Source organism: Pelodiscus sinensis, chromosome 4 (genome assembly GCF_049634645.1).
Source record: "Pelodiscus sinensis isolate JC-2024 chromosome 4, ASM4963464v1, whole genome shotgun sequence".
NCBI lineage: Eukaryota > Metazoa > Chordata > Testudines > Trionychidae > Pelodiscus > Pelodiscus sinensis.
The window spans coordinates 106281229-106529064 of NC_134714.1; the positions used below are offsets into that span (position 1 = coordinate 106281229).

Sequence of the window (247836 nt, forward strand, 5' to 3'; positions counted from 1 at the left end):
GATGCTATTAAGGAATACAGGGCACAGTCAGTCCACTTGCTGAATAATTCCATGATGTCAAAGGGTAGATATTCAGTTGTGGCTTATACTTCCCTGAGACTGGCTGATGCTCTGTGCATTGTCATTGCTGTGAGAGAACCAGCCTATATGGGAATCAGCCTTGCTACAATTTTTAATCTTCTTGATCTCAAATGGAATTTTTATACAAGGTTTAAAGAGCTGGCCTCTGGGTTACAATTGCTAAGAGCAAGGCAACTCTTCACTAATGTAAAGCCAGAAAGAGACCCCCAGTGCCCTGCTGGAAAAGGTGTGACATGACATGACAGTTCATAAGAAGTCTCTCTCATTCATTTTAAGAAATACCACGGGACTGTATGTAGATTTATCCAAGAGAGGGCAAAGGACAATTTCTTTTATGGGTCATCAGTTATATTTGTGTTTGTGCTGGGGACTTCTAATAAACGTTGGTGCAATCTGGACCATGCAACCAATACCCCAAAGCAGGGGTCTGAGATTGCTTTTTTTTTTTTTAAAGTCATCAGCTTTATTATTGAAAGACACATTGTAGTTGTAGCAGTGGATCTTTATATACAATGGTCATCATGGGAGGAACCTTCCAAAATTACCTTGGGCCTGAAGTCTGCCTTCCTCAATGAAGAGAGGACTGGGTCATCACGACCATAACCAGAGCATATGGACCACCTACTTGGCCCTGAATCAATGAAGATGGCATCGATGAAGAGGTAAAATAAGTAGGAATGTCCCTGACAAAGGTCAAGACCGTGAAAAAAAGCAATGGCTATACAGAGCCTAGAGTGGCTGAAAGATTTGTTCTTGTAAATCAAAATCTTGTCCAAGTCATGAAGACTGACATACAGATATGGCTGCCCTGGCAGGTATGGAAAGGGTGTCCTTTCATAATAAAATGAATTAGATATGTCCTATATGGGCAATCGTCATAAGAGTTAATGATTGAGGTTATGAGATCTTCTGGTTCCTCTCCTGTCTCTATTTCTTTTCTTCTCTCAGTTATTGTTTTCCTTCTGTTGGTCTTTTCTGTAGTCGTACTGACTTTTATGTCCTTTATATTTGGATGTGTATGCAAAAGTTCATATAATTGATAGTTTAAGTCTCTGTATGGTAAATGACTTGTTAGTGAGGGTTTTTTTAAATTATTGCATTGGTATATAAAAAGTCAATAAAAAGACCATATAGATCACCAACATCTACAAGATGTGTCCCTTTCCCTTCCAGACCATGCATGGTAAAAATAGGGGGAGACTCCAGTCATCAGCTATGCCAGCTTCACCAGTGAACTCTTATCAGAGCCACCCCTGCCAATGTCAAGTTCTCTGATTGAACTGCTCCATCACATGCTTCCGCTAAATGTAACCAGACAAATTAAAGATCACAAGACCACAAAGCAGAAAAAGTTCAAACTCTTTGTCTTAAGGGAGAGAGAACTCTTTAATTATCCTAGGGTGTGAACATGTAAATTGTCTATGTGCTTGGGAAATGGAAACATTATTAATTCCCTGCAAATTAACTCCCCAAGTTAGCCACCTAGGTGTCAGCTGCAGCTGCTATTGTGAGCTGCAGGAATTGTTCAGCAATCCCCTCTGTTCTAAGTCACATGATAAACTCACATGCTGTGTGGGAGGATGTGGGTGGAGGACTAAGAAGAGTAAAATAATCACTACCATAACAGCAGTGACTGAGGTTTAAGGAGGAAGTGTGTAGTACCAGGGAAGCTGTAGTCAGCAGTGGCTCTCAACCTTTCCCTACTTCTGTAAACTTTCAGGAGTCTGATTTGTCTTCTGTACCTCCAAGTTTCACCTCACATAAAAACTACTGGCTTACAAAATCAGACCTAAAATACAAAAGTGTCACAGGACACTGTTACTGGGAGATTGCTTACCATCTCATTTATATCATATAGTTATAAAATAAATCAATTGGACTATAAATATTGTACTTACATTTAAGTGTATTGTATCTAGAGCAGTGATTTTCAAAGGACAAGTTGCAACCTAGTACTAGGATGCGGCATGTTGGGCACTGGGTCACCTTGCTGCAGGGTGACCAGTGGGGGTGCTAAGGCAGCTACCTGCCTGTCCTGGAACTGCAGACTGCACTATGCCCTGGAAGTGGTCAGCAGCAGATACAGCTCCTAGGTGGAAATAAAGGAATACAAGCCAAAAAATGAAGCCAATCCCATTTTAAACAAAGCCCAAAAGGAGCTCCTTCCAACACACCAGGAACTGGCCAATGGGTGTGTAGAGAAAAAGCTTGGGGTGGGAGTAGTCTGTGGAGCTGAACCTGCTGCTGGCTACTTCCAGGGTGCAGTCCACTGGGCCAGGACAGGCAAGAAGCGTGTCTTACCATCCCACTGCATCACGGACAGGGAGCTTACAGGGAGCCAGAGGTGAGCCTGTGCCCCAACAATCATCTGTCCCAACCCTGAGCCCCCCCAAATCCAGAACCCCCTCCTGGACTCTAAACACCTCATCCCTGGCCCCGTCCCATAGCTCGCACCCTCTTTACCCCACCCCATGCTCCAGCCCAGAGTCTCTGCCTACATACGAACCCCTCTGTCCCATCCCCCCCCAGATTACACTCCAAATCCCTCACCTCTGGTCCCAGCCTAGAGCCCACACCCCCAGGCAAAACCTTCATCCCCTGCACCCTCAACCTCTCCCCTCTGAAACCCCACCCTGGAGCCTGCAATCTAGTCCAAAGATAGAATTATGCTGGGTCACGGGCATCAACAAGTTTCTTCAGCTGGGTCATGAAAAAAAAAGTTTGAAACCCACTGATATAGAGAAGCATGAAGAAGTTATTGTCTATATGAAATTTTAGTGTGTACTGACTTCACCTTTTTATGTAGCCTATTGTGAAACTAGACAGAAATCTAGATGCATTTATGTATCCCCTGGAAGATCTCTGTATACCCCCAGGAGTGTGTGTACCCCTGGGTACGAACCACTGGCTTAAAGAAACCAATTTGGTTTCCTCGAGATCAGTGCTCTATGCACTCGCCATGAGGCAAGACCCAAAATCATCAATAATGATAATCTATACTATTCTAAAAGGAGAGGTGTCCATCACTCCATCTGTCACAGAGAATATTGGAGAAGACACGTGAAGTTTCTTGAAAATGCCAGAATGAGTGAGAAGTGATGAGCACAACTGGGGCCCCTCCCCTCGGGCTGCCATTGCCGGGGGCTCAGGGTAGGGCTTGGTGCCTCACCCAGCAAGTGGACAGCAGACCTGTTCTTGCTGGGGTGGGTGGCTCATGGGACAGGGCCCAGTTCTGCTTCTATGCCCCAGGAGCAGCCTGTCCGGGAGGTGGGAGCGGCGGGGACAGCAGAGTGCAGTGGGGCCAGTGTCTCACAGTCCATCAAGTAGCTGCTGCCACAGCACAATGACTTCTCTGAGTGGCACATCAGGCCTGGGGACAAAGAAAAGCAAGAAGATGCTGTGAGTGGTGGGGCTGGTGATAGGTCCCTGCCCACCACCCTCAATCCTTCCTTCCCTCGCCCCCCTGAACCGGTACACCCCAGGTCTTTCCATTCCCCGCCCTCCCCTGCTCCTGCTCCCCAAGCTGCCCCACCTCACCGCCGCATACTCCCATCTCTGCCACCCCTACATCCACTGCACTGCAGCTGTGAGGCAGGGCTTAGCTGGTAATAATAATAATCATTAGGGCTGTCAATTACTGGGTGTTAATGCCTGTGATTAACGCAGGGCAGAATTAATACGTTAAAAAAATTAACTCGAGTTAATTGCAGAGGGCGGCAAACCAGCATGAGCTGCTCCAGAGCCGTTTCTGGTAAGGCGCAGTAATGGAAACAACCACCAGAGGGCGCGCGGAAAAATGGAGCAGCCAGAAAGGAGGAAAAACCCCTGAAGCTGGTTCCAGCTCCAGTGAGAAGTAAATAAGAAAAGTAAAGACCCTGACACCCCTCCCAGGTGACCATATTTTAAAAAATAAAATAGCCTGGGGGGGGGAGAGGACTTGCCCAAGCTGTCCCCTTTCCCCCAGCAGGGCTTACCCAAGTCACCCTCTCTCTGCCCCCTGGGGCTGACCCCCACCCGAGCCCTATGCCACCTGCAGCTGTGGGCTGAGCCCCCCCCAGACTCTGCACTGCTCACAGCAGACTCTACCCCCCTCCTTTCCTCTGCCGCCCACAGCTGGGGCTGAGCTAAAAAAGGACTCTTTTGAATAGGACACCAATATATTGATTATATAGAATTTAAGTTCAGCTTTCATGATAGAATTTGCACTACAATACTTCAGTGAGGTGTACTGAAGTTTTTTTTACAGTGTAAGGCTATGTCTACACTACATGCTTCTTGCGCAAAAAGCCTTTTGCGCAAGAGTTTTTGCACAAAAACTTCTTGCGCAAGAGCACGTCCACACCTCAAAGCACATTGCAAAAGCCATGTGCTTTTGTTCAAGAGAGCGTCCACACTTCATGGACGCTCTTGCGCAAGAAAGCTCTGATGGCCATTCACAGAATGGCCATCAGAGCACCTGTGCTTTTTCCTCTGGAGCATCCACGCTTGCCTTTTTGTGCAAAAACTCTTGCGCAAAAGGGAGTTACCCCTTGTAAGAGGTTTACCTATGGCAGAAAAAGCCCTCTGTTCTGCCATTTTACACTTGATTTCCTTGTGCAAAAGTGCATTTGAGGTGTGGACGCTCCATGGGTTTTTGCACTAAAACAGCCTAAATATAGACGTAGCCTAAATGTTTTGTAATAAACAATATATATAAAGTGAGCACTGTACACTTTTTATTCTGTGTTGTAATTGAAATCAATATATTGCAAGATGTAGAAAACATCCAAAATATTTAAATAGATAGTATTCTTATTATTGTTTTACAGTGCGATTAATCACAATTTTTTTAATTGCTTGACAGCCCTAATAATAATTGATTTTATTATCGAGGAAGGATTTCTTAGTTTAGATTAAAGCAAAATAAAACCACTATATCTTCAGCCACTTGAAGGAAAATTAACAAAAAGCAATTTTTACAGGTGTCAGCCGCATTGCTTGATTCCCTGCTGTATTATTGGATGATTTGATAACTGATCATAGAATCATAGAGCTAGAAGAGACCTCAGGAGGTCATCAAGAGCAGAGGGGACATCACTATGCCAGTGACTCTGTCCCAGCAAATCTAGTGTAGCACCTGTGACAGGAGGGAAATGGGGGAAAAGGCATGGCATAGGTTGCCTGTCCATGGTCCTCCTGTTGAACAACAAAGGGGGGGCTTTCAGTTCTCATGAGTAGCAGAGTCCCTTAAGGGGTGCTCCACTTTACAAAGAGGTTCAGGAGCATGGCAGCATGTAGCTACCACTTGTGGTTGAACTAGAGTATCCTGCTGAGCGTGCCAGGCAGGGAATTCTGCGTGCGAGGTAGGTACACAGCTTGAAGCGTCACACAGTTCTTGATGCACTGGTTCCAAAACCAGACTGATTCAGAGCAGAGGGAGGGAACTTGGCACCACCATGCTTATTCATGTACACTCCAGTTGCAGTATGGTTGAACAGCAGTGGAATGTGGAGGGGATGACTGAGCAGGAGGAAGGCCTGGCATGATAAATGGACTGCCCACACGTCTAGCATGTTTCTGTGCACTTTGGCTTCCCCTGGGATCCATATCCCCTGAGCTGTGCAATGACCTAAGTGGGCTCCCCAGCCCACGCGGGAAACATCCACCATGATTATGACCCTGGGGAAGGGCAAAGAGAGTACTTATCATGATCTTGAAGTGACTGGACCACCATGTAAGGGAGGACAGAACGTCCCCAGTGCTCAGTGAGGGCTGTCAGTGCTACAAAGTGCTTTGCTGGGAGAAAAGTCCTCACTATGCTGCACTCGAATTTTGCCCCTGTGAAACGTATCCTCTGGGTAAGATTCTTTTTCACTGATGCAGATGAGATGCCAGGTGACTGCGAAGATAGAGGCTCTTGGAGATTGCTTCTGTTGTGTGTTGGGTTGTAGTATACATCTTGTTGTTATAGTGACTGAGTTAGGTTACTAGGGGTCAGTCCGGCTGGTTCTAGTTCAGGTGTGGGCAAAAGGACCCAATTAAGGCCTGGGGGCAGGGGAGCACATGACGCCTCCTTCCATCCTGCCAGGAGCACAAGGCACTTTAAAGCACTTCGCGCTGCTCGCAGAGCAGGGGGACAGCAGAGGAGGGTTTGCGGGCCTGGGGGCGGGGGAGCTATGTGAAGCTTCCTTTGCCCTGCCCCTGCCATACTAGGAGCCTGTGGCACTTCAAAGTGCCATGTGCTTCTCGCAGGGTGGTAGGAGGCTTCCCACGCTCCACTGCCCTCAGGCCCTGATTGGCCTGGGGGTGAGCGAGTGTACCAAGCCTCTTCCAGGGCATGAGTACCTAATGGGAAGGGGGCAAAGCCCTGCCTCTTCCTATTTAGGCCCCACCCCTTCTTATTTAGGCCCCGCCCCTTCTGGGGTGGCCTGGGGCTACTTCAAAACTTTTTGAAGTGGCCTCCGGGCAAAAATTATTGCCCACCCCTATTCTAGTTAGTTCTGTGTTAGGAAATAAAATGGACACTTGCAACTGCTGAAGCTCTCTGTGTTTCCAGTGATTTCTTTCTAAACTGTGGAACTCCAAACAATATAACAGCTTCCTGTCGTGATAGCACCACGAGGACTTAGCCACTGAGCTAGGAGAATATTGAATAGCCTAAGTAGCATATCTGGGCCACTAACCCGACAAAGACTTTTGTGAACACCCTGGCACTGTACTGAATGGACTGGCCTGAGGTCGATAATGTTGGTGCCCTTCCTGAAAATGGAGAAATTTGCAGTGAGCAGGATCTGTGTATGCATGGACGTGCCTTTCATGTTGAGAGCTGTGAACCAGGCTCGCAGGGAGGGGATAATCAATGCCATATGACATTTCAATTTTCTAGTGAATGTGTTGGGCATCTGAAGAGCTAGAATGGAGTGGTGCCTCTGCCCTTCTTTGGAATGAGGAAGTAAGGTGAGTATAAGCCTTGCCCCCTGTAGTGAGGTGAGACAGGCTTTACTGCCCCCTTGAGGAATAGAGCATCTGCTTCTTGGAAGATCAGTGGATGGGATGGGGCCTAGGATGGGGTGGTCAAGATACCTCTCGGGGCCAAATTTGGCCTGCCAAGCTACCTGATCCAGCTCACGTCCACCCCTCCCAGGACCCTCAGGCACACAGCTGCTGCTGTTTTAAATGCAGGGCTGCTCCATGTGCCCCTCTGCTCTGGAGGGAGGGGGAAGCTACAGGTGATCTCCCCGCCCCCAGCCCAATCTTCAACTCCTATTGGTTGGAACTGACCCAAGCCAATATCTCATCTCCTCCTGTTCAGAAACAACCAGCCTGTGATGGACCCAGCGGGGTCCGCACTAGCCGCGGGGGATGGGCTTCCCCCCTGACCAGGGAAGCGGTGGCTGCAGGTGGCGGTGGCAGGGCCAGCTCTGGACCGCCGGAGCCCAGACGCCGGGCAGCGCGGGTGAGCACGTGCCGAGGGAGGTGGGGGCGGGCTCAAGCCGCGGAGCAGCGTCCTGCCGGGGCGCTGCGGCCCGCCCAGAGGGGCGGAGCCTCGGGCACGCCTCCAGGGAAGCCCGGGGGGAGGCGCTTCCTCATCGGTAACGCTTGTGAGGGCCGACCTCATTCCCCCCAGGAGACCTGAGGGCCCGCCGGTACGGATGAGATGCGTCCACAGGGAAGTGGAGGCCTACCCAACTGTCCAAGTCCACATAACGGGTGGCGGTCAGGACCGCCTCTGGAGCATCGGCAAGGCCAGGACCCTGCCCTACCCCGTGCTCATAGGCCGTGACTGGCCGGGGTTCAGGCCACTGCTGAGGGGTCGTGGGCAGCCCACCCCGGAGAAGGCCGGAGAGAGGACCTGTCTGGAGCTGGAGGCGGACCTGGACTTCATGACAGAGCAGAGGACGGACCCCACGTTGCAGAATGCCTGGGACCAAGCCGCGACGCTGGAAGACACGGAGTCGAACATGGCTAGGCCAGCCCAAGGGCCACAATTCCAGGTATGGAACGATCACCTGTATCGGGTCACCACCGAGCGGGGCGGGGAAGTCCGGAAGCAGCTGGTGGTCCCTGCCCGCTTCCGTCGGGAGGTGCTGGAATTGGGGCACGCTAACCCTTGGTTGGGACACCTGGGGCGCGAGAAAACTCTCGAACAAATCCTGCAAAGGTTCTATTGGCCGGAGGTCTTTCGGGCCGTGCGAGACTTTTGTGAGTCTTGTCCCGAGTGCCAAAAGACCGCCCCACCTCGGGTGCCGAGAGCCCTGCTAGTGCCCCTCCCGATAGCCGGAGTTCCATTTGAGCGGGTGGCCATGGACTTGGTCGGACCCCTGGAGCCCTCGGGGAGGGGACATCGATACATTATGGTGGTTATGGATTATGCTACCTGCTACCCTGAGGCTGTCCCTTTAAGGAACACCAAGGCCTCGACCCTGGCGCGGGAGCTTCTGAGGATCTTCTTGCGGGTCGGCCTGCCCCAGGCCATCCTGACCGATCAAGGTCCGAATGTAACGTCCCGGCTCATCAAGGAGCTCTGCAAAATGTTAAAGATCAAACGGTTGCAGACTTCCGTCTACCACCCACAGACCGATGGGCTGGTCAAATGATTTAACCAGACCCTGAAGGGGATGTTACATCGGTTCATGCAGGACGACCCCCGGGGGTGGGATCTGATGTTGCCAGGGCTCCTCTTCGCGGTGCGGGAAGTCCCACAGTCATCCACCAGCTTCTCCCCTTTCGAGTTGCTATACGGCCGGCAGCTGCGAGGGATCTTAGACCTCCTCAGAGAGGGGTGGGAACACCAACCCACAGCTGGACGGGGGACGATGCAGTACATTACGCAGCTCCGGGAGAAGTTAAGCCGTTTGGGGGAATATGCACGCCTGAACCTCGAAGAGAGTCAAGGGCGCTGGGCGAAGCATTACAACGCCAACGCCCACCGACGGGAGTTCCAGCCAGGTGACCGTGTAATGCTGCTACTGCCGACGAAAGAATCGAAACTGTTGGCCCAGTGGCAAGGTCCCTTCGAGGTGGTCCGTAAGGCAGGGGAGGTGGATTATGAGGTGAAGACGTCAGGCCACCGACAAGGGACCCAGCTCTTCCACGTCAATTTGTTGAAGAAATGGGTGCCCCGAGAAAGCCCTGCTAATCGCACCGCCCTCCGAGGGAGACGATTAGGGGCCCTGGAGCGGGGACGCGGCGAAGCCCCAGGAGAGTACCCTCGACCCCGAGCTGACCCCCCAGCAGCAGGAACAACTGCACGGCCTCAAGGGACCCTCACCACATGACCCAGATGGACAACGCGAGGGGTGCATCGGATCATCACGGAGGAAGGCCGGATCGTGCGGGAACCCCTGCGCCCCCTCCCCCGGAAAGTGTGGGACACCGTGAGGCAAGAGATCCAACAGATGCGGCAGTGGGGGGTGATAGAGGAGTCAGCAAGCGAGTGGCGTAGCCCAATCGTGCTGGTCCCCGAGGCGGACGGGTCGACGCGGTTCTGCATCGACTTTCGGCGGGTGAACTCGATATCCCGCTTCGACGCATACCCAATGCTGAGAGTAGATGAACTCCTGGAATGACTCGGACAGGCTGCCTACATAACAACTCTGGATCTGTCCAAGGGGTACTGGCAGATACCCCTCGACTCGGAGGCCTGCAAGAAGACCGCCTTTTCGACTCCCTTCAGCCTGTTTCACTTCCGGACCATGCCTTTCGGGCTCTATGGGGCAGCAGCGACATTTCAGCGGCTGATGGATCGGGTATTGGTCCCGCACCACGAATATGCCGCTGCCTACATAGACGATATTGTCATCTATAGCCCGACGTGGGGGGACCATTTGAGGCAGATCGAGGCAGTACTTTCCGCACTGGGTGAAGCCGGACTCACGGCTAACCCAAAAAAATGACATTTCACCCAAAGGGAAGTCTCATATTTGGGGTATGCGGTGGGGCGGGGGCAGCTGAGACCCATCTACAGCAAAGTACAAGCTTTAAGGGACTATCCGCCCCTGACAACAAGCCTTAAAAGAAAGGCTGGCCTCGGCCCCCATACTAACCCAACCCAGTTTCAATAAACCCTTTACCCTTTACACAGATGCCTCGGAGGTGGGACTCGGCGCCGTACTTGCGCAGGAGGAGCTGGACGGGGACCATCCCATCTTGTACCTCAGCCGAAAGCTGTTGCCCCGCGAACAAGCCTATGCTACCATCGAGAAGGAGGCGCTGGCGGTAAAATGGGCAGTGGACGCTTTAAGATACTACCTGTGGGGAAATAAATTCAGGTTGGTGACAGACCACGCCCCTTTGGTTTGGTTGAATTCTATGAAGGATACGAACGCCCGCATAATGCGGTGGTATTTGGCCCTGCAGCCCTACTCTTTTGAGGTAGTGCACTGACCAGGAGCCACCTACTTGAACGCGGATTTCTTTTCGCGGATAGCGGAAAGAACCCCACCCCGTGCCCAGCCTCTCCAAAGGGGAGAGGTGTGTGACGGACCCAGTGGGGTCCGCACTAGCCGCGGGGGAGGGGCTTACCCCCCGACTGGGGAAGTGGTGGTGCAGAGGGGTGATCGTACAGACCCTGCTAGGGATGCACCGGGCAGGCTTAAGGTGGAGGGTTCGCGGAGCCCCCCTCTGCTCCCCGAGAAGAGGGGGTAGGGGAACAGTGCTCGCACCCATCACCCCACTACACAGCCAATTGGAGTTGAGAGATTGGCCTGGGAGTCAGGGGCAGCACAAGCCTCTTTCCCCTCCTGGAGCTGAGACCCTCGTGGAGGCAGGAGTGGCCTGAGGCCGGCTGCAGCAGCTGGCACCCCAGGAGGAACGTGCGATCTGCACCCCTGCCTGCAGGGCCATCAATGGACTAACGTCATCATCAGGCTCTCTGGGCACCCCCATGATGTCATCATCGGGCGCCCCGGGCGGCAGCGCCCTAGGCAGCAGCCGAGTCCGCCTATAGTCACGGGCCACCCCTGCATGGAGGGAGCAGCCTGCATTGTCAATGCTCTGGGGCTGCAACGGGCAGGAAGCCCAGTCTGCCTTGGGGTGCTGCAGGGCTGCTGGCTTAGGTAAGTGCCTCCCAGCCAGAGCCTACCTCTAGCACCCCGCCCCCCCCCCCTCCAATTCCTTCCCCCAGGTCACCATCCAAACCCTCTGCACTCCCCTCCCCAGGTCACAATTCCCTCCCATACCCTGTATCCATTCCTCCTCCCCTGAGCCAGAATCCTCTCCTGCACTCATACTCCCTCCCTAACCCTACACCCCAAGCCCCTTACCAGGTCACAACCCTCTCCTCCACCCAAACACCCTCTCAGACCCCACATCGTCTCCTACACCCCCATCCCTTACCCCGTGCACCCTTCTGAATCCAACCTAGACTCTGCTCTCCCTTCACAGAAAAGGGCGACCCTTGACCACCTTCCAAAATCTTGGAGAGCCCCCCACCAAAAATTATTGCCCACTCCTGTCTTAGGAGCTGGGAAAGGGATCAGGCAGTAGGGGAGGGGAGCTGTGACTGTAGATCAAGTGCAGTTATAGGAATATTCCTGGAAAATATCCATAAAACATTTAGTTTGTAAGCAAATCCACATATATGGCATAATCTTACAATACACGTTACTCCCCATCTGCATTAGAAACTGACCCCATTGTCAGGGAGTCTCCCAACCTGGTACAGAAAAAACGTAATTGCTGCTGTAAAGAGAACAAAATCATTTCAACACGCTGTGAATGCTCCTGTCTCAAGCCCACCATTCTGCTTAGTGTTTCCTTTAGCGAGAAAAAGAAAAACTTTATTCTAGTTCAGCCCAAATCCTCTCATTTGTTGTTAACCAAGGGTATGTCTAGACTACATGGCTCCGTCGACGGAGCCATGTAAACTAGTTTACCCGACATAGTCAATCAAGCGGGGATTTAAATAACGAGGTTTACAGGAGCGGTTGACAAAGGCTTCCCTTGTCAACCGATCCATGTCTAGACTGCCGTGTTGTGCCAGATCAGCTGATTGTCGGAACAGCGCGGCGGCCATTTTTATTTTAATGAAGCGGGGATTATTTAAATCCCCGCTTCATTAACTATGTTGGGTAAACTAGTTTACATGGCTCTGTCAACGAAGCCATGTAGTCTAGACATACCCTACATGTATTGCTTTGACCAGCAGGTGTTGCTGCAGACTCCCTAATGTGTCTATCTGTGAGTTGACTGGTGTGAACATGTAGCCTTTTTGCTTATTGCTTCCTGGTCCCGGCTTCTGTGTCTATATGTAGCTAGGACTGGTATGGGTCCTACACCGAATTGCTGCTACATAACTGCCACTTGGACTGTTGTGTTTCATTCAGCTATTGCTGACTTAACTAGTTCATGGTTACTAAATGTTTTGATTAAACTACCTACCTGCATGTCTTGCTTTGAGTTCCTTGTGTTTTGAGATTGGGGTGCACCAGAGCATATTGTGAAAAGGTAACATTGGTCCCTAGTTCATTTGTGATGTGCCTCACAGATGATATTTGCTATTTCAATTTTATGAGGGGATTAAAGCAATATTGAGTTTAAAAAACATTCTTATCTGAAAAATGTTTACTTGCTGCTGTCTCAGGTAACACCAAAAATAGCTGTAATGAAGATTACAGGATGTTTTCTTCTCAGATTTTTCAGTGTTTCTGTGGACATCTGACTGACACACATTTGGGACGTTGGCCACAATGAGAATTCTGAACTGCAGAGTTAGCACCAGCAGGAGTACTAGTACTGGCAGCAGCTTTGGGAGTTTATTTTTTATACAACTCTAATCCTGTATATTAGACAGCATGATTTTATTGTGACAACAATGTCATTTAACCCTCTCATGGAAATGGACAGCAAATAGAGCAGACACACACACACACACACACACACACACAATTTAAAAGGACCAGTTTCATAAAAATGAAATATGGCAATCAGTGTTCTCCGAATCAATTTTACAAGGCACTGTGAATGGTAATAGGGAATTGCTCCAGAACTCTTTAATGGATGCCCCTCAAAAAACTGCAGTTCTGAAATCACAAAAGAAGGCTTCTTCAGTTTAAAACATGAGGGTGAAGAAGGGAAATGAAATAACTAGATTTTATGTACAGGCAGTCCCCGGGTTACGTACAAGATAGGGACTGTAGGTTTGTTCTTAAGTTGAATTTGTATGTAAGTCGGAACCGGTACATATTGTAGGGGAAACTCTAGCCAAACATTTCTCCAGAGCTCAGTTTTATTCTCCCACACCTCACTTCCCTCAGTCCTTTATTCTTAAGCTGAGGTGTCTGCTGAGAAAAGCCGCTCTGCGTCTCCCTGGTCTGCTGGGGGGGGGGGGGGGAGAGGCGCTAGCTTCGCGTCTCCCTGGTCTGCTGGGGGGAAGCAGCTAGTGCAGGGTTGCCTCACCCCATTTGTAAGTAGGGATCCGATGTAAGTCGGCTCCATGTAACCCGGGGACTGCCTGTATAACAAATAAAGAGGAAAATTGGTAGCACTGATTCTGAATTACACAGAATTCGCAAGGGAAATTACAGATAGTGAAAAAATATATGTCAATAGGATAAGGATTATATACAAGATGGAATTTTTAAAATTTATCAGGAACAAAATAAATCTAAACAATGACATAGATCCATTCAAAGATGGGAATAATAAAGTTGTTAATAACATTACAGAAAAGGGAGAGGTGTACAATAAATATTTCTATCCTGCATTTTAAAAGCACCTAGCTAATGTATTCACATTCTATAGTGATAATGAAGTGCTTTCTATTCCAACAGAATACTGCATTTAAACATTTTTAAATGAACTGAATGGTTGCACTAAGAGTTTTTAAATAATTGGCTGAGCAACAATCTGAATCATTGATTTTAACAGTTAACATACCAGCTAAGCTTAATACACTAAGGCTGTGTCTACATTGGCATGATTTTGTGCGTGTCTACACTGGTGGGGAGTTTTTGAGCAAGAACACTGACGTTCTAATGTGTGAAATCAGTGCTTCTTGCGCAAGAACTATGATGCTCCTGCTCAGGAATAAGCCCTCTTGCACAACTGTTCTTGCACAAGAGGCCAGTGTAGACAGGCAACATGAATTTCTTGTGCAAGAAAGCCCTATGGTTAAAATGTCCATCGGAGCTTTCTTGCACAAGAGAGCATCTACACTGGCACGGATGCTTTTGCGCAAAAGCACATGCCAGTGTAGATGCTCTCTTGCGCAAATACTTTAACGCAAAAATGCTTGCATTAAAAGTATTTGCACAAAATCTTGCCAATGTAGATGTAGCCTAAGAGAAATTGTTACAAATCATAATTTCTCCCCCTAATTGTTATTACAGGTAAAGTCCTTCGCAGGCCAAAGGGGTCTTTTTCTGCCCTGGGTCCAGAAGTTGCCCTCCACTCCTACCATTTAAAATCCCATTTAGTTGGTTAACTGGTCAAACATTGTTTAACTGCTTAACCGATTAAAGGATATTGGGGGGGAGGGGCGGAGCTGGAATGCTCCTCCCTCCTCACCTCCACCCCAGGGTAGGGGCTGCTCCAGTCCAGATAGAGCATCTCCTGCCGGTTGGGAAATCTTTCTGCTTAATGTCCACCATTCTGTTCAGTCGATCTGGGAAGTACTCTGCTGTCACAGTGATGTGTTCTATGTACCAGTTCCACAGTTTTAAGGCATCTGTTCATATGAAGTGGGAATGTATTCCATCCTCTCAGTTTATATAGAACAAACAGGCAATGTTGTCCATCAGGACCCTTATTTTGCCTCTGTCTACGGCCGTTCATTATGACCACCTATACAGTCGCAGGACATGCAGCATTGAGAGGAGTCAGCTAGCCAGAAGCCACACTTGGAGATGAAGTGTCTGTATCTTGGGATGATGTATCTGCCCATTCTGTTGAGTGAGCAGAGACAACACTGATGGGAAGGGCCATGGAGGACCTATGCTCATATGTAGCAGGTATGGGTACTATATTTGTCTGGGCCAGCTAGGGGCTATGAAAGTAGTCCTGGCCTTGTCCTGTTTGATTTTGAGGATTACCCATTGGAGTAGTGGAAATAGGCACTTCCCATTTTATGCTGAACATGTCCACCAGAGAGTGGACGTCTATCCTCACCCTGGAGCAGTAGCTGTGACATTGGGTGTTTGACTCGGTTGTGAACAAGACCACTGTGGTGAATCCCCACTTTCTGAATAAGGGAATCAGCACTGTAGGGTTGATTTCCCACTTCTAATTCTGTGGAAAGTGCTTGCTCAGGTTGCCTGCCAGCATGTTTTCTTTGCCCAGCAGCTAGGCCATGATTAGGTGGATGTTTCACGGGATGCACCATTCACATAGGCAGAACACTTCCCAGCACAGTAGATAGGACTGGGACCCTCCCTGCCGGTTTATATAAAACATTGTGGTAAGTTTGTCCATGAGTATTTGCACTGTCCTGTCTTGAATTAAGAGGAGGAAGTGCGAACAGGCATCGCGAACTGCTCTGCGTTCCAGAATATTGATGTGCTACTTGTACTCCTCTTGCAACCACTGTGCCTGGATGACTTGGCAGTCTGAATGGGCTCCCCCCATCTTAGCAAGGAGGCATCCATAGTGATGGTTATAGATGGCTGTGGTGGTTGGAAGGGCAGTCCCTTGCAAACATTGTCATGGATGGCCCATCAGGACAGAGAGCTCGTTACTTTGTAGGGCACAACGAGTTGTTTGTTTATATGGTGGACATGTGGTCTGGATACCGTGCATAGTCTCATACGGAGGTGGGCACATGGTAACACTAATGTGACCACTGCCATGTGTCCCAGAAGTTGAAGGCAGTGATTCTGTAAATGCCTGGACTGTCCTGTGTTAATGATCTGAAGTCCATGATTGCCCAGGACCTTGGAAAAGACCTGTGGGGCTGTTGAGAGTCCTAATGGCAGCACCCTTTATTGGAAATGGAGGTCTTAGATGATGAATTGTAGGAAGTGCCTGTGCATTGGGTATATGGAGATATGAAAATAGGCGTCCTAGTAGTCAAGGGTAGACAGCCAGGCTCCCTTCTCCAAGGCAGGAATTATGGTGGCCAAGGTTACTATTTTAAAATGCTGGGTTCGAAAGAACAGATTGAGCTTGCAGAGGTTGAGGATAGACCTCCATCCACCTGTCTTTTTGGTCATGAGAAAGTAATGGGAGTAGAATCCCTTCCTCCTGTGCTCTGCGGGTATGTGCTCTATGGCCCTACCTGAAGGGTAACACGCCACACTGGATAGAATGAGGCGACTCTGTTGCCAAATGTTGTGGATGAGATGGATTGCTGGCATTGAGAAACTGGGGCTATCAGGCCCTCAACCTACACTTCAAAAGGCCTGACATGAAGTGAATGGTTGTGGGGCTGATGTCTGGTCAGAAATTTGTCTACACCTATTCTGGTGCAACCAGTGCTTGTTGTATTGCCTGTGCTGTTGGTTAAAAGGCTTTGGTCTGTATCTTTGTATAAAAGACCTTCCCTGCTTCCTTTTTGTGACAGGGACATGGATGCCAAGTGTCTTAAGCATAGCTCATGAGTTTTTCAAGGTGTGGAGTGAGGCATTGGTGGACTTGGCAAATAGCTTAGTGCCCTCAGAGGGCAGGTCTTTGACTGTGGAGTACACCCCTCTGGGGAATCCAGCGAGCTGCAACCATGATGCCTGCCTTATTACTACTACAGATATGATAGATCTAGCCACCATGCTGGCCAAATCTAAGGCGGCCTGTAGGGCTGTTCATAAGATTAGAGCTCCCTCATTGATGTTTGATTTAAATTGCTCTCTCTTGTTATCTGGGAGGAATTCAATAATTCAATTCAGCTAATTTGCTCACTCGCCGCACCAAAGTTATGGCAAGCAGGAATGCCACCTTCATCGTAAGCATGCGGAAGTCATACATTGCAAGAGGTTTGAAAGGGTGCGAGTCAGGGTGTCCAAGACCATAGCTAGATCCCACGGCTCTGGTGGAATCCTGTGAGCGTGATACAAATTCTCGAGCCCCTTCAAAAACCTTTTGGGTAGTGTGCGTGCAAATACTGAATGATTGTCGATGGGAGGATGGAAGGCCAAGATTGCCGCTAGGTGACCCCTGAGGGAAGAAACCCGTCGTCTTCAGGTGCAGGATATAATCAAGGACTTGCTGGATAGGCAAGGAAAGAGGGTTGAAAGCTGTTGCTGAACACCAGGACTGGAACCGGTGCCATTTATGGAGGTAAGTTTTCCAAGTAGTGTGGCATCTGCTGTTTATAAGCACATGCTTGACAGCCTGAGAACAGCTTGGAGCTTGGAGCCAACTAGGAGCCACACAGTGAGGTGCATGCGATCGATGTGTGGGTGGATCATTGTACCATGTTGCTGAGACAGTAAGTTGCACAGCTTTGGTAGTCACCATGGCTAGGCCGCCGACATTCAGGACAATTGCATTAGCCACGTCTGTCAGAGCCAAAAGGGCGCTATCAAAATCACTGCTACTCCATCCAATGCTATTTTCTCTAGTACCCTTGGGATGAGTGGAAGAGGGGGAAAAGCATAGAGCAAGTGGTGATAACTCCAATCGAGCAGAAAGGCATCCCCTAAGGAAGCTGCGCTGATGCCCACTTGTGAGCAATAATGAGGGCACTTTCTGTTGCAGTGAGTCATACGAAGAGGTCTATACTGGGGAATCCCCAGCATTGGAAAAGATTACAGATAACTTCATTGTGCAGCTCCCATTCGTGCTGAGGAAGGAATTGTCTGCTGAGGGTATCGACGATGATGTTGTCTTTGCCTGGAAGGTATGATGCAGTAAGGGTGATCCTGTGTTGAATGGCCCAGTCCACAATCGTATGGCCTACATGCAGAGGGGACGTGAGCACAAATCACCTTGTCGGTTGATATAATAAACCGTGCAGATGTTGTTGGTGAGGATCTGGACCATAACACCCCGATCATGTGAAGAAAATGTTTGCAGGCATTGAATACTGCTCTTAACTCGAGGAAGTTTATATGCTGCAGGGATTCCTGGGGTATCCAGAGACCCTGAGCTTGATGGTGCTGCAAATGGGCACCCCACCCAAGTAAGGATGCATCCGTTGTGATCTATACTGTGGGTTTCTGCCCGTGAAAGGGGAAACCTGTTAGCATATTCTTGGGATTGATCCACCATGCTAGTGAACCCCTGACGTCTTTTGAAATGGAGACTGTCCTGCGTGTGCCGTGGACACTTGGCATGTATATCATGAATTACCAATATTGAAGGCCTTGCAGATGAAGTCTTGTGTGCGGCACCACATATGTGGTGGCAGCCATGTGCCCTAACAGCTGTAGGCAGGTAAGTAGATGAGATTTGGAAGAAATTGATACAGTCTGATTACAGGGGCGGCCCTAGACTAGCTGCCAGCAACTGGCGCCCTAGGCGAACCATGCAATTGGCGCCCCGCCTCCCCCAACCCCATGGGCAGATATCAACACTGGGTTTTGGTTCTGTGCTGGGGAGGGAGGGCTGGGGATGGAGTTCTGTGGCTGGAGGCCGAGGGGGTTGTGGGCTAGGGACCAGAGGGTCCAAGATGAAGTTGTAGTTCTGGGGCTGGAGGCCGGAGGCCAGGGGGCTGGGGATGGAGTTCTGGGACTGGTGACCGAGGGGCTGGGGATTGGGTTCTGTGGCTGGGGGACAGGGGATTGGGGATTTGGGACCAGGGGATTTGGGATGGTGTTGCAGTTCTGGTGCTGGGGGCCGGGGATCAGGAGGCTGGGGATGGAGTTCTGTGGCTGGAGGCCAACGGGGTTGGGGGCTGGGGGCCAGGGGCCAGAGGGTTGGGGACTTGGGACCAGGGGTCTGGGGATGGAGTTGGAGTTCTGAGGCTGGGGGTTAGGGGGGCTGGGGGCAAAGGGGCTGGGGATGGAGTTCTGGGGCTGGGGGTTGGGGATGGAGTTCTGGGGCTGGGGGCCGAAGGGCTGGGGATGGAGTTCTGGGGCTGGGGGCTGGGGGTTGGGGATGGAGTTCTGGGGCTGGGGGCCAGGGAGAGGGAACAGGGTGCCAGTCGGGGGAGAGAGTCCCCTGCACCCACCTCCTCCCAAGATCCCACCTCCCCAGAGAGAAGCCAGCATGCGCCTCTCCTGGGATGACCCCCTCCCTCCTGCGGCACAGGGGAAACCCCCCTTCATTCCTCCTCCCCTGGGGCCGACCCTCCCCACGGCACAGGGCCTTGAACACTCTCGTGGTAGTGGCGACTGCCCATGTAGCTTTATCCAAGGTGGGAGCCTTCAATAGACAATTGTCTAAATACAGGAAGGTCATGATGTCGAGACGTCTAAGGTAAGCAGCCACTAACGCCAGAGTCTTGGAAAAAACTCTTGGCATTGCTGAAAGTCCAAAAGGTAACACTCCGTATTGGTAGTGCTCTGTGCCCACTATGAACTGGAGGAACTGCCTGTGGGCCAGGTGTATCGTTTTATGAAAATAGGCGTCCTGTAAATCGAGGGATGCGAACCAATCCCCTTTGTCGAGAGCTGGGATGATAGAGGCTAATGTGACCATCTTGAATTTTTGCCCCACAGGTGACGGTTGAGCCGGCGTAGGTCCAAAATAAGTCTCCAACCTCCTGACTTCTTCTGAGTGAGGAAGTACCGAAAGTAAAATTATTTCCCACAAAATTGAGCTGGTACCATCTTCACTGCTCCTATAGTAGGTAGGCGGGAGACCTCTTGCTGTAGAAGAGTCTCGTGAGAGGAGTCCCTGAAAAGGGACGGGGAAGGTGGGGTGGATGAAGGGATTGAGTTGAAAGGGATGACCTATCCTGAAGTGACTATATCCTGGACCCAACGGTCAGTGGTTATGAAAGACCAACGCTGATGATAAAGTCTTAAAATCAGGAATAAGGGATCTTTCGGAAAAGGCTTTATTTTCCGAAAGATCCCCGTCTAGACTGGCGCTTTTTGCCAGGCAAAGCCCCGAGCCGGAAAAAAAGCAGCAGCCATGTTTATGCAAATGAAGCGGGGAAGATTTAAATCTCTTTTATATCTTCACGCCTTTCATCTGAGCGCAGTCCGGTCTTGTCAGTTTCCTCCCAACCAGAAGCATCTGAAAGATATAAATAGAAGCTCCGAAGCAGGGAGGAGGGTGGGTCGTGGAGCACCCACGGGGACACACATCTCGAAGAACAGACGTTACTGCACAAGGTGAGTAACTCTCTTTTCTTCATCGAGTAGTATCCCCGAGGGTGCTCTACTCGAGGTGAGTACACAGCAGTGGTCTAACATTACATGAGTGCTTCAGACCTATCGTCCTCATGCTGTAGACAAGACAGCCTGAGCTACCCTTGAATCAGAGGTAAGTATGTTCGCGAGGGCATAGTGTCTAGCGAATGTGAGGGTAGATGACCAGGTTGCCACACAGCATATGTCCTGCAACGGTACTCCGTGAAGATAGGCAATGGATGTCGCCATGCCCCGGGTGGAATGAGCACGAAGACCACTTGGAAGAGATTTGTTGCGCAAGGCGTAACATTGTGTGATGCAAGCAACGACCAAGCGGGAAATACGCTGCGCAGAAAGTTGCTTTCTCCTGGAGCGCTCGGCTGTAGAAAGGAAAAGCCGCTGAGACTTCCTAAAGACTTGAGTTCTGTCAAGGTAAAAGGCCAGTGCTCGCCTGACATCTAGAGTGTGTAGACGTGCGTCTTCCAATGAGAAGTGAGGCTTTGGGTGGAAAGTCGGCAGGGTTATGGGTTCATTTATGTGGAAAGCAGAGTTGACTTTTGGCAAAAACGCTGGTTGAACACGCAATACTGCCGCATGACTGAAGAATTGCGTATACGGCAGATCGGCAGAAAGAGCTGCTAATTCACTTACTCAACGCGCCGACGTAATGGCAAGTAGGAACACCGTTTTCATCGTGAGCATTCATAGATCACATGTTGCGAGCGGCTCAAAAGGGGAGTGAGTCAGAGTGTCCAATACTAGAGGCAAGTCCCAAGGCTCCGGTGGGATCCTATGGGCCGGATACAAATTGCCTAATCCTTTCAGAAACCTTTTGGTGATAGGGTGGGCGAACACTGAATGGCCGTCAATTGGAAGACAGAAGGCTGAGATTGCCACCAGATGTACTCTTAGGGAAGAAATAGCCATTCCCGTCGTCTTTAGATGCATCACATAATCTAGGATTTGTTGTATAGACAGCGAATGAGGGATCTTTTGCCAAGCACCACGAATGAAAACGACGCCATTTTTGGAGATAGGATTTGCGCGTCGTATGCCGTCTACTGTTAATCAACACGCGCCTCACTTCTTGAGAACAGGAGAGTTCGGAAGCCTGGAGCCAGCTAGGAGCCATGCCGTGAGGTGCATGTGGTCGATGGCTGGGTGAAGAATTGTGCCGTGTTGCTGAGATAGCAAATTGAACAGTTCCGGTAGTCATCGTGGATTGGCAACTGACATCTTCGACAGCTGTGTTAGCCAGGTCTGTCTGGGCCAGAAAGGTGCTATCAGAATTACTGTTGCGCCACCTAATGCTATCTTTTCCAGAACTCTCAGAATGAGTGGAAGAGGAGGAAAGGCATATAGCAATTGGTGCTGATCCCAGTCCAGGAGGAAGGCATCCCCCAGAGAGTCTGTGCCGATGCCCGCTTGTGAGCAATATTGAGGGCATTTCCTGTTGTGTCAAGTGGTGAACAAGTCCACCTTGGGGAAGCCCTATAGCAGGAAGAGGTCGCGGAGCACCTCGGGGTGTAATTCCCACTCGTGTTGTGAGAGGAAATGCCTGCTCAGAGTATCGGCGATCACATTGTCCTTGCCAGGAAGGTATGCTGCGGTTATGGTGATACCTTGTTGAATAGCCCAATTCCACAGGCGCACAGCCTCTGCACAAAGAGAGCAGGAATGTGACCCCCCTGTTTGTTGATGTAATACACCGTGCATATGTTGTCGGTGAGAATCTGTATGGAGTGTCCTTGGATGATGGGCAGAAAGTGTTTGCAAGCATTGAAGACTGCTCTCAGCTCGAGAAAATTTATATGATGTAGTGATTCCTGGGGAGTCCAGAGACCCTGCGTCCGGTGCTCCTGAAGGTGAGCGCCCCAGCCGAGCAGAGAGGCATCTGTAGTGATTTGCAGTGATGGTTTGCGGGCATGAAAGGGGACCCCTGTTAGCATATCGTTGGAGCTGTCCCACTATGCCAAGGAAGTCCGGACCCGACTGGGCAGTGTTACACTGAGGGATGCTTAAGCCTGAATTTGCGATCTATTATGAATTAATTAATTAAACCTCAGTGGAAGTTGCAGATACCACCAAACCTCATCTATCATAGGTGTTTGTTGATTAATGTGCCGCAGAGAAATAAAAACTTACGCAGTTTAAAAGGGCCAAACCATATATTGTAAGAGTTTTAAAGGGTACAACAAGGAAATAGGTAAACACTCTTAATACCCCCCACCCAAGAAGAAATAAGAGGATAGAAAAGTACCCCACAGACACAAGGTATGACACAGACAATAATTACAGTTCCAGTCGTCGACGATGGACGGTGATGCACCTGTCTCTCAAGCCTTTGGCTAATTAAAGCCTCTAGCGAGAGACTAGGAGGCGATCCCTCGCAGCGATGTCCTCTGCGGTGCTCTCGACCTCAAGCCTTAGGCTTCTTCCGAGCCCTTGGCGAGGAACAGAGAGGCGGTCCCTCGTAGACCCTGGGGACGGGTGTGATGCAGGCAGGTGGTGAAGTCCTCCTCCGGGGCCTTCCACTCCTGGACGCAGGATTCGCTGCTGGTAAGTTGCCTGACGCTGCCTTCAGGTGGATTCCGCTCTTCAGCTGGAACCGGCGATAGACGAGCTACTCCTGTACCCAGACTGGATACACAAAATCCCTAACTAAACTAACACGACGCCTCCCGTCACGAACAAGTACCCGGCCGCTGGTGCAGTGAACCGACGCACTAATCCTAACGGACAGACTCGATGACGAACCTCTAACTAACCTAGCTACCTAATGAACAAGGACAGGGGACAGGGTGGAACGCTACAGAAGCAAAGAAGCAGAGAAGTGAACAGAGTGGGAACGCTGACCAGAACCTAAGTAGTCTCTCCCCATGAATGTTTATGAGCTGTAACTTTAAACTCATTGGACCTCGTCTGGGTAAACAAGGGCCTCTGATTGGGTGTCTGAATAAACAGCTTCTAACTGTCTGGGGTGAGTGTACTGTGTGCAACAGCACGTGGTGACATGTGCAGCTACTTGCGTGCCGTGTGCAGCAGAAGCTAGAACCATCTATGTAAATATTCATGACAGTTATTGCATATTCAGTGTCACTGCTCATGCATATTGATGAGAAGGCGGGGACCCCGTTACAGCAGAGAAACCAACCTGTTTGTATTGTGAACCCGGGGCGTGTACATGGTGAACATCCAATGCTGAAGACTGCGCATATGGAGTCTGGCATGCGGAACCACATATGTGGTGGCCGCCATGTGCCCCAATAGCTGTAGACAGGTAAATATTCGGGACTTGGAAGAAATTGATACCGACTTCACCAGGTCCTGTATGAGTTGAAACCTCTTTACCGACAAGTATGTCCTCGCGGTCAGGGAGTCGAGTCTTGCTCTGATAAACTCCAGGACACGAGTAGGTGTCAAGAAGGATTTCTCGACATTGATTTTGAGTCCTAGGGCTGCAAACAGAGTGGTAGTTGCCGACACTGCCCTCGTGGCCTCGTCGAGTGTGGAAGCCTTTAGCAGGCAATCGTCCAGGTACGGGAAGATTGTAATATCGAGGTGCCGCAGGTAGGCCGCCACTACCGCAAGGATCTTGGAGAAAACCCGTGGGGCTGTCGACAGTCCGAAAGGTAGCATGCGATACTGATAGTGGTTGGATCCCACTACGAACTGAAGGAATCTTCTGTGGGCTGGGTGAATCGTTATATGGAAGTAAGTGTCCTGAAGATCGAGGGACGCGAACCAATCCCCTTTGTCTAGTGCAGGGATGATCGAAGATAACATAACCATCTTGAATTTTTGCCTTCTCAGATGACAGTTGAGCCAACGTAGGTCCAGGATAGGCCTCCAACCCCCTGATTTTTTCTGGGTGAGAAAGTAGCGAGAATAGAATCCTCTCCCCAAAAAGCGTGTTGGCACCCTTTCCACTACTCCTAATGTGAGAAGACGCGACACCTCTTGATGGAGAAGAGTCTCGTGAGAGGGGTACCTGAAAAGGGACAGGGAAGGGGGGGAGGGAGGGGAAAGAGAGGTGAAGGGAATGACATATTGAAGTGACTACGTCGTAAACCCACCGGTCGGTGGATATGAGAGCCCAACGATGGTGATAAGGCCTGAGACGATGATGGAATACGCCTTTTGTGATGCCTAGAGTCTCTGTTAACGGGGTGGTCCGAAGTCCCTCGATCAACACATCAAACCTGCTGCCGGCCCTGTTGCTGGATGGACGCTTTGTTAGGTTGTTGGCGACGCTTTTGGGGACGTTGTCTTGGCCTCTGTTGATCGTATGGCCTGGTCCGAGGCGTCGCATACGAGAATGGTCTCTGCCTATTGTAGGGTATGTATTTCCTACGTTTGTGGGGGGGTGTACATCCCCAGTATCCTCAAAGTTGTACGTGTATCCTTGCCTGAGTGGAAGACCTGATCAGTTGACTGGGCAAATAGTGACTTGCGATCAAAGGGCAAATCCTCCACCTTGGCCTGCAACTCCTTTGGGACAGCGGCCTGGTGTAGCCAAAACGCCCGACGCATGACTATGGCCGAAGCTGTGGATCTAGCAGCTGCATCAGCCGTGTCGAGGGCGATCTGTAAGGCTGTCCGGGCGACCGTATAGCCCTCTTGTATCACCGCCTTGAGAATCTGACATTTGGAATCCGGCAAGTGCTCAAACAGAGGGACCAGTTTCAAATAGTTGTTGAAATCGTGATTTGCTAATTGTGCCGCAAAATTACACATCCTCAGAGCAGAAGTGGAGGAGGAATATACTTTCCTGCCCAAGATCTCCAGCCGTTTAGCCTCCTTGTCATTTGAGGAATTTTTGGTTTGAGACATTCTTATTCTCTGCTGTGCAGCGTCCACAACAAGGGAGTTAGGCTGAGGATGTGTGAACAGAAACTCCACATCCTTCTGAGTTATGAAGTATTTCTTATCCGACCGCTTATTAGTTGGTAGCGATGTGGCCGGAGTCTGCCAGATGTCGTTGGCAACCTCCAGTATAGCGTCATAAAAGGAAAAAGCGAGCTTTGACTTCTGGGAAGGTTGTAAGTTCTTCAGCAGCCGATGCTGTTTCTGTTGTACATCCGTGGTCTGGATGTCTTGAGATTGCGCAACCCTCTTGAAGAGTTCCTGGAACTGCTTGTGGTCCTCTGTAGGAGACAAGTCCGCAGGGACAACTGCGTCATCCGGCGAGGAAGAGGAACGCTGCGCTGGGGAATCAGGGCTCTGGTGTCCTTGAAGAGGAGTGTGATCCTGCCTATCCTCCTGATAATGCGAATCCAAATCCCCAGCCGAGGATGGTAGAGCAACATAAGGGGTAGGCTCATCCGGACCATGTGGAGATTCAGGCCAAGAAGATTGCAGTGACTGCGATCGCGAATACCTTCTGCGGCGAGATGAATGAGAAGAGCACTCGTGATAACATCGGTTGTCCCGGCAGCTGTGGCAGGGAGAACAGCTGTGTCTTCTCACCGTGTCATATCAACGAGGACACTCTATACGTCTTGGAGACCTTAGTGAAAGGGATCTCCTATAGTAGTGTGAAGGAGACCGCGAGTAGTGATCCCAATAGTATCGACGTGGTGGCGAACGACGAGGTGACCTATAGTAGAGTTCCCTGGGGGCTGTGTAACGGTGAACATGACGATGGTAACCAGCATGGGATGAGGTAGGTGAATCCGGCCCAGGGGAGAAGATGACACGGTCCGGTGTCAGGGATGGTGTCCGGACCCTTGCAGATTTTTGCTGCGCTTTAGTTGGCACCGAGGAATTGAAGGCAGGCTGAGGAGGCGCCTGTGGCAGAACAGCAGGCAACAATGGAGCCTCTATCACTTGATCGTTGGCAGAGCAAGGGCTCGGTACCGTTGGACAGCCGGGGATGACGTGAAAGCCGGGGGTTGGGGTGGCAGAGACTCCTGCTGCGGTGCCGCATCAGGTGCCGATGTGCCCGGCACCGAGGAACACAGAACGGCACTCAGAGAAGGCTCTGCGGGTGCCGACACAGCTGGTTGCAGGCGCGCATGCGCAGGAACTCCCGGTGCCGGGGCTTCTCTTGCCGGCTCCGCCATGGGTGTTGAAGCCATTGCTGGCACCGACTCCGCTCGCAAAGCCTTTGCGGGTACTGGAGTGGAGCTTTTGTGGCGGGTTGCACTTGGGGCAGAGGAGCTACGGCCCTTGCCTGACTTGTCCACGGGGAGTCTCGGCGCACAGCCAGAGCTCCCCGGTTTGTCCAAACTGCCGCCTGGCGTCTTATGGATCCTGCGGGAGATCTCTTGCCCAGCTTGATCTTTGGGAGCAGAGCGCAGCTCGGAGTCTTCTGGAGCTTGGAGAGCCTTATTAAATAAAAGGACCCTCAGTGTCAGCTCCCGATCTCTTCTGGCGCGAGCTGTCAGCTTCGCGCAATGGCTGCACTTTGCTGAGACATGAGCGTCCCTGAGACACCGGACACACCAGGAGTGTCCATCAGAGACAGGGATAGCCTTCTGGCACTGAAGGCACTTCTTGAAGCCAGGTGATCCTGGCATCCTTGAGTCTTTTTCTGTTATTTACTTCCTTTGTCAATTTCAGTCAGGAAGACACTGACTGGTCGCTGAAGAAAAACGTTTTTTTTTGTTTTTTTTTTAAACGGGAAAAAAAGAGGGGAACTACAACTACTAATACTATAACTGATAACTATCTATGACTAAACAAGAAAACTAACTCTAACTAAGAGACTTTCCCTTTCTCCTCAGAGAGGGGAAGGGAGCCCAATCTAACTCTGTCTGCAGCTGCAGACGGTTGGAGAGAAACTGACAAGACCGGACTGCGCTCAGATGAAAGGCGCGAAGGGGCCGTCGCGCATGCGCAGTCCAGTAGGGGGCTACTGCTAATGGAAAATCCTCCGGTTTGCGGCGCCAGGACGAGCCCAGCACCTCGAGTGGAGCACCCTCGGGGACACTACTCGATGAAGAATGTGAAGTGTAGTGATGACTGCCAGAACAAGATGAGGTAGGTGAAAGGGGTCCAGGAGAAAAATTCGCCCGGTCTGGGGTGAGGGATGGCATTGGAATGCATCCAGACTTCTGCTGTGCCTTAGTAGGCACTGAAGAGATACGTGGGGAAGATGGTGCCGTTTACAGCAGGCTGGCCAGTGCAGAAATAGTGTAGTTGAAGCAGCTGCTGTTGTCTATGTGCACCGGTGCCACCAGTGTTATCAGTTGCACCGGCACCGGGGGAATTAATGCCAGTGATGAAGAATGCATGGCACTTGACTGTGTCTGCACTACTGGTGCCGGTGCCACCAGCACTGTAGATACTGGAGCCAATGTTGCCATCACCACTGCTGGGGATGCCGGCAGTCTTGCCTCTGTCTGCGCAGATGCCAGCAAAGCCGGTGCCGGGGCAGGCGGTGCTGGCTTTGCATGAGCCGTTGGAGTCGTTGCCGGTGCCGACTCAGCCCGCAGCTCTTTGAAAGGTACTGGTACCGAGGTCCTTTGACAGGATAAGGGGCTTGGAGCTGAAGCGCTACAGCCCTTGCCCATCTTGTCGGTGGGGTTTCTTGGCAGAATGACTGAGGTGCTCGGTCCATCACCCACACTCACTCGTCCAGTGTGTTCTGAAGTGCTGCGGTGAGGCTCATCAGAGATTGGGCGAGCTTCATGCGCCTGTGAGATGCCTTTAGGTGGCTCGTCTGTGCCGGGTGTTTGCAGAGTTTTGTCAATTTGTCAATGTTTGCACTTTTCTGGGATGTGCCCGTCCCCCAGGCATTTGATACACCGAGAGAGCCCATCTGATGCAGACATGGCATCTCGGCATTGCGAACATTTCTTGAAGCCGGGAGACCCCAGCATAATGATCTTTGGTTTCTTCAATCATGGGACTCTGTTCCAGGAACAAAGATTGTTAGGAAGAGATGGGATCCACCTAACAAAGAGAGGAAGGAGCATCTTCGCGGGCAGGCTTGCAACCCTAGTGAGGAGCGCTTTAAACTAGCTTTGTTGGGAGACTGTGACCAAAACCCTGAGTGGAGTGGGGAAGTCAGATACTGGGAAGAAATGCAAAGAGGAACAAGCAACAAAGGTGGACCCCTGATTCGAATGCAGAGAGTAGGGCAATCAACTGGTTATCTAAAGTGTTTGTATACCAATATGTGAGAAGCCTGGGTAACAGGAAGAAGAACTACAATTTGATTGGGATAACGGAGACTTGGTGGGATGACTCGCATGACTGGAGTGCTGTCATGGAAGGGTATAAAGAACAGTCAGGGGAGAAAAGGAGGAGGAGTTGCACTGTATGTAAGAGAGCACTATGATTGCTCAGAACTCCAGTATATAGAGGGGGAAAAGCCTGTTGAGAGTCTGTGGGTTAAATTTAGAGGTCTAAGCAACAGCAGTGATGTTGTGGTTGGTGTTTGCTACAGGCCGCCGAATCAGGTGGATGAGGTAGATGAGGCTTTCTTTGGACAACTGAGAGAAGTTTCCAGATTGCAGGCCCTGGTTCTCATGGGGGACTTTAATCACCCTGACATCTGTTGGGAGACCAATACAGCAGTACACAGGCAATCCAGGAAGTTCTTGGAGAATGTTGGGGATAACTTCCTGATGCAAGGAGCCGTGCACAGCTTGCCCTGCTGCTCACAAATAGGGAGGAACTATTAGGGGAAGTGGAGGTGGGTGACAACCTGGGAAGCAGTGATCATGAGATGGTAGATTTCAGGATCCTGACCAAAGGAAGAAAACAGAGTAGTAAAATACACACCTTGGACTTCAAAAAAGCAGACTTTGATTCCCTCAGAGGCCTTATGGGCAAGATACACTGGAATGCTAACATGAAGGGGAAAGGAGTCCAGGAGAGCTGGCAGTATTTAAAAGAAGCCTTATTGAAGGCACAGAAAGAAACCATTCCAATGCATAGCAAGAGAAGCAATTATGGTAGGAGACTGGATTGGCTTACCGGAGAAATCCTTGGTGAACTTAAGCACAAAAAGGGAGTTTATAAAAAGTGGAAACTTGGACAGATGACTAAGGAGGAGTATAAATGTATAGCTCAAGAATGAAGGGGAGTTATCAGGAAGGTGAAAGCGCAATTGGAATTGCAACTCGCAAGGGATGTGAAGGATAACAAGAAAGGTTTCTACAGGCATGTTAGCAAGAAGAAGATGATCAGAGAGAGTGTGGGGCTCCTACTGGATGAGGGCAGTGACAGATGATGTGGGGAAAGCTGAAGTACTTAATGCTTTCCTTGCCTCTGTCTTCACGGACAAGGTCAGCGCCCAGACTAATGCACTAAGTGACGCAGTATGGGACGAAGGTGGACAGCTCTTGGTGGGGAAAGTACAAGTTAGGAACTATTTAGAAAAGCTAAACGTACATAAATCCATGGGTCTGGACTTAATACATCTGAGGGTACTGAGGGAATTGGCAAATGTAATTGAGGAGCCTTTAGCCATTATCTTTGAAAAATCATGGAGATCGGGAGAGATCCCGGATGATAGGAAAAAGGCAAATGTAGTGCCCATCTTTAAGAAAGAGAAGAAGGATGACCCAGGGAACTATAGGCCGGTCAGTCTTACCTCAGTCCCTGGAAAAATCATAGAAGGGATCCTCAAGGAATCCATTTTGAAACACTTGAAAGAGGGGAAGGTGATCAAGAATAGTCAGCATGGATTCATGAAAGGCAAGTTGTGCCTGACCAATCTGATTAGCTTCTATGATGAGCTTCATGTCGACAGGGGAGCATCCAGACTAGCGCGCTGAGCTGACAAACAGCTGATCAGCTGTTTGTCGGCTCAGTGCGGCAGCCATGTAAATTTAAATAAAGCCGCGATTATTTAAATCGCGGCTTCATTTCCCTTTGCCGATCAGCCTAATCTACATGGCTCCGTCGATGGAGTCATATAGTTTAGACGTACCCCTAGAGTGGAGCACCTACGGGGCCACTTGAAGAAGAACACTAGCTGCATGCACAGACTGGCTGTCTCCTGCCCCGCGCTGATGCTGCAGACCAGTCTCTGCCCCATGCCACTCGGGTTTTTTCTTTGTTCTTTTTTAAGGAGAATAAGAATTTACGAAGGTTGGATTGATTCCAACCCAGTATAAACTTTTCTTTGAAAATTATGTATACTTGATTTACAATTATTTAAATGAATCTATGTTTTTAAGTAGAGGACTCATATGTAGCACACTGTTTATTTTTGCCATAGAGATACAAATATCTTGATGCTCTGGCACAACTAATTACAATCCACCTCTCTCAGATAGTCTTCTCCACCCAGCCAAGACAAGATTGGTTTCTATATTTTTGTGGAGGAATTGTACCTAAGTATGTTTTTCAGCCCTCTGCTATGGATGGGAAGGTTACTCACCTTCAGCAATAACTTGAGTTCTTCGAGATAGTTGTCCCCATGGGTGCTCCACCTTAGGTGACTACACCAAGCATCTGTGCTTGGTGGTGGGTGTTTCAGTTGTGCTAGTTCGGTAGCTGTGAAGACAGATCACCCAAAGCGTGTCTATATCAGTAAACACCTGAATTGCATAATGTTGCGTGAATGTGTGGGCTGAACCCCATGTTGCGGCATTGCAGATGTCATCAGTTGGTACCCGTTTGAGGAAGGCCGTTGTAGCTGCCATTGCTCTTGTAGAGTGAGCCCTTATGCTGGCTGATGATTCCCTGTGAAATGTATCGTAAACTAATCTTATGCATCCAGATAGCCTCTGCTTGGCTTTGGGCACTCTTAATCTTTCCACAGATGACACAGAGTTGTGGGGATCTGCAAAAAGCCTCAGTGCATTGTAGGTAGAAGGCTATTGCCCTATGGACATCTAGAGTATGTAGTGCCCTTTCCCTGTCATCCTTGTGGGCTGTGTCTAGACTGGCCAGTTTTTCCAGAAAATCAGCCGCTTTTCCGGAAAAACTTGCCAGCTGTCTACACTAGCCGCTTGAATTTCCGCAAAAGCACTGACGATCTCATGTAAGATTGTCAGTGTTTTTGCAGAAATACTATGCTGCTCCTGTTCGGGCAAAAGTCTTTTTCCAAAAAACTTTTGCGCAAAAGGGCCAGTGTAGACAGCAGAGATTTGTTTTCCACAAAAAAGCCCCAATCGCGAAAATGGCAATCGGGGCTTTTTTGCGGAAAAGCACGTCTAGATTGGCCATGGACGCTTTTCCGCAAAAAGTGCTTTTGCGGAAAAGCGTCCTGCCAATCTAGACACGCTTTTCCGAAAACGCTTTTAACGGAAAACTTTTCCGTTAAAAGCATTTCCGGAAAATCATGCCAGTCTAGACGTAGCCGTGGAGTTTGGGGAATAAGACTGGTAAGTATATCCGTTCATTGCAATGAAACAAGGTAAGTTTAGGATATGTACACAGTACTACCCTATCTTTCTGGAATACCATGTAGGATGGTTGTGTCATGAGTGCCCATATCTCCCCTGCCCTTCTTGCAGTGGTAAATGCCATGAAAAATGTAACCTTCATGTAAAAGTGTAGAAGGGAGCAAGTGGCCAGTGGCTCAAAGGGTTTGCCCATAAGAGCCCTTAGGACCAAATTAAGGTCCCATGCAGGGATTGGGTCCCGTCATAGTGGAAACATATTCTGCAGGCCTCGAAGATGGGTGAGTGAAGGCCGAGTAGCCCTGTATCAGCGGGTGTAATGACGCTATGGCGGCGGGATATACTGATTGAGCTCGATGATAGTCCTGTTTTGTGCAGGTGCAGTAGGGAGATCAGAACATCTGGGACCCCCATTTCTGTTAGGGTGAGGTTGTGTTCTAAGCACTATAGTGTAAAGTGATGCCATTTCTGACTATGTTTTTCTCATTGCAGGCCTATGGCAGTTGATGAGGATTTGTTGTACCTCTTCTGGGTAGTTGGCCTCCACCTGCATCAGCTAATCACCAACCATGCGTGTACCATGTGTTCACCTATGGGTGGTCTCTGTCCATTCTGTTGTGTCAATAGGGACCAGAGTGGCGGGAGACCGGAGGGTGGTCAAGCAGTGGGGGAAGGGGGGTACCAAACTTGTCTGGGTCACCTCGGGGCTACCAATATGACCTTTGCTTTATCATGTCTGATTTTTAGGATTGTGTGTTGAATCATTGGGAGCAGTGGAAAAGTGTATAGTAGCAGTGCTTCCCACCTTATGCTGAATGCGTCCCCCAGTGACTGTGGGGCTTATGCCTGTTTGTGAGCAATAACATGGGCACTTCTTGTTTTGTGGGTGGCAAATAGATATATCATGGGAGATCCCCATTTCCAAAATATATGGTGGAGAATTGTGGGGTTGATCTCCCATTCGTGGTCTCTGATGAGACTGTCTGCCAGGACATTGTCTTTGCCTGGGAGGTAGGTGGCTATTAGTGTTATGTTTCTGGGTATGCACCATTCCCAGAGTTCCATTGCTTCCAGACATAACTGGTAAGATTGTGCTCCACTTTGTCAATTGATGTAGTACATCATCGTGGTGGTGTCTGTTACTATTTGAACTGTTCTGAATTACAGCCTGAAAATGGACACAAGCCTTTCAGACTGCCCTGAGCTGGAGGAGATTTATGTGTTCATCTGCCTCATACGCATGCCAGCTGGCTTGTACCACTTGTTTAACCAGGTGAGCTCCCCGTCCCATCAAGGAGGCATCTGTGGTGAGTGTTAGTGTTGCAGGTGGTCGCTGAAAGGGTATCCTGCTGCACACACTGCGGTGTAGTGCCCACCAGGTGAGTGTAGACTTTATTTTGTTTGGCATGGAGAGCTGCTTGCTCAGGTAGTGCATGCGTGGTCTATGTACTGTCCTGAGTCATGGTTGCAGCGGTTTCATATGTAGTCAGGCATGTGGTACCACAAATGTGGCTGCTGCCATGACACAAGGTAGCTGTAGGCACTGCCGTGCAGTTATAGATGGGCGAGCCTGTACTAGGGTCACAAGGCCCCTTATAGCTGAGAACCTGTGTTCCAGTAACGATGCTATAGCCTTGTTGCAATCCAGGCATGCCCCTATGAATTCTATGTTGTGTGTTCTCACCCCAACACAGTTTTCCCTGTTTTATCTATAGACCCAGGGATTAGAACAGTTCTCTGGTGGTCTCTATTGCCTTTTGTGTGGTGCATGCTGTGGGACTTCGTATAGGCAATCGTCTAAGCATAGGAATATGGTTATGCCCCCCTTCCTGAGGTGGGCTGCTATCACAGCAAGATCCTTTGAAAAGACTCTTAGGGCTGTTGAGAATCTGAAGGGCAGCACTTTGTATTGGAAGTGTCAATCTTTTATGGTCAATCTCAGAAAAAGTCTGTGGGACAGATGTATGGCTCTATGAAAGTACGCATCCTAGAGGTCGAGGGTGGACAGCCAGTCTCCCTTCTCTAAGGTAGGAATGATGGTGGCTAGGGTTGCCATCTTGAATCGCTGGTAACGGTCAAAGTGGTTGAATTTTCAAGATCCAAAATCAGCCTCCAACCCCCTAACTTCTTGATGCGTGTGGCCTGCTGTTTGCCCTTTTGGGTGATTGCCTCGATGACAAGAGAATTCGGGGTGGGGTAGGAGAATAGAAATTCTGCCTCCAGCGGAGCTACGTAATACTTGCAGTCTGTCCTCTTCCCAGCAGATGGGACTGTTGCAGGTGTCTGCCATAGTTTTTTTGCCAGGTCCATGAGTGCCTCATTCATTGGTATTGCCAATCTGGTCTGTGGTGAGGCATGAAGGATGCTCATTAGTTTGCGTTTTGTCTCAGGTATATCTGAGGTTGATATGTCCAATGTGTCTGTCACCCATCTAAAAAGCTCTTGGAAGGCTTTAAAGTCATCCCCTGCATTGGGCACGACTGTGTCCTCGGGTATGTGATGTGTGGTGTTCGGTAGGCGGGGGGAGTTGATTGTTCTGTCCCACCCAGTGATATTGTCATCTTCCACTGAGAAGATAGAGTGGTCAGGGAGGAGGATGAAGGCTAGGAGCCCGTGATGTGCTGGGTTGCTGTAGTTGATATGCTGCACAGAGGTCCCAATAGGGCAAGTTGGGCAGTATTGGTGGTGGGAGCCATTGTGGTTGTTGCCAGTGCTGTAGATGAGGAGGCTTGGGTGATGAGGCTCTAGGCACGTATGCCTCTCTAGGGTCAGCTTTGTCATTGGTGAATTGAGAAATCGAAGCTGGAGAAGATAACAGTCTGGAGATGTTTGGGGTACCATCTGTCCCAAACAGTGGAGTGCCTGGTGTTGATCTTACCCTCAGCTCCTCTGAGGACGTAAATTGAGGAATCCAATGTGGGGGAGACAGAAACAGAGCTGTATGTAACGGGGAGCAGCTCGATGCCGGTACTGATGCTCTTGGCGGGGCTGAGTATCTCTTGTGTGCGTTAGCGCTTTTGGCTGGTACTGGCTCTATAAGCACTTGCCCTGCAGCGCATGGTGGCAGTGCAGAGCGCAGTTTTGTTGGTGTCACTGTCAGCTGTTTAGGCACTGACAATGCCTTCAGCAGTGCCGCTGTCTGCAGTTCGCTGGTGCCAGTGTAGAGCCTGATTGTGCTGCTCCTACATCTGGCTTAAGGGGGTGAAGGTCGCCCCTTCTCTTTGGGGTCCTGGCTCTTGTGTGTGCCGGCCCCATTCCCCTTCTGTTTGTCCTGCAGTTTGGCTGGGGCTGGTGCAGGGATATAATTGCTGCCCCCGGGGTGCTTCCTCAGCGGGGATCTAGAGCCCGCTGATGAGTGGGACTGTTTCTTCGGCTTCTGCATGTCCTGTTCTCTGGGGCTTATCAGAGTATGGCACTCTCTGAGCTTCTGTAGCAAGACAGGAACCCCCCCGTAACATACATTTTTGTTTGCCTGAAGCATACAGGGCACACAGAGCAGTAAAATCAGCACAGTCTTTGATGCCTTGACAGAAGGCCCGGATATGCTGGCTGCTGTGACCCTGGATGGCTGTAAACAGAGATACGCCAATTGCTTACCAAGAGGCTGCAGAGGAGTGCCCTTGACTGAAATCCATATTGATACGAACACACACTCGTCGGGGGGGGGGGGGGGGGGGAGAAATCTCCTGCCCAGAAAAGCATGTCCAGTACTCACAATTTAGTTATCTCTCTTTGCAAGTATAAATTAAGTTGAAACTCCCTTGTAAGAACTGGTGTCACAAAGACGGACCAACACAATTTGGCATCTTAGATAAGAAAAAGGATATGGGCCCCTATGGGTATAAAGATGGGTCAAGCAGCACACCTACTCTGAGTGTCAATCTAATCTACCATCTATCTGCTGGTCAGGTTAGGTGATTGGCCTCCCGAGATTCCACAGGGACTCCCACCTCGTATTCGTCTTTCCTAGGAATTGAGGGACCGGCCCTGGCCTGATACGCTGAAGTCGAGAGGCACAGAAGGGGGTAAAAATTGTACCTGGATGTGTCCTTTGTCTTAAAGTGTACACATAGGCTTAGAGCTCTTTAAAGATTAAGCTATCACTTGGTACCATTATTTCTATTTTCTATCTTTATTTTCTTTGTAACCATTTTTAAGATCTATATTTGCTAGCAGTTAAGAGACAGAGCAATAGCCATTGTAACCATATGATTTATAAGCTTCTTTAATAATCCTGTAACTGTTTAAGCTTTAACCTGACTCCTTCAGTTGCTGTAACAGAACCAAGCACAATTTTAAAAACTCCAGCCGGTCATAAGTGACAAATACAGGCAGAGCTGGGCATTTGGATCGTGTCGCTTCCGAAGAACAGATCCGTGGGGCATCTCTCAGCCTTCCCTAGGCTGCCCACTATGAAGGGATCATGTATCCTAGCAGTCAAAATCTGAGGTGTAACCTCCCTGTAAACTCTGGGGCATCTGTTGGCTGCCCACCGCGAAGGGACCTGGTCCTAGCAGTCAAAGACACGGAAGATAAACTTCTCGGGTGCCCACCAGCCTCCCTAGGCTGCCCGCTGCAACAGGACCTTTGTGTCCCAGCAATTAAAAACTCGGGTGTAACACACACACACACACACACACTCTCTCTCTCTCTGCCCTGACCATCGGCTGACAGCGTCCCCCCAGGGAACTTCCTTGTGGGGGCAATTCTCTGTTCAGCAGCTGTGTCAGTCTTATCCAGCTGCATCATTTTTATTTGGCACTCTCTGGCTTTCCTTGTACTGTTAGAGAGCTTCAGGAAGTGAGCACACTGCCGCGGGTTATGCTCTTGCCCCAGGCAGCGGATGTAGGGTGAACGGCCGTCTGAAATTGAAAGAAACATCTTACAGGACTTGTATTTCTTAAAGCCTGGGGATCCAAGCATGTCCCGATAAGGAGTCTTTTTTTTTTTTTTTAGAGAGTCTCCTTATCGTTCAGAGCCTGCTGTGAGGCGGTTGTGTGTAAACCACAGCTCCTGTGGAGTGGGGGAAAGGACACTCTTAGTCTTTGTTCTCTCAGGTCACCATTCTCCCGCCCTCCCCCCCCCAATGTAACTGGCAGCAATGATGATAGTAACACAATCTACAGAGTAAACTAAAAATAACCATGTATCTAAAAAGAACGGTTAATTACCTCGTTACTGTGATTTTTCAAGATGTGTTGCCCATGTTCATTCCCATATAGGTGTGTGCGCGCAGTGTGCATACACCATCAGAAGATTTTCCCCCAGCAGTACCCTTAGGGCCAGCAGGGAGGCCCCCTGGAGTGGCGCTGGTATAATGGCCCATATATATCCCTGCTGGCTCCCTCACTCACTCTGTTCCTTCTTATCGCTATACCCCAGATAAAGGCGGGGCGGGGATTTGGAATGGACATGAGCAACACAACTTGAAGAATCACAGTTACGAGGTAAGTAACCGTTCTTTCTTCAAGTGATTGCTCATGTGCATTCCAATATAGGTGACTCCAAAGCAGAACCTAAGGAGGAGGGTTGGATGTCGAAGCCACAGAGGAGTGGAGGACTGCCCTACCCAGGGCAGCATCCTCCATGGTCTGATGTGACAGCGCATAGTGGTTGGCAAACGTATGGACTGAGGACCATGTAGCGGCTCTGCAGAGGTCTAGGATGGGAACCTGTGCTACGAAAGCGGTGGAAGCTGCCACAGCCCACATGGAGTGCTCTCTAAGGGGCAGGACCAGGACACCCACTAGGGTGTAGCTCTCCCTGATATAGGTGGTTATCCAAGAGATGATCCGCTTAGTGGATACAAATTGGCCTCTCGTGCATTCCACAATGGCCACGAAAAGTTGTGGCGATTTACGGAACAGTTTGGTCCTGTCTAAACAAAAGGCTAGTGCCCTACGGACATCTAGAGTGTGAAGAGCCTGTTCTTTCCCAGATGTGTGCGGTTTTGGGTAAAAAACCAGCAGGAAAAGGACCTAGGAGGTGTGGAAAGAAGACACCACCTTCGGCAGAAAAGCCGGGTGAAGGCAGAGCCGAACCTTGTCCTTAAAAAACACTGTGTAGGGGGATCTGATATCAGCGCTCTAAGCTCAGATACCCACCTCATAGATGTGATTGCCACTAGGAGAGACACCTTATACGATAGGTGGAGGGACCACGGCGCTAGTGGTTCAAATGGGGGCCTCATAAGTTTGGAGAGGACGAGGTTTAGGTCCCACTGGGGAATGGGTTGGCAGACATGCGGATAGAGTCTGTCCATCCCTTTTAGGAACCTGTTGACCATTGGATTGGCAAATAGTGTTTTCCCCCTTCTCCCCTGGGTGGAAGGCCAAGATGGCTGCTAAGTGACCCTTGATGGAGGAGGAAGAAAGATGCTGGAGCCTAAGGTCCAACAGGTAATCTAAGATCAGGGGGACTGGAGCCCACCTTGGGTTCGCACCCTTCTGAGAAACCCAACAGCAAAACTGCTTCCACTTAGCAAGGTATGTTGTTCTAGTGGAGGGTTTTCTGCTGCTGAGCTGGAGCTCCTGAACTTGTTCCGAACACCGGAGCTCCTCTACTGTCAACCGCAGAGCTTCCATGCTGTCAGGTGCAGCAAGTACAAGTCCGGATGGCAAAGCCTCCCCGAATCCTGAGAGAGCAGGTCCAGGACCAGTGGGAGGGTTATAGGACTTTTGCAGGAGATTGAGGAGGGTCGACAACCAGTGTTGCCTGGGCCACGCCAGGGCGATTAGGATTAGTGATGACCTGAATTCCTCGACTTTCAGGAGGACTGTGTGAACTAGTGGTAAGGGCAGGAAGGCATAAAGTAGGTCTTGCGGCCAGTGGAAGAGGAGAGCGTCCCCTGAAATGGGGGCACTTCTTGTTCTGCCCAGTGGCGAACAGGTCTAGGAGGGGAAACCCCCATTCACAGAAGATTGATAGGGCCACATCCTACTGTAGGGACCACTCGTAGCCTGTAAATGTTCTGTTTAGTCTGTCCACCAAAACATTCTGGGAGCCCAGGAGATACAAGGTCATTGGGTGGCTATCCGCCCCAATGCAGAGATCCCACAGGCAAGTCACCTCCAACACAGGCGAGAGGAACGTACCCCACCCTGCTTGTTTGTTTATGTATGCAACCGCTGGCGTGTTGTCCGACAGAATGAGGACAGACTTGTCTCTCAGGTGGGGAAGGAAATCAGCACAAGCTACTCGGACTGCCCAAAGCTCCCTAATATTGAGGTGCAGGGAGATTTCGTCTGCAGACCACATACCTTGTATGTGTAGGTCTAAATAGGCTCCCCAGCCCGTGTCCGACACGTCTGTAACCAGACAGATCAGTACCATCCACCTGCACATACCTCTACCTGGTGGGTCCACCATTCCAATGCAAGGAGAACAGGGCGGGGACTGTCAGTACTCTGTCCCAAGAGTAGACGACCAGGTTGTGGACTTGCGATAGCCACAGCTGTAGCAGGTGCATGCGCTACATAAGTGCAGGTGGTCATGAGGCCCAATAGGCTCATGCAAGTACGGGTGGTAGTCACTGAAACGTTCTGGAGTGACCTGACCGCCGTCTGTACTGTGAGAAACCAGAAGATGGGTAGGGAGGCCCTTTGTGACAGAGAATGTAGAGTGGCGCCCACAAACTCTATGACCTGCGTGGGAGTTAAGAGTCAATTTGTTCAGTTAGCAGGAGGCCCAGGTCTTCGAAGAGACTGGGGACTATGGTGATGTGGGTTCTTACCTGAGTCTCTGACTTCCTCTGGAGCCAATTCTCTAGGTAGGGAACACGTGGCTGCCCCTTTTCCTGAGCTCAGCAATCACCACTGCCAAGCATTTGGTGAAGACCCGAGGGGCAGTCAAAATACCACAAGGGAGGACTGTGAATTGGTAGTGGTCCGGGCCCACAGTAAAACATAGGAGCCATGAACTACGGCACAGGAACTACCCTGGAACCATGAACTACAGCACAGGACCACTCCAGTGGCCATCACCTGAGAGGCAGCATCAGCCACATAGAGAGCTTCCTGGAGAGCCGCTTGGGAAATTACTCTCCCCTTTTCCTGAAGAGGCTTGTACTCCGAGCGTGAGTCTCTGGGGAGCAAGTCCGTGAATGTATCCAGTGACACCCAGGTGTTGTAGGCGTAACAGGACAAGAGGACATGTTGGTTGGCAATGCAGTATTGAATGCCCCCAGCTGTGTAGATCTTTCTACCCAGCAGGTCAGTCTTTTTAGCATCCCTGTTCTTAGGGGTGGCAGCAGGCTGTCCTTGCCTCTCCCTTTGGTTGACTGCCTGTACCACTAAGGAGCCTGGAGGAGAGTGGGAGAAGAGGTGTTCATTACCCTCCCGGGGGACCAAGTACCTCCCTTCCATACGCTTGTCAGTGGGGGGAATGGTTGCCAGAGTTTGCCACAAGGCTGCTGAAATTTTGGCCACCATTTAATTGATCAGCGGGGCCTCAGAATATCAGCGTGCAGGATGTTGACAGTGGGATCCAAATCAGAGACCTTGTTCACTTTTACTCCCAAACTTTGTGGAAGGTGGAGGAGCAGTTCCTGAGGGCTCTAGTGTCCATCGATGGCATGGAAGGTGCAGTCAGCTAGTGCCTCGTCCGGGGAAAAGGATTATGACCCTTCAGCACATCACCCACTGGGGCATCCATGCATTCTGGATCATCCAAGGTGGCCATGGACAGACGGGGGAGGTTGGTTCACTGGAGCCACGCTCACCCCTGGTCATGGGGACAACTGGCCCGGAGGCAATGAATGTCCCAATGTGGGGGACCGAACCAGAGGCATCGCTGCCAGAGGAACTGGCAGGCCTGAAGAGACAGAAGTTGGTCTAGGAGGGTTTGTGCCCTGATTTTGGTGGTAAGCCTATGGAGTCCAGAAAGGCCATTGTCCCAGCAGCTGAGGGGGCCACGTTAGCTGTACCATAGGTACCGGGACCAGCTGAGCCCACTGTTGCTGGTACAGGTGTGGAGGGATATGGTACCAGAAGCAGGAATGGCACTAGGAACAAGACCTGGAGCCCCTTGAGGACCATACTGATTCCACCTTGGAGTTGGACGAGTACTCCGAGGCAGACCAAGGTGGTGCCGGTGCCAACGGGGGTGTGATGTACTGGGACAAACTCTGGCTTGTCCCGGTGCCGAGGTAGTGGAGGAGGAGGCGGCATGGCTGTGTTGGAGTCCCGCACGGAGGTAGGTGCCAGGCCCCCGTGGGCCAGTAGTATTGCCGAGCGGTGATGCTGCACCAGGTCGAGTGCCGTGGCCGGTAGTGTTGTCTCAGTGGCCAGTGCTGTGGGAGGTGCCGTAGGAGTTGTGCGCCCTTGTCTGATCTCAGGCACTGGTTCTCCGGGAAGCCTGGGGGGTGGGAGTGGGAAGAATGGTGCCACACATCTCCATGCCACCTGGAGGGCGCTGAGGTGGGTAGAGGGGAGGGAGATGACTACATGAGGACTCTCACCATCTCCAAGGCCTCCAGTGTGGATGGGGTCGGGAACTCCTCCAAAGTGCTGACATCCCTGCACTGGGAAGAGTATCTGCCCAACCTAGAAGGTCCAGGCTTGCTGGCGCCACGTGCACCACTGTAGGGTGCATGCCTAGGCAGGGATTGACCGCTGTTCGGCTGCCTCTTCTTTTGCAGCACCAGTGATTGGGAGCGGTGTCCGGCTCTGTGCGGTGCAAGAGAGGCGCGGTGTGCGGAACCGTCGTGCACCAAGGCCAGAGCACTGTGGCCCTAAAGGTACTGCTGAGGGAAAATCTTCCGATGGCGCATGCACGCTGCACGCATGCACCTATATTGGAATGCACATGAGCAATCACTTGAAGAACTAATAGCTATGAGGGGAGAGCACAAGTGTTCTGTTATGTAAGCCGGCAGTAGTCCGAGAACGGAGGCAGCGGTCGGCTGTGCGTGTGGGATGACCATTTCAACTGTCACACGGGAGTGCTCTGCTTGCACAGCCAGCTGGAGGGGCACTGCTACTAAAAATCTACTGACCCTGGGCACACTGGCACTGGTGCACCCAAGATGGAGCACCCACGGGAACAACCATCTCCTCGAAGAATAATTGAGAGAGAGAGAGAGAGAGTTAAGTGAATTTTTTTGGCTGAATAGTTCAAGTCTAAGTTAAGATTTACAAAGCAGCCAACAGCACACCCCTCCAACAACTGTATTATTTAATGAGGCACTAACACTATTACAGATAATCAGGGCTCGCCGAACTGCAGAGAGGCCTGCTCACCAGCCGCGCTGACCAGCGATCTGCGCATACGCAGATCGCCCGAACCCAGCTCTTCCAGGTTACAATCTACTCGCCACGGTATGGTATAATTTGTGGAGCCCTGCAGATTATCTTACTTGCAACAAGCCACTAATTTTAAAAATGATTTTCCATGCACTTTACTATTCTGTTTTAAAATGCAGTATCAGTGCGCCTCTTTACAAAGCTTTATACAAAACAACTTATAGTTTGTTTAAAAACAGTGATGTAATCTGGGCTATATGCTTTTTTTTTATTTGCAGGTTCTTTTCTTACCGTAAAATGAAGATGCTTTTGCCATAAAAAGACAAGTTACAAAGATCAATACGGTGATAAGATTGACATTAGAAATTCAAAAATTCTGTATGCTTTTTCCTCCTAGAAGGATCCAGACATAATTATAGGGATGTGAAAGTGTAACCATGTACACAGTTAACTGAGGACCCTGGCTTATCACTTAATGTGCATGGTTACATGCAGCAGTCTCCCTCCTACCCCAAGAGGCAGCAGCACAGGAGTGGGGGGGGGGGGGGGGGAGAGGAGGAGGAGAAGAGGAAAGGCAAGGGGCAGGCAGGACCCTATGTGCACAGGGACTTTTTAAGCTGACTTTTAAGTCAGCTCACATGGAGCTGCCTGCCCATCCTATTCTGTTGCCTCTGTATCAGAGTTGAGATGTTAAATTTTGATTAATCAAATCTGTGGCTTTTGTACATTTCAAAGGGAGAGGTGCAGCAGTCAAGATGCCTCTGCCTTCCCTGCCATCTGCAGTTACCTCTCCCCAGCACCAGCTCCTGCTTCCCCCACTTACTGCCCCTCTGATAGAGGCAGCAAAGGAGGGAGGAGTGACCACTCAACTAGTCACTTACATCCCTACATCAGAGGCACCAGCACAGCTTCCCCTCCATAACGACTGAAAATTTCAGGTTACATGTTTACTAAAAAATGCATTTTAACATCTCTAATAAATACAAGCATTAGCTGCCCAGAGTGTGAAATCTGATTGTATAAACATAATTAGCTCTCAGATGTAGGAATTTATTAACATTTAACTCAAACACCTAATAGACAAAATGTTTGTAAAGATGGTCACTCATGACTCCTTAAAATTAAGGCACTTTCAGAGTTGTCCTCACCCTTCCTACTCCTACCAACCCAATTAGCTTGAATTATTCTTCATTTTTTTCAGTAGCTAAAATCAACTATCCTTACCCCCACTAGATTACCTAAGAAACAGCTCTTAAAAACTTAATGACCTCAGTAATTCTTGCTTAGACCAGTTTCACAGCTGCAAAAGCCACCTCAGCCTCTCCATCTCCATGCTGGCTGCACTGTTTGCAATGCTGTTTCTCATGTTAGAACGGGCAACAAAGATGACCAGCACTGCTGTATTCCTCCCCTGTGGTAAGCATATGTGAAGTAGGACCACTGGGGTAAACAGGCCTCTACATCAGGACCAGCTATGATATACTACAGAACAAATAATAGACACTGTATTAAGCTCAACCTTTTGACTTTTAATATTCCAATTAAATACTAATACAAATAAGTGAAACAGAAACGGGGAACATTGTTCAAATCAAAGTTAATGAGTAGAGATGTGCCAGTCATATACAAATTCAATTTTTGGCAATATCGGTCAGCTTTTAACTAGTATCAGAAAAAGTGATTGGACAGCCCAATTGTATTTGGTTCAAAACTTACACTGGAATAGATTCAATGCAGTCTTCTGGCATCCCAGACTGCAGTTTAGTATAGTATACTATGAGCAAGATCAAACAGTTATGTACATGAACATTGAAGAACAGCCAAAATACTTACACTAAAAACAGCACAATTATGTACAGGTTTTCCAAAAAAATGTAAAAGCCATACAAACATGAAACTGAAGGGAGGGAGAAGAGGAAAAACCCCAACATTCAGAGAACTTTATTAAAAAAAATTACAAAAATATTAATGGCTGAGACAACAATTGCACTACACTAATACAAAGTTCAAATATAAAATTGGTGCATTAGTTTACAATGCACTAGCTTCAAAGAAAAATGCTGCTTTCACTAAAGGCAGCTTAGATAGTTTTCACATAATTGTTTTAACAGAAAGCCTATTAACACAACAATGATTGTTTTAATGCTACAGTTTACAGCAAGGGACAAAAACTAAAATAGCAGCAGTTTCACATGGCATATACTTCCACAGGCTTATTTATCTATGGTTTAAGTAATGCCTACAAAGTGCTCCAAGTCAAATAGACAAGTAAAATTCACAATAAAAAAAATCTCCTGACCCCAGGCATACTGAATGGCCTTAAACCAGTCTCCTCAGCAATCCTTCCCTGTTTCAAGGACAGTCATTTCAATAAAGCCCTTTTAAGATTACTTGGGAAAACTTGTTTTGTTACAATATAGTATCACTAAAAAGCAGCACACCACTATAGTGGTTAACCCTGGGACGGTGTAACATTTAACAGTGTAACTGAAAGGCTTATGGATCAACATCCAACATTTTCAATAGACCAGATATTAAGAGTAAGAGTCCAATACCTCAATTGTTAATACAGCTGATTAGCTGTATTTTGCAATTTAAAATCCTAGAAGCTATTTCTATAAAACTAGAGACACTGATTGAAGACTGGGCAAGAAACGAGAAACTGAATTCTTCCTTCAACTCCTCAAAAATTCAATCCACTTCTATTTCATAGTCTTTACTCAATTTTTTTTGGAATGGTTATTTCAGTAAATAGTAAGACTAACTGATCGGTTCATTTTCTTTCCAATGAGTCGAGATGTTCTATTTTGTGTTGAAGATCTAGTTGCCATTCGGTCAGTGAACAGTGCCCTCTCTTCTGCTGCAGCTTTTGCCATTTGTGCCTTCTTCAGTTCTCTGAAAGAAAAATTAAGAAATTCCATCCATTATAGCAAGGATGACTTCACGCAAACCATACTCAATGTACAAAAAGAGTCAAACAACCCAGAATTTAAGTCTCTTGATCAGCCTCAGGCCACACCCTACGAGGATTTGCATAGGCAGCATTAAAGCAATTTGCAGAACCACCTCATTGATGTCTTCCACTCATTTCAGGAGGTAACAGGGGAAACTGAGGATCCAGTTTATACACCATGTCTTCCTGTTTCTTCCTGCACAAGTAAGTTCCAGAACCATGTATATTGTTGATGCTCAAATAGAATAACCCCAGATTAGTTAAGTCTTTTACTTATCTAATGTGGTCAGTACAACTGTTTGTCACCAATGACAGTTACTGATGGAATAAAGTACTTTAAACTAACATAGAAAAGGGTAACGCATAATACTGATGGCTAATTAGGTAGAATAAAGATATCTAATTTTTCCCTTGTATCTCAGTTTAGGGATGTTAAATTTAGCTTAATCAACTAACTGACTAGTTGATAAGCAGGGGAGCTGCAGCAGGGTTAGTTCCTGGCCCCAGGAGTTAACCCTGCTGCAGCTATGCCTTCTAAATTTAAATTTAAAAAGCTGGAGCACTGCCAGGAGAGGGGGCGGGAGGGGAGAGAAGACCCAGTGTGAGCAGGGCCAGCTGATTCCTGGCTCATGTCAGGTCCCCCCCCCCACAACTGCACTTCTGATTTTCAAATGTATAGGAGCCTGCTGGCTCTTAATGTATTTAAAAAAAAGAAGAGGTACAGGCAGTCCCCGGGTTACGTACAAGATAGGGACTGTAGGTTTGTTCTTAAGTTGAATTTGTATGTAAGTCGGAACTGGTACATATTGTAGGGGAAACTCTAGCCAAACATTTTTTTTAGTTTTGGATAGCATAGGGAAAGGTTAACTCCCCTCTAATGTTTGTTTTGCTGTCTGTTCCCCTGTTCAGAAGATTTCACATCTATTTCTGTCCCTGTGACAAACTCAGGACTAAAGGAGTAACTCATCAAATACCAAACAGCTCTGCACCATGCTTTGAGCTAATAGCTTTATTTCCACACACCACCCAGGGTTCTAGGAGGAGGGTCCTTTTTTTGCTAACACAATGAGGCCAGCACTTTGTTTGTTTTGGTGGAGTCTTTGTTTGCCCAGGGAGCCCAGCATGTATAGGGGGAGGAGGGGCAGAGAGGCTGCTTTTGTCTGCTGTTGGGCAGCCTGTTGCTCAGGGGAGGGGGCAGCCTGTTGCTGGCAGGGGGGAGGCGTGCAGGATGCGAGGCCGCGGGGGGGGGGCCCCCAGCGGGCGTGGGGGGGCACTTTTCCTCTGCCCGGCAGCTCTGCGGGATCCCTGTCCCTGTGGGCCAGCTGCTGCAGGCAGAGGCCAGTTGGAGCCGGCCGAAGAGGAGGAGGAGGTGGATTCTAGGACCCAGGTGAGCGAGCCCCGGGGACGCTGCTGCGCTCCGGGAGCCCGGCATGTATAGAGGGGAGGAGGGGCAGAGAGGCTGCTTTTGTCTGTTCGGCAGCCTGTTGCTGGCAGGGGGGTGGGGGGGCGGGGGCAGCGGGCGTGGGGAGGCACTTTTCCTCTGCCCGGCAGCTCTGCGGGACCCCAGTCGGAGCCGGCCTGAGGAGGAGGAGGATCCTAGGACCCAGGTGAGCGAGCCCCGGGAATGCTGCTGCACATGTGCGGGAGTTGCCTCACCCCGTTCGTATCTAGGGATCCGACGTAAGTCGGATCCACGTAAGTCGGGGACTGCCTGTATAGCCTCTGGGACTGGGCACGAGCCAGGAATCAGCCAATTCCCAGCTCACACCCAGTCCATGCTACCTTCCTGCTTCCCGCGAAGAGGGTGCGGCAGGAGGTGGGGGAGAGAGAGGAATGGACGATGAACAGACTGGCTTTTAAAGCCAGCTTCCCCCCCCCCCCCCCAGCACTGACTCCTCCTCTCCTCCCTTGAGGGAAGCAACCAGTCAAGGGACTAGTTGACTATCCAATAAGCTTTTGCTCATCAGATAGTTGACTAGTCACTTACAATCCCCAATCCAGTTAAATTACACATTGGTAGTTAGTTAAATTGCTAGTATAGCTAACCGTAATATGTCCACAAATAAATAACTTTTAGAGTGCTAACTATAGAGACTTCATCCTCAAGACTGGCTACTCTTGTTAAACTACCTTTGAACCTGCTGCAGAAACATGCAGACCACAAAACATTTTCACTAAACTGTCCCCCCCCCAAAAAAAAGAATGGCATCCGTGTCTAACAGTCAGCCCAAGAATGCCATTCAAGTCCTTTTCCTTCCATATACCAATATAGACTCCATACTCTGGAGTTAGCTGCAAGACTGATGAGAAAGAAGAAATTGTCATGTTGCGTAGGACAAGTAGTCAAACTAGTCTGGGGTGGGCAATAATTTTTGATGGGGGGGAGAGAGGGGTTCACTCCAAGAATTTGGAAAGTAGTCGAGGGCCATACTCTTCCATGATATTAATGGAGGCGGTACAGGGTTTGGGATGGAGGCAGGGTGAAGGAGGCAGTTGTGACCTGGGGCACTGGACTAGGGTGCAGGGGGTTGGATTGTGACATAAGGCAAGGAATTGGGGTATGGCAATTTAGGTTGTGAACTAGGGCAGATGGGGATATGGGTGCAGGAAGGGGACAGAGGATTTGGGTATGTGGCCTGGGGCAGGCTCAAGCATCAGTCACCCCTCCTGTCACCCCTCCTGTTGCCAAGAGTCACAGCAGTTACATGTAGGGCCGCACTTGGCTCCCCACAGTGTACCAGCTGTATAGGTGACAGACAGCTCCTAGTAGCTGGTGCGTGCCAGAACCTGGTTTTTAAGCCGGCTCACCAGGAATACCAGGAGCCTGCACGTAACCATGAACAGTGCTCGCCAAGCAGTTCTACGCGGTTCTGCAAGCTGCACATGTGCAGATCACGTGGCGCTAGCTGTGCTGGCTTGTAATCTACTTGCCACGAGTGAGTAGATTACATGATTTGTCGAGCCCTGACCATGAACATCAACTAATGAGGCGAGGCTCATCGATTGCTGTTTACACTTCCACATCCCTAGAGTGTAACCAAAACAGCAAAGTCTGCCTCTATCTGTACTAGCTATAGCAAAGGCTAAAGGAAAAACTGCAAGACGGAATGGTGGAAGGCATGAAAAAAATAGTCTAAAGGCAACTATATTAATTACAAATGATGCACAGAAACTTAGCTACATCCCGTACTTTAAGATTTCTAACTATTAGACACAACGTTACATACAATTAAAGAAATAAGAGGTTGAAATGCTAATGGCTACCACAATTATTTCATCTTGGCTGCATGTAGACTGGCAAGTTTTTCCGCAAAAGCATTTGCTTTTGCGCAAAAACTTGCCTGCTGTCTACACTGGCCGCTTGATTTTGCGCAAAAGCACTGACGTTCTACTGTCCAAAATCAGTGCTTCTTGCGCAAATGCTTTGACATTCCCGTTCGGGCAAAAGCCCTTTTCCGGAAATGTTTTTGCGCAAGAGGGCCAGTGTAGACAGCTAAAAACTGTTTTGTGCAAAAAAGCCCCGATGGTGAAAATGACGATCAGGGCTTTCTTGCGCAAAACTGCGTCTAGATTGGCATGGACACTTTTCCGCAAAAAGTGCTTTTCTGCAAATGCTTTAACGGAAAACTTTTCCGTTAAAAGCATTTGCGGAAAATCATGCCAGTCTAGACGTAGCCTTTCTGCCTGAGAGACTCAACAGGTAATTCAAAGGGATTAAGGAAGTTAATACTCTTCCTCAATGGAACATGAGTTTCTAAGTTACATGGTTTTACAAAAACCCTTGATTATTGCAATTGAAAAATTGTCCAATGTGTTATTCACCATTTATGTTTTTTACATTTACATCTGTGAAAAACAATGCAGTGTCTTATTTGATTCTCAATATTAGAATATTGCAAAGAAAATGTTTCAAGAACAATTAGGGATTTTTTTTTTAAAGATATTATACAAACAGTTCTATTGTTCTTAGATTTCTATGATTTGGCCCTTTTGTGTTTAGTGCAAGTACAGTTACAGTGCTCTTATATCCTATCTTTATTTGTCTAAAAATTAAATTGTACCCTTATTTTAAGTTACAAATGGAGTAATATCTAATAACCAAAAGAACTTTTGCACTCACTTTTGCAAGAGTGAATTTTTGAACTTCTCAGCATTCAGTTCTATACGAAGTTGTTCCGCACTCTTTTTGGCAGCTGACAGCAACACTGAATGCTTGCTCAGAGCCACTGCTGTAGGTCTTCTCTCTGGATCTGGACTAATCATAACCTTGAAGAAAAAGATTCAGGTTTAAAAATAGTCACTGTTTATAGCAGGGGTGGGCAACCTTTTTTGGTTCCAGTGCCAGTAACCCACAGAAAAAAAAAGTTATGAGCCACACAGGGATGTTAAATTTAGTTTAATCAACTTAGCGACTAGTCGATAAGCAGGGGAGCCATGGGGGAAGAGGGGATTAGCTCCCAGCCCCGGGAACTAACCGTGCTGTGGCTCTGCCTTTTAAACGTATTAAGAGCTGGTACGATCTTAATACATTTAAACAGCTCAAGTGCAGCGGGGGGAGCTGGCATGAGCCGGAACAATAATGCCTGGCTTGTATCAGTTCCTTCTCTGGCCCCCCACTTCTGATTTTTAAACATATTAAGCACCAAGAGACTCTTAATGGATTCAAAAAGCAGAGGCACAGCATCTGGGAATGGGCACGAGCTGGGAATCAGCTTAATCCTAGCTCACACCCAGCCCCTGCTACTCCCCTGACTCCCATGGAGACAGTGCTGGGAGGAACTGGCCTTTGATAGAGGCAGCAAGGGTGGGGAGCGACTAATCGACTACATCCCTAGAGCCACACACGAGAAGAGGGAAGGAGAACCTCACTGATCTGGTCCCAAGCAATAAGGGGGAAGACAAACTCTCACAGATGCGGCCCCCAAAAGAGAAGTAGGAAAAAAGAAAAAAAAATTACTTTACTACCTTCAAGCTCTATGCCAGAGTCTAGGGAGACTAGGGCTAGAAGATTTTGATAAGTGCCCCCTGCTGCGCTGGGGCCAAAAATGAGAGGTTCAGTGCACAGGAGCAGGTTGGGAACAAGATAGGGTGCAGGAATGGGCTGAGAATAAGAGTTTTAGGTGGGACTTAGGGTGCAGTAGTGAGTTGGAAGTGACTTGTGGGGTCTAGGCAGGATGTAGGATTCAGGAGTGGGCTGGGAATGTGAGGTCTGAAAAGGAGGGAGGTGCAGAAGCAGTGCCAGTGGAAATGACAAGGGCAGTGCCTGCAAGGAGGGCTTTGCCACACAGGGCTTCCTACCAGGTTTAGCCCACAGGCTAAATCCTGTGAGGGGACCCTCCTCCGCAGTGGGAAGCCAAGCAGGAGTGTGGCAGCCTTGCACTCCCGGGAGGGTGGGGATAGGGGGAGAAGAGAAGTCTTCGCAGGCCAGATCCCCACTCCTGACTTATAGCATCAGAGTAAGCAAGGAGCCATTTGCATACAACAATTCTTACTTTTAGTAACTCCAAGAATTCTTGAGAAAGTACTTGTGGTATTCTAGGCAGTTTTCCTTGTCGAATTTCATGCCATTGGTCCCCATTAGTCGGAAGTGGCTCAGCACCAGCAGCACACACAACAGTTAGAGCAAGAGCAAAAATATCGGCTTTCGGCAAGTGAGTATAGTTCTGCAAGGAAAGCAAAGAAACAAAAACACTTTCTGTGAATACCTAGACTGGAACAGAAACAGAACATATGACTGGTTTATTTAGAAACTGATACAGGCAGTCCCCGGGTTACGCGGATCCAACTTATGTTGGATCCGCACTTACGAACGGGGCTTTTCTCGCCCTGGAGGACGCGGGCAGCAGGACCACCCAGATGCGCCACGGTCCCGCCGCCCGCATCCTCCGCGGCTTTGCTCCGCGTCTCCCTGGTCTGCTGGGGGTGCCCCAGCAGACCAGGGAGACACGGAGGTCCGGGGCGGCGGGACCGCGGTGCATCTCGGTCCCGCCGCCCACATCTCCCTGGTCTGCTGAGGGGAGGGGGGGGCGCGCAGCTAGTGCGCTTCCCCCCCCCCCCCCCCCAGCAGACCAGGCTTTACTCAGTACCTCTGTGGTAGAGCAGATGGGGCGCTGCCGGTTGGTCCCGCAGCGCCGCTCTCGGCACTACTGGACCAATCCAGCAGCACCCCAGCTGCTCTACCCTAGGCGTCCTGATTCAGCCGCTGCTGGTCAATTTCAGCAGCAGCTGAATCAGGACACCTGGGGCAGAGCAGCTGGGGTGCTTCTAGGTTGGTCCAGTAGCGCCGCTCCTCGGCACTACTGGAGCACCCCAGCAGCTCTGCCCCAGGCGTCCCCAAGTCAGCCACTGCTGAAACTGACCAGCGGCTGATTCCAGGAAGCCCGGGGCAGAGCCAACTCTGCCTCGGGCTTCCTGTAGTCAGCCGCTGGTCAGTTTCAGCAGCAGCTGAATCTGGATGCCAGTTCCGACTTACATACAGATTCAACTTAAGAACAAACCTACAGTCCCTATCTTGTACGTAACCCGGGGACTGCCTGTACCTCCAAAGTACTTTCATGTTCCAAAAGGTGAGCCAGTTAGGGAAAAAACCTCTCTTTTTACAAAACTAAAATAGATATTTCAACTTGAGAGAGGAAGTGGTTACATAAAAAAGTACCTATAAAGACATCATGCAGATTTTAAAATCTATTTTAGCTTTAGTTAGCAAAACAATGCCATTACCTCTTGTAAAACTTCATTTGCGAGAAAACGACTATCTCCTTCCTCTACTTGTGGACTCGATATTCTAGTTACATGACCAAGATCACCTACAAGAAATAGGTAAGGGGAACAGTTACATAATTCACTTGGTTTCTGAAAAATATATCTTCTGATCTGTAAGTGTGCAGCATTTTCCCTACCTATTTTAAATACAACTTTGTCAGAAGACCAGTCATCATCATCACCTTCTTCTGATGTCGTACTTGGAACTGATGTCCTAGATATGAAGATATTACCTGGAAAGAAGAACGATAAGGAACACAAATCCAAATGTACATTTATAAATTAACTGGTTTCACTATATACTATTTCCTGGACTAAAACAAACCAGAGAGAGAGACTAAGACTAAGTTTTCTGATTTGCCAAAAAACTGGCTTCTGCCCCATGAGAGGGTTTAAAGTAGAAACCCTCTCATGGGGCAGAAGCCAGTTTTTTGGCAAATCAGAAAACTTAGTCTTACACAAATGTTGCAAGATAAACTTAAACCATTTTATTTATACTAGACGATTTTAAAATTGATCACTGTTGGTCTGAACACCAACACAACAAAGAAGTTACAGTTATAAGGGATGGCTGACTGCTTATTTTTGTGACAGACTAAACCATCTAAAGAAACTGTAAATATAACTTCAGAGTACAGTAGTTTATATACTTACTAGGCTTTATATCCATATGTACCAGTGACATTGAATGAATATATTTTAAGCCACGAGCTACCTGCAGCAGTAGATCTTTCAACTCTGGTTCAGTAAAATAGCGCATATTTCTATAGTTTTCACTTATGGCATCAGCTAAACTGCCACCTAAAACAAATTGAAAATATGTCAGCCACCTTCTTTCACAAGTGTTTTATGCAAAAAAAATGTTTCCCATACAGATTCCCAAAATGTGGTTTATAAGTTCACTGAGCACTGCTGATGTTCTAGAAAGAGCTAGATGGCCGTTGCTACACCTCTTTTTTCTTATTACCAGATTCTATGTTAAAATACATGTAAAGTAATGTAATATAAGCAATAGATGCAATTGCCATATGATCCCAAGTGAGAGGAAACTATTCCAAACAATCACGAATTGGTGGCCATGTCACATTTCCATAGCATTAGAGTTTGGCAAGTCATAGCCAAGTTATTATTGGTATTGAAAGCCTACATTAGAACATAGGCTACAGAGAGGGTAATAGTGATATGCAAAAAAGAAAACCAAAAGGCTAACTAAACTATAAATATATAGATTTAGTCTGTGCTGGTCAGACAAACCAGAGGAACAGTATTAGATTCAAACAAGGAGAACTAAGCATGTGCTTTCTTGGACAACTGTCCAATTAAAAAAAAAATGGAGTCAGTTTATAACAAACAAAAATAGATTATCTAAAGGACTTTATCAGGAAAGTTCTGTGGTGTCTTACCAAAGTTTTTAAGTTGTCTCTTTCACGTTTAGTAAAAACTCTCATAGCAGTAGCTACGTTTGTCTGTAACTTTAAAAACGAGTCGTTCTGTGGCTTCTTATAAATAAATAAATATATAGGATCATGTGTTTTCTTGGTAAAACCCACTCCATCAGATGAGTTGGAATACTTCAGCTTTTGGCACTAAGCCAAATAATAAAAGAACTATTCCTATTACAACTATTCACTGTTGTAAATGGAAAATTAATACACTTTGCAGCACCTTTTAAACCATCATGTCAGTTGATAAGGGTATTTTCTCCCCTAGCCAATCTATAAAATGGGAGACGGCAATTAAGTGATTTATTCATGGTCAGTGTTCCCTCTAAGCTGTGTGCTTGTGTGGCCACTCAGAAGATTTAAATGCCACCCAGACGATTAGTAGAGCGCCTAGAGCTAGGTTTTTGTTTCTATTTGTAATGTACATTGGCACATGCCTTGGTGCACATAAAAAAAAATTTAGTCTGCACATGGATGGAAAAATATCCACCCAGAGATGAAAAAAGTTAGAGGGAACATTGCTCATGGTCCCAAAACAATTCACTATACCTCAAATCTTTATCTACAATTCAACATTTTCCAATATTAACATGAAAAGCAATACAGAAAGTTCAGAATTTGTAAGATTGTTTTATAAAATTAGATGCCAAAGTTGCAATTTCTCTGGCAGCTAAAATATTATACAAGAGATCATCTGATAAGGGCAATGTGAACAATTCATTGAAATGAAAGTCATTTCAAATGTGAGATTTAGACCTAACTGATCCTGATCAAGGCTATTCAATTAAAAAAAGGTAAAAGATGGAGGAAGGGGGGAAAAAGAGTGGGAGGAAAAGCCACAACATACTTGTTTTTCATCTGCCCCTTAAACCAAGAGTGATTGAAATATTAATGGGGAAAAGGGACTTTCTTTAGTTTAGGCACAAACATATAATTCCATCTCTTCCACATTAAGAAAAAGAGCATCTCTTACAACCAAACAATGCCATCCATACCAAACTAATGCCCAATAAACATCTACCTACTTTGTCCCACATGCAACTTTAGAAGACCTATAGTTCATAGCAAGGAAAGTGGTAACAGATTTTTCTTACCATTACAATACTCATTCTGTATAAGCATGTGATCATCCTCAGCCCAGGCAGAGTAGTATCTGACTACATGAGAATGCTGCCCCAAAACTGCGTGTGCATAGACTTCTCTTAAAGCATTCTGCCTAGTTATTTAAAAAAAAAAAAAGTTTAGTTATAATCTTGGAACTCTGAATGCATTTTCCCTTCGAAACAATGCTATAATTGGTAGTTAGACTTTTGGGGGCTAGCCTGGGGGAACCTGATTAACCCACTATGTAGCTTTAATATTTGCAATTAAAAATAGTAGAAATAGGATTTTTTTTAATTTAACCTTTAATGCTGCTGCTTGGGGAAGGGCAGGTTTAATTGGAGGAGAAAGTAGGTGAAGATTCTGAAAGGGACCTTCTGGGCATCCTCTGCCACCCAACCGGGCTCTGTGTCAGCTCCTGCGGCCAGCCCTGGTTCACCAGGAGGTGGTAAATGGCATGAGTGTGGGCCAAAAGACTCCAGAGCAGCAGGGGGCAGCCACACAGCCAGAAAGAAGCAGCAGTCTCCTTCTCAAAGCGCTGCTTCTCTCCAGCTGACGATTGCGTGATGGCCCCCGCTCCTCCAGCCAGCACTGGTGCTGCTGGCCACCACCTGTGCCTCTTACCTGCTCTCCTGAGGTCAGGACTGTCTTTACCCATATACACAGCTGCATATTCTGCATATCATCCAAAAATTTGGGGTACCACTAGGTCTTTAATGTCCTCCCACCTCTTCCTATCCCTGTTCTGTTGTTCTGCTTTCTCCAAAGAGCAAAAAACCCTGCCAGACCTATCAGCAGATCACTGAAGCATGAAAGATCCATTCAAGTGGAAATGAAGCCATTTAACAGGTATTTGCCAACCTCAGGTATCTACTGTTAGTTTCTGACTTTATTACATGTTGGTCTACAGGACCTTAGTTTAAAATTTGCTTTAAATATATCTCACTAGCATGTTGAAGATTATAAAAATCCCATCTCTAAAACACTGTCACCCACCCTGGCTGCTGTTGGGACTAAGGATGTTAAATGTTAATTAAGTAACAATTCAAATAGTTGATGAGATTTCCATTGACTATTCGATTAATTGATAAGGACTAGCACAGCATTCTGCTTTTGAAATGTTGGAATGCCGCCACTGCGCCCCTTCCACAGAGCTGAGGGGGAACCCATTTTTAAGCTGGCTCCTCCACTGACTAATCCAGGGGTGGGCAAAAGGGCAATTACGGCCTGGGGGTGGGAGGAGACATCATGTGTTCCCCCGCCCCCAAAACCGGATTGGCCTGGGGGCCGCTCAAAGTTTCCTCCCCCCTCCCTGTGAGGAGCATGCTGCATTTCAAGGTGTTGTATGCTCACGCAGAGAGAAGGACGCTTTGCACAGTTCCCCAGCCCCTGATTGGCCTGGGGGCAGGGGGAACACAGAAGTGCTGTGCACTCCTGGCTGAGAGGGGGCTAAGGTTGGGAGGAGGCTTTGCATGCTCCCCTGCTCCCAAGCCCTGATTGGCCTGGGGGTGAGGGGTAGCCCAGAATCATCCTGGGCCTGACCTTTCCAGGGTGGCCCCTGGCCAAAATTATTGCCCACCCCTGGATTAGTCGACTAGTGTGTCGACTATCCAATAAACTTTGCTTATTGGATAGTCAGATGAGTTGATTAGTCACTTACATCCCTAATTGGGGCACCAGTTTAATAGTACTACATAGGGCCCCATAAATCATAAGGATGTCCCTGCCTGAAGCTACAGGTGAGTGAATGTAAGCTGGATGTGACTCGGGGAGTGCCTATGATCTTTATATAGTAGTCACATGTCATTAAAGCAGTAGCCATGTTAACACTAAGACTGAAAAAACAGGTATGCATCTGTTAATACTGGCTTTGTCATCAACCAACCAACCTAACAGCACTCTCTTCTTTTCCACAAGTAACTCACTTTGCCATTATAAAAATAAAGCTGATGTCTTTTACTGAATTTACAGATTTCATTTCAATTTACAGATATCTGAAGCTGCATTTGTATTGATATCAATGATTGAATATTTAAGTATTAAAATAGTATACTTATATTGTACTATAAAAACATTAACCACTGGGAAAATATTAATACAAGCTTTTGGCTCCATTTCAGGAACAACTGAGCCTTCACCACCAGAAACTAGAAAGTGAATTTGTAGCTCCTTCTTTCAGCCTATGTTTTCAAAGCATTGTTGACATTTCTCAAGCCCGTCATTGAACATTTTCAGAAAATGCTCCTGATACAATTGTGTATCCCTTCATCTGGCTCCCTTTTAAATTTTAACCAAAAGAAGAGTTAAGACAAAAATTATGGTAGCGTTTGTGCAGAAAGACTTACTGATGAAAAATTAGTTTGATTTTTATTTTAAAGTGTTAGTTGGTAAACATACAAACACTTGCAAACTTGTTCTAATTTAGAAGTATTTTAATGCGTACACAGGAATACCTCATAATAAATTAAAAAGCAATTTGTATTTATCTTTTAGTTAAAAAAAAAAAACACATACTCACTCATCAACTGAGCCAGCTAAGGGCTTCTTGGACCGTTTTATAGCATAGATACAGCCATCAAGCCTCTTTACACATTTAAACACGGAACCAAATTCTCCAGACCCAATCTTCTCTAATTCATGAAATTCTGTTTCATACCGTGACTTCATATTACTTTCTGTTATTGTGATCCGCTGCAGTAATTAAAGAGGGAAAGACTTAGGTTTGCAAACATACTACAGGTTGTACCTCCCTTAACTGGGACTCTTGCCTGGCAACATCTGCGGTCCAGCAAAACCACAAATCTGCCTGGACTACAGAGTTCAGGTCTGGCCGTGGAGCAGGAGTGCAATAGAGGGGGGGGCCAGAGACTCAGCTGGGAGCCAGCCAGGCAACACAGTGAGAAAATCTGGCCACAACAGCAAGGCAGCCAGGGAGCTCCGGTGGCAGCCAATGTGAGCTAGAGAACTCCAGCCCTGGGAGCAACCTGGAAGCAGCAAGGCAAGCTGGGGAGCAGGGGAAAGGGGGAGACAGAGGAGAAACAGCACCACATGCAGGCAGCAGCAGTTTAGCACAGGCCAGGAGGGTAGAGACCTCCCCTGGTCTGGCAAATCCCCTAATTTGGGACCAACCAGGTCCCAAGGGTGCCAGACAAGGCAGGTCCAACCTGTATTAATGAAACACAAAACTATAACTGTTACCTTTGCAGGTCTGATAGTTTCATCTTCAAGTTCGCCATCACTTGCTTCCATGTCCTCCCCACAAGAGCTGAAAGTTACAGTCATAATAAACTACTTTTTTCAATAAGTGAATATAAGACTATCAAGAGCCAGAAAATAAGAGTTCCAATATTTACACAAGGGAAATCAAACTCGAAGTCAAGAATGTGAAATCATACAAGGTAATGCCTACCTACAAAATTCTGCTCTCTTGTGCATTTTTTCCTATTGTTTCCCATGTCTGGATCCCATCTAACAGAATCAAATAGTGTTGACATAACATGGATAACTACCTGACTCATCACTCAGATGCTGGTTTCCAATTTCCAACTAAAGTCCACTATGGTTCATATGATAATTCACCTCCAAGTGCACATAGCCAGTCTCAACCAATATTATCTTCCACATTATAAAAACCTCGCTGCAAATTATGATCCTGTAGCCGACTGTACCCCACCACACACAGAAAATATATTTCTGGGTATTATTCACTTTGAAGATACTTATTGCTATTAAAACCAGAGTGTACATTTTGCATTTGTTGATTTTAGGGTAATAATTAACAAAACATTTCCCAGGAAACTTGCACTACAATACTTTTTTACAACTAAAAATGATTTAAAATAAGCTTGATAAAGATGTATCAGTTACTCACTCATTCCAGTGAGTTCTCTTTCTCCTACGACACTGTCCAGCTGAAGTCTGAAGGAACAGCGAGTCTGGAGTAAAGGGATTAATGTTCACGTGAGGCGTCCGTCTCATAACAGCATCGTGTTTTTCTGACTTCCCCACATTCATGAAGAGGGATCCTACCCGGAGTTTAACTGAGCTGGAGCCCATTCCTTGAGCTTTGGAAAGCAAACTCTACAAACAAAAAAGCTAATCAGTACTTTAAACACTCATAACTGGGCACATTTGACTGTTTTCCAGAAAATCATTCTAATGACAACTTAATCAGCACAAAATTAGAATAAGGGCTGCTAGTGTTAAATATTTAGTTATGAATTCTTAAGCATTAGTACTAACAATCAGACTTAAACTTAGTGTTTAAGTCTGATGAAAAAAAGCAACTACTTTTTAGTTCGGATAGGGCCATACCTAAGAGTGAAACATGATTCTCTTTCAGTAGAAAAACATTAAGCATGACTAAACAAACACGCTGAACCACTGAACACTAAGGCTATGTCTAGACTACATTCCTCTTTCGAAAGAGGAATGTAAATGGGGCAAATCGGAAGTGCAAATGAAGCGTGGATTTAAATATCCTGCGCTTCATTTGCATATTCATGTGCCAGCTCTTTTTCGAAAAAGGGTTTTTCGAAAGTGAAAGCGCAATCTAGACGGGGTTCTTTTGAAAACCCTTTTTCGAAAAAGCGCTTGCACGTGAATATGCAAACAAAGCGTGAGATACTTAAATCCACGCTTCATTTGCACTTTTGATTTGACTTATTTACATTCCTCTTTCGAAAAAGGAATGTAGTTTAGACGTGCAGTTACATTACCACACATTATTGGCTTGGGTACACGGCAACACAATAAAGCCTTCTTATGATTTGCCTATAAAGTCTCATACTCTTTTACCTTCTTTAAAAAAAGTTAGTCCACATAAAGAAAAGATTACCAGTGCTCATGTTCAAATCTATGATGGGGTACTAGAGATACCCATATATTTTGTGTGTGTGTCAATATTCTAAAATTGAAAAATTAATCTTGCACAGATACTCTAACAATTTACTTCAAACAAAGTTTTCGCAGTGGAGAAAGATCACCTACTGAAACTGAAATTAAAACAATCTCTCTCCATAATCCCAATCCTATTTCTGGAAGGTGAGGACATGCTACTAGTGAAATATAGTCATCAAGCCCATTTTGGAAGGAAGAAACATGAGTAGGCAATTTTTGCAGGCCACTCCAAGACTTTTGCAGTCGAAGCGGTGTTGATTTAGGGTACAGGAGGGAGCTCCAGGCAAAGGACTGGGGTGCAGGAGGGAGCACGAGGATCTGGAAAGGAGTCTGGGGACAGGAAGAGATTCTGACCTGGGACAGGGATTTGGGGTGCAGAAGAGGGTACAAAGTGCAGGCTCTGGCCCAGGCCCAGAGGCAGCTCCACCTGGAGGCACTGCAGGGCACTCAAACAGGCTGGCTGGCTGCCTGCATGCCACCGTGGCCCCACAACACTGCTGACAAAGCATCTCATGTGGTAGGGATGTGAACAGGTTACAGAACAACCAGTGCACCAGCTGCAGCCCCCTGTGGGTAGAGGGCTGCTCCAGCCCTGCCTGCTACCCCACCCTGGAAAAGCCCCCTCCCCCTTTATTCAGTTAACCAGTTAAGCCCAGTGTTCAACACTACATTGAACTGGTTAACCAATTAAATGGGATTTTACATCTCTAAATACAGCCTGGCAAAAGCTTGCCTCTGGCCTGTTGTGACCCCGCTACACTGCTCCCATCAGCCACTTGCTGCTGTTAGCAAGCCTGTCTCTGCATGCCCCTTAGGGGGAGAGGAAGCACCGGATTTCCACTAGGGATGTGACCAATACCAAGTGCTAGCCGGACACTGGGGGCACTCCAGTCTGACCAGGCCCATGGTGTAGTGGGCTCAGCTTGGCAGAAGCCACCTCCTGTCAGCATCACAGGTTGGGGGTGATCCAACCCAGCCAGGGCAGCCCCCATCTGCGGGATCCTGTTTAAAGTGGTTAACCAGTTAAATGTTGTTTAACTAAACAAACAGGATTTTAGACCCCTAGTCTCCACCATGTGCAGCCTGTATCCTCAGCACCATCCTCACAGGTCCTATTGGCTGGAAATAAGCCAATGGAAGCTACAGGGCAGTGTTCCCTGAGAGCTGTGCACTTGTGTGGCCGATCAGGAGAGATTCGTATGCTACCCAGCTCATTAGCAGAGGGCCCAGAGCTAGGTTTTATTTCTACTAGCCAAGCCCCGCCCCACGGCTGCGGTGCAGCGGACTGAGCAGCAGCAGGGATGGGAGGATGCGGCAGCGAGGAGGGCCTGGCAAGCAAATGGCACAGAGGAGAGCAGGCATGGTAAGACCCGGGGGCATTGGCTCAGAGGATGGAGGGACAGGCAAAGCATGGTGGGTAGGGACTTACTACCAGCCCCACCGCTCATGGCATCTCCCAATTCTCTTTGCCATTCTGGCATTTTCTAGAAACTTCACAAGTTTTCTAAAATGTTCTCTGTGATAGAAGGTGTGACTGACACCTCTCCTTTTATAATAGTTTAGATTGGTGCACGTTTCCACATGCTTTGGGGAGCACATGCTTTGGGGAGCACACATGGATGGAAAAGATTAGAGGAAATATTGCTGCAGGTATGGGTAGTGCATGGAGACCTGCTGCTGTCTGCACAACCCCACTCCAAGAGGCACTTCGCAGAATGAACCATTTAGTAGGGACATAAATGGTTAATCAGTTAACCGGAAGTGTTCCAGTTAATTGGAAGAGGGGGCTCTCCATGGTGGGCCCATGGCCCCGCCCCACCCTTGCAGGTTACACAGCTGAAAAGCCTGCAGTGAAGCCGTAACCCTTGCAAGCCACACTCCCATAGAGGTTTTGCTGCTGGCTCTGGAGTATAAAGCTCAAAGTGTGTAACCGCTATGACTTAACAGTCACATGGTTACATTTTTAAACACATTTTTACATGCGTAGTTAGAAGATGAAAGACCAGAGAACAGATTATAGCAGAAGAAACTCCGGGTGAAGTCCTGGCAATCATGACTTGCAATCCCTAGAAGTGGCCTGGACATACCCTCTCAAAGTTTTTAGATACATTAGGGTTCAACAACATGTGTCACCCACTAGGCATGTTTCCTGTTATATTTCATACAAACCAAGCACTGACACTTAGCATGAAAATGTGACTTATGTAAATACATTATATATCCAAATTTCATCTAGGAGGGACATTTTCCAAATTAAAAGAACTTTTGGAAAAATGCTTTTATCAATAAATCAAGACTATTTACCTATAATTACACACACACACACACACACACACACGTGTATATATAAATAAAATAATTAGTTTTCAGCACAGAAAGTTAAAAGACTGTCAATTTTCATACTTATATAGTAAGTCTCCAAATAAACTGGGTTTTCAGATTTGCATATACACAAGCAGCAAGAGCTGGTTTGGAAGTTTGGCAGGGGAATAACTGCTTTAGAACAGTTTGAAACAGCTTATTATTTTGAAACGATCATATTTCAGCAGCTCGGTTTACAAGTTCTACCTCTCCCCCAACAAAGTTTTGCTCATCGGTCAAATACCCACAAAGCAATAGAAACAAGGGGGATAGTGCTATCAAGCAGCAGAGAAACCAATAGAACAAACAAATAAAATTAACAAAACCTTAATTGAAAACTTGATAGTATCACTTAAACAAAAAAAACCCCAACAACATGGATTCAGTATAGTGATCAGTAGTACTGGAAACATGTCTGTTGTTCTTAGCACTTTTTTCCAATCCAGTGTTGGATGAGCAAGGGTCCATTTAAGAGCTCATACATACTCTATGAAGACAAAATAATCAAACCAAGTTGACAAATCTCACTGTACTACAATTTTAAGATCAACAAAGTGAGGCTGGAAAACTTCTGATGGTTAACACAATATAGCGTCAAGACAACTGGCTGATCGACTTTAAAATATGAATGAAAAAGTACTGAACAGATCAGATTCATCTGTTACATAATCTTAACGGACAATTTGTGGGCTGGACTTGCAAAAGATGCCAACTTCTTTTGTTACAAGGAAACCAACTTATGTAACGATTGCTTTAGGGCAGTGGCACACGAAACACAAATTAGAACTTTGTTTTTAATCCCAGGCAGAGGAATGAATGAGGGCATTTAAATTATTGCTTAGACTCCCTATTAAATTGTATCAGCTTTATGGGTGAAGGTATTTAAATAAAGTGCCAGAGGCCACTGGAAGAGTTTGGAAAGCACCATTTTCTGTTTTTCACTTCTTACTTTTAGAAGGAAACAAAACTATCATTTCTCACCAACAGAAGTTGGTCCAATAAACGATATCACATAACCCAACTAGTCTCTGTAATAAGTAAGTTTAGACCATGCACAAGATCAAGAAGTTTGAAATAAATGGAAGTGTAATGCCAATCTAATTAATGCCTAACCCCACCACCTCCTGACCTTTGTTTTGTACATGGCAATGCCATTGCTCTTCAGTAAAGGGCCCTTTAGTAATCTCCTCTGGGGCAAGTGTTCCTCAACCTTTTTTATAACGTACCCATTAACCCCCCCCCCCCCCCAGTACCTACAGTTTTCAGGCACTCAACATTTTTTCCTACCATTGCAACACATTTTTTTAAACAACTTAATCATAGTATAACTTAATCATGGATGAAATTTGTGGGTGTAAAAGTTACAAAAATGATAAAGTGCTGTAAAAATTAAAACAAGATTTCAGTTCTCTCCAAATTCAGTTGTATTGAGGTAACCCCCCCCCCAGACTTCTCGAGTACCCTAAGGGCACTCATACCATTGGTTGAGAAACACTGTTCTAGGCCACATTTTGAAGGGATCCTTACTGTAGTACATGGAAAGTCAATTTTTTCTCCAAGATCCAAATTTCTTGGTCAAGGTGCAGACTCTCGAGAAACATTTTTCACAATCCTAACTACAATAAAGTTAAGTGAATATAATTTCACAGTGCCTCCAAAAGCACCTGATAGTCTGGATCTGGACTATGGCCTGCCTACTGACTACACTTGAAGCGGAGCCATAAAGCCAGGCCCCTCATGATCGCCTCCCACAGCCTGCAGACATTGCAAACAATCGGGTGGGTACCGCAGATCTTCCCCACACCAAAGGGCGTCGGAGCCCTTGTGAGTGCCGGGGTTTGAGCAACCGAGGCGCAACGCCGCACGTCCGGGAGCCAGTGCACCGGCCGCGCCACGCTCTGTGCTCGCGCACTGAGCACACGTGCTGCGCCCAGACGCCCTCCAAGCGAACGAACCAAGGGGAGCTGTGCCCGCAGCCCCAGCGCGTACACGGGCTGCTCCTGCCCGTCCCACTTCGAGCCGGCCCCTCACCTTGGGCGTGTGCGGCGTGTCGAAGAGGCGCAGCTTGCGGAAGGTCTTGTGGGGCGGGGTGCCGGGGCACTCGGGCAGGGGGGAGCGGAGCTCCTCGCCACGGACCCGGTACCCGCCCGCTAGGAAATGCGTCGGCGACTCCCCGCAGCACCGGCGGCCCTTGAAGGGCGGCGAGGGCGAGCCGGCCATGAAGTAGGCGCCAGGCGACTTGACCGGAGACGAGCCGAAGCCCTCCTCCTCCCACGAGTCCCCCTCGTCCCCGGGCAGCTCGGACGCCGCCGGTTCCATCTCCTCCTCCTCCAGCGGCGGCGGCTCGCCCCGGCCCGGGGTGCGAGCCGCCGAGAGCGGCGAGTCCGCCTCCTGGAAGGCCGAGTCCTCGCCCGTGCTGTTGCCGCTGCTGCCCCCTTCCTCCTCCTCCTCGTCCTCCTCCTCGCAGTCGCTGCTGCCGCCCGAGAACAGCAACTTCTGCCGGATCGGGGCGGCCGCCCGCCGGGCCGAGAGGCGCCTGGACGCGGCCTGCTGCAGGCTGAAGAAGCTCATGGCAGGACAAGGGCTCCGGGCTGCTCCCAGCTCTGTAGACGGGTCCGGCTCCCGGGGAGACGCACCGCGGCAACTACAGCGCGCGCCCGCCCACTCGCTAGCGGCGCGCTGCCCGGCGCAGCCCCGCTCTTGCCGTTCAGACTCCGCGGCTTTCCCGCGACCGTTAGTCTCGTGTCCCCGACGCAGCCAATCACACACGCCCACTCCGTTTGAAAACAAGGAGGCCCGGGGCAGAGGCACGCAGGGTACACGTCACACGCTCGCTTGGCGCGAATGGCGAGCTGGCACGGGCGGGGCCGGGGCGGTGCTGACTAGTGTGAGGGGCTGGCTGCTGCGCCATTTCCCATCTCACCGCCCTGCGCCTGAAGGGGGACCCCTCCCCTTTAACTGGAAAACACGGCGCGGCCGGCGGGCGGGCGGCGGGTGCACAGCAGCGGATACGCTCCATGGCGGGGCTGCTGGAGAAGAGGTTGTACGTGCGGTTGTTCGGGGTCTGCCAATAGCGCCCTGCTCCAGGGAGCCCGTGGGATTTGCAAAGAAGAGGCTAGAAACACCCACCCTGCACGAATCCCTCCGGCCAGCAAAGCGCCGTGGCCCCGAATTCAAACACCAAAAAGTGCTCGGGTCCCTTTGGCTAAAGATCACTGCCCAGGTTCAGCTCTCTGCGCACGTGGAATGATTGTAAGTGGAAGCAGGTCGAGGGACACCCCATCCCCCAAAAGTAACCAAATGCCACTTTTGTTGATAGCCACTAACGGTGTGGGGCTTGATCTCCGCTTCCTTCCGAACAGTGTATGAGCACTTTTAATAATTCTACACTCTTAACAATACAAGAGTGGAAAGACTGACCGGCTACGTCTACACTGACCCCTTTTCCGAAAGGGGCATGCTAATTTCACAGGTCGTAATAGCAAAATCCGCGGGGGATTTAAATATCCCCTGCGACATTTAAATAAAAATGTCCGCCGCTTTTTTCCGGCTTTTAGAAAAGCCGGAAAAGAGTGTCTACACTGGCCCCGATCCTCCGGAAAAAAGCCCTTTTCCGGAGGATCTCTTATTCCTACTTTGAAGTAGGAATAAGAGATCCTTCAAAGTAGGAATAAGAGATCCTTCGGAAAAGGCTTTTCTAAAAGCTGGAAAAAAGCGGCGGACATTTTTATTTAAATGCCGCGGGGGATATTTAAATCCCCCGCGGATTTCCCTATTACGACCTGTGAAATTAGCATGCCCCTTTCGGAAAAGGGGCCAGTGTAGACGTAGCCAAAGTTGAGTAGGTTAAAATATGAACAATTTTTTTAATTGCCTCCTTTATCTTTAAAAGTTTCAGAGGGGTAGCTGAGTTAGTCTGTAACAGGAAAAACTTAAACAACAAATAGTCTAGTAGCACTTTAAAGACTAACAAAACATGTAGATGGTATCCTGAGCTTTCGTGGCAAAATCCACTTCTTCAGATGACCTTTATCTTTATAAGTCTGTTAATATCAGGAGAAGAAAGGGAACACTGATAAACCATGTTTTCTACTAACAGTCGAAACCAACAACTACAATATACTAGTCCCCCCCCAAGATATGTACGTTTGGTTGACACATCTGTTGCCAACTTTCATTATAGTGATTTCAGGTCCTGAAGTAAAGAGGGTGTGTGTTTGCTTTTTTTTTTTTTTTTTTAGTTTCAATACAGACGAAGTATGTTTGTTGTACAGCAGAATATTCCAAATTTTAAAAAGCATTATTGCTAGATGTTTAGCTGTGCATAATGGTACAGTGTGCTTAAGTACAATTGCAATATACAAACTCAAATACAATAGTTTTATGGTCCTATAAAACAGGATGTCACACTAGAGACCAAGTGATATGTAGCAATCTTAACTTTAATTTAAAAAAAATCCAGTAAAAATCCATGAGAGAATTTATGAATTTTGAACATTTGAGATTGGCAATACAGCAGAGCCACTCAATCCATTTCCTCTTATGGCATAAGCAAACCTTTGCATTGTGAACAAATAGTCCTGTGACATCTTAGAAACTAATGAAAATATATATAGCAACAAACTTTTGTGGACAAAACCTGAAAGCTCATAATACTATATATATTTTGTTAATCTCTCAGGTGCCACAGGTCTACTTGTTTTTTAAAGTTACAGAATAATATAGCTACCCCTCTGAGACTTTGAATTAAAGGTGGCCTATGGGAGAAATGCTAGGCTTGTGCCCTGTTTTGCTTTTTTGGGCTGCATAATGGAGGACCAGAAGTTCTTAGTTTGTTTTCTGGTTTGGGGTTTTTTTTTAATTGGGTCATCAGTTTTTTTCTTTAGAATTTAAATTTAACTATTTCAAGAAATGTACATTACTTTGATTTATAAATCTTTCTGAACACTGGGACATGAAACAATATTCTGATTGGTTGACTGGTGAGAAAGCCATTGTTTAATAGGAACTGTTTAGATTACTCATAAACCACCTCACAATGGATGTGTTATACCCTACATTCTATCTGACAGACACTGACCTCTGGATGACCACTTTGGCTTTGGCCCTTCACTTCATCTCTGTCAACCCTTGCTGGACTGATAATGCCATTAGTATCTGTCCTTTATGACTTATCAAATTATCATAACTAAAACTAATCTTTTGAGCAAACCTGTACTGACTAACTTTGTTTTCCTAGCCAGAGGAAACTAGAATAATCCAGAGCTGGCTCAGTCTAGGGCTCATGACTTATCATCAATTTCTTATTGTCAAGACAATACTTATTTCTTCCACTCCCCTCCCCCCCAAGTTGAAGAGTCATTCTGTGACTGGTGTTAATGGCTTAGAGTAGATGTCCAGTCTAGTGGCCCTCATCCTCAGAAAAGGTAAAAAGCATACAGAATTTATCTAGCAGCAGATCTTGTCCTCCCCCAGTTCCACTTAACAGCATGATAACAGCCACCATTAGAACTGATGTCTGTCTGCTTTTTATCCCTGGAGTGGCATCCCCAAATCCTGATTTCTTTATCCCTGGGAGGAGCAAAATAAAACCTGAATGAGGGGCCCCTGCACCCAGAGAAATAAGGGAGAAATTTACTTCTAAAAGTTTAGGAGATGGTGAATTAAACACCCCACACCCAGCCTACAAAGAAAAGGAAAAATGACATTTGTACTTATCTAGATGCTCTAGTTGTTTGCTGTTTGGCATGATTCCAGGCATTGGGGGATCCTAATAACAGAAACTTTAACTTAAATCAATAAACTTTAAACACACTTCTACCTTTCATTTTCTTTATTCTAATGGAATTCTGTCCTTAGCCTTTTCCTCCCAATGACCCATTTAACTGGTGCTTTGAAGCCAATTCATAAACAATCCATTGCACCGTAAACACGTTATCTCATCGTGCCTTTCAGGACACAACTCTTCCCCATCCTGTCTCCTCTTCCCTCTGCTACACCAACTTGGGGGTGCCATTGCTGGTTTTGCCATAGAAGTGGGGGCATAACATAGAACAATGGAAAGCTTTACCCCTCTTCCCCCAGCCCATCTGTAAGCCACTACCATTTCTAGTGGCTGCCTTGCTATGGGAAAATAAACATCAGTTTAGTCTCCTAGGCAAGAGCCATGGCCACTGCATGAACAGAATTGTCTGCAGGCTCTGCTGCCTCCTAAGCTCTCATAAGTCAGAAAACACTTGCCACCTTTACTGGGTGGCTTCACAGAAATGGGAGCCATCGTCATTTCTCCTGAGACTGTCACCTGGCATCCTCTTCACACACAGAGGAATATGATCCTAAATTCATTCTTACCACCATATATGACTCGTAGCACTCAGTAGGTACACTGCCCCACATACTCCTGCCAAAATTTTAATTACTAAATGGGACGCCCTCCCATGCCACCTCCCTGCTCCCCTTCACCCCCGTTGGCATCATTCACCCCTACTTACCACATCTCTTTTAAGCAATTAGTGACTTCATCTGTGTTATTTGTAAGTTTTCTATTTTACCAGTTACAATCATATCACCTTTCATTAGGCTAGGAGCTGGTGATATAGACCGAGGTGGTCTGAGGAAGATGCCTTGAGGTGTGAGTTCCTCCAAGTGTACATGAGCTGCTTTGGTTACTTTCAGCACTGCTCTCCCTAGCAACAAGAGACTTCCATCATAGACTGACCAGCTTCCCTCCCTCCTTCCCCATGCACTCTCTCTTCCAGGTAGTCTAATCCCTCATGTTTAAATTTCATCCTTACTGACTCCTGCCACTGCTCTACTTGGCTTCCTACTTTTGAGTTGACAAGCCCACATTGCCTGCCATTTCTTATCTCAGGCCCTTCTCCCACTGCAGCCCCTTTTGGTTTAGGCCTGACTGGGGGGCTGGGATTGAAAAATCACCTTTTGTGATTAGTTCTAAGCTGTGCACAGCAAGTGTCACTGCCTTCCCTCACCAACAAGTGGAAAGGTTTACTATAGCACTGGCTACTGGCTGGATTGGGGCTTTGCAGGAAGCTGCTTCAGCAAAAGGAAGCAGGCTGAGAGGCACCACATATAACCACAACCTTTTTTGCCCCTATGATGCACCTATCTACAGTGAAAAATTTAAAAGCTTGAGATTTCCATCTTGTCTGTACTCTGCACTTCTGTCCCCAAGGTTTCCTTTTACTGTGTGATAAAAAATAGCATAAAATGTGTCTTTAAAATCAGGAACATAGGCCTTGTCTGCACCATCAAGTCTTGTTAACAAGTTGTCACTCAATGCTGAAAATTCAACAAAGAAAAATTGCCAAAGGGTGCCACCATCGTCAAAAACTTGAGCAATGCACTATGGGTATGTATCCCACAGTGCAGTGTTTTGGGAAGGCTGAGCGGATCCCTGCACATTTCGGGATTCTCCCATAGCCTTCTCAACTGTCAGGCTTGGGATCCCATCATGAGTAGCTCTGTGAGCTCTCCATGTTGAGGACTGTAAAAGCACAACAAGCTCTCTCGCTCCTCTCCCCATCTCTCTGGATCTAGCAGCAGTCTGCCTGCCACTGTGTTACTAGTGCAGGGCAGAATGGGAGCATTCCAATGATTTGCTCTTTATTCCCCAATCGGAGCAACTCATTTAACTTGTCAGATTCTTCCCAGAGCTTTGAAAAGGGGGAAGGGTGCATGACTGCAGGGCAGCAGAAACCAAAACACTGAGCAGAGCTGTCAGAGCAGGCATTGTGGGATACTGGCTGAAGCCAGTTCTGTCACCAAAAACAAACACTAGTGTCTGTGCTGGCTTTTTGTCAACATACAGGGAGGGGGAAAAAGTCTTTTGTAGGGTGGAAGTTTTATGTTTTCCTGACAAAAGTCATACTGCAGCATGTACGCTCTCGAGTTACATCTACATTGCAACACTATTTCAGGATACCGGAGTATCCCAAAATAGCTATCCTATGTCTTCACAGCAAGCCTGTTATTTTGGGCTTGCTATTCTGACATCCCTATAAACCTCATTCCATTAAGAGTAAGGGACATTTCAGATAGCAGGTTATTTAATTACACAATAAGCTAGTTCAAAATAAGATTGAAATAAAATATGCAATTTGCGTAGCTCAAATTGCATATCTTATTTCGAGCTATGATGCAGTGTAGATGTACCCTCATTGTTTAGTCGCCAAAAATCAGTTTTTGGAAACAAGCTTGGTAGTGTAGGCAAAATCATAGAATAGATCCTTGACTCTAATGGTTCGACTACACAGCAGCATTATTTTGGAATAACTGATGTTATTCTGAAATAACAAAGAGCTACACTACACTAAAAGCCTTTATTTAAAAATAATGTCAAGCTGAAGGACTTCTTACTTCCACTCTTGCAATCCTCATTTTACGAGTAAGGGAAGTCGACTTTCTGCTGTGTAGACAGCGCCTAAAGCTGGGTAAAGCTGTTTTGACATAAACTACGGAGTTGACTTTAATTCAGCTTTAGCCCTGCTGTATAGACATCCCCTAAATGACTGGATAACAACAGATCCAAAGGCTCAAGTACTCTTTTTTTTCTAAACAGAACCTGTCCTTCTATCCATATCCAGATTCTCAGGTCCTATGAGCAAAAGCTCTGAGTCCTTATTCCTATTTTGTTAAGTATCACCTGTGATTTTGAAGGCCTGAGATTCCCACAACATTCAGTGGTGGTCCAGCCAGGGTATCCTAGAGCCAGTGCTGGCCAATGTACATGCCTTCTTTCTTCCTTTTCTTTTTCTAAGAATGCTTATGCCTCTCATCTGTTCCTCCTTTTCCTTTAATTACTGGGTTTTTCCTCCCTGGAGATTTTCTGAACCACTCTCCTCTTTTGGGCCAGAACAACTGCCACCAACTGCCAACTCCAAGAACAGAGACACTCCATTGGAGCATCAGTTTGTCAATCAACCAACTCAGGAAGTGGGACTCTTTCTTTCCCATACACAGGTTCAACTACAGGTGTGCTTTTTTTGCCCCATTTAAGTAAATGGGTGCAACTTTGTATGGGGCACTATTATGTCAGTTTAGGAGCATCTTAAATCAATGAAACGTATTTAATTTTGTAACTGAAATAATTTAAACCAATGCAAGACATTAAACCAATTTAAGTTTGTCCACATTGGGGAGGGAGGATTTAAACTGGTGCACAAAATAAATGTAGATGAGGCCTCCTTTGCCAACATAGCAGGTAAATCCACTAAGATATGAGAGGGTAATTATTCATATTGTAAGTCATAAAAAGGAACACTACCATAAAATATCAAATTTTACATACTTCTCATGTTCTTTACTATGCTGAGAGCCCAAGTCTTACTTTTATTTACAAAAAGGTACAGTACAGGAGGTGACAACCTACAGAGCACCTCCAGAGGACAATCTCTGGGATATGAAATCCCGGGCTAATATGAAGGAAGGTAAACTATCAACAACAAAATAAAAATTGCCTACTAATATATGTATTTAAAGTATTATTAAAAGGACAAATCCTGTGCGAGGAAGTGAGGTAACACTGTCTCCATTCATTAAGCCATTTGTTAAGTGGGAATACTGTGTGTCCATATTTGTATTTAAAACAGTCTGCCTTCCTGCCACAGCATGAGGGGCTTGATGCTTTCTGGCTGCTGGAGGGTCCTTTTGGGTCTGCTGACAACTGGTGCAAAATAGAGCATCTTAATGATCCCAAGATGAGGGGAAGTCAAACATGATTTATAGCCACCTGTGCACCACCCCCCATTCCTAATTTGTATCAAGTGTTCCTCAGCTGAATCCCAGGATCCAACCCAATAAATATATTTACATTCCCTTATGACTGAAGATCAGTGAATGATTGGAGGGGTGAAGCAATCATGATTATTCATTTGTTACTTTTCATAGTAAACCATTTCACCTTCTCATTTTCACTGACAATGAGGGATTTTTTGGGGGGGGGAGGGTAAATGGTGAGAAAAGTAACCATTTTCCAAAGTTTTGTTTCACTAAGACCAGAATCATTTGGTAAAATGAAAAAAAATCAACTGCAAATCAACACACTTCTCCCTGCTACAGTTTCCTATCCTGTTTCTGGCCATCCTGTGGGTATCATCTTCTCAAGAAATCCAAGTAGTATTGGATTAAATAGCTTTAAAATCATCATAGTATTGGATAAAAATAAACAACATTATGGTAAATTCTGCCTCGTGCTTCTTAAATCCTAGATTGTGGGTTTGCTGTTTACTCAGCCACTTTAAGGCTATGTCTACACTGTGCCTGTTTGGCGCAATATGTAAATAAGGTGAAGCATGGAATATTGCCGTGCCTCATTTGCATAATTAATGAGGCTCCTTTTTTATGCAAGAGGCTTTTGCACAAAAAGGAGCCATCTACATGGCTCCTTTTTGCGCAAAAGCCCCCTCTTGCGCAAGAGCCGTTCTTCCGCTTTTTTTTCAGGAAGAAGGGCTCTTGTGCAAAAACAGAGCCTCATTAATTATGCAAATGGGATGTGGAGATATTTCACACTTCATCTCATTTGCATATTTCTTACGCCAAACGGGCAGAGTATGGACATAGCCTAACAGTTGAGGGCACAAGCATAAGGTTTTTCCTCATAGAGGCTGCGGAAAAACCTGTAACTGCTAAAAACAAGTAATTAACCAATTAAGCAGCAGTTAGTTAAAAGAGTATAAAACACAAGTTCTTTGGATTTTTGGATGTCAGAGTGAGAAAAAAAATACTGTGTGTTTAAACAGAATAGAGTTATTTTGTTATATGTTACCTTTGTTAAATTGAAGAGTCTCATGAAATATCTTGTATTTTTCTTTTCCATTTTTATTCATGCTCCAGTCAGTAAAGACTGTTCTTGCCACAGATAGCCAATGCATTTAGAGTTTAAAATACTGCAAAATTATACTGTAGCAAGATATTCAAATTCACTTTACAGAAAAGGTCTGATTATGACTCCTGTGCCAAAAGCCTACGGGCTGGGAGTCATCAGCCTTGCGCAGAGTGGAAGTGGTAGTGGGGAGTGTGTGTGCTGATTACTCATAAACATCCCATTAAACAATTATTTGTTCACATCCTTAATAGAGAAGGCTTCTAATTTTCCCAGAAATCCTTAATATTACTTAATAGTACAAAATAGTCATCTGGTGGTTGAGATTGTCTAGTAGTTTTATAAAGCCTTCATTTCTTACCTTTATGCATATCTAATCCTTACTCATATGAGGAATCAATATGAAGTCAGCATAAAAGTTCTTGATTAGAATAATTTCAAAAAATTATTGCTATGACTAACATGAACAGATACTGTGATTTTAATTTAGAGTTAAGATGCTCTATTCCTGTTTTAAATTATTGTGGTTATAATGATTTAGCATAAAATCAATATTTTGTGTCAGTAATTACAAATTATTAAACAATTTTCTAATACAAGTTAAAAAATCTAATTGCTACTAACTGATGAGTTATTATTTCACTAACTGTTAAGGTTTTACATAGACCAGGGGTCTCCAAACTTTTCAGCCCGAGGGCCGCATTAACTATCAAACAGCAGTTCGGGGGCCGACTACACACTTGAGGTCCAAATAAAAAACAATCAAAACATGGATGTTGTTTTTAATTATTTATTTAATATTATTTTATTCAGTTATTATTTAATAACACATTCATACACTACACATGAACACCTGTATTAGTGTGAATGGTGAAATTGTTTCCTGGATGCCAAAATAGCAGACATTTCTGGCTTTAGATTTGTTGTCCCTAACATCAACAGTGACCTGAGATTATCATTGGACAAGTTTGTTCTCAAATTGTTCTTCACGTATTTCATTCTTGAAAATGTTTGTTCACACAGGTATGTTGTTCCAAAGATTGAAAGGTACCTTGATGCAAAAGTTTTGACATTAGGAAAGTCTTCCTTGGGCAAAAACTGGTAAAAACCCACCAGTCCTATTTTGAACTTGTCCCTAAGGAGGTCATTTGCTTGCAACTCAATGACTTCCAGCTGCAGTTCATCTGGGCAACTGGCCACATCTGCTTCAAATGGGTTTTGAAACAATCTCACTTCTTCTGCCTTTGAATCCAAAAAGGTCTCCACGGGCCGGATGAGAGGGCCTCGCGGGCCGCATCCGGCCCCCGGGCCGTAGTTTGGAGACCCCTGACATAGACTAATAAAAAATATTAGGAAGTAATTCTTCTATCTTCTTGAGGTTTTCACTATTATTATATTTGTCCCCTTGTAGCCATCTCTTATATGTGCTATATAGCAACAGTTCTCAAAGTGGGAGTCGGGACTTCCTAAGAGTGTGGGAGATTATTACAAGGGGATTCATGAACTATCAACCTCCATCCCAAACTCTACTTTGCCTTCAGCATTTATAATGCTGTTAAATAAATTTTAAAAAGTGTTTTAATTTTTAGCGGAGAGACACTCAGAGGCTTGCTACGTGAAAGGAATAACCAGTACAAAAGTTTGAGAACCACTAGCTATACAGATTGAGGGGCAGATGTTTAAAGGTATAGGTATGGATAGGTGTCTAGTAGGATTTTCATAAGTACCTAGGCACCTGACTCTCATTGAAATCAATAAGTGTTAAACACCTAGGTGCTGTTGAAAACCCCTGTGGCATATATCTGCATCCTTGTATACCTACAAACATTTACAGATTGACCTTTAGGTCATGTAGTCTTTGCTCACAGGTCAGTTTCTTCCCCAGTAATATTGTTGCAATTCTCTGAACTCTCTCCAATTTGTCAATTCATTTCTGTTAAGGAGTGGACTAGAAATGAAAGCAATAGTCTGGACAGGTGCTTTTGCACCACAAAGGGGCCTATTTCCTCCCTCTTTCATGACAACACTTTAACATATATGCAGCTCAGGACTGTGTTAGTCTTTTAGGGTGCCATATCACATGCATACTAGGGATGTTAGGTATTATTTAACTGAATAATCGTGTGACCACACCAAATCTTATCGGTTACATGATTATTTTGTAGACCACAGGGTCATTCCCAGTCCCACTGCTGCTGCTAATAGAGAGGCAGCAGTGCAGGGTGGCAACAGCTCTTGTCCACAAGGGAACCAAGCTCATGCAGATGGGGCTGTGCCAACATCCCAAGGAGCAGCCTCTGTCTGCTGTGAGCCCAGGTCCACCACAGAAAGGGGCTGAACTGGTTCCCCCCTCTGTGGGAGGCAGCAAAGTGGGGAGAGGCAGCTCTATGGAGCCAACACATGCTTAAAAGCTGGCTCCCCAGGTGTATCGGCTCCCACCGCCCCCACCACTGTGCTGTTGCCTCTGATACAGGAGCAGCAGCGTGGGGGGAAAGAAGGAGGAAGGCAGCTCTGCGTGAGCTGATACAAATTGGGAGCTGGCTTGAAAGCCAGATTGCCATGTGTAATGCCTCTTGCCTACCCCCCTCACCTTCTATCAGAGGCAGCACTGCAGGGGAAGGGGGAACAGATGGCTCCATGGGATCCAGCTTAAAAGATGGCTCCCCTTGGGCACCAGATACCCCTCCCCCCACCGCTGCCTCTGATGCATCCGGGCCTTAGGTTCCCCACCTCTGCATTAGAAGATCTGTGCTTCAGATTATTTTTCTTCAGCTGTATTAATCTGACACTTATTTTCTGGGTAGAACCCTTTGTATTAGGTCCCCATTCTGTGTGGCCTTTGCAATTCTTCCCATTTTAGTATCTGTGAATTTGTCAGCAGGCTCTTTACCATTTATTATAGATCTTTAATCCTGGACCATGCCTTTCTGGGTATTAGTATTCAAAATAAGGGACAGTGTTGAAAGAACACAATAGCAGTGTGGATGTAAGTGTAGTTTTTCCAGAAAAACACTTCAGTGTAGACATACCCTCAGCCAGCTACATATCACAAACTACTGGGACTTAAATACTATGGTGTTGTGAAGGCCATAAAATTACCTAGACAGCCAAATAAGATTAGATAGCCAATAAGAGATATTTGGTGGACTCTTAAATCTCAGTAATTCCTTCTCAGACAGAAGGGTCAGTGAGGAATTTAAAGGAAGTAAATAGTAAAATCCTCATGGTTCTGACAGAGATGCAAAAGACTCTTTTCTTCTTCGAGTGATATCACCGTGGATGCTCCACTGTAGGTGCTGGGCTTGCAGTATGGAGATTTTTTGCAGCGGTAGTCAAGCTGGACCGCGCATGTGCGGGTAGTGTCTCGCGGCATTCGCGCCCTTTCACGCTGCTTGGTCTGGTGTGAGCCAGTTCTTCTCAACCACCTCAAGCTGCAGACGAAGGAAGCTTCTTTCCTCAGATCCCTTCTAGTTGGTGAGGAATTCAAGCTGTTTATTGTTCAAACCCACTTTATGCTTACCTTTCCATTCTTTATTTGCCAAAAAAACCCCAAACAAATAACCAAAAAAGAGAACATTTTAAAGTTAAGATTTACAGTTTTAAGTTAGTTCGCATAAGTTTTAGCTGCCCTTACTTGCTAAGTTTCAGTTATCTTCCCAGTTTACTCTGTTAGGGTATGTCTACACTACAGCACTAATTTGAACTAACTTAGTTCGAATTAGTTAATTCGAACTAAGCTAATTCGAATTAGCGCATCTAGACTTAAAAACTAGTTCGAATTAGCGTTATGCTAATTCGAACTAGCACGTCCACACCGATTGGATGCTGGGGCGCATTTAAGGGCAGCTGAAACCGGTTCCGGCAGAGCATCAGGTCAGTAGTTGCTTTGTGTGGCTGCTGTCTGAGACTATCTGAGGCTCGTGCTTAAAGGGACCCCCCTGGACAGCCGGTTCTCAGCTTTTCCGCTTGCTTGCCTACCTCGCCGAGGGACAGCAAAGCGTTTTTCTCTGCGCCTGCCTGTGTCGGTGGTTCCCTTTGGGGATGCCGCCGAAGTTGGCAACATGGAGCCAGAGCTCACCCTGGGCTTTCTGGTGCAGTTTTGGACTTGCTGTTGCAAGCCTGCCAGCAATGGCTGGAGGCTGCCTGGCACCACTTGGTGCACGTCAGCCCCCTACTCTCCACCTGGCCGTGGAGGAGCCGCAGCAGCGCCTGGACACCAGCGTGCCCCGCCGCATCTGGCGTCTGGACACCAGCAGCGACTGGTGGGACCGCATCGTCCTGGAGCGCTGGGGAGACAGACAGTGGACCCAGAACTTCAGGATGAAGAGGGACACCTTCCTGGAGCTCTGCGAGTGGCTTGCCCCTGCTCTGCGGCAATGGGACACTCGCATGAGGCCCGCCATCCCCCTCCAGAAGTGTGTGGCCATCGCCCTCTGGAAGCTCTCCACGCCGGACAGCTACCGATCCGTCGGGAACCAGTTCGGCGTGGGGAGATCCACCATCGGAGCAGTGCTCATGCAGGTACGGCACCCACCGGCCACTGGGCCGGAAGGGGAGGGGGCCTGCAAGGAGGGGATAGGCCAACCTAGGAAAAACGGGGGGGAGGAGGAGGCGAAAGTGCCCCGCACTGAAGGGTTCGGTCTGTCCTGACCGTACTACACGCCTCCCGCGGGGGTTGCTTCCAGGAGTGGGGTGCGGGGCAGTGCCAGGGAATGAACAGTCCCAACCACCCGGGCACCCCAGTGATTCGCGGTTTGCTGTGTCTCTCTGCAGGTGGTCAAGGCCATCAACCGGGTGCTGCTCCACAGGGTGGTCTGCCTTGCCGACCCGGAGGCCGTCATCCAGGGGTTCGGCGCCCTCGGCTTTCCCCAGCTGCGGGGGGGTTATCGACAGGACACACATCCCCATCCGTGCCCCGGAACACCAGGCCTCCCAGTACATCAACCGGAAGAGGTACTTCTCCGTGCTCCTGCAGGCTGTGTGTGACCACCGGGGCCAGTTCATGGACATTAATGTGGGCTGGTCCAGCAAGGCACACGACGCACGGGTGTTCCGGAACTCCTCCGTGTGCCAGAGGCTGCAGGCCGGGACCTTCTTCCCTGACCGCCACATCAGGGTCGGGGACGTGGACATGCCCATGTGCCTGGTGGGGGATGCGGCCTACCCCCTACCGCCCTGGCTCATGAAGCCGTACACGGGGCACCTCAACCCCTCCCACCAGGCCTTTAATGCCAGGCTGACCAGGGCCCGCATCGTGATCGAGGGGGCCTTCGGCCAACTGAAAGCCAGATTTAGGTGCCTCCTCACCCGCCTCGACCTCACCGAGCACAATATCCCTCCTGTGGTGGCAGCATGTTGCGTGCTGCACAATTTGTGTGAGCGAAAGGGGGAGGCTTTCCTGCCAGCCTGGATGGCTGAGGCTGAGTGCATGGCTGGCCACTACGCTCAGCCCCGCACTGCCGCCGTCAGGGAAGCCCAGCAGGAGGCCGTCCGGATCCGGGAAGCCCTGCGGGAGAGCTTCCAGGTGGAGGAGGAGGACTGAACTCTCCCTGCATGCCCCACTGGGGCCTTCTTCCACCCTCCTCCCTTTCCCCTCCCAAACCCCTCTTTCTAATGTCAAATAAAGACACCTGTTTTGACAACCAAAATCTGTTTTTATTTTACATAACTGGGTTGGAGCTGGGGGGAGAGAGGAGTGAGGGTGCGAGAGGGGAGGGGAAACCTGGGAGGAGGGAGCTGGAAAGGGGTGGAAGGGGAGGAAGGGAAGGGAAAGCTCAGGCTTGGGGGTCCTGATGATGGCACTCACATGTGGAGCCCTCCTCGGCCTCGGACGACACAGCCGATGTGCTCTGTGGGATACCTCGGGGGTCCTGGGTAGGCTCCCTGCAGGCTCCTGGCTCTCGGCGTCCTCCTCCTCCTCCTCGGTGTCAGGGACAGGTCCCTCTACCCCAGGGTTGATCACCACCCGGGGAGCATGGACGGCGTGAGCCCCCAGGATGCGGTCCAGGGCCTCAAAGTGGAGGCAGGTCTCTGGGTCGGCCCCTGACTGGCATGCCCTGCAGTAGGACTGCCGCAAGTCCTTGATTTTGCAGCGGACCTGCTCCCGGGTCCACATGTGGCCTCTGGTGGCCAGGCTGGCAGCCATGTGGCTATAGACAGCTGCGTTCCTGTGGCTAGTGCGGAGATCGTGGACGTTGGAGGCCTCCCCCCAAACCTCGATGAGGTCCACGATCTCCGCACTTGACCAGGCGGGCGCCCGCCACTTGCAGCCCCGGGCAGGCTCCTGGGAGCTGCCAGCCTGGTCCTGGGAAGAGGCGGAGGGCTGGGTGGCAGCGGGTGGCTGGCTCATGTCGTGCCAGGTGCAGGGTCTGTTGGCTGGGTGCTGGCAGGCTTGCATCTGGCATAAGCAGTGTAGCCAGACCGTGCCCCTTTAAGGGCTCCGGGGCCGGGAGGGAGGCAGAATAGTTTTCCTGGTTTGGCCCAGAGTGGCCACCAGGGCAAGCTGGGAAGGGCTAGCCTCCCACTAGTTCGAACTAAATGGCTACACAGCCCTTAATTCAAACTACTTAATTCGAACTAGGCGCTAGTCCTCGTAGAATGAGGTTTACCTAATTCGAATTAAGCGCTCCGCTAGTTTGAATTAAGTTCGAACTAGCGGTTTGCCTGTGTAGCGCTTATTAAAGTTAATTCGAACTAACGGCTGTTAGTTGGAATTAACTTTGTAGTGTAGACATACCCTTACTCTTTCCCTGTTAAAAAAAAAGTTAAAAGTTACATTAAAGAAAGTTAGAGTTAGATTTAGAACAATGCCTGGTTCACCAGGGTTCAAGAAGTGAGGCCTGCTGCGAGGCCATGCCTGCCTCGGATGGCCACTCTTCCTGCATTCATTGCTTAGGGGAGGGCCATGTTCCACAAAAATGCCCTCACTGCTCTAAGCTTACAACTAGAGCTCAACACGACAGGGAGATGAGGCTCAGGATGAACTTGTTCGACAAGGCTCTTAAGCCTCAAGGACCTGCCTCCCCCCCACGGCCATCAAAAGAGCCACAAAAATGAAGGGCTTCCTCTCCAACTGCCACCCAGCAAGAAAGAGCAAGCCATCTCTGACCCACTCTCTGCCTGCTACTTCACATGGCAGAATGAATGTTGGCAGTAAACTGGGTACTTCAAGCGAATCTACAGTGCGCATGGCACTGTATAAATCACTGAAATCCACCTTTTCGGTGCTGACCACACGCCGTTCATCAGCACTGATGCCTACGGCACCATCAAGCTCCACTAGTGGAATGTTGGCACCATCGGCACCAACAAGCTCCACTCGAGTCATGCCCACACCTCCGGCACCGATTCCAAGGGTGGTGCCGACCGACTCCCTCCGAGCGTCACACAGCATTGACTCTGGTGCCGAACCACCCGGAAGACCAGCTCGCCCACGCGGGACCAATGTTATTGGCACCGCAAACGGCACCAGTGTGTATGACCCCGCCTCCCATGGTAGACGATCCGGCACCGACTTCGGCACCAAAATGGTCGCAGCCTAGGAATGCTACAATCCAGACATCACAAGAGCGGAGTCCATCTCCACGCTCACATTCTCTAACGTTTTCTCCGGAACCCTCCTCGCCACTGCCTCCTCAGTCACCTAGGCGATCACTGCCCAGGGGATTCTCCTCCTGTGAGTGCCTCCCATCTCCATTCTTAACCCCACCAAAGGAGCATCATTATCAAAGGGAGCATCATTATCAACATTGTTTTTCCACCTCCCCTTCTCCCTTACCATGAAGGTCTTACTCTCCCTCAGTGTCACTGCATTTGTCCAATTTCTCATACAGGCAGTCGTATAGCAGATCTCATTGCTATGAGCGCTCGCCATCTCGTTCCTCCTATTATTATCGGGACCCGTATGATAGCTGCACATACTATAGGACCTATTCACCATAACACCGTTCTTATTACCGCTCGTCCAGATCACTTCCGAGATCCAGGACACACTACTCTTCTGCGAGACACTCACCTGTGACCGACCCACCTCATTCAGGGCACGGCACAAGGTCTCCACTCCCTCCCCATCCTTATGTTGAGGAAGGGCAGCCCCTAGTGGAGGAGACGCATGAACCTGAGACATCGCCTACTGACCCATCGTCATCCTCACTAGATAAGGTGGTTATACCAGGGGACGCTTCTCCCCCTGACGATCTCAGGCAATTTCAGGAGCTTTTTAAAAGAGTAGCAATCTCCCAGGAGATTCAAATGACTGAGATCAAGGAGAAACAGCACCGTCTCTTAAAAAATCTTAAGATGTCTCAAGTTCCTAAATTGGCTATTCCCCTGGATGAGGCGATATTAGAAGTCACCAACAAGTTGTGGCAGACCCCAGCATCAGTATTACCTACAAATAAGAAGGCGGACAAGAAATAGTTTGTCCCCCTCCCCCCCCAAGGGGTCAGAATTCCTATTCACTCACCCACTCCCCAACTCCTTGGTGGTTGATGCAGCGTGACAAAGAGCACGGGCACCACAATATAGAAGCAAAACATCCGACAAAGACTAAAAGAGGCTGGATTTATTTGTAAGGAAGGTATACACATCATCGACACTTCTTCTCCAAATAGTCAACTACCTGGCACATTTATCCACCCATAATTTCAACAATTACTCAAAACTGACAACTCTCATGGAGTCTCTACCTGAATCGAAAAGACCCATTTTGAAGGCTGTTGTTCAGGAGGGTTACACTGCCACTAGGACCAGCTTGCAGATAGCTGCTGATGTAGCTGACACTGCAGCCAGAGCCACTGCCACTGCAGTTATCATGCGAAGGGCCTCATTCCTCCAGGCAGCAGCAGTTCCCAAGGACCTGCAAGCAAAGGTAGAGGACTTACCTTTCAAAAAAGATAACCTTTTTGCAGATAAGACAGACACACTGCTACATTCCAGCAAAGATACCAAGTCGACACTGCGAACACTTGGTATGTACACTCCACCATATAGGAGACAACGATATATGCCATTCCAGAGGCGCTATGATTATTACCATCCTAGACAGCCATGGCAACAACAGCACCGGCCCTTAGATAACTCCCGCCAATGGCAACGGCCTCCGAGATGCTGGAATCAGAATAACCGTCCGCAGAACCAACCCAATACTAGGCAGCAGGTTTGACTGCCTGGTCGAGAGCACTCAAACAGTCTTGCCGGTTACCATCCCATTGTTTCACCATCGCCTATGCCCATTTTACGAGCACTGGACACACATCACCAGCAACAAATGGGTGTTAGAGATAGTCAGAAGCGGTTACGCCATACCCTTCCTGTCCATCCCACCTACAACCCCCCCAAACTCGTCTTTTTTCAGGGACCCCTCTCACAAAGATTTGCTCATTACCAAAATCAATCATCTGTTGCAGATTGGTGTGGTAGAAAGAGTACCGCATGAATTCTGAGGGAAAGGGTTCTACTCCCACTATTTCCTGGTTCAGAAGAAAACAGGGTTGGAGACTGATTTTGGGCCTCAGGCAACTAAACAAATATCTTCAAAAAGAGCATTTCAAGATGGTAACCCTTACATCTATTACCCCAGCCTTGGATCAGCATGACTGATTTGTTGCTGTCGACCTGCAGGATGCATATTTTCACGTTAAGATCCACCCTGCACACAAGCAATTTCTCAGATTCATTGTTGGCAAAGATCACTACCAATACTGAGTCCTACCATTTGGACTTTCCGCTGCTCCCAGAGTGTTCACAAAGGTCCTCTCAGTGGTGGCCGCTCACCTCTGGTGCAACGGGGTGATCATATTCCCCTACCTAGACAACTGTCTCATAAAGGGCCGCTCGTCTTCGCAGGTAGACAGCATGCTTTCCATCACCAGACAAACTTTCCAATCTCTTGGCCTACTAGTGAATGAGGACAAGTCAACATTACTTCCCACCCAAGACCTAGAGTTCATTGGGGAGAGGCTTGACTCCACGACAGCAAGAGCAGCCCTACCTGTAGACAGGTTTCACTCAATACAGCTGCTAATAGATACCTGCCAAGTCAACTACAGAATTCAAGTACTCTTGGCTCTCAAACTCATGGGCCATATGGCTGCAACTACTTTTGTGGTCACACATGCCAGGCTGCACTTCGCACCCTCCAACATTGGCTAGCTACTGTGCACAATTATACCACCCCCGACGTACACAGGGTTGTGACGATACCTCCCAACGTCATCACTTCCCTACATTGGTGGACCATAGAAAAGCATTTGCTGTCAGGAGTGCCCTTCCATCAACCGTTACTACGCTACCAGATTACGACAGACGCCTCCATTCTGGGATGGGGTGCACATATGACCAGAGTCTCCCTACAGGGCTGCTGGACACCCCAAGAGACATTGCTCCATATAAATCTTCTGGTGCTCAGGGCTGTCGCCAATGCTTGCAAGCATTTCTGTGACCACATACGCAATTCCACTGTAAAGATCCTGGCAGACAATATAGCCACAATGTACTACATCAATCACCAGGGTGATCGACCTATTCGCGACCTACAACAACAAGAAGTGTCACCGCTACTGTTCCCAGGGCAGGTCTCGGTCGCCATTCCCTGGGAGACGCATTCCTCATCAGCTGGAACGACCCCTTAATGTACACCTTCCCCCCATATCACTCATTCCAAGAGTGCTGCAGAAGATCAAGACAGACCATGCCACAGTGATTCTGGTAGCTCCGGCATGGGCGAGGCAGCACTGGTTCCCTCTACTACTGCAACTGTCCCACTGCCCATCTTACCAGCTACCAGTATTCCCGAGATTTCTCACCCAGAACCACGGCTGCCTTCTCACCCGCAGCTTCACACCTTGCAGCGTGGTACCTAGCTGGCTGAGCGCTGCTGAAGCCTTGTGCTCTGAGAATGTTAAAAACGTCCTCATACACAGTAGGCAATGTAATATGAGAAATACATACCTGGTGAAATGGACCAGGTTTACCGCCTGGTGCTCAGACTGTCACATGAACCCACTTGTTACTCCTATCCATACCATTCTGGACTATATAATGGACCTGCACCACACAGGACTAGCATCACTGGAAGTACATCTCATGGCAATAGCGGCTTTCCAACAACCTATAGAGGGGTTTTCAATATTTGCACATCCCCTTACAAAGAGGTTCATCAAGGGTCTAACAAATTTGAACCCGCCCTTGTGCATACCCCCTCCACTGTGGGACTTGGTCTTGGTACTATGTACCCTTATGGCCCCACCATTTGAACCACTAGCTACAGTACCTCTTCAGCTCCTGACCCAGAAGCTGGTGTTTCTACTTGCAATCACTTCTGCGTGCAGAGTCAGTGACTATCAGTGTTGATGGCGGTACCCCCATACACCATTTTCCAGAAGCACTGTGTTGTCTTTAGGCATCACCCAGCCTTTATACCTAAGGTCTGTTCCAATTTCCACGTTAACGAGCCCATCATATTACCTACATACTGCCCTAAGCTACATGCTTCTGCTAAGGAGGTGGCACTCCATACTCTAAACGTACGTAGAGCGCCAGGCTTTTATATAGACCGCACTAAGCCCTTTAGAAAGACTGACAGGCTTCTCCTGTCCCTGGCAGAACGTTCCAAGGGCGAACCCATTTCTTCTCAAAGAGTAGCTAACTTAACTGTGTCATGCATAACTCATTGCTACTCGATTCAGGGAATACCAGCCTCCAGAGTGCACTCCACTAGAGCCATTTAAGCCTCCACTGCCTTTCTGAGAGGTGTTCCCTTTGCAGACATCTGTAGATCAGCCACGTGGGCGTCCTATTGCTCCTTTATAGAACATTATGCTGTACAGCATAGATAGCTGCCAGATAAATCCGTAACGGCCGCAGTTCTTTCATCTGCCAGTCGATAGAGTCTCCAAATCCCATCTACCTTAATGATATGGGTGGAGGGGATACTGCTGTGCAGACACCTACAGTGGAGCACCCATGGGGACATCACTCAAAGAAGAAAGTGAAGTTACTCACCTTGGTGAAGTAACTCATTCTTTGAGATGTGTGTCCCCATGGATGCTCCACTACCTGCCCACCTTCCCACTTCAGAGTCTGTGACTGTTTTATTTTCTAGATACTGAGGCAGGTACGAGGAACTGGCTCAGACCAGACTGAGCAGCGCAAAAGGGTGCGAACGCCACAAGATGCTCCCTGCGCATACGCAGTCTGGCCAAACTACTGCTGTGAAAAATCTCCATACTGCGGCGCTGGGGCAAGCCCAGCACCAACAGTGGAGCACTCACGGGGACACACATTTTGAAGAACGACAGTTACTGCACCACGGTGAATAAATTCGCTTTCCTTAGGGTAAAAGCATTCAATCATGCCAAAGGACTTGTACATATTTTGTCACTCATTTGAGCAAAATACTTAAATACTCTCAACAAAACAGAAACAAATCAATATACAAAACTCTTTTTACTTCAGAACCTAAAATGGGAATTAAGGGTGTCACATTTTCATTAGAGAGGAACATACACTGAGAATTTATTACCAAATGCTTATGGAAATGCATATTGCTGATATATCTTTGTACTTTTATTGGGCTATTAAAAGTATCTGAATATACCTTTCGGTTAAAGTCTTGTATCGTGTTCCCCAAGGTGTACGCGTCAGGCAGTTACCATTCTTATGGTCTAATGCCATTCATGTCAATTGCTCCATTCTCTTTGAAAAAGTGAACTCTGCTGACAGAATCAAGAACAAGGAGCAATGTCACAAATGGGAGCAACATCTAAGATAAATTCTTAAATCAAGACACAACAGGACGACAAGTTTGTTTATATTGGTTAAGTGCAGTATAATTTACTGTACTAAAGGTGTGACACATCAGAGTTCTGGCAAGAGACTGTACTTTATTTTCTGGATCTTGCTCTATGACATGGGCTAGAGTACAAAAGATTATATCCCTGTCACATAGCAGGGATTATTACCTGTTGGTAACTGTTACATTTACAACCACCTTTAAACGTTATGTGGAACGGCAGAAAATATAAAATTTGTCAACATTTTGTAAAGCTTTTTCTGGCAACCAATTTTAAACTTATGGACAACTATATTTTAAATTCTAAAACACTACATAAATCTACCTGGGAACAGCTTCCTCTAAACAAACATATGCACTATTGGGAGTTTCACTTTTAAATCTAAAGACAGTTCCTTGGCTAGCATACACTGTCATATCTCCACTGAAGTCAACAGAGCTATGCAGTCGACCCCATCTGCAGATCTGCCTCTAGAGATTATACCTCCATGTTACAAAAAATAAACATAACTCATTATTATGAATGTTCTCTTAGGCCTTGTATTTTACACATTCGCAAACCCAATGAAAATGAACTAAATGCAGTTAGATAATTATAAATTTTTCCAAGACAGCAAATGGGCAAATTAAGTTCATTTTTAAAAAGCTAATATTTGAAAAGTAGCATCTGACCCAGACACAGTGGTCAGGTACAACCCATAACTCACATTCTGTCTGGTAACTATTCCCATTCTCTAACCAAGTAAATAAGTTTCCTCTCCCCCAGTGACCAAGGAAATAATTCAGAGGTGTGTGTTTTTTAAATAGCTGGAGGGTCTTATCAAATATTTCAGTCTTGTCACTCATTTGGGGCAAAGTCTAACAGTAGAACTGGTGTATAATTATATCACAAAACTCTCCTGCATCAAGAATGTATTATCTGGCTGAGCCTATATAATCCACAGGCCAAATCCCAGAGCCAGCAAGATTGAGCACCATGGCTGCTGAAGCTGCCAGACGCTGAGGAAAGAATTTCTCCTGCTTCTTTCCAGTGGCTACATAGTAATCCAATCCACTTGTGTTCTTGAGGACGTGGCTGGGGAAACATAGAGCTTGCTCAGTGCCTCAGCACCCACTGGCCAAAAGACACCTGTCTCTAACACACAGGCATCATTAGTGGAATGTGTCTATGGATTGGTGCCCGAGAAAAGAAGATATGGATCCTTCCTTGCTAATTGACAAGCAGTCTCCAAAGAACTTTAAAGGGGGTTTCACATCTCTAATAGGTCTCCAAATCAGAGATGTCAGACAGCAAAGAACTCAGGGCCCTTAAGCCAAAGATGCTGGGGGGAGAAGACTTGGAGAGAACTACAGTCCAGGGTAAACCACTTCCTTTTTTAACCCTTTGTAATATATGGGTCCATATCCCCTACCCTTTCTTTCCCCACACCATTGCAAGCAAAGCAGCTGAGGGCTGCAGCAGCCACTGGATTCAGAAGATCCAGGAGCCACAGAGGATTGCTCAGCTTTCAAATGCACATACAGCTTTCACTGGCGCCCCTTCTTCACACTGTGACCAAATATCTCTAGTATCAGTGATACCAGGGGTAAAAAGGGATGATCAGTTCTTTGACAACAGTGCAACCTGAAGTTTGGCCCCATAGAGCAAAGAGAAGGGAGCCCAGTCCCAGCCTATGCATCTTCTGAGTCCCCTCTGCAAGTCTCTTATGTGTACAGTGCCATCTCCTTTGCACTAGAAGGGCTAGAGCACCATCAGGAACCACCTTCTACTTCTTGGGGAAGCAGGACTCTACAAGGGAAAGATGCATGCGAGGCTGCTGTAAGGGAAGCTTGAAAAACAATCTTGGGACCTCACAGGAGTAAATTTGATTGTGTGTTGGGAGGCAGGGAGATTGATTCTGAAGAACTGGGAAGGTGATACATTTTAAGGCAGAAGTTCATTGCGTAGGAACAAAATTGAATTTGCAGGATGGGTATTCAAATCTGAAAGTGAATTGAAATAATGTGTAGTGAATACTTGGATAGGGGATGATGGTTGTGAGAGTGTAATTGTGCAGTAAGTTATTTTGCACATGGAAGAGCCATTAATAAATTGTCTCTCTACTACGATGACACTACAGAGTTCACCTCACTATTAGGAAGGGACAAATGAGACATAAGGGATGTTCAATTTTAAAATGCCACTCCTACTACTGATTTCCTTCTTCCCATATCTTCTCCCTGCTCCAGCTGCAATTCCTATTTTCTCCTATTGAATTTCTTCTTGCCAGTCTCTACTCCAGCAATCCAATTACCTATTTAATCTATATGAAAGAATCTTTGAATTCCAACAACATCCAATATCTTCTACTAAAGACAGTTCACCAAAAACATTTTTTCTGGCTCTTAGAGTAGAAGCAGAAATTAAAAGACTATTCATCTCTTCACTATAAACTTAAAATCATCCCATTACACATGCAGACTTGATTTTCATGCAGGCTCCATATATAAAATGCATGTAAACACTAATTCTCCTTCTCTTTCTTAACTGGTGGAAGCAACCTAGCTCTTTCCATTGCTAGTTTATTTTGTATATGGAATTGTTTTTTTAGTAAGTGGAAGAAAGAGTTACCCATCTTGTGCAGTAACGTTGGTTCTTCGAGATGTGTCCCCGTGGGTGCTCCACTCGGGGTGCTGTTGTGTTCTCGTGCCGGCGACCGGAGACTTTTCCAGCAGTTTCCACTGCACTGCGTACATGCCGTAGAGCCCCCTTGTGCCATTAGAGTCCATTAGGCACGCATGTGGCACAGCTCCTCTGTTCCTTCTCTACCCGTTAGAGCAGGGGTTCCCAAACTTTTTGATATGGGGACCAGTAAATTCATTCACGAGCTTTTGGAGGGCTGGGAACATTCATTTGCATATTTGCATAGTCATTAAGCAAATGATGAATATTCATATAAGTTGATTCTAGTTCTCCCAAAGCCCCCAGTGCCAGCTTTAGCAAAGCTTTTGACATGGTCACCCACAGTATTCTTACCAGCAAGTTAAGGGACTATGGATTGGATAAATGGACTGTAAGATGGATAGAAAGCTGGCTAGACCAGGGTTTCCCAAACTTTTTACTTTAGTTGGAACCCATTTTTTTTTCAGGATTGTTGTTTGCAGCCCAAAAATATGAACGCATATAAAAAAAATTAAAAATGAATAAAGTTTCAGTGTTTCACCCGGCTGCATCCTCTGCCCAGTCTGGGCCAGGGCTTGGGGGGACCCAGCGCCACATAGGCACTTCAGGAGGCGGGAGCAGGAGCAGATTGGGGTATCTGGCTAGGAGGGAGGGTGCAAGGAGTGGGAGGGTTGCCAGGTTTTGTACTGGACCATCCAGTATTTGAGGGTTCTGTTTGGTAAACAAATTGAGAAAATACCGGACATATAAAATGTCTGGTATTTTCTAATTAGGTAAGTTTTATTATTATTTGGTGTATCAGTCTATAGCTGAAACTGCCTGGCTGGTAGACGTGCTCAGGCTGCGTGAGTGTACACCAGTCAGGCAGTTCGCAATTACTCGAGGGAGGGTATGAGGGGAGGAATGGAATCCCCGGGGCCAGACTCACTTGTGTGCCTCGGTCTGCATGTACCCGGGTCAGCCCCGCTTCCCGCCGGCCAATTCACTACCCCCTCTCCCTGTTTCTCCTCCCAATCTCCCCCGTACAGCCCTGCTTCTGGTGGCCAGTTCCCCTCTGCTTCTCTCCGATCTTCCCCGGCCAGCCCCACTCCTCCCAGCTGGCCGATTCTCCCCCTGCTTCTCCTCCCAATCTTCCCTGGCCAGCCCCGCTTCTGGCAGCTGGTTCCGGCATCCTCCTCCTCCTCCCTATCTCCCCCAGCCAGCCCCCCCGTCTCCTGGCCAGCCCTGCTTCTGTCAGCCGGTCCCCCCCATCCATCTCCTCCTCCGAGCCCCGCTCCCCCTAACTCCCTCCCAGTCGGCCGATTCTCCCCCACTTCTCCTTCTGATCTTCCCTGGCCAGCCCCACTACCCCCGTCCAGCTCTGCTTCCAGAGGCTGGTTCTCCCATCCTCCTCTCAATCTCCCCTGGCCAACCCTGCTTCCGCCGCCCGGCCTCCCCCCATCTCCGCCGGACAGCCTCACTGCCCCCAACCCTGCTTCCCAGTGGCTGGTTTCCCCCACACACACATCTCCTCCCAGCCCATCCCGCCCCGCTCCCGTCAGCCACACTGAGGCCCGGTGAAACGCATGGGGCTCCAAAGCAGGCGAAAGAGGGAGGGTAGTGGAGCACCCACAGGGACACATCTCAAAGAACCAACGTTACTACACAAGGTAACTCTTTCTTCTCCTTCGAGTGGTCCCCATGGGTGCTCCACTCTGGGTGACCACACAGAAGTTGTCGGCCCACAAACCCACGGTTTGGAGCCGTATGGTAGTCATTGTGGATAATTCTGCCTGCCCCACCGCCACAGAAGATGCAATTGAAGAGGTGAGAGCGTAACGTTGTGCGAATGTGTGGTCAGATCACCAAGTGGCGGCATTACAGATGTCTTGAAGAGGGACGTTGCTGAGGAAGGCAGTTGTAGAAGACATGGCCCTGGTGGAATGTGCTGTAATGGTTTCAGGTAAGTCTGTTACATAATGTACAACATGTTCAAATACAGGAGGAGATCCATTTCAAGATCCTCTGAGATGAGACTGCTTGTCCCCTGAATTGTTCTGCATAGGACAAAAACAGCCTAGGGGAGACTCTCCAGGCTCTGGTGCAGTCCACGTAAAACACAAGTGCTCTGCGGATGTCAAGTATGCGCCATGCGGCCTGCACTGGATTAGCATGCGACTTAGGAAAAAAGGCAGGTAAGTGTATGGGTTCATTGATGTGGAAGGGAGAAGGGACTTTGGGGAGGAACTTCGGGTGGGGTCAGAGTATCACTCTGTCTTTGAACACTGTGTAGGGGGGTTCAGCCATCAATGTGGCGAGTTTGCTCACCCTCCTAGTGGAAGTTATTGCCACCAGGAAGAACATTTTCATCGAAAGATGAGACCAAGAGCAGGTGGCTAGTGGTTCAAAGGGTGGCTTTGTCAAGCTCTTGAGAATGTGGTTCAGATCCCAGACAGGAACAGGAGGGTGGATGGGTGGGAAAGTGTTCTGTAGACCCTTAAGGAACCTTTTTGTTATCAGGTTTGCGAGGAAGGAAACCCCTTCATCGGCGTAGTGGAAAGCTGCTATGGCAGCAGCATGAACTTTCATGGTGCTAAGAGCAAGGCCTGACTGTTTCAGGGATAATAGGTAGTCCAACAGGATGGGGAGGGGAGCAGATTCCGAACATGTCGTGTGTGAGTGTTTAAACCAGTGAGAAAATCTATTCCATTTATAGAGGTATGTTCTCCTGGTGGATTGTCTTCTGTCATCTCTTTCAGTGGTTCTGAACAGGTATTTTCGGCATCCTGGAGCCAGGTGTGAAGATGAAGCTTGTGGAGTTCTGGATGGAGATTCCTCCCATAGTTCTGTGATAGGTCGTGATGGAGCAGGAAGGCATACGGGTCTACTATCACCATCTTGTGAAGGTAAGGATACCAAATCTATCTGGGCCACGCTTGTGCCACTAGTATCACCAGAGCTTGGTCTGTCCTGATCTTGTTGAGGACCTTGTGTAGGAGGAAAAAGGGAGGGCAGGATTAGAGGAGAGGAGCATCCCACCCGATAGAAAAGGCATCGCCGAGGGAGTGCTTCCCTAAGGCTACTCTGAAGCAATAGGTGACACTTCCATGAGAAATGGGCATAGCATCACGACACGTCTCACACCTCTTAAAGCCGGAAGAACCCAGCATGAGGTGTGGGGGAGAAAAGCGGCAAGCCACAATAAAAAACTTTTTTTTTAACTTTTGACTAGGGTGGATAGTGGGGTTCAAATAACTTGGATAATAAGGTAACTGGGGGGATTAACAGGGTATTTCTCTAAGTTATTTTTATTTTACAAAGTTCTTGAGAGGAAAAGAGGCTCCCGTCTGTTGCCGAGGATGGTAGAGAAGGAACTGAGGAGCTGTGCCGCGTGTGTGCCTAACAGATTCCAACGGCACAAGAGGGTGCTATGGCATGTGCGCGGCACAGTGGAAACTGCTGGAAAAGTTTTTGGTCGCTGGCGCAAGAACGCACCAGCACCCAGAGTGGAGCACCCACAGGGACCACTCGAAGGAGAAACAAACAATACTAAATCACATCTAAGAATTTCCAAGTTTCATAAAAGCTACGAAGATACTTCCTAGTATGTATAAGAGAGATCCCTTAAAGGATAATACTTAAAACAGCCTTCCAAATAGCGATCAATGAAGAGGCTATGAAACAGACCAAATAGTAGAAATCGGAAAGCAGTAATCAAAGTTGGGTTATAGTATACAGAAAATAGAGCTGAAGCTATTCCTTTCCTATCCCTCTTCCTTCAAAAATATGTTAATAATGAAGATGAAATACCAAAAATCTCTGGGAGTTTATGCCAAATGCCATACTTGAAAATACGTATAAAGTAATCCTTTTTAAATACTTGTGAGAAACTAGCATAGGATGGAGGGAGATATTTACTTCTGTGTGATAATAGAGGTAACATAGCACACTGAAAGAAGACTGATGATGACATTTTCAAAAGCAGCTGAGTGATTTAGTGGCTTAAAGCCCATTAAAAGTCAATAGACACTTTTGAGACTTTTGTCCTAATCTCAAAAATATGCTAAATCAATGAGAATATTCTTGTATTCCCAAAGTTACTCTATATTACATTATTTGGTTTTTATTTGTTCTTTGTATGAGCAACCTGAAAATATACAATCAGTTTAGAATCTGAAACCCAGAACAACACTAATTAATCTCTAATTTAACTATTTGCACTTAGGTTCTTTGAGATCAAATACCAGAGTGAACAATGAGGTATATATTTATGTAACCTTTTTGTCGCAATACTTACTAGGGACTGACTATTCCTTTATAGCTTTAGCCTGCAAGTGCAGAGTGCCTTCTTTGAAATGAGAGTTGAGAGCACTCAGAACCTCATATGACTGGGGTCTTTGAAGGAAATATTCATCTACAACAAAACATAAATTCTTATTTTAAGACAGAAGTCCTTTCTTAGCAAGTCTACTAACCAGGCACTAAATTAAGGACAATTTTTGGTATATAAATGTTTGAAGGTTCCTTCTACTATCTCTCCCCAGATGCAACTACAATGAATCCTTGTTACTTTACAGAATGATATATGATGAATAGTGGTGCACTGAAAATATCACAAATTAAACCTATTTCTAGTGACCTGATGTTCTGAGCACTCAAATCTCATGTAAGTCAATAGGGTGTGAAAAATCAGACTGTTAATGCTTGTCTCTATATTATAACTAACAGAATTATGATCAGAGTTTACATTTTTGGTAGAATGTGTAAGCTAACCTGCCATCATAATCACTTTTGTAGTGTCTCCAAATTTTTTTAATTAAAAATGTATACTAAATGTTTAATAAACTATGGAAGCTGTTGGACAATATCAGAATAAAGTTCATGATCATAGAATCATAGGGTTGGATAAACACACTTTGGAACAATTTATACAAAGAAGTAAATAAATAATTTTCACTTCAGTCTCATTAAGAAGTAAGTAATACTTCACACCACAGTATCATCCTATCTAGATAATATAAACTTATCCTTTATTGCATCATAATTTTAAGATAAAATTTAAAGATTAAGTAAAATATGTAAAGAAACAGAATAATTAGATTTACTTCCTTTAATATTGAACAACCAAAGTTTCTCTTTTGTACATAATCCATTTTAAGATAATATAATTAGCACTTCCAGCGTTAATAGTCTTTATTTACAATGAATGAGATAGGTACGGAATCTACATGAGAAGACTCTTTAAATCTGTATGAAATGAAAACCAAATGCAAAGTTTTACTGTAGGCTCAGCTCCATGAATGACTCTTCTATTTATGGGAAGCAATTAAAAAGGCTTTACTTTCTTTATTACCTGTAAAGGTTCCTGAAATGATTTTGAAATAATGTTTTACATGTTTGAAATCTTCAAAGATGCCTTCATTATTTTGTACATTATATTAAAAATTCATTCTGATACTTCTACATCAGCTTTTGCTTTTTTGTAGTATGGGTGAAATCTAAGAAAAAAGAAAATGAGGAAATTTACTGTGTAATCCTATTTTCATATTCCTGGATATACAATGAATTGAGAAGATGGTGCTGGTCTATTCCACGGATCATGTATGCAAAAGTTATGCGGTTGTAAAACATTCTTCACTCTTCCATAAAATGTGTACAGAGTAAGAATAAGCAGAAAAAGTCAAAGTTTTTATGGATTGCAGCTGGCATGGACCTTTGTTGATTGAAAATAAAATATAATTCATTCTATTGTTCTTGTAGCACTGTTCGAAGTTAATCATCAATCCCTGGAGTTTCACCCTGTTGTATTCTGGAGGCTATTCTGATGGCTTCTTCCAAAGACTGCTGCTCTCCAAGCTGAAACAATTATGAATGAAAAAGATAAATTGATCAAAAATGTTGCATTAGATCACGGTTTCCTTATGGGAGAAAGGAGGAAAAGCAAAAAACTACACCAATCAATACTCATTGCTGCAGTAATTGTGATAGCTATTATTGTCACATTTTCTGAATAATATATACTAGGAGTTATCTAATCAGTTATCAAAATGAAAATACCTCCAAAGAATTAAGCTCAGTTTACTGAACGGCCTTCAGAGTGTTGGTGCAGCACAAACAAATTTCATCATATGCATTAGAGATAGTCTTTCAACTTGGCAAATATTAAAAGAAACTGTTAAGATAAGGTTTTCAGCAATAGAGACAGGTGCTAAATAATGACCTATTAATACTCACAAACCAAAATGTCTGATACCACTTTTAAGTTTTCTGCATGTAAGCATCACTTTGGGAACAATGGCATTATTTTTAAAATGAAAATGGCAACATTGAAGTTGATAGAATCATAGAGTTAGAAAATAATGATGACAGTGTTCAACACTGCATCAGTTTATAAGAAAGAAGACTCTTGTGGCATCACCTTCAATACTTGTATCACTGTTAGAAGCCATTCCATCAAACTCCGATTTTTGTTGCTGGCAATGGGTTTCAAAGTATTCCATTTCACACACATGCAATGTGTATATCCAGTGAACTCAGTGCTGAAAAAAGTATCTTTAAATTGTACCTGCCCATTAACTGTTGCTAAGTTGCAGAAAGGGTGAAGAAACAAAAGAGAATACATGACAGATGACTAGATCTGGGAGGATAGTTCCCAAGTCCAGGTAAATAAGGTTGTATAGTGAAATTCAGGTACTACCTCAGTCATAGAATCCTAGGGCTAGAAGAGACTTCAGGAGGAGTCCCTCTACCCAAAACAGGACCAACCCCAACTAAATCATCCCAGCTAGGGCTTTGTCAAGCCAAGACTTAAAAATCTCTAGGGATGGAGATTCCACCCCCTCCCTAGGTAACCCATTCCAGCGCTTCACCACGTTCCTAGGGAAATAGATTTTCCTAATATCCAACCTAGACCTCTCCCATTACAACTTGAGATCACTGCTCCTCGTTCTGTCTTCTGTCACCACTGAGAACAGCCTCTCTCTATCCTCTTCGGAACTTCCCTTCAGGAAGCTGAAGGCTGCTATCAAATCCCCCCTCACTCTTCTCTTCTGCAGACTAAATAAGCCCAAATCCCACAGCCTTTCCTCATAGGTCATGTGCTCCAGCCCCCTAATTATTTCAGTCAATGAGAACTTTGGCATTAATTCTAACAGGACCAGGATTTCACCCTGGAATATTTACAAATCAGGAGAACCCATTTATAAGTATAAAGGGATCGTGGAGAAATCGTTTTAAAGAAGTAAATATAAAATTGTCTACCTCTGCTATTTTGATATATATTTGAAGTTTTTATTAATGTACATTTTCCTCTTTATCTAAAAACTATTAGAAATTATTATGCATTACTGATAAAGGCTATGAAATATAGTGAAAATAAGATATTCAGAAAGAACATGATACAACAGAAGAAATAAATGAATCTGCCCATAAAAAGGCCAGTAAATAAGTACTGTTAGGGTACGCCTAGACTGCAGGTTTTTGTCGTCAGAAGTTTTGTTGACAGATACTATCGACAAAGCTTCTGTTGACAAAGAGCGTCTAGACTACATCCAGTTCTATAGACAAAGCAAACCACTTTGTCGACATGACAGTGTAGACGCAAAGGACAGTGCAGATGCAATAATGCCTTCTGTCGACAGAACTCTGTCGACAAAAGGCGTTATTCCTCGTAGAATGAGCTTTACAGCTGTCGACAAAACTGCTGAGTTCTGTTGATGTTGTGTCGACAGAACTCAGCGGCAGTGTAGACGCAGGTATAGTTTTGTCAACAAAAGTCCACTTTTGTCGACAAAACCCTGTAGTCTAGACACACCCGTAGAAGCCTGCAAAGCTGAAATGTCTGCCTTATAATATGATAAATTTTATTCTTCTCTATTAGCACATGATCAGTTTGTTACGTGGTATGAGCTGACAAATGTATGTGCTCCTGAATCTAATTAACTTCTGAATACTGCAGATTCAAAATATTTATGCCATCCAATAAACATGATATTCAGAATGATTTTCACTGTATCCCAAATACTGGCAGTTTGGAATATCTGTGGACTATGTTGCTAAGCGACAGCGGAAGGCTGTTTATTCACTTTAATGTTCTTGATAAGCAGTTAAGGAAATCAGTATCCTTGGGCACTGTTTCAAGTTTCTGTGTAGAAAGAAAGAATACATTTTCAAGTGTAAAAGTGTTCAGATAATCTTGCCTTCTGCACACCTTCCCAGTACTAGAAATAGGAAAATGAACAAAAAATTTAGGAGATGAGAAGGTGGCTCACCTTGTGCAATATCTGAGGTTTTTCAAGATGGCTGTCCCTGTGGACGCACCACCTTAGGTGTTTGAGTGCCCTCCACCTCATGTCAGAGAATTATGATAGCAGTGCCCTTGGGAGGCTGCGCAAGTGGAACAGCCAGTTTGTGCTGTTTGGAGCACCTACAAACCATGCGCAGCCAACTGAACCTTCAGTTCCTTCTCTACCACAGAAAAAAACAAAATGCTCTGAAGCCGAGGGGAGGAAGGGCGGGTGGTGGAGCACCCACAGGGACAACCATGTTGAAATACCTCAGTTACTGCACAAGATGAGTAACCTTCTCTTCTTCAAGGAGTGTCCCTGTGGGTGCTCCAACTCAGGTGACTATGAAACAGTACTTGTGGTTGGAAGAGGGTGCTTCAGATTTTCCACCTGTGCAGACAGTATAGTATACAGTATAGCCCAAAATGTGCATCAAAGGTTGAGTATGTCTCTAAGGCATGGTGCTTGGTAAAGATATGCACAGAAGCCCAGGTGGCTGTTCTACAAATGTCAGTTGTAAGAACATGCTTCAGGAAGGTTGTAGAGGTAGCCATTGCTCTTGTGGAATGAGCCCGCACTGCAGTTGGAGGGTCTTGTATGATAAGAGAGCTGAATGCATTTGGAGATCCATTTGGATAATCTTTGCTTAAAGACTGTCAGGCATTGAGACCTATCACAGAAGACACAAAAAGCCTTGAAGATTTATGGAATGTCTTAGTTCTTTCAATATAAAATGCAATTGCTCTGCAGACAGCCAAGGTGTGTAGGGCTGTTTCCCTATTGTCTGCATGAGGCTTTGAGAAGAAAACAGGTAGGTATATTGGCTCATTACAGTGGAAGGAGTTAACCACTTTAAGGAGAAACTTGGGATGTGAACAAAGAACAACCTTGTCCTTATAAAACAAACAACTGTAAAATGAAGAAGCTTCAGGGCGTAGCCAAGTTTGTCTGTACAGGATAAACTGAAAAAACAACAAATGGTCTGGTAGCACTTTATAGACTAACACAACATGTAGATGGTATCATGAGCTTTTGTGGGCACAGACCACTTCTTCAAAACTCTGGTCATCTGAAGAAGTGGGCTTTGCCCACGAAAGCTCATGATACCATCTACATGTTTTGTTAGTGTATAAAGTGCTACCAGACTATTTATTGTTTTTTAAAGTTTATCCTGTAAAAGGAGGGTCTGCAATGAGGGCTCGCCACCAAAAATGCTACTTTCATGGATAAGTGTAATAATAAGCAGGTAGCCAAGAGTTCAAATGGCTTGCTTATAAGTTTCCTTAGAACCAAGTTGAGGTCCCATGTTGGAGCTGGATTTTTTTTTTTACAGGTGGGTGAGTATTTTGAATTCTTTTAATAAATATTTGATGTTGGGATGAGTGAAGACCGAATGGTCTTCACTGGGCAGATGAAATGTCATTATTGCATCCATATGTACTTTTAGGGAACTAAGTTTCAGAGGAATAAAAGATATGCAAGTACACAGGGAAGTGGAGCTGACGAGAGTGAGATGTGGTGATTGTCACATCATATGGCACATTTGTGCCATTGGTGCAAATATGTTTTTCTCATAGATGGCCTGAGGCAATTAAGGAGGATCTCCTGAACAGGTGTAGAGCAGGATATGTTGAGTGACATCAGCCAGCAAGAAACCACCATGAAATTCCAAAATCTGTGTGTTAGGGTGAGATAGGTGACCCTCATCCTCTGTGAGAAGGCGAGGGACACATGAAAAGTGCCACAGGGATGCTATTGTCATTTGAAGAATGGAACCAGATCTGTCTGGGCCAACTGGGTGCTACTAGAATGACTGTAGCTCTGACTTGTTTTATCATGAGCAGTAAATGATGGAGAAGTGGCAGCAGTGGAAAAGCAGATGAGAGAAGTGTGTCCCACTTGATTGTGAAGACAAACCGTAGAGACTGGGGACCTGGGCCTGCTTGGGAGCAGTAACGTGGGCATTTGGCTGCAAATAGGTCTTTTTTAGAGAACACCCACCTTTTGAATACTGGGGTAGCATTTTGAGGTTGAGGTCCCAATCATGATTTTGGGCACAATGCCTGCTGAGATTGTCCACTGTGACATTGTCTTTGCCTGGTAAATATGTGGCTCTCAAGTGTATGTTGTTGGGAATGCACTACTTCCATAGTTGAACTGCTTCTGAGCATTAAGTAAGAGTGGACCCCGCTCTGACAGTTTATGGAATACATTGTCATGAGATTGTCTGTACCATTTGCATCATGAATGATTTACATCATTCTGTTCTGAATCAAGGGTAGGAAGTGCTGACATGCTTGTTCTGTCTAGTGGTAGGATGATCCTTTCAAGACACAATTGCCCAGATTAGGAATTATCATATTCCCCTATCTGTGAAGGTGTGCTGCTACCACTGCAAGGACCTTAGAAAAGACCCAAGGAGGCTGTGAAAGGTCTGAAAGGAAGGGCCCTTTCCTGGAAGTAGCAGTTGCGTACGTCAAACCAGAGATATCGTCTGTGTGCAGGGTGTACTGTGAAATGAAAACATGCAAATGAACCAGTTGAGGTTGCATAAATCAAGGAAGAGTCTCCAACCTCCCTCCAGGTAGGGGGCATAGGTAGGGAAGAGTAGAAGAAAATGCGAGATTACTTGTTCACACATCTCTAGCACCAATCTGTCTATTGTGATGGCATGCAGCTGGGAAAGAAGGATACTAGGCAATCCCCAAATGAGGCAGAAGTAATGGGACACTGGAGAGTTTGAGGCTCTCTGGCCCTCAAATAACATCTCAAAATGTTTGTCTGGATGTTGAGAGTTGAGAGGTCGATGACTGGTCTGTGGACTGTGTCTGGTCTGACATTGTCTGCATCTGTTTTCATAGTGCCTTTGAGGCTGTGTGAATGGGGTGGCTCTGTATCTTTGATTAAAGATTTTTCCTTGTTTTCTTTTGGTTACAGACACATGTACGCCAAGAGTCTTGAGAGTGGACCAAGAGTCATTCAAGGTGTGTAAAGAAGTGTTGGTGGATTTAGCAAAGAGCTTGCAGCCCTCAAATGGCAAGTCCTGTACTGCAGACTGCACATCCCTGGGGAAATCAGAGAGGTGTAGCCAGGACACTCTCCTCATGACCACTGCAGTGGAAATCGAAAGTGCTGTTGTCTCTGCCCAGTCTAATGTGGCTTAGAGTGCGAGTGGGAAATAAGTGAACCCTCGATATTTGCTTTATACTGTTCTTGTTTATTGGTAGATGTTCAATAAATGAGGACATTTGTCCAAAACCATTGTGTGTGTGTACTTGGCTAATAAAGCGGCATAATTTGCTATTCTAAATTGGGGAGTGGCTGATGAATATGCTTTCCTCCAAAATAGACCAAGGCACTTTCAGTCCTCATCATAGGGTATGGTATGTGCAGCATTCTGCTTGCCCCTTTGGTTCACTGCGTCCACAACTAAAGAGTTTGAAGTGGGATGAAAAAATAAACAGTCTGCTCCCTGTGGTGCAGCATAATACTTTTTAATCACACCTTTTGCAGGAGGAAGGAGCCAGTCTGCCATATAGTCTTAGTGGGATCATAAGAACATAAGAAACGGTTATATTGGGTTAGACCAAAGGTCCAGCTAACCTTCTGACAGTGGCCAGTGCCAGATGTCCCAGAGGGAGTGAACAGAATGGGAATCTTGAAGCAATTCCTCTCCCGTCACCATTCTCAGCCTCTCACAGACATTCTAGGCTAACAGATTTATTGGAGCATAAGCTTTCATGGGCAAAGGCCCATGCATCTGATGAAGTGGGTCTTTGCCCACGAAAGATTATGCTCCAATAAATCTGTTAGTCTAAGGTGCCACAGGACTTCTCGTTGTTTAGACATTCTAGGGTAGGGGTGGCAAACCTGTGGCTCCAGAGTCACATGCAGCTCTTCAGAAGTTAATATGCAGCTCTTTACATAGGTACCAAATCCAGGGCTGGAGCTACAGGTGCCAACTTTCCACTGCGCCACTTCCTACCCTCTCCACTGAGCTTGTCACATCCATGCTTCCCCACCCCAGTGTCTCCCACTGAGAAAGCTGATCACAGAGGCCAGGAGGAAAAGGAGAAGGAGGCACTGACCGGTAGGCGGGATGTACTAAGAGTGGTGGCGGGGAGATGATCAGGGCTAGTGACATTTAACTGTTGCTCTTTGGCAATATGCATTGGTAAATTCTGGCTGCTTCTCAGGTTTAGGGTGGCCACCCTTGTGTTACGGGAACAAATAAATAACTTTTACTTAATCACTTTTTTCCATACCAGTCATGATTTTATAGACCTCTATCATATCTCCCTAGTCTCCTCTTTTCTAAGCTGAAAAGTCCCAGGTTTTTTAATCTCTCTTCATATGGGATACGTTTTAAACCCCTCGTCATTTTTGTTGCCCTTTTCTGAACCAAGTTATCTTTTTTGAGATGAGGTAACCACATCTGAATGCAGCATTCAAGATGTGCACATACCATGATTTTACATAAGAGGCGATAAAATGTTCTCTGACTTATCCCTACCCCTTTTTAAACGATTCCTAACATTCTGGCTACGTCTACACTGCACATTTATTTCAGAATAAGCTATTCTAGAACAGTTATTCTGAAATATCTTATTTCAAAATAGCACGTCTGCACTGCAGGGAAGCCTTGAAATTAGTCCAAGGCAGGCATCCCTAATGTGGACATGCTATTTTGATTTAGAGCACCAGAAGGCACTGGGGAGGAATAACTTAGAATGGCCCTGATGAGGGGCTATTTCGAAATAGCAGAAGTGGAGCATCTACACAGCCCCTATTCTGAAATAACTATTTCAGAATAGGCATTATTCTTCATAGAATTAGGTTTATAGAAGTCAGAACAAGCCTCCCATTATTTCAAAATTATTTCAAAATAATGCTATTGCTGTGTAGACGCTCACATAGTTATTTTGGAATAACGGCCATTTTTCTGAAATAACTTTGCAGGGTAGCCCTCTGTGTGCTTTTTTGACTGCCACTGCACATTGAGTGGATGTTTTCAGAGAACTACCTACAATGACTCCAAGATTTCTCTCGAGAAGTTATAGCTAAGTTAGTCCCAATCATATTGCACGTATAGTCGGGACTGTTTTTTCCCAGGTGCATTACTTTACAGTATTGGTAAATGTAAAGTAATGCACACTGGAAAAAATAATCCCAACTATACATACAATATGAAGGAGACTAATTTAGCTACAACTACTCGAGAGAGAGATCTTAGAGTCATTGTGGATAGTTCTCTAAAAACATCCACTCAATCCATCAAAGCTGGGTTCAATGGCAGGGCTGGGTCTCTGGCAGGTTCTCCAGAGAAATGTCTAGGGAGTCTACCACCCTTTTGTAGAATTCTTGAAAAGACTTGAAAATCTCCCCCTACACTAGGTAGTGGGGGCATGATAGCATCATCAGGTGAGGAAGAGGATATGTGTGCCTGTGCTGGTCAATCAACAATTGGCTCATCTCCTTCAACTGAGGGTCTTTCTCCTTTTCAGCTATAGATTAATTAACTGAATGAGCGGGGGAGACCTGTGACCTACATGACAGAGCTGGCTGTGGAACTAACTGAGGCTGTTAAGATCTGCACATGACCCGTGAATCCCAATATGGCCAATTGGGAGGAAGAGGCATCAGAAGGGGCAGCTACTGAGGAGGTTGCCACTGAGGCAGTTGTTCAGTTGGTCTGGGTGATGAGTGACTTGAGGTGTGGAGACCTAAAGAGGATAAGGATGTTAAATTATGGTTAATGAGCTAATGCAGTGGTCGATGGAATTTCCATCAATTATTTGATTAGTTGATAAGGAGGAGGAAGCGCTCACTATTCCTGCTGTGACTCTGACTTTGAAATGCAGTAAGAGCTGCTTGCAGCTCTTGCTACATTTCAAAGGCAGAAGTGCAACGGAGAACCCAGCTCAAGCAGGGACTGCTTTAGTCCCCACTGACACCAGGTCCTGATTGCTGCATCTCTGCCTTTGAAATGCAGCAGTTGGGACCCAGCGTGAATGGGGACTGTTTCAATCCCTGCTTGCCCAAGGTTGCCTGCTGTGCCTCTACCTACCCTGTGTATCCCTCCCTCACATTGTGGAGATGGTGCTGGGGGGAACCAGCATTTAAGCCGGCTCCCCCCAGCACTGGCTCCTGCTCCTGCTCACCACGCTGCCTCTGACATAGCGGGAGGGGGGGTGTCTGTGAGTTGTTGACAGATTATCCAGTAAGCCTTGGCTTATCAGATAGTTGACGACTATTTTACATCCCTAAAAAGGGATTCTTCCTCCCCCTCACTATAGAGTGGTGGTGCTGACCTCACTGGTGCGGCTGACAGACTAAAGCAAGTAGTTGGTGTGCCACTGGTGCCAAACAGCAGTATTCTGCGCACTGAAGTAACTATGTGGTCTGCACTGGTAGTAAATGACTGCAGTACTGGGAAGGTCGGTGCTGATGTGGGTACTGGAGGAAGCACTGGTAGCTTGCCTATACCAGCAGTACCAACTGTTTGGTATGCAGTGTAGGTGCGGCAAAGTGCCGAGGCAGAGCACAGCTTTTTCGAGGCAGAGAATGACTTTATTGGTGTTGATGGGGCCTCACTTGAGAACCTGCCTTAGAGTTGACTCGTGCAGAGTCTTTCGTTCCTCTAGCTGTCTTGGTGCCAAACATGCCCAGTGCTGCCAATGACTGCTCAGTTCCGAAAGAAGCCAACAGCACCAGAGAAGAACTGAAGGGTTGGTTGGCTGCACATGTGGTGTAGCCAATCCAGACAACGCGTTCCAGTTGTTCCACATGTGCAGCCTACCAAGTGCACTTCTATCATAAATCTCCGACCTGGGGCGCAGTGGTGCTCAAACACCCAAAGTGAAGCATCCACAGGAACACTCCTCAAAAAAGAACATAGTAGGATTATTCTACATTAAGTATTTCAGGGTGTCTGCAATACAGTGTTATATCGAAATAGCTTATTTCGAAATAACGTGTCTACACACAAAATGCATTTCTAAATAGTGATTTTTTATTTCAAAATAGCGCATCCACACTGAGTGGACGCTGAACCGCATTCAAGGCCAGCAGAAACCAGTTCTGGCAGGGCATCAGGTCAGGAGTTACCTTGTGTGGCTGCCGCCCGAAGCTGAAACCTGTGCATAAAGGGACCCTCCCTTGACAGCCAGTTCTAAGGTTTCCCTGCTTGCTTGCCTACCTCGATGAGGGACAGCAAAGCATTTTTTTCTCTGCGTGCTCTGGTTGCCCTCACTCGGGACACCACAGCACTCTGCAACATGGAGCCAGAGCTGCCCCTGGGCACTCTGGTACTTCTCGTGGATGCGTTGCTGTGAGCCTGGCTGCACTTTATGCAGGCTGCCATCCGGGAGGTCCATCGGGAGGCTGTCAGTATCCAAGAGGCCCTGTGGGAGAGCTTCCACCCTGAGGAGCACTAAGAGCCTCCCTGGTCTTCCCCACTGGGGGCCTGTGCCTCATTCCTCCCTCATGTCCTTCCACTTACCCCTCCCTAACCCCCCCTTCCTGATGTCAAATAAAATACATGTATTTTCATAAACACAGACTCTCTTTATTTAACAAAACTGGGGCAGGAGGGGAATGAAACTTCGGTGAGACTGGGGAAAGGAGGGGAACAGAGAGGATGGGAAAATCATAGAATCATAGAATAATAGGACTGGAAGGGACCTCAAGAGGTCATCGAGTCCAGCCCCCCACCCTCAAGGCAGGACCAAGCTCCACCTACACCATCCCTGACAGATGTCTATCTAACCTGTTCTTAAATATCTCCAGAGAGGGAGATTCCACCACCTCCCTTGGCAATTTATTCCAATATTTGACCACCCTGACAGTTAGGAATTTTTTCCTAATGTCCAATCTAAACCTCCCCTGCTGCACTTAAGCCCATTACTCCTTGTCCTGTCCTCAGAAACCAAGAGGAACAAATTTTCTCCTTCCTCCTTGTGACACCCTTTTAGATATTTGAAAACCGCTATCATGTCCCCCCTTAATCTTCTTTTTTCCAAACTAAACAAGCCCAGTTCATGAAGCCTGGCTTCATAGGTCATGTTCTCTAGACCTTTAATCATTCTTGTCACTCTTCTCTGTACCCTTTCCAATTTCTCCACATCTTTCTTGAAATGTGGCGCCCAGAACTGGACACAGTACTCCAGCTGAGGCCTAACTAGTGCAGAGTAGAGCGGCAGAATGACTTCACGAGTTTTGCTTACAACACACCTGTTGATACAACCTAGAATCATATTTGCTTTTTTTGCAACAGCATCACACTGTTGACTCATATTCAACTTGCGGTCCACTATGACCCCTAGATCCCTTTCTGCCATGCTCCTTCCTAGACAGTCGCTTCCCATCTTGTATGTATGGAACTGATTGTTCCTTCCTAAGTGGAGCACTTTGCATTTCTCTTTATTAAACCTCATCCTGTTTACCTCTGACCATTTCTCTAACTTGCTAAGGTCATTTTGAATTATGTCCCTATCCTCCAAAGAAGTCGCAACCCCACCCAGTTTGGTATCATCTGCAAACTTAATAAGAGTACTCTCTATCCCAATATCTACATCATTGATGAAGATATTGAACAGTACGGGTCCCAGAACAGACCCTTGAGGAACTCCACTTGTTATCCCTTTCCAGCAGGATTTAGAACCGTTAACAACAACTCTCTGACTACGGTTATCCAGCCAATTATGCACCCACCTTATCGTGGCCCTATCTAAGTTATATTTGCCTAGTTTATCAATAAGAATATCATGCGAGAGGGAAACCTGGGAGGAGGGAGCTGGAAGGGGGAAGCAAGGGGAAGAGGGGGGAGGGAAAGCTCAGGCCTCAGGACCTCGCTAGACCACCTTGATTTTCATGCGAACCTCCTCCTAGGTTTGCATGTGGCCTTTGGTGGCCAGGCTGGCAGCTATCCTCCGTCTAGTGAGGAGATCATAGACGTTGGGGGCATCCCCCCAACCTGAATAAGGTCTATGATCTCCACCCTGGACCAGGAAGGCGCCCGCCATTTCAGGGCCCTGGCAGGCTCCTGGGAGCTGGCAGACTGCTCCTGGGGAGCGGTGGAGGACTGGCTGCCAACTGCTTGCTGGCTCATGTTTTGGGATCACTGGGTCAGGGGCAGTGACTGCTGGATCAGGGCTGGCAGGCTTGGAGCTGGCACAGGCACTGTGGCCAAAGTCAACCCCTTTAAGGGCTCCAGGGATGGGGGGGAGGGAGAGGAGTGTTCTTGACTGAGGCTGGAGTGGCCACCAGGGCACCCTGGGGAGACTGGAGTCCCCCTATTTCGATATAAGTGTCTACACAGCACTTATTTCGAGCTAGCTATTTCGAATTTGGCATTATTCCTTGTGGAATGAGGTCTACCAATTTCGAAATAAGTGCTCTGCTATTTCGAATTAATTTCGAAATAGCGGTTTGGCTGTGTAGTCGCTAGTAAAGTTATTTTGAAATAACGGCTGTTATTTCGACATAGGGTATGTCTACATGTCAAAGTTAAGAGTCATTTTTCAAAATGAATTTACAGTATATGATAGATTTATTTTATAGGGTACATTTTTAGCATGTTATGCTAGAATTCAGACATGCAAATCCTATTTTTTATTCCTTTATGGGAGGGAGTTATTTCTCTCTCTCTATAAAAAAAAATTCCTGTGGAACAACAGAATGATGTCATCATGTCACTCTGCATCCACAGGAGCCAAATCCCACCCACTCCCAGCCTGGCCCTTCCCATGGAGAACTGGGGCTGTCTACAGCCCTGGCCCAGCCCTCCTGTCCCTGACAGCTGGGGGCAGGGATGGGCCAAGAGACCAGGGCTTGTGCACCGTGGTGGCAGGTGCAGAGCTGGGATTGCCTCAGCCCGGCCTCTGTGGTGGCCTGGGGAGATAAGCTGCGGCTGGCTCTGACATGTGGCCCAACCCTGCCTGGTGGTGGGGAAACGGGACGGGCCCTTCCTGGCAGTGCTGGTAGGGAGGAGAAGGAAGAGCTGGGGACAGGGTGGCTGTGGCTTGGCCCACCAAGACCCCACACCACCAGCCCTTCACTCACCCCTTCCACAGAAACCCCACACTGCCAGCATGCTCCTGCCCCCTCTCCTCTGGACAGACACCTTGTCCCCAACCTGCTGCTGTTCTCTCCTCCCTGAACAGACACCCTGCCCAATCAGGGCCCAGCTCCCAACCTACCCTAGCCCCAATCCTAGGGCAGGCCCTGCAGTCCAGCCCCCTCCACCACCGGCTGCAGGAAGGGCTGGTGGCAGCCCCCATTCCTGCTGTGGCACGGCTAGGAGGGGAGGCCACATTCTGGCTGTGGCAGGCAGACTGGGGGTTGGCGAGCATTGTAAGCTGGGGACGCAGCCCACTAGTACCTTACATTTAAACTAATTCATTCTGACTACTGCTACTGGAAATGGAAGTCTAGTATTCATTAAACAGGCTTTCCTAAACTGATTTGGCAGTATACATCAATTCCCACCCAGAATTGCAGCGGGGGACTGAAAGACTTGCCAGGCCCTGGGCAAGATGGGGAGAAGCATTCTGCCAGGGGAATAAATTTGGCCAGACATCCTTTTTTCTGTTTTTGTAAGTTTGTTAGTTACTTCATTAGGTGCCCAGCAACCACTGGACACTGAGCATACACTAAACAAAAATGCATCATCATCTTACCTGCACGGCAATTTGCGTTCCGTTGGACGTAGCCAATAATGTAACAGGCCTTGTTTCTGTAGTCACTAAATGATGCCCATGTTGCTGATGTCCCATTTCTGAGGAGGCACTATGGAATGCTAAGTCTTGAGCCACGATAGCAACCTTTAAGGCAAAAAAAAACAAATTAACTGAAATATAAAGTCAGTTTCAGTAATCTAAGTTGAATATTAACTTCATGGGACTATTTATTATTCTAACTGGAGTCAACAAAACAATCTAAGAGACAGACAAATAAGATCAACTTTTTAAAAACAAACACCACCATCGTCATGTTCAGGCTATTCTTCAAACTTAGATTTCATGACCTCTCAACAGACAAATATTCTCAAAAAGCAGAACTCAGAACTAAGGGGACATATTACGAACAAATCATCAGATGGTACCTCTTTCACTCCTGAGAAATAGAAGCCAGATTCATATTTAAATTGAATTTCTTCTTTGGTAGTCTAAAAAGGTACCTCAGAAAAGTGTAAATGCTTTTATATTCTCAAAATTTAAATTGACAAGACTGCGTTTTTGCCCAAAGGTTTGTTTTGAGGTTCAACTAATTAGTGCATATAAAACACTCAAAGGCTATGTCTACACTAGCTCGTTAATTCGAGCTAGGTAGGGAAATGAGGCGACCGGAGTTGCAAATGAAGCCCGGGATTTAAATATCCCGGGCTTTATTTGCGTGTTCCTGTCTGGTTGCCATTTTGAAATTTCACCAGCCCGAACTCACTGCCGCGCGGCTACACATAGCAGTGACACGTCAATTCGAACTAAGTCCTTACTGTAGCCGAGCGGCAGTGAGTTCGGGCTAGTGAAATTTCAAAATGGCAACCAGACACGAACATGCAAATAAAGCCCGGGATATTTAAATCCTGGGCTTCATTTGCAACTCCGGTTGCCTCATTTGCCTACTTAGCTCGAATTAACAAGCTAGTGTAGACATACCCAGAGATCCTTCCATGTAAGGCCCTGCAGAACTGCACACTATAATGTAATTCTGAGAGGAATTATATAGTAATGTATGGAAATGTACAGTAACAAACTGTAATCAGATATGTTTTTATGAAGAAAAAGTTACTTTGTACAGCAATGATGGTCTTCAAGATGTCTCTCTCTTCTGGCATTCCTTATGCTGGTGATCAGGGATTTTTGCTATCAGTACTCAATTGTGTTACATGTGCACGGAAGCTGTCTTGAGGTGCCGTTATCATCCACATACCATGCACACGACGCAACCCCTTTCGCTCCTTTACCTCCGAGTTCAGTAGGTCGATTCCAAAGTAGAGGGGAGGAGAAAAGGTGGTGGAACACTAACAGGGATGCACGTCCCAACGAACTACTGGTACTGCACAAGTTGAGTAACTTTTTCTTCAAGTGATGTCCATATGGGTGTTCCACTTCAGATGTCTGTACAGCAATGTCCCAGTAAGGATTGTAGGGTTTTGGAATTATGCATTGGTCATAGAGGAGTGCACAGCAAGGCTATGCAGACCAACAGTTCTGTCAATTTGTGGAATGGCTTCGTCTTGTTGAGATAGAAGATGACAGCTTGTCTTATGTTGAGCATATGGATGCTCACTTCATGTGTGTCCTTGTGAGGTTTAGGATAGAATGCAGGTTCTTTGATGTGGAAAGAGTTGGCTACATTATACAAAAATGTGGGATGCAATCTTAGCATGGTTTTATTTTTTGCCCACACCATGTAAGAGGGTTTTTCCATAAGGGCTCCTATTTCTCCAATGTGTCTGGCCAATGTGATTGCTACTAGGAATGTAACTTCTAGACGGGGAAAAAGGCCAGCATAGGAATCCCCCAATGCTATAGAGGTAAGTAATCGTTTTCAGGCTCTCTCCACAGGCTCTGCAGTGGTGAATGTTTTGGAAGGGACCTCACAAGCAAGAAACCACAAGGGAACACCATCTACTGGAAGGCATGAGATGCGTAGTCCTAGGGATGGGGGTTCCACGACCACCACCCCCAAAAGATGACGACGGGTGGTGGTGGTCGAGAACTCCCTCCTAAGAGGGACTGAGCCATCCATCTGCAGTCCGGACCTGGGATCTCGAGAGGTGAGCTGCTTAGCGGGAGCTCGAATTCAGGATGTGACTGAGAGGCTTACAAAACTGATCAAACCTTCGGATCCCTACCCCTTCCTGCTTCTCCATGTGGGAACTAACGATACGGCCAAGAATGACCTTGAGTGGGTTACTGTAGATTATGTAGCGCTGGAAAGAAGGATCAAAGAATTCGGAGTGCAAGTGGTGTTCTCGTCCATCCTCCCTGTTGAAGGGAAAGGACTGAGCAGAGATCGTTGAACTGAGAAAGTAAATGCGTGGTTGCGCAGGTGGTGTCGCAGAGAGTGCTTTGGTTTCTTGGACCATGGGACTCTGTTCTGGGCACAAGGATTGTTAGGAAGAGATAGGATCCACCTAACCAAGAGAGGAAGGAGCATCTTCGCAGGCAGGCTTGCAAACCTAGTGAGGAGAGCTTTAAACTAGGTTCCTCGGAGGACAGTCAACAAAACTCTGAGGGGAGCGGGAAAGTTGGATACCAGGAAGAAATGCAAAGAGGAACAAGAAAGAAAGGAGGACTCCTGATTCCGATGGAGAAGATAGGGCGATCAACTGGTTATCTGAGGTGTTTGTACACTAATGCGAGAAGCCTGGGCAACAAACAGGAAGAACTGAAGACCCTGGCATAGTCCAAGAAATATGATTTAATTGGGATAACAGAGACTTGGTGGGATGACTCGCATGACTGGAGCGCTGTCATGGAAGGGTATAGACTGTTCAGGAAGAACAGGAAGGGGAGAAAAGGAGGAGGAGTTGTATTATACGTAAGAGAGCACTATGATTACTCAGAACTCCAGCACATAGAGGGAGAAAAACCTGTTGAGAGTCTATGGGTTAAGTTTAGAGGTGCAAACAACAGGAGTGATGTTGTGGTTGATGTCTACTACAGGCCACCGAATCAGGTGGATGAGGTAGATGAGGCTTTCTTCGGACAACTGAGAGAAGCTTCCAGATTACAGACCCTGGTTCTCATGGGGGACTTTAATCACCCTGACATCTGTTGGGAGACCAATACGGCAGTACACAGACAATCCAGGAAGTTTCTGGAGCATGCTGGGGATAACTTCTTGGTACAAGTGCTGAAGGATCCGACCAGGGGCCATGCGCAGCTTGACCTTCTGATCACAAACAGGGAGGAACTAATAGGGAAAGTGGAGGTGGGTGACATGAGATGGTAGATTTCAGGATCCGGACCAAAGGAAGAAAAGAGAGTAGTAAAATACACACCCTGGACTTCAGAAAAGCGGATTTTGACTCCCTCAGAGATCTGATGGGCAGAATCCCCTGGGATGCTAACATGAAGGGGATAGGAGTCCAGGACAACTGGCAGTATTTTAAAGAAGCATTATTGAAGGCACAGAAAGAAACCATCCCGATGCATAGCAAGAGAGGCAAACATGGTAGGAGAATGGATTGACTTACAGGGGAAATCCTTGGTGAACTTAAGCACAAAAAGGAAGCTTACAAAAAGTGGAAACTTGGACAAATGACCAGGGAGGGGTTTAAATGTATAGCTTGAGAATGCCGGGGGGTTATCAGGAAGGTAAAAGCGCAAATGGAATTGCGACTGGCTAAGGATGTGAAGGATAAAAGGAAAGGTTTCTACAGGCATGTTAACAAGAAGGTGATCAGAGAAGATGCGGGGCCCCTACTGGATGAAGGAGGTAACCTAGTGACAGATGATGTGGGGAAAGCTGAAGTACTTAATGCTTTCTCTGCCTCTGTATTCACGGACAAGGTTGGCTCCCGGACTAATGTGTTAAGTGACGCAAGATGGGATGAAGATGGACAGCCCTTGGTGGTTAAAGAACAAGTTATGAACTATTTAGAAAAGCTAAACGTAAACAAATGCATGGGGCCGGACTTAATACATCCGAGGGCACTGAGGCAGTTGGCAAATGTCATTGAGGAGGCTTTGGCCATTATCTTTGAAAAGTTGTGGAGATCAAAAAGATCCCGGATGATTGGAAAGAGGCAAATGTAGTGCCCCTCTTCAAAATAGGGAGGAAGGATGATCTCGGGAACTATATGCCGGTCAGTCTTACCTCAGTTCCTGGAAAAATCATAGAAGGGATCCTTAAGGAATCCATTTTGAGGCACTTGGAAGAGAGGAAAGTGATCAGGAATAGTCAGTATGGATTCACAAAGGGCAAGTCGTGCCTGACCAATTTGATTAGCTTTTATGATGAGGTAACTGGCTCGGTGGACATGGGAAAGTCAGTGGATACCTTGACTTTAGCAAGGCTTTTGATACAGTCTCCCACAATATTCTTGCCAGCAAGTTAAGGGAATGTGGATTGGATAAATGGACAGTAAGATGGATAGAAAGATGGCTAGAAGGCTGGGCCCAGCAGGTAGTGATCAATGGCTCAATGTCAGAATTGTCGGTTTCTAGCAGAGTGCTCCAAAGTTCAGATCTAGGCCCGGTTTTGTTCAATATCTTTATTAATGACCTGGATGAGGAGATGGATTGCACCCTCAGCAAGTTAGCAGATGACACTAAGCTAGGCGGAGAGGTATGCTTGAGGGCAGAGATAGGGTCCAGAGTAACTTACACAAATTGGAGGATTAGGCCACAAAAAATCTGATGAGGTTCAACAAGGACAAGTGCAGAGTCCTGCACTTGGGACGGAAGAATCCCAAGCATTGTTACAGGCTGGGGACCTACCAGCTAAGTAGTAGTTCTGCAGAAAAGGACCTGGGGCTACAGGGGATGAGAAGCTGGATACGAGTCAACAGTGTGCCCTTGTAACCAAGGCTAATGGCATATTAGTGTACATTAGGAGGAGCATTGCCAGGAGATCCAGAGAAGTGATTATTCCCCTTTATTTGGCTCTGGTGAGGCCACATCTGGTGTATTGTGTCCAGTTCTGGGCCCCCCACTACAAAAAGGATGTGGACGCACTGGAGAGGGTCCAGCGGAGGGCAACCAAAATGATCAGGGGGCTGGAGCATATGACCTATGAGGAGAGACTGAGGGACTTGGGTCTGTTTAGTCTGCAGAAGCAAAGAGTGAGGGGGGATTTGATAGCAGCCTTCAACTTCCTGAAGGGAGGTTCCAAAGAGGATGGAGAAAGGCTGTTCACAGTAGTTACAGATGGCAGAACAAGGAGCAATGGTCTCAAGTTGTGGTGGGAGAGGTCCAGGTTGGATATTAGGAAAAACTATTTCTCTAGGAAAGTGGTGAAGCACTGGAATATCTTACCTAGGGAGGTAGTGGAGTCTCCATCCCTAGAGGTGTTTACGTATCAGCTTGACAAAGCCCTGGCTGGGTTGATTTAATTGGGATTGGTCCTGCCTAGAGCAGGGGCCTGGACTTGATGACCTTCTGAGGTCTTCTTCCAGCTCTATGGTTCTATGATTCTAGGTTCCTTCATTGATATATATATAGAAGGAAGCAGGTGGCCAAGAGCTTAAATAGTGGTCGTGTAAGGCTTTTCAGGATGTGATTAAGGTTTCATGTCGATGTAGACTGACTGACTTCCAGTTATATGTCAGGATGCCCATGAGGACGCGTCTTATGATTGGGAGAATGAAGATAAATGAGTCATCCACTGGATTGTGGAAGGTCATAATGGACACAAGGTGCACTTTAAGTTAACTGATGGCTAGTACTGATTCTAGTCCAGTATGTAATCTAGTATTGTAAGTAGGAACACCCTTATAGGAGACAGGTTTTTTTGTTGGCACAATAGGGAAAATCTTTTACACTTCTGTAGGTAAGTATTTCTAGATGTAGGTCAACAGCTACTTAGTAAAACATATTTTACTCGGTCTTAGCAGGTTTCTTCTCAATACTGGAACCATGCAGGATCCATTAAGCCAGAAAGTCCCCAGGTTTGGATGCAGTGTGTGACTTTGGAGCTGCAAAAGGAGATCTGATCTTAGGGGCAGTGAGTGAGGATCACATACTGCAAGGCAAGGAAGATAAAGAAACCAGGTCTGTCTGGGCCATGTTGAGATGATGAAAATAATATATGCATAGTTTGTGCATGGCACATGGGATCAGAAGTAAGGGTGGGAAAATGTACAGGAGCAAAGTTCTTGATGTGTTGAGAAAGGCATCTCCCACTGACCTTGGTGCATCTCCCACTGACCTTGTGGTTTAGCAGTGATACAAAGAAGGCGAACGAAGTGCCCCACCATGGTATTTTGGCAGCCTGGTAGGTAGCACGTGGTCAGGATAATGTTACTGGAGATGCACTAATTCCATATTGATTAAGAGCTTCAATGCACGAGGAGAGAGACTGGGCTTCTCCATGCTGGTTGATACATAATATGCATGCCATGTTGTCAATACGAATATGTATGGTCTTTTTTTGTATTGGTGGGAGGAATGGTACAAGCATTGTGAACCACATGGAGTTCTAGGAGATTGATGTGTTGACAGGATTCTGCTAGGGACCATTTGCCCTGAATGATGTGGCAGTTTAGGGTCAGTGCCTCAACCTATGACAGTTATCACTATGGATGCATCCATCATTGGAGAGACTTGTCAAAAGGTGACACCTGCAAGCATGTTCTGGGGTTGCGTCCACCAGTTGTGATATATCTGCCCTTGTTATCATAGGGATGCTGCTATTAACACAGGCATCTTTGAGGAGATTTACAGGGCAGTCGATAGGCCAAATGGAAGCGCTAGATACTGGTAGTATTCTGAGCCTACCGTGAATCTAGGAAACTTCTGTGTCCAGCATAAATTGTGATATAAAAATATGCAAGTTGAGGGCTGAAAACCAGTCTCCATTGTCCAGCACTGATTTAATTGTGGTGAGAGTGGCCATCTTGAACATGTGGTTGCATGCAAATTTGTAGTTTCTGAGATCTAGGATAGGACTTCACCCCCTCCTGCTGTCTTGAGTACGTAGTTGGAATAAAATCCCTTCCCTCAATAAGGCGTGGGATCTGGTTCCATGGCACCTCATTGAAGAAGATGGTTTACCGCTAGTTTGTAGGAGGTGCTCCTGAGAAGGGTCCCTGAAGTGGTATGGGGGGAGGGGAGAGAGGAATGGGATATTGTACTCTGTACAATCTCTAGTACTACTAATTTACCATATGTGGTCTGACAACAGAACAGGAGTAAGCAATGGCCAAACAGACAGATAGGGGATGTTGGTATTGCTGGTTCTAGAGAGAGGTCATTCAGACCCTCAACCAAATCTTCAAAATTGAGCTTTGGACGTGGAGGATTGGGTTGCTGCAGATTGTTTGTGTGGTGCCTGATGCCGTTGGGAGCACTGTTTCAACCTGGGTTCAAATTTCCATTGATTTTGGTGTTGGAAAGAGATGTCACAAGGCCTTTGGAACTGAGTGTAGTACCATCGCTTCTTGGGTAGAGTAGATGCCGGCGCATGACTACTGCCGTGGCCGCTACATCAATCGCTATTTGCAGGGCTGTTCTTGCAGAGGTGAAACCTTCCTGCACTACAGATTTTAGAATCGGTCTTTTCGATTCTGGCAGATGGTCCATCAGTGGTATGAGTCTGGAGAAGGTGTCAAAGACCTGGTTAGAGAGATGTGCAGAGTAGTTAGCAATTCTCAGCATGAACATAGCGGATGTGTATAATTTTCTCCCTAGAATGTCTAATCCCTTGGAGTCTTGATCAGCGGAAATGTGTCTATACTGAGGTATCTTAAGCCTTTGGTGGACCATGTCAATTACTAGCGAGTTAGGATGGGGATGGGTGAAAAGAAATTCCATGCCCTGCAGGGGAACAGAGTATTTCTTTTCGGCCTTCTTGCTAGTTGGTGGTGCGGAAGCCGGCGTTTGCCAGATTTCCTCGGCAACCTCCAGGACAGCTTCATCCAAGGGTATGGCCAGACATCCCTTATGCTAAAGGTGTAGATTCTTGAATAGTTTGTGTGGTTTTCCTTTAGCTCGTCTATTCTGATTTCTTGTGTAACCACCACCCTTTTAAACAGCTCCTGGAATTGGCGGAGGTCATCATGTGGGGAGACGTTTCCGGGGATTACAGCGTCATCGGGTGATGAGGAATGATCGGTTGGCGATACCACTGGAGGGTGATCCTCCATAGTCAGCTGAGTACAGTCTGGCTCAGATGTTAAATCAGGTTGTAGAGACGGCTGCCCCGCTGGTGTTGGTGGGGTAAGTGAGGGTCTGGAGGGGCACAGTAGTCATAAGAAGATCTGCCACGAGATCTGTATCAATAGTAATAGGAGTGTGCACTGCGGAAGTCACAAGATCGGTCATTGTAATGGCAGAGACTGTCCAGTGGTGATCGCCCGTGCCAGTGGTGGCTATGAAGAGAACATGGTGATCGTGATCGAGTATATGACCATCTGTAAGAGCGTGGAGAGGCAGAAGCATGTCTATAGTAATGATGGTGATCATCCCTGAGGTTAAGAAGGGCGACGGTAATCTAATCACGTGGAGAGCATGGCCGGTGCCGATGCTCATGATGCAGTATGGGAGATCTCGGTGCTGGCGGAGATGGGGACAGTGCCAGTGAGAAGGCCAGAGACGGAGAGCGGCTTTGACGGCACGGAGTTATGCATGCTGGCTCCATGGTGCCGCTGCCCTGGGTAGTAGGTGCCGATGGTACGGAAGGCAGCAGTGCCATGGGATGATTTGGCTCGGGGATTTCCAGCGGTGCCGGTGGCACCGGGGCCGAGGATGCTCTCGGTGCCAACGTACTTGTCGGTGCCGCAGAAGTAGCCAGAGGCGGGGCCAAGGATACTCTCGGTGCTGCTGTCGATGCTGTTTGCATCGTCTTCTTTGTTTTTGACACGGTAGGTGGTTTTGATAGTGGTTTGTCAATGCCTGAAGTGCCCGGCTTTTCCCCAGAGCTGATCCTGGGGTGCGGGATATTAGGCAATGATCTCGTTGGAGACGCCCTCGATCTCTCTGGTGGGGCCATAGAAGGTGAAGAGGCCCTACACTTCTGCGACTGATGTTCTGTGGTTGCCTCCGAGTGCGGCGGCTGGAGGGCTTTATCGAATAGGAGCATGCGCAGTCTCATTTCTCTCTCTCTCCTGGCCCTTGCTGTGAGTTTGGAGCAATGAGGGCATTTTTGGGGAACATGGGCTTCTCCCAGGCAGCGAATGCAAGAGGAATACCTGTCAGATGCCAGCACTGCCTCCCAACATGAATCACATTTCTTAAACCCTGGCGAGGGCAGCATGTTTCCAGCCTGGGGTAACAGTCAGAAGAAAGACTAAATCTCTCTTTTTTTTTTGTAAGAACGAATAATGTACGAACTAAGAATATATGAGGGTAACTATATACAGTGGACAAGGGCTGTAACAGAGAATTGGGTCTGGTAAGTAGGACCAACTATGAGGTATGGAAAATTTTTTTTAAAGGGATTGGAGAAGGTAATATGGACGAAATAGGAACCATGGAACTTTAAAACTATAGAAGTAAAAGACGTTGGGGATTTCACGCGAGGGAAGAAGCTGAGAGATGAGTAGCTCCATCTGCAACCTGAGGCGGTCGAGAGGAACTGGTGGGAGCCGGACCGCACGTGCGCTCAGAGTGGTGCGAACACCGTGAGACGCCACCGCACGTGTGCAGTCCGGCGGGGTACTGCTATGCTAAAAGATCTCTGTTTCTGTGGCGCCAGGGCAAGCCCAGCACCTTTGGCGGAGCACCCATGGGGACTCCTCGAAGAAGAACGGGCCCCAGGTCAACCAGCACCTCCAGCAGACGAGCCAGCTGAAGAGGCTCTGCATGGACTGGGTGCGCAACAACACCAGAGGGTGCTTGCCCTGAGTCCTCTATCCAGGGACTGTTTCCCGCAGATGGTGGCGGGGGCCTGGAAAGCGAGGCAGATGGGATGCTGAGTCGGCGGGAGAAAGGAGACGGCCGGGAGAGTGGCATAGGGCCTTGCCACTCATGATAAGCCCAAAGTGTCCAAAACGGCCAGGGCGGTTGGGACTGCAGGGGCCACGCAGGAGCTGCTGGTGCTGAAGACAACCTCAAGGCCGTCTGCGAGGCCCCTGCAGATGCTGGTGCCAACCAAGCACCCGGCGTGAAAGAGGCAACCGGTGCCAACATGGCTCCCAGTGTCACTGGCGGAGACCTTTCTAAGTGCAGGGACAACGGAGGTGAGGCTGTCAACTCAGTGAGGTTGTGCGCTGCCTCAAATGTCTCTGGTGTGGAGGGTTGGTGCGCTGGCTTTGGGACCTGGCTTCGGGACGCGCACAAGGCAGGTCGTCGCTCCTCATCTGCGCCCCTATATCACCAGTACCAGGGGAAGTCCCGGCCCGAGGAACGATGACGACAGTGCTGGCCCACATGGGACTTATAGCCCGGCGATCTCCCCCCAGAGCCTCTTCTCTGCAGAGCCAGGTACTGTGACCGGTGCCTCGGTGCCACTGACTTTGGCACCGAGATGTTTGAGGGCCCCATTGTGCTTCCCGCAATGACACCGGTGCACTACACTCCTTGGCCTCAGGAGCCAGTGCCGGTTGAAGAGCCACCTCCATCAGGAATAGTTTTAACCGGGAATCTCTTTCCCGCTTCATGCACGGCTTAAATCTGCATCCTGTAGATTTTACAAGCGTCTGCGAAGTGGGACTCCCTCAGATGCTTTAAACATGCGTCGTGGGGGTCTCCCTTAGGCATGAATTTTGCACAGGATGCACAAGGCTTAAAGCCGTGTGGGCCTGGCATTCCCCACCACTGAAGGGGAAAAAGGGGAAAAACTACAAAGACGTAACTAAATACCTAACGACTACAACTATTAACAAACAACGAAGACTAAACTGCCAATGGGCAAACAACAACACTTGCTGATCTTGAGAGATAGAAACACTCCAACAACTGTGGCGGGAGGTAAGAAGGAACTGAGGAGGGGGAGCGCCGGCAGGGGTACTTATGCTCCTCTATAGCGGCGCCACTCCAGGGGGCCACCTGCCAGCGCCACAGGTATCGCTATGGAAAACGCTCCGAGAATCTTGCAGGTGGTGTGCATGCACCTCATTCGAATGGACATGAGTAACCACTCGAAGAAGTTTAAGTGGCCACTCTCAAACAGTTCTTGAAACTGTTTGAGGTCATCAACGGGTGTAGGCATGGATGGTGTGACCACTTCATCTGGTGAGAAGGAGGAATTGTTGACTGGGGAGATATTCTCTTTGTCAGTGGGACCATTATCCTCCTCATCCTGCATCTGGTCATCTAGAATGTCATACACCATATCATGTGGGTCAGATGGGAGTGACCCGATGGCTCATCATACTGGGGAGGATGGGATAGTGTAACGGTATTAGTAACTAGTCCAAGGGTTTGAGGCTGGCCACTGCATAGGGGAAGGTGGTGGTTACACGGGTTACCATGGTTACACAGGGCTAGTGTGAGTGGTCTTAGGTTTGATGGAGCCCTCCATGGAGGTCTCCTTTGTGTCCAGTGCTGGGAGAAGCAGTTATTATGTCCGCCTACTTCCACATCACTGTGTATGGAGAAAGGAAGCAGGAGAGAGGAGGCAGATCAGATTTGCGGCTAGGTGATTAGTTAGTGCTGATGAGGGGAAGACTGCAGTACTAAAGTAACCGTGATGTCCATTCACTGTTGTGTATTAGCAGCTGGAGTTGGTGCTGTGTTGGATCTGCCTGCCAGCACTGTAGTTTGCATTAGTGCTGGCATTTCTGACTGTGCAGACTTCGCTGCTGGATCTCAGGGTTGGTGTTGTCTTAGCTCAGTCAGCATGTTTAGGATCGGCAGATGTCCATGCTGTACCAGTAGTGCCTGGGGACTCAATGGTGCTGACTATAGACAAGCTTGGCACAGAGGGCAGCAGTCTTACTGGGGAAGCTCTCCTTTTGTGAGAGTCCCAAGCAGGAGAGGGTGAGGTTCACTTCTTGTAAGTGATAGAAGACTGAGCCTTGCTGGTATTTTTGTGAGAGTCTGTAACGGAGCCTCCTCAGAAGGCTGTAGTTATTTCTCCGTGAGAATAATCTTTAGCCAGAGTTCCCTGTGTCGTGCCACCCTGGCCTTGAGATTGCAATGCAGGCATTTTTGGAGAATATGGACTTCTCCTAGGCACTGGGCCCATGAAGAATGGCAGTCAGAGACCAGCATGGCTTCATGGCATGAGTCACACTTCTTGAGGTGGGGGAACCTAGCATAGTGTCTATTGTTGGGTGTTAAGGAAACATTAGAAAGCATCACTACTCTAAAGGATTAAGTCAAAAGCTGGAAGAAGAAAAAAAAATATTTTTTAAAACTCATAGACTCATAGACTTTAAGGTCAGAAGGGACCATTATGATCATCTAGTCTGACCCCCTGCACAGTGCAGGCCACAGAATCTCATCCACCCCTCCCTAGAATAATCCTCTCACCTATATCTCAGATATTGAAGCCTTCAAATACTTTGAAGACCCCAAGATGAAGAGAATCCTCCAGGTGTGATCTGTACCCCATGCTACAGAGGAAGGTAAAAAACCTCCAGGGCCTCTGCCAATCTACTCTGGAGGAAAATTCCTTCCCAACCCCAAATATGGCGATCAGCTAAACCCTGAGCATGTGGGCAAGACTCACCACCCAGACACCCAGAAAGTTCTCTATAGTAACTCCTATCATCCCTCCATTGACCTATTTACCACTGATAATGGTCAATTAGTTACCAAGATCATGTTATCTCATCAAACCATCCCCTTCATAAAACCATCTAGTTTAATCTTGAAGCCACATAGATATTTTGCCCCCGCTACTTCCCTTGGAAGGCCGTTCCAGAACCTCACTCCTCTAATGGTTACAAACCTTTGTCTAATCTCAAGTCTAAACTTCCTACTAGCCAGTTCATAAGACAGGTTTACCATTCCTCGGATCATCCTAGTGGCCCTTCTTTGTACCTGTTCCAGTTTGAATTCATCCTTCTTAAACATGGGAGACCAGAACTGCACACAGTATTCCAAATGGGGTCTCACCAATGCCTTGTATAATAGCACTAACACCTCCTTATCCCTATTGGAAATACCTTGCCTAAGACATCCCAAGATCGTATTAGCCTTTTTCACGGCCATGTCACAATGGCGGCTCGTAGTCATCCTATAATCAACCAGGCCTCCGAGGTCCTTCTCCCTCTCCGTTACTTCCAACGGATGTGTCCCCAGCTTAAAACTAAAATTCTTGTTATTAATCCCTAAATGCATAACCTTACCCTTCTCACTATGAAATTTCATCCTATTGTTATCACTCCAATTTACAAGATCATCCAGATCTTCCTGTATGATATCCCGATCCTTTTCTGAATTGGCAATACCTCCCAACTTTGTGTCACCTGCAAATTTTATCAGGACACTTCCACTTTTGGTGCCAAGGTCAGCGATAAAAAGATTAAATAAAATTGGCCCCAAAACTGATCCCTGAGGAACTCCACTAGTAACCTTCCTCCAACCTGACAGTTCACCTTTCAATATGACCTGCTGTAGTCTCCCCTTTAACCAGTTGCTTATCCACCTCTCAACTTTCATATTAATCCCTATCTTTTCCAATTTAACCAATAATTTCTCATGTGGTACTGTATCAAATGCCTTACTAAAGTTGAGGTAGATTAGATCCACTGCATTTCCTTTATCTAAAAAATCTGTTACTTTCTCAAAAAAGGAGATCAGGTTGGTTTGGCACGATCTACCTTTTGTAAAACCATGTTGTAATTTGTCCCAATTGCCATTAGCCTCAATGTCTCTAACTACTTTCTCCTTCAAAATTTTGTCCAAGATCCGGGGAATTAAGAGTAAAGGTGTGGAAAGTAATGAACTTTTTCTCTCTGTTTTTCTTCTAGAGAGGATAAGTCATCACTGTCAGACAGCTCCGTCTGCAGTGAGAATGGCAGAGAAGAAACAGAGGGGGCACATCATGAGCACCAAGGGCACCACAAGACTGCTACCACTTATGCGTGATGTGACCGAATACTGCTAGCAAAAATCTTCAATTGCCAGCACAAGGACACCTGAAGTGAAGAACTCACAGGGATATCATATATATAGTAGCCCAGTGTCTGAGAGTCTGTAATAATGAAATGCTGGCTGTTTGTTGCCCAAAATGCTGGCTGTTCCCTCTGGGAGGCGCTGTTGATGAAATGCTGGCTGTTCCCTATGGGCAGCCTGTGCTGCATGGGGAGTGCGGAGCCCAAACAGCTGCGTATACCGCTTGCTCCCCCGTGGCGGCCTGGTTGAACGGCGCAGAAGTCAGCCAAGCGCCATGGCGGGAGAGGAAGGGGGCAAGGCGGTGACGTACATGACCATGGGGTGGGGCCTGGACGAGCGTGCATCCCCGACGGAGACAGAGGAGAGCAGAGGACACCGAGAGGAGGCGGAGGAGAGTGGAGAGAGAGAGAGGCAGGAGGAGGAGAAGAGAAAGAAAGAGATGGAGAGAGAGGCAGGAGGCGGAGGAGAGCTGAGAGAGAGTGGGGGAGGCAATAGGAGGGAGGAGAGAGGGAGAGAGAGAGAGCAAGAGACCGGAGGCTCAGGAGAGAAGAACAAGATAGAAAGGGAATAGGACGTGGAGGAGAGACCTGGAAATCCTGTCTTATGACGGGCTATTGGCTAGTCACTCAAAGAAGAAGCAGATAATACTTCAAGTGTCTTTATCTATGTCAATATGTTAGATAATGAGGGTTAGACTTTATTTCACTGGTGGGAAGCAAAAGAGGAAGCAAACCAACCTTAAAGAAACCATAAAGGTTCCCCCCAAGGTGTAGTAAGATGAAGGTCTGAACCATAAGCCCATGTATCACAGGCCAGGTATGAGGCCTGAGGCCTAGACAGCAATGGTCAATACTTTGCTTTATATTAGCAAAGTTAAACTGTGAGCAAGAGGAAGGTCCTGGCTCACAGAAATTGGCAAGAACAGGGCTGATATTACAGAAACACTCAGAATTTAAGAGGTGCTAGGAACAGGCTGTGAGCACTTTCCAGATGGGTCATAACAGAATACCTCAGCAAGAAGTATTTTGGTACCAACATACACCCCAGAAATAACATACATACTGACATAGATTCAAGACCAGGTTTAAATTGACAGCATGATGGATAGTAAGTAAACCCCCCTTCTGTGAGGTAAGGGGTAGTAACTAGGCAACAGAGGGTGGCAACCCAATACGTCAGGAGTGATGTGTAACTTGTTTTTACCTGTGTATAGAAGTGCACCCCAAAGGGTGATCATCAACTGACCATGGGGAGGCGGGGGGGAAAGGGCACTCAAATCCAGAGTGCTAAGTTGGCTGTTAGTTCATTGTCACTACTTACATAAGGTGTAGTGGTGCAGCAGTGAGTCTGTTCGCTGACAACTATTATTGTATGTCACTTGGCAATAAACCTACACAGCTGCTTTCAGTCCTTATCTGATTTGTGTCTCTGGGGGCTCTCTCGGGAATCTGTTGTGTTAACTAATTGCACATGGATAATGCACTAGACAGGGAACAGATGCATGTATGCAGCCCAAAGTTTATCACTGATGGAGTAGAGGACCTGTCAGGATCCCATTGGGATGACCCCAATTCTGACTGATGATAACAGGTATGGAGAAAAACATTTTACCTGCTGTCCTTCAGTGCCCTCTGCAGTTACCATTGCAACAGAATGCGTTCCAGCAGAAGAAATGACAGCATCATGGGCAGGAACTGTGATGGTGGTGCCATCTTGTGTTACCATAGTGATAGTATTTCCAATAGCCTGCATGTCTGCCTGAGATATGTTGACCTGAAACAACATATTTTTTTAATTAAAACAAATTTATTCTAATTACTGATTGAATCTTAAATGAGTTTTAACTTTGGATTGTTCTCAGAAAATACATTACCATATGACCCAAGGTTTGTAAATGTTTTCAAATAAGAGTTTAAATAAAGACAACACAAAAACTTAAAATACAACAGTGTTTATAAAATCAAACTGACATCTGGTAGCACAATTTCTTTGTCAATGAGTAACATGCCAGAATTACCTTTGAGAAGGCAGTCTATTCTCAAAAGCATGGAAGAATTCACTTTATCCAGTCATTATATTAAAGCTAAACTGGCTCCAGATTCTGAGGTCTAGTCTACATTATCACAGGCCTTCGATCTAAGTTGCACAACTTCAGCTATGGGAATAAAAATATATTGAGATTTACTTAGCATGGTGTGTCTTTACTGCATAATTTGACAGCTGATGCTCTCATGTCAATTCCGCTTATGCGCTTTGTTCTGGTGGAGTACCAGAGTCAATGGGAGAGCGTTCAGCAGTCAATTTATCACATCTGTACTAGATGTGATAAAATCAACCCCCACTGGATCATTCACTGCCCGTCAATCTGGCACATAGTGTAGACATGACCTAATAGCCATCACCACTCTTCCTACTGTACTTGTTTCTGCATTTCCTCCTAACCACTTTCCTTCTCTAAGCCTTTTTGGACAAGGTATCACTATTCAAACTTTTTTATTGGTTGGAATCCATTATCTCATATTCTTTCAGAGTTTCCTAATTCACAATGCATATTTACAGAAATAAAACTGAATTAGAATGGATAGGTTATAGCAGCATGTATCATCTTTAGATCAGAGAACTGCTTAGTAGCTCTACTTTAAATTAGATTCTCTCCAAATTAGCCTCAGACATTACAGATGGTCAATGGAAATGTCTTGCATAAGAAACAATATATAACTATAAGTGTTAAGATGTGAACTTAACGTAATACCATTTTACATTTGTTTTGTCTTAACAAGTGTCAAATTTGCTTGCATTTTCATTTGATTTGGAAGATGCTGGTAAAATCCCATTGTAATTTTACTTAAGAACTCAAAGAGAAAAGTTTTTTTTTAATGCTTTCAGTCTCTCATGCATCACCAAACAAAAAATAAATCCATAAATCAAAGTCAAGCTGGGATGTGAGAACACTGCAAAGGAATTTCTGTGTTAAGCCTACCAAACTCCTCCATCTTTGGGCATAAAAATCCACTATAGTAATGGTCTCAGAAGTTACAATAGTATTACTGCAGTGTTAAAGCTGAACTATATATTTTATCTTTGATTCAGAGGAAGCAGGTATTTTCTTCAGATCTAAATGCATCAACTGCTTGCTTTTCTGAAATATAAAAAGCAAGGATTTTACCAGCTATGTCTTGTTGGTGTTGCAGGCCCCAAATGAGAAATGAAACAGACGACTCTCTTATGGCAAAGTCCTATGTCAACCAAGTTCCTCATTTACCATTTACATTAGAACAACCTTTCTGTAGAGATTTTGTGCTGAGGTACTCTCATCTTATTGCCTCTCTTGCTAGTGACTGAAGCCTGTCCTAAGAGTACAGGCAGTCCCCGGGTTACGTACAAGATAGGGACTGTAGGTTTGTACTTAAGATGAATTTGTATGTAAGTCGGAACTGGTACATATTGTATCCCAGGTGTCCCCGATTCAGCCGCTGCTGAAACTGACCAGCGGCTGACTACAGGAAGCCCGAGGCAGAGCTGCTTTGCCCCGGGCTTCCTGGAATCAGCCGCTGATCAGTTTCAGCAGCAGCTGACTTGGGGACACCTGGGGTAGAGCAGCTGAGGTGCTGCCGAGGTGCGGAGCTGCAGGGACCAACCCGGCAGCGCCCCAGCTGCTCTGTCCCAGGCGTCCAGATTCAGCCACTGTTGAAACTGACCAGCAGCGGCTGAATTGGACACGCCTGGGGCAGAGCAGCTGGAGTGCTGCTGGGTTGGTCTGGTAGCGCCGACCCTTGGGGACGCCTGGGGCAGAGCAGCTGGGGTGCTGCTGGGTTGGTCCCGTAGTGCCGCACCTCGGCGCTGCAGGGACCAACCTGGCAGTACCCCAGATGCTCTACCCCAGGTGTCCCCAAGTCAGCTGCTGCTGAAACTGATCAGCGGCTGATTCCAGGAAGCCCGGGGCAGAGCAGCTCTGCCTCGGGCTTCCTGTAGTCAGCCGCTGGTCAGTTTCAGCAGCGGCTGACTTGGGGATGCCTGGGGCAGAGCAGCTGGGGTGCTGCTGGGTTGGTTCAGCTGCTGCTGAAACTGACCAGCGGCGAGAAAAGCCTGGTCTGCTTGGAGGAGGGGGGGGCGCACAAGTTGCGCCCCCCCCCCCAGCAGACCAGGGAGACGCGGAGCGGCTTTTCTCGCCACGGAGGATGCGGGCAGCGGGACCGCGGTGCGTCTCGGTGGTCCCGCCGCCCACGTCCTCCGCGGCAAGAAAAGCCTGGTCTGTTGGGGGGGGGGGGGGCGCACTAGCTGGCCCCCCCCCCCCCCCCCCCAGCAGACCAGGGAGACGCGGGTAGCGGGACCGCTGAGACGCGCCACGGTCCCGCTGCCCGCGTCCTCCGCGGCTTTGCTCCGCGTCTCCCTGGTCTGCTGGGGGGTGCCCCCAGCAGACCAGGGAGACACGGAGCAGCTTTTCTCGGCGCGGAGGATGCGGGCGGCAGGACCGCGGCACGTCTGGGTGGTCCCGCCGCCCGTATCCTCCGGGGCGAGAAAAGCCCTGTTCATAAGTAGGGATCCAACATAAGTCGGATCCACGTAACCTGGGGACTGCCTGTAATGGGAACTGTCTAGCAGCACTACAGCTGGCAAGACCCTGCATTCAGAAGGTCTGGACAGACATAGGGGAGTAAAGCCCGGACCTGTGAGATACTATTTCAGGAATTTCATGAAGCCTCAGAAACCAGGCTCTATGCAGAGAAGTTCTTAATATGGGGTGTGTCTGTGGCAGTGGAGGTGAGCAAAATAAACTTGCAAAGATTTTATAGCCTTCTAGCCTGAGAGTGGAACTGATCAATTAAACAGTAATAAGTCACCAGGTTCAGATGGTGTTCACTAAAGAGATTTTCAAGAACTCAAATATGAACTTGTAGAACTGCTACCTGTGGTATGCAACTTCTCTTAAATTGTACTCTGTATCAAATGACTGGAGAGTAGCTAAGGTAACATTTTGTTTTTAAAAAAGGCTCCAGAGGCTACCCTGGAAATTACAGGCCAGTGAGCTTAACTTCAGTACCAGGGCAGATTAGTTGAAACTACAGTAAAGAAAAGAACGGTTACTTACCTGTAACTGTTGTTCTTTGAGATGTGTTGCTCATGTCCATTCGAAGTAGGTGTGCACACCGCGTCTTCCGGAGCGTTTTCCCTAGCGGTATCCGTAGCGCGGGCAGGGTGCCCCCTGGAGTGGCGCCTCCATGACGGGACATAAGTACCCCTGCCGGCGCTGCCCCTCCTCAGTTCCTTCTTGCCGGACACTCCGACAAAGGGGAGGTAGGAGGGTGGGAGTCGAATGGACATGAGCAACACATCTTGAAGAACAACAGTTACAGGTAAGTAACGTTTCTTTTCTTCGAGTGGTTACTCATGTCCATTCGAAGTAGGTGACTTCCAAGCCAACCCCACATCACAGAGGAGGGGTCGGAGCAGTCAGACAACAAGAGTCATGCAAACGTTGAATAAACCCAACAATTTATTCGACCAGGTAAACACAGAAAAGGCAAGTGCCAAGAAACCATGATAACCAAACATATTTACATCACAGAATTGAGAACTGTGGAGCCCACTCTTGCGTCCTCCCTGGCCTGTTGTGCTAGCGCGTAGTGCGCTGTAAAGGTATGGAGGGACGACCATGTGGCCGCCCTGAAAATCTCAGTAATTGGTATCTGAGCCCCGAACGCTACCGAGGACACCTGCGCCCTGGTAGAGTGCGCTGTAACCCAGGGTGGAGTCTTATTGGCCAGTATATAACACTCCCTGATACACTCTGCGACCCAGTTTGACAGCCTCTGGGTCGAAATAGGTAACCCTTTTACCCTGTCCCCGAAAGCAATGAACAGCTGTTGGGATCTGCGAAAGGGCTTGGTCCTATCAATGTAGAACGCTAGTGCTCACCTAGCATCCAGGGAATGGAGCACCTGCTCCTTGGGGGAGGAATGGGGTTTCGGGAAGAAAATCGGGAGGTAAATTTCCTGAGACAAGTGGAATGGTGACACCACCTTCGGGAGAAAGGCCAGGTGAGGGCGGAGCCTCACATTATTATCTGAAAACAGAAGGTAGGGCGGATCTATAGTCAACGCCCTCAGTTCGGAAATCCTACGAGCTGACGTAATGGCCACAATGAAAGCAACCTTCCAGGAGAGGTGCTTCAGAGAACACGTAGCCAACGGCTCAAAAGGGGGCGACATAAGTTTGCGTAACACCATGTTGAGGTCCCATGAGGGGAGCGGGGCCCTAACTGAAGGGTACAATTTTTCCAGACCCGTAAGGAATCTTTTAACCACTGGGTCCGAGAAGAGAGAAACTCCTGCTGTACCCACATAGAAGGCGGAGAGAGATGCCACATGGACTTTAATAGAAGAGATAGAAATGCCATTAGACCGAAGGTTGAAAAGATAGTCCAAAATGGCTGGGACCGGGGCACTGACGGGCGCACTCCCCTTCAGGACGCCCAAGACGAGAAGCGCCGCCACTTGGCAGCGTATGACCATCTGGTAGAGGGTTTCCTACTACTGAGGAGCACCATCTGAACCTCCTGGGAACATTCCCTTTCCGGTTGGTTCAGCCATGGATAAACCAGGCCGTTAGGTGGAGAGACCTGAGGTTTGGGTGAACCATGGTCCCCTCCATCCCAGGGTTGAGTCAAAAGGTCTCGGACTGGAGGGAGCGTTACAGGGTCCTCGGTGAGCATGTCCACCAGGATGGGGAACCAGAACTGTCTGGGCCACCTGGGGGCTATGAGGATGACCGTGGATTGGAAGGTCCTTGCCCTGGTCAAAACCCCAGAAATTAGTGGAAAGGGGGGGAAGGCATAAAGGATGCCCTCCAGCCACATGGCCATCAGGGCATCCCCCCAGGAGTGTTTCCCCAGCCCCAGCAGGGAACAGTAGCTCTGACACTTGGTATTGTGTGCCAAGGCAAACAGATCTAAGAGGGGATAACCCCACCTGTGGAAAACCTGACAAAGGACTGAGTCCTTGAGTGACCACTCGTGGGCTCCAAAGGATCTGCTCAGAGTGTCTGCCAGCAGATTCTTGCACCCCGGCAGGTACTCCGCCTGCAGGGTAATATCGTGTTCCACACACAGGTGCCACAGGAGCAGGGCCTCTCGGCAGAGGGGAGGTGACCAGGCTCCCCCCTGCTTGTTGAGGTAGAAAACAGCCGCTGTGTTGTCTAAACGAACCAGGACCGAGTGGTGAGAGAGCTTTGACAGGAAAGTTTTGCTGGCTCTTCTCTCTGCTCGCAGTTCCCGGACGTTTATATGAAGGGTCCGCTCTGCAGAGGACCATAGACCCTGAGTCCTGTGTCGCCCCAGGTGTGCTCCCCAACGCAGGTCGGAGGCATCTGTGACCAGTGTAACCAAGGGGGGAGAGGCGTTGAACGGAACCCCGCTGCACACCACTGCCTCCTGGGTCCACCACTGTAGGGAGGCTAGGACATCTGGGGGCACTGTGAGGATCAAGTCCCAAAGACCCCGGGACTGATTGAAAGCCTTCGCCAACCAGGCCTGTAGAGGCCTCATCCTCATTCGAGCGTGGCACACTGTGTATGTACATGCCGCCATATGACCCAGGAGCCTCGAACAAACCCGAGGCGTCGTGATCGGGGACCGGGTTAACCCGGAAATCAGCTCCACTATGGAGAGGAACCTGCTTCTGGGGAGGGAAGCTCTTGCTACCCTGGCGTCGAGGAGGGAACCCACGAATTCGAGATGCTGAGAGGGGGTCAGGGATGACTTTTCCTTGTTCAGCATGAGACCAAGTTTGACAAAGAGGGCCCTCGTGAATGACACATGAGCCTTCACTATTTTCAAGACCCAGGCATCCGTCGTGATTTGTGCCCAAGCTTAGGCAAAGTGTGATAGCCTGGCCCCAAACTGGGGGCCAGGGTGGGAGACTGGTGCACAACTCTCCAGCAGCCCGTCAAAATTGCTGCTTGGCCTGATGGGAAGAGCCCTGGGACGCTCCCCGCTGGTTCTCTGCCCTAGGGCGGCAGTGGTGACCCCTAGCGCCCTGGGGAGGCGCAGCCGCTCCGGAACCTCCACCGGAGGCCCGAGAGTGGTGTCTCCAGTAATCCCCACGGGGGGCCTGGGGCTGCACTCTCCCCTGCTGCCTATAGGGCAGCTGGCGACGCTGAGGGGCAGGCGTGTGAATCCCCAAGGACCTAAGGGTAGACCTTGTGTCCTTCAGCGTATGGAGCCTGGAGTCCATGCGCTCCGAGAACAAGGCTTTCCCATCAAAGGGTAAGTCTTGGATAGTGTTCTGGACGTCAGGGGTAATTCCAGAAACCTACAGCCAGGCACCACGGCGCATGACAACACCTGACGTCATGGTGTGGGCTGCAGAGTCAACTGCATCCAGGGAAGCCCAGAGGGCCGTCCGGGCAATGATCTTCCCCTCCGAGGTCATGGCCGCGAACTCCTGACGGTCCTCGGCAGACAGTCTATCTTTAAATTTTTCCACGGCCTGCCAAGTGTTGAAAGCGTAACGGCTCAACATTGCCTGTTGGTTTGCGATGCAGAGTTGCACCGCACCAGTGGCATAAATCTTACAGCCCATCAAGTCCAGGCGTTTGGGCTCTCTCGCCTTTGGAGACGGACCCGGCTGGGGGAGCCTTTCCTTTTGGGCTGCCGCCTGTACGACCAAGGACCCCGGGGTGGGCTGGGAGTATAGATGTTCATGCCCCAGCTGGGGAACGTAATAGCACCTCTCAACCCCCTTTAAGGTTGGGGTCAAGGTCGCTGGAGTCTGCCACAGGGCATTAGTAATTCTGGCTACTGTTTTGTTAAGTGGTAGAGCCAAGCGGGCGGGAGCGTCGTCCGTGAGAATATCCACCATGGGATCCGTATCCTCTACTACTGGCTCTACCGGGACACCCAGGTTGGGGGCCAATCGCCTCAGCAGATCCTGATGAATGTGGGCATCCATGGACGGTAAAGCCAGCGCGGGATCTGCCAGGGCTTCATCCGGCGAAGAGGAGGATGACGACTCCCGGATTGGTGCCAAAGGCAATGCAGAGGAAGGCACCGGGGGGAGAGGTGGCACTGGTTGTGAAGAAGGGTCTGGTACAGGAGGTTGTAATTCCCCAGTAACCCCCTGGTCGGATGGCCTCGGTGGAGAAGGAGGGGGGCGAGACAGTGTGGCAGACGGTGGTGCACGCTGCCCCGATGCACCAGACGCTGCAGAGGATGGCACAGGCCCCTGCCATTGATAGTATGCCCAAGGAGTCCAGAAGGGCCATTGCAACTGCGGTGACCAAGTTGGTTGTAGCTGCGGGCGATCCCGTTGGTGCCGGAAATGGGACCTATGAGCTGGGGACTCTCCCGAGGATCCCGACCTGAAAGATGAAGTGTCGGAGTCTGAAGAGTACTCAGACTCTGGCCAAGGAGGGGCCGATGACTGGGGAGCAAGCCTAGTCATTGACCCAGGCTTGCCAGCATGCCGAGGTTTATGTGCCAGTACCGAGAAGCACGGTACCAGAGCTGGCACTGCAAGTGGTTGCGGTGCCTGCTGAGGCGGAGCTAGTTGTGGCACCAGAAGGATCGGGCCCAATGGCCTTTCTGGGTGTGTTGTTTGCTGCGGTACCGGAGGGTCAAGCCTCAATGTCTGGAACGGTGCTCGTTGCGGCACCGGCGGGAGAGATCCCGGCAACTGAATAGGAGCCTGTTGTGGTGCCGAGATGTCAGGTACCAGTGCATAGAGCGGTGCCTGATGCGGTGCCGGGGGACCCAGTGCCGGTGCGGTTGTTGCCACGTGGCACGATAGGACTGATGATGTCGGCGCCGGTTGCGGTAGGTGCACCGGTGTGGCCCACGGAGTCAACACCGGTGCCAAAGTGTATGACTGCGCCGAAGGTTCCGGTGCCGAAGTCCCCGGTGCCGAGAAAAACTGCAGAGAAGACGACGACACACCGGCGGAGTGATAGGGCACCGGTGCGGCCAAAACCAGCCCCGGAAGGGGCGTCAGCATTAGCAGAGGCCGAGTCCCATCAGTTGCCCCATAGGGGTCGACAGCCTGTGTCGGGGCCGGTGCCGAGGCAGGTGCACCCGGTACTGGTCCTACCGAGGACAGTCCCGGGGGAAAGGCGGCCTGCACCATCCAACCCTGTCGGTACGGGGTCGAGGCCGGGGCCAGTGTGGCCTGCGGCGAAGGCGACCTTGACCCCTCCGCCTCAGCCGACGACGGGGGGGGGGGGGAGGTAGTGAGGGAGATCAAGTCCTGCACCGCTTCAAATGTGTCTGGCGTGGAGGGATGATGGGAGGGTAGCTGGCCAGGACTAGGTGGCCTTTCAGCCCTCTTGCACTGCACCGTTGTGGATGAGGCCGTAGGTACTGGAGAGGCGGTGCCCAGCCAGTTTAGGCTTACGCCTCAGGGATCGACCCCAAGACGGTTTAGGCCTTTTTGGTGCCGGAGAGTGGGACCGGTGCCGAGCGCGTGACTCCGAGGCTCCGTCCCGAGGCGGGGCCTCCCGCGTAGATGCCAGTGCACTGTGCACGGCAGCATGAGTAGCCGGTGCCAGCTGAAGCAACGCTTCCATAAGGAGTAGTTTTAAACGAGAGTCTCTCTCCCTTTTGGTGCGAGGCTTGAAGGACTTGCAGATCCTGCAGGCGTCTGCGATATGGGTCTCCCCGAGACACTTCAAACAACTGTCGTGAGGATCCCCTCTGGGCATAAACTTTGAGCAAGCTGCACACGCCTTAAAACCTTGCGACCCAGGCATTCCTCACTCCCAGAGGGGGGAGAGGGAGAGAAAAAAATGAAACTGACTACCTAACTAGCGAACTATTTACACTTGAAGGGAACAAACAAGAACCATAAATTAACTACAAGAAAGACACGCTCCAGTCTGACCGTCACGGGCGGTAAGAAGGAACTGAGGTGGGGCAGTGCCAGCAGGGGTACTTATGCCCCGCCATGGAGGCGCCACTCCAGGGGGCACCCTGCCGGCGCTACGGGTACCGCTAGGGAAAACGCTCCGGAAGACGCGGTGCACGCGGTGCACACACCTACTTCGAATGGACATGAGCAACCACTCGAAGAACAACAAAATTATCAGTCATACAAATAAATAGAGCTCTGCATGGATACAAAAACGTGGATCTGCATCTGCTAGGCTAAACTCCCCATCTGATCCACAATCCAGATTTTATTTGTATCTGCACAAGAAATCTGGATGAGGGAAGGAGCATAGATGAGCAAGGAGGGGGCAGGGTTGTACAGGGAAGAGCCAGACAGCAGCAGAGGGAGAGAGAAAGAGTGTGTGTAAGTGGGGGAGGGATATCACATTTTCTATTTTATTATTAATCTCTTGCCATTTCTGTTCCTAGATACAGAAAGGCTATGTCTACACAAGAGGCTTCTTGAGCAAGGACTGTTTTGTGCAAGAGTTCTTGTGCAAGAACGTGTCCACACTGCCATGAGCTTTTGCGAAAGCGATGTGCTTTTGCGCAAGAGCATCCATGGCAATGTGGATGCTCTCTTGTGCAAGAAAGCTCTTATGGCCATTTTAGCCATACAGGTTTCATGTGCAAGAAACCCCTGTTGCCCGTCCACACTGCCTTCTTGTGCAAGAGCTCTTGCGCAAGAGGGCTTATTCCTTGTGGGGAGAGGAATAACTCTTGTGCAAGAAGACCCAGAGCTACCTGTTGGATTTCCACACTTGTAGAGGCTGCTGTCCTTTTTAACAATGTACTACGGGCTCCACAGGTCAGTGCTCACCCACACACAGCCCCTCCTGCAAAGATATTTAGGACACTGCTTCTTGTGTCCTTTCCTTGTTGGCACTATAGGGGGCTGCCCTGATGACACCCTCCCCCCGCCTGGTGGGAGCAGGAGAGCCCTGTGCAGATATCTACATCACTGCACTGTGGATATGGATGTCTACCGATATGCAGGGCTCTACAGATAAACACAATATGCTGAGGGAGAGTCAATATGGGTTTTGTAAAGGGAAATTTTGCCTCACCAATCTATTAGAATTGCATGGGGATGTGAACAATCATGTCAATAAGAATAATCCACCCAATATAGCACAGCTACTCAATGCGCAGCCCACAGGTCACAGCCTGTTTGTTTGTGGCCTGCAGTGAGGTTTGGGTTTACATGGGGCTCAACATGCGGCCTGCGGGTGGGATCCTTTGAACATGCCTCCACTGGGAACATGCTCAACAATGGCGAGACATCTCCCAGGTGGGGTGATCATTGAAAGATGCAAGGAGACGGGCTGGCTGGAACAGATAAGTACAAGGTGTTGGTGTTTCTAGTACCCATGTAGGAGGTGCCGGGAGCGCCAGGGCATTGTGGGAAGTGTTCTGTATTCATGCCTGTCAGTGTGAAAGAAGCTATTTGCACATATACTTGCATGTCTATGCAACCACACTTAAGTTGCAGCCCTCGGCATATGCTGTGAGTATTATTGTGGACCCCAGGGCTTCCAAAGTTGAATATCCCTGCAATACAGTATACTTTGACTTTCACAAAGCCTTTGATAAGGTTTAAGCAAAGCACTCTTAAGCAAAGTAAGCTGACATGGTATAAAAAAGGAAGATCCTCTCATTGATCAGTAGCTGGTTAAAAGACAAGAAACAAAGGGAAGGAATAAATGGTCAGTTTTCACCATGGAGAGAGATCTAAAATAGTGGGATCCCTCAACATCTGTAGTGGGACCTATGCTGTTTAACAGATTCACAAATTATCTGGAAAAAAGGATTAGCAGTGAATGCCCTATCCTCTAGGCCACTCCACAATGCACCCAACCTCCATATGTTCAGGACATCCCTTATCCTGCCTTTCTAATACCATTGCCTGCTACATCTCTGGGGAGGCTGGTGTTGGCAAGGGCAGAGGGGGAGGCGGACTAGAGCCCACCACCCATTGTTCCCCAGGAGACTGCCCTATTCAATAGGCCACTCCAGAACCCACCACACCCCCCTACCTTGGGAGGATCTCTTATCCTGTGTGGCAAAAAATTTCCAGATGACACAAAAGTTACTCAAGGTAGTTAAGGTCAAAGCTGATTGAGAAGAGTTACAACTAGGTAACTGGGAAACAAAAAAAACCAAGAACTGTTGCTTACCTTGTAACTGTTGTTCTTTGAGATGTGTCCATTCCACTTAGGTGAGCGTGCTCTGCGTGCATGAGTTCCAGAAGCTTTTTAACCTTAGCAGTAGCTGTTGGGCCAGCCAGGGAGACACGTGGAGCGGTGCCACTACAACAGCGCATATATGTCCCTGCTGGCCCTCCACCCCCTCAGTTCCTTCTTGCTGGACGTTCCGCCAAAGGGGAGGTGGGTGGGCTATGGAATGGACCTAAGCAACACATCTCAAAGAACAACAGTTACAAGGTGAGTAACCTCTCTTCTTCAAGGGCTTGCATATGTCCATTCCACCTAGGTGGTTCCCAAGCTGTACCCATGGAGGGGGTCACAACCTAGAAGGAGATGGATTGCAACATAGGCCTTCCAATGGCTGCATCCTCTCTCATCCGGTGAGTAATCACATAATGACTGGCGAAGGTATGAACAGAAGACCAGGTAGCTGCCCTGCAGATATCCAAGATTCGCACCTGTGCTAGGAAGGCTTTAGAGGAGGCCTGGGCTCAGGTGAAATGGGCAGTGATTGGGGGGGCTGCCAGGTCATAGCACATCTTAATACAGGACGTGATCCATGATGAGAGACACTGAGCCGACACTGGGCGACCCTTCATTCTGTCTGCAATAGAGATAAACAACTGTGTGGACTTGTCGAAAGGCTTTGGTCTGTCGAAATAAAATGCAAAGTCTCTTCTCACATCTGAGTGCAGTGCCTGTTCTTTCTGGTCCGCATAGGGCTTAGCGTAGAAGACCGGAAAGAAAATGTCCTGCGACATATGAAACGATGACACCACGTTACGCAGAAAGGCTGTGTAGGGTGTGGGCACAGCGTTACCTTGTCCTTGGAAAACACTGTGTAAGGGGGCTCCGACGTAAGGGCCTGTAGTTCAAAGACCCTTCTGGCCGATGTGATAGCAACCAGCAAAGCCACTATCCATGAGAGGTGGGACAGAGAACACATGGCTAAGGGCTCGAACAGGGGGCGCATGAGCCCCTTGATCACTAAATTTAGATCCCACTGAAGAATGGGCTGTCAGACCTGGGGGTAGAGCTTGTCCAGACCTTTTAGGAAATGTTTAACTATAGAATTGACAAAGACCGAGCTTCCCCTTTCCTCTGGGTGGAAAGCTGCAATAGTAGCCAGGTGTACCCTCACCGAGGTGGATAAATCCTCCTGCCTAACCACGAGAAGGTAGTCTAGGATTAGAGGGCTGTGAGTTTTGAGGGGGTACACCCCCCCCCGGGTGACCAAATCGAGAACCACTTCCATTTGACCCTATAGGTCACCCTGGTAGACGGTTTCCTACTCTCCATTAACACCTGCCTGATCTGGTCCAAACAGAGCAGCTCTCTACCCCTTCCCCTCCCCCGCCATGGATCTTCCAGGCCGTGAAGTACAGGGACTGCAGGTTCGGGTGACATAAATAACCCTGGTCCAGCCTCTGAGTCAACAGGTTGTGGCGGGGAGGGAAGCCTACAGTGATAGGATCCTTCACCGACAGCAATACCAGAGTGGTCATACCAGTGTTGCTGCAGCCACGCCGGGGCCACCAGAATCAGACGCATTGTACCCACTCACCCTCAGGACCTTGCGAATCAGTAAAAATGGAGAGAAGTCATACAGGAGATAAGGGGGCCACCGCATTATCATGGCATCTCCCTCTGACTCCAGGCACTGATTGAGGTACGAGCAGAACTCAGTATACTTCTTGTTGGCCTGCGAAGTAAACAGGTCCAGGCAGGGAGTGCTCCACTTGCAAAAGAGGTGGTGCACCACATCCTCCCTAAGGGACCACTCTTAGGTGGAAATTGCCCTACTGAGTCACTCTGCCACACTCTGGCATGGGTTCCTGGCAGGTAGGTGGCCTGAACGTGGATGATCTGAGTGATGCAGAGGTCCCAGAGGGCTACAGCCTCCTGACACAGGAGAGAGGATTGAGCACCACCCTGGCAATTGATATAAAATATCGCTGCCGTGTCGTCCGTCAGGACGGAGACACAATTGCCCCTAAGCAGGGACAGAAACACCTGGCACTCCAGGTGCACTGCCCTCAGATCTCAGACATTTATTTGTTGTGACCATTCTGCCTTGCATCGTGAACGCATCTGAGTAGGCTCCCCATCCTGTATCTGAGGCGTCCGTCACCAGCTGCATCGAGGGGGCTGCAAGCTGAAGGGGACTCCTTCACACACCTCGTCCTCCTGCAGCCACCAGTCCAGTGTGCTCAAGTCCTCAGGTGAGACAGTCACCACCATGTCGATGGGAGCGCGGGCCAGGCTGTAGACCTTCGCCAGCCATGACTGCACCTGGCATAGATGTAGCCTGGCGTATTGCATGACGTACGTGAGTGCTGCAATGTGACACAGCAGTCTCATACAGTTTCTTGAGATTGTCAAGGGTGCATCTTTGAGTCTCAAAATAATGTCCCTCATTACGGCAAACCTGGTGTTTGGAAGGGACCGTGCCCTGTTGTGGCATCCAGTCTTGCCCCCACAAATTCTATTACTGGCATAGGGATGAGAATAGATTTCACTTCGTTCACCAGAAGCCCTAGACAGGAAAAGGTCTCTCTGGCTAGATCTATGTGTCTCAACACCTGGCTCCTGGAGCGACCTCTGATGAGCCAGTTGTCTAGGTAGGGGAAGACTTGTACTCCTCTCCTCCTGAGAAAGCCTGCCACCACTGCCATACACTTGGTAAATATCCTGGGGGCAGTGGACAAGCCAAATTGTAGGACCGTAAACTGGTAGTGGTCTGTGCCTACCGTGAAACAAAGAAACCTTCTGTGGGAAGGGATAACGGAAATATGCGTCAAGTTGAGGGGGGGCATATCAGTCCCCTAGATCAAGGGAGGGAATGATCGAGGCCAGAGTCACCATCCTGAACCTCGACTTCCTTATAAAAGCATTTAGCACCCTAAGGTCTAGGATGGGGCAAAGGCCCCCTTTGGACTTTGGAATTAGGAAGTACCAGGAATAAAAATCCATTATCCAAAATTTGTGTTGAACCTCTTCCACCGCCCCCAGTAACAGGAGTAAGGAGACTTCCTGACATAAGAGGTACTCGTGAGAGGAGTCCCTGAAGAGGGACAGGAAAAAGGGGGTGGTAGGGACAGGAAAGGGATACAGTATCCCACTGCCACTGTTTCGAGGACCCAGCAGTCCATAGTGATGGAGCACCACGCACAATGGAAGGGGGAGAGTCTGTTCACAAAGGGACAATCTATTCTGGGAACTGCTGCTCTGCCCTCAGGTGTAGCTTTAAAATCCCAACTGTGTGCTGTGGGTGTTGTTAGAGAGCCCTGAGGCCTGGTCAGGGGTCAACCTTCATCTTCTCTTGCCTGGCCTATCTTTGTTGCCCATTATATCGCTTACCACCCTCTAGTCTGGGTCCCTGCTCGTAAGGCCTCTGTGACCTCGGGTTTAAGAGGCGACGTTGAGAGGCACGAGTATGTATGCCTGAGGACTTCAAGGTCATCCTCTAGTTCTTCAGGCTCTGCAGCCAACTGTCTGTCTGCTTCAAAAACAGCCCTGACCCCTCAAAGGGCAGGTCTTGCAGCATTGTTTGAACTTTGGGCTGGATGCCCAACACCTGCAGCCACGTGTTTCGCCACATCACGATTCCTGTGGCCATTGACCAAGTCGTTGAGTCAGCATCATCCCGTGAAGCTTGGAGGGCTATACGGGACATCTCCCTGCCCTCCTCGGTGAAAGCCACAAACTCCTGCTGCTAGGAAGTTAGTCTTCAAACTTAACAGCCACCCCAGAGTTATAGGCATACCTGCTGAGCATTGCTTATTGGTTGGCAACCCTCCGCTGTAAATCCCCGGTGGCGCAAACCTTCCTCCGCAAGAGGTCTAGATTTGTAGGCTCCCTGCTCTTGAGGGTAGGCTCGGGCTGGCCCTGCCTCTCTCTCTGGAATGCAGCCTACACCACAATGGAGCCAGGGGGTGAGTAGACAATGAGATGTTCGTGTCCAACTGCAGCACAAAGTACCGCCTTTCCACACACTTCTGCGCTGGTGGGATAGATTTTTTTAGGATGGGCATGGGTATGGGTTCTTTCAAAAAAGGGTTTCCCCCCCCCCCCCAAAAGAACCATGTCTAGACTACACTTTTACTTTCAAAAAACCCTTTTTCGAAAAAGCGCTCAGATGTAAATATGCAAATGAAACATGGGATATTTAAATCTGCACTTCATTTGCACTTTCGATTTACCTCATTTACATGCCTCTTTTGAAAGAGGAATGTAGTCTAGACATAGCCTGAGACGGAGGCTGAAGCTGAGGCTGACCTTGAAAACCCCTGCCCCTGGGTCTGGTGGTATGCCCAGGGGGTCCAAAAGGGCCACTGGGCTGGTTGCCATTGCAGCAGCTACATCTGGGATGTCAGCAGACTGGCATGCTCAGAGCAGTGCTGCAAGTGTGACCGGTGCCATAAATGTGACCGGTATGGGGAGCGGGACTGCCGGGATCAGCTGTGCAATAAAGATGCTGTTCATATCATCAACTCCGCATCCAGCTCTAAGGTGTACTTGGATGCCGACTAAGACAGTGCAGCCAGCGATGAAGTGACCCGGTGCCGGATGTGCCACACCATTGCAGTCGGCTTCCCCCGGTGTGGTGCCGGTGGTGACATGATGTTATATATCAGTGCTGGCCCTGGCACATGAGGTCCAGCCACAGCCGATGTTGAAGGCTGTCCCATCAGGGCCAGTGTTGCCAGAGGTGCTGGTGCCAGTACTGGGCCCATTGTCACGGCCAGCGGTAGTAGAGAGTCTCTCGGCGCCAATCTTCAGTGCTAGTTGCCTTTCTGCATGGTGCAGATGGGAGTCCCCACCCGTCAGTGCTGGGCTTGGTGAAGCCATGAGCTCAATCAGCTCCCGGGCCTCAACAAATGTACCCAGGGTCGAGAGTTCACAGACCTCCTCCAAGAACAGATCCTGGACCTCTGGATTACTGGCCCACGTGGAGCTTGACCTACATGGTACAGGAGCAACATCATGCCCAGGCAGGGGCGGCGCTTACTGGTCTCACTCCTTCAGACATACCTCTTGCTCCCTTGATGGGGACCTTCCTCTCTGCGTCTTCTTTGATCTCAGTGTCGGGGACTGGGACCGGTGTCGTGATGCCGTAGATTGGCCCGATGCCGCCAAATGTCTCAGTGTAGTGCCTGTCTCGCACACCGACACCAGTGCATTTCTTACAGATGGTGTGGGGCCATGGGTTGGAGCGCCAAGTTGCGCCCCCACTTTGTCTTAGGTTTGAAGGACCAACAGGTTTTACAAGAGTCAGTCTAATGTCCTTCTCCTAGTCACTTAAGGGACTCTTGATGGGGGTCCCCACAAGGCATAGGCTTTTGGCACCTTGCACATGGCTTCCACTTCCCCCTATCTCCCAGAGGGAATGGAGTGCGAACTACAACTACTCTGAGATAACACTAACTCACAAGCTACAAAGCATCTAATGATTTACAAAACTGAACTATTTACAGACATAAGGTAACGAATGCTAAGGGCGCATTTGCAGTGAACAAACTGAGCGTTCCAGCAACAGTCACGGACGGTAAGAAGGAACTGAAGGGGTGGAGGACCAGCAGGGACATATATGCGCTGGTATAGCAGCACCACTCCAGGGGTCTCCCTGGCTGACCCAACAGGTAAAAAGCTTCCTGAACATGAGCACGCAGCACATGTATACCTAGGTGGAATGGACATGAGCAAGCACTCGAAGAAGAATTGCAGTTTGGGTAAATGCAAAGTAATACACACTAGAAAATGTTATCCCAACTATACAGGATGAACACCCACCCAAGAGACCTTGAAATCACTGCAGACAGTTCTCTGAAAACATCTGTTTAATGTGCAGTAGCAGTCAAAAAAGTTAACAGTGTTAGGAACCACTAGAAAGGGAAGAGAGAAGACAGAAAATATCATAATGCCTTATGGTCATCCCATCTCAAAAAGGTTATATTAGAACTGGAAAAGGGCAGAGAATGGCAACAAAACTGATTGGGGTATGGAACAGCTTCTTATGAGCAGAGATTAAAAGAACTGGGACTGTTCATCTTAGGAAACGAGATGACTAAGGGTGGCTGTGATAGAGGTCTATAAAATCTTGAATGGTAAAGAGTGAAAGTAAATAGGGCAGTGTTATTTTTTTTATTCCTTCACATAACATAGGAATTAAGAGTCATTTGGTTCAATTAATAGGCAATAGATTTAAAATAGATATAAGGAAGTACTTCTTCACACAACCCACATTCAGCCTGTGGAACTTGTTGCCAGGCAATGTTGTGAAGGCCAAAATGTCTTTGTATTCATACCAACATACGTAACAACCTATGTTTTCCACAGGAAGCCCACTTCTATTCTACGTTTATTTTTATTTTGATCCAGCTGTGAGAACTGGCCCTAATAGATATAAACATCCATTACTAATGGATTTTAACTCTCCAGTAAACAAGCATAATGCAGTACAGGCAATCCCCGGGTTACATGGATCTGACTTACATCAGATCCCTACTTACAAACGGGGTGAGGCAACCCCGCACTAGCTGCTTCCCCCCAGCAGACCAGGGAGACGCGGAGCAGCTTTTCTCAGAAGACACCTCAGCTTGAGAATAAAGGACTGAGGGAAGTGAGGTGTGGGAGAATAAAACTGAGCTCTGGAGAAATGTTTGGCTAGAGTTTCCCCTACACTATGTACCAGTTCCGACTTACATACAAATTCAACTTAAGAACAAACCTACAGTCCCTATCTTGTACGTAACCCGGGGACTGCCTGTATCTGAAAATAAATTACAGCCTTAATTCTGAATGTCCTCTTTTTAGCAAATTCTTTGCCAGAATAAATACTTACATGCTGAGTCCCATCTTGAGAAATTAATGCAACTTGTTGACCCAGCCCTGACTGAGTAACAGTAGCAACCTGTGCAGAAACGACATCCTCCCCTTCTACACCTGTCACATAGGTTATCTGGGAGCCTTTTAGAACATCTTCACCTTGACCTATTTCATAAAAGGAAGGCAGGGCAATGTGTTACACATGGCAAATATTAATAGTAAGAAGAGTAAAGCTACACAGAAAAAAGCAACTTTCTAGATAAAAATATTTAAATTCTAGGCTGTAAATAGGGGAGGGGACAGAGACGGAGAGGGAGAGAAAGAAGTGAAAACTAATAATGAAATCAAAGCAAAATGCTCCAAATGACTGTTTTACTAGCTCTGGAGCATACTTTTTAAATGGGGAATATTGCATATAAATCCTATCTATACACTGAAAAGCAAAGTCGTTTTTGTATTTAAAGGTATATTTACTTAGTTTATAAGTAAAGAGAATATTTAAAAGGGTAACAAACAATACTGTGATTTGTTTAATTAAACATTAACTTCTACATACTAAGGATTTGATGTAAACACAATCAGCAGCCCATTAAAAAATTATTCATTAACAAACACACTGAACCTCAGAGGAATAGAGTGACATCATTGTGTGAGGACTGATATAACAGTATATTTTCTTAATAAATGTTTAACCTTGGCTAATAAAAATCTTCCATTCTAATCTTTCCTTTGTAAGTGGCAATCAGAATGAGGCAATTTACTTAACAGGGGTTTCACTGAAGTCTCCCATATACAAATAGAAAAGCTGCTTTTCCAGTCAGAATAGATCACTTATTTACATATACCCTATATACAACCCCATCTAAAAAAGAATGTAAAAAATTATATGTGTTTTCTTGGAACAAGAAAATGTCTCCCCCGCCTCCATTCAATCAATCTGATCTTTACAACACTCACTAGATTTGGTATGTAAAAGTACCATAAAGACCGTTTTCTACATAGTGCTCCTACAGATAAAAAATTTGCTTGCCAATACTGAATGAACGTCTTGTATGAGCCGTGCTGGAAGGCAGACCCCTAAAGCATAGCACTATGGGCTTTGTCAACTGCCCCATTACCCATAAAGCAGCATGGGAACACTGTTGTAACTTTAAGGCAGTTCACTTTGGTCTCAGGAGTAACTCAAAATCAGGAGGGTTCAAAGTGCAGCTACCTTTTTTTCTCCCTTCTGCAGGGCTATGCCTTTAATATCACAACACAGACTCTCACACATAATCTTCTAAGTACTATAAAACACTCTTTAAGATGCAATGTAAGCATTTTTGTCCATCCTCAGGCCTGCTTCAATATATAAATAGAGGGTGTGATCTAATGGTGAGAGCACAGAAAGGCTTCTCTCTTATTCTAAACTCTGCCACTGACTTGCTTTATAAACAAGTCAATCACTCTCTCAATGCTTGTTTACTCATCTATAAATTGTCTATAGTAATATCTGACTACTGTGCCTCCCAAGAGTATTTTGATGTTTACTTAGTGTTTGCAAAGCACATTAGAACTCTCAGATAAAAAAGTACTAGTTAGTGCAAAGTATTATTTAAGAAAATATAACACCTATTCTGTATTTCCCCTGGCTCTGAGGAATACTGATATTCATAAGGAGTATGTACATGTACATGATGTTTTATTTTGCTACTATGGGAGGAAGGTCAGAGACTGGCAACACCAAACACAAACCTGGGGGTGGCTCAAAGAAAGCTTCCTGCTCTTCTTCAATTGGTTCTGTGTCATTGTGTGCTGTCCGCTTGTGCATAGCAAGTGTGGAAATTTGCTTGTATGTTTTCCCACAATGATTGCAGTTGTACGGTTTGGAATGAGTATGTACAACATGATGTTTGTATAAACTGGAATATTCTGTGAAACGTTTGTCACAGCCAGGAACTGTGCAGACATAGGGCTTCTCACCTACAGGAAAAGAGAAAAAGGACGAAGGAAATTAGAACCAGGATATTCCAGGAGAACAAATATCCTGCCACTTACACAGAGATTTAATGACACAGCTTTACTACCACCCAGGTCAGTCAGGCATTCTCCAGCTTTGTTCCTTAACACAGCAGTGGCCACAACACAACTCATGGCTGTCTTCCTCTTTAATACCGAAGTGCTGCTACAATAGGCTGGAGCTATCATGCTATCTAAGAAGTCCATGCAGATCAAGATGGAGTATACATGTTGGAACTCCTCATTTTCATACAGCAGATATTCATACAAAGGTGAATATCTGCTTCCCTATGTGAAAACAATAGGCGGCCCTCCAAGCTCCTGGCAAGATGCCAGCATAACCGTCCCTTTGGCCCTGTCTTGACAATTATGTCCTAACTCTTTACATTAGCTGCCCCTGCTGATTTTATAGGAAGACCTCCACTTTTCCTCAAAGATGAAATGTGTTATTTTCTACAGCATACCTTTGGTTCTGGTAAGTTAGAGTCCTAAACCTCAGTTTCTTGAGCTCAACAGGAATGTTATGAGATTTATACATTAAAATGATCAAGGTTAAATAGAAATGATATTCTTCATTTAAAATCAATAGAACACAAACTCAAACCCAAAAACCAGTTTAAAAGACATACAAAATCTTGAGCCTCGAGATTATTGATTTTTTCTAGCAATGAAAAGCAGGATACAACAAATCATGGATATAGGTAGGGTTTTAGAACCCTGCAAATGTATGCAGAGATATTTCTGCTGATTCACCCTAACAGCTAGGCCACGTGAATCCTGTTAGGTCCAGAAGGTTTTGATTCTTACCACCAAGAAGGGGGATATAGGGACAAGGACAAAAATTCTAAGAACAGTCAGCCTCAGGCTGAAGTTTGTGCTTTACGTTACTTAATAAAGGCAAACCTCAGGGACTAAGCGTTCGATCCAAAACCCATTTTAAAAAAAAATCAACAGAAGTCTTTCTACAGGCTTCAAAATGCTTTGGATGAAGTCCTTTGTTCATGTGTGTTAACAGCAGGATAGGAAAGTCACACCTCCACTTAAGCTGAAGCTTGGTCATTTGGTGTTGTCTTCTGTGGCTAACCAGTCTACTGCTGACAGAACTGTCCCATCCACAGTACAGTGCGGGGTGGACACCCCAGGCTCCAGGTTTTGGGAGGCCCTACAGGGCCCAGGATGGCTTAGGAGATTGCTAGGAGTACAGCAGGCTGGGGCCAGCTTGCTCTGCTTCCTGCCATCCAGTGAGTGCAGGAGCAGGCCTGACCACTGCTGTCAGTGCTAGGCCCTCTGGTAATCCCCCGGGTTGTGTCATTATGGAGAATGGGTTTGGGGAAGGGACAGAGTGGGCGTGGAGCAAGGGTGTGAAGAGATAGAGCAAGGGTAGAGCTTGGGGGAAGGGACTAGGGTGTAGCAGGAGCAGAAAGAGGTGGGGCAGGGCAGAGCCTGGAGTGAGGGCTGGTTGTCCCTGGCCCCATGCCTTCCCAGGGACAGTGCTGACCGCAGGGGTCCTCCATTGACGGAAGACTCTATAATGACCATTTATGGCTGGTCAAAGAAGAGAAAAGGGTTAAAATAAAAAATTGTGACATCACTATAAGAAATTTTCTGACCCAGTTCTGATATGCAGAAATAATGTATGTACCAAGGAGAAAAATCACAGGAGCTCACAAGCAAATTGCTCTTCAAACAAAATGTCACCTATGTACCTGTATGTATTCTGACATGGTTCTTGTAATTGGTTGCACTGGCGAATGCTCTGCCACATCCTGGTTCTGTACAGTAATAGGGTCTTTCACCAGTATGTGTCCTGATGTGAACTTTTCTAATATTGGATGTTGTGAATGACCTTCCACAGCCTTCAAAGGGACATTTGAAGGGTCTTTCGCCTGGAAAAAAACATAGAAAGATATAATAGGTAAAGTTAAAAGACAGTACATTAAAAAACCCGGATTTAGAAGCTGCCTAACATTACATCACAATCTACATTACATCTTATTTAGAAAATGCCAGACATTGATATTTTCTCAATTTGTTTCCTGAACAGAAAGCTCAAATACTGGACTGTCCAGTTCAAAACCAGACACCTGGTAATCCTACATTCCCCTATCTTAAAAAGAGCCACACTGATTTTTCCTGAAACTCTATAGTAAGTGACATTAGCCTCCTTCCCCCACATGCTCTGAAAAGGCTGGGGGGAGAGGCACCACTATTGTAAGACAAATTAAAAAAAAGTCCTGAGGTAAACTCCCAGGAAACTCCAGAGCAGTTAGCTCCTTGTTAGAGGAAACTGAAAGTGTAAGTAATTCTTTTAAGCATCAGTTCTAGAAAGGTTTGTCAGTTTCTTGCCAGAAGGACTTATGTCTGTGTTTTAAATGTATATGAGGTACTGTAGTATTGCCATGGTTTCTATAATTCTGCACATCAGGTAGAAAAGAGCAGAGTTGCACCCAGACCCGCTCAGCAACAGTGGTTTCTCAAAGTCAGAGGTTTTTTAGTTTAAGTGTAAAGAATGTCTGTAGGAATGTCACAAAACCTGCTTGTGAACTCAGTCCTTTCTTTTTCTCAGTTAACAGTTAGAAACTAAGCCAGTTTTCAGGTGGCTGGAAGATGGCTATTTTAAAGATGGAGAGCAAGATCTCCAGGATAAAATACAGGTTGCACCTCCCTAAACTGGGACTCTGTGATCCAGCCAGCCATGGATGTTCCTGAATCAGTGTCTCCCAGGGCTGGAAGCCCTGCTGGCTTGGAACCCAGTGGCAGCAGGTTTGGGGCCCGAGCCAGAAGGGCAGCAGACTGGGAGGCCAGTGGCAGTGGACCTCCCCAGGTCTGGTGAATTCCCACCTTCGGGTCCAGTCAGGTCCCAAGGGTGCTGGACCAGGGAGGTCCAACCAGCAGTCCATGTTAGTCTAGTCTAAGGAGGGATATAGTAACAGAAACAAAAAAACAAATCAGAACTGTTCCCTAGAGCAGGTCCTGCTTTCCTCCCCACTATCAGAAACCATTAATTCGTATAAATATGCCCTTCTAGATGACTATCAACTAGTTTTCAACCAGACCAAAGATGTCTGAGAAGGCCTTTGTGTAAGTGGAGAAACCAGTCTGACAGCAATCAGTGGGCCTGAGAGAGAATGAAATGGCAATGAAAAGCAGGAGAATTAGGATATGGTAGATTGGGGAGACAGTTAGCAAATCAGTCAGAAGTAGTAGGTGTATTACAACAGTAGGTAGGTGAGGTTCTGTGGTCTGTGACATGGAGAGGACAGAATAGATGATCATGATCATGATGGTCCCTTCAGTGCTAAAGTCTATGAGCGGAGAAGAAAAGCAAAAGACATTGTATTAAGAGGAAGAGAACAGGGACTGCTAACAGGGAGCTTGAGAGGGAGTTCTCCAAGTGGAGAAGGAGCTAATACAGGACCCTTGAGAGAAGTGGCAGTCTGTAGTGTGTGTTTGGGGGTTTCTTGCTGTGTGCTGAGCTTGTGTTTGTGTGTGTGTGTGGGGGGGGTTTCTTCCCTCTTCCCCTCCCCGCCACGGAGTGTGTGCTGTGGCTGGTAGGTGGAAGCTGTGAACGCCTAATCAGGGTTTGAAATCTAGAAGCCTCTGCTCATTGGTTGAGCCTTAACCAGGGGGAGGGGCTATCAGGCAGTCCAGTGCTTTATAAAGGAGTGAGTCAGTGACCAGGGACTGCTAACAGGGAGTTTGGAGAGGGAGTTAGGAAGGTATGTGGGAATGGGGTGAGCTACACTCACCATTCTTTAAAATCTTTTTGCTACACTCCTACCCTTCAAGGAGGCATTGAATAACATCTGAGGAATCTCATAGAAGGAACGCAGGTATGGATAGTGATAGGTCTGCTGTTGTTTCCTGCACAGCATATGTGATGTTTGTGTTCCTCCAAGAAGAAAGAAGGGATTTCATCTGCACTAAACACAAGCTGGTCATCATTTTGGAAGAAAAAATTACAGGACTTGAGGCCAAAGTATCGACCCTACGTTCCAGCAGAGGGGATGAAGACTTCCTCGACAGAAGGCAGCGTTTAATCCTGCAGGCACAGCAGGCTGAAGAGCCAGTCAGGGCAGTACAGGACAAGGTAGAGAACTGGCAGCATGTAACCGCTAGAAGAAGGCGGCCAACTCAAGTATCCCCCATTCCTGTACAGGTAAGTAACCACTTTCAGGATCTCTCCACGGGCACTATGGTGGAGAATGCTGTGGCAGGGACCTCTCAGAGAAAAAAATCAGAAGGGAACACCATCTACTGGAAGGCATGGGCTACACAGTCTTAGGGACGGGGGTTCCACAACCACCACCCCCAAAAGAAGAAGATGGGTGGTGGTGGTCGGGGACTCCTTCCTAAGAGAGACTAAGTCATCCATCTGCTTTCCAGACCTGCAATCTCAAGAAGTGTGCTGATTAGCGGGGAGCTTGCCTTCAGGATGTGACCGAGAGTCCTCCAAAAGTGATTAAACCTTCAGATTGCTACCCTTTCCTGCTTCTCCATGTAGGAACAAATGAGATGGTAAAGAATGACAGCAGATTTATGTAGCACTGGGAAGAAGGATCAAGGAATCTGAAGAGCAAGTAGTGTTCTCGTCCATCCTTCTAGTTGAAGGAAAAGGTCCAGGTAGGGATCATCAAATTGAGGAAGTAAATGCTTAGTTGTACAGATAGCGTCAGAGAGAGGGCTTTTGTTTCTTCAATCATGGGACTCTGTTCCAGGCACAAGGATTATTAGGAACAGATGGGACCCACGTAACTAAAAGGAAAGAGCATCTTCGCGGGCAGGCTTGCAAACCTAGTGAGGAGGACTTTCAACTAGGTTCGTTGGGGGATGGTGACCAAAGCCCAGAGGTGAGGAAGTCGGATACAGGGAAGAAACACAAGGAGGAACGAGCAACAAAGGAGGACCTGAGTTGAATGGAGAAGGTAGAGCGATCAACTGCTATCTAAGGGTGTGTCTAGACTATAGGGGTTTTTTTTCCCCCGAAAAAGTGGCCTTTTTTCTACAGACCAGTCAAACTAAGAGAATATAGATTGGATAATGGACTGTAAGAGGGGCAGAAAGATGGCTAGACTGTACATCTGGTTTGTTTGTTTGCTTTGTTTGTTTGAAGGAGCTTCTAAAAGGTTTGAAATCTAGAAGCCTCTGTTAATTGGCTGAGCCTCAGTCAGGGGGAGGGGCTACCAGAGCTATATAATCCTGTGACTCAGCAACCAGGGAGCTTGTGAACAGAAACAGCTAACAGGGAGTTTGGAGAGGGAGTTTAGAGGGGGAGGCTAGAGGGCACTAGTGACTTCTCACCTTCTTTAAGACATAACTCTTATAATAATCTATATTCCAGAGGTTTAAAAAGAATCCCAGGTTATACTTAAACGTATTCATTAGAAAAATGGACACAGAAGCCCAGCAGCAGAGTGGGGGCTATCCTGTTTATTGTGTCGAGTATAACATGTATGATTACCTGCCCTGTGGTCGGGTGGCGTATTTGTGCACCCATTGCAAGGAGCTCCTGACCCTCAGAGACCGAGTTCGGACTTTGGAGGCCAGAGTGGCTGAACTGGAGGAGCTAAGGGAGGTAGAGAGCTATGTTGATGAGACTTTCCGGGACACTGTAGTACTGTCCCACCTCCAGTCTGAGAGCCCCAGTGCTCTTAAGGAGGATGAAAGTCTCAAGGGAACAGAGCATTCAATGGGAGCAGAGGGAAACCATCCCGTAGTTGGGACCCTCCTCCCAGAGGATGTTGCGGTATCCTCTTGCACTGAGGATACCTCTGAGGGGGAGGGAATGCCAGTTAGGAAGGGGCAGGTGTTAGCAGTGGGTGATTCAATCGTTAGAAACATAAATAGTTGGGTTTGTGATGACCGGGAGAACCGTCTGGTCACTTGCCTGCCTGGTGCAAAGGTAGCGGATTTCTAGAGGCATCTAGACACACTTATGTGTAGTGCTGGGGAGGAGACGGTGGTCGTGGTACATGTAGGTACCAATGACGTAGGGAAGGGTAGGAGAGATATCCTAGAGGCCAAATATAGGCTGCTAGGAAAGAGACTGAAATCCAGGACCTCTATGGTGGCATTCTCGGAAATGCTTCCAGTTCCACGCGCAGGGCCAGGTAGGCAGGCAGAGTTCAGAGTCTCAATGCGTGGATGAGACGATGGTGTAGGGAAGAGGGGTTTAGATTTATTAGGAACTGGGGACACTTTTGGGAGAGGGGGGCCCTATACAGGAAGGATGGGCTCCACCTAAACCAGGGTGGAACTAGACTGCTGGAACTAAACATTAAAAAGGCTGTAGAGCAGTTTTTAAACAAAGAGATGGGGGAAAGCCGATTGGTGCGGAGATGCACATAAATCGGATGGAGACTTCTCTTAGAGGAGAATCCGTTGATAGAGATTCTCTAAGCTGTAGTCAGAAAGAGAGGAGGGGAGAGGGCAAACCGTGGGCCAGAGCAGACAAACAACCACATACAAAGGAATCCAATGCATCAGGGAAAGGCAGACAAATAAGCAGTAGCAAATTTTTAAAGTGCTTGTACGCAAATGTTAGGAGTCTGACTAATAAGATGGGTGAACTAGAGTACCTCGTATTAAATGAGGAGCTTGACATAATAGGCATCACTGAAACCTGGTGGAATGAGGAAAATCTGTGGGACACAATCATACCGGGATATAAAATATATAGAAAGGATAGAGCAGGCTGGCTGGGTGACGGAGTGGCACTGTATGTGAAAGACAATGTAGAATCAAACGAAATAAAAATATTAAGTGAATCAACATGTTCAATAGAATCGCTATGGATAGAAATTCCATGCTCCAATAATAAGAAATTAGCAGTAGGGATATATTACCTGACCAGGACAGCGATACTGACATTGAAATGCTAAGGGAGATTAGAGAGGCTACCAAAATAAAGAACTCTATAATAATGGGGGATTTTAATTACCCCCATATTGACTGGATACATGTCACCTCAGGAAGAGAAGCAGAGATAAAATTTCTCAATGGCTTAAATGACTGCTTCTTGGAGCAGCTGGTGCAGGAACCCACAAGGGGAGAGGCAATTCTCGATTTAGTCCTGAGTGGAGTGCAGGATCAGGTCCAGGATATAACCGTTACAGGACCGCTTGGGAATAGTGACCATAATATAATAACATTCAACATTCCTGTGGTGGGAAGAACACCTCAGCAGTCCAGCACCCTGGCATTTAATTTCAAAAAGGGGAATTACACAAAAATGACAAGGTTTGTTAAACAGAAATTAAAAGGCACAGTGACTAGAGCCAAATCACTGAAAGCTGCATGGAAACTTTTTAAAGACACCATAATAGAGGCCCAACTTAAATGTATACTCCAAATTAAAAAACATAGCAAGAGACCTAAAAAAGAGTCACCGTGGCTTAACCACCATGTAAAAGAAGCAGTGAGGGACAAAAAGATATCTTTTAAGAAGTGGAAGTCCAATCCTAGTGAGATAAATAGAAAGGAACATAAACACTGTCAAATCAAGTGTAAAAATGTAATAAGAAAAGCAAAAAAAGATTTTGAGGAACACCTAGCCAAAAACTCAAAAAGAAATAAAATGTTTTTTTAAGTATATTAGAAGCAGGAAGCCTGCTAAAAAACCTGTGGGTCCCCTACATGATTGAGCTATAAAAGGAGCAATCAAGGACGATAAAGCCATTGCAGAGAAACTAAATGATTTCTTTGCTTCAGTCTTCACGGCTGTGGACGTGGGGAGATTCCTGAATCTGGACTGTCCTTTGTGGGTGATGAATCTGAGGAACTGTCCTGGACTGAAGTATCATTAGAGGAGGTTTTGGAACAAATAGAAAAACTTAATGTTAACAAATCTCCGGGACCGGATGGCATTCATCCAAGGGTTGTAAAAGAACTCAAATGGGAAATTGCTGAGCTATTATCTGTGGTTTGTAACCTATCCTTTAAATCGGCTTCCGTACTTAATGACTGGAAGGTAGCCAATGTGACACCAATATTTAAAAAGGGCTCTAGAGGCGATCCTGGCAATTACAGACCGGTAAGTCTAACTTCAGTACCGGGCAAAGTAGTCGAAACAATAGTAAAGAATAAAATTGTGAAGCATGTAGAAGAACATAACTTGTTGGACAAAAGTCAACATGGTTTCTGTAAAGGGAAATCCTGTCTTACTAATCTGTTAGAGTTCTTTGAAGGGGTTAACAAACATGCGGACAAGGGGGATCCAGTAGATATAGTATACTTAGATTTTCAGAAAGTCTTTGACAAGGTCCCTCACCAAAGGCCCGTGTAAATTACATGGCCATGGGATAAGAGGGAAGGTCCTTTCTCGGATTGAGAACTGGTTAAAAGACAGGAAACAAAGGGTAGGAATAAATGGTAAATTTTCAGATTGGAGAGGGGTAACTAGTGGTGTACCCCAAGGGTCAGTCCTGGGACCAATCCTTTTCAACTTATTCATAAATGATCTGGAGAAAGGGGTAAGCAGAGAGGGTATGTCTACACTACCCCCCTAGTTCAAACTAGGGGGGTAATGTATGCATACCGAACTTGCTAATGAAGCCCGGGATTTGAATTTCCCGGGCTTCATTAGCATAAAGCCGGCGCCGCCATTTTTAAAAGCCGGCTAGTGTGAACCCCGTGCCGCGCGGCTACACGCGGCACGGGCTAGATAGTTCGGACTAGCAAGCTATTCCGAACTATCTGTACGCCTCGTGGACCCGGCCTGAGCTGGAACTAAGCCAGGCTGCCTGCCCACCCAGGGGGGACAGAGCGAGAAGGAATCTGTTTAATCTATAACAGTAACTGATAAGCTTTTGCTTCTGGTTAATTGGTTAATCAACTACACTATTACATCCCTAAATCTAATGGTCAACAGCGTCTAATACTGCAGAGAGTTCCAGCAGGATGAAAATTGATCTCTAGCCATTGAAAAGGAGGAGATCATCCATCAGTGCCACTAAAGCAGTTTCCGCTCTTTGTCTTGCCCTGAATATAGACAGTGCTGGGTCACAATGCTAAGATCAGTTAAATGAGCTTATGTCAGCCTTTTACTGGCTCTTCCCTTAACTTGCATAAGAATAGGGTGTCCCATCATCTCTGGTATCGGCATGCTCACTACTGGTTTATCCAGCTATGTAGACTCTCTTCTCAAACCCTACGCAACCAACACCCCCAGCTATCTCCAAGATACTACTGACTTCGTAAGGAAACTACAAAACATCGATAACCTCCCTGATAACACCATCATTGCCACCATGAATGTAGAAGCTCTATACACCAACATCCCACATGAAGATGGATTACAAGCAATTAGAAACACTATCCCAGAGGACACCACTGCCAATCTTATAGCAGACCTATGTAAGTTTGTTCTCACCCACAATTATTTCCAGTTGGAGAACAACTTATACCTCCAGATCAGCGGCACAGCCATGGGTACACGCATGGCCCCACAATATGTTAATATCTTTATGGCTGACCTAGAACAACCTTTCCTCAACTCCCGTCCCCTTTTACCCCATCCTTCTCTACTTATGCTACATCGATGACATCTTTATGATCTGGACGCATGGCCAAGAAACACTGGAGACATTCCACAGAGATTTTAACCACCTACACCCCACTATCAATCTCAGCCTGGACCATTCTACACGAGAGATCCATTTCCTGGACACCACAGTACAAATCAGCAATGGAAAATTAGACACCACTCTCTACAGAAAACCCACTGACTCATACAGTTACCTACATGCTTCCAGCTCCCATCCAGAACACACCATACGATCCATCATCTATAGCCAAGCCCTTCGATACAACCGCATCTGCTCTAATCCCACTGACAGAGACCAGAAACTTCAGGGTCTCTACCAAGCATTTATAAACCTCAACTACCCACCCGGAGAAATAAAAAAGCAAATTGAAAGAGCCAGGTGAATACCTAGAAACCAACTACTTCAAGACAGACCCAAGAAAACCAACAATAGAACATCACTTATCACCTACAGCCCCCAACTTAAACCTGTCCAACACATTATCAATAAACTACAGCCTATACTGGAACAGAATACTAAACTCTGAGAGGCTCTGGGAGACAGACCCACAGTCTCCTATAGACAACCACCAAACCTCAAGATGATTCTTATCAACAACCACAAGACATACCACACTAATACCAACCCTGGAACCTTCCCTTGCAACAAACCCCGTTGCCAGCTTTGTCCACATATTCACTCTGCTGATACCATTATTGGACCCAACCAAGTGAGTTATAAGATCAAGAACACATATTCCTGCGCATCCAGAAATATAATTTATGCTATCATGTGCCGAAAGTGTCCGTCCGCTATGTACATTGGACAAACGTCTCAGACACTTCGCCAAAGGATCAATGCCCACAAAACAGATATTAGACAGGATCACAAAGAACAGTTTCTTGCCATTTCACCCAGCAAGAACATTGTCTCAACGACTTGATTACCTGCATCCTGCTTCAAAGGCCTTTTAAGACTACACTTGAAAGAGAATCCTCTGAACCGTCATTCATGCTTAAATTCGACACTTTACACTTAAGTTTGAATAAAGACTCTAATTATCTTACCCATTACAAAAGATAGCTTCCCCAATTATCACCTCTAATATCATTAGCTCACAGACATTTACTTCCCCCCCTTGTCCCCTCCTCCATCCCCCTTCTGTTCTGAAATTTGATTTGTTCTTTTCATATGTGTTCATTTTTTTAATTGTATCCTTTGGTATATATGGTTATGCCAATTTTCTTCCACTATTTGATCTGAGGAAGTGGGTCTGGCCCATGAAAGCTCATCACCTAATAAACCATCCTGTTAGTCTATAAAGTGCTACATAGTCCTGTTTCTTTGAATAAGACAATGGCTATTTCACTGAGGAGTGGCACTGGTGTCCACAACTCTTTCTTGCAAGGAAGGGTATGGATCATATTTACGAGTCTTGTGTCAAATCTCCTTTAGGATATGCAAAACTTCTTGAGTTGAATGCACTCAACTCTGGGAATGCAAGTGGGTTTTTGGTTGGTGAACAGAGGCAGAATAGGTTCATGCTGTTTGAGAAGGCTTCAAATGTTACATGATCTTTGCAGCAAAATGGCATTCTTAGCCGTACTTGGTCCTTGGCTTTTTTGCAGGTTGCAAGCCAGTGAGTCTCAACTCATGACCAAATCAGCACACAGGTGAAACCAATGTGACATCCTCAGGGCCACACAGATAGTGTGTGTGTGTGTGTGTGTGTGTGTGTGTGTGTGTGTGTGTGTGTGTGTGTGTGTGTGTGTGTGTGTGTGTGTGTGTGTGTGTGTGTGTGTGTGTGAATGGATAGATGAATAGAAATAGACAGAGACACACAGACAGACAGGATGCAGCCCACAACGATAACTAGGTTGAGAACCACTGTTGTAGGCACTCAGGACCAAAATAGTTAGGTTCTTGGAACAGGATTTGGCAGCTTCCACAGAAGTTCTCTTGGTCTTCAATACAGCCACAGCACAGCGTAAGCCAGGGTGAAAAACCTTTTTAGGTTCGGGGCTGCTGACCCACAGAAAAAAAAAAATCAGCCACAAAAAAATCATACACAAGTGAGAAAAATCATACACAAGTGAGAAGCAAAACAAAAAACCCAACTAAAACAACCACCCCTCACTGACATGGTTCTAGTCTGAGAAGGAGAAAGTCACTCCCTACATTCCCCACATACCGGCCCATGCTAGTAGATTTTGTGTGCTCCAGCCTCCTGCAGGGACTGGAGCACCAGCACAGATGCCATAATACTGGAAGGAAGCCCTGTGGGCAGGCGTTGAGGCATTTCTTATGTTTCATATTATTTGAAGCAGCCTTCTGCCATCAGGACTCAAGTTTCCATCCCCTTCTCTCTTCATCCAGAACAGAGTGTGTCAGAAAGCCAACATCTGCATGGGTAATGGGGACAAGGGGGCCAATTGTGGACTGGCATAACAATGGATGAGGGCATTGTAGAAAGACAACTCCCCATCCTGCAGGTGAGGTACTGTTGTCCTTGAAAAGGCTTTTGAATTTGTTTGAGTCCATGAGTCTTCATGGCTGAATCACGTATCTTGTTGCATGGAAAATGGAAGGTCTGAGACCTCTGAAGTTATGATACAAGGATCTGTGCAAAATAGCGGCTAGGTTGTGATGTCCTCTATCCTAATATAGAACCTAAAGATCAGGTCCAAAGTGTGACTAAGTTTGTAGATTAAACCAGAATCTGTGAACATCTTAAGGAGGGAAGTGAGAAGATGAGTTTCTGGGCTTTTGTATCTGTGGTCTTGTTCATATAAATAATGAAATCAACTAGGATGATAATTCTGGAGTATTTCACCATGGTCTCTAGCAAGTTATCAGTGAGCTCCATTGCGAGGTGTCTAGTCTGTGGTCGTCTGTAAGTGAGCATAAAAATCTATGGTAGCTTTAGCTCTGCTTTCCAATGTAAGATTAATTTATTCAAATGAAGTGATCTTACCTGAGGCACTTCTTTTGCATTTCAGGTTTGCAGAATGAATGCATTGCTATATGCCTTCTTGTGCTATCTAGGTCTGTGATATACTGAGAATCTTGGGGGAAACTAAGTGCACCAACACAGGTTGTGCAGTCATCCTTCTAGGTTTCAGTGATGCAGACTATGCCGGGTGCTTCATCACTGAAAAGAGCATGTTTTGTTGTTAGAAGAAGATCTTGCGTCGATCAATATCAGCTTTAGTTCACGATAACAATACAGAGTTGAGGGACTCCAGCGTTGTCTACAGAAGAGAAGTGCACTGTTGCAACTTGCATTGGTTCAGTGCATCCACATTAACCTCTTGTTTTGGGTACATCATTCTGTTTGTACACAGACAGAACTCACTCCAACTACTGAGACTGTGAATTGTTGCATCCATTCATAATTCCTGGTGCAGCATCCAATGTCTGAGATTCCCAAACTACGGTCCATGAACCAGTGATGATCTGTGAAAGACTTCCTGATGATGTGTGAACTGATTACATGATGCTGGCTCAATTCCTTAGTTGTAGCTGCTAAATTGTATTAAAATATATAACATTCTTTACTAAAATGACTTTTCTATTTAAGGAAATGCTATATTGTCAAATATATATGATTGCAAAAGTGAAAGGAGGACAATTTTTCTGTTCAGATGAGGTCAATCCTATGAAAAAGTCAGAGAGCCCTAGTCCATGGTACTTAAATGTTCATTTGTCTGTACTGTGTAATGAGCGCATTAGTATAGTTCAATTCTCAACAAAGATCTGCATATGAGCTAGAAGGAGAAGGTAACAAATACCCTCATGCAGATACCATCATGAACAATCACCCGTGTCCATGGCCCACTGGCAGATGGCCAGGAAGATGGAATAATTTTCATTCATTCTGTAATTTTTATAAATTGTCATTTGTCTATGGTTTAGGTTCTCTCTTATGGACCTGAATTACAACTAAGGGGTTTCTTCCATCTCTCTTTTTTAACCTCTAAAAACCAAAGACCACAGCCTGGAGGATGGACATTCTTCATTTGGTCCAACAAGTTTTCCACTATTCCACCCCCTCTAATAAACTGGAGGCCCACTTTTCTATCAATCTTTAGGGTACTTGGTTGAGAAAAGAAGAACAAAGAAGGGCTAGAGCACTATCATGGAGTATTTAGTGTCATAACAGGCTGAGGATGGATTGGGTGGTAATCCTTGCTGTGCATTTTTAAATTAATGCCCCTTTGTCAGATCTCACGAATGAAGGTGACACTCTATAGATATAAACACAGTCGGCATAACCACTATTACAGCAAGTAGATGGTGCGTGCATACAATACTTCTATGCATATAGCTGCTGCTAATAACTGATTTTTATTCTTTTTATTTTTCCAGTGATCTATCTCTCCATATGATATACCAAAAGGCTTTATTTTTTATATAGCTGAAAAGTTTCATTGAAATGTTTGGAGTTTTGGGGGGTTTTAGGGCATCTTTTTGTTTCCTTCTGTATTGCTCTGAGGGTGTGGGGAAAAGAAGACCCAAGTCAAGATGAGTACCACCTCAGAAATTCTTGGTTCTAGTCAATATATTTGATAACTCTGAAATGGCAAAATTATCACTGAATGGTAACAGCATTGCAAATTGACACTCTGAGGAGTAATTGCTCTGTTCCAGCTACAATTCTAGTACCTTTTATCCACAGAGGCACTGCAAAGGTACAAACTAACTCAGTCATGTAGGATGCAATGATGATGCACCTAGTTCAAAGATAGTGCAACTGTAATAGCAGAGTGAAGGCCTATACGCTGTTCCAAGCAAATCTGTATGTTGAAATGAGGAGCATTATTATTGTGCAGGGACATCCGGCAGTGTCTGCAATGCTACAAGGTTGTTGTGCCAAGTAAGCTTCAAATGGGATTTTTGAGAGCATTTGTGCACCACAGTTGAGTATATTTATTCTTTCACAAGCATGTGTCACTCCATTAGCTAAGAGTTAAATTCCTTCTATAGTGTCTCTTTAAAATAAAGAACCAAGAAGTAGAGAGTGTGCATGACTGCAGTAAAGACTCCTTATACCTGTGTGAGTTCTGATGTGTTTCTGCAGGTCTCCAGAAGTCTTGAATGACTTGGTGCAGTTCTCCTCTGTACACCGATAGGGCTTCTCTCCTGTATGGGTTCGTACGTGGCTTTTTAATCCGTAACCTTGAAAACAATTTTGAAAATTGAAAGGTGGAGGAGGTGAGAGGAGGAATCTTAGATGTTATAATACTGAAAACAGAAATATCTAACACTCAGAATGTATCAGGTCACAAAAGCTGGACTTGCCAGTCTAGTTATAAAGTCCTCTGATCAATCAGTAACAAAAATCAGTTCTTCTGTTCATCTCACTTTCCAAACATATCAGTTTCATAACCAAAGTACTGCTTGCACTTTAGAAATCCTGTTTCATTTTATTTGTGAAAAAGTACTTGTCCCATATTTTCTTTACAATAGGAGAAATCCTGATGAATATGTCAAAATGGTCACACAAGCTCCTATAGAAAAAAATAAAGCCCAGAAAAATCTGTGCTCTCACTCTCTCTCACCAGCTACTCTCAACATAAAAGTTTCAGTCAGAGCTCAATCCTCATCCTACTGAATTCAAACACACAGTGACTCCCATTTTATTCGCTGTTTTTTTATTTTACAAATAGAGTTTAGAGTTATAAAACTGCACCCAGTCAAGCTTCACTTTTTTTGAAACATATTAACACGTTCATACTCACTGACCAAAATAGTCAATAGCCACAAACCATCTCCCCTTCTAAGGCAAATATCAGTAGTAAGAATTCTGTGATATAACAGCAATACTTGGTGGGATGACTTGCATAACTGGAGCACTGTCATGGAAGGGTATAAACTGTTCAGGAAGAACAGGAGGGGAAGAAAGGGAGGAGGAGTTGCATTATATGTAACAAAGCAGTATGATTGCTCAGAGCTCCAGTATTTAGAGGGATAAAAGACTGTTGAGAGTCTATGGGTTAAGTTTAGAGGTAGAAACAACAGGGGTGATGTTGTGGTTGGTGTCTGCTACAGACCTCCGGAGCAGGTGGATGAGGTAGACGAGGCTTTCTTCGGACAAGTGAGAGAAGCTTCCAGATTGCAGGCCCTGGTTCTCATAGGTGACTTTAATCACCCTGACATCTGTTGGGAGACCAATACAGCAGTACACAGACGATCCAGGAAGTTTGTGGAGAATGTTGGGGATAACTTCTTGGTACAAGTGCTGAAGGAACTGACCAGGGGCCATGCGCAGCTTGACCTCCTGCTCACAAACAGGGAGGAACTAGTAGGGGAAGTAGAGGTGGGTGACAATTTGGGAAACAGTGATCATGAGATGGTCGATTTCAGTATCCTAACCAAAGGAAGAAAAGAGAGTAGCAAAATAAAACCCCCCTGGACTTCAGAAAAGCAGACTTTGACTCCCTCAGCGAACTGATGGGCAGGATTCCCTGGGATGCTTACATGAAGGGTATGACAAAGTCCCTTGGTAGCTCCCCCTGGTGGTTCTGTGCTTCTTGGAGGTTACTTGAGCATCTCAGAGACTCACAGAGACCCCTTTGTTGCCCTGGGATTTCCCTAGAGGAAAGGGTCCCCACTTACTGAGTCATTTTCGTCACAGGCCAGTCCTTGGGGTTCATCATTCCCTTGCTCTGCTCTGCTCTCCTCTGTGCACCTTCCAAAAACTCCCTCCTAGGGCCCCCTCCCCACTCGGAGGCCTTAATTGGCAGCAGGTGTTTAATTAACTCCAGCTGTAAGCTGCTTCCTAATTAGGCCTCTATTTTCTACCCTGGCTGCTGGGCCCTGTTCAGATGAGGCTAATTTGGAAACAGGAAAGCGTTAACACACCTCCCAATATGGCTGCCTTCTATAAGAGTTTTGCAGTTTGCAGGTTGTGGTCTGTCACAAGGGGAAAGGAGTCCAGGAGAGCTGGCAGTATTTTAAAGAAGCCTTATTAAAGGCACAGGAAGAAACCATCTCGATGCGCAGCAAGAAAAGCAAATATGGTAGGCAACTGGGGACATCCTTGGTGAGCTTAAACACAAAAAGGAAGTTTACAAGAAGTGGAAACTTGGACAGATGACTAGGGAGGAGTATAAATATATTGCTTGAGAATGCAGGGGAGTTACAAAGAAGGCGAAAGCACAATTGGAATTGCAGTTAGCAAGGGATGTGAAGGATAAAAAGAAAGGTTTCTACAGGCATGTTAGCAATAAGAGGGTCATCAGAGAGGGTGTGGGGCCCTTACTGGATGAGGTAGGTAACCTAGTGACAGATGATGTGAGAAAACATGAAGGACTCAATGCTTTCTTTGCCTCTGTCTTCACCGACAAGGTCAGCTCCCAGACAATTGCACAAGGCAACACATGGGAAGGTGGAGGACAGCTCTTGGTGGGGAAAGAACAAATTACGAACTATTTAGAAAAGCTAAAAATACACAAATCCATGGGCCCGGACTTAATGCATCCGAGGGTACTGAGGGAGTTGGCAAATGTCACTGCGGATCCTTTGGCCATTATCTTTGAAAACTCATGGAGATTGGAAGAAATCCCGGATGATTGGAAAAAGGCAAATGTGGTGCCCATCTTTAAAAAAGGAAAGAAAGACAATCCAAGGAACTACAGACCAGTCAGCCATACCTCAGTCCCTGGAAAAATCATGGAGGGGATCCTCACGGAATGCATTTTGAAGCATTTGGAAGAAGGGAAAGTGATGAGGAATAGTCAACATAGATTCACAAAGGGCAAGTCGTGCCTGACTAATCTGATTAGTTTCTATGATGAGGTAACTGGCTCTGTGGATATGGGAAAGTCGGTGGATGTGATATACCATGACTTTAGCAAAGTTTTTGATACGGTCTCCCACAGTATTCTTGTCCGCAAGTTAAGGGAGTATGGATTGGATAAATGGACTGTAAGATGGATAGAAAGCTGGCTAGACTGTCCAGCCCAATGGGGAGTGATCAACGACTTGATGTCAGGTTGGCAGTCAGTTTTTAGTGGAGTGCCCCAAGGATCTGTTCTTGGACCGGTTTTGTTCAACATCTTTCTTAATGACCTGGATGAGGGGATGGATTGCACCCTCAGCAAGTTTGTGGATGACACTAAGCTAGGAGGAGAGGTAGATACGCTGGAGGGTAGAGATAGGATCTAGAGTGACCTAGACAAATTGGAGGATTGGGCCAAAAGAAATCTGATGAGGTTCAACAAGGACAAGTGCAGAGTCCTGCACTTGGGATGGAAGAATCCCAAGCATTGTTACAGGCTGGGGACTGAATGGCTAAGTAGCAGTTCTGCAGAAAAGGACCTGGGGATTACAGTGGATGAAAAGCTGGATGAGTCAACAGTGTGCCCCTGTAGCCAAGAAGGCTAATGGCATATTAGGGTGCATTAGGAGTATTTCTAGCAGATCCAGAGAAGTGATTATTCCTCTTTATTCGGCTCTGAGGAGGCAACATCTGGAATACTGTGTCCAGTTCTGGGCCCCCCACTATAGAAAGGATGTGGACGCATTGGAGAGGGTCCAGAGGAGGGTGACCAAAATGATTAGGGGGCTAGAGCACATGACCTATGAAGAGAGACTGAGGGATTTGGGTTTGTTTAGTCTGCAGAAGAGAAGAGTAAGAGGGAATTTGATAGTAACCTTCAACTTCCTGAAGGAAGGTTCCAAAGAGGATGGGGAAAGGCTGTTCACAATAGTGACGGATGGCAGAACAAGGAGCAATGGACTCAAGTTACAGTGAGAGAGGTCTAAGGTTGGATACTAGGAAAAACTATTTCATTAGGAGGGTGGTGAAGCACTGGAATGGGTTACCTAGGAAGATGGTGGAATCTCCATCACTAGAGGTTTTTAAGTCTCAGCTTGACAAAGCCCTGACTGGGTTGATTTAGTTGGGATTGGTCCTGTCATGGGCAGGGGGCTGGATCTGATGACCTCCTGAGGTCTCTTCTAGCTCTATGATTCTATGGTTCTACCCAGAAATACAAGGGCATAATCCAGAGTACAACAGGAACTCAATAGAAAGGCTTCCATTCACTTCAATGGGAGTTGTATTAGGTCATACACGGACTGCCTAGCACTATGCTCAAAATTGGGGTTCTGGTGAAATTACAAGGGGGCCTAAGTTTTGGAGCTGAGGACCCTCTACTGTGAACATTCTCTTAGAAAAATTCTGAACAAGAGAACTCAGAGTTGCTGAAGACAGAGGCTGTGTCTACATTGGCACCCTTTTCCAGAAAAGAGATGCTAATGAGACAAGTTGGAATTGCAAATGCCGCGGGGAATTTAAATATCCCCCGCGGCATTTGCATGAACATGGCTGCCGCTTTTTTCCGGCTCAGGGCTTTGCTGGAGAAAAGCACCAGTCTAGACGGGATCTTTCGGAAAATAAAGCCTTTTCCGGAAGATCCCTTATTCCTGATTTTAAGAGGAATAAGGGATCTTCCGGAAAAGGCCTTACAGGCAGTCCCCAGGTTACGTGGGTCCGACTTAAGTCAGACCCCTAGTTACGAACCGGGGGGGGGGGGGGGCCCACAGCATTTGCAATTCCAACTTGTCTCATTAGCATCCCTTTTCCGGAAAAGGGTGCCAATGTAGACACAGCCATAGAGAATATATATCTTTCCCAATCAATTAGTGATGTACATATTACTACTGAACAACTGCCATGGATTCTCCGAATGTGGTTCCTCATCTAACTTTACAATGTGCTCTTGCTACACTGAAGTTTTGATTAAAAAAAACCCCACTATCTGAAAACATGAAGCAAGACTACCGAGTTAGTCAATTCCTAACTTATGTTTTCTTATTTTTGCAATACAAAGCAGCCTAAAAATCCAACTAAAAAACTACTAATATTAAATCTATGTATTTTAATCCTTGAAGACACATTTAAACATCGTCAGGGTTTGCCAGGTTCAACTGGTATTATAACTGACCAAAAATATATTTAGACATGAAAAGGAAAAATATATTTGTCCCTCGGTTTCAACTGTATACAGCTTCTCATTCTATACACTGAAAATTAAAAACACTGTGCAACTAAACTTCTGTGCAGCTACTGAAATGCAGTTGTTTCTTTGTTGGTCTTTCAGCCCAGTATTTCTTATATTAATATGCCTACAAAGAAACCGGGCTTTCTATATGACAATGGAAGGAGTTCTTCATGCAACATTCTTACTCTTTCAAGTTTCTGAGGTTTTTTTAACCTCATCTCTTGTTTCTATATATTATAGTTTTCAAAAACCAAGAAAATATCACTTTAAAACCAGCTAGTGCTTGTATTACTATCCTCCATATTCTATATACTCATCTCATCACTGCATTTTATAGGATCAAATGAAATGTCATGCACAAATGGAAAAGTCTGTATGAGCTATAAAGTTCACTTAATTTATGAGAAATGTTACGCCTCGCTGTGACTGTGATAAAGAACCAGATCAATCACACCACTTGAAACAGATTATCTCCTATCAAAATTCTTTTCCACTGGGCATAAGAGGCTCAAATATCCTTATCTAAAGCCAGCAAGTTGCACCTTTTATCTTTACCTCATGTAACTCATGCAACTTACTCCACGTTAATAGATTTTTCTGTGTATAGTGAAGAAACTCATAATAGGATGTCAGAGTACACATTTTCTTCTTTTTCCATTACATTTATATTTCAATAATACTTAAAATACTCTTTTCCATATACTTTATTCCATCTTTACTAAGCTATATTAGCTGAAAACACGTCCACTTCTATAAAAGTCTCATAAATAGATTTAAATCTTGTGTAAAAATTGCATTCACAAAAACATGTCTTATATGGAGATCTGTAGTAAGCTACAGCCTAAGACACTCTCCAAAACGTTACCTGTTGCAAATGCTTTGCCACAACCAGGGTGTTCACACTGGTATGGTCGATCTCCTGTGTGTGATCTTTCATGCACCTGTTAAAAGACACCCATCACACAAATATAATAAAGTCTTTTGTTTGACTTCTTGAATATAAAAACTATTTAATAGTAAAAAAAAATTATATGCTTAATATCTCTTTTAGGAAATCACTGCTTTAAAAGTGTTCTTTTTTAAATGGTAATAAAAAGATAAAGAATTTTAGAAAATAGGATAACAATGTCTGTTTTCGGGATCCGACTTGATGTCTCCATAAATTTCATGAAAACAGATGATGTTTCCTACGTTTTGTAAATATACAAAATAGCCAACTGAAAGAGTCACCAAACAGCTATAATGGCAAATTTGACAGTAGTCTAACTATGTACCCTATGTGCCTCAAGGCCAACACTCCACCTCAAACTCTGAAGCCTCCAAGTGACCATCCCCCCCACTGAATTATACATCTACCCAGTACTCTACAATGGGATTTAATCCAGCTGGAGTGAGAGACTGGCTCTAGATTGCACTATCACTGGCAAGGTAGCAATAGGAGTGAATTATACTGCACCAACTCCCATCTGCAAGTGATTAATCTAGTCCAGCTGGCATCTGTTTTTCAATCTCTACATGTTCCCAATGCCTGAGTTAAGCATGGGATTGAGAAAGGGAACTAAAGAAAGATTAGAGAAACAAAAGCTGTTTCAACTTTTCAACATTGACTATTTGATCACTCTAAAGAATTAAACATCAAAATATAGCAATATAACAGAGCAGAGCTTACCACCATATATAAACACAAACATTAAAAACTAATTGTACCATCTCTAGGCTACTGCTGATGGTGGCAATCTTGATGAAGAATCTGCAGATATTTGCAATATAGGAACCTTACACAACAGACTATATGTGCATCCTTCCTCCTTAGATGATCAGAAGATTGACAAAACAGGGTTACTTACCTGTAACAGTTGTTCTTCGAGATGTGTTGCTTATGTCCATTCGAATGAGGTGTATGCGCGCCACGTGCATGGTTCCCAGAGCATTTTTTCCCCACCGGTACTAGTCGGGCTGGCAGGTCGCCCCCTGGAGTGGTGCTGTTATAGCGGAGCATAAGTACCCATGCCGGCCCTCCCCCTCCTCAGTTCCTTCTTGCCAGAAAACTCCGACGCAGGGGAGGCAAGGGGGGAATCGAATGAAAATGAGCAACACATCTCGAAGAACAACAGTTACAGGTAAGTAACCCTGTTTTCTTCTTCGAGTGATTACTCATGTCCATTCGAATGAGGTGACTTCCAAGGTACCCACCGGAGACGGGGTCGGAGCCACCTTTTTTAGCTAACAGAACAACCACACTGGTATTCAGCGACAAACGAGGACTTTAATCAAGAAGTGCAACCATAGAACATACACAGAAACTCAAAACAGGTAGGTACAGCAGGCACGTAACACTACAGCGTACCACTCATCCCCCCCTTTTCATTTTTGTTTTATAGAATAGAGCCCAACACCACTGCGTCCAAGGTGGAATCCTCTTGTGCCTGTTGAGTGAGGGCACAATGCTCTTTAAACATATGGACAGAGGACCACGTAGCTGCCCTACAGATCTCAAGAATCGGGACTTGGGCCCCGAAGGCCACGGACGAAGCACGTGCCCTAGTGGAATGCGCCGACACACAGGGCGGCTCCCTGTGCACCAGAGTGTAGCACTTCCTAATGCAGGTGGATATCCACCCCGACAGCCCTTGGGCCGAAACTGACGTCTCTTTCACCTGCTCAGCATAGGCAATAAACAGCTGTGATGACTTGTGAAACGGCCTCGTTCTGTCTATATAAAACGCCGGCGCCCTTTTCGTGTCAAGGGAGTGCAAGGCTTGGGAAAGGCTTGAACAATCTCACCAACCACACCTGCAGCGGCCTGAGCCTCAGTCTGGCGTGCCTGACAACATAGGTGCAGGCCGCCATGTGACCTAGGAGTTTCATGCACGACAGCGCTGTCGTCAACGGGGACTGCCGAAGGTTGGATATTAGGATACTGTTCGCTTGGAATCTGGACAGCGGGAGGTAAGCGCGCCCTGTCCTGGCGCACAGAGCCGCCCCCATGAACTCTATGTTCTGTATTGGTGTCAATTTTGACTTTTCCTCGTTTACGACGAGTCCGAGTCTGTCGAAGAGAGACCTCGCCAACCCTATGTGCGTGACTATCTGGTCTCTAGACTGACCCCTGATAAGCCAGTCATCCAAGTATGGAAAGACTTGGATCCCAAGTCGCCTGAGGAAGACTGCCATCACCGCCATACAATTGGCAAAAACCCTGGGGGCCGGCAACAGCCCAAAGGGGAAGGACAGCAAAGTGGAAGTGTTGGTGGGATACCATGAACCAGAGGAACCTCCTGTGGTCTGTCCGAATTGCAACATGAAAGCAGACATCCTTCAAATCAGAGGCCTTATACCAATCTCCCTTGTCCAGCACCGGACTGATTGAGGCCAGGGTCACCATCCGAAACCTCTCCTTTTTTATGTGTTTGTTGAGGGCCCTGAGGTCCAGGATGGGCCGAAGGCCTCCTTTTGGCTTCGGAATAAGAAAATAGCGGGAATAAAAGCCCCTGCCCTCCCGGTGGGAAGGGACCATTTCCATCGCTCCTTTCTCCAGGAGTGCAAGGACCTCCTATCTGAGGAGGGCCTCATGAGACAGGTCCCTGAAGAGGGACAGGGAGGGAGAAAGGGGGGGCAGGAGTCCAAGAAGGGAATAGAGTACCCCCGTGATATTATGTCCAGCACCCATTTGTCCGAGGTGATGACCGACCAGGCCTGGGCAAAGTGGAACAACCGGAGTGGGGGGGGGGGGGGGGGATGGTGGGTATCAGTATACAGTCCCCAAGCACACCTTTAAAATGGCTGCTTGGGTAGACTGGAAAGGGGCTGAGTGGTGCCCCTGCCTGCATCTGGGCAGAGCTGACAGCACCCCGAGCCCGGCACATTGGCGAAACCCCCAGTAGGACCTCGGGGTCTATGCCACCAATAGTCCAGCAGTGTGGCCTGCAGCTGGGCCCTATGCGGCTGCCTACTCGGCAACTGTCTGCATTGGGGAGCCAGCGTATGTATACCCAATGACTGAAGAATCGACCTGGTATCTTTCAGGCTGTGAAGCCTGGAGTCGGTATTCTCTGCAAACCTGTATAGTGGCCTGCAGGTCCAACAGGATCCCTGAAACCTGCAGCCAGGTGTTACGTCACATCACCACACCGGATGCCATCATCCTGGCTGCCGAGTCTACTGCATCCAGGGACACTTGTAGGGCAGTGCGTGCTATTGTTCTGCCCTTTGTGGCCAGGACAGAGAACTCCTGCCTGTTCTCCTGGGGCAACCTATTCCGGAATCTCTCCATTGCTTGCCAGGTGTTATAGGCATAGTGACTGAGCATTGCCTGCTGGTTGGCGATGCGCAATTGCACCCCACCCCAGTCGCATAGACCTTATGCCCCATTAGATACATACGCTTAGGGTATTTTGCTTTTGGAGAAGGGCTAGGCTGCCCCGGCCCCTCCTTCTGGGCTACTGCCTGGGCCACAATAGAACCTGGCACCGGGTGCGAATAGAGGTGCTCGTGCCCCGACTGGGGGACATAATACCTTCTCTCGACACCCTTGAGCGTCGGGGATAGAGATGCTGGCATCTGCCACAATGTGTTCGTGATTTTTGCCACTGTTTTATTCAGTGGCAGGGCCAATTTTGCCGGGGTATCCTCTGTGAGGATGTCCACCATTGGGTCTGATTCCTCGGTCACCAGCTGTACTGGCATCCCGAGATTTGCCACAAGTCAGCAAAGCAGCTCTTGATGCAACCTCATGTCCATGGCTGGCATAGCTAGGTCCGGGTCTGCCAAGGCCTCGTCCGGAGACGACGAGGATGTCGACTCACGACTCAGGGCCGGCTGCTCCACCAGCACCGGAGCAGGGACCGGCTGCTGTGGCACCTCTGGCCGCTGCTGGAAATTTGCCAGTGGTTCCCCCAGGTCCGGGTGCCCCCTAGGGCTAGCTCCCCTGAGTGATGGCGGAGCTCGGGACAACAAGGCTGAAGGCATGGACCTCCTCCACGACCCACTGCCTGAACCAGAAGGCGGAAGCAGCCCCTGCCACTGGTGATAGGCCCAGAGCGTCCAAAATGGCCAGGGCTGCTGCACCTGTGGCGGCCACATTTGTTCGAACCCCTGCAGTGCCGTCCGGTGCCGAGAGCGAGAACAGTACTGTGATGACATGTGAGAAGATCCTGCAGAACTCTACCTCAGATTCTGACGACAGCTCAGACGCCGACCATGGTGGCGCCATCAAGGGTTGACCCTGTATCGCCTCAGGCCTAAACTGTGCCATGGACTACGACTTCCCAGCGTGAGGAATGGGCTGCAGGTACAGTAACTACGGCACTGGACCGCACGGTACCCCTTGGTAGAACAGTCCTGATCCCGGGCTCAAATCTGGGGATACCGGTGCCGTACTCGGTGCCTGCAGAGCCGGTATCTGCGGTGCCTGCAGAGGCGGTGCCTGCCAACGGGGCCACAGGGCGCATGGGTGCCTGCAGCAATGCCCCAGGGATCAACCAGACAATGCAGCCTCCACCGGTGCCGACACAGTCTGACCCCGTATTGTTGCGGCTGGCAGCGACGGTTGGTCCCTCGACTCTACCAGTGCCGGCCAGGGTCCTGGGGTTGGGGAGACCACCGGTGCCCCCAAGGTTTCTGGTAATGAAGTCGAAGAGCCCTCCGAGGAGGGGGGTGATGGAGGTGAGGCTGTTAGCTCTATCAGTTCCTGAGCTGCCTGGAACGCCTCCGGCGTGGAGGGGCGGTGGGCCAGGATAGGCCCAGGGCTCCTAGCCTTGTGCGAAGTCTCCCGGCCCTGTGTGAAGTCTCCCTCCTCTTCTGTATCCCCTTGTGGGGCCTTGCCCTTGGGTGATCTCCCCCTGGAGTCCTTCACCCGTTTGGTGCCGGGGATTGAGATCGGTGCCATGGTGCCAACTTCTTCTGTACCGCGGTGCGGGGGAGGTCGGAACGCAATTCCCGCACCGATGCTGGTACACTACGCGCCAACGCTTCTCTGGAGGACGTGGGCTGCAGTGCCGACTCCATCAGGAGCAACTTCAGAGAGGAATCCCTTTCCCTCTTGGTACGTGGCTTGAACCCCTGGCAGATCTTGCAGGCGTCCGCAAGGTGAGATTCCCCCAAACACTTAAGGCACTGTTCATGGGGGTCTCCCTCGGGCATAGGCTTCGTGCAAGCCACACAAAGTTTAAAGCCCTGCGGGCCTGGCATCACCGTCCCCCCCGGGGGAGGGGGGATTCAAAGGAGAACTCTCTCTAAGTACTTAACTACAACTACTTGAGAACAAAGAACTGCCAACGAGCAAAGAGAACAAGCTGGGATCTGCACAAGACAGCAAGCTCCAATGACTGTCATGGGCAGTAAGAAGGAACTGAGGAGGGGGAGGGTCGGCAGGGGTACTTATGCTCCGCTATAGCGGCGCCACTCCAGGGGGCGACCTGCCGGCCCGACGGGTACTGCTGGGGAAAAAACGCTCCGGGAACCGTGCACACAGCACGCATGCACCTCATTTGAATGGACATGAGCAATCACTCGAAAAACATTCAACGTTTTTCCTGCTGATCTACCCATTTCTCAGCTGTGATGTATTTGTTAAATCCATGGTTTTTTGGCAATGCCTCCTAAAGTGTGGGGTGTATTTTGCTGGCCAACTAACTACAAAAGGGTCTCATCTCACAACATTAAGCATGACAATATAGAGAACTGGGCCACCTAGAATGTTCTATGGTAGAGATTTCAGTGTACTCAACTCAGGATAAAAGAATGCCCTTATGTTTTGCATGTTTTCATTACCAGTATCCATGTACTTGTATAAACAAAGAATGCCTGCAAGCCATTGACCTTCATTCTGCAATTACCTTAAGATGGTGAGCTGTTGTGTATAGTTTTCCACAGCCATCATATTCACAGCGAAAAGCCTTCTCTCCACTTGGCTGAGATTTAGCTGTCACTCTTGTTCCATGTCCTTGCAAGACAATCTAGGATAAAATAAATATAAAATCATGCAAACCATTTAAGATGTTTGACAAATTAGAAAAAAATCTGATATTAGGTCATGTCAGTCCAATTAGCAATTACTTTTAAAAAGTTTATATCACCAAATATTAACTGATGTGGTTTATTTTTTTTAATTATTAGTATTTTAGTGAAAACACAGGATCTAAATATTCCTTGTCGGTATTTGCACCACCTATGGAAAAAAGCACTACTAATGTATAAGAACTAGAACATAAAATAGATTTGTATCTATTATAAACAAAAGCAAAACTAACTAGTCTGTTTTTCTTGTCCAATCTTAAAATTCAAAAAGCAACCAAATGATATTAATCAGAAAAAAAATAAATTCTATTCTTAAAATTATTTCATTTTAATCATTAAGGTATTTCTATAAACAAACGTAAGGGATTTTTTTTGGTAACATATTTAGTTTTATTCTGACAGTGTCTCTTAAAAGTTTGTGTCCTTGGGAAAAGTGTCATTGAAATACACAGCTGAATTAAAGTTTCCTTTTCTCAAAATATTGGCGATAATGAGCTATTTTATCTTTACACACAGGAAAAAATATATCTAAAAAAACTTTTTAAAAAGACAATCATTCTAAAAGTGCATCACAAGAGTAAAAATAAAATTTTCAGCTACCAGTTTAGGAGAAAGATTGAATGGCTAAGTATGATTCAAGGTACTTGCTAACTGTTAGCCATCCAATCTTTCTCCTAAATTGGTAGCTGAAAACTTTTACTCTTTTGGTGCGTGCTTTTAGAAAGACTGTCTTTTTTTAAAGTTTTTATACTTATTTTTTTTCTTTTTGGTCTTTCCTCTCCACACACACTGTGGGATTGCTGGCTCTCCTCCGCACCCCCTCCATCCCCCCACATTCTGAGGATGTTTCCCTCCCCCTAGCTCTGGAACTGTTGCCCTCCAGGTTGTGGGGCTGATGCCCCCCCTGGTTCTGGGGATGTTGCCTTCCCCCCAACTCTGGGGCTGCTGCCCCCCCTTTGTCTTGGGCTGCCGCTGGGGGGGGGGGGGCCTGGAGCCAGAGCTACCGGCATGAAGACAGGTAGGCTGCCTGGAGGAGCTGGCAGGGGCAGCCTACTTCGTTGTCGGCCTGCCGGGGTGGGGGGGAGCGGGAGCTGGAGTGGCCTGTTGCGTTGGCCACAGCAGGAGCTAGGTGGCAGAGTATATGCCTGCAGGAGCTAGCACAGGCGGCCAGTGCATGCGCAGAAAGGGCAAGATACGTGCGCAGAAGCGGCAGGTTGAAAATCTCGTGACAGACAGACAAGAACAGTGATGGCTTAATAGAAAGATTGTCTAATAATAAGACTTTCTATTGGTGACATGGATTACAAATAACAGAACACACCTGACAACAAAATTAATCCAATATTTTGGGCCAATATCTCTCTAATTTTATTTACTAAACTTGCTACCACCAAGAAATTGCTATATAATAATGAATCTAATGGCTCAAAAAGGTCTCTCATTGGACAACTAATGCCCATGAACATCTCTCATTCTTTGATTGTTTAGCTGAAGATTTCAATGTAGCATCCCTCTAATAAACATGCAGACACTAATCAGAATATAGATAAAATCATGATCAAATGACTAGTGATTTTTGGGCGCCTCAACTAGACATTCCTCAAAGGAACCTGATTTTTAGAGTAGATACAGAATGCTTTCTCAAAATCAAGTCTCATTCTGGGCTGGAGTATGCTGCGTCCTGGCATATGTTTCTTTCAGCAACCACAGCCAACCACTGCAAAGTTAAAGCAGACCCCAAATTACTCTTTCTTTGTTGAGGCTGTGACAGAGAATCAATATTCTTCTTAACATAGTTCCACTGTTACAGGCTACAGGCTAGACACCACAGCCATATACCATCTGATAATACTAATACCAAGAAACTACCAGGCTGAGCATTCACAAAATTTTACTACAGGTTGGACCTCCCACATCTGACACTCTTGGGACATGACTGGTCTCAGATAAGGGATTTTGTCGGACCAGGGGAGGTCATTTTTGGACCCTGCCACCGATCCCCCTGGCCTAGCAGCTGGCCGCCCAGCCAGCTCCCCACCTCCTGCTGGCTCCACTGCCCTGCCAACTCGCTGGGCAGCCATCGCTGCCATGGCTTTGCCAGGCAGCCTGGTGCTGAGGCTCCAGGCAGCTACAAACAGCACGTGCCAGGGCTCCCTGGGCACCAGGGCAGCTATGCGTGTGCCGGGGCACCCAGCCCCACTGAGCAGTCACATGCCACATCTCCCAACCCCACTGGGCGGCCACACCATCAGCTCCCTGCAGGCAGCCCACTGATCTGCCAGCCTCACAGAGATCCTTACTGCTGGACCTTCACCAGGACTCTCTGGTCCTGCAACATCCGTGTGGTACTATGGATGTTGTCAGACCAGAGATTCCCAGTGAAGAGAGTTTTAACCTGTACTATTATTACACTTAAAATTAATAAAGACACTTCAGAGAGTGAAAATAAATTGTTTTCAGAATTTTGCTTCTCAAACACATTTGCTATTGGAAACCTAATATTTTTGCTATTCTACTATGGCCTCCTCTGAAGAAATTTAAAAGTATCATTCAATTGATTGTGCAATGCTACTGATGGTCAAACACAACTGTAGCATAATCATGTATCATTGACTGCAGAAACAGAGTACACCTTCACTTGTACACCTGCCCCCACAGGTCAGCAGAGTTTGCAGATAACCTGTGACACATGAGGAAAGAGAGAAGACTAGAGCATTGGTATTGGATCTCTCCGCTGTGGCAGATGAGATGTGAGCTTCCAGTGCCTTTGGTATACAGACACTTCTACATCTTATCTTGTTTCATTTAGCTTTTCAAAAATGTTATAAGCAGAATATTTGGAAAACATCAAATATTAGTTTTCCTGTCTTTCCTGGGTACAGTCACAAATGTCACTTTGTTAAGAAATTCTCTAACCTATCTAAATCATAAACCAAGTGTGCATGAATTAGAGATCTTCTTTTGATGTAGCAAGAAAGATTTTGTATTAATATTTTTGAGGTTGTTTTTTTATTACATTTTTGTTCATGACTCTTTAAAGTAAAGAAACAACTCTTTTCTTGTCTTGTCTTATTCTTTCTTTACAAATGTGTTTGTGAAGAGAAAGACCTTAAACGGTCAGTGAATCTTTCTCTGTGCCTAGTTTCAGAAAGCGCACCAAAGTTTTCCCACTATTCTTGGGACCTCTGAGGAAAGACTTCCCTTTTGAAAAGATTTTTAAGCTTTAAGTGGCACAATGAACTAAATGAAACAGTATTATTTTCAAAGGAAAAGAAAAAAATATGTTACTCCTTACAACTGCGTTTCTCAAACTGTGGGTCCTGACTCCCCGGAGAGTTGCGAGCAACTTACAGGGGGGTTGCAGCAACTTAGAAGGGGGTCACAGTATCACAAAGTTTGAGAACCCCCACCTTAAAAGGCTAGAGATTTTTGTAAGCCATGTCCATTTGTCCCTACATGTTATTCTCTCCGTCCTCTGTACCAAGGCATAAGGAGTGATGCAGACAGGGGCCTCTACAGTTCTCTCTCATACTACATATCCATTAACATCCACAGCAGAGGGGAAGGGGGGGGGGGAGGGTAAATGGAATACAAGTATGGATTACATATCTCAAAAAAACCTCAATTTTTTTTCTTGGGGAGATGGTCTCTATGGGTATGTCTTCTCAGCAAAGTTATTTCGAAATAACAACCATTATTTTGAAATAACTTTACTAGCATCTACACAGCCAAACTGCTATTTTGAAATTAATTCAAAATAGCAGAGCGCTTATTTTGAAATTGGTAAACCTCGTTCCACAAGGAATAACGCCATATTCAAAACAGCTATTTCGAAATAAGTGCTGTGTAGGCACTTTATCAAAATAGGGGGCCCTCCAGCCTCAACTAAGAACACTCCTCTTCCTCCCCTCTCCCTGGAGCCCTTAAAGGGGTTGACTCTGGCCACACTGCCTATGCCAGCTCCAAGCCTGCCAGCCCAGAGCCAGCAGTCACTACTCCTGACCCAGTGATCCAAAAACATGAGCCAGCAAGCCACTGGCAGCCAGCCCTCCACCTCTCCCCAGGAGCAGTCTGCCAGCTCCCAGGAGCCTGACAGGGTCCGGAGAAGGCGGGCGCCTTCCTGGTACAAGGTGGAGATCATGGACCTTATTCAAGTTGGGGGGGATGCCCCCAATATCCATGATCTCCTCACTAGACGAAGGAACGCAGCCGTCTATGGCAGGATAGCTTCCAGCCTAAACACCAAAGGCCACATACGAACCCAGGAGCAGGTTCACATGAAAATCAAGGTGGTCCAGTGAGACCCCCCCAACCCTGAGCTTCCCCTCCTCCTTCTTCCCTTTGCTTCCCCTCCAGCTCCCTCCTCCCAGGTTTTCCCCTCCCCTCTCCCGCCTTCTTTCCCCAGTCTCACTAGAGTTTCATTCCCCATCCCCACCTTCAGTTTTGTTAAAGAGAGTCTGTATTCATGAAAATACATGTATTTTATTTGACATTAGGAAGGGGGGGTTAGGGAGGGGTAAGTGGAAGGACATGAAGAAGGAATGAGGCACAGGCCCCTAGTGGGGAAGACCAGGGAGGCTCTTAGTGCTCCTCAGGGTGGAAACTCTCCCGCAGGGACTCTTGGATACTGACAGCCCCCCGATGGACCTCCAGGATGGCAGCCTGCAGAAAGTGCAACCAGGCTCATAGCAATGCGTCCACAAGAAGTACCAAAGTGCCCAGGGGAAGCTCTGGCTCCATGTTGCAGAGTGCTATGGTGTCCCGAGTGAGGGCAACCAGAGCACGCAGACACAAAATGGTTTGCTGTCCCTCATTGAGGTAGGCAAGCAAGCAGGGAAACCTTAGAACCGGCTGTGTGGGGGGGTAGTGTCCCTTTAAGCACAGGCCTCAGATAGCCTCATGCAGCAGCCACACAAACTCCTGACCTGTTGCCCTGCCGGACCTGGTTCCAGCCGGCCTTAAATGAAATTCAGCGTCCACTCAGTGTAGATGCGCTATTTCAAAATGCATTGTGTGTGTAGACACGTTATTTTGAAATAACTTATTCTGAATTAACTATTTCAAAATAAGGTATTTCGAAATAATGCTGTAGTGTAGACATACCCTATCTGTACTCCACACGAGAGATGAGCAAGCAATAATCAAACAGGAAATGGATGCAAGGTCTCCACAGCTGAATCTGTAGTTGAAGACTGGCCAAAGTGAAATGTTTTGTGAAGTTATAGAAGAAGCTACAGGTAACTGTGCTACATACCTGCACACTCTCTGGGAGTGGTATGTGAGCTAGTCTTGTAGCAAAGAAAAATGCAGCCAGAGAGCTATTAGAAAGTCTCTGAGCACTTACATCTTGACATCTGAGGTAGGGTAACAAAATGAGATGGTGTCTTTCTATGTGCTTTTGTTCTTTGTAGATAAGAGCCCAGTGCTGTTTGGAAATCTAGAGAATTAATCCCTCTCTGCTCATCAAATATATGTGCTTCTAGAAAAAAAAATGGTAAGGAGATGGCTTGACTCGTGAGACTCAAATTACTTTAGAGATAATTTCACTGAATTCAATAGGCAGCAGGTTTAAAACAAATACAAGGAAGTATTTGTCCACACAATGTACAATCAATCCGTGGAACTTTTTGCCAGAGGATACTGTGAAGACCAAGAATATAACAAGGTCCAAAAAAGAACTAGATAAATTCATGGAGGAGAGATCCATCAACAGGTAATAGCCAGCACGGGCAGAAGTGCTGTCTCTAGCCTCTGTGTGCCAGATGCTAGGAATAGCCATTCTTATGTTCAGATAGGGGCAAACACACACACACACACACACACACACACACACACACACCCACACCCATCCCCACCAACAACAACCACCACCTTTTCTTTAAGAAAGGTAGTATATGTTGGATCTCTCATGAGCCCTCCCAACTCACTGGCTCTTCTGGCTGATGTGATAGTGACTGTGAAGACAACTTTTATTGTGACAGGCCATGTGGCTAAAGGTTCATGGGAAGATCTGTTGAGATGAAAGAATGAGGTTGAAGCCCTACTGAGGTCTTGGCTTCAACAGCGGTGGGAAGAATCTAACAAGTCCCATAAGGAATCTATATCTTGTGGGATGAATGAAGATAATATAGGCATTGATAGGAGGATGAAAAGCACCGATTGCTACTAAATAACTAGTGGTATTGTGCCCACGAGGAAAAACACTTCTGCTTATCTAAACAGCATACCTTTGCAGAATCCTTCCTGTTTTGGTGGAGGTTGGATTGAACCACCCAGGAACATAAATGCTCTACATCTGATGCCCATTCAAATACCATGTTTTGAGTTGCAGTTCTGAGCTGAGATGCCTGCTTATCTCATTGTGCTGCATTAGCAGGTTTGAAAATGTTGATGAGCAGGTGGGTTGAAAGTCTCAGTAGGACTGTGAATTAGGGATGTTAAATATCAGTTAATGGAATAGCCAGTTAACCTCACGAATTCTTATCGGTTACGTGACTATTCTATAGCCCCCAGAGGCCGGGCCAGCAGCCAGTGCACTCTAGCCTCACTCCCAAGGAGCCCCCTGTCACTCTGCACTGCTGCCTCTGTATCAGAGGCAGCACTGCAGGATGTCAGGTGGAAGCTGGTACACAAGGGGAGTCAGTTTAAAAAACAGCTCCCCTCAGACTGGCTGCCTGTCACCCTGTGCTGCTGCCTCTGATAAAGAGGCAGCAGCGTGGGGTGGCAGCAGCCTTGGCCCAGGGGGAAGGCTGAGTTCCCAGACCCGGTGCAAGCCACAATTGAGCTGGACTGCCTGCCTGGCTCCTACTACACTTTAAATGCAGAGCCGCAGCTCGGGTAAGTTCTGGACCTACCAAGCCAGCCTGCTAAAAAATTTGCTGGCGGGGGTGGGGGAAAATGCATGTAGTCTATAGCATTAACCTAAAACCAATTAACCAATAAGCAAAAGCTTAATCGACTACGCTATCACATCCCTACTGTGAACCAGAACTATTTCAGCTAATTGGGCATAATGAGGATGTCCTAAGCCCTAATGTAATAGATATTCTGTAGGACTTGTGGTATAAATTAGATGGGAACGAAGGCATAGCTGAGGTGATCCCTGTATGGAAGCAAAAGGGCATCTCCTTTTTAGACCCTGAAACTGGTTCTGGCCAAGAATCAATCTCCATACCCTGTTCATTTTGGGGACTAAGTAGTAAGTAGAGTAGAATCCTTACTCTGGAGCAGGGCGGCCAAAGTTGGTATGTTCGTACAAAATTGGTACTATTTACCTCCCTTTGTACGTTTGGTACGACGCCCGATATTTTTGGTATGTTTTAGGAATTTTGTGTTAATATTATAAATTTTTGCTCAGAAGCCTCTAAGTTATAATTTTATGTTCCACGCTCATTTTTAAAACGTTGACATTTCTTACATCTGATACATGTTCATTAATATCTTTTCGGTTTATTATGCAAATGAAGACTGGGGAGAGGAGACTGTGACTGTGTGTATTGTGTAATGTGATGCAATCATGTGATGTATTCCTCCGCTTCACGTGGCCACGTCACTGGCCCTGCCGCCCTAGCATCAGTTGAGTTGCAGTGACGCAGTTAATGCTGTGTTCCGGTTACTCAGCGTTGTTTGCTTACTTTTACAAGTCCTTTCTGAACATTTTGTATTTTCATGTTGTTTTTTGTGAACCCATTATGTGTGAAGAGAAAAATATGGATATTCGTTCAGATACTGATGAAAATGATAAGGATAACACTCCTAAGAAAAAGAAACAAAATTGTACAGCTTCTTATGAGAGAAAATTGCCGTTGAAATTGTTGACACGAAAAATTTTCTGGCTGGCTAATAGTTAGTAAATACAACTCAGGTAAAGGTTTCTGCAAATTATGCAATTGCAAAATTGCTGGTAGTTTAAGTCAAATTGAAAGACATGAAAACACAGAAAAGCTTCAAAAAAACCTAAAATCTACAAAACAAACTTCAAAAGTAACTGACTTTATGAAACCTGGTCCATCCTCTAGTCACTCAGCACAGATAGCAGCTGCTGAGCTTAAACTGTGTGGATTTATTGCAGAACACAATTTACCTATAGCCCTTTTGGATCATTTGCTTGGCCTCGTTGCAAACGTTTGTCCAGATTCAAACATAGCAAAGGATACCAAGTGTGCTAGAACCAAAGGAACATACATTTTTTTCTAATATGATCGGTGAATATGACTTCAGTAACGTATCTAAGTTGAAGGTGACAAAATTTTCTCTTATTATTGATGAGACAACAGACATTTCTACTCTCAAACAACTTGTTCTGGTAGCTAGACATTATGATGCTGAAGTTCAAAAAACAGTGGACAAATTTCTAACACTTTTAGAAATTAAAGACACAACTGCGCTTGGAATTTATAATTGCATAGAGGCGTTTTTTAACAGTAATGAAATCCCCTTTGAAAACCTAATAGGATTTGCCAGTGATAATGCTAGTGTTATGATAGGAAGCAAAGGAGGAGTCCAGCATCTCTTAAAGCAGAAAAATCCTCATATCTTCATACAACCTTGTGTTTGCCATTCATTGCACTTGTGTGCTTCTAAAGCCTGCACTGCACTGCCACATTATTTAGAAGAGTTAGCCAGAAAGATTTTTTCATATTTGAGCTATAGTCCTAAGCGCCTAAATGAATATAAAGAATTTCAAACATTTACAAATACCAATCCTCAAAAAATTCTCCACATTAGCTGCACAAGATGGCTTTCCCTTGAGCAAGTGGTGAAAAGAATTTTAGAACAATGGCCTACACTTTTATTGTTCTTTACATCTGCTGCATTAGAAGATGGCATTCCTATGGCTTCAAGAATTCTAGAGGGATTACAAAATTCCATTACAAAAATGTATTATGCTTTCTTAGCTTACATTTTGCCTGACATCAATAAGCTCAATTTGGAGTATATCAAGCAGAAACATTTAGAATTCATAAGTTAAGGAATTCTATTAATACTAGTGTTAAAGGGATTCTCAGTAATTTCATCAAGCGAGAAATTTTGAAACCTAATGATATAAGTAAAATCAATATTAATGATCCTTCAACATATCTCAGGATAGATTACATTTATTGTGGTGCCACTGTAGAAAGCATTTACCTGGATTATTCAACAAAAATTTCCCAGAAAGAATTGCAAGAATTTCGAGTAAAAATTTTAAATTTCTATGTTTGCCTTACAAAGCAGATGTTGCAGCGCTTTTTATCTTGTGAATTGTTTGCAAAACTGGAGTTCCTTGAGGCGTTGGACCCAGCTACTGTTATTGAGGGAAGGCCTAAATCAATTATCCCACTAGTTATGAAATTTTCTAACCTAGTCAATGAAGAACATTATGAACAAATAAATAAAGAATGGAGGGAGCTGACAATGCAAGATCAACCTCCTAATGCTGAAAAAATGCCTGAAAAATTTTGGTTTAGCATATGTCAAGAAAAATGCGGTGACAAATATCGCTTCTCTCTGTTGTCAAAATTTATGATCAATCTTCTTTCATTGCCTCACTCTTCAGCAGCTGCTGAAAGAGTTATCTCCTTACTCAACAACATTCAAGTTAAAAATCGCGCATCTATGAAAATGTCCACCTTAAATGCATTAATAAGATCTAAATCTTTACTTCAAGACATTAACTGCACGACGTGGAATCTACCAAAAGAGCTTTGTGATAGAATGCAACAAAAAAGATGATATAGTAATGAAGCAGTTGACGAAAAAGTTCTCTTTTAACAAAATATAAGGTAAGTTGAATATATTTCCTCCATGTCAATGTTTTAGTAAGATGTAGTATAAGTTAAATGTATTTTTTCCTGTTTAAGATGTTTTATAGGGTTTATATATTGATGTTTAAAATTTGGTACGTTTGTGTGTGTTTTGGTACCTTTTCGTGAAAAGTTTGGTACTATTACAAAATAAATTTTGGCAGCCCTGCTCTGGAGGTTGATGTGGAACTCTTTCTATGGCTCCCTGTTGGAGAAGGGAGTCCACTTCTTGACACAGACTTTCCTCACGAGATTAGTCCCTGAACAGGAACTGGGAAGGCATTGACAGAAACACAATCAGAAATCTGTAGAGAATAAATTTCTAGCATCCATTTGCCCATTATGAAAATCTTCCAGCTGTGGGCAATCTGAGTACAGTGGCCTCCAAAACCTACGCATCAGGATGATGTAGCATCAATAAAAGGAAGCAGATTTCAATGAGTCTGTCTAAAAATTTGTCTGTGGGTTATTTTGTTTCTGTGGGTTACAGTGAATGTCACAGAAGCCATGTACCTAGATCTCTATACTTTCTGTCATTTGTGTGGTGAGTCCTGGGAGCAGTGGTGATGAAACAGTTGAGATGGTTTTGCTCTGTTCCTCTGTTTATGCTTCCTCTTAAAGGCAGGGGTATAGATATACAGAAGAATAAAGCTTTAGCCTCATGTTCTTAAGAGAGTTGAGTGATTCATCTGCCTTTTCAATGATCAACTTAAGTGTACCAAAGGGAAAATTGTGAATGGAAACTGTTTCTCTCTAGGGAAACCTGATGATTTAGATATCTGCTCCCATGATGAAGACCGTAACCATCCTTCTGGTTTGCAGTAACTATTGCTTTCACCAACCAAGGACTAGAACAAAAGTTTTATTTTAGAGAGAGTTTGTCCTTAAACCAATAATTCTGCTCAATTAATGGCACTGTATTTAGTTAGACGAGCTGGATAATTTCAAATAAATTCTAAATTGGAGAGAGGCAGAAAAGACTACCTTTTTCCCCTCAGATGTTTATCAGTTTGTCACTCTTGTCTAAGGGTGCAATTTTGGGGAGTTATAGTCTGGATCTTTCAGTGGCTACTTGTATCACCAAAGAGTTGGATGGTGGTGAGAGACTATAAACTCTGCACTCTCAGATGGAATGAAGAAGTGCATCACAGCCCTCTGCTGGGTGGGACTACAAAAAGCAGGCGTGTGCTACACTATCCTATCTGGATCCATGATGGCCTATTTGATTGGGCGAGCTGCCCGTCTGAGACCCAAGGGTTCCAAGATATTCAGCAATCCATGTGGAGGCTGATGAACCTTTTTAAGTTGTATCTAGAGCTCATTACCACTCTTCGTGGGAGCATCTGATGGTGAAGATGGGGTAACTGCCTCATCTAGGGAAAATGAAATTGCTACCAGAACCATCAGAACCAGTTCAACTTCATCTTCTATGTACTCAAATGGAGCTGGCTGATGTAGGCCAGGAGATAAGACAGACTCATGTACTGAACCCAGGACTGGGCTAGATGGACCTTTGTTCTGACCCAGTATGGCCGTTCTTATGTCAGCACGTGGGATATGGCTCAACAGGACTCCACAGCATAGATTACCACCTTTTTCTGAAAAATCCTATCTGTTTGGGCTTCTGATCTCTTGGGGCTTCTGTATGGTAAGGTGGGGGCTTATCTGGAACCCGCAACTCACCAGATGAAAAAATTGGATCCTAAATTACTAGCACAACCAACAACATCAATTATTAAGCGCTCAAACTCGCAGGTAGAAGAGAAACACGGTCTGACTCCTCAGAATAGCTTCCTCCTTTGAAGTAACTGGGTTTCTGTACAAAGACAGACCCAACAGACTGCTGCAAAGAGCAGGAGAGTAAAAATATCTTTCAGAGACATGTAAGTCCCAGATTTCCCCAGAACATGGTGCGAGTTACCTGGTGGAGCTGTCAGATGCAGTGCTCTTCTGGGTACAGTGGAGACAGACCCCCTGTGAGGCCATGACAATATCTTTGACGTCTAAATCAGACCCTGTAAAGGGAGTGGCAGAAGATCCCTAGTTTTGGTTTGCATGTTGGAAACAGTATCGCAATTGAGGGATCCATACTCCTTGCCACATTCTCCTGCTAAGGAGGTTTATTCTGGCAAAATCTATAGGATCCAAGTGCACACACTATCCTCTCTTGGAAGGAGTCGGGGCATCCTTGGAAGGAGGTTTGTCTCTCTGCTTTTAAGAAGTTTTCTTTGCTCTCATAAGATGCCTTCTCAGTCTTGAAAATCTTAGCCTCAACTTCTAAGCTCTTTTACTACCTGTTTACTGTGGCGGATGATCTCCCAGGCCCAGATCTGATTGAATATCTTGGGGTTTCTCCATCAGATGTTTTTTAAGTCTTAGCTCTTCACCCTCATGAGTTCTGGAAGGGAAGGAGGAGCAAATCCAATACTTCACCAAGATGTAAGTTTCACCTAGGCAACAACAGTCGGGTTGGTTTGTGTTGCTCACTGAAAAGCAACAGGGGCAAGAAATGTAATTTTTTAATTCTGAGACTCTAGACATAATCTAACTTCCTTTCCTGGGGACAGTGAAAATCAACTAACCAATCACACTAGTTCTTAAAACCATAAGAGTTAAATACTAAATTAATTTAAAAGATATTTGCAGATTGACACAATTCAAAAAGAAACTGGACACAGAAGATTGAGACTCAGGCCATGTGGCAGTAACAAGGAACTGGAACAATGCCAGTCTCCTTATACCGTTGGTTCAGAGCAAGAAGAACTGCATGTGTTATGGAGCAATGGACACGGCTTACTAAAAATACCTGAACTTAAGCTGCATCAGGCAAGATATTTCTAATGAAAGCAAGGCATGAGTGAGACCTCATCTGGAGTACTGTGTGCAGTTCTGGTCCCTAATGTTTAAGAAAGATGAATTCAAACTGGAACAGGTGCAGAGAAGAGCTACTAGGACGATCTGAGGAACGGAAAACGCACCTTCTGAGAGAAGACTCAGAGAGCTTGGTTTCAACCAAACCAATGGAAGGCTGAGATATCATTGCTCTCTATAAATTCATCAGAAGGATAATTATCAGGGAGAGCGAAGACTTCTTTAAGTTAACAGTCGACACAAGAACAAATGGATTATAAACAGACCACCAATAAATGTAGGCTTGAATTTAGAAAGGGAAAAAATGGGCCTGCTGTCTGTATAGATTTGGAATAAAAAAAACTCCTGATGAGCAGCCCAAGGAGTTGGCTCAGAGCTCAATAGTTGGTGTGCTTTCAGCTGTTATGAGAAAGATGAATTCTTGCACTGTAAAAACTTTTGGACATAGTAGAGACAGAAAATAAAAATTTCATTGGATCCAATTATATTGTACAGTATTACATACCTGCATTTTTTTCTCTTGCTCATTTTCACCTATCATTCCCGAGCTACTGACACTTTCATTTCCATCAATAGACACCTGAAAATAATATGATAGAAAAAAATTAACCAGTTGCTCTTCTTCACTGAATAATGCAAAAGACTCAGCGTCTGTGGGTGCACAGTGCACACTTATTCACAGCTCTGTTAGTCCTGTATCTTGAAACATGGCTACCATCCTATATGTTGGCTCTTAAAAAACCTTCAAAATTCCCACTGAAATCGCCTGTTACAACAAAAGCCATGTATAACAACTAAAGTGTAGAAATACTTAAGGTCGTGTTAAAATGAGGAGGACTAGCAAGGACCAAATTTGTCCTCAATTTCATTATATTGACTTCTGTCACGAAAGACATCAGTGAAGCTAAATCAGGGATGAATATTGTTCTAAATCTTTCTCATAACCAAACCATTTCTATCATTATGTTGTTCATGGAGATCCGGTAATTTGTAGTAATGAGGACATGATGGCAAATTTAGAAGTACAGAACCAGATTGTTCCCTTACAATGTTCCCTTGGAGATGTTCCAAAGGCACAAAGGGACAGTAAAGCCAGCTTTTAACCAGACAGCAAAGGATTCCTCCAATGTCAGAGAATCCACTATCACAAGGGTCGGCAACCTTTTCAAAGCAAAGAGCCAAACTATATCAAAATTCAAAACAAGTGGTCAACAAAAAGCAGTATAGGAATGCCCACTTGCATGACTGACAATATACAACTTACTATTATTGATAACTGACATGATGATTAATAGCAGCATAAATGAAACATTGTACTCTCAGACTTTATTTAATGGGACTTCCGCTGCTACATCTTTTTGCGCATTTCTTTGAAGTTTACATCGTAACTGGTCTTCTGTCAATTTTATGGCAGGAGGCTGGGGATATGGAGGTATGAGGGACTCAGAGCAGTGGGTTTGGGTGTATGATGGGCTCAGGAGGCTGGGGTGTGGGGGGGGGCTAAGAGGGGCTCAGGGCAGGGGACTCAGGTGTATGATGGGCTCAGATTTGGTGTGTGTGTGTGGGCGGGGGGGGTTGTGCCGGAGTGTTACGATGCTGTGACCAGATGGGAGCTGGGCCCCAATTGGGGGCTTGTTGGTCAGGCTTCATTTATAAATAAAATAAAATAAAATAAAATAAAATAAAATATTATGCTAAAACCACAACTCAGTCTGGTAACAAATTTCATTCTAAGAAAGAAATTCAAAGAACAGTGAAAATATCAGTTTAATATTACTCACCCACACACAAAAATATGTGAAAAGAACAGTAAGTTTGTACTCAAAGTTAGGAAATGCCAGAATTAAGAATGTCTTGCTCTATGACCTCTTTGTCATTGCTATACAAGTACCAAAGGTTATCATCCAGGAGCTGATACACTGAAAGACTGAAAACATAAGAATATTTCTGCTCCTACAATTACTTTGTCCCTCATGTTTTATAGTTTTCTGTATAATGGAAGGTTTATCTAAGTAGAATTTCTGAACTGCTATGCTCCATTGCAACCTGTATGAGTAACTGTCAGCTTTACATTTTTATGATTAAAAACACCTCTTCAAAGGACCTCCTGCCAAACTCAGTTGCTGCCTAGTTACCACTCTTTCTTTTGTGCTTTATATCATGCCTCCAACTATCCACTGGATCTTTCCATTTTATACTCAAAACAAGATCAGCAAGCCCTGGTATACATTAGGGAGTTATTTTGAAATTATAAGTGAAACGTCCACACTATTTCAAAATAATGGACTGATTATTTTAGAATCTGTACTCCTGCTTTCCTCAGGGAAGAAGCTTATTTTGAAATAGTTATTTAGGGAGTTATTTCTTCAAATTCAGCTATTTCAAAATAATTTCCTAGTGCAGACATGCTCCAACACTGCACATCTTATCATCATCTCTTTGAAGAGAGTCACTTTACTCTTTCACACTTTCAAATTATTTTCTTGTCATGAGCATATCTCCTATCAGCAACTTCTGGCTGGGAAGTAATCTTCTCTTACCTGTTTAATCACCTCTCAAAGTCAGCCTGGCTTTGAATCAGGTCATTATACAGTGTGCTCTACTTCATGGGGTCAATGTCTACTTTACAGTTTTCACAATAAATCTCTCATACTTCTTATCCTACTTAATATCAGTATCATTATTTTCTATTCAATTAATATTCTAGTCTTGAGTGTTTTGAGTAAAAAGGTGGTATCTCTAATATTTTCCCTTTTTGCCCAGAATCCTACTTTCTATCTAGTCTTCATTTCTAGTGGAGGCTATTTACCTAACCCTCATCCTTTCTACTACTAATTGTTTGTCTACTTCTCCATAGAAAAGGGATGGGCAATATTTTTAGATGGGGGAACACTTCAGAAATTTTTGAAGAGGCCTCAGGCAGCCCCAAAAGGGACGGGGCCTCTGGTAGAAGGGTGGAGCCAGAACACTTCCTTGCTTCCCCGCCCACAGACCCTGATTGGCTTGAGGTTGGGGGGAGTGGTGAAGTCTTTGCCCCCATCCTCTCGGAGAGAACTGCCAGCTGTTCAGAACAGCTGGCGGTTTCCTCTAGGCGCCTGCGCCCCTGGTGGCAAGAGGAGACTTGGCACACTCCCCTCATCCCCAGTTCAATCACGGCCTGGGAGCGGGAGCAAAGTCTCCTCCCGCCCTGTCCCCATCCTGAAAGGGGTGAGTGGTACTTAGAGTCAACCCTAGGTATTGACCAAGTACTGCGCACCCCTGGTGGAAGAGGAGATTTCGTGCACTCTCCCCCTCCCCCGGCCCCAATTGGCCTGGAGGCAGGGTCGGGGCAGGATGTCCATGGGCCGTAACAACATGCTTGGCAGGCCAAATCCAGCCTACGGAGGCCCTTTTGCCCTCCCCTGCCATAGAATTATAGAGTCAGGGACATTTCACTAGATCTTTCAACTCTGGACAAAAAAAACTCTCATCATAACAACAACCAGCTCTGTAGCTCCTTTAGCTCAATCCCCAGTTGTCTTATTTTTCATCAAACTGTCTGTCTGGACTCTGACCAATTCAGATTATATCTTAATTTCTTGTCCCAAATACTCTCCTTTGCTCTCTTCCATATGTTTGCTATCACTCTACTTAACCTCAATGACAGAAAAACTGACTCAACCTTCACCTCATGCTGTTTCATCTATTCCATAAATCAGTGGTTCCCAACCTTTTTTATGCCATGGACCAGCAAACCCATTCACAAACTTTTGGCAGACTGGTAACATTTTGTCTGCCTATTTTCATATTCATTAAAGAAACTACATACAGATAAAAGGTCCTCTAATGTACCTTGGCTGCATACTGTTCCAAAGCACTGATGGTATCTGGATCAATTGTAGCATCTCCCGTATGGAGGCCTGCCACTGTGCCATCAGCTTGAATAGCTAAGATGGTATCTGACTGTGGCATTTGAACTGTATGGTGAATGTAAGCAGTGGTTCCATCTTCCAGCTGAACTGCCTGTAATGCACTCTGATCATAACTGTCTGAGAAATAAAATTAAAAACACTGTTAAGACCAGGAACGAATATCAGAATCTGTATTTTTCCAATATAGTGGCATCAGATACATGAAATTATCATCAGATTGAAATGCCACTGATGAGCAGAATAGTTTAGAAAATTGCTATCAATACCACAGACTGAACTTGTAAATGAGCACTTACCCAAAATATTTCTATTTCTGTCCACTTACAAAGAGTACTACAATTAACCTGTTACTCACGAATTATGACACTGCACACTTTGAAATTTCTAGTCTCTAGTTATCGATTGTTGATATTCTCAGATTTAGAATGTGTAAACTTGTTTCCTGTACGCTAAGAAAAATTATTACCTACTTTCTATAACTATTGTTCTTTGAGAAGTGTTGCTCGTGTCTATTTCATTCTAGGTGCAGGTGTGCCCACATGAACAGTCATTGGAAACTTTTGCCTCAGTGATATCAATAGAGTTGGCTGTGGCACCCCTTTGAGTTCCACACTCATGCATCGGTATATCAGCCACCACCAACCAAGGTTCTCTCTAAGCTGCACAAAAGCACAGCCCCGCAGCTGCTTAATAGAGCTGCCTGGCTGGGGGAGGGGCACTTCTCCCTCAGCTACAGAAGCAGCAGCTCCCTGAAGACAGAACAGCAAGTATCTCCCAGCCGATAGGGACATGTCCCCTCCCTACAGGCTGGGAGAGACTCGCTGCTCTGTCCTCAACAGGGAACTACTGCTGCTGTAGCTGAGGGAGAAGTGCCCCTCCCCCAGTCAGGCAGCTCCGTGCAGAGAGCCCTGAACTCCTGGCTGGGCAGGGCTCATTAAGCAACTGCAGGGCTGTGCTTTTGTGCAGCTTAGAAAGAACATTGGTTGGTGGTGGGTGATATACCTATGCATGAGTGTAGGTGGGGCTCATTAAGCAAGGAACTGTAGATACCATTTCATATTCAGCTAGAAGCCATTCTGTATAACAAAAGCCATTTCAGTTTCTTGTGTCTGCACGAGGGAGTGAACTGGTCTTCACCGAGGTGGGGAGAGACCAGAGGGATGCGCTGTTGGAATGTGTTAATGAACTATTTTGAGCTGAAGCTCGAACTCCCTTTTAACCTGTTTCTTTCTATGCTGATAATAATTCCTCTTTGAAGTTCTCTTTGATTTCTTGCCCTGACGTCAGACTTGTTTGGTTAAGGGTATAAAATACTAGGATTGATTGTATTAGCCAGCCTTACTGGGCCCGACTTTGCTGGGACCACGTTTGGCTCACTTTGCTTTTATTGGCCAATAAAACTGTCTGTTTAGCCTCGTAAACTGAGTGAGGCGTTTGCTTCGACAGAACCTTGCCATCAACCCTGTGTTCTCAGTTCCTTCTTTCCAGCAACTAAAACAGAAGATGAGGACGGATAATGGACATGGAAAAACAAGGAAGGAGGACAATCCAGGAAACTATAGATTGGTCAGCCTCACATCAGTCCCTGGAAAAATCATGGAGGTGACCCTCAAGGAATCCATTTTGAGGCACTTGGAAGAGGGGAAAGTGATCAGGAATAGTCAACATGGATTCACAAAGAGCAAGTCATGCCTGACCAATCTGATTAGCTTCTATGATGGGGTAACTGGCTCTGTGGATATGGGGAAGACAATGGATGTGATATACCGTGACTTTAGCAAAACTTTTGATTGGATAAAGGGACTGTAAAGTGGACAGAAAACTGGCTATATTGTCAGGCCTAACGGGTAGTGATCAATAGCTCAATGTCTGGTTAGTGGTCAGTTTCAAGCAGAGTGCCCACAGGATCAGTTCTAGGGCCTTTTTTTTTCCCCAACATTTTTATTAATGACCTGGATGAGGGGATGGATTGCACCCTCAGCAAGTTTGCAGATGACACTAAGCTAGACAGAGACGTAGATGCTTTGGAGGGTAGAGACAGGATCTAGAGTGGAGGATTGGGCCAAAAGAAATCTGACGAGGTTCAACAAGGACAAGTGTAGGGTCCTGCACTTGGGACGGAAGAATCCCAAGCATTGTTACAGGTTGGGAACCGACTGGTTAAGCAGCAGATCAGCAGGAAAAGACCTGGGGATTACAGTGGATGAGAAGCTGGATATGAGTCAACAGTGTGCTCTTGTAGCAAAGAAGGCTAATGGCATCTTGGGGTGTATTAGAGGGAGCATTGCCTGCAGATCCAGAGAGTGAGGGGGGATTTAATAGCAGCCTTCAGTTTCCTGAAGGGAGGTTCCAAAGAAGATGGAGAGAGGCTGTTCTCAGTAGTGAGGGATGGCAGAACAAGGAGCAATGGTCTCAAATTACAATGGGGGAGAGCTCCTTTGGATATTAGGAAAAACTATTTCACCAGAAGGGTAGTGAAGCACTGGAATGGGTTACCTAGGGAGGTGGTGGAATCTCCATCCCTAGAGATTTTTAAATCTTGGCTTGACAAAGCCTTGGCTGGGATGGTTTTGTTGGGATTGGTCCTGCTCTGGGCAGGGGGCTGGACTCAATACACTCCTGAGGTCTCTTCCAGCCCTAGGATTCTATGAGCAACACATCTTGAACACATACAGAAGACATGTAACCATTTTTATTTCTTTAAATGCTTGCTCATATCAACTCCATTCTAGGTGACTCACAAGCAGCTTCCTTGGAGCTGGGCTCTGAATTCAGTTTTGCAGTTCTGCTCTACCAAAACCAACATCATTCCAGACCTGTTGCACAAGTGCATAATGGGACATGAACACGTGGTCGGACAACCAAATGGCCACATACACATCCCAGATAAGCATTAGGGACAGGAAAGCTGTCAATGAGGTTTGCACACTGGTTGAATAGGTGGTCACAATCAGAGGTGACACCCTTGCCTGTTTATAGCAGCAGTGAATACAGTTGGTGACTCAAAAAGGAAGTCTTTGAGCAGACACCAGATGACCAATCAGTTGGTCACTGACACAAACAGCTGCATAGATCTGCAAATGGCTTGGTCCGTTCAAGGCTAGCCCTTCAGACATCTAAGGAATGCAGTCTACGCTCCTCTTCCAACTTATGCTGTTTTGGAAAAAAGACAGGTAGTTAAATGTCCTGGCCCATTGGAAACTGAGAGATCACTGTGAGATAGGAGGCCAAGTACAGATGCAGTCCAATATTGTCCTTATAAAAAAATATAGGACGGATCTGAGAATAGTACCCTAAACTCTGAGACTCTGTGAGCTGAAGTTACTGCAACCAGAAATATGACCTTCCAAGCCAGAAGCTTGAAGAAGAGTGCTGTAAGTCAGTATTACATAAGATTTAAGTCCCATCTTTGTTTGGAATAAAATTTGTTATGTGTGAATACAGGCAGTCCCCGGGTTACGTACAAGATAGGGACTGTAGGTTTGTTCTTAAGATGAATTTGTATGTAAGTCAGAACTGGTACATATTGTACCCCAGGTGTCCACGATTCAGCCGCTGCTGAAACTGACCAGCGGCTGACTACAGGAAGCCCGAGGCAGAGCTGCTTTGCCCCGGGCTTCCTGGAATCAGCCGCTGATCAGTTTCAGCAGCAGCTGACTTGGGGACACCTGGGGTAGAGCAGCTGGGGTGCTGCCAGGTTGGTCCCCGCAGCGCCGAGGTGTGGCACTGCGGGGACCAACCCGGCAGCACCCCAGCTGCTCTACCCCAGGCGTCAGCGAGAAAAGCCTGGTCTGCTGGGGAGGGGGTGCACTAGCTGCACGCCCCCGCCCCCCCCCCCCCCCCGAGCAGACCAGGGAGACACGGAGTGGCTTTTCTCGCCACGGAGGACGCGGGCGGCGGGACCGTACTACCTCTCAGGCTGTAGGCCTTGATACAAGAGCCAAGAAGGTGCAAGGGTCATGGGGAAGTGGCCCAGGGAACGGAAGCAGAAAAAGCAGAAAAAGGAAGAGATGGTGGGCAGGAGATAGCTGCCAGCAGAGAGTCCCTAGGTTGGGGCCCAGGTTAGTAGATGGGCCTTGGTCCCCCCCTTCCCTCTTGTACCACACCTAACCACACTGAAGTGTGGCCTATAAAACTGCATCTTGCTTGTGAGGAAAGAGGCTAGGCTCTGGGACTGCAGTTGGCTAAAGTGGTAAGTTAAGGGCTGAGGACTGCTGATACCCTCTCAGAAGGGGACAAGAAGGGAGAGGTGGCACTGCCAGAGGGTAGTGTCCTGAAATGGACACTGCTGTACAGGGAGCAACTGGGTCCACTGAGAGACAGAGTGATGATGGGCGAGACACTGGCCTGCAGGAGATACACTCCATGGACAGAGCTAATTCCTGGTGTGACCAAGAGGAGGTGCTGCAACAGCGAGTCAACCCTGTTATACACACTTTGAACAAATAAAATTACAGAGAATATATGTGCATTGCAGAAAGTACCAAGTAGTAATAACAACAATACATGTATTGGGAGGTGAGTGTGAAAGACTCAGAGTGTATGATACAAAGATGATGCATCTGAGAGTTTAAGGGTATGCGTGTGACGCACACACACAGACTGTCAGCTGGCTACTGGGGAAGTCTCAGAGAGCTTGCACTGTCTCTTTAAGAAAAGAGACACTAGTGGCTAGAATCGTTCAGACTTTAGATCATAGTAGCTCCAAGTCCTGAGCCAAGCTGTCCCTCTCCCCTTTCTGTGAAGATTGGGCATGAAGAGGACAATCAGCCACTCCTCTCTCCACTCTGCACACCCAGCAAGTGGGTCTTGGGAGCAGCTGCAGGAGCAATAAGGTTGCAAAGCTGTGGGGGGAAGGGCATCTGAACATATGCTGCTGGATATGTGTGTTCTGCTAATCAAGTATGTGGCACCTGAAACTTTCCTGGACAGCTGCCCAGCCATGCGAATTAGAGGGAACACAGACTGGGTCCCTGATGTGCAGGTAGAGGCACCCAAGGCCCTTGAGGAACTTGGCAGTCATATTTTGGGCAAAAACCAACCTGCCCTTGAACAGTAGATAGAAAGCCGAAATAGCAGCCAGACAGACCTTAACAGATGACAAGGACAGGCCTTGGAGCTTGAGATGAAGCAGGTATTCCAGGATCAACAGCAATAAAGCCCACACAGGCTGAATGCCCTTATTTGAGGACCAGTACATGAACTGCCTCCATCTGGTCATGTAGGCTGCTCTAGTGGAGAGCTTTCTGATGCCCAGCAGGACTTGCTAGACTTTAACCAAACACTCTTGTTCTTCCACATTTAGTCATGCAATAGCCAAGCTATCAGGTGTAATGCCAGGTTCATGTACAGTGGTGCTGTGAAAGAGTGTTGAGCACCCAGAGGTCAGCCACAACCAAGGTGTCTAGAAGAGGCATAGAAGACTGAGGAAAAAAGTAGAGAGAGGGGGAATCCTGGATAGGGGCAGGGATGGTATCATTAGGCACATCCTCAAAATACGTGTTTTTGGCTGCCTTGGGCAGAAGAACAGAAAGACAAAACTTCTGTGAGCAGGTCATATGGACACATGAAAGTATGCATCTTGTAGGTCAAGAGACGAAAACCAGTCGCCAAGTTCCAGAATGGGGATAATGGTGGCCAATGTGACCATTTTGAATTTTTTGTCTTTTAATAAAATTATTTTGCACCCTCAGGTTGAGAATTGGGTGCCAGCTGCTAGTTTTTTTCTCTGTGAGGAAGTAATGAGAATAGAAGCCAATCCTGTGAAACTCGGGCGGAACTGGTTCTATAGCTCCTAGTTGTAGCAGGTGATCCACCTCTTGCTGCAGTATGATCTTGTGAAAGGGGTCCCTGAAGAGGAATGGGGTATGTGCACTCGGTATGGTGGTAGTCAGTGCCGTATTCGGTGCCGAGCTTTGCGAGGAAGGCACAGTGTGGCCTGTTGCCTCTGGTTGGGCATCCAGTATGGCACTTTTATAATGACGGTGGGGCATTAACACTAACAATTACGAGAGAGAAAAACTTGGGAGTGAACTAATCTATCTAATTATCTTCAGAACAGCTGAGGAACGAGATTCAGCTGGTACAGCTGGTGCCATGGGTGCTGATGTTTTCTGGCTGGGCTCCAAACAAGCTGCCAGAGGTGCCGGGCTTATTGCCTATGCTCACTCTAGCTGAGTTTGGTGCCAGAGGTAGCGATTTTGACACGGACACCTGGGTTTTCACTTTCAGTTTGTCAGATGTCCATACCTGTTGATGTGACCAATACTTTGCTTGGGGGAGGGGAGGAGTCGTCACATGGTGGCTGAAGTGATTTTTCATATAAGTAGGTCTTTAGCCTGTTGGCGCAGTTGCATTGTGCTCTGGCCATGAGACTTCATCAAGTGGGCCTCCCCAAGACACCTTATGCAGGAGGCAAGCCCATCAGACCTGGCATAGCCTCTCGGCAAAAATCACAGCGTTTGAAGCCTGAAGAGCCAGGCATGGGGAAAAACAGGGTGATGAACACCGAAGAACTAAGTTTTTTGATTGTTTTGAGGGAAAAGATTTTTTTTTTTTTTTGTGGTTAGTAGGAGTCAAAACTTGGAATTAAGGAGAAAACTGAGGAGAATTAATGATTTTGGGTGGTTTTTAGGTGAGGAAAGAGCAAGTCATTGAACCTCCATCTGCCACTGAGGACGTCAGAGAAGGAACTGAGGGAGCCGTGCTGTGCACATGCCTAACGGATACGAATGGCACAAGAAGGCACCATGGCGCATGCGCAGCATGGCAGAGCACTGCTAGAAAAATCTCCAGTTGCCAGTGTGAGGATACACCAGCACCCAGAGTGGAACACCCATGGGGACATCACTCAAAGAAGCAGCCCAACTTACATACAAATGAATAGAGGGATGGAGTCTGCATTCCTCGAAAAACTTCCTGTTTTGTGAAGCCTAAACAATGAATTTTGTGAAGATAGCCAGGTGTCAATCCCAGCAGGACTTATTTTTCAAAAATTATATTTCAGAGTTACTGGACTCTAAAAGGAAGAGAACCCCAGAGCAGTCCATCACTTGGTGGATTCAAGGGGCCAGAGCTCTTGCAATCACAGAATTCTGAGTCCTCCAACCAACGGAGTTGAAGTCTCTTGGAACAGAATATAAGTGACAAACTTGCCTAGGCAAGGATTAATATTTAACTCTAGCAAATACCAGTCTCGGACATGTATTTTTACTTTTTGTTTGTAATAATTTCTGTCTTTATTTCTTACAGTTGGTATAACTTAAAACTATGACTTTTTGCTTAATAAATTTATTTTACTTTAAATGAATTTGATGCTGGGACTGAAATGAGAATATGTCAAACTGCAGTGAAATTAATGAACTGTTTATTCTCTTTTCAGAAGGAACATACACAGAAGTTAAGTTTGTTACAGAAGAGAGATGGACACTGCAAGAGGAAGTTACACACTCTGTGCAGTAAAGAGAAGTTACTCACCTCCGGTGCAGTAACGATGGTTCTTCTAGGTGTGTCCCCGTGGGTGCTCCATGTTTGGTGTCGGGCTGGTCCTGGCGCCACAAATCGGAGTTTGCCAGAGCTGTCATCGGCCGGATTGCGCGTGCGCGAGCAGCTTTCGCGCCTTTGATCAGCCACGCGCAATCCAGCCCCCACCAGTTCCTCTCATTGCCCATCTGCAAGAGATAAATTAACAAGATTCTGTAGCGGGGGCAGCAGGTCGTGGAGCACCTACGGGGACACATCTCGAAGAACCATCGTTACTGCACCGGAGGTGAGTAACTTCTCTTTCTTCTTCGGGTAGTCCCCCTGGGTGCTCCACATTTGGTGACTCTGGAGCAGTAATCCACTAGACATGGGCTACGGAATCACGATTCTGATGGCTTGGCAGCACAGCTAAGGCCACTGCTGAGTCGGAAGCTAGGCGCTGCACAATCGCATAATGCCTTGAGAACGTCGTGTTGGAAGACCAGGTAGCCGCGCGGCATATGTCACATAGAGGGACTCCTCTCTCAAAGCTGTTGATGTAGCTATTGCCCATGTAGAGTGGGCCCTAGGCTGTGACAGAAGCGGCCTCTTATAGATGTCGTAGCAGGTAGTAATGCAAGAGACGATGAGTTTTGAAATGCTTTGGGCCGATAGGGGTTGGCCCCTAGAATGCCTTGAAGTAGAAACAATAAGACGGTCCGTCTTCCTAACATCGCAGGTTCTATCTATATAGAATGCTAGTGCCTGGCGGACATCTAGAGTGTGCAGGAGAGCATCATGCCGAGATGTGTGAGGTTTTGGATAAAAGCATGGTAGAACGATTGGCTCGTTGATATGAAACTCAGTGCAGACCTTTGGTAGAAAGTCTGGATAAGCTCTCAATGTTACGGCATCCTTGGTAAAAACTGTATAAGGGGTGATGACATCAGTGCTGCGAGCTCACTCACCCTGCGCGCCGACGTTATAGCAAGGAGGAAGGAGGAAAAGTACTTTCATTGTAAGTATGACGACCACTGGAGACATGTTCAAGTCCTTGACACAGGAGTCAAACCTGCTGCATAGAAGCAGGTCGGGCTGGTGGACGATTTTGTTGTTGGCGTTTGCGTTGCGGACGCTGTCTAAATTTGGGCTGGTCAGGTCCGCGTTGCTGTTGTTTATAGGATGAATAATCATACCTCCTTTGGAACGGGTAGTATCTCCTTCGCCTGAAGGGCGGCATGTACATACCCAAAGTCCTGAGGGTAGTACACGAGTCCTTCCCCAAGTAAAGAATCTCATCGGTCATGGAGGCAAACAGCTTTTGCCAGCTGAAGGGCAAATCCTCAACTTTGGCCTGCAGTTCCTTAGGGGCTCCTGCCGACAACAACCAGGAGGCCCTGCGCATGGCGATACCCGTTGCCATGGCTCGCGCCACGGTGTCCGCTACACCAGCGGCAATTTGAAAGGACATCCTGCATGCCGTGAATCCTTCTTGAACTATAGCTTTTAGAAGGGGTCTCTTGCTGTCCGGAAGGTGTTGCACGAGTTCCAGGAGCTTGGAATAGTTGTCAAAATTATGGTTTGATAGGAGGGCAGCATAGTTGGCAATTCGGAGGAGCAAGGTTGAGGAAGAATAGATCTTACACCCAAATGAATCTAGCTTCTTACGAGTCCCTATCAGGCAGGGAGTTCTTGAAGTGAGGAATCTTTGCCTTATGGCGGACCATGTTGACGATCAGTGAGTTAGGCTAAGGGTGATTAAAAAGAAAGTCTAGTCTTTTGGATGGTACAAAGTACTTCTTACTCACTCTTTTGTTAGTAAGTGGTATTGATGTTGGCTTTTGCCAAATCTCTTCGGCCACCTCCATAACAGCTTCATCTATCGGTAGGGCAATCTTCCGCTGCTGCTTCAGGTGTAAATTTTTGAACAGTTTATGTTGCTTCACCTGGGTCTCAGTAAGTTGTACCACTTGGGATTGTGCTACGTGTCTAAAAAGGTTTTGGAACTCCTTGAGATCATCAGGAGGTGACGCCTCGGCCAGAGTTACAGCTTCATCCGGCGAGGACATGGAGGAGCAAACATTAGGGGACATGTCTGGTTCCATCTCCGATAGTTGCCCTTCCTCCGGGTCTGATGGCTGCAATTGAAGAGTCAGAGATTGCGGAGGCGGAGCAGGTCTGAGCGAGGACAGCTCTTGTGGTCTGGAGTGTACAGAACGTGGGCTGATCGACCGGCAACGAGATTGCGACCAGCTATACTGAGAAAATTCACCACAGTAGGGACTATGATAGTGCGAATAATGTTGGTCAGAGGCTGCAGGTGACGAGCGTCTAGAAGACCTAGCGCTGCTGTGCCTGACATAGTATGTGCGCTGTGGTGAGTGCATTGGCGAGTGCCTGGAAGGAGATTAAGATCTGGAGCACCTGTGATGTGAACAGCTACGCTCTCTATGGTAATGATGACAAGACGATGGACTGCGTCTATAATACCTCCTCCATCCTGTTGTGTGGTCAGCATGAGTAGACGGGTGAGGGGATGGCTCTGGAGAAGGTGAAAGAGAAATCTCCTGGAAATCTGATCTGGATGCTGCTTTAGGAGGCTGTGGTGCTAGCTGTTCATTGCATGCAGGCTGCGAGGTTGTAAGCTCAGCTGAGTGTAATGAAGCAGGCATCTGGTCCGTAGGATGCGTTCCAGGTGCCAAGGGTGCTGAGGACAGCTCCTTGTGAGGAGGAGTGACTGCAGGGGCTGGTGGAATCATCACCAGGGGCGTAGGTGCCGATAGAGCTGGCCCTTTAAGAGGCTCCTCAGCTGCTTGCGGTGCCAGCGGCGGCGGAGGCTTGGACATGCCGGCTGGCTTTTTTGCTGCCGGTGCACGGGCTGCCCTGGAGCCAGAGGTACCCAGTTTATCTCCTGCACTCCCCCACGACTGCGGGGCTATTGGCAGGGACTTAGCAGGAGAGGCTCTCTTCCTCTTTGCGTAAGGCACAGTGGAGGAAGGAGCCCTCCGCTTTTCTAGAGTGGGGTCCGAAGCAGAGGAGCCTGTTGAATTAAAAGGCATCAGTGCCTTATCAAACAGGATCTCCTTAAGTCATCGTTCCCGCTCTTCGCGGGCTCTAATTGTAAGCTTCGCACAATGGGCACATTTTTGGGGGATATGTGCCTCCCCAAGGCAGCGGACACAGGCAGAGTGGTCGCCAGAGAGCGGCATAGACTCTCTGCACCTGGAGCATTTTTTGAAGCGGGGGGAACCCGGCATTCTAACAGATTGACAGGGGTTTATTTCTCGCCTCTCTATGCTACCTTGTTCTCCGTTTTTGTTTTTTTAAGAACAGGACTTAAATGTAACAGGAACAGTAGCTACAACAGAAAACTATGACTAGAAAACTTGTGGAAGTGTAGCATTTCTTCTTCTTCTTTTTTTTAAGGAAGCTCAGAAACGAAAGATTGTAACTAAGAGGAAAACTGTAACTATATACAAATTGTAACTGTTTAACTTCCTAAAGTTATTAACATCTGTCTTTGCTTCTTTGTCCCCTTTGTTTCCCTTTCTTTCTTCTTTTTTTGAGCCCCGCGGGGCTAAGGGCTGCCGTAGCAACAGTATCGGAGAGCCACGCTTCCAACTATAACTCTTAAAAATAAAATATATATCAGAGTTGTTTTGTTCTCTCTTTCTTTTGAAGAACAAAGCAGTAAACCGCAGAGGATAAGAAGTTATTCTGTAAGTCTTTCTTTAACCTATTGTGAGGTAAATGAGGAGCTGAGGAGAGCTCCGTCCTCGACCAGGGGCGGATGAAAAGGAATTGGCGGGGGCCAGATCACGTGCGGCTGATCAAAGGCGTGAAAGCTGCTCGCGCACGCGCGATCTAGCCCATGACAGCTCTGGCAAGCTCCGATTCGAAGCGCCGGGACCAGCCCAACACCAAACGTGGAGCACTCACGGGGACTACCCGAAGAAGAATGCTGGTTCTTCAAGATGTGTGTTCCTGTGGATGCTGCACTCAGGTCTCGGTGTGTCCTCATGCTGCTGATCAGAGATTTTTGCCTAGCAGTGCCTTCTGCGCCGCACATGCGCACTCACTATCTCGCGCTGTCGTCTGTTAGGTATGCACAGAGGGCAAGCCTTCCTCTGTTCCTTTTCTACTGAAATCTGATAAAGAACTCCAAGTAAAGGGGAGGAAGGGAGGGTAGCAGAGCACCCACAGGGGACACATCTCAAAGAACCATCGTTACTGCACAGGGTAAGTAACTAGTCCTTCAAGTAGTGTCCCTGAGGGTGCTCCACTCAGTAGCAGTACCCGCCCTATGGTGGTGGGCATTGGAGCCATTTATGTGAAGAAGCAAGGACCCTCAAACACAAATACCCTCGCCCAACTTCCTCTCCACCCCTTCTCTGAGGCCTCACCCTGCTCACTCCATCCCCCTTCCTCCCCAAACCTCATTTGCTTTTACCAGGCTGGGGTAGGGAGTTGGGGTGCAGGTTCTGGTCTTGGGCCAAGGAGTCTGGAGTGTGTGAGAGGCTCTGGGCTTAGCTCAGGGTGGAGGATTGATCCTGGAGAGGTTTCAGGGTACAAGCTCTGGGAAGGAGTTTGAGTGCAGGGGGACTCATGTCTGCGGCAGGCAGTAGAGTGAAGGAGGGGGTTCGGGCCTAGGACTGGGGTTCAGGAAGCAGGCTCTGGCTGGACACCACTTAACTGAGAGGGCTTCCAGCTGGTGGAGCAGTGGAGTTAAGGCAGTCTTACTCCTGCCCTGACCCTGCACCACTCCTGAAAGCAACTCGCATGTACAGCAATGCTTCCATGGCACCATGTGCTTCCCCTCATCTACAGGCACTGAGCTCACAGCTTCCACTGACCACAGTTCCCCATTATTGATCAATGGGATTTGCCAGAGTAGTGACTGCAGGCAAGGTCAGCAGGTGGAGACCCCTGCTCTGCCTCTCTCAGGGGCTGCAGAGCCATGCCAGCAACTTCCAGAGCAGCAATTACCACAGGGATAATGACTCCAGCTTGGACAGGTTAGGCATTTTAGAACTCACTACTCAAAGAATTAAATTTAAACATAAGAAAGAAATGAAAATTATGAAATGCAAAGATCACTCACAAACCAAAAATAACCCACTTTGCAAGCAGCAAAAGAACTAACAGCAATCTCCCCCACACATGCTGGGTCGGGAGATGAGAGTGAAGGGCAATGGGGTACAGGAGTGTGGGGGGTGACATCTTGATATCAGCACTCCCCTTTCTCCCTTCCAAAACCTACAGAACAAGCAGGAGACTCCCAGGAGGCAGCTACAAGGCAAAGGGCAGGAGCAGCATGGCAGTGGATGGAGGGGCAACTGAAGTGCCAGCACTTGATAGCTTCCTGGCCAAACCAGTCAGGATCACCTGTTGGAGGGGCCAAGATCTACCTGTAGATCCTGATCTACTGATTGGTGACCACTGCCTTATGGGGACCAGACCAAGATATGAAGAGTCTGTCTGATGTCCTTGTCTCTTTTGTTCTCTCTAAGTAGAACACGAGTGCTTATCTCGCATCTAGGGTGTGCAAGATGGATTCTCTCAAAGAGATGAGAGGTTTAGTAAAATACGTAGGTTCATTTAGGTGGAAGTCCAATATAACTTTGGGGAGGAACTTGGGGCATGAGCGTGACCTTATCCTTAGTAAAGATAGTGTATGGTAGGTCAGCCATAAGAGCTGCAATTTCATCCACTCGTCTTGCAGATGTTATTGCCACTATGAAAGTGATTTTCATAGATAAGTACTGTGGTGGGACAATGGCTAGTGGTTCAAAGGGTGGCCTGGTGAGCATGCCAAGAACAAGATTTAGGTCCACCAGTCGAGAGACTGTAAGACTGAAGGTGGGAGTGCAAGACATTTTGCAAGACTGTGCCAGTTTGGGATGTAGTGGTTTACTCCTCAGAAGGTTACATTGTGTGATGCATGACACTATAAGCTTAGAAATGTGTTGTGATGATAGGAGACATCCCTTATTGCGGTCCACTATAGAGATGAGCAAACAATCTGATTTGTGGAAAGACTTAGTCCTGTCTATATAGCAGTGGTCCCCAACCATTTGGGGTTGCCGGGCGCCAGGGGGCGTGGCCGTTCAGCTCTCTCCCCCCCCCTCCCCCAAGCGCTGCGCCACCAGGGCCGGCGCTGGCGCTCTCTCTCCCCCCCCCCCCCTTCCCCAAGCGCCGCACACCCGGGGCTGGCGCTCTCTCCCATGCGCCGCAGGGGGTCAATCCGCGGCACCCCCGGGGCCGGCACTCACCATGCGCCACGCGCCCGGGGCCGGCTCCAGCACCGCGCGCCCGGGGCCGGCTCCGGCACCGCGCATGCGCCACGTGCCCGGGGCCAGGCCAGCCCTGAGCATTTGGCGGGTGCAGACAAATGCTCCCGCGGGCGCCATGGCGCCCGTGGGCACCACGTTGGGGACCACAGCTATATAGAATGCAAGGGATCTCTGTATGTCCAGTAAGTGAAATATTGCATCCTTTGCTATGGAATGTGGCTTAGGGTAGAACGAAGGGAGTACAACAGGTTCGTTCATGTGAAAGTTCAAACAGACCTTGGGAATAAATGAAGGACGGGGACGTAGTATCACATCATCTCTGTAAAGGATGGTATACGGTGGAGTCACCATCAAGTCTGCTAGCTCGCTAAGTCAACAGGCAGAAGTAATTGCCAGTAGAAAGACTACCTTTAGTGTCATGATCAACAGCAGGAATGTAAGTAAGAGGTTCAAAGGGTGGGTGAGTAAGTGTGTCTAGCACTATTTTTAAGTTTCACGATGGTGTGATGGCCTGTATGGTGGGTATAGATTAGAAAGGCCTTTTATAAATCTCTTTGTGATGGGATGGGCGAAGACTGACCATCCCTCCACTCACTGGTGAAATGCAGTGATGGCTGAGAGATGTACCTTTAAGGAAGACAGAGCTAGACCAGGACTCTTGAGGGATAATATATAGTACAAAATGTCATGTAATGGCACCGTGTCTGGATCTAGATTTTTGTTAGTACACCAGACAAGGAATCTACGCCATTTGTGGAGACTGGCAGTCTGGGTAGAGCATTGTTGTTCCTCCTGGAAGAATCAGCAATGAACCATGCCATGAGGTGCAGAAGTTGTGGCTCAGAGTGGAGTAAGGTTCCTCTGCTCTGAGTCAGGAGATCATGCTGAATCGGAAGGTGGTAAGGAGACAGGGGAGACACCAGATAGAGATATGGGAACCATATCTGAGGCGCCCAAAATGGTATTATAAGAATAACGGTTGCCTTGTCTCAGGTGATGTTTGAGCACCCTGGGAATTAGTGGAATAGGAGGAAATGTGTATAAAAGCGGGCCCTTCCAATTGAGAAGAAAGGCGTTCCCTAGAGACCGTGGCACAATGCCGGCTCTTGAGCAGTAATGGCAACACTTCTTGTTTTTGTAGGAAGCAAAGAGGTATATTTTCAGAAGGCCCCAGCGTTGGAAGATGGATTGGAGGACCCGAGGATGCAGTTCCCATTCGTGGTCTGGGGCAAAGTGTCTGCTGAGGGTTTCAGCTGTTGTACTGTTTTTCCCTGGCAGGTATGAAGCTACAAGGGTGATATTGTTTCGTGTGCACCAATTCCACAATCGGACTACGTCTGTGCACAGAGTGGTTGGTCCCGATGAAAAGGTACACCTGCTAATAGATTGCAGGGATTGGTCCACCATGTGAGAGATTGTAAAGGAGAGACCTAGATGTGCAGTGGAGGAGAGACCCAGATGTGCAGTTGCTTCTTGCAAGCCAATGCTGAAGACAGAGAAGGTGGAAGCGGGCATAGTCTATCACACAGGCTGTAGCAGCCATGAGACCCATAAGTTGGAGACAAGTGAGTATGAGGACTGTAGGGCTGATGGGAACCGTAGTAACCAGCTCTTGAATTGCTTGGAATCTCTGCATAGGGCAGTATGCCCTCGCGCATACTGAATCAAGCTGTGCACCTATGAATTCTAGAGTTTGTGTAGGATGCAGCATTGATTTTTGTATGTTGAGTATAAGGCTCAAAAGATCGAATGTTCGTTTGGTTATTGCGATGCGTGTCTACTTCCGATATGCCTTTCACTAGGCAATCGGAAAGGTATGGAAAAATTATCATGGCTTGTCTGTGAAGGTAAGTTGCAACAGCAGCTAATGTCTTTGAAAATACTCTGGGAGCCGCGGAAAGGCCGAATGGCAGTACCCGGTACTGATAATGATCTGTGCCCACCACGAAACGGAGGAACCATCTGTGCACAGGGTAAATAGTTATGAGGAAATAGGCATCCTGCAGGTCGAGGGCTATATACCAGTCTCCGTTCTCTAATGCTGGGATTATTGATGCTAGGTTAACCATCTTGAATCGTTGCTTTCATAAATAGTCCTCCATCCTCCCGTCTTTCTTGGCATGAGAAAATAATGGGAATAAAATCCCTTGCCTCTGAAGTCCTTGGGTACTATTTCCATTGCTCCTAGGCTTAGCAGTCGCTGCACCTCCTGCTTTAGTAGGTCTTCATGAGAGGGGTCCCTAAAGAAGGAAGGGGAGGTGGGGAGGTGGGTAGAAGTGTGGTAAAGGGGATGGTATACTCGGATGTTATAATTTCAAGGACCCACCCGTCTGTTGTGATGGCAGCCCAGAGATGACGGAAAGGCCTTAAACAGTGGTGGAACACCATGGTAGACTGTGATGCTCTGTGAGAGATGGGAAGATTCTGCAGATCTTCGACCAACAGGTCAAACTTGCAGCTTATTCGCCTGGTTGCAGGTATTACAAGCACCTGGTGGTCATCTCCTCTGTGGCACTGCTTGTTCTTTGATTGATCAAAAGGGCGCTGTTGGTATCTGGAGTAGAACTCTCACTGCTTTTGATATGGGGGTATTGCTTTCGATGGTACGGGGAAATATACATCCCCAGCGTTGTCCTGGAGTCTTTACTAGAATGTAACACATCATCTATCTTTTCAGCAAATAATTTGTATTTGTCGACCTTCGAATGCAGCTCATGAGAGACCCCCGCCAACTGTAGCCAGGAGGCTTTCTACATAACTACTGAGGTCGGGACAGCCCTGGCTGCTGTGTCTGCTATGTCAAGTGCTATTTGGAGGGCTGTCCTAGAGGAAGCATAGCCCTCCTGAATTATGGACTTCAGTACAGGTCTCTTAGGGTATGTCTAGACTACATGGCTCTGTCGACAGAGCCATGTAAACTAGTTTACCTGACACAGTCAATGAAGAGGAGTTTTAAATAATCCTCACTTCATTAAAATAAAAATGGCCGCCACGCTGTGCCGACAATCAGCTGATCCAGCACAGTGCAGCAATCTAGACGCAAATTGGTCAACAAGGGAAGCCTTTGTCGACCGCTCCCTTATGCCTTGTGAAATGAGGTTTACAGGAGCGGTCGACAAAGGCTTCCCTTGTCGACCGATCCGCGTCTAGACTGCCACGCTGTGCTGGATCATCTGATTGCCGGCACAGTGCAGCGGCCATTTTTATTTTAATGAAGCGAGGATTATTTAAATCCCCACTTCATTGACTATGTCAGGTAAACTAGTTTACATGGCTCCATCGACAGAGCCGTGTAGCCTAGACATACCCTTACAGTCTGGTAAGTGCTCTAGAAGGGACGTGAGTTTGGTGTAATTATTGAAGTTATGATTAGAGAGCAGCGCTGCGTAGTTGAAGTTATGATTAGAGAGCAGCGCTGCGTAGTTGGCTATATGCAGGAGTAAGGTCGAGGAAGAATATATTTTCCTGCCAAAGAGATCCATTTGTTTATTATCTTTGTCCACCATGTTTTTGTATTGAGGGAGTTTGGCTCTATGCTGGGCAGCATTAACAACCAATGAATTTGGTTGAGGGTGGGAGAATAAGAAATCAGCTCCCTTTGGAGGGACACAATATCTTTTGTCCGCCCTTTTGTTAGTTGGCGGTGCTTATGCTGCCAAATTTCATCAGCTGCTTCCATGATGACCTCGTCAATCGGTATTGCAATTCTTCCCAGTTTGTGATGGTTAAAGATTCTTGAGCAACTTGTGTTGCTTTTCTGGTACTTCCGTTACAGTGATGTCCTGAGATACAGCCAACCTCTTTAAAAGCTCCTGAAATTGCCTAAGATCATCAGGAAGGGATTGGTCCCCATGTATGACCATTTTGTCAGGGGATGAAGATGATTGATCAGTTAGTGATACATCTGGTGGGTGCTTCTCCACTTCGACCTCTGATAATTGACCGTCTTCTGGTTCAGAATGGTGAGCCACAGAGGGAGCATTGAGAGGTGATCTCATGACTCCATGGCTATGAGAGGGTTGCGGAGAAACTGAGGGAGCATGGGAAGCCTGGTGACTGTGATAGTAAGAATAGTCATAGTCAGAGTGGTGATAAGTATGGTGAGGCGGATCATGTCAAGAGTAATACTGGTAGTATGTTCGGCTATGTCATCTATGATAAGACCGCACCAGAGAAACATAATGAGATGGATGGCCGGTCCTGTGATGCATCTGGTGGTGTACCAGTAGATGTGGAGACCATGGTGAGTGTGGTGATCCCCTTGAAGAAGGAAGAGAAGAATGATGTAGGTATCTTGTGTCAGAGGATGGTGATAAATGGTATCTCGATGCGTGACGTCTAGTTTGCTCACAAAGGGAACGACCCCTGTCATCTGTTGTTAGAGGAGTAGAATATGGAGACGGCGGTGCCAAGGACAGTGCCGGTGAAAATGACAACTGTTCCGGGCTCATTGGTATTATTGAAGCGGATTCATAGGGTGCTTTCTTCGGTGCCAAAAACACGCATGCTCATTGTGTCGAAACCCTCAGTACCGGAAAGGTCGTCATATGAATGGCCGGTGCTGAAGTGCATAGTGTCGAGGTCTGCGGTGCCCATGTTAACAACACGTGAGTAGTCAGTGCCGATGTTGTCGGCACCAATATCATTGGCACATGCGGTTCCAACACCGATGTTGTCGGCACCAAAGTAGCCGGTGCTACCGCCGGCAATGCTGTCCAACAGATCGTTATGACCACTGACGGTGCTGTTGTGCGTTTTTGTCAGGATTTTGGCTCTGAGAGCAACTTGTGCTTGGGGGCCGCCATGCCAGCTGTCCCAGGCTTATCACCAATACTTACACGTGTTGACGGTAAAAAGCGAGGGGGCAACACTCTATTTCGGGCTGGAGCCAACTACAGAGAAACGGCTTTTCTTTTTCTCTACCCTCAAAGACAGCGGACTGGAAACAATGGGAGAATGTTCCAGCAGTTGAAGCGCCTTGTCGAAGAGGAACATTTTTATTCTCATCTCCCTGTTCTTATGTGCCCTGACCGAAAGCTTGGCACAACGGGTGTATTTTTGAGGCACATAAGCCTCGCCAAGGCATTTAATGCACTCAGCATGGCCATCCGAAGCAGGCATGGTTTCATTTCTTAAAACTGAGGGAGCCCAGCATAGTTAACTATAAACTACTTAAAGAAAAAAAAAAATCTTCTTTTTTGGGGAGGAGGGGACTATATTAACTAACTGACTGTAACTATAAGAAATGTGACTAACTACAAACTCTAACAACTATATACTATATTCCTGTCAGGATTTCCCTGAGGAGAGAAGACTCGCTCCATCTGCAACCATGGGCGGTGAAGGAGGAACTAATGAGAGCCAGACCGTGCGAGACATCAAAAGGATGTGCGGTCCGGCAGATCACTGCTCAAGAAAACTCCGATCTGCGGTGCCGGGACAACCTGACACTTACAGTGGAGCACCCACAGGGACATCACTCGAAAAAGAACTGTCACGTGCTGAGGCTCTGCAGCATGACACAGTAACTCTCAATTCTGGAAGCCTCAGCAGAATATCATAGGAAATGGTTTTGGGTAAACTGGAACTGGGAAAGTATTTGGGTTACTCTACAAAAACAACTGTGTGGTGGAGGCCAGTGTGTGACCTGCATGCACTGAAGGCACCCAGATTTGCAGGGCAGGTTGTTAACACTGCATATTGCAATTTAAAGGAATAAAAATATGTATATTATATGGGCTACATATAAATCTCACAGCTAACTAGCTTTCAACTTATAAAGTGTACCAAATTCAGGATTTTTAGTAGCAAGGTAAAACTAGCAAAGACTCTGGGTAGTTTCCACTTTGCTACTGTTTATATCTTTCCCAAGATACATCAGACACACAGCTTTCTATCAGCACACTTAAGAAGCCAGTACAAAATCAGTTTATATTCAGTCTATATTTTTCCTTCACAACCATAAGATCTACAAATAGTAACTCTCATGTTTCAGATTTGGAATTATATTGATTCAGAAAGGTAGAACTTCTAACGTGACAATGAATGAAAGGAAAGATTGTATATTGTCCAAGTCTTTTGGAGTAGTACAATAGTACTGGTATGGCATTTTTCCCTTCTTTCAAAGACCATACACTCACAGGAAGTTTCTAAAAGGTGGATCCCCAATATGACATGAGATGAATTTTGAAGAAATAATTCCTCCAAAAATTTTTTATAGTTTGCTCACATTTTAGTATAATGCTGGACCCATAAAAGTTTAACAAAGTTGAAAATGCCTACTTCCCAAGGATGAGTAGCAATATTTCCTATATTAGTGCCATCTATTTCTGCAAAATCTCAGGCTAATTTAAAATAAAATAAATGTGCATTCTTGACTGCCAACTATGGCATTCTTTGTTACTTTGATAAATCCTCAAAAAAAAAAAAAAATAAAAAATAAAGTATCCAGTCCACTACAGAGTATTTAAAATATAACTAGAGCTCCATAATCTAATTCAAGTGATATCTACTTCTTTCTGGGTTTCCTTTTTCCAATTCCAGTCTTTATTGAAATTCATCGAAGGTTTAAATTTTCTAGAAGTAGCATGTCTATTTCTTTGTTAAGATTCTAGGCTAACACACAAATGCACAGCAATCTTCTGATCCAGCTACTCACCACTACATTCTGAATGGGGAATCAAAGCTCTCTCAACTCAGCTGTTTCTAGATATTCCTATTTAAATGCATCAAGTAATTTACAATTAACATAGTTGTAAAAATGGTCATAATCTAAACATATTGTCAGAAGTGGTACTCTTGAAGAGAAATTACAATTAAATTGTTTCATAATGATTCACACTTCAAAATGCAGTTTACCTTTTGAAGCGTGATGAATAAATGCAGTAGTTCCATCTTCTAGTTGAACTGCCTGTCCATCTTCCAAACGCAGACTGTCCCCTGTTCGTGGGAAGGAAAAGGGGAGGGGGCGCAGAGAGGAAACATAACTTTAGACATCACCAATCACAAACATATTCAATTTAACACTTTAACAGATCAGAAACTATATTCATAAAAATATCAACTTTCAAATAATAAAAGTCTATGTATTAGACGTCTGAAATTATTGTAACAATAGTATATTGATTCTAACATTATATCAATGTAGTCAATACTTTAAAACATATCTGTGGATATAATACACTTACTACTTTTTGGCATAGATACATGTTGAACATAGGCAGCAGAACCATCTTCTAATTGAATCACCTGGCCATCCATCAATTTACCATCTAGAATACATGATTATATTTATGGAAAGTGTGCAATTTGACAGTTCATATTTTAAACCATACCAATGAAATACTGGAATAAAAGTATTTCATAGAACAAAAATATAGTTTAACAAATATTAAGCACAGTACAGTGAAACCTTTGTTATCCAGCACTCTGTTAACCAGAAAACTTTGTTAACCGGCATTGCCCCCAGTCACAAAACTGTCACATCTTCAGGCACACAGTCCTGGCTTGGTTTACCATGATTGGCTTAACAATTTTTTATTTAAGAAGTACTAATCATCTTTAACTCCAAATAGAAATGTGAGACCAACTGCTTCACACTACAAAACTACCAATATTAAAAACATGAGTTTTACTATTATTGTCCATTGGTTTTTCCTAGGTTGATGGGACCCTCAAATAACCGGAATTTTTAGATAACCGGAACACCCTAATCCCCGAGCGTGCCAGATAACACAGGTTTTTCTGTATTAGGATGTTTAAAGTGCTTTGAGATCCCAGGATAAAAAAATGTAAATAAAGGATAAAGTGGTGTTATTACAAACACACCAAGTTTAGAAAACTAAACTTTTCAGATCTTTCAATATGTAGGATGTCTCCATTTAACATCAAACTTTAAAGAAAAAACATCTCTTTTTCAGTTGACTTTCCTATTCTTAAGTTTATATCCATCTTTTTACAAGTATTAGTATAAGTAGTAAATATTTATTTTGTAGTATCACTCAAAAACAGTGATGGGCAACCTGGGGCCCACTGGGGTTCCACCTAGGGTCCACGGATCCCCTGGCTGCCCCCTCCCCCATAGCCATCTTGCCTACTGGGGCACTGCACTTCCTACTCTTCCCTCTCCCTTCCAGCACTTTCAGAGCACCACAAATCTGTTGATTCCTGTTCCATTTCCACTCCTTCCCTCCCTCCCAGAGCATGAACAGCTGCAAACAGCTGTTGATTTGCAGCACTCCAAGCTCTGGGAGGGAGGGTGCAGAGTGGGGATGGAGCGTGAATCAGCAGATTCATGGCACTCCCGAAGTACTGGTAGGGAAGAGAAGGAGAAAGTGTAGTGTTCCAGTGTGCAAGAGGCGAGGGGGAGTGGTTCACAGGCCGCAGGTTGCCCATCTCTGGTCATATGGCCCACTGAGACAAAGGAGGGTCACTCATGTGGTCCATTCACTGGTTAGCCATCGCTGCTCAAAGGCTTCAGTTGGGATCAGAGTCCTACTGTCCTGGATGCTATACAAACAATCAAATTAATACAGTGAATACTCTGAAGTACCTCACACTGGCCACTGTTAGAAAACAAAATATTGGACCAAACGGACCTTTGTTCTGACCCATGTGGCAGAGTCAGTCCCACTCCTGGGCCCCTGACCTCTGTTCAGCCCACTGTCCCACAGTCTAGAAGTCACAGTAATATGGCTTAATCACCTTGGTTTGAGTTTTGTTGTCTCCCTGTAATCTTTTAACAAGGTCGATGCTGTTCTCTTGACTCCTCCTCCACTCTCCAAACTCCTCCACAGCTCTCCAAACTTCTTCTCAATTGGCTCCACACTCTCACAACTCTCCAAACTCCTTCCCAACTCTGGCTCCCCTCACCCACAGGGAGGGTTCTTAAATACGCCTCCAGGCAGCCTCAATTGGTTTCACCTGGGCCTTAATTGATTTTGCAGCTGCCCTGTCTCAGCTGCCCCTAATTAGCCAGGATTGCTGACTCTCTCTCTGCCTCTTTCCCCTTCCATCAAGCTCTTTAACCTGCTGAATCACCCCTGCTCTGTCACACCCACTATGGCCATTCTTATGTAAAGTGAAGAATTACTTATTTTTAGTCAGCACATACCTTTAGAATTGTGTTGTATGTAGGCTGTGGAACCATCAGCAAGTGTAACTGCCTGCAAACTTACACCTTCCATGTTTTCTAAATTATCACCATCTATGGGGAGGAGGGGGAGAGAGGAAAAAAGTTAATTTACCAATATTGTCAACTCAACCTGCTATAAAATTGTGAATCAAGTTCCAAAAATCATGAGCTTTACTTATAAGCTTTTAAGTCAGCCTTTTGATTTGAACCTCTTGACTGCATTGAGGGCACATTGTTAAGTTTTTATCCACAAACATGAGAATTAAAAAATTGTATTTTAAATAAAAGCTGAAATCTTCATGAAATAAAATGATTTGACAAACTAGGAATTTAAAGAATGCACCTAAGATTCACATGCAATCCTGAGAAATGACAGTAATACATGACAAGGTTAAGAACTGTTTTCTGCATCATCGGTCATTAATACATTACAAGACCATTTTGAACACAATATAGTAATTCAGAAAAGTATTTATTCTTTTATAAATATTAAACATGTCAAAGAAAGCATCAACATGTTAATATCGATCCTAAAATATCATTCTTTTTGTAAAACAATCTATTTTGTACATCATTTTATATGTAAATTGGAATTACATAATCTAAAATAGAAATAGTGTATTTTAATTTGATTGGAATCAAATTTTATACTGAAAACACAATTGTTATTTTAATTAAACCATTTCATTTCAGAATTAAGTCACATTACGATTAATCAAATGCTATGAAAAATAACTTGGTCTTTTTATTATTTCCTCTGTTTGCAATAAACTACATCATCTCAAAGTTCAGAAGTTCAACAGAGTACATACTCTGCCTTTTCTGGATGCTAAACAGCAAAGATACAATGATGTAGAGAAATCTGAATGCTCACCTTGCACAGCTACTGCTTCTGTCAAACAAAGGGTTACATGCTGAGCCTCCATCCCTCCTCCAGAAAACTCAGTCATTCCCTGAGAGTCTCGATTTATCTGGGCTAATAACATTGTTTATCTAGAAACAAACAGCAAGTTTATAAAAAATAAAGACACAGGACATTAAGAAGTAACATCAAGAATTATGTGTAATCTGTGGAACTCCTTGCCAAAGGACGTTGTGAGGACCAGGACTTTAACAGGGTTCAAGAAAGAATTAGATAAATTCATGGAAGTTAGGGTCCATCAATGCTTATTAGCCAAAATGGGTAGGAATGATATCCCTAGCTCCTATTTGTCATGGGCTGGAAATGAATGACAGGAGAGGGATCACTTGATGATTACCTATTTCTGTTCATTCCCTCTGGGGCATCTGGCATTGGCCACTGTCAGGATATTGAGCTAGATGGACCTTTGGTCTGACCCAGTATGGCTGTTCTTATGTTTACATAATCAAAATAGGTTTTCTATTTTGAGTCTTATTAAAGTCAATGTACTAGCCATGCAAGTAACTGCTCAATAGTAAGACTAAGAGGTTCACAGTCTTGCCCATGCTGAAGAAAGGCCTAGATATTAGCATGTCAGACTGAACAATCCAGCTGTTTATTTTCTGGCTCCCTTATTAAAGATTCTATTAAAAGCATCACCAGCTCAAAAATAACTGGTTTTGGTTATAAAATTGTCACTATGAAAAGAGGAATGGCAAATGGAGACGGCAACCGAGCATTTACCCGATTAAAAAAAATCAGATAACCATATCCCTATATAAATGAGGAATGTATTTTATCCCAGTTTCAACACAAGGAACTACAGGACATTGTTGGATCCTGAAGTCTGCAAGTATGATTTCAAAATCATACATTATATACTTAGTCAGCAGTTACAAATTAAATAGACAACAGTGCCGTCTCACAGCTCTGATATTGGTTCTATTACTACAGAAGTCAAAGCTGGACTACACAAACCATACATTTCACTTGCAACCGCGAGCTGAATTCTTCAATTCTCTTTAGGTAACATTACATAACCATTGGCCACTGCAGAGGATCATTCCTCTTTGCTGACATATTTCACATAGAGCTGTAGATTTAGGAAAAAATCATACAGAAAGCCTACAATAATTTATGAAGCTTCTGAAGTGCTTAGCTAGTTGGCTTTGAAGTGGTATTTCCATTTCAACTCTTCCAATTAGGCAGCTACCCTTAAAGCAGGGGTGGGGAACGTTTTTTGGGTTGAGGGCCACTGACCCACAGAAAAATCAGTTGAGGGCCACACACCCATGAGAAACCAAAACAAAACAAAAAACAAACAAAAACAAAAAAAACCCATCTCTCACTGACATGGCCCCCAACTAAGGAGCAGAAAGATACTCCCCCACATTCCCTCGCACACCAGAGCTTAGGAAGCCACATCCAACCCTACTTTCTAGTGAAAAAAAATAGATAATTTAGAAAAACACACACAAGGGTTACATTTGCATATAACTGACAGGCAGATTGGTATCTCATCAGGTGGTTCCCTTATAAAAAAAAAAAAAATCAGTGCCCATAAATCACCTGAATCGGATATTATTCATACCAGGATTCTGAAGGATAAAAAAATAAAAAGTGAAATAGCAGACATTTTTTAGTGGTGGTATCCTGGGTAGAGCATGGGACTGAGGCACTGAAGATGTACAATTCAACCCTGGTTCTGCCACTGGCCAGCTAGGTGACTACAGACAAGTCACTTCTCTCCCGTTGCTTCAGTTTCCTCATTTGAAAACAGAGATAATGATACTGACCTCCTTAGTAAAATGTTGTAGTGCTTATCTTTAAATCCTATCTAAAAGTTAGGTATTATTAACGATGATGGTCTAAGTCAGTGTTTCTTAAAGTGGTCCGCAGACCTACTCTGAGAAAGCTACTACCAGGCTGCTCTGGCTTGTTTACTTACCGACTCTGCAACCATGGAGCCTCACAACTCCCATTGGCTGCAGTTCGCTAAAGGGAGCTGTGGCTGCAGAGCCAGTAAGTAAACAAACCAGAGTGGCCCAGTAGCAGCTTTCTCAGAGTGAGTCCACAGACTAGGGATATGAGCGACTAGTCAACTATCCGATACGCAAATGTTTATCGAATAGTCAACACACTAGTTGACTAGTTGCTTTCTTTCACCCTTGCTGCCTCTATTACAAAGAGGCAGCAAAGGGATAAAGAGGAGGGGATGCTGCCACTTTGAAATGATGCGTGCAGCCTGGGGTTCTCAGTTCGTCCCGGGCTGCAGGCAGCATTGCAAAGAGGCAGCACCACATGGAGCCTGGGGCCAGCTGGTGACTCCACCACTGACCCCAGGCTCCATGCAGCGCTGTCATTTTGAAACGTCGCAGGGAGCATGGGGCCAACAGAGGGCCTCCTTATTTCCCCGCTGACTCTGTGCTCCACACAGCACTTTTGCTTTTGAAGTGTAGCAACAGCCCTGTTGCTATACATCAAAGGCGGAGGTGCCCTTATCAACTAATCAAATAGTCAATGCAAATTGCATTGACTATTTGATTAGCCAATTAATCAAAATTGTACATCCCTATTGCAGACCATTTTGGGAACCACTGGTCTAAGTTCTTAGTACTTACATAATGCTTTACATATTCAGAGTTCTCCAGTCATTAACTAATTAATTTTCACTGCATCTCTCTCAAACTGTCTACTAACTATCCCCATTCTACATATGGGAGAGCAGAGACAAGGAAGTTTACTTTCCTTGACCATAACTACATTGTGAATCTGGCAGGGATTAGAATGAAGGAGGCCCTGATCACCAGTCCAGTGCTTAGTCCACTGAACGGGGGACTACAGTTGCTGAAAACTGGAAAGTTGCTAATTAGGTATCTGTCTTTTAAACCGAGTCAAGGAAGATCATTGGTATAAACTAGGTGTGTAAAACACCATTCAATCATTAAACCAGTTAAATCTAACATTTAACCAGTTAACTGGTTAAGTGGGATTCCAGGAAGGAACCACTTCAGCCTGGCTGGAGCAGCCTTCTCCCTCCCCCTCCCCTTCCCAGCTCTGCCAGCTCCGACCTAGCCTATGGTGCAGTGGGCCCAGCAGGGCTGGAGCAGCACTCTGCCCGTGGTGGCATGGGCAGGCCTGGACACTGGTTAACCAATACCCGGTAAGCTTCACAGACATCTTCCATGGAAAATGTTGGTTAAAGTTTAGCTAAGCAATTGAAAACGCCGTCTTATAATACAATGTATTAGGAAACCTTAACAAGTGATAGCAATACCTTCCTACTTAAAATGATTTGGAGGCAGAACTGGACAGTCAGTTGCTGGCACTATGTGCATTCAGTGTAGAAAACATACAGAGTAATGTAAAAAGTATCAGAGAGATAGCTGTTAGTCTGTAAATTTAAAAACAATGAGTAGTCCTGTGGCACCACAGAGATTAACAAAATATATAGTATGAGTTTTTATGGGTAAAACTCACTTCATCAGATGATGAGATGGAGTGGGAATAACAGAACCAAGAGAAATGTAAAGTTCAAATGGACTTTAAAACACTGGCAACTAATGGCAGGCAAAAGTTATCTTCCATAAATGCACACCAAATGCACATTTAATTTAAAAAATTAGCTTTGAACTTGCATAAATTGGAGGAAAGAATTACTGGATTTAGCATTAATAATGCCTGTGCAGAGTGCAGCAACAGTCAAATAAGATGCCAATGTACTCAAACAAACAGAACATTTTGTGGTTTTTTCCCTTGATTTAGAGAAGGAATGGAATGCTTAAATCAGAAGGTTCTATGGGAGTTGAAAACAGCAGCTGGCACTGGGCAGAAGAAATCAGAAGTAGCAGCTAGAATTTAGGCAGTTGGAAGCAGTGTTCCCTCTAAATTTTTCCACCCATGTGCTGAATGAATTTTGTTACGTGCATCATGTTGAGGTAATTACTGGATGTGTGCCACCAGTACAAACAAAAAAACCTAAGTATAGTGTGTGTGTGTGTGTGTGTGTATATATATATATTTTTAAGTTACCATAGGAATAATTATTCCAGCCAGGACAGATTAGGCATTTAAAAGCGCACTACTCAAATAATTACATTTAAGAGCAAGAGAGAATTATTAAATGCACAGATCAGTCCAAAAAACTAAAACAACACACTTAGAAAAAAGTTATCAAAAAGTAACAACACAAGTGTTGAGGTGAGTGTGAAAGACGGTGTGTCAGAGGGAGAAACACACATAGTATGTGTAAGACACACACACACACTGCCCCTTTAAGTGTACTGCCCTTTTAAGCAGATTGACACTCAGCAGTCTGAAGGCTGCTTGTTTAGACACAGCAGTAGCTCCCTCAGTCTCACTCCTGAGCTGTGTCCCCCCATACTGTGGAGATGGGGTACATGGGCAAGAGGGGGAAGAAGGGCACACCCTGACATCAGCACCCCTTCACTCTATAACAAGCAGAAGGCTCCCAAAAGCAGCCTGTCGCATGCTCTAAAGCAAAGGACAGTGGAGGAAGGGGTAGCTAAAGTGCATCATTTGACTGCCTGCTGGGCTGCTGCCCAGCCCCACACCTTACAGGGAACTGTGGCTGGAAGCAACAATGTTAGGGTACGTCTACACTTGCTCCCTGTCTCGAATTAGGGATGCAAATGTAGCCGACCGAAATTGCTAATGAAGCGGGGATTTAAATATCTCACGCTTCATTAGCATAATCTTGCCTGCGCGCTATTCCGATCGCCAGCTGATTCAAAGCAGGAAGTGCGCTCTGGGCCGCGTTAGTTCGAATCAAACCCCTTGGTTCGAACTAGTGTTACTCCTCTAGCATTAACTAGTGTTACCCTGAGTTAAGAAAATGGCATCAGAAAATAGAAACGTCAATTGGGTTATGAATACCTACAAAGTCAGCAGCTAGTAATTTGGCAGGAGGTACCTACAACTGAGAGCTGGACGAATGAGAATGATAGCTAGCAAAGAGAAGTTAGGAATGAAGTGGTTAGTTGAGAAATAGAAAACTGGATTTTGGAAGTGAGACAAAGAAAATTGAAAAAGGAGTAATGATAGTAGCAGGATCCCTACACAGAGAGGAGAAACAAGGCAGTCACTGAGGAGAAGCTAACAAGAAGCAGTGTCAGGGAAAGGAAAGTGAGCTGATGAGAGAGCAAGAGGAAATTAAAAGACCACAGAAGAAACAAAGCAGGAAGGGGAAAAAAGCCTGTGAAAAATCTACCTGGAAAGGTATGTTAGCTGCTAGTTATACCCTCTCCTTGTAGATGGTGTTGTGAAATGTCTGGAATAATAAATATTAATTTTATTTATAAAAAAGACACCCCTTTCGTGCTGTACAATAAATTTAAAAAAAAAACCTCATGAAAACTAAAAAACAGGACTACAGAACTACAACCAGAATGATAAAAGACACATAGCCCTATAACAGAGAACAAAGAAAAAGAAACAATGCCAGAGTTCACTGATGAAGATTGAAACTGCAATTCTGAAATCTGCAAAACAGTGGATCATGTGTAAAGTAGGGATGTAAGCAACTAGTTCACTATTCAATAAGCATATGCTTATTGTGTAGTCAAGTTATGACTCTAGAAGTCGCTTTCCCGCTACCCACTGCCTGCCTCTTTCAGAGGCAGCAAGGGTGGGGAGAGCAGGAGCCAGTGCTGGGGGAGCTGATTCAAAAGCCAGTTCCCCCCGCACCATATGCAGGGGGGCAAAATAGGCAGATGCATAGCAGGGGACTGGGCACAAGCCAGGAATAAGCTGATTCCCGGCTCGTGACCAGTCCCCCTCTTAATATGTTTAAAATGCAGAGCTGCAGCAGGATTAGCTCCTCGGCCAGGAGCAAACCCCACTGCAGCTCTGCAGTTTCCCCCTTATCAACTAATCGAGTGGTCCATGGAAATTCCATCAACTACTTGATTAGCTGATTACCTGCCATTTAACATCCCTAGTGTGAAGTAGGGATGTAAAACTCCGTTTAATCAGTTAACTGGTTAAATGCTATGTTTAACTGGTTAACAGCTTAACCGGGATTCCGTGGGCAGGGGGACCGCTACAGCCTGGCCAGGCCACCACGCTGCAGACTGCTCCGGCCAGGCCGGGCCTGCCACAGCGCAACACAGGCAGGCCACTGGTTAATTGATTACAACCTTTGAAGGTCTGTCCCTGTCAAACTTATTTAAGCATTGTCTGAACTACAGTTTTAGATAACAGAGTGCTGGGTTTCTTCAGCTCTGGGGGTGCTCAACCCACTTTTCTGCTCTAACCTGACCTTCACTGAAACCTTTCCCCACAAACCCCTACTCCAACTCCAGGCCCCACACCCATCCCAAGCTCCACCTTTCCCACCCAGTTCCACCCCCTGACCCAAGTGTTCCCCATCCTCACCCCAGATTCTCCACCAAGGAGCACCTGATTCCTTGGTGGGCACCACTTGGGACACCAAGGAACAGGTGATTACAGCAGTTGGGCAGCACTTGGGGGGAAGAAAGGGAAGGAGTTGACTGGCAGGACTGCCAGCAGACAGAAGATGCTTGGTAGGAGCTGACTGCCAGCCTGTACTAAGCACCTAGGGATGTTAGATAGCAATTAATTGAATAGTTAGGTAAATGCATGAATTTCAGCAGTTACATGATTATTTGATAGTCCACGGGTGCGGGGGCGGCAGCCAGTGCGCTCCTGGCCCCACTCCTGGGAAGCCCCCTTCCACCCTGCACTGCTGCCTCAGAGGCAGTAGCATGGGGTGGCAGGTGGGAGCCAGTCTGCAAGGGAAGCCTATTCAACTCCCTGATGTATAGGCAGCAGTGTGGGGCTGTGCCTGCACCCCATGGAAGAGCCTCTGTCAGTGGCAATCCTGGGTCCTCCATGAACAGAAGCTGCTCGGCAGCAGCTTCTCCTACCCTCTCCCTGCACTGCTGCCTCTGACAGAGCACTGGCTCCTGCCTCCCCTCTGTGGGAGGCAGCGAGGAGTGGGGACTAGAAGTTCCACAGAGCCAGCATGTGAGGAGAGCCAGCTCCTCATGTGTATTGGCCCCCACCTGTCCCCACCTCCACTGCTGCCTCTGATAAAGACACAGCAGCCCGGGGGTAGAGAGCCGATATGCACAGGAAGCTGGCTTGAAAGTCGGCTTCTCACATGTACCGACTCCCACCTGCCCCTCTCACCCTCCACGCTGCTACCTCTCTATCAGACTCCATGGATCCAATGCTCACGGGGAGCTGGCTTAAATGAGGCAGCAACGGGAGGGAATGTGTGTAGTCAATAAGATCAGATAATTGTGTTTTCGACTACATGTTGACATCCCCATAAGCATCCACTCATTCACTTGTGATGTTCGGTACCATAACACTTCTATACAGTTTCTCTCACAACTGTAAACACTAAAGCAGACACTTACAAAATGAGTCATGCCCTAGAATAAACATTTACAGTTATGATGGTTAACATGTTAATGAGCAATTAACATACATTAGCGACAGCCTACAGCGTTTCCACTCATTTATGCTTTTATGATAAGTATGAACGAGGGTGATTGCGTGTCTGAGTTTACATATTGTTGATTTAAGCTGGTGGCAAAGAGGATGTGTATGCTGCCTTGAGAGGCTGCGTGTATGGTGGCTGCTTGATTTGTCTCTGGAGGATTCAGTGTTGATTTTGTGGGTAGATAAAAGAACGGTTACTTACCTGTAACTGTTGTTTTTCGAGATGTGTTGCTCATGTCCATTCGAATCAGGGATGCGCACCGTGTGCACCGCATCTTCCGGAGCGTTTTCCCTAGCGGTACCCATAGCGCCAGCAGGGCGCCCCCTGCATTGGTGCCGCCATGGCGGAGCATAAATAGCCCTGTTGGTGCTCCCCCACCTCAGTTCCTTCTTGCCGGATGCTCCGACGAACGGGAGGGGGGAGAGGGGGGAAGAATTGAATGGACATGAGCAACACATCTCAAAGAGCAACAGTTACAGGTAAGTAACCGTTCTTTTCTTCTTTGAGTGGTTGCTCATGTCCATTCGAATCAGGTGACTTCCAAGCCAACCCCACTCCACGGAGGAGAGGTCGGAGCACCCAGAAAGAGAAGTCCACAAAAGTTGAACAACCCTGATGCTGGCATGGCACCTTTTAAAACTGGGTGATCCCGGCATAATTGTTCATTCAGACTTGGTGAACAACTCAAGGAAAAAAAAAGGGGGTTTTTTGTTGTTGTTTTTTTAACAAACAGAATTACACTACTAACTACTCTAACACTAACAAACTAAGAAGAACAAGTAACTATCTAACACTAATCTCCCTTTCTGCTGGCAGGAGGGGGAGCGTATGTAAAGTCCGTCTGCGGCCGCGGATGGTTAAACCTCAGCTGGAACGGTGCGAGACAGCAGGAGCGCATGCACGGGCCGGCAGGGCTACTGCTAAGTAAGATTCTCCGTTTGTGGCGCCGGGACGAGCCCAGCACCTTGAGTGGAGCACCCACGGGGACACTACTCGATGAAGAATAAGGGTAATGATTGGCTGAATTACCTCTATTATTACAATGGTTTAGGACTCTTGTCATGACATTTAGCTGTACACTACAGCTGTAATTAGTAAAGTTGAAATGGCTAACATAACCCTGGGTATGTCTAAACTAAACTTCACCCCTCTGGAGGCAGAGGGATGTAAATTAGACATATCAAAAGTGCAAATGAAGCCAGATTTAAATATCCCACGCTTCATTTGCATAAATGCGGCCGCCGCTTTTTTCTGAAATGGGGCTTTTTGAAGAAAAAAAAAAAGACAGTTTAGACAGGGCATTTTTGGAAAAAAGCAGCGGCCACTATCATGCAAATGAAGTGTGGGATATTTAAATCCCGGTTTCATTTGCACTTTTGATACATCCAATATATATCCCTCTGCCAACACAGGAGTGTAATTTAGACATACCCCCTACATCCCCCCACCCTTTTTCAATACAGGTAGTCCCCGGGTTACGTACAAGATAGGGACTGTAGGTTTGTTCTTAAGTTGAATCTGTACGTAAGTCGGAACTGGTGTCCAGATTCAGCCGCTGCTGAAACTGACCGCCAGTTCTGACTTACATACAGATTCAACTTAAGAACCTCAAGTGAGCTGCTGCTGGAACTGATCAGCAGCTGATTCCAGGAAGCCCGGGGCAGAGCAACTGTGCCTCGGGCTTCCGATAGTCAGCGCTGGTCAGTTTCAGCAACGGCTGACTTGGGGACGTCTGGGGCAGAGCAGCTGGGGTGCTGCTGGGTTGCTCCAGTAGCACCGCTCCTCGGCGCTACTGGACCAACCCGGCAGCACCCCAGCTGCTCTGCCCCAGGAGTCCTGATTCAGCCGCTGCTGAAACTGACCAGCAGCGGCTGAATCAGGACGCCTGGGGCAGAGCAGTTGGGGTGCTACCGGGTTGGTCCAGTAGTGCCCAGAGCGGCGCTGCGGGACCAACCGGCAGCGCCCCAGCTGCTCTGCCCCAGGGTCCACAACAAAAGCCTGGTCTGCTGGGGGGGCCACACTAGCTGCACCCCGCCCCCCCAGCAGACCAGGGACACAGGGAGCAAAGCGGCAAAGCCTCAGAAGCACGGGAACCCGCCGCTGCTGCGGGTTTGCTCCCGGTGCCCCTGGTCTGCTGGAGACGGTCCCCAGCAAACCAGGGGCACCGGGAGCAGCTTTTCTCGCCCCGGAGCTCGAGGTGGCTGACCGCTGCCTGTGAGCTCCGGGGAGAGAAAGCCCCGTTCGTAAGTGCGGATCCGACGTAAATCAGATCAGCGTAAGTCGGGGACTGCCTGTACTATGGTTAATTTTTTTACAAACTCTATCTTGAAAGACTGGTTAGGGTACATCTACACAGCACCCTTACTTCAAAATAAAGTAAATTATGTAGCTTTTTTCATGTTTATTTCAAAATAAAGTGCTATTGTGGGAAGGGTCCTGTCTGAAAGAAATTCAGCCAGTAAGACTTTTGAAGCATGTGGTGAGAGAGATCTTTTGCTCTGAATTCGCTTAGCTTGTTAAATTAGGTATTAATTGCACTTTACCTTTTTACTCCTTTATAACCAAATTCTGACTTTTAGTCCTCATTATTTGTAATCACTCAAAATCTATTTTTTCTGTAGTTAATAAACTTGTCTTATCTTTGACAACCTACCCCCTACACACATACCCATCACCCTCCCCCATCAGTGACTGGGCGGGGCTGATTAATTACCAGTGAAGCTGTGCTGCCAGGCAGCTTAGAGGGAACAACCAAGTGGAGTATCAACAACTGGCTTCTCCCCCCATTGCTGCCTCTCTGAGAGGCGCAGGGGGAGGGGAGGGGAGGGGGAAACAGGAGCTGGTGCACTGCAGAGCCAGCTTAAAAGCTGATTCTCCCCAGCATCTTCTCTGCAATGCTGCCTTCAGGATTCCCCCCCCCCCCCAAATCAGAGACAGCTGGACAGGGGGGGTAGGGGAACCTGCCCTGGCAGCAGCCCCTGCCTGTCGCCAACTCTGGCCGTTTCAAACAGGGCCTGCTGGACTCAGGGTGAGCTCAGTTCCAGCTTTTACCACATTTAAAATGCAGAGCTGCAGTACAGGTGGCTCCTAGAGCCAGCACCTGGTGGGACTGCTCAGTCCTGGCTCAAGCTGGCTCCTGGAGCTACCTCTGCTGCAGCTCTGCAGAGTGGTCCTTAGTGATTAATTGTGTCATTGATAAAATTTGTATCAACGACACAATTAGTCAGATCAACGACACAATTAGTCAGATAACTACCTCAATGTAGACCAGCAGTTAGAGCAGGGGTGGGCAATAATTTTGATGGGGGACCACTCCAATAGTTTAGTAAGTAGTCAAAGCCCACATGGAGAATGTGTGGGATCTGGGATGGAGTTTGGGTGCAGAAGGGAACTTGGGATAAGGGAATGGGGCACAGGATCTGGCAGGGAGTTTTGAGTGTAGGAGGGGGTTGCGACATGGGGCAGTGGGTAGGGGTGCAGGAGAGGATTCTGACCTATAGAAGGGGTTCGGGAAGGAGTGCAGGATCTGAGATGAAACTGTGACTTGGGGCAGAAGTGCAGGGGAGGGAGTTGCAGGGATTTGAATTGTGACTGGGGACGAGATTAGGGTGCAAGGTCTGGAAGGAGGTATGAATGCAAGAGTGGGGGTGCAGAGGGTCTAGATTACATGGGGGAGGGAGGGCTGTAGTGGGGATGCAGAGGTTTCGGGGGGGGGGGGGCGGGAGGGACTGGGATACTAGAGGCAGGCTCTGGCTGGGAGCCAGCAGGTTCCTCAGCCAGACTCCCTACTTTCCATGCCCCAGCACACCACTCAGAGCAGCCTGCTGCAGGGGCCTTTGGGCAGAAATTGGCCAATGGGAGCTGAAAGACTGGGCCAGGGGCAGGGTAGTACACAAAGCCTTGCCCCTCTATCCTCCAGGCTCACAACACTCACAGAAGAACATGGTCCCACTCTCCGCAGGGAATGGGAGTTGGGCAGGGAGGGAGCCTGGCTGAGGCACCCATGGACTGTATTTTGCCCATCCCTGAATTAGAGGGAGGTAAGACACCAAAGGACTGTTGGGAATCAAAAGAATCGTGAATATCTATTTCTGGCTCTCAAAGGCATTAGGGTTAGTGCCAAGCATATAGATACAGTGCATTAATTCTAAAAGTCAGTGTAGCTAAGTAGACAAGAGCAGGGTCTGCCATGTGAGAGACTCTGGTCAAATTCTAGAACACATTTTGGCCTTTGCATGGCACTTCAGCTTTTTTGCACCTCGAGTTGATGCTTCTTAGTTATAAGCTCATCTAAGGAATAATAACCACCTAATGCAGCTAATTTGGGGATTTTCCTGCAAATAAGATAACTACAAGGCCAAGTTTATCATTACCACAGACAGGTGTACCTTAATTAACTTCAGCATCGTTACTCCTGCTTATGAGAGTAGTGACTCATTACCCTTTGTGCTTTCTTACGATTGTAGAAGTCATGTTTTTAACCCAAAGAGAAGTGGAGAAAAATACGGGTCATCTTACATTTTCAGTTTAATGTTTGAATCCTCTTTAATAAATTAGGGCTCTACCAAATTCAGACATGAAAAACAAGTAATGGGTCGTAAGATCTGGTCTTGTGGGCTTTGACCCTATCTTATACAGATTTCATGGGTGAAACAGCCATTTCTCAAACTGATTACTAACCCAAAAGAGAGTTGCAAGTGGGTTGCAAAGTTATTTTAGGGCAGTTGCAGTACTGCCATCCTTTAGCACTGCCTTCCAAGCTGGGCAGCTGGAAAGCAGCAGTTGTCAGCCAGGCACTTAGCTTTGAAGGCAGCACCCTGCCACCAGCAGTTTAGAAGTAAGGGTGGTAATACCATACCATGACACCCTTATTTGTGTGCTGCTGCCTTCAGAGGTGAGTGGCCAGAGAGTAGCAGCTGCTGATCAAGGGCCATCTCTGAAGGCAGCAACAGAGAAATAAGAATGGCATGGTATGGCATTGCCACCCTTATGTCTATGCTGCTGCTGGCAGTGGCTCTGCCTTCAGAACTGGGCTCACAGCCAGCAGCCAGCACTCTTCAGCCATCCAGCACTGAAAGCAGCACTGCCTCCAGCAGCACTGCAGATGTACAGGTAGCTGTGGTCAACCTCACCCTTACAATAACTTTGTGACCCTCTCCCACACAACTCTTTTTTGGGACAGAACGAAACCCTACAATTACAACACCATGAAGTTTCAGATTTAAATATCTTAAATCATGAAATTAAAAATTTACAATTTAAAAAATCCTATGACTGTGAAATTGACAAAAATGGACGATGAAATTGGAAGGACCCTATTAATAATGAATATGAACATTGCCAATCCTTGCATTTTATACACAAGAAACTTATAAACCAGTTTGGTTAGACAATTGACATTTTAGAAGTTTTATTTTTCATGATATTATTTAGATTGTAAGCTCTATGGGCACAAACCATCTTTCTGGTTTGTAGAACATCTATAGCACTCTAAAGACCTAGTCCATGATTAGGGCTTAGAGCCTATAATAATACAAATAATACTTTCTAGTGAAATTTTGCACTCTAGTGGTGCCCAAAATGTAGCACACCCTTTAAAGTGTGAGTCTTAAAATATACTGTACAAAGGTTACAAAGAATGCTGGGAATATGTATGTGATTCAGGGTGATCCATGTTAAAATGGCCTCCTCAGCACTATTCCTGAATATGTGCACTTAACTTAGCAAATGAAGGTTCAAAACCTATGTGAAATTATTTTGGTGGTCTTGATACAGTTGAAAATGGGTAAGCTGCTACTAACTGGCATTGATTAGCGATCATGTTAGCAGAAAATTGTACTATTGGTAATGAGGACAGCATTGAAGAACCAAAAATGAAATATGTTCATAAAAGCAGCACTATTATATCAGTTAGCACAACAGCCACACTTGTGCTGTGATTTCTGAATTATTCCACGGATTCCAAAATAGCTTCCTGAAGCAGTGACCCCTGGAAGATTTTGAAAGGCTTTCTGAAAAAAGTCAGATTTAAAAAACCTTCTGGGGAAACAACATGATGTTGAGGTCTCTGGAGAGTGCAGCTTCAAACATCCTTATCCCTGTGCTTTAAAATTCAGAAGGTATAATGGCCAGTTAAGTAGTAGACTGAGGGACAGTTAAACTATTTTCATGGTTAAGATAATTACACCAGTGATCCTATACAAAATGCACTGTATTTCTGGATTTGGCAAAAGGGGCAACAAAGCCTTGCTCAGCACAGCTCAAAGTCAGCCTAATTCAAAACTTGGAGCAAGCCTCTGCGCAACACTGGGAATACATGAGTGAATACAAGACGTGGTACAGATGTATTATGGGCAATTAGCATGCCACATTGCTCCTGTGCAGACAAGGTCAACAAGCACAGAGAATCAATCATTCCTTGAGTCAGAGTGACTACACCTAGAATTAAAAGCAGAGTGAGACTGGTGAGGCAGGGTGGGAAGCTTACACTGCAGTAGCATGGTGCACCTGTCTTGGGAAGAGGATTGTCTCTAGAGCTGCCAACTGGCCAATAAACTCACAGACTTTTTTAAACATAAACATACTCAGTAAGAGTGTCAGTAAAGACAATATTGTAAATGCCTGTAGAATAAATATGAAATTAAAGAATTAGAGGTTAGCTTAAGTTTGGGTAAGAAAATGTGCATTGTAAACAAAAGTCCTGACAACCAAGCGGAAAGATCTTGAAAGTAATAAGGTATAAAGCCGAAAGGAATAAAAGTAGGGATGATATACGATCCAATGAATGACTGATGAGGTAAAAGGAAGTTTCTAAAAAGAAGGCAAGAGAAAAAGAATCTGACTTAGAAGAAGCCAACATGTACTCCCCCCCCCCCACCAGTGTCATCATAAAAATAAATCCTGTACAAACACAGGTACAATATAAAAACAGTTGCTCCGCACCAAGGACGACTGGTGTTGGGGAGAAACTACGCTGTAAATATTTAAATATTTTCTGGACTGATACTGGACATTAGAGTAGACTGTCTCAAATTGGTTGTTAGCTATAGTATTAATAACTGACATTGTATGTGGAAAGGTATGTAAGTTATGAATTGAAGGGTTCTTTGCCAGTCCCTAACTGCTCATGCTAAACATGCCAGGATGAGACGGTTTTCCCAAGGCCTGCCCTGGACCTTGATCACAAACCTATGAATATTTTGTGATTGCTTACTTTTTAGGGTGCAAGGCATATTTAGAGCAATTGCATAAAACAACACGTGCAGAAATTGTTTTTGTGATGAAATCAAGCATGACAAGTTTTATTACAAAATGATTTTTTTCAGAAAGTTATAAGTGAAAAGAGACAGTATCACAATAAGTACTATATTTTTGCAATTGATTTTAACATTAAAAAAAGCTGAATAAGCAGACGTAAAACCATCATGTTATATAAAGGAGCTATTGCTAGAATACACAAGTACAAGTATGTATAAGGAGTAGGATCCTTGTTCACATAGTTTCTAAAGAGTTGAAATGTAGAAACCTAATTCCTATTCCTCATATAGTCCTGAAAATACTTTCACAATTCTAGAGTGCTTGAGAATGCTAATTTCCGAAGAAAAAGAAGAATTCTGGTTTTATTAATGAGCATTTTCAAAGAAACAAAAGGCAAACGAAGGAAGGCTTGAAGATGTGAAAAAGAGAAGACATGTCATGAGAACAATCTTTTATACTTGATCATCAATGTCAAAAAATGTCAAGCATACTTTTTCAGTGCTGTTTAACTTCATTGCATTTGTCGAAAGTGTCAAAATGAAATCACTAGAAACAATTTCCTGCCACTACACTGATTCAATTCTTAAATTGTACTGAAATTACCAATAAGATTGCCAGCTTTTGTTGTAATTATTGTGATGTAGATATTTATTCACTATTAAACTGGTAACATCTTTTTATTCAGTTTTCAGCATTAACTTAAACATTTGTGGTCAATGTCTTAAGCAAGTATCTGTAGCTCAGAATCAATCCTTTCAATTATTCCACCAAACTTAAAAATATAATTATAAAACGAAGTACAGGCAGTCCCCGAGTTACGCGGATCCAACTTATGTCGGATCCGCACTTACGAACCAGGCTTTTCTCGCCCTGGAGGATACGGGCGGTGGGACCGCCGCCCTCATCCTCCGGGGCGAGAAAAGCTGCTCCGCGTCTCCCTGGTCTGCTGTTGCTCTGCCCCGGGCTTCCTGGAATCAGCCACTGATCAGTTTCGGCAGCAGCTGACTTGGGGACACCTGGGGTGCTGCCGGGTTGGTCCCCGTAGCGCTGAGGTGCGACGCTGCAGAGACCTACCCAGCACTCCCCCAGCTGCTCTGTCCCAGGCGTCCAGTTTCAGCTGCTGTTGAAACTGATCAGCAGCTGATTCCAGGAAGCCCGGGGCAGAGAAACTCTGCCTCGGGCTTCCTGTAGTCAGCCGCTGGTGAGTTTCAGCAGCGGCTGAATCTGGGTGCCAGTTCCGACTTAAGTACAAATTCGACTTAAGTACAAACCTACAGTCCCTATCTTGTACGTAACCCGGGGACTGCCTGTATAGGTTTGTACGTTAAGCAACAGACATTAAAAGACACCATGCATGGTTAAATATTCTTAAAGAGTAGGGAAATAGTTGCAAAGTTCTATTATCATTTACTTGACATAAGCTCATGAACTATCCCTATTTTATTCTGGCCTGTTCTAAGAGGCAGGCATACAATTGCGCACACATAAGTATAGGATGCTTTCAGATTATTTTCAATCAACAATAAAGCACTGAGCGGGAACTAGACTGGAACCAGCTAGGCAGATGGACTGAGTGCAACCAGGGAAAGGAAGATAATAGGAGTGACTAGAGAGAATGAGAGGTTGGGATTGGCTCAGTAAAATATACATGTTTGGACTTGGACTGGAACATAGACATATCTTGAGCACTGCATTTTGGGCAAATAAAGCATTATGTAATGCTAAGTACTTTGAAAAAATCAGATCCACAAGATCTATTTAGACCCAAAAATCTGTGTTTTTTACCTTAATCTCTTTGAGCCTCAGCTCCCCCACTATAAAATAGTTATAATGCCACTTTACTTCACCAGGGCATTGTGAAAATAAATTAATGTTTATGAAGTATTCAGATACCACAGATGTACACATGTACAATAAATCAAACACATGTAGACCCAATGAAACCTACATGAAGCCTATAGGATAAATGTTCCTTGAATTGAGGCTTTATAAACTAAACCAGAATAATAATTCTTTAGACACCCTGTTACAATGTTACATAGGAATGACCATACTGAATCAAACCAAAGGTCCAGTTAGCCCAGTATCCTGTGTGCCAATGCCAGATGCCCAGAGGAATGAACAAAACAGGAAATCATCAAATGATCCTTCTCCTGTCATACATTTCCAGCCTCTGACAGATAGAGGCTAGGGACATCATTCATACTCATCCTGGCTAATATCCACTGATGGACCTAACCTCCCTGAATTTATCTAGTTCTTTTCTGAACCCTGTTAAAGTCCTGGTCTTCACAAAGTCCTCTGGCAGGCAGTTCCACAGGTTTAATGTGTGCTCCACAAAGAAAAACTTCCTTTTGTTTGCTTTAAACCTGCTACCCATTAATTTCATTTAGTGACCCCTAGTTCTTATGTTATGGGAACAAGTAAATAACTAATTCATTTTTCTACACCTGTCATGATTTTATAGACCTCAATCATATCCCCCCCTTTAATATCCTCTTTTCTGAACTGAAAAGTCTCATTCTTTTTAATGTATCTTCATATAACACCCATTCCAAACCCCTAATCATTTTTGTTGGCCTTTCTGATCCTTTTTCACTGCCAATGTGTCTTTCAAAATGAGGCGACCATATCTGTACATAGCATTCAAGAGGGGGTACAACATAGTTTTATATAGAGGCAATAAGATATTCTTATTCTCTACTCCTTATTTAATGATTCCTAACATTGTTTGCTTTTTTGACTGCTGCTGTATATTGTGTGAATGTTTTCAGAAAACGATATACGACTCCACGATCTCTCTCACATAGTTATAGCTAAATTAGTCCCCATCATTTTGTATGTATAGCTGGGATTATGTTTTCCAATGTGCATTAAATTTAATATTGATAAATGTAAAGTAATTTGTCATTTTGTTGTCCAATCACTTAGTTCGTGAGATCTTTTTGAAGCTCTTCCTAGTCTGCTTTGGTCTTAAGTATCTTGAGCAGTTACCTGCAGATTTTGCCACCTCACTGTTTACCGCTTTCTCCAGATCATTTATAAATAGGTTGAATAGGATTGGTCCCATATGGAACCCTGGGGGACACTAGTTACCTCTCTCCATCCTGAAAACTTACCATTTATTCCTACCCTTTCTTTCCTGTCTTTTTAACCAGTTATCAATTCCCCTTATCCCATGACAACTTACTTAAGAGCCATTTGGGGAGATAGATTTCCAGAAATCCATGGACAAGGTAAGTACACTATATCCACTGAATCCCTCTTGTCTGCTGACCCCCTTAAAGAACTCTAGCAGATTAGTAAGGATTGATTTCCCTTTATAGAAACCATGTTGACTTTCCCCCAACAAATTATATTAATCTTTTCTGACCATTTTATTCTTTACTATGTTATTCCACAACTATCAGAAAGAGGCAATTTATGCGGACTGCAGTAAACTCTGAGGATGATGCTCACTGGTAAAATAATTTTAATGTTTATTTCATGTAGTTTAACTATATGTATAGTATTTCACTCATCATCTTAAGTAAACAGTTATTTTCTTTACTGATTAAGTTGAAAAATATTGCTATAAAAATAATATTCACTCTTACTCCTCTAGAACTGGAGTGGGGAAACATTTTTTGGGCTGGGAGCTGCTTACCCACAGAATAATCAGTTCTTCGCACTTAAGCGAGAAGCCCCTGACTGAGGGTATGTCTACACTGCATTCCTCAGGTTTAAGGGTTATTTTGAAAGAAGGCTTTTTTCCTCAAAATAACCCCATCTAGACTGCTTTTTATCTTTTGAAATAGGGTATATCGAAAAACCGCCTGGATGCCATTAATGCAAATGAAGCACAGGAAATTCAAATCCACGCTTCATTTGCAATTTTGCTCGGCTGCATTTGCATTCCTCTCTAGAAAGAGAAATACTGCAGACATACCCTGAGAAGGAAAAATGCACTCCTCACACTCACACACCAGAGCCTACAGGAGCCCAAACTAGATTTTGTATGCTCCAGCCCTGTGGATGGATGGCAGGGGGCTAGAATCCCAGCACAGGTTTCCCAATGGGGGGGAGAGGGATCCCTGAGCCTGGGGGGCTGGCTCCAGGCAAGCTGGGAGCCATATCCGGCATATGGGCCTGAGGTTCCCCACCCATGCTCCAGAAAATGTGGAAGTCTCATAGGATCGAGCCATCACAAAATTAATTAAAATGAAATCTAAAAAGCTAAGCCATTAAAGCTTGCCTGTTACAAAGTACCTTAGAAATTCTAAAAATATATTTTCATAACCAAAAGTTAATTTTATGCAGTTATTCCAAATATACATTCCTTTACCCCCGGATACAAGTTATTAAAGACAAATTGTAACTATTACCTATCTGAAACCACCATGACAGACATTATTTCTGCTACAGAAAAAAGGCCTCTAATTGGGAAATTTATAAGACTGGAACCAAAATTTTAAGATATGTCCTAGAAAAGTATTATTTACAATCTTTAAAAATAAACCAAATTCCAATAAAAGTAAATATTTAAGCATACTTTGCAAGTTAATGCAAATTGTAAAACTTCAAATTTAAGCCACAATGCTGTATATAGAACACAACTGCTGGATTTCTTTTTTTTTTTTAACTTACTTTTTATACCACTCATCTTAAAATCATAAGACACCTTAATTGTTAAAAGTATATGGACATCTATTTGTAAAAGTAATGAGTTTTTTCCTACCATTGGATTTTCTGTAAAATTCTGGAGAAAAGTTAAAAAAATGCTGAAATAATGCTATGTTAAAAAAAGCCCTACCGCCATATGCTTTTTTATGAGCTGATAAAAGTTTATTTTAGTGTATCTGACAATGCAGGGTTAGTGAAACATTATGTATGCTCATGGCACTGTATACAAATAGTGGTGATAGAACAGCAGCTTCCTCACGAATGAGTTACTTCCCAACTTTCACTGTGGGAGAGCCCTTCACTGGTGCGGTTCTCTTTAATGCTGCTTTATAAACCTTTCCTGCTCGAGCATGGAGAACTGTTTGTTGATTGGCAAATTTAAGAACTCCCTCGTTCACTGTCACTGCAGCACCCCTCCCAAACCTGACTTGACGCTTCCAACGTGGCTCCAGGGCCAAGCATTTTTAAGGGAAACTGAACCACGCTAGACACGTCCTCCCTCACACCCCACCAGTACCTACAAACTTGTATTTGCCGAACTGGGCAAAAGGCAATTTTAAGTGCGGCGGGATCGGCAGACTCCATCCCTTAAACACGCAACAGTAATACCAGAGCAAGGAATCTGCAGAAGCCCTTTCAGCAGCGCCACGGCTCCATGCCTGCATCGCACTACGAGCGCTGCCCCCGCATCTCTCCAGCGGGAGGCGGCGCTGGGGGGCGCCTGCCCCCGAGGCAGAGCGACGCGTGCGGCAATGGAAAGTCGCGGCTGCAGGGTGCGCGGGCAGCGGCGACGACACCCGCCCAGGCAGAGACCTGCTCCGTGACGCAGCGCGCCCAGGCCGCCCTCCCTTCGAGGCCGGGTTCAGAGCAAAGCCCCCGCGAGCGGAGCCGCTCCGGCTTAGGCACCCCCCCGCGCCCGGGCCGGGGCTTGTGGAGCGGCTCGGCAGCTGCCTGGGCCCCGAGCAGCGTCCCGAGGCCCCAGCGCCGGCGGGCGGGTACTGGTGCCGCTGAAGCGGCGGGCGTAGAAAGCAGAATGGGGGAGGGGAGGAAAACGTCCAAGGCGGGCGCGCGGAAGAACCGCGGCTTTATTAATGTCAGTCGGCGCTGCCCCGCTCGCTAGCTGCCCCGCTCCGCTTCCCCACGCGCGGCGCGGAGGGACCGGGCCCGGCGAGTCGGTGCAGCAGTCCCAGCCGGAGATGGCGGTGGGTAGAATAAGGCACACTGGGTAAAAACACATTTATATACTAACCTCGCCGAGAAATTTTCCAACAATTCCTCCGTCCGACCACCATGCACCAGGACAGGAAACGGCCGCCTCAGCGCCCGCCCGCTCCAGCACCGCCCAGAGCCGGGCGGGCGGGCCCCGCAACCTGCACTCCCCGCGCCGCCATTGGACAGCCAGCGCCACAAACCATCGCCCACGCTCCCCATTGGCCGCCAGAGACCCAGCGCCAACCCTGATTGGCTACGCGCCCCAGGCCTTGCTCTCCGCGCCACGGGCTCTCAGCAATGCTGGATTCGGGGCCGCCACCGTCGCCGCCATTTTGTACCACGGCTCGCGAGGCGCCTGTGCGTCAGCGAGGGAGAAAGGCAGCGAGCTGGGCGCCATTTCCCCGCGCAGGAAGACAGCAGCTAGCGCCGCTCTGGGATCCCGGACACTGGGTTCGGCCAGGGGCCGTGGCGGACGGAGGCCTGAGGCGTCTCTTATTTCACCCACCCGGGGCGGGGCGCCGCGCGCTCCCAGGGAAGAGGCTGGTGGTTTCCCGTTGCCGGGGCGCTGTGAAGCCAGGCCTGCGGCGGGCCGGAACCCGGCGCTATTCCCGCTTCGGGAGCCGACCCCTGCGGCGTACAGCGCAGCGCCTCAGCCCGGCCCACGCTCTCCGGCACGGGCAGCGCCTCCCCCCGCGCGCTGCGAGGAGACCCTGTGTGACGCGCACAGTGCCTCCCCCCCCCCCCCCCGCAGCCTGGGGAGAACCCCCTGCCTGGCACCTCTTGTTCACGGGCTCAGCACCTTCGCTTACACGGGGGGGGGGGGGTTGTGCTCAACCTGGCGCCTCTAAACCGCACCTCTGCGCGCCCAGGCTTTTTCTAGCCGCAGGTGCTGGCCCCTCCACGACTGGGGTGTAACCCTCACCCACCAGCTAGCTCCAGACTTAGGTTCCCTTGGCATTAACAACAGTGACAGCAGACGTGAGCCCTATAACAGGAGCAAACGTGCGGAGACCCTACTCTGTTCCCATCGTTGTGGATTCAGGTGTAGCGTGGGACAGCGTTCATTCTAAGATTTCCCCTCTGAGGGGAGTGAGTTTAGTCTTGTGCACCCACACTGACATCATGTCCTCGTACCTGGATGTGCACTACTGTAGCACCCCTCAGTTATTAACAGATATATAAAAATTGTTTTACAAGAAAAAACACTCTCACTACAGTACAGAGCCACAGGGCTCCAGCCCAGGCTGCTCTCAACCATGCAGCTCCAGCCCAATGCTGGGCTGCCCAAGCGGCTGCCCCCACTCCCACCAGCTAGGCTATGGCATCCTGCTCACCATAAGCACTTGAGGCTCCCCCAGCAAAGAGTCTCAGCAGGGCCTGGCTCCAGCTGGAGCAAACAGTGGTAGGCCTGCCTGCCCGCCCACCCTCCCACACCCCTGCCACACTCCCACTGCTACCACTCATCTGGGCCAACAGGAAAGTGAGTGGTGGTGAGTAGTGTTCCTTCTAAGCTTTGCGGCATCCTAGCTTGACAGGTGATAATCAGCCTCACCCAGTCAGCAGCTCAGCGCTCTCTTCAGGGAGCTGACTGACTGGATAGTGCTGAACAAACGTGAAGCGGTGCTATTGGGCAGCTTAGAGGGAATACTGCTAGTGAGTGCTGCTGTGCAACTCTAAAGGCAAGGTGTGCGGGCCTAAAATTTGTTATGCGCGGTGATGTAGGCGCACAGCTTAGAGGAAACCTGGTGTGGAAGTAGGATGGACTGAGAGATCACAGAATCATAGAACTGGAACAGACCTCAGAAGGTCATCAAGTCCAGGCCCCTACTCTAAGCAGGACCAATTCCAACTAAATCAACCCAGTCAGGGCTTTCTCAAGCCGAGACTTAAAAACCTCTAGGGATGGAGACTCCACTATTTCCCTAGGTAACCCATTCCAGTGCTTCACCACCCTCCTAGTGAAATAGTTTTTCCTAATATCCAACCTGGACCTCTCCCACCACAACTTGAGACCATTGCTCCTTGTTCTGCCATCTGTCACTACTGAGAACAGCCTTTCTCCATCCTCTTTGGAACCTCCCTTCAGTAAGTTGAAAGCTGCTATCAAATCCCCCCTCACTCTTCTCTTCTGTAGACTAAACAGACCCAACTCCCTCAGCCGCTCCTCATAGGTCATATGCTCCAGCCCCCTAATCATTTTGGTTGCCCTTCGCTGGACCCTCTCCAATGCATCCACATCCTTTTTGTAGTGGGGGGCCCAGAACTGGACACAATACTCCAGATGCGGCCTCACCAAAGCCAAATAAAGGGGAATGACGACATCTCTGGATCTGCTGGCAATGCTCCTCTTAATGCAACCTAATATGCCATTAGCCTTCTTGACTACAAGGGCACACTGTTGACTCATGTCCAGCTTCTCATCCATTGTAACGCCCAGGTCCTTTTCTGCAGAACTACTACTTAACTGGTTGGTCCCCAGCTTGTAACTATGCTTGGGATTCTTCTGTCCCAAGTGCAGGACTCTACACTTGTCCTTGTTGAACCTCATCAGATTTCTTGTGGCCCAATCCTCCAATTTGTCTAAGTCATTCTGTACCCTATCTCTGCCCTTAGGGTATCTACCTTTCCCCCCAGCTTAGTGTCATCCGCAAACTTGCTGAGGGTGCAATTCATCCCCTCATCCAGATCATTAATAAAGATATTGAACAAAACCGATCCTACAACCGAACCTTGGGGCACTCCGCTAGAACTGACCGCCATCCTGACATTGAGCCATTGATCACTACCCACTGGGCCCGGCCTTCTAGCCATCTTTCTATCCATCTTACTGTCCATTTACCCAATCCACAATCCCTTAACTTGCTGGCAAGAATATTGTGGGAGACCGTATCAAAAGCCTTGCTAAAGTCAAGGTATATAACATCCACTGACTTCCCCATGTCCACCGAGCCAGTTACCTCACCCATAGAAGCTAATCAGATTGGTCAGGCATGACTTGCCTTTTGTGAATCCATGCTGACTATTCCTAATCACTTTCCTCTCATCCAAGTGCTCAATATGGATTCCTTAAGGATCCCTTCCATGATTTTTCCAGGAACCGAGGTAAGACTGACCGGATTATAGTTCCCTGGATCATCCTTCTTCCCTTTTTTGAAGATGGGCACTACAATTGCCTTTTTCCAGTCATCCGGGATTTCTCCCGATCTCCACAACTTTTCAAAGATAATAGCCAAAGGCTCCACGATGACATTTGCCAACTCCCTCAGTACCCTCGGATGCACTAAGTTCGGACCCATGGATTTCTGTACATTTAGCTTTTCTAAATAGTTCCTAACCTGTTCTTTACCCACCACGGGCTGTCCATCTTCATCCCATCTTGCGTCACTTGGTGCAGAAGTCCAGGAGCAGACCTTGTCCATGAATACAGAGGCAAAGAAAGCATTCCTCACATCATCTGTCACTAGGTTACCTCCTTCATCCATTAGGGGCCCCACACCCTCTCTGATCACCTTCTTCTTGTTAACATGCCTGTAGAAACCTTTCTTGTTATCCTTCACATCCTTAGCCAGTTGCAATTCCATTTGCGCTTTGGCCTTCCTGATAACCCCCCAGGCATTCTCGAGCTATACCTTTAAACTCCTCCCTGGTCATTTGTCCAAGTTTCCACTCTTTGTAAGCTTCCTTTTTGTGCTTAAGTTCACCAAGGATTTCCCGTAAGCCAGTCCTGGACTCCTACCATGTTTGCCCCTCTTGCTACGCGTCGGGATGGTTTCTTTCTGTGCCTTCAATAAGGCTTCTTTAAAATACTGCCAGATGTTCTGGACTCCTTTCCCCTTCATGTTAGCATCCCATGGGATTCGGCCCATCAGATCTCTGAGGGAGTCAAAATCTGCTTTTCTGAAGTCCAAGGTGTGTATTTTACTACTCTCTTTTCTTCCTTTGGTCAGGATCCTGAAATCTACCATCTCATGATCACTGCTTCCCAGGTTGTCACCCACCTCCACTTCCCCTGTTAGTTCCTCCCTGTTTGTGAGCAGAAGGTCAAGCTGCGCATGGCCCCTGGTCGGATCCTTCAGCACCTGTGTCAAGAAGTTATCCCCAACATTCTCCAAAAACTTCCTGGATTGCCTGTGTACTGCCGTATACGTTTCCCAACAGATGTCAGGGTGATTAAAGTCCCCCACGAGAACCAGGGCCTGCAATCTGGAAGCTTCGCTCAGTTGTCCGAAGAAAGCCTCATCTACCTCATCCACCTGATTTGGTGGTCTGTAGCAAACACCAACCACAACATCAGTGCTGTTGTTTGCTCCTGAAATGGGCTAATGAAAGTCTCAGAGGGGTTACAATCTGTAACTAAAAGTAAGTGGTCCTGCGGTACCTTAGAGACAAATTTATTAGGTCACAAGCTTTGGTGGTGTTCTGTTATTTTCCTTGTTGGGTCTTCCGTAAATTAGGTGACTTCTGGGTATTTGTCTAAACCTGTCCCCCGCGGCAGCATGGCCTAGCGGCACAGATGTCAGCCGAGCACCACATCGGGAGGCAAAGGACGTGACAGGCAACAGCGCTGCCCAGAGGAAGCAGCCAGCATTTCAGCTTTACAGAGTCACAGACATTGGGCTTCTATATATATGATGCCTCTAGCATCCATCCAGGACACATCACATAATCCATTGTCTAAAGCCAGGCCTAAGACACAACCAAATTTGTTCCAGTTACACAGACAAATATCTACAAGATCTTTATCAAGCATTCTTAAAATTTAAATATCCACTTCGGGAAATGAGGAAGCAAATTGACAGGGCCAGATGATCACCCAGAAGTCACCTACTTCAAGACAAGCCCAATAAGGAAAACAACAGTACCACTCATCACCTACAGCCCTCAGCTTAAACCCCTCCAGTACATCATTTGTAATCTACAGCTTGTCCTGGAAAATGATCCTTCACTCTCAGACTTTGGGAGACAGGACAGTCCTCGCCTACACATAGACTGCCAATCAAGTAAATATTTGTCAGCAGCCCCACACCCCAGATACACTTACCCAGGAACCTAACCCTGCAACAAACCCCATATCTATACAAGCAACACCATCACAGGACCTAACCACATAAGCCACACCATCAGGGGCTCATACACCTGCATATACACTAATGTGATATATGCCATCAAGTGCCAGTAATGCCCTCTGCCGTATATTGGCCAAACCGGACACATTGTGCCAAAGGATAAATGAACACAAATCAGACATCAGAAAAGGTCACACATAAACCTGTAGGGGAACATCTTAGCCTCCATGGATATTCAAAAATGTATTTAAAAGTAGCCATCCTTGTTCAAAAGAATTTTATCACCCAATTACAAGAGGGAGACAACTAGAGTTCATTTACAAGTTCAACCTCATCAACTTAGGCTTGAATAGAGTTCATAACTGGTTAATGCACTACAAAGGCCATTTCCCCTGCCTTTTAAATTCACAATAGGGATGTAATAGTATTGTCAATTAACTGATGAGCAAAAGCTTATAGGTTAATGCTATAAACTACATGCATTTCTACCCACTGGACCCCCGTCAGTAAATTTTTTAGCAGCCCGGCTCAGTGCTAGCTTGCAACAGGTCCAGGACCTACCCCCTTCTGTGGCTTTGCATTTAAAAGTGTATTAGGAACCGGGCAAGCAGAAAGCCCAGCTCAGTTTTGACTCGCATCACATCCGGGAGCTCAGACCTTGCCCTAGACAAGGGCTGCTGCCATCCTACACTGCTGCCTCTTTATCAGAGGCAACAGTACTGGGTGACAGGCAACCGGTCTGTGAGGGGAGATGGTTTTTAAACTGGCTTCCTTTACAGGCCAGCTCCTGCCTGGCACCACACACTGCTGCCTCTGATACAGAGACAGTAGCATGGGGCTCCTTGTGAGTGAGGTACACTGGCTGCCAGCCCCACCCCCAGGGACTATAGAATAGTCAATTAACCAATAAGAATTTATAAGGTTACTCTACTGTTCAATTAACCGATATTTAATATCCCAAATTCACATTTCCACATCAAATGCTCCACATCCGATGTGAGACATCTACCCTGACTTAATTAGCTTTGTTAACTGTCAATTGTAGGATGTTTTTGTAGGCATATATTGCCTTGTCTCAAGTTATGTGTGTACAATTTTAAACATACACTTTTTCATTTTAAAAGGTTAAAGGGTACAAAAATGAGATTTTCAAACAAACGAGAAAAAGGAACTAATTAACTATTTGTAGTTTTGAAATCATTTAATAAATTGCTTGATTAGTGATGTATTAACATGGGTTATTTTCCCTGAGATTCTGAGATAGAAAAGTTCCCCTACTGTTAAATTTTTTGCTATCAAATATACTATATAATCTATAATACATCATAGATATTAAAATTTGGACATCCTCCCATACCACTACTCAAAAAGTGTACCTAAAATAAGCTTGTACAAAATCCTTGAGGCTTTTTAACATATGGCAGTATACAGGCATAGTTGTTCCTGAATAAGTATACCCTCAGAAAAGTCCTGATTGCATATATGACAATTGAATAAATGGATCTACATTTTTACTATTCAGTTACACATTCGTCCTTTTTCATTTCTTAATTGGAAAAACAACACAATATTAGATTTATAAACTTCTTTGTTTTTTTGCACACAGCATCTAATTACATGCTAAGTACATGTGGGTAGCTTGTTTCTGGGCAATATCATGTCCTTCACAAATTAAATTGTTTAAAAAACAATTCAGATAGGGATGACTCATAGAGCTCCATCAAATGTTAGAATCTGGTCATCTTTATATGTTTGTCCTTTTCTGAATAGCTGTTCTTGTCTCTCCTCACTCTTCTTTCATTAATTTTCCTAGAGCCAAGGTGGGTGAGATATGGGACCTAATTCTGTCGGTGAAAGAGAAGCTTTTGGGATCCACAGAGGTCATCATTATCTCACTGTCTCAGATCCTGCAACCAACGAAGATAAAACACCACAAACACTAATTTTCCTCTCTTTTCCTACTACACATCGTTGTGTTAAAAAGGATAAAAAACCCACCTTCATTTTGAACCTGAGTTAACATATACTTGCTAGTTCCTGCATTCTTTTCAAAACAAAATCAAGACCAAGGCTTTTTTATTCTTTTGGTTAATTTTTCTAGTCTGTATGCTCTTTATTCATGGTTTGGTTTAATGCGTTTTATGTATTTTACATAAAACATTCATCTTGAAAAATCCCAAAGTATCAGCGATTGATATATGTGCACAGAAAGAGGAAAAACATTCACTTTGGGGTGGAAGGTGATATCTATCTGACGTATCACAGCAGGAGGAAGAGTGGAAGTTTTATATTAGGCTATCCATCAAACTCCTCATCTTTGAACTTTTGGGACCTCTCATGTCCACTTCGAATTGGCAGACCTTGATTAAGATCTCATCTAAAACATATTTTATCCGAGTTGTTGCAGCATCAAAGCTTTCTATAGTACTTGCAGACTGTATCAAACATACGTAATTAACTGGGTTGAGAATTACTTAGACAAGTTAGATGTCATCTAGTCACTGGGGCAGGAGCGGGTAAGATACAGCCTGCACACCTGATGTAGCCCATCAAACCTTTTGATCCACCCTGCCCTGTAGGCCTGCTGCAGCTCCAGACCGCTCAAAGAGGCTGGCTGCTCTTTCCATGTGCCTGAGACAAGCTGATCTATTGAGGTCCTGTCCTGTCCCACATGTGTGTGGATTCTATGATATAGGAAAAATAAGAGTACAAAATTATTGAATACCACAGAAATAGCATGCATTTTGCATTTTGATAAAGCGACAGAAAATAAACCTATCCTCCCTAAATAGTGTCAATAAGTAATTCCATCAAGACACTCTGGTAATAAATGAAAACATGGATAACAAGACTATGTCAAGATATAATTCGTAATGGAAGACATGCATGGTGGAATTTAACAGGAAGGCTTCAACTACACACAATAGTTGCAGCAGTGTACAAGTGGATTTAGTTGGTGCAATCCTGCATGTAGATATACTTAAATCACTTTACAACTGGCTTAGCTTGATTAAGAAATGGAATCTTATCATAGAACCATAGAGCTGGAAGAGACCTCAAAAGGTCATCAAGTCATGCTCTAAGCAGGACCAATCCCACAGACTCATAGACTTTAAGGTCAGAAGGGACCATTATGATCATCTAGTCTGACCCCCTGCACGGTGCAGGGCAAACAATCTCACCCACCCCTCTTAGAATAATCCTCTCCTCTATGTCTCAGATATTGAAGCCTTCAAATATTTTGAAGGCCCCAAGATGCAGAGAATCCTCCAGCTGTGATCTGTGCCCCATGCTACAGAGGAAGGCGAAAAACCTCCAGGGCCTCTGCCAATCTACCCTGGAGGAAAATTCCTTCCCAACCCCAAATATGGCGATCAGCTAAACCCTGAGCATGTGGGCAAGACTCATCAGCCAGACACCCAGAAAGTTCTCTATAGTAACTCCTATCATCCCTCCATTGACCTATTCCCACTGATAATGAATGGTCAATTAGTTACCAAGATCATGTTATCTCATCAAACCATCCCCTTCATAAACCCATCTAGTTTAATCTTGAAACCAGATAGATCTTTTGCCCCCACTACTTCCCTTGGAAGGCTGTTCCAGAACCTCACTCCTCTAATGGTTAGAAACCTTCATCTAATCTCAAGTCTAAACTTCCTACTAGCCAGCTTATATCCATTTGTTCTTCTGTCCACATTGGTATTAAGCTTAAATAATTTCTCTCCCTCTCTGGTATTTATCCCTCTAATATATTTAAAAAGTGCAATCATGTCCCCCCTCAGCCTTCTTTTGGTTAAGGTAAACAAGCCAAGCTCCTGGAGTCTCCTTTCATAAGACACGTTTTCCATTCCTCGGATCATCCTAGTGGCCCTTCTTTGTACCTGTTCCAGTTTGAATTCATCCTTCTTAAACATGGGAGACCAGAACTACACACAGTATTCCAAATGGGGTCTCACCAATGCCTTGTATAATGGCACTAACACCTCCTTATCCCTACTGGAAATACCCTGCCTAATACATCCCAAGATCGTATTAGCCTTTTTCACGCCCATGTCACAATGGCGGCTCATAGTCATTTTATAATCAACCAGGCCTCCAAGGTCCTTCTCCTCCTCCGTTACTTCCAACTGATGTGTCCCCAGCTTATAACTAAAATTCTTGTTATTAATCCCTAAATGCATAACCTTACACTTCTCACTATTAAATTTCATCCTATTGCTATCACTCCAATTTACAAGGTCATCCAGATCTTCCTGTATGATATCCCAATCCTTTTCTGAATTGGCAATAGCTCCCAACTTTGTGTCATCCGCAAATTTTATTAGGACACTTCCAATTTTGGTGACAAGATCAGCAATAAAAAGATTAAATAAAATTGGCCCCAAAACTGATCCCTGAGGAACTCCACTAGTAACCTTCCTCCAACCCGAAAGTTCACCTTTCAATATGACCCGCTGTAGTCTCCCCTTTAACCAGTTGCTTATCCACCTCTCAACTTTCATATTGAGAAAGTGTACTCAAAAAGTGTACTCATCCACCATGCTGCTCCTCCGTATTGCAAATTATGCGGCGCTTCTTTCGAACCATAGCTTCGATACTATCACGAAGCTAATAGAAATTGAACAAGGAAATTCCGAAAGTGATACTGTGCTCCTGCAGGCAATATTACAAAGAAGGTTATGCATGTTCCAGGGCGCGTCTGCAAATAGCTATGGATGTTGCTGACACGGCAAGCAGTGGCAACAGTGGTCCATGAGAAGATCTTCATGGCTCGCCACAGCAGCTGTGCCCAAAAAACTTCAATCCGAAGTCGAAGATCTTCCATTCGACAGGATTAAGCTGTTCACAGAAAAAGCAGATGACATGCTCCACACTGGGAAAGACTCACATGCCACCCTATACACGCTTGGGATATATGTTCTACCTTTCCGGCGTAGATGCTACTTTCCATATCAAAGACGTTAGGATTACCAATTTCGCAGGCAACAAAACCATCCATTTGACCAAAACCGCCCCAAGCAGAAGCCACAGCGCAGACGTCCTCAGCCACCTAGAGCGAGCAACCCAGTAACACCTAAGCAGCAGATTTGACTCCCCTGTCGAGGGCATGATGAATATTTCAGTTGTTGTTGCAGACACCAATCCCATATTTCATCACCGGCTGCAACCCTATTGCCACCAATGAATGGGTCACAATAACTTCAGACACATGGGTATTGGAGGTGATAAGATCAGGATTCACCATTCCTTTCACTTCCCTTCCCCCTACCAGCCCACCAACCCCGTCCCTTTTCAGGGACCCATCTCATGAGGACCTTCTGCGACAAGAAGCCTATCACCTGTTATCCATCGGAGCGATAGAAAAGGTCCCATATCAGTTCAAAGGAAGGTTTTATTTACATTACTTCCTAACGCAGAAGAAAACAGGGGGTTGGAGACCTATTCTCGATCTACACCGGTTATATCATCACCTTCAAAAACAGAGATTCAAAATGGTAACTCTCTCCACAATCATTCCAGCTCTGGACAACAATGATTGGTTCACTGCCCTCAACCTACAAGATGTCTATTTCCACATAGCCATACACCATGCACACAGATGATTCCTGCGCTTTGTCATAAACAACAAACATTTCCAGTATCGAGTCCTTCTGTTCGGGCTAGCTTCAGCTCCAAGGGTATTTTCGAAGACCCTCACCGTCGTTGCTGCTCACCTTCGCCATCTTTGAGTCGTCATATTTCCTTACCTGGACAATTGTTTAATAAAGGGTGCGTCACAACAAGAAATGACGCACATGGTTACCATTGTCAGACAAACGTTCAACTCCCTCAGACTGATATTGAATGAACAAAAGTCGACGCTGACGCCAATGCAAAACAAAGTTCATAGAGGTAATTCTGGATTCCTGTACAGCAAAAGTATACCTACCCATGGACAGATTCTGGGCAATCAAAGACCTGGTCATCTCACTCAAGACCCCAGCAATCTCGGTCCATACCCGCCGTCGTCTGCTGGGCCACATGGCTGCTGCCACTTTCGTCATCCCTCATGCACAACTCCATTGAGAAACCTACAGCACTGGCTGGCAACTGTATATGCTCCCACAAAGCACGACATTCACAAACTAGTATCTCCTCCATCTCACGTGCATATGTCCCTGCACTGGTGGACGAACGCATCAAACATCATGACGGGAGTACCGTTCCATTTATTGAACCCATCCGTTCAGATAACGTCAGATGCCTCGCTCATTGGCTGGGGAGCTCACATGGGTGAAGAACACATACAGGGCTGATAGTCTCACAACGAGAGATGTCTTCACATCAACCAACTAGAGCTGCGAGCAATCTTACTGGCATGCAAGCATTTCCTCCTGCACTTAAAAGGCAGGACAGTCAGGGTGTTGACAGACAACGTAGCAGTAATGAATTATATAAACAGGCAGGGAGGAGCAAGATCACGCTCCCTATGCGCCGAAGCATCGAACATCATGACATGTTGGAATGCTGTTCCATCATGGTGTTGAAATTGGTGCATACAGAACAACATCACCATAACAGCATCCTACATACCTGGCACAGTCAATGTCATTACTGACTCCCTCAGCAAGCATTTTCCTATAGACCACGAGTGGGAAGTAAGAGTGGACGTATTACAAACGATTTTCCGCACATGGGGAACACCCCTAGAGGATCTGTTCACAATAACCAGCAACAAGAAGTGTCCCCTCTTTTGTTCCAGGGCAGGGATCAGCAAAGGCTCTCTCAGCAATGCATTGCTAACTACTTAGAGAAAGTCACTCCTATGCCTTCCCCCCAACAGTCCTCATCCCCAGGACATTGGAGAAAATCAGAACGGAAGCAGCAACTGTAATCTTAATAGCGCCAGCTTGGCCCAGGCAAGCATGGTGTCCGTTTTTGCACAGAATGTCACTACGGCCACCCTGGCCTCTACCTCTTTGCCGAGATCTCTTTTCTCAAGAGCAAGGCTCTCTCCTACACCCCAGGCTAGAAGCATTACACCTAACAGCGTGGCTGCTGACTGGCTTGGACAAAACATAAACCTTTGTTCAAAGCAGATCAAGTCAGTACTGATACACAGCAGAAAGGCATCCACACGCAATACCTACCTGGCTAAATGGCGCAGATACTCTCACCAGTGCCTCCATAATAATGTCCAACCTTTGTCTTCTCCTTTACACAGCAGAAAGGCATCCACACGCAATACCTAACTGGCTAAATGGCGCAGATACTCTCCCTGGTGCCTCCATAATAATGTCCAACCTTTGTCTTCTTTACACCAAATCCTTGAATACCTTCTTTATTTGCAGAATTCGAACCTTTCAGTGTCATCTCTGAAGGTACAGCTGGCAGCCATTAGTGCTTTCCATTACCCCATACAGGGCTTCTCGGTGTTCTCTCACCCGACCACTAAACGGTTCTTCAAAGGCCTGATGAATCTAAGTCCACCTAGAAGACTACCTCCACCATCCTGGAACCTTGATTTAGTGCTGGATACCATTATGTATCCTCCTTTTGAACCTCAAGCTTCGGTGCCCCTCCAGATGTTAACGATGAAGACCGCTTTCTTACTTGCAATTACATCAGCATGCAGAGTCAGCGAGTTGGGGGCTCTAGTGGAAAACCCCCCTTTCACTTCTCTCTCGAAAGACTCAGTGACATTGCGACTACACCCAGTGTTCATTCCCACCGTCTGCTCGTCCTTTCACATCAATGATCCTATCGTCCTTCCATCATTTTACCCTAAGCTGCATGCATCAAATAAGGATGCCTTGCTCCACACGCTCCATGTACGCCGCGCTCTTTCCTTTTACATAGGCAGAACCCGTCAATGGAGGCGAACAGACAGGCTCTTGGTATCAACGGCACAGTGGTCCAAAGATACCGTGCTTTCCAGTCAACACATCGCCAAGCTTATTACTCTATGCATAACCACGAGCGCACTCCACTAGAGCTGTTGCAACCTTCACGGCCTTCGCCGGGGGGGGGTTCCACTTGCAGATATTTGTAGGGCAGCCACATGGACTTCCAGTACTTCGTTCATGAGACACTACGCTATAGGCTGAGGACTACTCGGTAGCTTCGGCAGTCTTATCTACTGCAAAAGTTAATTGACCCAGAGTGCTTTCCCGCCACTGCTATTCAGTCACCTAGAGTGGAGCACCCACAGGGACCACTCGAAGAAGAAGAGGAAGTTACTTATCTGGTGTAGTAACGATGGTTATTCGAGATATGTCCCCGGGGGTGCTCCATGTCCCGCCCTCCTCCCCTCTCCGGGTCTTCTCTTCTTTCTCGTTTCAGAGACCGAGCAGTGAGAGGAACTGGCAGGACTGCACACATTAGAAAGGGTGTGAATTCTGCGCACTGCTGCACGCATGCGCAGTCCAGCCAAACACGGCTGTGAAATCTTCCGACCAGCAGCACCAGGATGGACCCGACACCTAGAAAGGAGCACCCATGGGGACACATCTCGAAGAACCATTGTTACTACACCAGGTGAGTAACTTCCTTTTCCTTAATCCAAGACCAGAACCTGCACCCCAATCTGCTGCCCGGTGAAAGTGAGGGGAGGGAAGATGGAGCGAGAGGTGGCCGGGGGGGAGGGGCACAAAGGAGGCAGGGAAAGGGTATTTGGGTTTGAGGTAGATCTTGGATTGCACTTAAATTCAAAAAGTGATCTTGTGCTTAAAAAGGTTGGAGACCCCTGCTTTAAGTACATACAGGGTTAGGTGTCAGCTAGATGGAGGTTTCAAGGTTTTAAGTAGTATCTAAATATTGAAGTTAGGCAGGTACCTATGTCACTTCATGCATCTAGCCCTTAACTCCTAAAAAGACCTGACTACTGAGGGGCAGAACATTTGTCAAAGCTAATTTCCTTGCTGATAGCATTTCCCATAATTCAGGATATCTAGGCTGCTCTTCTCTATAGCGCACACAGGTAGAGCAGTGTTTTGGAGCCATAGGTCTGACCACATCTCTCCTGTCCCTGCTTGCTATCAGGTGCATTTTTCTCCAACCTTTCTAAAACTTGCTGTCTATTTGGCTTCTTGTTAACCAGTGTGATACAGAAGGTGTTTTGTTATCTGCTTGGGGAATCTAATTATAGAATAAATTGCCAGTTTTGACAATTGTCTGATCTATTTCTTAAAGTCTGCCTTGAGTGTAGCATTCTCATTGTGGGCCCTCCAGGCCTATTCACACTTACATAACATCATTAACAAATATTCCCAAGAGACACTAATTTCATTACATTTAGGAGATGGTCCTAAGGTAACAGTCCCACTTAATGTCTGACTCATGAGCGATCTTCTGGGGCAGGAGCCTCTGACATGTAGGCTTCCATACTATATAGCCTAAATTAGCGTTGGGCAATATTTGATGGGGGGGGGGGGGGGCAAAGAGTGATCATGGGATTTTGGTTGTGACCTGGGACAGGGGATTGGGGTGCAGGGTCTGAGAAGGGGAATGGGTGCAAGAGGAGGTGCAGAGGGTTTGAGTTATGTGGGGTAGGAGGCAGAGGGTTGGGGGAAGGAGAGGTTGAGATGCCAAAGGCAGGCTCTGACCAGGAGACTTAGCTAGACAACTCTTAGCCAGGACCCCAGCAGGTTTCTCAGACAAGGTCCCTATCTTCTACCCCCCTCCAACAGCTGCAGGGGCCATGAGTGTCCATGAATAGCTGCCAGCTGTGGGGGAGGGGTGGGGCATACTTCCCACACTGTCTGTTATCTCCCTGCCAGTGGGGGTGGAGGCAGCACACAAATCTTTTCACCCTTCCCCCCTTGGCTTACAGCTATTCAAAGACAAACAGCCCTGCAACCAGCTTTGTGAGCAGCATGCAGGGGCGGGGCAGGAAGGGAGCCTGCCTGAGACTCCTTTGCTGGCCTGTAGGCTGGATCTGGCAGCTTTACAGGCTGGATTCAGGCCATATTTGGCCCAGCCCTGGTCTAAATCTAGCTAGCAATGGAAAACTGGAAAGCTCTGGGTCCCCAGCATTTCAGGTAGAAGAACACAAGTAGGGATTCTGATCTTGTGAATTGTGTATGCCTGAGATATATTCTCTTCTCACATCTAGGACAGGGGTGGGAAACTTGCTGCCTATGGGTTGCGTGCAGCCCATCAGGGTAATCTGATTGTGGGCCAGGAGACATTTTGCTGACTAGGAATGGTTAACCGTGACCAGAGGAAACTGTGGTGGGGGAGGGCAGTGCTTGTGGATGGTCAACATAAGCAAAATGTCTTGTGATGCACAATCACATTACCCTGATGGGCTGCAGGTTGCCCAACACTGACCTAAGGGGTACTACCATTGCAGATTGCCCTTTTGGACAGAATGAAGGAAGCAATATCAATTTTTAAATGTGGAAGGAGGAATTTACTTTGGGGAGAAAAAACTCAGGTGTACTAAACATTAAGTAAGGCTCCTGTGCAGAGAAGGCTAGGCACTCACAACAGCAACTAAAATAAGTCTTAATGGATAAATAAAGGGCTTGAAGAGTGCTCAAAAGATAATGTAAGGTCCCATTTTTGCTGATCAGCCCACTCGAAGGAATCTGGTTACCTGTGGATTGACTACCAAGCAGCCCGAGGGTGGAAATGCATAAAGTAGGCTCTGTGCCTAGCTGTGCTATTAAGCATCTTTTTCCCATCTCTCTGGTGTCTGCCTTCTTTGTGAAATGTTTTGGCCTCTTTGCATTCATACAAATTCACACAGAGGTCTGCTGAAGGGAGACCAAATGTCTGAATGACTGCAGTGGAGCTCTGATCTGACTGAGACTGAAAGGGACTGAGAGCAGCCTGAATAGGAGTGTTTGATACAGATGTTTTCTGCCCCAGGTGAACCTCTGAAGTCTGGGAAGGCATCGCTTGATGGGGAGATGGAAATACAGATCTGGTAAATCTGCTCACGTTCCCGATAGAGATAACTTTTTTATCACCACTTATTGAAGCTGTCTGAGGTTGGGACTGGCTCTGATATTCCTGCGCACTTATTACAATGAAGAACCTGTAGGACCTTTCTTCTGAGGGAATTCTGACACTTCCATATCCAGAAGATATTAACTTCATAATCAGATTGTGTTTTACCAGGAGTCCGGGATCTGAGGGGGGGGAGTGTGTGTTAGGAGAAGAACCGATAGGGTAGAGCCTGCCACTTCAGGGAGTATTCCTGGATCACCATTTCCCTGATCTACATATCTGGGCAGTAAAAGCCAATCCTATGTCCTAGGTTCAACTTTAACTGGAGACCTATCGGGTCTGTCAAAGTGCATTTGGGGTGAGTGCTGAGATCCCTCTGGAGTTCCCCATAAGAAACTCAATTCCAACCATTTTCCTTTGGAAAACCTGTTATATCTTTTCTAATACCGTTGTGAGGATGAGGCGCAACAAGAGCACCCTTCTATGTTCTCTCCTGAAGGCTCTGATAGAGAAGGGAGAGACTGTTTCGAGTTTCCTGCACTCTCACCTCCCACCTTATCCAGTTTTTCCTCCATAAAGGAAACCTGAAAACTTGCCCCAGCAAAGGACCTACTTAGAATGAGCATCCGCTTTCTAGGGTTGCTGCCATATATAGGCCCTGGTTACTGAGCTTGGAAGCTATGACTTGGGCTGAGAACATCATTGCATTCATTGAGGTATCAATTATAAATGCTGTTAATAGGGAGAGATTCTTTAGCAAAGCCAAAATCAGGGCAATTTTGGTCCTTAGGGATACGTTCCTGCAAAGCTGGAAGCTGCCAGGGATATTTAGAATGTGTCAAAAGAAGCTTCAAAGTCCTTTTTGAGAGTGGCATTCGTCTTTCCATCTGGTTCCTTAGGATACAGCACCCCCTGCCCCCCCTCCCCTTTAGAGGGACTATCCAATCTCTAGCAAGAAATGCTACTGCAGCAATAGAGCTCTTTGGTTTTAGAATGTTACAAAGCCTGATGTTGCTTTTATCCATGTGCTAGCCCTCAGTCTTGTTCCATTCATCTAATCACTTCCTTGAAGGCATGAAGAGGTATCAGAGCTTTAGAGCAGGACTTTTGTGGGAAGAAACTTACTCTGAAGCTTCTTCTCAGAAACCCCTGCTCAAGTTTCAGAGACAGATAACAAGACTTCGGGGTAAGGAGGGGGAAGAGGAGTGATGCTCACATTTCCTGGATTTTTGTTGAACTTTTTCTTTCCTGTTTTAGATATTTTAACATTTTTTCTGCACTTTGGGAGTGCAGAAACTTTGCTGCAATTTGGTGAGGCCTTCTGTGGCTTGCCTTTCTTTGGGCCTGAAGCTTTGAGTGGTCATCTCAGAATCCTTCCACTGTGGGTCATATTTCTCTTGGGAAGGGGGGAGGAGCTTCTCAGAGCCCTCCTGGCTGGTTTGTGAGTGAGGGGAGCTGATTAGCAGCCTTCCCAAGGGTGCTCCTAAAGCATTTTAGTACTATGGGACAGGACTTATTACCCTGCAAGCCTCCCAATTGTCTGCAGGGTCTCCTAGGACTTACCCCAAGTTGACTGATGCATCTTGCTTCTGGAACCTCTCCCTACTCTACACTGGGGTTCTGGATCCATTTTGCCCCATTGGAGTCATAAGTACCTTAGTAGGTAAGGGAACCCAGGTGCCTGCCAGCTATGGAACCTAACAGTAACAAGCCTGGGTACTAATCTGCTGTCTACTGAGTCTGGGAAGGCTGCCTCACCTATAAAGCACCTTTTGGATTTGACGTAGTGTTTCTTGGATGCTCTGCCATGTCTGTAAGGG

At 46.5% G+C, this 247836-nt stretch overlaps 2 protein-coding genes and 3 long non-coding RNA genes across 9 annotated transcripts; 2 read left to right on the forward strand and 3 right to left on the reverse strand.

Annotated features, from left to right (window-relative positions):
* Positions 1 to 42005: 42005 nt before the first annotated feature.
* Positions 42006 to 63867, reverse strand: WEE1 (WEE1 G2 checkpoint kinase). The gene is made up of 11 exons (XM_006129311.2): positions 63328 to 63867; positions 57908 to 58116; positions 57235 to 57301; positions 56555 to 56727; positions 54030 to 54151; positions 52148 to 52294; positions 51631 to 51726; positions 51452 to 51537; positions 50224 to 50394; positions 48852 to 48997; positions 42006 to 44673 (listed from the first exon to the last, which is right to left on the reverse strand). Exons 1-11 carry the CDS (start codon positions 63865 to 63867, stop codon positions 44523 to 44525), a joined length of 1908 nt encoding a protein of 635 aa, XP_006129373.2. The 3' UTR covers positions 42006 to 44522.
* On the forward strand, positions 45997 to 56560 carry LOC142829209 (uncharacterized). 2 transcript variants are annotated; one of them, XR_012903625.1, is made up of 3 exons: positions 45997 to 46118; positions 54805 to 54885; positions 56157 to 56560. It is a non-coding gene; the product is annotated as an uncharacterized LOC142829209 (long non-coding RNA). The 2 variants fall into 2 exon arrangements; XR_012903624.1 differs by lacking the exon at positions 45997 to 46118 and adding an exon at positions 46247 to 46338.
* A 16532-nt stretch (positions 63868 to 80399) lies between the features above and the next one.
* On the reverse strand, positions 80400 to 92443 carry LOC142829211 (uncharacterized). The gene is made up of 3 exons (XR_012903626.1): positions 91868 to 92443; positions 84735 to 84852; positions 80400 to 80993 (listed from the first exon to the last, which is right to left on the reverse strand). It is a non-coding gene; the product is annotated as an uncharacterized LOC142829211 (long non-coding RNA).
* A 222-nt stretch (positions 92444 to 92665) lies between these two features.
* On the reverse strand, positions 92666 to 230186 carry ZNF143 (zinc finger protein 143). 4 transcript variants are annotated; one of them, XM_075927952.1, is made up of 16 exons: positions 230050 to 230186; positions 209363 to 209481; positions 208468 to 208560; positions 206543 to 206626; positions 206214 to 206294; positions 185522 to 185718; positions 182196 to 182270; positions 168854 to 168973; positions 162883 to 162958; positions 157060 to 157185; positions 144190 to 144369; positions 142220 to 142447; positions 140502 to 140650; positions 122144 to 122305; positions 106535 to 106678; positions 92666 to 93426 (listed from the first exon to the last, which is right to left on the reverse strand). In XM_075927952.1, exons 2-16 carry the CDS (start codon positions 209472 to 209474, stop codon positions 93343 to 93345), a joined length of 1911 nt encoding a protein of 636 aa, XP_075784067.1. In that variant the 5' UTR covers positions 209475 to 209481; positions 230050 to 230186; the 3' UTR covers positions 92666 to 93342. The 4 variants fall into 4 exon arrangements, with proteins under 4 accessions (XP_075784067.1, XP_006129152.1, XP_075784068.1 ...); XM_006129090.4 differs by lacking the exon at positions 230050 to 230186 and adding an exon at positions 229318 to 230038; XM_075927953.1 differs by lacking the exon at positions 230050 to 230186 and adding an exon at positions 217083 to 217280.
* Positions 214512 to 224696, forward strand: LOC142829212 (uncharacterized). The gene is made up of 3 exons (XR_012903627.1): positions 214512 to 214627; positions 217698 to 217890; positions 224455 to 224696. It is a non-coding gene; the product is annotated as an uncharacterized LOC142829212 (long non-coding RNA).
* Positions 230187 to 247836: the final 17650 nt, after the last annotated feature.

What these genes read in the sequence shown, in the direction of transcription:
- WEE1 (XM_006129311.2), bottom strand. Translation starts at nt 63,867, where the DNA reads ATGAGCTTCTTCAGCCTGCAGCAGGCCGCGTCCAGGCGCCTCTCGGCC. An exon ending in CAAATGAAGTTTTACAAGAG is followed by an intron (nt 50,395 to 51,451) that starts GTAATGGCATTG and finishes CTTTCCTTGCAG; the next exon opens with AACTATACTCACTTGCCGAA. An exon ending in AAAAATTCACTCTTGCAAAA is followed by an intron (nt 44,674 to 48,851) that starts GTGAGTGCAAAA and finishes TTTTTCTTTCAG; the next exon opens with AGAACTGAAGAAGGCACAAA.
- ZNF143 (XM_075927952.1), bottom strand. Translation starts at nt 209,474, where the DNA reads ATGTTATTAGCCCAGATAAATCGAGACTCTCAGGGAATGACTGAGTTT. An exon ending in AGCAAGAGAAAAAAATGCAG is followed by an intron (nt 168,974 to 182,195) that starts GTATGTAATACT and finishes ATTTTATCCTAG; the next exon opens with ATTGTCTTGCAAGGACATGG. An exon ending in AGGGCACTGAAGGACAGCAG is followed by an intron (nt 106,679 to 122,143) that starts GTAAAATGTTTT and finishes TTTGCCTTAAAG; the next exon opens with GTTGCTATCGTGGCTCAAGA.